This window comes from Pelophylax lessonae, assembly GCF_965119305.1.
Source record: "Pelophylax lessonae genome assembly, chromosome: 4".
In the NCBI taxonomy this organism is placed as follows: Eukaryota; Metazoa; Chordata; class Amphibia; order Anura; family Ranidae; genus Pelophylax; species Pelophylax lessonae.
Window position 1 is genome coordinate 99,275,688 of NC_138771.1, and position 288,358 is coordinate 99,564,045.

Sequence of the window (288,358 nt, forward strand, 5' to 3'; positions counted from 1 at the left end):
ATATATATATACTGTGTGTATATATATATATATATATATATATATATATATATATATGACAAACTTAGCATCCCAAACTTTAAAAAGCTCAAGTAATCTTTAGCAAAACTTGTGTCTGCTCAAGAGTCTTGAGTGTCCATGTAATATATAAAATTGCAAGCACAATATAAGTCAGCACAGATTTACTTTATTCACCAAGGTAAATGAAAGTTCACTCTGTGGGAACAGCCCATTCTCCTTTAGTAGATTAACCTCATGTTGTATTAATTTATAAATTATACACCGAAACAAGGATTTAAAATCTTAATTGAGAAAAAAAAAAACCATTAAACTTGTTTTATTAATAAATATGGCAGGATTACACCACTAACAATTCAACAAGCCATTTTTATCTCAACTTCCCCTATCCAAAAAAAAAAAATGGCATTAGATAAGTAACATTTGCTAAAGAATTATATGTTCAGCTAACCATACCTTCTGAACATCTTTTCTAAAAAAAAAAAAGGAAAATCTTCAGTAATTTGCAGACAAGGATCGTAAATTGTACAACACTCATTGCATCAGTAATACTGGAGGTGGCAGTGCAGCTCTTCTAACTGCCTTTATATGATTGTATACAACAACCTAAACTCCACATACCAAGATGGAACAAAAATTATTAAAATGTAGCAGATTAGAATATTGCATGATTTTAGAAAATTAGCCACTGCAGTCAGTCAGGTGCAGAAGGAGTTTTTTCCCCCATCTTTATTCGGAGGGCCTGACTAGAGGTCTAATTCATTAGTGTCTAGAAAGATTAGTGTTCATTTACTTAGACGGCCCACAGAAGGAATTAGAAAAAGCCTGAAGTTCTAGTAAGTACATGGAGAAAAAGGTCTCTGTATCTCCTTCTCTTCTGATATACCTCCAGCTGCTGTCAACTATCTAGAAAACAACTTCCAAAATGGTAAATGACTGGCACTTGCTTTATCTTTTTGTAATTTATGACTTTTTATTTTTTACTACGATATGTAGCAATCATTAAAGTTGTATTAAACCTAAGACCAAAAATCTACAATATTGCAGCTTACTAATACTTACTTACATGTTGTGGCTGCATTTGTTTTTTTTTTTTTAGGATTTTTTTCCCTCTGTTTTCACCTGCTCACATGGCCAGTAATATACCTCATGTACAGTACTACTACATTCTGGATGAAGGAGCACAGAGGGCACAGCATTGTCAGTCTAGAAGGAGGTCACCCCCCCTCCTGCTGGGTGAAGACAGTGAATATTGCTAGCGGCTATACCAGTCGCTAGAGATAATCGCAAGAAAAATCCAGCAGACTGGTTGTACCAAGTTGATTGATTGATCGTCTTGGTACATTGAGCCTGCCCACACATAGTTTTTGAATCTCAATTCCTGCTGAAATGGCTAAGATTCAAACCGTCTATAGCCGGCATTAGAACTATTCTGAGTAATTATATATAAAGGAGAGCATGAAGTCCAGCAAATGAAGCCTAAATGACACCAAAATCAATATCACAAATAATTATTGGCATAAACCAAAAAGTATGCAATAATGGGGTGAATTATCCAAATCATGGCACAAAGCAAATTTATTTTCCAATCTCTAGTAGTTATTAGCCATTCCGGTAGTCCTGGGCTCATGCATATCAACTGTATAACAAGGCACAAATCCCGAAGAAAGTTTTAGGTATTTTTGTGTGAATAAAGTTTATGTAATTTAGTGACGGATGTCTTTATACATAATTTCTTTGTGATCGATTTAATTATTCTTCAGTGTTCATCATTTTGGAACAATTCTCCTCCTTTATAGAGGTCCTTTATTGGGAATGTTATCCTTTATTTTCAGTGGTCTGTACCCCCAAATGTCATACTGATAAAATACCTTTTACTGCTGGCCAAGTAGCTGAATGCAACAACTCACAATGCCAGCACACATTATGCTTATAGAATAAAAGCCAAACACATGAATATTCATACAATATAATTGTGGCAAGTCTGTCCTTAAAACATTTGTTTGGGCGAAATAACATAAAAGATATGCAGTGCATCTCTGCAGTACTTCCCCATAATGTCCCCATGTTTTATACTTTTAAAACCCTTCAAGTACAGAAAAATACCCATTCATCTGCCAGAACGGATTCAGCTCCTACAGTGCATCCAGAAAGTATTCACTGGGCTTCACTTCTTTCCGGTTGATATTATGGGGTATGGTTTGTAGAATTTTGAGGACAATAATGAATTTAATCCATTTTGGAATAAGGCTGTAACATTTTTGTGGACTGAACAGTGTCAGCCCTGCCTTGTTGACTTTTGCTAAACTACTCAAACCTTCCCACTCTCCTAATCTCTGCAAAATAGACACACATTAATCAATAGTCTGTTCATGATTTGTCCTGACGAAGCTCACGCGATCATGTGAGCGAAATGCATCAACGTCATCATGTAATTTCTGACCTGGACACATCGGCTTCCTGGTCTACCCACATGGCTCCCACACCAGTCACTGTGCTCCATCCCAGGGGGACCTCACCGCTCACTGCATAAACTCTGAAAGACAGTCATGCAGCCATTGTCTTGACACACGACAGCCGGACATTAACCACTTGCCGACCGCCCCATGCAAATTTAATGCGGCAGGACGGCTCAGCTGCTGCGCAATCACATAGATATATGCGATTATGTGCACATGGATTAGACGGCGAGTGTGCGCCGCTGGAGCCGCGCTCCCGCTGTGTCTAATCACAGTCAGCAGGCTTGATCGCCGCCGGCCTCCCGCGATCTTTGGCTAGAATGACAGAAGAGCCGTCTGCTTATGTAAACAAAGCAGGGGGCTTTTCTGTCAGACAGGCAGGGAAAGATTGTTTGATTCAGCAAACCTGAATCATCGATCTCTCCTTGCCTTTGTCCAACCCATCCCCCCACACAGTCAGTAGGCACTATTAGGCATACACTTAACCCCTTGATCACCCCCAGTGTTAACCCCTTCCCTGACAGTGTCATTTATACAGTATCAGTGCACATTATTTAGCATTTTACTGTATTAATGTCACTGGTCCCCAAAAAATGTAAAAAATGTCAGGTGTCCAATCTGTGCACCGCAATGTCGCAGTCCTGCTAAAAATCGCTGATTGCCGCCATTACTAATAAAAAAAATAAAAAGTCCAAAAATCGATCCTGTAGTTTGTAAACTCTATAACTTTTGCAATTAAAATATGCTTTTTGGAATTTTTTTTTTTTTTACCAAAAATATGTAGCAGAATACAAATTGGCCTAAACTGATAAAAAAAATGTGATTTTAGAAATATTTTTATTGGGAATGTTTTATAGCTGAAAGTAAAAAATATTGCGTTTTTTTTTCATAATTGTCGCTATTTTTTGTTTATAGCGCAAAATCTAAAAACCACAAACGTGATCAAATACCACCAAAAGAAAGCTCTATTTGTGGGGAAAAAAAGACATCAATTGTACTTGGGTACAGCGTCGAACGACCGTGCAATTGTCAGTTAAAGTAACATAGTGCCGAATCGCAAAAAATGGCCTGGTCATTAAGGGGGTAAAACCTTCCAGAGCTGAAGTGGCTAATCTAGGGGGATCTGGAGGGACTGAGCCATACCTGTATTCATTTTTACTGTGGGTGAGACTGATATTTAGGATGCGGTTTCTGACTTGTGTATACCACCCGATTGCATCCTGCATTGCGTCTCTTTGGAAGGTGATATCTATAGCAATCTGCTCCCTCTCCCCCTGCTTGCTTTAACCAGACTTGTATAAAGTACTGGAAATTTCTACTTGAGTAAAAGTACAAGTGCTCGATCAAAAAATTACTTGAGTAGAAGTGGAAGTGCTCGCAGAAAAAGTTACTTAAGTAGAAGTACTAAAGTATTCAACATTTTTTTTACTTAAGTATTGCAAGTATTTTTTTCAAAAAATTTGCTACTTAAGTACTAAAAGTAAAAAGTACCAGTAGTTTTGAAAAAAAAATTCTACTCAAGTACTGAAAGTAGAAGTACAAGTACCGTGTTATGTAGTTATTAAAGAAAAAAGTCAAAAGTTTGAACATCATATTGTTTTTATTATTTCAAATGATTTATTCAAATGATTAACCTGTGTTTGTTAGTAGTTTCTTGATGCACTTTAAGCGCTGTAGCACCATTTATTTGTTTGTTTCATATTTTCTTTTTATTGGAAAGATTTGGTATAGCAGCTTTTATTATACACAGCCTTTATTTTCGTATGCGCTGATTTACAAATGACATTATACACATTTTTTTGAGCTTTATGCAACCTGCCATCTACTGTTCTGGCAGTGGTAATTTTTTTAAAAGTAACGAGTAACTATGCAGCACAAAAAAAAAAATACTTGAGTAGAAGTATCAAAATCATCGAAAAAATGTAGTGAAGTAAAAGTAGAAGTAGGAGAAAAAAATTCTACTCTAGGAAAGTACAGATACCGCATTTCGGTACTTAAGTACAGTACTTAAGTAGTTCTACTTCGTTACTATACATCTCTGGCTTTAACTGCATGAATGCCTGTACCGGCTTGCCCCCTATGCTTAGCTTGAGCCTCTATTCATCCATGCTTTGATGTGCTTCAGCTTATCCTCCTTTCACAGCAACTACCACCATTGCAATCAAGTGCTTGTGTTCCTTCGGACTGAACTAAATTAGTATTGGTTCCCTAGTTGATGGTGGACTTTGTCCCACATGTTGACAAGTCAACTCATGCCATCTCCATCTAGCTGTTGACATACGATTTTGCTGTTTTGCCCCTGGTATGAATGGGTGGATGCCTGAGAGCTTGGGGTTTTTTTTATGTATTATTTTTATATTTATGAATATTTTTATCCATGATTTGGTTAAGGTTTTGTCTTGACCTGATTATTTGATTATTGCTAATAAAATATTTGTGTTTTCTACAGGCTTGGACATTTCTTCTTTGCATACTGTTTATTTGGCTCCTGAAACCGCACTCATATTTATGGTGAGTCGGCTACAATTCTACTTATTGTATCTTAAGTGATGTATATCCCTTTTTAACTTTATGAGTATTGGGTGGCAGTGGAGGTCCATCCATTGGGGGCACAGGGGGCGCCACCCCCCCTATCCATGCATCCGCCCCCCTAATCTACATGCAGGGCACCGAAAGCATGGATTCCAATCAGGGATTTTTTTTTTAAGCACATGATTAGAACCAGAGGCTCTAATAAGCTTCAAAAAAGGGTGGGCTCGGGGTGCAGAGCACTGCACCCTGAACCCACCCAGTTGTGTGACAATAGCGAATGAATATTCGCTATTGCCGCACTGATTCTCCTCCCGGCCAATCAGGAAGCGGGTTCTGAGACCTGTTTCCCGATTGGCCGAAAGGAGAAGGCATCCTATTGGCCAAGAAGGAGAGAGGAGACAGCCGCCAAGAGGAAACATAGAGACTGAGGGGGAAGCCGCCGCTGCCGCCACTGCCTGTCAGTCCCGCGGAGCAAGGTTAGGAAATTGGCATGGGGGGGGATATGGTGGTGTGGGCTGGAGTGATTGGGGGGTCCGTCTGCCGGGGGTTCTGCCCCACCCAACTGATGAAGCACCAGAGGCCACTGTTGGGTGGGCTAATTAAACAGTGTGCGCAGGACTCGGGTATTTTTTCACTTCTTGAAAAAACATAATAAAATAAAAGATGTTTTCTTGAAGAATGTAGAACAGGCTGTAACAGTTACATTACACTCCACTCCACTCCAGCGCTCTCCTCCAACAGTCTCCTCCAGCGCTCTCCTCCACCGCTCAAGTTTCTGCTCTATATGTGGAGCCTCTGAGTCATCACATACAGTACAGGGACATTAACACTGTATTGTACATTTAGGAGGGTGGAATGCGAGGGTGGAAGGTGGTCGCAGCTTACAAAGCAGCTGTGGGGGACCGCTGGCAGCGCTGAAGGGAGCCTCCTGAAGTGAGAAGTGAGGTAAGTATTTTCTTATAATTATCTGCCCCTACATGTAATGAGCATTTGAGGATTGCAATTCGGGGGGGGGGGGGCTAATGCAAGGATACATTTTTGCATTGCCATGGGGTTGGGTTTTAAGTATATTTAAATTAAATAGTCGATTTTACTAAATGCCAATGTTTTGAGTTTTAACACTTTCATTTTAAAAACCGTACAGCTTTTTTTTTGCATTGCAAATGAAAAACAAGTCTAGATAATGTCAATAAATCTTAATCTATCCACAATTTATCAGATCAAATGCAAAGTGTCTCATAACCTAGTATGACTGTATGAAACTACCATCACATATGAAAATGTAAGAGTACCAACAAACTATTTTCCAATACAAAGTGCACCCACTGTGCAGCATGCATTTCAGATCCATGATAGATGGCCATTTAGTGCAATTGCACTGGTGTTATCCCACACATGAAAAGCGGGTTAAAAGCTGACATTTCTCAGGAAAGGCATTAGAACATTTACTTAGTCAGTAGCTAATATTGACATTAAAGGGTTACTCTATTCAAAACTAATATTTCAATTTTAGTAGATGGTGAAGTCTAACCACCTGATATGGCAAATTTTTTTTTTTTCATTTTAGATAGTGTAATGCCTCGTACACACGCAACGATTATCGGCCGACCGATCGTCCGACTTTTGTCCAGAGTGGTGTTTTGTTGGTTGGAATGTGCCTAGACTGCACACAAATTTTCTCGGCCAACAAAAATCTACTTCAGAAGTGATGTCATGTGCTGGTTTACTTTCCGTGTGTTTTTTCTTCTCTGAGCATGCCCAGTCTTGCTCATCAGATTTTTGTCTGCCGAAATCTGTACTGACTGATGGAAAATCGGCCGTTGTGTTGACGGCCAACAAAAATTTTATAGCCTGCACACCAGATTTTTTTCGGCCGAAAAGTCGGTGTCGGTTGTCGGAAGCATCATACTAACAAGCCGAAAATCAGCCGAAATTTTGGATTTTCTTTTACTTTCATGTTTGATTATAACGGTAAATAGGACAAAGAAAGAGGGTGAATCTCCCTAACGGGGGCACAGAAAGTAATAAAAACTGACAGGTGTTCTAATCCCTCTTCACTCTACCCAAAACATGTTTGCCTTTAGTTATACTTTAAGCTGGCCATACATTGTTTTTTCTTTTTTTTTTTCGCTCAGCCTGCAGGTTGAATAAAAAGAAAAAGAAAAACAGGTTCCCCGAACCACGCTATGCAGTGCAGATGGATGAATCTCTCTCTGTGCCTATTACATTTTGACAGGCAGCTCTACATTGGAGGGATGTGGAATGGGAGGAGGCCAGCAGGGCCAGCCACTGAGTGAATTTTGGCTGGTTGCTCAGAAACTGTCCGAAATTCATATAGTGTATGGACAGTTTTAGTTTCTGGGTCTTCACGCCTGCTGTAGATATCATGAAGGGGTATCAACATGCCTTTTGGATTTGCTATTTTTTCCTCATATTATGGAATTTGAAACAGAAGGTGCTGGAACATGCAAAATTCCAAGGCAGACATAAAAATTAGTTTGTAATATTGACAGTATCTGCTGGAGTATCTAAAATACATAAGTAGCTATGGAGTAGGGACTAAGATCACCACACTCCACTTATATCTAAAATATCATGTGTAGGTGGACTGAGTTATTAACTTGCTTTTAAAACTTTCTTCAGATTGAATACTAACATGAATACTCAATATGACTTAAGTGGTAATATGGTAAGTGCAGAAACCCATAGCAATTAATAAGAAATAGTATTAAAAGGGGTTTCCTATAGTGAAATGAAATTAGATTGATTGGCATGGTTTACTGCACTTTGTGCATTATCATTGCTTTTCTTTACTGCCTTAATGATGTCTATAACTGTCTGTAGTGCTGGAAATGGGTTTATTGTTTGCCATTGACTTTGGAGTTCAATTAATGGATCTAAAGTGCCTTCAACTGCTTATTGCAATTAGAAGAGTTGGAAGGTTGTCCTTTAAAATGCTCCTATGAAGATGCACTGCAGATGTTTTGCTGCTCATAATACAATCCTCTACCTGAGTACAGACCTGTTAACTATTTATAATTTACTAAGGATGTCTTAGAACTTTGGAATTAGGGTTACAATTGTTATTTGTTATTCCCGTAAAATCATTCGAGGCATTTGGGTGAAAGACAGGATAATGAAACCTGCTGCAGGTTTGTGCGTCTCTGGGAGCCTTGCACTTAATATCTATAAGCAGCTTTCAGTATTCTTAAAGTAACAGTCTTCTGAAGCTGTTTTCGAATGCTAAAGTCCTCTAATGGAAGTCATTACATTTTTTTAATTTCTTCACTAATATTATTGTAAAGATTTGATTTTATTGCAGGATAAATAAATCCTTAATGGCATCTATCATCATAGGAGTGAAAGGTGTGCTTTTGTCTTTTCTATTCCTTTCTAAACATACAAATTTCCATAAGTGTTTCCCAGTTAAGTAAAAAAAAAAAAATTATTTATTGAAATTTTGGATTGAGTTATCCTTAGGTCTTACAACAGTTCCACTACATAATCATGCTCCAGCATCTGCTGTTGTTTGTTATAGATGTAGCCGGGGTTGTATGTTGCCTAGGTAATAACGTTCTCTAGTACCATATCAAAGAGAATACATATCCAATAATTCCTCTGCTTCAGTCCACTAAGTATATTCAGCACCTCTGCTGGGGGTGACTGACTGGTATGCCCATTTCCCTATTGGCTATATGCAGCTATTTTCATATGGAACTTTTTCTGCTTGTCTAACATTAAAGTGGAGTTCCACCCATTTTTGGAACTTTAGATCTATGTAATCCCCTTTAAAATGGCTTTTACCAATGGAAACTTTTTTTTTTTTTTTTTTGCTAGTAAATACCTTAATTTCGGCTTTATTCCTCCTCTCCTCACTTCCTGGTCCGATCGGCGATGACGTCATTCGGCGATCCGCAGTGTCTCCTGGGATGTATTCTATTCCAGAAATCTCGCAGTAGCTGTATCTGTACTGAGCCGTGCCTGCCCCGCCTCTGCCCCGCCTCCTCTCATTGAGTTGCATTGTATGAATGTATTAAGGCTGTTCTCTGCCCCGCCTCCGCCCCGCCTCCTCTCATTGAGTTGCATTGTATGAATGTATTAAGGCTGTTCTCTGCCCCGCCTCCGCCCCGCCTCCTCTCATTGAGTTGTATTGCAATACAACTCAATGAGAGGAGGGGGGGTGGAGGCGGGGCAGAGAATGGCCTTAATACATTCATACAATCCAACTCAATGAGAGGAGGCGGGGCGGAGGCAGGGCAGGCACGGCTCAGTACAGATACAGCTACTGCGAGATTTCTGGAATTGAATACATCCCAGCAGACACTGCGGATCGCCGAATGACGTCATCGCCGATTGGACCAGGAAGTGAGGAGAGGAGGAATAAAGCCGAAATTAAGGTATTTACTAGCAAAAAAAAAAAAAAGTTTCCATTGGTAAAAGCCGTTTTAAAGGGGATTACATAGATCTATGTATTCCAACCTATTAAAAATGGGTGGAACTCCGCTTTAAGGTAAAGGTGATGAATATTGACTTCAGATTTCCACTCGGTCACTGATGTACTAGCCCCAAAGCCTACTCTTATAGATCATTTTCTACATAAAAAAAATGCACCGTATTATAAAAGGTTGTTCTTACCAAGTACCCACTGGTGGTATGAGCCACTTAACTTCAAGTACCACCTGACATTCATTTAGATATTTGGTAAAATATGATTTATTTTATTTATTTGGTAAACTTTCTGTTAGGGTGAATTTATTTTATTTTAATACTGCCTGAAGGTGTTGGAAGTACCCCTTGGAGAACACATACACACAGCTGTTGGTGGAGTCTAGATGGTCGAATGTTTGGACCACCTACTTACTGGTCACAAGCAGGATGTAGTGTGAACACTTCAGGGTAAAGTGTATCTAAACCAAAAAAAATGTAATATATTGCAGCTTACAAGTCCTTAAATGTGTTGGCATTTGTTTCCTTTTACTAGGCTTATTTCCTAGATTTCAACTGGTGTTCTATCCAACACACCTCCAGTCTTAAATAATAATTTCACCTATCATAACATGTTACATGTTACCCCATATCCAGGGTGTAACATGTAACACGTTATGAAAGGAAAAGCCCCCGCTCCCCTCCTGCTCCCCCACTTTCACAGCTAGAGAGGTATCTTCACCCCCTTGCTAGCTGTCACAATTATAAAAAAACACTCCGCCCGCTCGGCCGCGTCACTCATTCTCAGTGTTCTGTGAATGGAAAACTACAAGTCCCAACAGCATTAGCACATGTCGGTTCGTAGTTCTCAATTAACTACTATGGCGCTGTGATCGCTGTGGTAGTTCATTGATTCTTCCTCTCTATGTGTATCAGCTTGCTCATACGAGGCACGAGCAAGCAGATACACTAAAGGGTCTGCAGGAGACCTGCATGGCATCAGCGCTCTGCTAATTGCTAGTGCAATGCTTTACAGGCTCCTGCAACAAAAAAAATAATAAATACACATTTTTTAACCTGCAAAAAAAGGTGCATTTATTATTTTTTTGTCAAAAGGGGAACTTATCCCTTAGGGTTGCTTCAATCTATAAAGGAGCAACAGAGACACCCTTGGACAGCAGTATTGTGAAACTGCAGAGTGGGTAGTGTTAAATGCACTAGCAAAATTAGATGGACTTGACTAACAAATTTAAGCCTCACTCCAACTAACACATTTTAAGCAATTACAGCATAAAGGGATAAAGGGTTTACATAAATGAAAAGAAATGACCATTGCAAGGCTTTTCTCAACCCTCCAGCTGCCACTTTTACTGGACAGCTTGGCTAGTTGAAATTTGAAATAACAGACTCATTGTCAGGATCCCCAGGTAAAGTACATGACCAGTGGTTATGTTCAATTTATATTTTTATATGCAAAATAAAAGTGCAGGGCCTCAAAAATTATACATAAAACATATACAGTAGATCACAAAATATATAACGAATAACAATGTGAGTTCAAAATATAAAGAAGAAGTCCCAATGTAGTGCCCAATAATGTGACAATGGACTAATATTGTTTTTCATTATATGTTTTTTTATCTATATGATTTATGTACAATTTATGAAGCGCTGAACTTTTTTTTTTTTTTTGTACATTTTTAGAAAGCATAGATTTACTACTTTTTTTTTGTGTAAGCCGCCTTACTTGGTTTATTTTCTCACAGCACGGATATCACCTAGTATAATATTTTTATATATTTGTTTTTATAAACATGGTAAAGTTACATTTGTAAGTAAGTTTCAAATTTTGGGTGAGTAGACATGTACAGAGATATATTAAAAGCTATAATCCATTCAAAAACACAATGGTAGATGAGTGCACAAGTGGGCGCTAAAATGTTGGCACAGTGATCTAGCAGCCTTCAAGGAATTACCAATTTTGCCATCAGTGAAATTTTGCTTAAACAGAAACTCTATTTCATTAATCAAGCTGCATAGACCATTATATATTTCAGTGTTAAGGAAGAGTGTATTTAGGTACTAAAAGCATTCGTCTGACCCATTCAAAGGCAGAAAGTTACTTCTTTTTTTTTTTTTTTTAAGTCGATTTGCAATATTTCAATTTGATAGAACGGCAGTCTGTGAATGTTTGGTTTCCTCTAAGGCCAATAAGGCACAGTCACCATATTTAATATGCAAAACAAAAACATCAAATCAGGCAGTTTGAGCTTCTTTTATCCCAGGAAGTGTCTGCTGATCAGGAACATATGATGCCTACTGTGGCTCTTCAAAGGGGTGACCAGATTCATCAGAAGAATTTAATTTTATTCCTTAATCTTCATATTGGGTAGAGCACTAATATTAATACAGTAAGAAAGAAGACAAAGTTCCGCGCCTTATACCGAAACACAATTTCCCCTAGTCTAATAAAACAAAACAACTGAGATGTTCTACAAAGAGGGGTTTGCTTCAAATTCCATGTGTGTGCCTCTTTAACAACCTATGTCCCATATAATATTGCAGATCCAGTCCTTTCCAGCACTGGAAGGGTTCAAGCTACAATATGGCAAGAGATGCAAATTACTTTTAAATGAGCATAGGGAACAGCAGAGAAAACAAATGAATCACATTACAGGTGTCTGTTCGGAGGGTTATACAGATCCTAAGCTCCACTTTGAGAATTATAACAGCTGTCAACATTAAAACACCCACCTGGGAATCTGAAGGCTAAAGTCTTAAACAAATCTCGCAGGTTACTAATGTGAGGTTTGTGGTTCTACCCGTACAGGAAATTAATGGACTGAAGCTCAGAGAACAGCATATCAGTGCTATTTTCTCTCCCTTTAGATGACTGCTTGCATGGCCTGATTTGCTTATCCTTTTATTTATTTTGGTTGCCAGAAAAAAAAATGTTCAAAAGGCAGAATGGAATTCAATTTCAGCGTCCATGATTTGCAATTTGCAGAACAGGAAGACTTGGGCAAATCTAAAGCAGAATGCATTTTTTACAGGGCAATATGCAATTTAACTTTTATTTGCATTTTAACCTATTTCTCCTACTTACTGGTCTGTGTGCTGCTTTTTATCCCATTTTCAGACGTTCCTTATTTCCTGGTGAATTAACACCCTTTTTAGATACATTAAACTGAGACCTGGCAGTCTTACAAATATGTACTTGATCCAATAGGCATACAGTTTGGTGGATCAGCTATAATGCATTGCTCTTTTCTTTTATTTACATATGCAGACAAGCAACTCAGTTGGGTTGATCTATTAAACGAGTAGACAATGTTCACTTAGCTTAATGGGAAAAAAGATGAAGCTGTGTTAATTTAAAATGTCCAATTATATACACAGGAATTTTATTTAATGGACTTCTGCTTGTACATGATTAAAGTGAACACAGCTTCACTTTATTCTCTAAACCAATATGAACATCCACATTCTATACTTATTTAGTAAATCAACTATTTAGTGTTTATTAACAGGAAGGTTATGGATAAATGAATCCATTGATAAAACAAAGCAGATTGCATGAATATTTATCAGTTTCCAAAGTTTATCATGAGACGAGTGACACTTTGAGTATGCTTAAAGTGACACTAAACTCGGATTTTAAAAGAAAAAATGTAATTCAATTATGCATTCTTAATTTGAAAGTACTTTAGGGTCCTTTCACACGAGCGTTCCGCCAGGCGGACTCCGATTTGCTCAGTGGGGGATTCATCTGCTGATCCCCACTGAGCAGGCAGATGACAGGTCCATCTCCCTTCTGTGTGCTGAGATGGACCTGTCAGAGCCCCGCTTTCCTCAATGGAGAGATTGGATGAAAACGGACCGCCTGTCCGTTTTCATCCGATCCCATCTGATCTGATCCTCTAGATGGATGGAAAATAGGGTTACCATCCATCTGGATTTCATAGACAGGATGGGATCGGATAGCAGCGGGTGCCAGCAGACATGTCATAGTTTACATCTGCTGCCCCATAGGCGTGAATGGAGCGTCTGATCAGGTCCGCCTGAAGAACTGACAGGAGGACCTGATCGGAAAGCCTGTATGAAAGGGGCCTTACATTGCTTTCAGTCTCCTCCCAATCTCTCCTCCAAATTATTTGTGCTGCTGTGATCTCACTTCCTGTTAGAGGGTGGCTACATTCTTTCTTCATGGTCCCACTGTATGTAGGAACGTAGCCACCCTCTCTTGCTTACTCCTGAGATGGACTTTGAATTATGGGATGTGTAGTGTGAATAGAGCAGTGTACATGACCTCAGCTAACGTGTGCTGGAAAGACGATGTAAAAGAGAAAAGGGGAGGAAATTAAAATTAGGCAGAAAAACAGTAAGAAATAATTTCATGAAAGATAGATTACAGGGCCATTAAGAAGTAGATGTGTTTGGATTATATTTAGAAAAAAAAGGATATCGTTTAAGGTCCCTTTAAATTCTAAACATCAAATTGCTTTAATAATAATTAAGGAAAAACATGGAGCATTGACACCTCAGTATGCTAAGGCAACAGACCTGCCTGCACCACACTGTATGGTAATGCAAAACAATGCACTGTGTTGCCAAATAGGGTTAGGGTCCAATTTAGGATGTGCTGTGGTTCAGTGGCAGCCCATTCAAAATAAATGGGCTGCCTTATCGCAATGCACATAAATATGCAGCATAACATGCATTAAAGTGTGTGTGGCAAATAATGAGGGGGCCCTTAAAATGCATGTACTGTAAGCTATAGCAAGTAAACATATTAATTTGTGTTACTGCACATAATGGCGGGCAAACTAAAGTATGATAAAAATGCCTAACATTGATGTTAAAAAGAAGACCACAAAACTTTTCATGCTACTTTCTCAAACACTGTTCTTCTGATATTTAGACTAGTTAGAATATAATTATTTACAATGTTATCTATCAATCTATATGTATAATATATGTAGAGTATGTCGTAGTTTTTGGAATTTTTACATTGTTTTTTTTTTTTTTTTTGTTGTAGAGCACGTTGTATGTTTTTATTGATACATGTAGGTATAATAAAATGGAACACAGTGCCAGTACTACCAGGTCATGACTATCACCTTGTACAAAAGCATATTCATCTTATTTCCGAAATTTTCAGAAAATATGTTCCCAAGGGTACACTTCTATAAAGCTCTGCAGTAAAACAATATACATATAATAGTACTCATTAAAAATAATTGTAAGTTGGATACATTTCTAGCAGTCAGCTGTACAGCTTTTGGTAAAATATAGCTTCATTATGTTTTATAGGATCTAGTAAATGTTTAATCACTAGAACAATCTGGAGGATAAAAAAATGAATTGGCAAGGCATGTACTGTACAAGTTGCAGTACAGTTTTAGATATAGTTGGGGAGACTTATCCTATTCTGGTACTGTGTGTATATATATATATATATATATATATATATATATATATATATATATAAAAGTGTATATATATAACAGAATTTCAGTATTTTATTTTTTATTTTATTACTTAAGTTCTTTCTCCACAATTTAGACTTTAGGCTGTCTTGGCGACTTAAACATTTAGGGAAAACCTACATCTGTGGCCAAAAGTTTTGAGAATGACATAAATATTAATTTTCACAAAGTCTGCTGTTTCAGTGTTTTTAGGTCTTTTTGTCAGGTGTTACTATGGTATACTTAAGTATAAATACAAGCATTGCATGAGTGTCAAAGGCTTTTATTGACAATTAAATTAGGTTTATACAAATAGTCAATATTTGCAGTGTTGACCGTTCTTTTTCAAGACCTCTGCAATTTGCCCTGGCATGCTGTCAATCAATTTCTGGGTCACATCCTGACTGATAGCAGCCCATTCTTGCATAATCAAAGCTTGGAGTTTTTCAGAAGTTGTAGGGTTTTTTTTTGTTCACCTGCCTCTTGAGGATTGCCCACAAGTTGTCAATGGGATAAAGGTCTGGCGAGTTTCCTGGCCATGGACCCAAATTTTCAATGGTGTTCCTTCATGCTGAAAAAGGCATTGTTCCTCACCAAACTGTGGATGGTTGAGAGAAGTTGATGTTTTTTCATTTATTCTTATATTCAGAACACTGTGTTCTTAGGCAAAATTGTGAGTAAGCCCCACTCCCTTGGCTGAGATTCAACCCCACACATGAATGATCTCAGGATGCTTTACTGTTGGCATGACACAGGCTTGATGGTAGTGCTCACTTTTCTTCTCCTGAAAAGGTTTTTTCAGGATGCCCCAAACAATCAAAAAAGGGATTCATCAGAGAAAATGACTTTACCCAAGTCTTCAGCATTCCAATCCCTATACTTTTTGCACAAAATCAGTCTGTCCCTGATGTTTTTCCTGGAGAAAAGTGGCTTCTTTGCTGCCCTTCTTGACACCAGGCCATCCTCCAAAAGTCTTCTCCTCACCATGCGTGCAGATGCACTCATGCCTGCCTGCTGCCATTCCAGAGCAAGCAATACACTGGTGGTGCCCCGATTCTGCAGCCGAATCAACTGTAAGAGACAGACCTGGCGCTTGCTGGACTTTCTTAGGCGCCCTGAAGCCTTCTTCAAAAATTCAGTGGAAATGTTTTTTTTTAGAGGATTAAGTTCATTTTCATGGCAAAGAGGGACTTTGCAATTAATTGCAATTCATATGATCACTATTCATAACATTCTAGAGTATATACAAATTGACATAATAAAAACTGAGGCAGCAGGCTTTGTGAAAACTAATATTTGTGTCATTCTTAAAACTTTTGACCACGGCTGTATACTAAGAAAAAATATGTGGGCTGCCATTGCTGACCTTCCTTTCTGCAAAAGCTTTTTTACTGGCCATCATGCTGATCCAAAGATCCAACTAAGTCACTGACCCCAAAATAAGTGCAGATCAGGGACTTCACTCGCAGACACTAACAAATTCCAGATCTCATAAGTATTGGAATGATCTGACGACTGTTCTAATTTCATAACTTCTACTACAGCAGCTACCTCTTGGAGACTCTTGAATTTCTTTGCCTGTACTCAGGTGCTCCTAGGTCTATGCACAATATTATGAAGTCTAAACATAGAGATCTTTCATTAGTGGGGTTCTGCAGAGAGTGAACCAAACAAGTTAAAGGTGTCATGAACAGGTACAATAACAAGGAACTGAAGGAAGTATAACAGACAATTCAGAGACCAAAAAACAATGGGAAAAAACAGTACCAGAAGGGTCAAATGAAATGGTTTGAATTGCCAAGATCAGGTGCTAGAAGAGAATTATACAGCAAAAGACGAAGTCAGGAATATAACTAGGAGAGGAAGTGCTAGTACAATCAGAAACAAAGACAGGCTAACCAGCAATGAAAAACTTAGGTCACAAAGCATATCCTCAGAGGCACTGTAAAGCTGGAACTCTGATCCTGTGATTTATCTTTCAAGGATGCTCAATAAATCGCAAAAGATTGAGTTTCTGTCCATGGTTGAGTTTTTATAGATGGACGTTTTGTTTTTTTGTTTTTCTTTTTACAGATCTGAACAAAAGGTCCATTCTTGTATATGGGAAAATGCACAAACATCCAAAATGCAGTGATGCATTCAGAGCCATTAAAAAAAAAAAATAGAAAATTTTAATGTTTGATTGCAGTAATTTGCACATATACATCGTATATATTTGTATATATTTGCACTGTACAGTTTTAAAGCTAGTATAGGCCAGACAAGTAGTATTGTTAAAAAGAGCCTCAGCATGTAAACTGGTTTCCATAGTTCCTAGTCTATCTCAGGAGTGAGCAAAAGAGGATGGCTACATTCCATCACATCATAAGTAATTCAGAGATTTTGAGGAGGCTGAGGGCAATAGAAGGTACTTTTTGTAAAGCAATGGTATACTCGGCTAAAAAAACAAAACAAAAGCTTTCCCCCTGCAAGACAAAGTCATAATATCCTAGTATGCATTGCATACTAGTACATTATGAGAGACTTACCTTAGATAGTAGCCCTCGAGTTGTGCACTGTCACCACTGACAGGGCTTCCTTATTTACCTGGTCTTCCTTCCGTGTTCACGGGCTCCAGCCGTCTAATTGCCCAAAAAAAAGGTAAAAAATGGTGCAGCGCTAAAATGTTAAAACCAATGAACGGTAGCAATGTCCATAATCTGGGAATGTTCATATGTCCAAAGCCAAGCTTGAGGTAAAGGTGACCCGTGTAGAAAGGTAGAAAAAACACCAAACATGCGTGATTCCACCACCACAATTAATGCCAGCCTCTCACCTCCATACATTGACCACAAAGGCCGTTGCGCTTTTAACATAGACTCTGGTGAACTTCTCCTGTCCCAGTCTTAAATCATGGAAACCACAGCGCCTCAGCAGATCGGCATAAAGATTCCACATGAAAATATAACAAGGACATCTAGTGCTCTCCGTTTTAAAATTGGTACATTTATTCAAGGTAAAAGCTGATTACTCACAAACATAGCACTATTCCTAGTGCATGGGGAACAGCATGTAAACATCTGATCGGTAAGCTCGAACATGCGGTTCTCTCAGAGCGTCACGGGTGACGTCACAGCTCCTCCCCCCGTACGCGTTGCGTCAATGGGCGTCTAATTGCCCAAGCTGCGATGACACACGCGCACAGGAGAGCCCTCTAAAGGAATGGTACGGTATGCCGTTCCTTCAGAGTGCATGCACTAGAGACGTCATCGGCTGCTGTTCCATGAACTATCTCCCAAATGATGCAAGTTTAGGAGATATTCATTTTAACTTCAGGCAAGTTTATTATAAGCTAATCTGTAGGTAAAAAGGGCATACATGACTTTACTACCACTTTAAAATGGAGCTCCACCCAAAAGAGGAAGCCCTGCTTGTTTGCTTCCTCCCCCCTCCAGTGCCAAATTTGGCTCCTGTCGGGGGGGGGGGGGGTTGCGGGTACCTGTTCATTGATAGGCGCTGATGAGGCTGCACTGATGTGCGCTGATGAGGCTGCACTGATGAGCGCTGATGAGGCTGCACTGATGAGCTGCTGACTTTTAATTTTTTGATGGTGGTGCTGGAGCTCCTCTTTAAGGACACGTACTCAAATATTTTTTTTAGTGTCCCTTTTATTATGAGTCCAAAGGGAAGGGGGTAAGGTGGGGAACAAAGATAAGCACAAAAAAAAGCAGTATAATCACTGCTTGCAGTTTATGGAGAATTTCTACATGGCTAATGGTATAACATATGGTTTGTTCAATTAAAGAGCCATTTAATTAATTTATACGCAGCTAGAAAAAGCTAGGAAAGGCAGTTTGCTACCAGTACACATTAAGGTCAGTTATACATTACTTTACTTTTGCTAGTGACTAGTGCGCAGATTAACAAGCTAGTAATATTATGCACCTGTATGCAACAAAAGTCCTCCATACGCCCATCAGTAGAACAATGTTAAAAAAAAGAACCCTGCAGGGGGGACTTTATAACTTGCAATGCCAGAGAATGAGTAGGTCACTTGACTTCAGTTGAAAACTTACTTAAAAATCTATTAGAGAAAGGGATCTCATATTTTTCAGTCTTGCACCTCTCTGTGACGCATATAGAGTTAAAAGCTTGAAGCTTGAAAACACAAGTGACAACAGTTGCACTGTGGCCACAGAACATTTTCGGCACCCTTCTGCAGCTGAGCTGCTAAGTGACTTCTCCAAGCAGCTATTTTTAAATCAGAATATACCAGGGGGCAAAAAATACTGGTGATCATCACTGAGCGCAGCAGACAGCTTTTATTAAGAGACATTACATCTTTGATTCCTGTGCAACATATCTTTATCAGAAATGACAAGCAAAGATGAACGAAGCAAATTCCTTCTTGTCTCGTGGCCATATCTAGAATCGCCCGGTGCACTTGATAAGCGTTACCTTAATGAAACTGACAAAGCACTTGCAGAAGCGGGTACATCAGCTCTAAAGCAAATTTGCAGCCGTAAGAGATCTCCCCGAAAACGTGTCGCTTCTCGCTCGCAAACAAACCCAAACCGTAACGTTATTTTTAATGCCGGCACCTCTCCCGATCGCCTGTGTTGCTTTTGCTATAAAGTAAGGTGATATGTTGTGATCTCTCAATTGTTTGAATTAAGCCCTGTGTGAGTTCCTCTGCCGAAATGAGTACATATGCTCGGTCCATGCGGGGAAGCCACCACTGGCACTTGTCACAAGAATTAAATCCCTCTCAAGCTTGTTTACTGCTCAGTACTTGTCACACTGCTCCCTTGAGCCTTGCGGTTGCTTTTTTTTTTTTTTCTCAGGCTCTGTGCAAGATTTAATTTCCTTTTTTTCCTTTTGTTTATGTGTGTCCTTACACTTGCAGGTGCAAGAGGGAAAAAAAAAATGCCGCACCAGATGTTTACAACTTGCAGTAACAGAAGAACAGCCAAGATGAAGTGCTACATGGCATTTGATCAAGGCAGCTTTTTGCTCGTTTTCAACGACGTTGCCCTATACAATATTAAATACTTCTCATTCTACGGCAATATTAAGTCTCCGTTTCTGGATGAGCGTAATATTCCCTGAAGCAATTAACGGGATGTATTTTTTTTTATCTTTGCACTTAATAAACATTTTCTTATGCAGGATGTCTTTTATTCCACACAACAAAAATTTTATGTCTGCACAAGATTTTCATAAACACACTGTTAAAAAGACAATTTACAGGCGGTTTTCCAACACAGATTGTATATCTCCTGATAGTTAAAGTCAGGCTCCTGAAGACATATCTGCATTATTATAATGAAGCCTTGGTATTGCCAAGGATCCAATCCTCCTGCCACTCATAACACGTGTGATTATAGTATTCACAACAAACGCTTGTGGAGATGAGGCAGAAAGCTGCACTGAATCTAGTCTTGTTATCTTTGCCCTTTAATTTGCCAAAGACGACACAGTAATTAAGAATATTTACAATCCGAACATTTTTATTTTCATTCCAGAGCATTCTGCTTTGCAGTAAAACTTTCTTGGACAGAAAATCACATTTTCAAAATGGTATTTTGTGAGATTCATTAAAAATGTATCGTCATGCTAGGGAGATTTTTAGTACAGGCAGAACTTTGTTGAATGACTTTATGTGTTGTTGTGGGATAGCTAAAATATTTTACAGTTTTCTAAGATTTTAGAATTGGCTCCTTATTATAAAATGTTTAGGAATTCTTATTCATAAGAATAAGTGATGTTTAGATTTTAAAGAATCTACACCCTACTGTTAAAGTGATTGTTAAGTCTTGTTTCTTTTTCTTTAAAAATAACAAACTTGTTATACTTACCTGCTCTGTGCAGTGGTTTTGCACAGAGCAGCCTGGATCCTCCTCTTCTCTGGTCCCTCTTTGGCACTCCTGGCCCCTCCTTTCTGTTGAGTGCCCCCACAGCAAGCAGCTTGCTATGGGGGAACCCAAACTGAACCACATCTCCCTGTGTCCATTCAGACACAAAGCCACGGTTCGGCCCCACCCCATCCCTCTCTCTTCTAATTGGTTAACTGATGACAGCAGTGGGAGCCAATGGCGCTGCTGCTGTGTCTCAGCCAATCAGGAGGGAGAGTCCCGGATGGCCAAGGCAGTCCTGCACATAGCTGGATAGATATAGGGCTCAGGTAAGTATTAGGGGGGCTGTGGGGGGCTATTGCACACAGAAGGTTTTTTTTTATCTTAATACATAGAATGCATTAAGATAAAAAACCTTCTGCCTTTACAACTACTTTAAGTTGATGTGCTTTTGACAATGTCCTTAATTATTAAGTGGGCCACACATTGAGTTTTATTTACCTAAGCAAGGGCTTTTTTCAGTGGGAAAGCAGTTCTGACACCTCCAGCATTGAATGTATGTAATGGCAATGGGAGGTAGGGTATGCAGGAGGGTCTATTGCTGTGGGGAGTATCTATTGCTGCTGGGGAGGTCCATTATTGCTGGAGGGGTATCTATTGTTGCTAAGGGGGTCATTTGTTGCTGATAGGGATCTACCTTTGAAGGAGGGGTCTATTGTTGCTGGCAGGGTCTATTGTTGTTGACTGCAGGGGATGAATTTTTTTGCTTTCTTGTTATTATCAACAAATTCCATACAAATTACTTAGCACTACAAAATGATACTTGGTTCTGTATTCTCCAAAAGGGGAGCTACTGGGAGGTGGGTAGGGGGGTTAAACCAATCAACGGTGCTTGGAGGTGGGGGTGGACTCAGAAGGGAGGTGGTTATATGTAAGGAAAAATACCACAAGTTTAATGAATGAGACTAGGCTCTGCTCATTTCCATCAATCTAACAAAAATATTATCCTTTAAATTTTCTTGCATGTAATTGGGTATTCTTTGTTTTCAATATTTTCACCACTTTCACTGAGCTATGAGAAAATTCCCTTGAAAAGGGAACCACCTATTTGCATTTAGAAAATTAACCCCATTCATCCTGCACAACTGTTTCAATGGTAGGACAACTTCCCTCCCACTTGCTGGTATGACTGGCTATTTCAGCCGTGCATCAGTAGAAACAGCCAATGACAAGACAGAAAGGCATAACAACAGATTTCACAGCTATGATTAGTCCTGTGCTTTTGGGGACTCAACAGAAACTTCTAAAGTTGAATAACTTACTAAGGTTCTAGCATCAGTAAAAATGTACTATGCGATGAAGATGTTAAACCATGCAATATGAAGTAATTCATTTTAGAGAGTGCCCTCATTATTTCCTCATTCAACTTCAAATGGAGGAGAGGAGTGAAGCACTATGGTTAAAGCCAATAAAAAATATTAGGAATGCCTTGCACTTATTAAAAAAAAAAAAAAACGACTTAGTTTGGCACGACAACTATGCAGTTTACTGCTTAACCCCTTTAATCCTCAAACACATGGGCACTACTTAGCTTTCAAATGCTAGCCTACAGTGCATCCCTTTCAGTAAGACTTTCCAAAGCAAACTTGTGGTAACTTTCTTGAACTATATTTACTCCCCCTTTTCTATGCTGAGCATTTGTGTAATGTTCCTGTATGTGAAAATGGTTTGAAAAAAGACACAGGATACTCAAAGTATGTGTTTTGTGAGCAGAGAAACTGTGTTTTAGGTTTGGGGCCTGGAGTTTGAAAGTTCCAAAGTGTCTTGGGAAGGGAGGAACCATTAATCCTGTGTCTGGACAAGAAACCTGCAGCCTGTGTGAACAGGTGTGCAGGGTCATTATAAGCCAGGTTTGAGAGTAGCTCAGAGAAGTTGGAGTTGCAGTTGTTGCCCAATAGAGACAGAGCCCCGTCAGCAGAGCTGGGAGTTACTGCTGGAGACTGCATACCCTGTGAGGCGGATTCCTTGCCCAAGGTCTGGGAGAATTTGGACAGCTATGCCGGTCTGGGAGGCTGAGAAAGCTGAGGCAGCTAGTGGGTCCAGGGGGCTGGAGGGAATCTGGAAGTCTCTAGCGAGAGAAAGCTCGAGGGGCTGGAAAACCCTATCAGCAGGCCAGGAGGTGCTGCAACCAAGACTAAAAAAGAGCCTGAAAAGCCAGGGGTCTAGGAGATCAAAGAGAGCAGAGATGCTGCTGACAAGAAAGCCAGATGGCTCTGTATTTTCGGTGATTGGTTGTTTTGCTGAAGTTACAAAATCCTCTGTGTGAATCTTCGTTGGAATTTCAAACTAAAGTTTGGATTGATGCGGGCTCAATTAAAACATGAATCTACCACTGAGCTAACCAACCCCTATATCACACTGTATGTGCCTACTTGTAAAGAAGCTTTCTAGAAGGACATCCAGTCTTCCACTGGGCTCCCACAGGTCGAAAATCTATAGATTTCAGTGGGTGCACTCTATGACTTCATGGGTCCAAGCTCTAGAGCTTTCAGTGGGTGTCCTCTGTGGGTCCAAACTTCATAGTTTTCAATGGGTGTCTCCTGGTGGTCCAAACCTTAGTGCTTTTAGTGGGTGCGCCAGTGGGTCAAAACTCTATAGCTTTTAGGGTATGTCCCCTGTGTGTGAACTCCATAATTTTTAATGGCACCCCTCCCCCCTTCAGGCAAAGTAATTTCTCTTTTTATTTCTTCTAATTTGTTTACAAGTTTCCATTTGCCTGGATAACCGATGTGTGGCAAATAAACCGTCCTCTTTCAACAAATCTGCCTTACATGACAGTCTTAATAATAATTAAAAAGTAATATAAAATATGCAGCTCTGTACTGACACCCAGGCAATTGGGGTGATTAGGATAATTAGTATATTCAACATATAAAAGGTGTTTTCTTTGCTATATGACACGATTTAAAATACATGATAATAAAAAATAACCAGAAAACAAATGTTTGTATTAATGAATTGTGTTTGCAGTAGCAGCAAAGTCACTGTACTGTAGAAAAGCAATATAATAAGGAATAATAAAATAATTATTGACACTCACGTTATATCAAGATTGATTTAAACAGCTAACAGAACAATACTAGATTTTCAATTTGGATTTTCTTGCATATGTTTTCCAAAATCCCCTGTTTTCTTGGCCAATATTTACAAAAGAGCTGCCATATATGAACTATTAGGCATACAAGCAGCTCACTGGTTGGTGAGAAGAGGCTATGGAATTGATTTACTAAAGGTGTATAGGCTGTTTACCTTGCAAGGGACCTTTCACTTTGCAAGAGATATTACCCTTACCTTAGTGCATGAGATGAATCTCTGCTTACGTCTAAAACCTATTTCTGTGCAAAAAAATATACTGTTTTTTATATTTTTCTTGCACATGATTAGGCATTCTTATTACTAAATTAACAGCTTATTTCCCCTTAGTAAATACACCCTCATAACTCTGTCTGTCCCTGGAGAACCAGTCATTCCTGCATTGGGTTCCATCATCTTGCCTCCTGCCAGGTGAAACAAGGTTGTTAGTCACAGTCCACAGATCAACCTTGTCACAGCCCATCTTGTGATAGTGCTGTACCAATGATTTCAGCTAGCAGTTAGGTGGAGAGAGCTTAGAGATAGTTATGATGGTTTAGCTCTTGACCTTGGACAAAAAATGAAAATGGCTAACACCTCCATTTAGTTTGCAAGTTTAGGGAAAAAAATACTGTATTTAAAAAAGCACATAGCAATGAAGCTGATACAAATTTCGAGGAATGGGGTAGTGGAGAAGTGCACTGGAGACTGCTTGTATTTTTTTCCTAAAATTACTGCAACCATGATCTGTTAAAAAAAAAAAAAAAAAAGAAAATAAGAAAAAAAAAAACCTACTGGTACCATAAATTTCCCAGGCCAGTGTAAATATTACTTTGGACAAGCCACTTCCACAATGTTATACATAAGTATTCAAGTAATCACACTTTAAAAATTCTGGCGATAACATGAATAATGGTGTGTATGTGAGCCAATCAGGCTGCAAGGAAGTGTAGTCCTGTGTCTGCTGCTGTGAATGCTGGCCGGGAAGGAGCCTGCCCACACTCCAGACAATGATAGATAAGAGCTGAAGGTCCTGGGAGCCGCACATAAGAACCAAAACCCACTGCGTATGAACAAGTGGCAGTCTCAGCCTGGATCCCCGCCAGGCCACATCCCCATGAGTAAGTTCCAGTGGTCAGAGTGAAACTCGTTTGGGACACGGCCTGGTGGGGGTCCAGGCTGAAACTGCCATTTGTTTTTACACAGCAGGTCTTGTTCTGATGTGCCGTTCCCAGGACCTTCAGCTCGTATCTATCATGATAACCTTAAATAGGCTTAACTCTTCTCTACTTACAGTAAAAGATAAACATTACACCAAAATGAAATTATTAATCTTGGGTGAAGGCCAACTCCAGCTTCCCAAGAAATGTAAAAAATAATTCCCCAGTCTGGCTCTCCGCAGACTCACAACTACTGGAATCCAGTATCAGTCTTATTCCAGGTTGAATGGCACCCATTGTCATGGGTGGTCACTGGACAAGATATTGGGGGAATCTATAGAAATATGGTCACTAGGAAATTAAGTTGGGGGTGTTGTGGAGGCACTTAGAGTGCAGAAGGGCTGGAATGCTGAAGTAACATGGACATCTGAATTGGAAGGAATTAATTTGAGATACTCTCAACAAAAATGCTTTCATGTCCCTGGATGGCCACAAACTAAACTGCAGACCCTAGTCTACACCTATATACTCAAATTGCAGTCATGTACCAACAAGTGAACTTTTTGTAAGCCATTTTCTTAACCTGTATTCAGTATAAAGCTTTCATAATGGAGAAGATATTGTTCCAAGTATTTTGTCTGTGGGGGAACAAAAACCCTCCTCCCACCTACAGAGATAAGAAGTTTAAAGCAGTGTATTTTAACGCTTGCACTTTAATGCACTGCATTAGCTTCCACATCCTGAGCTTGCCAGCAGTATTATGAGAATCAAGCACATTATACTAATGATGCTGCATGATGTAGGTATTATCGGTTGTTTAAATCTGGGACATATGGTAGATAGATCTAAATCCAGTCTTTCAAAGCAGTACACTAGCCCTAGCTTACGAACCAGAAGTATTAGTGCAAATAATACATAGCTTCCTAGCAGGAGTCAAAAGGTTGTTCATTCTCTTTTCCCATTAAAAGGGGAACTACAGTCTTTTTAATGTTTTCTGTTTTTGCTTAGACTGGCATGAAAAAGAATAGCGTAATGTAAATCATATAAAAGTTTTATTGTTTTTAAAACATTGTTTCTAGGTATTGCTTGTAATTATATGTGTATGTGAAGGATGCCATGTTTGGTCATTACAAACCTAGAAAAACAAGATAAAAAATAAAGTCACTTCAAGTGCATGAAGTACTTTGTCCCATTTTCATAGGTGCTGTCTAAAGGGCCGTACACATGGGCTGAATATCGGAGACATCGGCTAGTTCAATAGAAACCGGCCCACATTCAGCCCGTTTGTACGGCAGCCGGTTCGGCCAACTTCTGTCAAAGGGGCAAGACTGAAAAAGGTCTGCCGATCGGCACCCAAACAGCACTCTCAGCCAACAGCTGAGAGCACTGACCACTGTGTTTTGTTGGGGGGGCATTCCCCTGTCAGAACATAATTGCTTAGTGGGGGAGATTGCAGTACTAACATGGTATAGTTAGTACAGTGGCTTCTACTAAGCGCTTCCGTTTTTTTGCTTAGCCCGCTGGGTTGAAAGAAAAAAAAAGGATAGTGTGTACCATACTTAAGGCCAGCTGTGAGGTCAGACAGGTTACCCATCCCCCCCCCCCCCCCACCTCCACTCTTGGCAAACTAAAAACACAGCTACCAAGGAGATGACTGCTTTAATAGATGCCACTTTTCTCAGTCTCCAAACAGTTGCCTGAGACAAGCTCTTCAAGCCAAATGCAGGGGGAGCGGGGCTTGTCAGCTAAAATGTTCCCGACACCTAGGAAAATCTGAAAAAGTACTACATGTAACAGAAAACATTATTAAAAAGGAAGTGAAACTTCTTTAATATATTGCAGGTTATGTTTTATATTTATTATATTACAGTTTAGATTGCAGCTTAGATGTACGGGCTGCATACGTTTTCTTTTGTTATGCCTTTTTTCCTTTATTTGCACCTGATGATCCTGCCAGAAATACACCTCCTGATTATCCTGATAACTTCTTGTGAACCCTCTGTCTTTGCTGCACACCTATCATCGCCCCCCCCCCCCCATGTTATATAGATAAGGCAAGGGGGAGGTGTTCTGCAGATCCAACCCATTTTCTGCCCTTGAGTGATAACACAGCTTCTCCATAGATACAGGATGGTGAGTGAGCATTGTCACTCTAGAACACAAAATGTGTTCCTAGCAAAATCGCCAGGCAAAAATAAAGGAAAAAATTCTAAAATAGAAAACAAATGCAGGCACCATATTTTAGGACTGGTAAGGTGTAATATATTATAATTTTGTTCTTAGATTCAGGTTCTACCTATTTGCAAACAGTAGACTCTGTAGTTTCCAATATTACAAAACGTGGGTGAACGTATCAATTCAAGTAAATTTTTACCTCTAACAGAGATTACCGTGTTCCCCCTCATCAATTCCTTAACGTGTATTTCCACTTTTGTAGCCAAATTGGAATAATACCTATTTTATATGTGCTACATGTCCCCATTGACATAGCATAGCTTAGAAAACGATTTATTTTAATTTGAAACCTGAAGATTGGTCTTATATTTGGTTCACTACTAAAGCTTGCTCACAGAACATGGCTGTCTTGGAAACCTCTTCTAAAGTATTATTATGCTGGTACTTGATCCCTGACAGGATTGTTAAAATTGTTCCAAATTAACCATCGTCATGCATTTGAGGGCTGCAAAGAAACAGGACATGCCCCATAATAAACGAATTCTGAATGGAAATCTTTAAAATCCTCTGTTAGAAAAACCCATAACCACAGACTCCTCTATAGCACTCCTTCAGGCTTCAGACATCAGCGGTTTTCAATTGAAACCCTTTTTACAGGTAATAACTGCATCTAAACAAACCGTAGCATGGGCATGGAAAACCCTCAAACTCATCTCACCAAAACAAAGAACCCAAGTTATGATTACAGCAAAAATGAAGCAACCTTACAAGATAGTCTCCAAACATTCCAAAATCTGACATCCCTGGCATAATAAATTCGTCTCTATCAGGTTTTGACTCCTCTCTCCTAAAGCCATAATAATACAATTAATACGCTCCTTTTTTTGATAAGGCCAATACAACTCAAACTCTAGATTCCCTGGGAACCCCTTACACTATTACCCGTCATCCATACTACACTTATTCTATATGTGTTACATCAATGTTTCTATCCTTATGTTATCTTGTATGTAAAGCTTTGCATTTACAATCATAGACTGCTTACTGTTGTACCCCCTTTTTATGTACTTATCATTACTGCTTTCTAATCATAAAAGGTGATTTTTTTTTTTTAAACAAAATGTTACTATTACTGCATATTCTGACATGTCAGGAATCATTTGTGCAAATTTTTTATAATTAATAAAATATCAACTTTATTCTAGGCTGAAATAGTTAAAGTATATGTTACCCCAAATTTTCCTATTCCTGATATGTGTCTGTTGTACCATGTATGAAATAGTTTCTTGCATTGCTTCCTTTGTGTGAAATACTTGGTGATCCTGCAAATTCCCCTGCTTCCTCTTTTAAAACTAACCGCACTAGGAAGCACACAATGGAAGCACATCCATTCCAGCGTGGTCAGTTTTCTTCTTTGCATTTGACTTGGGAGCACAGGCTGCCTGTACTCCAGTGGTCAAGATTTCTGCTGCCATGACCCCCCTGCACAGTCATTCACTGGGAAGAATAATGTGTACTGCTCTTGCTCTTCCTTCTGCAGACACGCCTCCCTGCAGCCCCCACCCCTAACTCTGTAAGCCCCCCTATACAGCTGAGAACAGAGGTCTTGTGATCACTATGAAAAAAAGGTATTTATAATGTGTAATGGATCAACCGCCCCCCCGGACTGGGTACCTCCGTTGATGAATGCTCCTAGTGCTTCCCGAGGGCTCCAAGCACTCCACCAGAAACCATAAACGCCTCAGACCCCTTAAACCACCGCAGCTTAGTTAGGGTCTCGCCGTCTCCTACCCACACTGGACCTACGACAAGGCTCCAGGTTTCCGTGGGTGAACCTCTCTTTCCCCAGAGAGTGAAGCAGGAACAAGAACAAGCTCTTACACAAGCTCTTAAAGAGCTTAGTGATTATCCAATCAAGTATGAAGGGCATAGCAATCCCTTGTAGCATATTCCCCCAATGAGAGACAGGACTCTAGATTGAGGGTGAAGTATAACTCAACTTTATTGATCAAGAAACATACTTTTATACAGTTTTCTCCCACAAGGTTACCGCCCAGGTGGACCTTGTTGAAAACAGGCCCTGACATTCACAATCCAATGAAAACAGAGTTTCACACTTCCATACAGTATACACAAAGATATACACTGTGGGACAATCCCCCCTCCCCTTAGCAGCCAATCCACATACATATATACATCTCATAATAAGCTTATCTTAAGGCAGACAGAACAATGTGAGGTCATTAACATTTAACAATGAGACAAGCTCAATCCACATTCCATTTCAATACACAAACAATAGGGAAGTCTGTCTGGCGTGCAGGGACATGGAATACACACATTATTTAGGAGTCAGACTCCATGGCAATGGTCTACAACAGTCTAAGTCTCCCAGTGTGAAGTGGGAATAAATCTTCATATTTCTATATGAAGATATTGCTGACAAATATTACTGTCCCATCCGAAGCAATTCAAGCCATTAAGTATCTGCTCCTCACCTCCAGTGACGGTGAATACCGTCACATAATGTTTTTGTTGTTTCATATGGTAAGGGTTTACATTGACATTAAAGGGGTTGTAAAGTCAGAAGTTTTTTTTATCTTAATGCATTCTATGCAGCAGCACCCCTCAGCCCCTCCCCCCATATGAAAGTGACTGGTCTAGAGGACCAAATACAGCGGTTGCTGTGATAAATTGTGTATATACTAATAACCTGTGATTAAATATATAAATTATAGCAAAATTTATAAATCTCATGAATCATACATTTTCAGTGAATATAAAGTGCATCAGTGTTAGATTAAAATTAATAAATAGATGAATAAATCACAAGCAATAGTAAGCAATCCAAGATAAACAGTGACTTTAGTGCTAAAATAAATATATGCGAATGTCCTTAGTGAAGGTGATTCTTCAAAGTTCAAAAAAGTGCTCGTGCTCAGGCTTGATTGATAAAATCTCAGCTGTTTCTGATCCCTAGTGGGTAATAAGTTGGGTCACTTACCGAATGTAGTGGGTCCTAAATGCCATATGGCACTAGGACCAAACAAGCTTTGTAAGCCCCCTGGGCTAAATGGATCCCCTCTGATCGTTATCCTATGGGATGATAATGGCTCTTATGGGCTCCAATGGTGCGGTCAGATCCAATGGGGAGGGAGAAAGAATGCTCCAAATAGTGTAGTATTAAGGTTGAAAGGCAGTTTATTTACCCAATTATCGGGTTTAAAGCTTTAAAAGTACGTAGGCATTAACATTGGTGGTCAGCGGTGCGGGCTGCACGTCCTCCTCGCGGAGCTGGCTTCCGGCTTGCGTTCCACCAACGTAACGTAACGCCGCTATGCGTTCCAAGCTGACGCGTTTCGTCACTTCCGGTGACGTCCTCAGAGCTTGGAATGCATAGCAAGACACAGGACATAAATAGTAAAAGCTCCGCCCCCTACTCCCGCCCACAACTATGCAAATTAGGAAGCCGGAAGGAGAGGCTGTTGCGGAGGTGTCCCCATAGAATCAATTCTCCCCCCCATATACTTACCTGAGCCCCATCTCTATCCAGCGATGTCAACAACTGTATCAGCCCTCTGGCACTCAAAGGGAGGGAGGGGCCGAAGAGGTACCCGAGAAGAGGAGGATCCAGGCTGCTCTGTGCAAAACCAACTGCACAGAGAAGCTAAGTATAACATGTTTGTTATTTTTAACAAAAAAACAACTGAGACTTTACAATCACTTTAAGTTAAAAACCCTTTAATCATGCCAAAAAAGATAAAACATTTTGCCAGTAAAAAAAAAAAAAAAACTGGTAATGTTCAATAGCTGACATGTTACCTTCACAATGATAATGTGAAATTTGATTTCTGATTAGAGCAAATACAATAATTTCAATTGTATGTGCTACATTGGTGGTTATTAACCACTGCTACACTACTTACATATATGGGATTCTGCACTTCCGGGTGGGGTGGGGGTGCGGGGGGTCTGCCGCTTCACAGCAGAAGCCAATTAGCAGGTTTCCGGCCAATGGATTTCTGTCGGCATCCGCTGATGGTCGAGGAAAGACACAGGACGGAGCTGTGCATAAGTAAATCAATCACTTCCCTTAGTGAAAGCACCACACATAGTACACAAAAACACTGGTTAGGTACACAGTTAACCCTTTGATCACCCAAGATGTTTAACCCCCTCCCAGCTAGTGTTATTAGTACAGTGACAGTGTATATTTTTTAGCACCAATCACTGTATTAGTGTCACCGGTTCCCGCAAAGTGTCAGTTAATGTCCGATTGTTAACTGTAATATCGCAGTCCCACTGAAAGTCGCTGATCGCCGCTATTACTAGTATAAAATAAATAAATAAAAATGACAGTATATATCCTGTTTGTAGACTCTCTAACTTTAGCGCAAACCAATCAATATATGCTTATTGGGAATTTTTTTATCTTTTATTTTTCAAAAATATGTAGCAGAATACATATTGACATACGTTTTTGAAGAAATTGAATTTTTTCATTTTTTTATTGGATATGTTTTATAGCAAAGTGTAAAAAATGTTGTTGTTTTTTTCAAAATAGTCAGTCTTCTTTTGTTTATAGTGCAAAAAAAAAAAAAGGCAGTGGCGCTCAAATACAACCAAAAGAAAGCCCTATTTGTGGGAAAAATAGGACATAAATGTAATTTGTGTTCAGAGTTGCATGACCGCGCAATTATCAGTTAAACTAACGCAGTGCCCTATAGGAAAAAAAGGGCCTGGTCATGAGGGGGGGGGGGGGTCAAATCTTCTGGAGGTCAAGTGGTTAGAGAAAACTTTCAATGCTTTCAATGCCAGGTCCGTCTGACCTAACGGGGGGGGGGGGGGGGATATACACACATTCAGCTAGCCACCAGGATTGAGTGCAGACTCCTGCATGTCAGATGGAATCATTCAGCACTAACGCCTAATTGCTTCCACACACCCCCACCATGTATCCTGGGATCCGCTTGCCCGGGACAAACATATCAGGTGGCGCCGGGTGGAGGGGAGGGAGCAGAGCAGATACCTATCTACTCTCCTCCCCTCCTTGTTGCTGGTATGGAAAGCGACATGTTGGACGTCACTTCCGGTCCACTTCTCGGTGTCTCCGTCCAGCATACCTGGCAAAAAATGTAATGCAATGCAATGCAATTGCACATGTTGTGGGCGCCTATGCATGAAAACGCTGATTGCGATACACATTACATATCACCTTGCACGCCAGCGTGAAAGCAATATTTCTAACACAAGACTTCCTCTGTAACACTAAACTGATGACCTATTGGGGGCTTTTAAAGTGTTGCCTATAGAAAATATAGGGTACCGCAGTTTGTCACCATTTCATTGGCACAAATTGAAGGTTTGACATGTTGGGTATCTATTTACTCGGTACAGCCTCCTCTTGTATATTTTACAAAAGAATTGGGTAATTTATTGTGTTTGTGTGCCCTAAAATTAATGTTAGTGTATTTTTTACTTACATTTTATATTTCCTATTCCTTTGCTGTAATACTCTGTGACATAAAAAATTGGAACAGAGCGGGGTACACGTGGATCTAAATTTGGCTGGTTCAAGGTCATGGCCAACCGTCTTTCTCTCCTTCTCCCTTCCGTTATACATAAGGATCAGGTGGGCTTTGTCCCTGGTAGGGAGGCTAGGGACAACACTACCAAAACCATACACCTTATCTCCTACGGCCATTAACATAACTTGAAGGCTTGCCTTCTCTCGTTCGATGCTGAAAAGACATTCGATCGGGTCAATTGGCAGTTCTTGCGCATGTCTCTGCAACAACTTGGTATCGGTCACATGTTTCTCACCAGGATCATGTTGTCCCTTTACTCTCAACCCTCGGCATCTATACTAGTTAATGGTTCCTCTTCTTAATCGTTTTCTATATCAAATGGGACGCGGCAGGGGTGCCCCCTTTCCCCTCCCCCTTTTGTCATTGTTATGGAACACTTAGCTTGTGCCATTAGACAGAACACTTCCATAGTTGGTCTCTGCACACCCTCTTTTCACCACAAGCTCTCTTTATACGCTGATGACTTATTGGTGTATTTACAACAACCTCATATCTCTCTGCCTTCACTATTGCACGAGTTACATAGGTTTGGGGATCTCAGCAACTTTAAACTTAATATCTCCAAAACTGAAGCCCTTAACTTATTTTTGTTGATGGACACGTTGAATCAGCTACGCTCCAATTTCCCTTTCCGGTGGAACTCCAAATGTATTTCGTATCTCGGTGTTGCCATTCCATCTAACGTCTCCGACCTTTATGCCCTAAATTATGCACCTATGTTGTCCCCTATTAGAAAGGATCTAGATTCTTGGACTTCATCCCCCTTGCCCTGGTTTGGCCGCATAAATACTGTAAAGATGGACGTCCTACCTAAATTGCTCTGTTTCAGACAATCCCTATTACGGTTCTGGGGCGATTCTTTACCACCCCACGCTCTTTATCCATAGGCTTTGTTTAGAATCATAAACCACCTAGTTTGTGGCACAAACTGCTTATCCTCCCTAAGCTACAGGGGGCAGTTCCCACGTCCTTTTCCGAAGGTTTCCACCATTGCTGAGCAAGACCTCTCTCCCCTTGATCTTCGAGCCCTCCTGTGGGGCCACAGCAGTGATTTCCATAAGGCCACTTCTGCATCTCCCCTAACTCACGCAGCATTACCTTTATGATACAAGAAGGGTTTGGGCTCTTTACTGTCGTCGGACCCATTCCCCCTCACTGCCTTTTTTGACAATCCTCTTTTCCCACAGGGTATGGGCTCCGCCTTTGTGGGGTCCTTTTCCTATAGCACCTGGCCCGTGGCGCACGCTTTTGTCCACCCCCGTGACAGTTGGCCCATCATCCCTGCTGGCAGGGGTGACTGGCTTACCTCGATGCATCTATCCTCTTTTTGTGGCTCCCTGTTCGCTTCCTCTCATGTTCATAGGCCCCTTACCGAATACGAACGACTGTGCTCCCTCTCCGAGATGCCCAAACATTTACTCTCTCACATTTATAAATTGCTGCAGGCGTTACTGCACCCTCACCCTCCTACCTAAACCAGGCGATGGTCCACGGATCTGGAAAAAGACCTTACACCTGCTGACTGGCAAACTTCTTTCCATTTTTGTCATAAATCTACTGTTTCCTGAAAAAAACTTTAAGATCTTGTCACGGTGGTACAGGGACCCCCATTCAATTAATAGAATCTTCCTGCAGGTGTCCTCTTCTTGCTGGAGGTGCAAATCTGCAGAGGGTACCTATCTCCATGTTTGGTGGGATTGTAGCACAATACGGCCTCTGTGGTCCGCGGTCTTCTCAATATACAACAAACTCTACGATGCATCCCTGACCCCTTCGCCAGAGGTTGCACTTCTATCCATACTGCCAGGTTCCATGGCTTCTCAGAAACGTACCCTACTGCGATTCTTCCTTGCGGCAGAGAGACAGATTGTACCTATGTTCTGGAAGACCACGACCTCTCCTCCTTTGTCCATGTGGGTTTCTACGGTTAATGATATTATGCGAAATGAGGAAATGCTGACATTGGATAACGGGACTTTTGAGACATTCCTACTGCTGTGGCATGTTTGGTTTGACTTTTCTGGCTATGACATCTTGAAGACCAGGGTTTCATGTTGTTAAAATGCTTCCCTTTTCTTCCCTAAACCCTTACCCGGTGAAATTTGAAGTTGTTCAAGTACTCTCTACCTTGTTCCTCAGTGATTTTTTTTCCTTCTCCCTTAGTTTTTTCTCACTCTTTCCCTCTTCTTCAGCTTTCCTTTCTCACCTTCCTCTCTCTTCTTTCCTACTCCCTCCCTAAGTTTTTTACTGCAATGCCTGTGGATGTCTATGTAGTCCTATGTTTTCAGACTGGGTTACCCACGATTCGAGTTGATGTTCTTTTCTATGTATTACTACGATAACCCTACCTTGAATGTAATTTATGTTATTTTGTAGCCTGATTCTACAGTGGGGACTGCCCCCCTTTTTTATGCTCTGTTTGATGTTCACTGTTCTTTTCCTTTTTTTGCAATTTCAAATAAAACATATTTGTCTCTAAATTTGGTTGGTTCCTGCTGAAACAGCCAAATTTTGATACGCGTATACCAGCTTTACACAGGTTAGTCAGTCTATGCGTTAGGAAAGAGGCATTTTTAAGACTACGTAGTTAGGTGGTAGCCTGTAATTGTACTTCAATGTTTACCATAATTAATAACTATTTTTTTTTAAGTACTGTGCTTGCAGATCTCATTATCAGTTGTAAACTAGATTTCAACACTGACTTTCCTAACAAGTGTTAAAGATCTTGAGGCTTGGATTTTGCATTTTATGGTAATGAGGGGAAAGATACTCTGTCCTCACTTTGTCCCTTTGTAATTGTTCAGAATAGCTTGTAATCCTGTGTATAAATTTGTATCAAAAAGAGGCTACAAAGGTAATAAATATTACCTTTATTAAATACAAATTGTAAATATGCTGGGGGGGCAACTGAGCCCTGTGATGGACGTCTGACTTAGGCGATACATCAGGCTGCCATGGAAATCCACCAACATTGGAGCCTCTACACCACCTAGCCACCCGGGAACACCTCCTTCAGACCCCAGATCAACCCCGTCATGACGAGTAAGAAGAAAGAGCTGCTGTTGCAGCCCAGAAAGCTCTCTGGCTTCTTCCTCTCTGTCTCCCGCAGACTCTCATACCTCACGGCCGAACAAACAAGCGGCAACCTCAGCCTCTCCGCGCTCAGGACACCAAAAGGCAGGAGACATGGCCACTCCAACATCCCTACATAGCAGATCGTCATCTGCCGCCTCAACACCGACCACCAGAAGCCAAGCCAAGCCCAGGCCATGCATGACTTCCCCCTGCAGGGAAACCTGGAACCCTGCTATGGAGCTGAGTGAGCCTCAGGCCTCCAAGGCTATCAGCACCCACACTACTGCAGACCCCATAGAACGCTTTCCAACCTCTGGCCAACCCATATCAGACACTGTCCTAAAAGACATGCTCATATCACTAGGATCTTCCTTACACAATGACATGGTTGCAGTGTTGGGAAACTGCCAGACTGAAGTGCATGCTCTTGGGGAGAGAATAGATCATGTGGAGAATACACTGGGGGAATACTCCATGTCATTTAATACTCTGGTGGATGCTTACAATACTGCTAAAGATGACATCTTGTGGTTCAAAGATAAAATGGCAGACTTAGAAGACAAGGTCCAGATGGAAGAACCTAAAAATCAGGGGTATCCCTGAACCCGTAATTGCATCCCAGCTTCCGCAATATGTCCAAGACCTATTCACTGCCCTAGCACCATCACTGTCAACAGCAGAGCTCAATGTAGACAGGGTACACAGGATACGAAAACCCTCTTTCCTGGCAGACAAAGTCCCTAGAGATGTGCTTCTAAGACTTCACTTCTATCGCTCAAAAGAACACCTTCTGAATGCGTTCCGGAAGGCTACACAGTGCCCAAAGCAATACGCTTCACTACAAATCCTTTCTGACACCATCAATACATACACTGAAGCATAGATGCAATTTAGCCACAATCACCAAAGCGCTGCGCAATCACCAAATTCTACACAAATGGAAATATCCAGCTACTCTCTTCATCAAACAGTATGGAACCATCACGACAATATCTTCCCTGGATGAAGGCCTAAATGCCCTCTGCCAATAAGGGCAAAATTGCAGATGTCTCCCCCGGACCCTCCTGACCTGACCATCCACAGACCACACACTCCGACTGGCAAGTCATAACCCACAAACGCTCTTCACAGAAGAAAAAAAATACCTAGAAGAGGCTCCTGAACTTAAACCCTTAATACATCATCAGTGTTCCCGAGTAATGAACTGGCAACATCCAGCTCTTTGTTTCCCCCCAAAACCACCAGCAGCGTGGACTGCTCCTGAATTCTCCTAGGTTTCCCTTTTCCTGCCTGCGCATTTACTGTTACTGATGTTTTTTTGTTAATTTTGTTACTGTTCTTCCTATCTCCCTGGTACACTAGCCGTCATCAGCATTGCCCTCCGACACCTGCCTACAGCACTCTCACTGCCTCACCAATGGTTCATCAAACAAATCCTGACGAGTCTGTCCCTCCAGCACAACTGCCAGCCTAAATGGATATGATTATTCACCAAACCTCCAATGGATGTACTTCTTCACACCCTCTACAGTAAGTACCTGAATATGCATCACATCTCTCCTTTCACTCCACCAATTAAGTGTCTGTCCCTTAATGTGAAAGGCCTAAACCATATAGCCAAAAGATTCTCACTGTGGAAAGACGCCAACAGAACCCGAGCCGATATGCTAAGCATCCAAGAAACCCACTTCCAGGCATCTAATCCCCCAAAGTGTTCACACAAAAATTATCCACATATATTTCTAGCAAATGCCTCTGAGAAGAAGTACTACTTGCTATAAGAGACACTCTTGCCTTCCAACTCTGAAACTTCATCCTAGATGATGACGGAAGATACATCATCATTACCTGCGACATAAACTCCCAACCTTATACCCTAGTATCTCTGTACGCCCAAAATTCACACCAACTTTGATTTCTCCGCAGGCTCCTTAACCATATCAGATCCAACAACTATGGACATCTCCCAATATGTGGTGACTTTAACCTCACAGTAGACCCTCTTCTAGATTCTACCTCGTAGCCCGCACTCCTATGTTACACCACCTGCTCCACTCAGAAGAGCTGTAAGATGTCTGGAGGTGTCACTACGCCAGCGAGAGAGATTACATATATTTCTCCCCAGACATCATACATACTTTCGTATAGTTTCTCTATGACAAATCGCTATCACAAAAAAATGAATATTCTGTTATCCATGATATTACTTGGTCAGATCATTCTGCTATATCCACAACACTTGAAGACCGAACTGCCTCCCCCTCTAATCCTATCTGGCGCTGCAACGTAAACATTTTACAAGATCCCAACACCTCAAAAGTAATCTCCCAGCATCTCCAAGATTTTTTTCCATCACAACACTGCATCTGTTGTTGACCCCTAAATCCTCTGGAATGCCCACAAGTCATTTATCAGGGGGATACTCATTCAACAAGAAGCCCAGCTCAAAAGGAGCTATAACCTCCGCTTCAATACCCTAAACGCAGAAATACACGACCTAGAAATAAAGAATAAATCCAAACCCACTCTTGCAACAGAAAAATCTCTCCCCAAACTTAGGGAGGAAATGAGGACTCTACTACTCCAACAGTACGATGGACACCTACATCGCCTAAAAACTTACATACTATGCCAACGCAAATCGAGCGGGTACATTTCTAGCTAATAAACTCAGAGGAGTACAATCGAAATCCAAAAATCGCCCACTTATTACATCCCACCCTTAGGAACAAAGTGGTCAACCCCCGAGAAATAGCTGACCAATTTGCTGATTACTACAACGAGCTATACAATCTTAAGGATGACCAGCAAACCCTTCAATCCATCACCGAATCTATTGCCCCTTTCCTAGAAAACGTTAACCTCCCCCAACTCTCAGTAGCCCAACTTAACTCCCTAAATGCTCTATATACGACACACGAGATTGAGAAGTTTATAGCATCCCTACCCAATGGCAAATCGCCTTGGCCTGATGAACTTTTGTAATGAATACGACAAAACCTTTTGCACATTATCACCCAATCTCACCACAATATGCACAGCAGCTGCCTCTACTTCCTCATTTCCCCCAGAGATGCTGGGAACTTAAATTGTTACCATACCGAAACCCGGGAAAGAACCCACAACTTCAGCAAATTTTAGGCCAATCTCACTCCTAAACACAGATATCAAAATACATGCTAAAATGCTAGCAAGATACCTCATCAACATTATTCCAACCCTTATCCAAAGCAACCAGATGGGATTTATACAGGGCAGGCAGTCCTCAGATGCTACTAGAAAAATTCTGAATATTCTACACTTTGCTGTGACCTCATGGAAGTCTCCTCTGCTTCTTTCCATAGACGCGGAGAAGGCGTTTGTTCGGGGGCCATTGGCAATATATGCTGACAGTGTTGAAAAGGTTTTAAGGGTCCAATCCTATCTGCTATACAGTACTAGCCTTATACTCATGCCCCTCAGCCCAGGTTTATACTTTGGGCCTCTTATCCAAACCATTCCAGATTACGAACAGCACCCGCCAAGGGTGCCCTCTCTCCCCTACTATCTTCAATCTAGTTATAGAGCCACAGCGGAAAATATTCGCACTTACCCTCACATCTCAGGGTTCAGGTTTAAAGACCGACAGCACACAAACCTATTTGCAGACAATGTTATACTTTTCCTGACAAATCCCTTAACCTCACTCTCTCAAGCACACCAAGTTCTTGAACCCTTCAGCATAATATCCTATTATAGGGTCAATCATAATAAATCCCTCATTCTAAACTTAGGGATCCCTCATCCAGAAAGCCAAATCCTTCAAACTCAGCTACCATTTACATGGAATTCAAAAGGCATACCTTACCTAGGTATCACTCTAACAGCATCCCCAACCTCCCCTAGCCCACTCCAACTTTGCGCCACTTTTTTCCAAAATTAAAAACCAACTAACACACATGTCTGGACATTAGTTTACATGGTCTGGCAGATTAGCAGCCTTTAAAATGGTAATTCTTCCCCAGATACTTTATCTTTTCAGAGTATTACCGATCCATATCCCGCCATTCTACCTAAAAATTTTACCACAACTACTAAAGAGCTTTATTTGGGAAAACAAGAAAGCCAGATTTGCACACCAAACTCTAATAAAACACAAATCTATAGGAGGTATGGGATTAGTAGACATAATTATTACAGGATTATTACTGGGCGACACGTATGGACCAACTCAAACACTGGTTTGGGAATAACGATGACCCACTCTGGCTAGATGTTTAAACCTATCTCTCACCCTCTCGAGACCTTCACTTGTTACTCACTAGTGACGCATAGAAACCCTGGGATGTACCTATCCTGTCTCCTTCCATTAAAGTCTCACTTGCATGGAGGACATTTCTCTATCAATCCTCTAACTACCCACAGTCCAATCTCCCCACATTCCAACTTCAAGTTCTAGATGCCATGTTACCAATGCTCCACACACTTCCACTTCGCACCTGTGGTCTAACTACGGTACAACGACTAATGAAAGATTCTGGCATCAAACCATGGGCCACCCTATGGCAGGAATTTAATCTCCCTACATCTACACAATTCACCTACATGCGCATCCAACTCTTTCTGTCCAAACACCCTATTCGGAAAATAAGCATCCACCCTGGAGCTTGGAATTTCTACTCCACTCAGAAGTATCTCTCTCTTTTATAATCTTCTACAAGACATAACTGTCCCCCTCAAATCCCAAACCATGCAACGGTGGGAAAATGACCTTGTCGTATCCTACTCCCTTAAGCAATGGCAGCTAGCCCTCAAATCATTACATCGTTTCTCACACTGCGTCAACCATTGAAAAATGATGTTCAAGATTACTTACAGGTGGTACTACACCCCCTGGAAGTTAGCAAAATTCTTCCCCACCTCTTCCCCTTAATGTTGGCGCAAATGTGGACACATGGGTAACCTAATGCATATAATGTGGAACTGTCCTAGCTTAAGTAGCTTCTGGAGACAAATCTTCCCTATGCTATCATCCATCACTGGAATACTGCTACTTCCAAACCCTAGTCTAGCTATCCTCAATCTAGGAATAGATTCATATCAGCACCACATGAGACCTGTGGTAACACATATCCTTCTAGCAGCCCGTGGCGCGCTATTTAAAAAATGGAAATCTCAAGAATCCCCAAGTATCTCAGAAGCAGTGCGATTGGTCTGACTAAACCATCAATATGAACACTTATTGGCGAAAAATACCTCAACTTGCACTAAATTTGACCAACAATGGTCAATATGGATGGCCAAGCAACCCCCCCTTTATGATAATTGTATCAATATGGTTGATTAACTGTAAATACTGTCTACTACGAATGACACTTTCTATACTATAGATGTGCTGTGTACCAATCTAAAGTCTGTACCTTCCCTTCCCCCCCCTTTTTTTTTAACAAACCCATTACCCACGAAAATAAACTGGCAATAGCCAAGTGAAAGAGGAAATCATCTCTCACATCAGAGCCATCAGACCCCTAACGGGAAGACATGCCTGACCTTGGACTTATCCTTGCTGCAAGCCCCTCTGGCTATTGTGAGAGACAACGTGCGGGCTTACAACTTAGATCTCTGATAAGAAATAATACATGTTCTTCCCTGTGCACGAAATATCTACCATTGTATGGCTATGCATCTGTTAAATGTTTACTGAACCTGCAATGCTTGTTTGTTATCCTTTCTATGAAAACCATTAAAAAGATTGAAACAAAAAAAAAGTATGCTGTTTGAATTGGAACACATACATATAGTGTGGGCTTCTTAAATTAACTTGCAATGCTAGAAATACACTTTAACCACTTGATCACCAGAAGATTTACCCGCCCCCTCCATTTTTTTGCGATACGGCACTTCCTTAATTTAAGTGACAATTGCGTGGTCATGCAACGCTGTACACAAATTAAATTTATATAATTTTTTTACTTTCTGTAAAAAAATATCCAATAATTAAAAAAAAAAAAAAAAAAAATATTTTTTTTTTATACATTTACGCCAATATGTATTATGCTACATGTTTTTGGTAAAAAAAAATTCCAATAAGCATATATTGATTGGTTTACGTAAACATTATAGCGTCTACAAACTATGATATACTGTATACTGGAAGTTTTATTTATTATACTAGTAATGGGATCGATCAGCATCTTATAGTGGGACAGCGATAGTATGGCAGGCAATCTGACACTAAGGGGTTGATATACTAAGGCTCCATTCACACCTGAGCGTATCATTTTCAGGCGTTTTTTGGGTGTTTTTCAGGTGTTTTTTGTGCATTTTTTCTGGTGTTTTTTGCAGATGTTTGGAGGCAGGCATTGACATCTAACAAAAACGCTTGTAATCTGCCAAAAAAGAAGCTCATGTTCTTTTTTGAGCTTCAGGCGTTTTGCTTCAAGTGACAAAATGCTTATACGCGAATAGGGGCCAGTGGAATGAATAGGATTTTGCTTGTTGGGCATTTTGAGGCTTTAGAGATGAGCGTTTTATGAGCTGAAAAACGTTCAGGTGTGAACAGGGCCGTAAACTGGAGAGTGCAAAATCTGGTGCAGCTGTGCATGATAGCCATTTAGCTTCTAACTTCAGCTTGTTCAATTAAACGTTGACAATAAAATCTGGCAGCTGCTTGGAGAGTACAAATCTGGTGCAGCTTTGCATAGAAACCAGTTTTAGTAAATCAACCTCTAAATGACACTGTTAAAACTTTGTTGGAACCAGTGACATTAATATAGTGATCAGTGCTAAAAATATGCACTGTCACTGTACAACTGAAACTGGCTGGGGAAGGGGTTAAACATCTAGGGCCCTCCAAAGGTAAAATGTGTGTCTAACCAGTGTTTATGTGTGTATTGTGAGGTGCTTTCATTAAGGGAAGTGTTGCTTTTTATTCCCTGCTTTGCAGGGAAACAAAAATCAAAACATCCACGCTGACAGGACAGAGCTCTGTATTGTTTACATAGGCAAAGCTCTGTCCTGTCTACCTCCTTGTCGAACAGCGGGTGCCAACAGTCATCCATTGTCCGGCAACCGCTGATCAAGTTATGCTGTGACTAATAACAGCACAGCCGGTGTGCCCCCTACCAGAAAAGCAGAATCACATGTATTTATACCTGATTCTGCCCAGCCGGCCTGCACTGTAGAAGTAAAGCTACAGTGCGAGGTCGGCAAGTGGTTAATCACGTCACACCTGTTCAGCACTGAACCAGACCAATTTTGATTCATGTGTATCACTGTTCAAATCTTACCACTTTGACCTATGTAACCTTTCTACAATTCCCCCCTTCTTAACCAAAGACTGCCTTGTAATATTTCACATCGACCATTGCAACTTTCTCCTTTTTGGCCAATTTTTCATACTAGCTTATGCCCTCTTCAGTCTACCAGACCGACTCACCTTACTAACCCACTAAGTGGCCGCTGCCCCTCTCTGCCAGTCCCTCCACTGGCTTCCACTCGAATTACAAATTCAAATGAGTAAAATACTAACAACATACAAAGCCATCCACAAATTTACCCCAAGCTACATCACCAACCTCATCTCAAAATAACGCCAAAACTGCCCCCTCCTCATCTCCTCCCATGCTTGTCTCCAGGACGTTTTCAGAGCCTTTGCCATCCTCTAGAACTCCTTACCTCAATCTGTCCGACTATCTCCAACTCTATATATCTTTATTACATTTTTGAAAGTTCATCTCTTCAGGAAGGCCTATCCTCCCTCCACCTAAAAACTGTAATTTTACCTTCTCCAGCAGCTCTCATCCCTCACAGTTAATGCTTTTTGTATCACATGTCCCTCCCTTTTAGATTGTAAGTGCTCAAGAGCAGGGCCAACATAACCCTCCTGAATTGTATTGTAACTGTACTGTCTCTCTTTATTTTGTAAAAGCAGAAAACTGTTGGCACTATGTGAATTTGGTATTATAACAATAATACCGGATGCAAAAAAAAAAGCAAATTGTAGCATACAAAACAACTCTAGGAAAAATATATGTCATGTTTGACATAACATTTTGAGACACAGAGAATGCTCTTTATAAAATGTGTTTATACATAGAGTTTCTGTCCAATAAACTGTCAAGTAAAATTAAAATGCATCTAAACACCAAAACAAAAAATATAAGTTAGTTTACCAATCCTCGCATGTGGTGGCTGCATTGGATTTTTTTTCCCCTTCATTTTCTTCTGGTAATCCTATCACTGAGTGGCTATGTTTACTCCTCCACGGTATAAGGAGCCTATCATACCTGAACATTTTGTTGCTCAAATCTACAAAAGGCTCAAACACACAAAAAACAGTTTTCTATGGTGCCTGTTCACACCTGAGCGCACAAATGACTGTCACTCCCAAAAATTCCATAGAGTCATGTCGGTCAGCTAGGAGCATTTTTGGTGTGTTTTCGTCCCCATAGACTTGAATTGCTGTGCCTTTAAACACTCAATATATGTATTTTCCTGTATATTTTATTCTCAAATTGTAGTTACAACAGTAAGTAACCAATATAACACATTCTAAACAAATCCAATGATAGATAGAGGACTTGTTGCTATCACTTTTTTAACCTGAGGCATTCATTAGTATTGTGATCAAGCACCCTTGTGTTTACCATCCCAGGGACCCTCAGTACAAACGCAGAGAAGGCAGAAGGAGGGCATGGGAACAAATAGGCACCCAATTATATCTTGCTGTTAATTATACAGTGCCTTGCGAAAGTATTCAGCCCCCTTGAACTTTGCGACCTTTTGCCACATTTCAGGCTTCAAACATAAAGATATAAAACTGTAATTTTTTTGTGAAGAATCAATAAGTGGGACACAATCATGAAGTGGAACGAGATTTATTGGATATTTCAAACTTTTTTAACAAATAAAAAACTGAAAAATTGGGCGTGCAAAATTATTCAGCCCCCTTAAGTTAATACTTTGTAGCACCACCTTTTGCTGCGATTACACCTGTAAGTCGTTTGGGGTATGTCAGTTTTGAACATCGAGAGACTGAAATTTTTGCCCATTCCTCCTTGCAAAACAGCTCAAGCTCAGTAAGGTTGGATGGAGAGCGTTTGTGAACAGCAGTTTTCAGTTCTTTCCCCAGATTCTCGATTGGATTCAAGTCTGGACTTTGACTTGGCCATTCTAACACCTGGATATGTTTATTTGTGAACCATTCCATTGTAGATTTTTCTTTATGTTTTGGATCATTGTCTTGTTGGAAGACAAATCTCCGTCCCAGTCTCAGGTCTTTTGCAGACTCCCATCAGGTTTTCTTCCAGAATGGTCCTGTATTTGGCTCCATCCATCTTCCCATCAATTTTAACCATCTTCCCTGTCCCTGCTGAAGAAAAGCAGGCCCAAACCATGATGCTGCCACCACCATGTTTGACAGTGAGGATGGTGTGTTCAGGGTGATGAGCTGTGTTGCTTTTACGCCAAACATAACGTTTTGCATTGTTGCCAAAAAGTTAGATTTTGGTTTCATCTGACCAGAGCACCTTCTTCCACATGTTTGGTGTGTCTCCCAGGTGGCTTGTGGCAAACAACACTTTAAACAACACTTTTTATGGATATCTTTAAGAAATGGCTTTCTTCTTGCCACTCTTCCATAAAGGCCAGATTTGTGCAGTATACGACTGTTGTCCTATGGACAGAGTCTCCCACCTCAGCTGTAGATCTCTGCAGTTCATCCAGAGTGATCATGGGCCTCTTGGCTGCATCTCTGATCAGTCTTCTCCTTGTATGAGCTGAAAGTTTAGAGGGACAGCTAGGTCTTCGTAGATTTGCAGTGGTCTAAAACTCCTTCCATTTCAATATTATCACTTGCACATTGCTCCTTGGGATGTTTAAAGCTTGGGGAATATTTTTGTATCCAAATCTGGGTTTAAACTTCTCCACAACAGTATCTCGGACCTGCCTGGTGTGTTCCTTGTTCTTCATGATGCTCTCTGCGCTTTAAACAAACCTCTGAGACTATCGCAGTGCAGGTGCATTTATACGGAGACTTGATTACACACAGGTGGATTCTATTTATCATCATTAGTCATTTGGGTCAACATTGGATCATTCAGAGATCCTCACTGAACTTCTGGAGAGAGTTTGCTGCACTGAAAGTAAAGGGGCTGAATAATTTTGCACGCCCGATTTTTCAGTTTTTTTATTTGTTAATAAAGTTTGAAATATCCAATAAATTTCATTCCATTTGTTGGAATTATGTCAATTCCACTTGTTGGAATTATTCCACTTGTTCCAGTTATGTCATAGACACATACTTCCGGATAATAATCTGCACTACATACATATTACTACTAGTTTAACAAGGTCTTAGACACAGGCAGCTGCAATTTAGAGCAAGGGAGGCTCTTCTTATTCTTACCTCGGCCGAGGGAGGACCTCCCCTCACGCTGAATTGTCCATGGTGAGTGTTTTTCATAGAGGAGGAAGATTACAGAAGTACAAACAGAGGTGTGGTCGATGAACAAACCGAAAGGTCAGTAATAATAGCTGGCTGGGACAAGGCGGAAGTGTAGTCTATGAACAAGCCAAGCTAAGGAGTGGTGGTGAAGAGAAGGACGGCAGCAGGTATGCAAGGAGCAGCTGGAGAGAGCAAAACAATCTGGCAAACAGTAAGTGCAAGGTCATGGCTTTAATAGGAAGTTCATGGGAGAGGCAAAGAGTTTAGGGTTCAACAGAGACAAGGTATAAAGCAGGAATGTCCACAGGACAAGAGAGCTGTCGCACAGCAAGAAGAGGTACAGCCAGACACCACAGAGGTCCCAGGTCCAGATCCATTTTCTGACAAAGATCTCTGTGAATGAATGATATTACTGTGTGGGTGGAATAGCCCCACCAAATTCAAATTTGACAGATTACTGCAATTCTGTAAGAAAGGGGAGGTCTGCAGACTCTGACGATGTTTCAGTTATACTCTAAATTTAGGTGTAATATGAAACATGATCAGAAAGATGGATTTAGCTTTTAAACGTAAGCACACCTTCTACCCGTTTAGTAGTTTTCTTCTTAATATGGGCCACTGGTTGACCCTCTGTGGGAATAGACCACAGCCTAACAAATTCGCTCAAAGTAGAACTATTTCCATCAAACTATTAGGTGGCACCCAGAACCCTTCAGGGTGCTTCCAATCTGCATAGAGGACTTTAAATAGCACATGTAGTAGAAAGGTTTTTGTAAGAGCTATTAAAGACCCATAGGAGCAAACTGATCCTCCAGCAGAATCTAGATTTGGCACTCCACAGCCAGGCTTCAAGTCCAATCCAGATAGCTGCTATGTAAAACCAGGTCAAGCAGCAATGTAGTGGGGAATTTTGATTGAAGTTGGTGGAAGAAGAATCTAAAATAAATAAGATAAAAAAAAGTGAAGGACAAAGGCTAACAAAGGCTTTTCAATCTGGTCAGAGGCATGCTCGATGAGCAGTATCCTGGTGCTGTTTAAAATCCACCTGTTGGGTGGCAGTAGAATCCAACAGTATCTTAATGGTTGAGAAAAATAATTAAATTGGCATGTAATTTGTAGACATTTAAAGGGCAACTGTGGTTTTTTACTGAAGTCTTTGACTCCCCCCTGTGTTCAGCTTCCCCCTGTAGCAGAACTGTGCCCTCTGCAACGTTTACTTTGTGGGCACTCTTTAGTGCCATTGCACTGATCATTCAGATTGTATGGGCCCATCTCAAAAAACTTCTCCAGTGTCCAGGAGGGCCATGGCTCAGGGTTTCTGTCTGAGATGGCAGCATGTGGTTCTGCTTATAGAGGAAAGAGAAAAGGGGCACTCCAACACAGATAAAATATTTAAAGTGTTATTTGACACTCCTGACACAGCAGCCAAAGCCAGATCCGTTTTTTTTTTTACAAATCTGTTGCTGCAAATGCTTACCCCCAACAACATCTATGCAAGACCAGTATAAACATTTTCCAACTCTTGCCTCCTGTTCGTAGGAAGGACAATTCCTACATCTACCCCATAACAGCTGAGATAATTGCCAGTGTGATTGCTAGGCATATCCATCCTTACGTGCATTCAGCATGTTAGCGGTCTATTGCATATGGTGGCAAGCATTCTACAAAGACCTGAAGTTCAAAGTAATATGTTAAGTAGGGATGATCGAACGGTTCGGGTCGACCATCGGTTCGACCCGAACATTGACTGTTCGAGGTTCGGTCGAATTTAGAACTTTTTGCTGAAAAAGTTCAGAATTCGGCAACCAGAACCGACCAAAATGCAATGGTTCAGGAAATGGGCTTTAAAAGCCCGTTATTGGACCAGAACCATCAGTAAAAGCCAATTGAGGGGGCAGGAGAATGCTAGGAATGTGATTGGAGTGACTAGGGGGTCCATAGTCCAATCATTAGTGAATACGCCCCCCAGTATATAAGATAGCCCCCGCCAAATTCCTAGCATTGTTATACAGGGACATGGAAGAGAGTGGAAGCAGTTCTGTGACTTTTGCTACAAAGTGTCATTTAGCAATTTTTTAGTGTGAGGAAAGGGATATCTAGTGTAGTTAGGGTGCTATTTTCCACTATAGTTAGCTTTAATTATTCAGTTTCTGTAGGGAAAGTGTTAAGTGTAAGGGGACCGTGGTGTAGTGTAGGGTTAACTGACTGACTGCTATGGCAGGGTGACAAAACCCTTCCATATCAGGGTGACCGCTATAGAGAAAAGATTGTTTCTCTTGTGTCACATTCAGAGCAGGAATATGGCTTCTCACCAGTCAGCTTGCTTTTTGGCTGCAGGCGTTTATAGGGCTTTTTTGAGGAGATGTTTGGAGTCAGGCATGACATCTGAACATCTGTGTAGGTGTATATATACATACACCCATGTCTGTATATATACACATACACATATATAGGTGTGAAAGTAGCAGAAACATATGCTTGCACTAATTAAATAATTAACAGGCATATGGCTCTGCTCCTATAACACCTATATGTGTGTATGTGTGTAAATATATACAAGTGAGTGTGTATATATATATATATAACCCTATACAGAAGTTCAGATGTTTAGCCTTCCTCCAAAGACCCCAAAAAAATGCCCAAAAAATGCCTGCGCAAAAAAAAATGCCCAGGTGTGTTCTTGCAGGCGTTTTTTTTGGGCATTTTTTTGGGTCTTTGGAGGGAGGCTAAACATCTGAACTTCTGTATAGGGTTATATATACACACAGACTTGTATATATTTATACACATACACACATATAGGTGTTATAGGAGTGGAGCCATATTAGTGTGAATTAGCGCAAGCATAGATTTCTGCTATTTTCACACCTATATATGTGTATGTGTATATACAGGTCCCTCTCAAAAAATTAGCATATTGTGATAAAGTTCATTATTTTCTGTAATGTACTGATAAAAATTAGACTTTCATATATTTTAGATTCATTACACACTACTGAAGTAGTGCAAGCCTTTTATTGTTTTAATATTGATGATTTTGGCATAAAGCTCATGAAAAACCAAAATTCCTATCTCAAAAAATTTGCATATCATGAAAAGGTTCTCTAAAAGAGCTATTAACCGAATCATCTGAATCAACTAATTAACTCTAAACACCTGCAAAAGATTCCTGAGGCTTTTAAAAACTCCCAGCCTGGTTCATTACTCAAAACCGCAATCATGGGTAAGACTGCCGACCTGACTGCTGTCCAGAAGGCCATCATTGACACCCTCAAGCAAGAGGGTAAGACACAGAAAGAAATTTCTAAACGAATAGGCTGTTCCCAGAGTGCTGTATCAAGGCACCTCAGTGGGAAGTCTGTGGGAAGGAAAAAGGGTGGCAGAAAACGCTGCACAACGAGAAGAGGTGACCGGACCCTGCGGAAGATTGTGGAGAAGGACCGATTCCAGACCTTGGGGGACCTGCGGAAGCAGTGGACTGAGTCTGGAGTAGAAACATCTAGAGCCACCGTGTACAGGAAATGGGCTACAGGTGCCGCATTCCCCAGGTCAAGCCACTTTTTAACCAGAAACAGCGGCAGAAGCGCCTGGCCTGGGCAACAGAGAAGCAGCACTGGACTGTTGCTCAGTGGTCCAAAGTACTTTTTTTGGATGAAGGCAAATTTTGCATGTCATTCGGAAATCAAGGTGCCAGAGTCTGGAGGAAGACTGGGGATAGGGAAATGCCAAAATGCCTGAAGTCCAGTGTCATGTACCCACAGTCAGTGATGGTCTGGGTGCCATGTCAGCTGCTGGTGTTGGTCCACTGTGTTTTTTCAAGGACAGGGTCAATGCAGCTAGCTATCAGGAGATTTTGGAGCACTTCATGCTTCCATCTGCTGAAAAGCATGACCTGGCACCTGCTCACAGTGCCAAAACCACTGGTAAATGGTTTACTGACCATGGTATTACTGTGCTCAATTGGCCTGCCAACTCTCCTGACCTGAACCCCATAGAGAATCTGTAGGATGTTGTGAAGAGAAAGTTGAGAGACGCAAGACCCAACACTCTGGATGAGCTCAAGGCCGCTATCGAAGCATCCTGGGCCTCCATAACACCTCAGCAGTGCCACAGGCTGATTGCCTCCATGCCACGCCGCATTGAAGCAGTCATTTCTGCAAAAGGATTCCCGACCAAGTATTGAGTGCATAACTGAACATAATTATTTGAAGGTTGACTTTTTTTGTATTAAAAACACTTTTTTTTTATTGGTCGGATGAAATATGCTAATTTTTTGAGATAGGAATTTTGGTTTTTCATTAGCTGTATGCCAAAATCATCAATATTAAAACAATAAAAGGCTTGCACTACTTCAGTTGTGTGTAATGAATCTAAAATATATGAAAGTCTAATGTTTATCAGTACATTACAGAAAATAATGAACTTTATCACAATATGCTAATTTTTTGAGAGGGACCTGTATACAGACATGGGTGTATGTATATACTGTATACCCCTACACAGAAGTTCAGATGTTTTGCCTGCCTCCAAAGACCCCAAAAAAATGCCCAAAAAAAAACGCCAGCTGCAAAAACACACCAAAGCAGTGTCAAACATGAGGGGTGGGAACAGCAAGAAAAAATTCCCAAAGCTAAAATGTAGTCAGCCAGGTAACATGGAGCTCAACCATAAACAACTGGAGCTCACCTGAAAAAAACAATACACCCTCAAAAAGTCCTCTAAACAGCAGCCTGCAAAACCGTGCAGCCAAAGGAAGCATCCACAGATGCCAACACATCCACCAGGTGGCCGTCTTGCAAACCTGCAGCACTGACGCCTGATGACGTAAGGCCCAGGAAGCACTAAGTGCCCAAGTAGAGTGCGCCTTAACAGGGAAAGGAGGAACCTGACCCCTATTGGAATATGCCTGAATCACCGTCTGTCTGATCCATCTGGAAATGGTTGCAGCAGAAGCAGCCTACCGTTTCTGAGGACCATCCGTGAGTACAAACAGTGAGTCTGACTTCCTGAAAAGACTCCGTAGCTGCCAGGTACACCCTGATTGCCCGAACCACATCCAAGGAGGGCAAGGCAATTTCCTTAGGATGTTTAGGTCTGGGACATAGGGAAGGCAAAACAATGTCTTTATTCAAATGAAAATCAGAGACAACCTATGGAAGGAACGATGGACAGGGATGAAGAACCACCTTATCTCTGTGAACCACCAGATAAGGTGAATTACAAAACGCCGCCAGCTCTGACACCCTGCACACAGAAGTAATAACCACCAAAAATGGCACCTTCTGGGACAAGGTAAGCAGAAGAATCTCCCGATGACTTTCAAAGGGAGGATTCTGAAGAACAGGCAGCACCAAAATGAGGTCCCTCGGCGGCAATGGAGACAGCACTGGAGGAGCCAAGTGTTGAACTCCCTGGATAAAGGTGCGCACCAGGGAATGTGTGGCCAATGGACGTTGTAAGAAAACCGCTAAGGCCGAAACCTTGCCCTTGATGTTACTCAAGGCCAGGCGCTGCTCAACCCCCCATTTGAGGAAAGCCAATATATAAGCCACCAAAAAGGAGCGAGGATGAGCCCCAATAGAGTCACACTACGCAAGGTTTGTCTTCCAAATACGATGGTAGATCTTCCTAGAGGTAGATTTGCTAGCCTTTAACAGTGTGGAATCACCGACAAACCTCTATCCTTCAGCACCTGGCTTTCAACAGCCAAACTGTTAAAACCAACGACTGTAAAGCAGGATGGAAGATTGGTCTTGGACGGAACCAGAGCAGACTTCTGAAGGTTCAGAATCCAACCGAACTCCCTCAGAGTTCGCAGAGTAATCTCTAAGTTGTCCATCAGAGCAGTTGGAGACTCCGCCTGTAGAAGAAGATCGTCCAGGTACCCCAGTACCGCAATCCCCCGCTGACCCAACAATGCTAGTACCAGAGCCAACACTTTTGTGAAGACCCGAGGAATGGAGGCAAGACCAAAGGGTAACGCCACAAACTGATAATGCTGCTCGCCCACGGCAAGACGGAGGATGCGCTGGTGACCCGCACATATTGGAATGTGAAGGTAGTCATCCTTGATATCGATAGAGAAAATTCCCCTAATGTAGGGATGCCACTACCGTGTGAATGGACTCCATTTGGAACTTCTATACCTGCACAAAGCAGTTTAGCTCCTTGGAGGTCCAGAATTGAATGTACTTTGGCTTCCTTCCTGGGAACTGTAAACAGATTTAAATAAAACCCCTGAAAACATTCCAAAGTCGGAACCGAGACAATCACCCCTTGAAATAACAAGTCTGTCACTCCCCCAAAGAGACCCCATAATCGATCTGGGGACAGGCGCACGTTGGAAGGAAAGAACATTTCCAGGGGATAAGACCGAAACTCGATCTTGTAGCCGGACCGAATTACTTTGTGGCACCACTTGTCTTTTACCAGGGAGGTCCACGGGTCCGGAAACCAGCGAAGACCTCCCCCTACCCCAGATACAGGTGAGGGGGCGTCCCTTCATGCAGAGGATGCCTTGTTCGCAGGTTTGGAAGGGCCCGCACGTGACTTGCCAGACCAGGTCATCCTGGAACCTGCGGTGGAGGCTCTGAAGGGCTTAGATCACTTGTTGAAACCCTGAGGGACGAAAAGGCCTCTTATGAGCCGAGAAGAATGGTCCCCGTTTACGACGGGGCTTCTTGCCCTTGGAAGCCTGCAGAAGAAGAGTACTCTTCCCCCCTGTGAGGCCCTTAATGATATAATCCATGGAGGCTCCAAACAGGCGAAGCTGTTCCTCCTCTAGGTCCCGGCGTAAAAATTTAGCCCACTCGGTCAGAGTTTGCGACACCAGGGCAAAAGTAAATACTGGCCTAAGTGCTGAACCAGCCACAGTGAACATATGGCAGGTCAGAGCCTCCAACCTTCTATCAGCCGGATCTTTAAAGGCTGGGGACTCCTCAACCAGAATTAACCTCCCTGGCAGTCTGATTATGTCAGGATTTCTGTGCTAAAAGCGGAACATTGTTTTGCATAGAAATCTGTTGTTTTACATTTCAAAACTCACCTTCCCCTGCGATTCCCCCCCCCCCCGACCTTTCGCTGTCCTCCCACTGTGTGCTTGGCAGATGCCGGCACCTGCCTTCCGGTTCTCTTCCCTGTGAGCGTTGCGATGCAGGGAGGTGGAACAGACGGCAAATTCAAAAGTGTAAATACATTACATGACACAAAGCTGTGATCCAAACGGATTACATTTTATCATGCCATTTCACCACAGGATTTCACCTGGTGTCTTTTTCAGTGCCCTGCCTGTGCATTTCCAGTCCTTTGTGCCTGGAAAATAGAGAACTACCATGGCATCCAAAAAGCATTGTTTTTGCGCAAAAGTGCTTTTAGACGAACTGGAAAACAGCGACAGCCAAACTGAGTTACTTGAAGAACTGAGAGATAGCGATTCGTGGGAAAATTTGTCATCAGGTACGGAAAGTGATGACATAGACGATTCTGATGTCTCTTTCTGGCACGTAGCTCCATTGGAAATTCTGAAGAATCATTTAAAATACTTCCCAAATTCCACAAACTTTGTGCCAGAAAGAGACATCAGAATCATCGCTGTTGTCACTTTCCGTACCTGATGACGAATTTTCCCACAAATCACTATCGCTCAGTTCTTCAAGTAATGATGTCGCCGTTTTCCAGTTCGTCTAAAAGCGCTTTTGCGCAAAAAAAAACCTTTTTGGAAGCCATGGTCGTTCAAAATTTTCCAGACACAAAGCACTGGATAAGCACAGGCAGGGCACTAGAAAAGTCACCAGGTGCAATCCTGTGCTGAAATGGCATGATACAGTGTGATCAATTAGGATCACAGCTTTGTATCATGTCATTTGTGTATTTACACTTTTGAATTTGCCACCGGTTCCACCCCCCCTCCGCGTCGCAACGCTCGCAGGGAAGGGAACCGGAAGGCAAGTGCCAGCAATCGGCCATGCACAGAACGGGGAGAGACTGTGAGGAGGATGGGGAGGATTGGGGGGGGGGGGGGTCGTAGGGAAGGTGAGTAACATTCTGGACTTCATAAAACAAAATGGACAAACACCAGATGACATGGCTCCTCAAATCATCACAGACAGTGGAAAATTTTGCATTTCATTTGGAAATCAAATTTCCAGGGTCTGGAGGAAAAGTGGAGAGGCACAGAATCCAAGTAGCATGAGGTCCAGTGTAAAGTTTCCACAGTCAGTGATGATTTGGGGAGCCATATTACCTGCTGGTGTGGGTCCACTGTGTTTTATCAAGTCCTAAAAGTCAGAACAGCCCTCTACCAGGAAATTCTAGAGCACTTCATGCTTCCCTCTGCTGACCAGCTTTATGGAGATGCTGATTTCATTTTCCAGCAGGACTTGGCACCTGCCCACACTGCCAAATGTATCAACACTTGGTTTAATGATCATGATACCACTGTGTTTGATTGGCCAGCAAACTCGCCTGAACTAAACCCCGTGGAGAATCTGTGGGGTATTGTCAAGAGGAAGATGAGAGACACCAGACCTAACAATGCAGACAAGCTGAAGGCTGCTATCAAAGCAACCTGGGCTTCCATAACACCTTAGCACTGCCACGGGGTGATTGCCTCCATGCCATGCCACATGCAAAAGGCTCCCTGACCAAGTATTGAGTACATACTATACTTTACACAGACATACTTTTCAGCAAGCCAAGTTTTCTGTATTAACCGCTTCTGGACCGGAAGATTTTCCCCCTTAATGACCAGGCTTTTTTTTTGTGATTCGGCACTGTTATTTTACCCGACAATTGCGACGCTGTACCCAAATAAAATTGATGTTCTTTTTTTCACACAAATTGAGCTTTCTTTTGGTGGTATTTGATCACCTCTGTGATTTTTATTTCTTGCGCTATAAACAAAAAAAGAGTGACAATTTTGAAAAAAAAAAAAAAACAAAAAACAATATTTTTTACTTTCTGCTATATAACATCCCCCCCCCCCCCCAAAGAAAATAAAAATCAAATTTTTTCATAATTTTAGGCCAATTTGTATTCTGCTACATATTTTTGGCAAAAAAAATCCCAATAGGCGTATTTTGATTGGTTTGCGCAAAGGTTATCGCGTCTACAAACTAGGGGAAAGATGTTTGTCATTTTTATCTTTTTTTCACAAGTAATGGCGGCGATCAACGATTTTTAGCGGGACTGCGACATTGTGGCAGACAGATTACACACCTGACATTGACACTTTTGGGGGGACCAGTGACGTTACTACAGTAATCAGTGCTAAAAATATGCACTGTTACTGTACTAATGGCACTGGCAGGGAAGGGGTTAACCCAGGGGCGATCAAAGGGTTAAATGTGAGCCTAGGGGGTGTTTTCTAACTGTGGGGGTTGGGCTTATGGAATCAACACAGAGACCTGTGTTTCTAAAAAAGGAGGAACACATGAGCTCTGTGTTGATTGCTGAGAGAACAACGGTCTACTGTGTTTACAACAGCAGACTGCCGTTCTTTCTCCACCAGGAGCGACCACTGGGGCCCGGCGGCAATCGTGGATGCCCGGTGGCAATCGCCATCCCAGCTGGCGAATGGGTGCACGCGCCCCCAAGATTGCTCTCGTACCGACGTAGAGGTAAAGCGATTCGCGGGAACCTGCCACTGTAAATCTGTGGTGGCTGGCAAGTGGTTAAAAATCCTTTTTTGTTTTTGGTCTTATCTAATATTCAAATTTTCTGAAATACTGAATTTTGGGTTTTCACTAGCTGTAAGCCACAATCATCAAAATTAAAATAAATAAACGCTTGAAATGTATCACTCTGTGTGCAGCGCATCTATATAAAATATATGAGTTTCACTTTTTGAATTGAATTACTAAAATAAATTAACTTTTTGATGATATTCTAATTTTATGAGATGCACCTGCACACCAGGCCTGGGCATGTTTGACTCCGAAAGAGCAGTTCATTTGACTAGTGCGATAAGTCTGTACCATGCTCAGCTATGGTTCACAGTACCATGTGCCCTGGCCTCTTGAAGAGCTGGGTTTGGACATGGTTCAATAAGACATTGATCACTACGATGACAGAGGTGATGACATACGCGTGATCAAGGCTGGTTCTAATGTAAGCACAGCGGGAGATTGGGGACAATTGTGCTCTGGCCTAGTACAAAGCAACCATGCCTAGTGTGAGTACACCTTAAAAAAAACAAATCTCACATTATGTGGACCTTAATATTGCCTTGCATCAATCCAAAATAACATTTTTTTGATTTTTTTCTATTTGGATAGGTTGCAACAAAACCAAAAGGTAGGGGAATTTGATAGCCCAGTTAATATTACAGGACCATCGCGCCTGCATACTGTTAGTTCTATGTTTGTTAGTAGATATAGAGTGAAGGAGGCTAAATTGAAATGCAAACACATTAAGCTGCCATTATCCATGTGGATGTCATTTAAATTCTTGGCCTCTTAGAAATAACCATTAGAATAGTAAATAACCCTCACCAAAAAGGGAAAAAAAACAGTAGTATTTTATGAGAGTAGATGCATTAGCTTTATTGTAGCTTGCAGGCAACAGCAATTAGATGAAACTCCTGGAGGATGAAACATTTTACATTTAACTGTTTTCTTCACCCTTGCTTTCATATGGCTTGTATACAAAACATTAGCAGCTTAATTCGACTGGTTAGTTTTGTCCAATAAAATCAGTGAATATCAATTTAGGTTACTGCTTGAGAATTCTAGCTGTAGAACAATAGATTGAAAGGCCGCATTTTACAAATACCTGCTGTTTGATTCCTGCTGTTTACTAGAGTGTAGCAAACTTCTTCAGTGGCAGCTGTGTGTTTTCAGTGACAATGAGACACATCTTTGATTGTTCTCATCATGAAGAACTTGGGCTATGCGCAGTACTTGTAGTGCTCTCTGCCGCTTTAATACACCATAATGTGTGTTTTATTAATTTGCAACCAATGTAAAATACAAAGCTGCCGTTAAGTTCCCATGCCTACACCTATGGGTTCCTAAACACTTGCCACATGTATCTTTACAGTTTCAAGATTGTCTTGCTTTTTCGAGGTGTAACATGTTGAACCACTACAGCTCCAGATGATCCCCCCCCCCCCCTTCAACACCAGGCAACTTTTTGTGATGCGGCACTGCGTTACTTTAACTGACAATTGCGCAAGATGTGAGATGCTGTCATTTTTTTCCCACAAATAGAGCTTTCTTTTGGTGGTTTTTATTTTTTGCACTTTCAACAAAAAAAGACCGACCATTTTGAAAAATAAAAAAAAAACATTTGCACTTTCTGCTATAAAACATATTTAATAAAAAAAATGTAAAAAATCAAATTTTTTCCTCAATTTAGGGCAATATGTATTCTGCTACATATTTTTGATAACAAAAATCCCAATAAGCGTATATGGTTTGCACAAAAATTACAGCGTCTACATACTATGGGATATATTTATTACATTTTTATTTTTTTACTTGTAATGGCAGCGATCAGCGAAATAGAGCGGGACTACGATATTGCAGCGGACAAATCGGACACTGTTGCGAACACAGACATCGCATGTGATTTCTTTGGTGGTATTTGATCACCTCTGTGTTTTTTTTTTTGCACTATAAACAAAAACACAACACAATTAAAAAAATATATATATTTTTTACTTTCAGCTATAAAACATACCCAATAAAAAAAATTTAAAATATCGAATTTTTTCATCAATTTAGGCCTATATGTATTCTGCTACATATTTTTGTTAAAAAAAATCCTAATAAGTGTATATTGATTTTCACAAAAGTGGGATATTTATGGAATTTATTTTTTTATTGTTTTTACTAGTAATGGCGGCGATCAGCAATTTTTAGTGGGACTGCGACATTGCGGCGGACAGATCTTACACCAAGTGACAATTTTGGGGACCAGTGACACCAATACAGTGATCAGTGCTAAAAAAAAAAAAAAAAAGCACTGTAACTGTATAAATGACATTGGCAAGGAAGGGGTTAACACCAGGGGCAATCAAGGGGTTAAGTGTACTCCTAGGAAGTGCTTTCTAACTGTGGGGCGCATGGATGCACTAGAGGAAAAAAGAGATCTGTGTTTCAGCCTAATGCCCCATACACACGTGCAGATTATCTGCAGACTTACCAAAACCATATAATATGAGGTCAAATCTAAACACTTTCAATTTGTATGCAATCCGGCAGGCCCTTGCACTACATAGAAAAGGTAAGTCTGCAGACAAAAGTCTGCAGATAATCTGCACGTGTGTATGGGGCATTACTTAAACACAAGATCTCTCTTTTACTCCGTCAGAACAGCGGTCTGCCTTGTTTACATAGGCAGACTGCCGTTCTGTGATTCCTCCAAACGATCAGCGGGTCTCAGCAGCCATCGTGGCTGCCGGACCCGCTGATTGGCTCCCGCAGTGTCCAATCACAGCGGGAGCGCACCCCCCCCTCCCCCATCACTTGCACAAAATCACGTACATGATTTTGCGCAGCCAGGCCATTCTGCCACAGTAATTATGCGGTGGGCGGTCCGAAACTGGTTAAAGAGGCTCTGTCACCAGACCAACTATTTCAGCCCAAAAATTCCCATAGGAATACATGTATATTTAATGTATTTTGTGTTTTATTTACCTGTAAAAGCTTCCCTTGTGTAGACATCCAAAAGGCCTGAGATATCTGTTAGGCGCCACGATCTTGGTTGTGGTGTCAGCAACTCCAGCACACTCAAGTTGTATTCTAAAATTCCCAAACCCACCCCCACCCCAGCAGCTACATAAAAGGTTATATAGGGAGGTGCAGGGAGGGGTGGAGGACCCTAGGCAGCAAAGACAGTCATTAGACACTCCCAGAAGATTTGGCTAACATGTGCGAGAAGGGAGGAGACTGTGCTAGGAAATTGACAGATCAAAGTTTCTAGCAAGTTCAAAGGCACAATGCTAGTAAATAGAAAAAAAACAAAAAAACACAAAGTAAGAATATAAAACATCTGAGCCATTTATGAGTTCTTTCATTCTGTGTGTAAATTGAATCTTGCATTTGGAAACAGGTATGGAGAGCAGATTTTCATTTTTTTTTAAGTCCTGGTCTGTAGTCATGTTGTTATCTACACTCTACAGTGCTGGCTGAATGTAAACAAAGCAATGTCTATATGCTGACCTGGGCTTCTGATAAAACTAAATACCATTAAAAAAAAATCATCACGGACTGTGGAACATTTTGCATTTCATTTGGAAATCAAGGTCCCAAAGTCTGGAGGAAGAATGGCGATGCACAGAATCCAAGTCGCATGAGGTCCAGTGTGAAGTTTCCACAGTCAGTGATGATTTGAGGAGCCATGTCATATGCTGGTGTTGACCCACTGTGTTTTATCAAGACCAAAGTGAGCGCAGCTCTCTACCAAGAAATTCTAGAGCACTTCATGCTTCCCTCTGCTGACCAGCTTTATAGAGATGCTGATTTCATTTTCCAGCAGGACTTGGCATCTGCCCACACTGCCAAAAGTACCAATACCTGATTTAATAATCATGGTATCATTGTGCTTGATTGGCCAGCAATCTCGCCTGACCTAAACCCCATTGAGAATCTGTGGGGTATTGTCAAGAGGAAGATGAGAGACACCAGATCCAACAATGCAGCTGAGCTGAAGGCCGCTATTAAAGCAACCTGGGCTTCCATAACACCTCAGCAGTGCCACAGGCTGATTACCTCCATGCCACGCCGCGTTGATGCAGTAATACATGCAAAAGGAGCGCCAACCAAGTATTGAGTGCATACTATACTGTACAAGGACATACAGTACTTTTCATCAGGTCAACATTTCTGTATTACAAATTATTTTTTTATTATGGTCTGGTCTTATTTTCTGAGATACATTTTGTTTTTCACTAGCTGTAAGCCATAATCTTTAAAATTAACAGAAATGCTTGAAATATATCACTCTGTGTTTAACATATCTATATAAAATATATGAGTTTCACTTTTTGAATTGAATTACTGAAATAAATTAACTTTTTGTTGATATTCAAATTTTACGAGATGCACCTGTATATACACACAGTATATATATATATATTATATCATATACTGTATATAAAATAATAAATATACCCAGAAGTAGGAAATACAAGGTATTTTACCTGGGAGTCAGACACCAAGAAATATGTATTGTCTTAACCACTTAAGGACCAGGCCTATTCCTGGCACTTGTTGTTTACAAGTAAAAACTGTATTTTTGACTTATCGTAAAATCCTTTTCTCTGACGTTTATTGACAGACGTAGCTTCATATCTTCTTAGCCATTGGGTTATGCTCCTCCCATCAGGAATAGGACACTAGGCAGGAAAAAGCTTTCACCACTCCCTGCAGGCATAACCCCACACACTCTGCTACAGCCCTCAGTTTCGTTGCAAGCAGTGTTTAGAAGACAACAACCCCATTCCACTCATAATTAGAGGGGCGGGTGCTGCGTCTGTCAATGAACTTCAGAGAAAAAGATTTTACAGTAAGTCAAAAACCCAGTTTTCTCTATCGTTCATTGACAGACGCAGCTTCATATCTTCTTAGCCATTGTGACGTCCCAAAGCAGTATTACCATGAGGGGTGGGAAAAACAATGCAAAGAAGAATGTATTTCCCCAAAGGCTAAAAGTAGCCAACCAGGTAACAAGGAGCTCAACCAGGAACAACTGGAGTTCACCTAGAAAAAACATACATCCTCAAAGAGAAAAAAAAGATCTCTTTTACACAGCAGCCTGCAAAACCTTGCGGCCACAAGAGGTATCCGAAGATGCCAACACATGCATCTTGTAGGATTTTGTAAACGTGTGCACTGACGACCAACTTGCCACCTTGAAAACTTGCATCACTGGAGCCTGATGGCAAAAAGCTCAAGAGGCACTCAGCGCTCTAGTAAAATGTGCCTTCACTGGGAAAAGAAGGAACCTGATCCCTCAGTGAATAAGCCTGGACCACCGTCTGCCTGATCCATCTGGATACGTTCGCAGCAGACGCAGCCAATCCTTTTCGAGGTCCTTCAGGAAGAACAAAAATAGTCTGATTTCCTGAAAGATTCAGTAGCTGCCAGGTAAACTCTAATTGCCCAAACCATATCCAAAGAATGCAAAGAAAATTATTTGGGATGCTTGGGCTTAGGACAGAGTGAAGGCAGCACAATATCTTCATTCACATGGAAATCAGAAACCACCTTAGGAAGAAACGACTGATTAGGTCGAAGTACCACTTTATCTCTGTGGACCACCAGATAAGGTGAATGGCAAGACAACGCCGCCAGTTCAGACACCCTGTGTGCAGAAGTGATAGCCACCAAAAAGGCAACCTTCTGAGATAATGTAAGCAGGGGAAACTCCCTAATGTTCTCAAAAGGAGGTTTTGAAGAACTGAGAACACCAAATTCAGATCCCACGGAGGTAACGGGGATCGCCTCAGAAGCGCCATATGATGCACCCCCTGAATAAAGTGCGAATCAGGGCATGCGTAGCTAAAGGACATTCTTTTTGAACAAAAGTCAAAACCCTAGCTACAGAAAACAGGCGAGGATGCACTTTCAACGATTCACACCATTAAATGCACAATTTCCACGTACGATGATAGATCTTCCTGGAAGTAGACTTCCTGGCCTTCAACCGTGTAGGAATCACAGAGTCAGATAAACCTCTATCTTTCAATACCTGGCTTTCAACAGCCACGCAGTTAAAGCCAGCGACTGTAAAGCAGGATGGAAGATCGGCCCTTGAGACAGCAGATCTTCCCTGAGAGGAAACGATCATCGACGATAAACCTTACCAAGTCTGCGTACCAAGACCGGTGAGGCCAGTCTGGGGCCACTAGAATGACCGGAATCCCTTCCACCTCTATTATGCGCAACAGCTTCGGCAGGAGTTTCAGCGGAGGGAAAGCATAAATCAGCCGATACTGACCCCAAGGAGCCACCAGTGCTTCTGTGGCATTGGTCAGAGGATCCCTTGACCTGGCCACAAATCTCTGAACCTTCTTGTTGAGTCGAGAAGCAAACAGTTCGACATCAGGTGTCCCCCACCGGACACTCAGGAGGTGAAACACCTCCGGGTGCAGGGATCACTCCCCCTGATCCAACACCTGACGACTCAGGTAATACGCCTGCCAGTTCTCCACTCCAGGGATGTGCACAGCAGAAAGAGCCGGGACAAACCTTTCCGCCCAATCCAGAATCTCGGCCACTTCCTAGGCCGCCAACACACTCTTGGTGCCGCCTTGATGATTGATGTACGACACGGCCGTGGTGTTGTCCGACTGAATCCAGACCGGGCAACCTTGCAGACGAGCCGTCCAATCACTCAGGCAAAGCTTTATTGCTCTGAGCTCCAAGATATTTAATCGGCAGCTTGGACTCTTCCATCGTCCAGGATCCCTGGGCGCAGAGTTTCCCCAGCACTCCTCCCCAGTGTGGCAGGCTGGTGTCCGTGGTAACCACCGTCCAATACAACAGCAGGAAGGACTTGCCTTGGCGAAGTGCTGACGAGTAAAGCCACCATAGAAAAGCAGACTTTGTGTTGCGTCTCAGCCGAATCAAAGTATCCAAGGATTTTGGATTCTTGCTCCATTTTTTCTAGAATCTCCTTTTGTAAGGGTCTTGTGTGGAAATGAGCAAACGGAACCGCCTTGAAGGTTGATACCATCAGACCCAGGGCCCGCATGCAAGTCCGCAGAGAGGACAGAGTGTTTGCTAACAACAACTGGATGGCCCCTGCAATTTTTGCAACTTGTCCGGGGGAAGAAAGACCCTCGCCAAAGCGGAGTCCAGAGTCAGGCCCAGATAATCCAGTCTCATTGAAGGTATCAGGGCGTTTTTTTTTTAAATTGATGTTCCAACTGAACTCTTGCAGTGTTCGGACAGTGACAGCCAAGTCGTCCAACAGGGCTGAGTGAGAGTCCTCCCTCAATAGGAGATTGTCCAGGTACCCCAGTACTGTAATTCCCCGTTGGCGCAGTAATGCCAACACCGGAGCCAGCACCTTGCTGAAGACCCTGGGGGCGGAGGCGAGACAAAAGGGTAATGCTGTAAGTTGATAATGCTCCTCTCCTATAGCGAAGCGGAGAAAATGCTGGTGTCCAGCATAGATAGGGATGTGTAGATATGGGTCCTTGATATCTATGGAGGCCAAAAAGTGTGAATGGACTCCATTCAAAACCTCTGTACTCGCACAAAGCGATTTAAAGCCTTGAGGTCCAGGATAGGACGCACTTTGCCTTCCTTCCTGGGCACAGTAAACAGGTTTGAATAAAAACCTTAAAAACGTTCCCGAGAGGGAACCGACACAATCACCCTTTGCGACAACAGATCTTGTACCGCCTCTCGGAAATCCCTTAAATGGTCTGGAGATAGGCGCAGATTGGACGGGAAGAACCGTTCGACGATCCAGACCGGAATTCGATCTTGTACCCTGATCGGATCAGTTTGTGAACCCATTTGTCCTGAAACAAGGAAGTCTATGGTTCCGGAAAGAAGCGAGGACGACCCCCCACCCCAGAATCTGGTGAGGGCACCCTTTCATGCAGACAAGGATTTGTCTGCAGATCCGGATTGGCCTGTCTTCAGTTTACCTGACCACGTCTTCTTGGAACTCCCAGAAGAACTGAATGGCTTTCCTTTTTCTTACGACCTGGAGGTACGAAAAAAGCCGCCTATGAGCAGTAAAAGAAGGCCCCCGTCTAGCACGTGGTGCCTTGCTCTTAGAGGATTGAGGGAAAAGCGTACTCTTCCCACCTGTAAGACCTTTGAACAACTCATCCAGGGAGGATAGAAACAACCTCTCCCCCGTAAGGGGAAGGTCAGTAAGAGCTTTTTTTGGAAGCCTGGTCCGCAGACCAGCTTTTTAGCCACACCATGCGTCTAATAGCAATTCCCACCGTGGACACTCTGGCAACCAGTGGAGCCACATGCAGCAAGGCATCATATATATACAGAAGGGCTTGATCCAAGAGCTCAATCAGCCCCGGGGAGAGCTGTTCTGTTTCCATCACACCTTTTAGTAACTTTACCCATTCAGTGATGGTCTGCAACACAAGGGTGGTCACAAAAATTGGTTTCAATAAGGGGCCCACTATCACATGTAAATGGCAGGACAGAGACTCAATCCGTCTATCAACGGGGTCCGTAAAGGCCGGGCATTCTTCCACCGGGACCACAATAGACTTATTCAGTCTGGAAACTGGACGATCCACCTTTGGTGGCACGGTCCACCGAGTGGAGACCTTATCCGCGAAGGGATAATAGTGTTTAAAACGCTTGGGCACCACTAACATGTGCTTGATGCGCTCCTCCTGTTCATTGACAATATTGTCAAAACGTTCCGGACAGGGGAACACTTTGCCCGATTGCGTTCCTTACACTCTAGACTCATCAGCCATTTTTAAAGTTTCTCGCACTGAAACTAAGTGCTTCCACCAATGCGCTTTCCCGCGCAGCGGCTGACGAGGACAGGTCCTCATTGGCATCGGAATGCAATGAAACAGAGCCACCAGGGTGGGGTGTGTCTGCGGCAGCCACATCTGCCTCTGAATCTGAAGATACAACAGAGGGGGGTGAAGGGAAAAAGGCGCTTACGGCTAGTGTTACTTTTTAACACTAAGGCTACGTTTCCACTGTTGCGACTTGCTGTGCGACTTGACCGGGACCGGATCGTTTTCCCCGCTACGGACGGTTCCGGTAAGCAGAGAAAACGACTGGGACGCGGCGGGAGGCACCTCTCCCGCCGCCCATAAAAGTGACCCCCGCGGTGAATCCACCGCTGGGACCACTTTAATGTGAAAGAGGACGACGGCCGTGTAGAAAAGTCCCATGGTTATGGCAGCTTTCTGCTGCCATAACACCGGTATTTAATATCAAAGTACCAACGTAAATACACGTTGGGCAGGTCTGGAAGTGGTTAAAGTGATATTAAAGTCAAGTTTTTTTTTTAAGTAACAACCTACTTGGCTGCAATGGTTTTGCACAGAGCAGCCCTGATCGTGCATGACGCACGGAACAGTTCTCAGCCACACCCTCTGCTCTCTCCTTACTGGTTGTGATTTACAGCTGTGTCTGAACCAATAGGGAGAGAGAAAGCTGAGAGAACTGCTGCTCTCGTATCCACCACTGGATCGAAATCAGGCTCAAGTAGGTATTGGGGGGGGGGGGGGGCTGAATGCAGAAGGTTTTTTACCTTAATGCAGAGAATGCCCATAATTTGCCTCCAGTCTATCAGCTTCCAGCTTTTCTGGGTTCAGATGCTGATCTTCCCTAAACAGAGCCCTTAAAGTGATGCACAGAGCAGCCCCAATCCTCCTCTTCTGGGGTCCCCCAGCAGCGTTCCTGATTACCCCTACCTTCAGAGTGCCCCCATAGCAAGCTCAGCATTCCTGGTTATTCCTACCTTCAGAGTGCCCCCCAATAGCAAGCCCACTCACGTGGGCTGTGACACACTAGGGGTGTTGAAAATAATTGGCGCATTGATGCATCGCGGTGCAGCCTTGAACGATTCTGTATCGATGCAGGGAACAGCTGCATCGCGATTGCATCATTGACATCATCCCAGTGTGCCCTGCCTCTCCGGACGTCATCCCAGGGGACACATTAGGGCCCTCAGAGTGCTGTCAGGGCTCCTCGTATCTAGGGGGGCGGGCTGACCGTCCTCTCCGGGCGGCGTCAAATGCAGTAAATGCTGAGCTGACACCCTGCCAGCACCCGACACAATCAATGGAGAGATGGCCTGGGAGCTCCTGTCGCTATGGCGATGCCATGGGAGTACTAAGATGGCGGAGCGCTGCTATATTAGAGCTGGGTGGGAAGCCATATTGGTACATCCGCATCGAGCAACGACGACGACTCCTGTCACCTCACTGCCATAGTGTGAGAGGGAACACCCGGGGGCCCCAACTACTCCTACTTCTGCTGGGAACATCCTGCTAAAATAATAATGATAATCATAATAAATGTCTTCTTAAGATGGATTTTGCATTAACCACTTCAGCTCCGGAAGTTTTTTTTTTCCCTTCATGACCAGGCCATTTTTTGATACTTGCTGCGCCTACTTTAACTGACAATTGCGTGATCATGCAATGCTGTACCCAAACAAAATTTATATAATTTTTTTCACACAAACAGAGCTTTCTTTAGGTGGTATTTGATCACCACTAGGTTTTTTATTATATAAACAAAAAAGATTGAGAAGTTTTATAAAAACAATATTTTTTACTTTCTGCTTATAAAACATATCCCATATAAAAAAATATAAAACCTCCTAATAAATTTTGGCCAAATTGTATTCTGCTGCATGTCTTTGGTATAAAAACAAATCTCAATAAGTATATTGATTGGTTTGCGTGAAAGTTAATTTAACGTTTAGACATTTATGTTAATGTTTACATTTAAATTTTTTATTTTATGAAGAAGTACATTGCACTACTACTTAACAACAGTTTGATGCCATTTAGTATTTACTGTATTAAAAAAAAATACTGTTGTTGTCTGCTGTGTTCAAACTTTGCTACATGCAGGGAGTTTTTATTTTTTTTTTAACAGCAGATAAAACGGAATTTTTGTAAAATCGTACCTGTAAAATTCCTTTCTCTGAGTCCTCCGACAGTCGCCGCCGCCTCTAAGTCATCACTGTTGGGTACTGACTTCCGCTCCGCAGGAGTAGCTAGGCATATAGACTTAGTCAAAAACAAAAGGCATTTGCATATACACACCCATGGGGGCTGTCCCATCTGGTCAATACCCCCCCCTGCAGTGACCACTCCCAAACAAGTTTGGTAGCATAGCAGTAGGTAATAAGAACCCCAAAAGAGGGGTGGGGGCAGCGACTGTCGGAGGACTCAGAGAAAGGAATTTTACAGGTAAGATTTTACAAAAATTCAGTTTTCTCTTACGTCCTCCGACAGTCGCCGCCGCCTCTAAGTCATCACTGTGTCCCAAAGCAGTATAGACATGAGGGGTGGGAGACGCAACCGTAGAAAAGGCAACGCAGTACCCACATCAGAGAAAGGAACCTTACATGCACAGGAAAGGAACCTTCTGGGCAACAGAAAAAACAATGCTCAACAGGAGCAACAGCCCAGGAAAGCAAATACCAACAGCCAGGGACCCAGAAAAAAACAAGGGTCCATTATGGCACTGCCGCACAGAGAACCTTGCAGCCAAAGGAGGCATCAGCTGATGCCAGAACATCTACTTTGTAGAGTTTGGAAAAAGTGTGCACCGACGACCAAGTCGCAGCCTTGCACACCTGGGCCACTGAGGCCCGATGCCCAGGACTCACTCACAGATCTGGTAGAGTGCGCCTTAACAGGGAAGGGTGGAACCCGTTCCTTCAAGGCGTAAGCCTGTTCAATGGTCTGATCCATTTGGCAATAGTCGCTGCGGATGCAGCCATGCCCTTCCGAGGTCCCTCAGGAAGGGCAAAGAGGGAATCCGTTTTCCGAAAGGATTCTGTAGACGACATGTAAACCCTGATCGCCCTGACAACATCCAAGGAGTGCAGAGCAACCTCCTTAGAGGATGCTTAGGCTTCGTACAAAGCGAAGGTAGGACAATGTCCTCATTAATGTGGAACTCAGAGACCACCTCAGGAAGAAAGGAGGGATGCGGACGCAAAACCCCCTTATCCCGGTGAATCACCAAGTATGGAGAACGGCAAGATAACGCTGCCAGTTCCGACACCCTGCGAGCTGAAGTGATCGCCACCAAAAAGGCAACCTCCTTAGACAGCAGAGGCAACGATATATCCCGAATGTTTTCAAAGGGAGCACGCTGTAACACGGACAGAACCATGTTCAAGTCCCATGGAGGTAAAGGCTCCCTCCGGGGAGGGGCCAAATGTCGCACACCTTGAATGAAGGTGCGAACCAGAGAATGGGACACCACAGGGCGTTGGAAAAGAATAGCCAGTGCGGACACCTGGCCCTTGATCGTGGCCAGCGCCAGGCGCTGGTCCACACCAGACTGGAGGAAGGCCAAAACTCTCGACACCGAGTACGAGCGAGGGGAGAACCCCCTGGACTCACACCAGGCGAAATAAGCCTTCCAGGTACGGTAATATATTTTACCAGAGGAGGTTTTTCTAGCCCTGACAAGGGTAGGAATGACCTCAGAGGAGAGACCCCTGTCCCTCAGGACCTGGATCTCAACAGCCAGGCCGTTAAAGCCAGCGACTGTAAAGCAGGATGGAAGATCGGACCCTGAGACAGGAGATCTTCCCGCTTTGGCAACCGCCACGGAGGCGCCACTGCCAGGTGAACAATGTCGGCATACCAGGACCGGCGTGGCCAGTCCGGTGCCACCAGAATCACCAGGTGCGGTTCCGAGGCTAACCTGCGGAGGAACCTGGATAGCAACTGAATCGGAGGAAAGACATACATCAGACGAAACTGATGCCAAGGGGCCAATAACGCATCCGAGGCGTCCGCCAGCGGATCGCACGCTCTTGCCACGAACCTTTACACCTATCGGTTTAGCCGAGATGCAAACAGATCCACGTCCGGGGATCCCCACTTCGCACACAGCATTCGGAAGACCTCCGGGTGTAGGGACCATTCCCCCTGGTCCAGGGTCTGGCGGCTCAGATAGTCGGCCTGCCAATTTTCCACACCCGGAATATGAACTGCTGAGATGTCCGAGACATGAGTCCCGGCCCAAACCAGAATGTTGGTCAACTCCCGGGCCGCCCGAGCACTCCTGGTGCCCCCTTGGTGGTTGATGTAAGCCACCGCGGTAGCATTGTCCGCCTGTACCCGGACAGGACGGCCCCGAAGACGGTCCGACCAACTGGAGTTTTATCGCTCGCAATTCCAGCACATTTATCGGGAGGGAGGACTCCTCCTCCGACCAAGTGCCCTGGGCAGACAGGTTGCCCAGGACTCCACCCCAGCCCGACAGGCTGGCATCCTTGGAAATCACTGTCCACACCAACGGACGGAAGGACTTGCCTTCTGCCACCGACAGGGACTGGAGCCACCACAGAAGAGCCAATCTGGTCCGACGACTTAATGAGACACTCAGATCCAGGGACTGAGGCAGTCTGTCCCACCTGGCCAGGATCTCTGCCTGGAGAGCCCGCGTGTGAAACCGAGCAAAGGGTATCGCCTCGAAGGCTGACACCATCAACCCCAGGCCCCACATACAGGTCCTGAGTGACGAGGACGGGACCTGAGTTCGTCCTTCAAGGTCCGGAGCTTGTCCTCCGGCAGAACACCTTTGCCTGAGCAGAGTCCAGAATCATGCCCAAATAGGGAATAGGACGCACTTTGCCCCCCTTCCTGGGCACCGCGAACAGATTGGAATAAAATCCCCGAAACCTGTCCCGATGAGGCACCGGGACAATCACCCCCTGAGCAAGAAGGTCCTACACCGATTGATGCAGGTCCTGCCGACGCCCAGGAGGCAAGCGAAGCTTTGAGGGAAAGAATCTGCCCGCCGGCCGGGAAAGGAATTCGATCTCGTATCCTGATCGAATGATTTCCTGAACCCACTTGTCCGAAATCCGGAGCAGCTAAGGTTGGAGGAAACCGCGCAAGCGTCCCCCCACCCCTGAAACGGGTGAGGGTGCCCCTTCAGGCAGAGTCGGACTGACCCGCCGAGCCGGCATTGCCCGACTCCTGCTTGCCCGCCCAGGGCTTCTTCTGGCTGCCCTGGGCCTTGAAGGGCTTGCCCTTGGATTGGTTCCGAAAGGTACGAAAGGACCCCTGAGTGGATCGAGACGCAGAACCCCGCTTGCCACGAAAGGACTTGTTCTTCGGGTTCTGGGGCAGCAAGGTGCTCTTGCCCCCCCGTGACGCCTTTCATCAGGGTATCCAACGGCTCGCCAAAAAGGCGAGAACCAGCATATGGAAAATCAGCAACTGTTTTCCGCGAGGACTGGTCAGCCGACCAGCTATTTAGCCATATCAGTCGCCGGTTAAGCACCGAGACACTAGACAGGCGTGCTACTAAAGGGGCCTCATTTAAGGCCGCATCACACAGATACATGATTCCTTGGTGAATTTGATCCACCATTTCCAGCCGGGCAGGCGGAACAGCATCAGACACAAGGTTGCTCCTAAGCACCTTAGTCCAATCAGCCACCGCCTGAGCCACCAAAACGGGACGCGGAAACGGGTCTGAGCAACGAGCCCGCCACCGCATAGGAATGGCGGGCTAGAGACTCCAACCGCCGGTCCGTGGGATCCCAGAAAACCGGGGTATCCTCCGAAGGAACCAAGGTAGCCTTGTTTAACACGGCCACAGTGTGATCTACCTGCGGAGGCACACACCATCGTGATTCCGTAGCCGGTGCAAAGGGATAAAGCAATTTGAACCGACTAGGCACCAGGAATGGACGTTTTAACGTGCGCCACATTTCATTGACAGTGTAATGAAACTCAGCCGGGCAGGGAAAAACCTGCGCCGACTTGCGGGTCCTGTACGTCCCAAATGAGGACACAACGCCGGAGGACTGGGCTCATCCTCCAAATGTAGTGTTTCCTTAACCAAAACAATTAATTCATCCATGGTCGCCCGCTCTTCAGGCGACCCTGGGGAGGAGGTATCAGCCCCCTCCACCTCTGCCTCCCCCGCAGACCCCAAGGTCCAAGGATGAGCGGGACCCTGAAAAGGGCACGCTCGCAGCAGCAGTAGCCATATCACCATCTGAATCAGAGGAGAGAGACAATCTGGGCCTCTTTCCCGCAGCACGTTAAGCCATAAGCATTTCCATGTTGGACACCAAAGTCGCCACTACAGCGGCCATATCAGGTCTCAGAGGGGCCACAGGAGAACTGGGGACCCCCACTAGAGCTGGGGGGAATTTGCTGTCCTGAGAATCCATTGCCCAATGTGACAAAAAACAACAGTGCAAGAAGTTTGTACTGTCCCTTTAAGATCGCTGCGGAGTGTGCAGCCCACCGCTACAGCTACAGTGACAAAGACCCCCAAACAGGAGAAGAAAAAACGGAGCCAGAAGCAACAATACAGAAAGATATTAAGAGCGATAACCTGCAGAGCTCCGCAGAGTGTTGCAACCGCTGTCCTGTATCAGAGGAAAAGGAAGTGCTGCTAAAGTAGGCTGAACTTATAGGCTGCATGACCCAGGAAAAATGGCTGCCCCATAGAATTGCATGGAAGGCTCCGCCAAAATGGCCGCCGAACATGCGGTCGGAACGATCGTTCGGCTACCGCAAAATGGCGGCGGATGGCGCCAAAACCAGCAAGTAATATAACCCATAGAGAAGCCAGAACATGCCTGCCCATACTTAAAATGGCGGACCGCGCGGATCCACCCGCTGCGGTCGCCACACACTCAGTCTGCGCCCCCACAAACACCGAAGTGACACAGGGAAGGGGACCCCCAAAAACACACAGCACCGCAGCGCATGTACAAGTGATCCCTGCAGGGACCGCAACAGGGAGTCACACAGGCACAGACATGGGGAACACACAGCAACACAGACTGCCACCCCAGACAGAGGCCCCACACAGAAGTACTTACCTGTACCAGATGGCGTGGGGAGCCTCTCAGAAACGGAAAGCCGCTGTCCTCATCTGACAGGGAATGCCGTTAGCCAGGGATATTGCACTGCAGAATCGCAGATGCGTCCAGTGAGGTAGCCACCTCAAGGCTGCCTCCCAGCTGCGAACAGGGATGGGTCGTTCATAATGCCAGGGCGAACCATAGCTGAACGCTCGATGGCGGGCTGGGGGTCCATCTGACCCTCTGCCCTGGAGACCCAGGGCGCCCAGTCCGAATCCCAGCACCGCATGAATCCATTTCTTGCGGTGCTGGGAGTCGACTAAAACTAAAGCTGACAAAATAAACAGCTAGTATATCAAAGAAAAAACTGACATTTTCAAAGAAAATCAAATAACGGAATTTTTGTAAAATCTTACCTGTAAAATTCCTTTCTCTGAGTCCTCCGACAGTCGCCGCCTCTTCATATTCGTCACAATGGGGTATTAGACTTTGCTCCGAAGGAGTAGCTAGGCAACAGAATATGTTAACATTAAAGCTTTTAACATATCCCACCCTCAAGGGGTGGTCCCCTCAGTCAATACCCTCCTACTTCCTGCAACCATATCTCAGTTTCAGTGGAATAGCAGTAGAGTAGATAACCAAAACCCCAAAAGAGGGGCGGGGGCGGCGACTGTCGGAGGACTCAGAGAAAGGAATTTTACAGGTAAGATTTTACAAAAATTCCGTTTTCTCTTACGTCCTCCGACAGTCGCCGCCTCTTCATATTCGTCAAATGCAAACATGAGGGGTGGGAAACGCATCCGCGCCGTAAGGCAACGCAGTCTCCGCATCAAAGAAAGGAACCTTACCAAAGGAAGGAAACCAGCTGGGCAATAGGAAAAAACTTGCTCAACAGGAGCAACAACCCAGGAAAAACAAATAACCAGGGGATAAAAGACATATCCCAACAGCCAGGGATCCCAACAGGTGATCCTAGGGAACAGCCGCACTAAGAACCTTGCGGCCAAAGGAAGCATCCGCCGATGCCTGAACATCTACCTTGTAGAATTTTGTGAAAGTGTGTACGGTCGACCAGGTCGCCGCCTTACACACCTGGGCTACAGAAGCCCCAAGACGTACTCAGAGATCTAGTAGAGTGCGCCTTCACAGGCACAGGGGGAACCTTCCCCTGCAAAGCATAGGCCTGTTCAATGGTCTGCCTGATCCATTTGGCGATGGTAGAGGCCGACGCCGCCATGCCCTTCCGAGGACCCTCTGGAAGAACAAACAAGGAATCCGTCTTTCGAAAAGTCTCAGTCGATTTAAGGTAAACCCTTATCGCCCGAACAACATCCAAAGAATGTAGTCTCACCTCTTTCGGATGTTTAGGCTTCGCGCACAGCGAAGGCAAGACAATATCCTCATTGAGATGGAATTCCGAAACTCGCTTCGGAAGAAAAGAAGGATTAGGTCGCAAGACCACCTTATCCAAGTGAATAACCAGATACGGAGACTTGCAGGACAAAGCCGCCAGCTCCGACACTCTGCGAGCCGAAGTGATCGCAACCAAAAAGGCGACCTTTTTGGACAACATAGACAACGAGATCTCCCTGATCTGTTCAAAAGGAGCACGTTGTAACACAGATAGAACGAGATTCAAGTCCCAAGGGGGCAGAGGATCCCTCCTAGGAGGAACCAGATGCCGCACTCCCTGAACAAAAGTGCCAACCAAGGAGTTGGAAGCCACGGGACGTTGAAAAAGAACGGCCAGCGCAGACACCTGACCCTTTATCGTAGCCAGCGCCAAACGCTGATCGACACCTGTTTGAAGGAAGGACAACACTCGGGAAACCGAGTACTTGCGGGGTGAAAACCCCCTGGACTCACACCAGGCAAAATAGGCCTTCCAAGTACGGTAGTAAACCTTCCCCGAGGAAGACTTCCTCGCGTTGATCAAGGTATGAACGACCTCAGGGGAGAGACCCCTCTCCTTCAGGACCTCGGTCTCAACAGCCAGGCCATCAAAGCCAGCGACTGTAAAGCAGGATGGTATATCGGCCCTTGAGACAGGAGATCGTCTCGAAGAGGCAGACGCCACGGGGCGTCGACCGCCAGATTCACGAGGTCTGCGTACCAGGACCGGCGTGACCAATCCGGCGCCACAAGAATCACCGTGCTGCGTTCCGAGTGTAACATGCGAAGGAACCTGGACAGCAACTGAATCGGTGGAAACGCGTACATCAGCTTGTACTGATGCCACGGGGCCACTAACGCGTCCGACGCGTCTGCCCGAGGGTCGCGCGTCCTTGCCACGAACCTTCTCACCTTGTTGTTGAGACGAGACGCGAACAGGTCCACATCTGGAAGACCCCACTTCGCGCACAACATCTGGAAGACAGCCGGGTGGAGAGACCATTCCCCGATCCAGGGTCTGGCGACTCAGATAGTCCGCCTGCCAGTTCTCCACCCCCGGAATGTGAACCGCCGTTATCGCCGGGACATGAGTCTCGGCCCAGGACAGAATGTCGGCCACTTCTCGAGCCGCTCGGGCACTCCTGGTGCCCCCTTGGTGGTTGATGTAGGCCACCGCCGTGGCATTGTCCGTCTGCACCCGAACCGGGCAGCCCTGCAGCCGGTCCGTCCAACGATGAAGACAGAGATTTATCGCACGCAATTCCAGAATGTTGATCGGAAGGGAGGACTCCCCCTCCGACCAAGTTCCCTGGGCGGACAGAACGCCCAGAACACCACCCCAGCCCGACAGGCTGGCATCCGTGGTGATCACCGTCCACGAGATAGGACGAAAAGACTTGCCCCCCGACACCATCGGGGACTGGAGCCACCACAGAAGGTCCCTTCTGGTGCGATGGCCCAACGATATTTGAAGATCCAGAGATTGAGGTCGCCCGTTCCACCTGGACAGGATCTCTGCTTGGAGACCCCGCGTGTGAAACTGGGCGAAGGGAATCGCCTCGAAGGCCGAGACCATCAATCCCAGACATCTCATGCACGTTCGCAGAGACGAGTGCGGAAAGTCCCTGAGGGACCTGACTTCCTCCTGAAGAGTTCCGAGTTTGTCTTCCGGCAGGAAGACCTTCGCCTGAACCGAGTCCAGGATCATTCCCAGGTAGGGAAGACGAACCGACGGACTCAGTGTCGACTTTGGAAAATTTATCGTCCAACCAAACTCCTGCAGAGTTTGCATCGTGACAGACAGGTCCTTCTCCAGACCCTGGCTGGTCGCAGACCGAACCAGAATGTCGTCCAGATACCCCAGGACAGAGATGCCCTGGGCTCTCAATAATGCCAGAACCGGTGCAAGCACCTTGGTGAAAACCCGCGGAGCCGAGGCGAGACCAAAAGGTAACGCCACAAACTGGTAGTGATCCTCCGCAATGGCGAAACGAAGGTACCTCTGGTGACCCTCGAAATGGGGATGTGAAGATACGCATCCTTCAAATCGATGGAGGCCATGAATTCCCCTGGAACCAGGGCAGCCACCACCGACCGCAGGGATTCCATGCGGAACTTGCGAACCCGCACAGAGCGGTTTAGAGCCTTCAAGTCCAGAATTGGACGAACCTTGCCCTCCTTCCTGGGCACGGTGAACAGATTGGAATAAAACCCCCGAAAGGCACCGGAACCACCACTCCCTGAGCCCTCAGGTCTCGCACCGCCAGGTGCAGGTCCTGTAAACGCTCTGGAGACAGTTGAAGATTTGAGGGAAAAAATCTGCTCTCCGGCCGAGAGAGAAACTCGATCTTGTAACCAGATCGAACGATCTCCTGAACCCACCTGTCCCGCACGCGGGCCAACCAGGGTTGAAGAAAACCGAGCAAGCGTCCCCCCACCCCAAAACTGGGTGAGGGCGCCCCTTCAGGCCGCACTGTTATGGGCAGCGGGTCCGGACTGACCGGACTTCTGTTTACCAGACCAGGGCTTCTTTTGAGAGCCTTGTTCCTTGATCGGTTTGCCCTTGTAGTGCGACCGAAAGGCACGAAAGGACCCCTGAGGGGGCCGAAAATTAGCATGCTTCTTCCCAGAAGCCCCCTTAGCCTTGGGGAAATGGGGCAAGAGAGTGCTCTTACCTCCGGTGATCCCCTTAATCAACACATCCAAGGACTCCCCAAAAAGGCGAGACCCATCATAAGGCAGATTGGCTAAGGTCTTGCGTGAAGATTGGTCCACCGACCAACACTTCAACCACACCAGGCGGTGAGACAACACCGCCACGCTGTGTACACGTGCAGCCAATGGGACTAAGTCCAAGTCCGCATCACACAGATACATGACACCCTGGTGGATTTGAGCCACCATATCCAGGGTCGCCGGCGAGGCCGAATCGGCCACTAGGATGCGCCTAAGCATCTGCGTCCAACTTGCGACAGCCTGGGCCGCCATGAGAGAGGCAAACAGAGCTTTAAGCATAGAACCCGTAACAGAATAAGTATGACGGGCAAGAGACTCCATTCTTCTATCCGTGGCATCACGGAACACTGGGGAATCCTCTGCAGGAATCGCAGTGGATTTGTTCAAAACCGCAATTGCGTGATCCACCGGGGGTGGTACACACCACCGTTCATCAGTGGAAGGCGAAAAAGGATAACGCAGCTTGAACCTACTTGGCACAGCAAAAGGTTTGCGTAAATTGCGCCATTGTTCCTTAACAGCGCGCTGAAAATCATCATTGCAGGGAAAAACCTGCAGCGTCCTGCGTTTTCTCTGCGTCCCATAAGCCGCCAAGGCAGCGGGGGGACACACTTCATCCTGCAAACGCAGCGTTTGTTTTATGGAAGCAATCAATTCATCCATGATTGCAAGCTCTTCAGGCGAGCCAGGGGGAGAATTATCAACCCCCTCAACCTCAGCCTCCACCTCGGACCCCACTAGATCCAGGGAGGAGCGGGACCCCGATAAGGAGACCCCCGCCATAACAGCCCCATCACCTTCACCCTCAGAATCAGAGGAAATAGAAACTCTGGGTCTTTTAGTAGATTGAGCAGCCACCAGCATCTGCACCTGAGCAGCAAGGCCGGCCACAATAGTGGCCAAATCCCCCCCTGGGGGGGGAAACAGCGGTCCCCTGGCTTTCCACCAAGGTGGCAGGAAATTTGCCCTCCTGAGAATCCATTGCCCCAATATGATATGCCGGAGAATAAAGGGTTAACTGCCCCTTTAACAAGCGCGGCAAGCGCAGCCCACCGCACCACACACAAGCACAATGAGACCCCCACAGGGACAATAAACTGACACAGGCAATGGATATAGCAAGAACAGAAGGATAAAACCTGAGGAGACCCTCGCCGCTGCTGCTGCCTCGATCGGTGTACCCAGGAGAAGAGGCAGTGATGAGACCAGGGCGCTCTATTAAAGCCTATGGGAGGCTACAAGAAAATGGCCGCCATGCATGTAGAACATGCGGCCGGAGCGAGTGCAGGCAAAATGGCGCCGTTTGGCGCCGAAACCGCCGCTCCTACAGTACAGTAATGCACATAACACCATCCATATAAAAAAACATGGCAGATCGCCGCAGCGATCGCTGTATTGTGCCCAAACATGCCACAAAACATGCCCCACAGCACACAGCTTCTCACAATGAACAAGGCTGACACAGACAGTGTCACACAGCTCCCCCCCCCCTTGCAGCCCGCAGCATGCAGCAGAGTGATAGGGAGACAAACAGTGTGAACAGAGGCAGGTTACACAGTCCCAGACTGACACCCCCCCAGACAGACAGGTCCCCACATAGATACACTTACCTCTCAATGGTGTGGGGGACCCGCACAGGCGAACAAGCCGCTGCACATGAGGCAGGGAGAGTCGCATACAAGACGCACAAAATGGGGGTTAAGAAACCGCACAGCGTCCAGTGAGGTAGCCACCTCACCAAGCATCCCTGCACCGAACAGGGATGGGTCGTTCACTGTGCCAGGAGCGTTACCTGGCTGAACGCTCGATGGCAGGCTGGGAAGCCACTGACCCACGACCTTCGACCAGGGGGATCAGCCCGAGACCCAGCCCGCATGATCCTCTTCGTCAGAAGAACTAAGTAATGCTGACAAAAAGAACAGCTAAGTAAAGGTAGAGAGAAAACTCAAACAAAAAATCAAAAAAGAAGAAAGAGGCTGGGGCACAAAGCCCCAGCACAGAGAGAACCAGCTACTCCTGACAAGCTAGACATTGAAACTGAGATATGGTTGCAGGAAGTAGGAGGGTATTGACTGAGGGGACCACCCCTTGAGGGTGGGATATGTTAAAAGCTTTAATGTTAACATATTCTGTTGCCTAGCTACTCCTTCGGAGCAAAGTCTAATACCCCATTGTGACGAATATGAAGAGGCGGCGACTGTCGGAGGACGTAAGAGAAAAAAGAGATTAGAAAGGCTGAGACTGAAGCCCCAGCACAGGGAAGCCTAACTACTCCTGACGCTAGGCAGATTAAAAACGGAGTTGGGAGTGGCCACTGCAGGGGGGGTATTGACCAGATGGGACAGCCCCCATGGGTGTGTATATGCAAATGCCTTTTGTTTTTGACTAAGTCTATATGCCTAGCTACTCCTGCGGAGCGGAAGTCAATACCCAACAGTGATGACTTAGAGGCGGCGGCGACTGTCGGAGGACGTAAGAGAAAATAAAAAAATTGAGTTCTTCTGACTGCTTCAATTTTGTGATGAAAACCATGGGCAGTAATCATGATGTATCTCGGAACTGAATCAATGACAGGATAATCATAATTAAATCGAATCGTGATACCAGTGAAGATGCGCACCTCTATGACACACACAGCACGGCTCGGCCCTGCCCCCTGTTCCCTCCTCACAGGCATGCACAATGCATCAGAGTTCTGTGAGGAGAGAGGGAGAGAGAGAGAGCAGTGCCTGCTGCTCTCGGACACAGCACTGGATCAAGATCAGGATCAGGTAAGTATACAGGGGGAGCTGCAGATAATGCATTATGGTTAAGAAAACCTCCTGCTTTGGAATCACTTTAAATCACTTCCTTCTCCTGCCAAGTCTCATAAGGCACTGCTCCTTTACACATTTACAAGTTCTCAGCCACTTACTAACATGTATGGACAGTGAACGTAGCTGTACTGTGTGATGCACTGTGTATACTGACATGTTAAATAATACATTCTGTATGCAGGCCAACCAGTTGATAATGAAAATAGTTGAAAACTATTTTTATTATCAATTATAATCGAATATGTCAATTAGATGTTTCAGCCCTAGATAAAACTTCCAAAGCAAAGGGAAAGGTAAGAAAGAAAGAAAAGGGGTAAAGGTAAGTTATATCTTGCAAAAATTGCTAGTGGACTACTTCCCAATAGTAATAAATAGTAAAAGTACACTTCAATAGATTGTGTTTCCAGACCTTCAGTCTAAGGTGTCAGTGACATCAAACAGACTTCCCACAGCCTCTTGAAAAAGCTGGTGATTCAAAATCTGGTAAGAGTATACTGCTGCCTTACCACAGACTCCTGGAAAATTTGGAATTTATAGGCTTCCCTGGAGGCTGTGCAACATTTTCAGTGCCTAGTGAAGAACTGGAAGATTAGATCTATGTTACTATTATAGGTACTATTTATTGCTAATTTTTATGTAGTCAGCTAGCAATTTTGCATTTAAGGGCTAATGAATAGGGGGCTGTTGGTTTTTAGTAAAAATCAAAAAAACGAAGAGATTTCCAGTCACTACTTACCAACCAGCCAGCGACCAACCGAATTGACCTGTCTAACAGTATGCGTTAAAAAAAATATTTTGATCGGCGTCCGCCCTTCCAGTGCTTCTTACCACTAAGACCAGTTACAGGTGGAGGCGGTGACCACTTTTTGCATGGTTTATAGTAAAAACCCCACTTTAAAAAGCAAGTGTCACAAGAACAAGATGTTACCTTTGGAGTGTGTGTTATTGATAGTAAATGCCTGCAGTGTGTTTGAAAAAAAAACATATCCACAAATCACAACTTTGTTGCAAACATTTACTAAAAGAATGGATATTTACAACAAACAGTATTCCCATCTGAAAACAAGACATCCATCCTATGTTCTCAAAACTACATTCTAGTAGTTTAATATTTCAGCCATTGTATAGTATCTAGGGGCAGGTTATATTGAGATCATATATACATGCTAAAGTTGACCATTAGGAAAAAAACAAACAAAAAACAATGAAATGGTCAGACTTTCCTATGCTTGTAGATCAAAATAGGATTTTTGACGTACCTGTAAAATCCTTTTCTTGAAGTACATTACAGGACACAACTACTCAAGTCTTAGATGATTAGGTTCTGTAACTTACCTCGAGGTGACTGGACACTGGCATACAAAGCTATAGGGACAACATAACCCCTCCCACTCCCAGCAAGCCTCAGTTTAGTAGCAAGCAATTAGTGAATCATAACAGAGGAAAAGTATGTGTCCTGTAATGTACTTGAAGAAAAAGTTTATACAGGTACATCAAAAATCCTATTTTCTTAATAGTACATTACAAGACACACTATCTTAAGCCCACACGAATGCTGGGCAACATCGGCCGATTCAATAAAAACTGGCTGAGAGCTGACTGAGCGTGATGATCGGAGTGTTCTAGCAGGGGGGGCTGTCCCCCTATCAGAACACAACAGCTCAGCGGGGGGAGATCGCTGTATAAACGTTGGATCGATAGTACAGCAGCTCCAACCGGAGCTGCTAGTTTTTTTTTTTGTTTTGTTCAACCTGCTGGGTTGAATAGCAACAGAAGCACAGAACTGGGCATACAGAGGGCTTACAAAATCAGATAGCGGCCTGAAGCAACTTGCACCTCGAACTGGCATCAGAAGAGGCATGAGAATCCTAGTAAACGACCTAGTAAAATGTAATTGTGTTATCAGACCAAGTGGAAGCCTTAAAAGTCTGAGAAACAGAAGCATGATGCTGAAAAGGCACTAAAAACTGACAGACCTGATAGAGTGCATGTTAACAGGAATGGGAGGAACCTTAGCCTTTCGACTGTAGGCTCTGGTAGCTGAGAGGAAAATTTGCACTGTGCATACCCCATCAAGACAGTGGAGAGAAATGTTTTAGAGCAGGACATAAAGTAAAATGCCCTTGTTAAGGTGGAAGGAGCAAACTACCCTTGCAAGAATAGAAGCCTTAAGACAACATTATCCTTGTGTAACCTTAGGAGGGGTTCCTTCCAGGATAAGGCCACCAGCTCTGAAACATGTCTCGCAGGTGTGACAGCCATGAGGAGAGCAACCTTGTGAGTAAAGACAGTAGGATATCTCTGAGAAATCTGAAGGGAGATTTCTGAAGAACTGATAAAACCAAGTTGAAGTCCCATGGAATCACCGTACAGGGTGAATGATGTCAGCAACATCGTGCACAAAGGGATTTCATCAACAAGTGAGAGACGAGCTGTCTTTCGAAAAGAGTGACAAGGTTAGTAGACAAGATACATCCTATGGAGTACCTCCTGGAATGAAATTTCCCAGTCGTGCACCACCCAAAGTAGGCCTTAAGGCACCATGATGGACTTTGTGAGAAGTTAATTTGGTAGCATTCAGGACTGTACTAATGACCAAGTCTGATAGAACCCTTTTCCTCAGGACTTGGGCTTCAACAGCCATGTTTTTAAGGCCAGTACCCGAGGACATTGGTCTGGTCCCTGGGACAGAAGACCTGGCTGATCTGGTAGGACCTACAGAGAGTCTGCCAGAAGTTTGACAAGATCCACATACTGCATTCTCCCAGTCCAGTTTGATGCACAGAGGATCACTACAACTTTTTTCCCTCTTAAACCTTCGCAGCAAATTGAACTAATCCATTGATTCTCAAGTTTCATGATGTTGATTAGAAGCCATGCTTCTGCTAGCGATTACATGGAGAGGGTCTCCAGAACTCTGCTCTCACCTGATAAGCTGGCATCTCTTGTGAGGTCCTTCCAAAACATCAGGAGAAAGGACTTGACAAGTTTCAATGCCAGACTGGAAATATACCATGCTGGGGCAAGATTGGTTCTGTTAGTCGGCAAATTAGAATGGAGTCTACTTGTCCAACACAGCCAAAATGTTGACTTCTAATGGCCTAGAATTGTTCTCCCTGCACTTCTGATCCACCATTGAATTGAGGAAAAACACCCCATGAGGGTATACATGACCTGAACTGCAGAGCTGAAAGAGGATATGGCTTGTTTAACCAGTCATTGTTGGCAAAGGAATCCCGGAGCATCCAAGGATATCTGTGCTGTGTCAGGAATCAGAGAGATGAGGAGAACCTTCATGTGCCAGCCATTTTTACGCCAAAGGCTAAAAAGGCATGAGTCTGTGAAAAAAGTTCTGGTGGGAACTAGACTATGCAGATACAGAAACATTCTCACAGAAACTACAAAGGAAAAAAAAAAACCTGTCATAGGCTGCGTCCGATAAAGAGGGAACCAAGCACCACAAGTGGACACTGGGAGGCAGTAACTCTTGTGGTGCCAACTTAGGCCGCAGTCAAAGAAAGGTGCAGCCTTGTCACCCCAAATTACCCCTAAGTGACTGGGGCAGGAGTACCCCAGGCTAACCTTGAAAAAGACATAACCACTACTTGCCCCAGAGTCTTGCAGTCCCTGCAGTCAGCAAGGGCAGGTTTCCTCCAGCTCTATGCCTTCCCAGTGGACATACCCCACAAGGGGTTCCTCAGGGACTGGGTAATCCCAGGCGACAACACCATGGGCCCGGACCAGTATAGCATCCTGTGGCTAACTCATCAGTTAAATTGCATGTACAGTTGTCACCAGTGCAAGATTTAGTGCCAAAGAAGCAAAGTTCTGCATCTTCTTCCTAGTAGTGTCTGGGTAAAGTACTCTGAGAAGAAGTCAATGAGTCAACCAATCCAAAAAGCTGCTAAATAAAAGGCCACAGTGGTAACGGGCAGCTCCAGACTTGATAGAAGTAAAAAGGTTAGAAAAAAATAAAATAAGGTTTGCTTCTCTCAGAGCAGGAAGAGAAGATGTCCATGCACCAAAGGACAGTAGCAAAAAAAAAAAAAAACTGAGACTTGCTGGGAATGGCGGGGGTTATGCTAGGGCTGTCCTTACAGCTTTGTTTGCCAGTGTCCGATCACCTAGCGGTAGCTGTATAACCCAATGCTAAAAGCCTAGGATCCTGTGTCCTGTAAAGTATGAATAAGAAACATTATTTGTGTTATTATTCTGCTTTTGGCATGTCTCATAACCTACATCCAGTTAAGGCAGCCATCAGTTTAAGAGGAGCTTTTAAATCACCAAATTGAGTTCTTAGCAAAATAATGACTGTACAAGATGGCTCCTCAAACTGAAGCTTCTATTCTTAATAATTAAACTAAGGAGACTGCAATATCTGTTTTCCTTACTACTGGCTTCACTATAGGCACATTAATATCACCTGCCATAGGCACAGCTATAGAAGACAGGGACCAACAGCAAAGCATTCAAAGCTCCATCTTAAAGGCGTTATTACTGAAACATCTGCCATTCTGAACCTATACCTAATACTGCAGGGTAGTATAATTATGTGGCAAAAGTTTCTTGTCTATGTATACATTAATGTATTCATCCAATTGTTAATACTATTCCTTTTTGTATATAAAATCAGCACCTTTTTTCATCTATACTGGCTCCACTATGCTCCTGGGCCCAATGCTGCAGCATGGACTGCAATAGATATGCTCTTTGCCCTTGTCAGAACACCTTCAACTTATGTACTCTGGTTTTAATTGGAATAATTGGTCCAATAAAAAAAAAAAAAAGAAAATCCAAAAATGAAAAAAAAAACCAAACAAACAAAAAAAAAAAACAATGTGAAATATTTCCTAAATATATTTAAGATTATATACACAATCATGTCAACAACGTATTTTCCACTTTCATTGAAAGTTTAAAATAAGGTCAGCTGGATGACAGGGTTACACCTGTTCAGAGATGTGTAAATTTGTTACTTTTCAAAGTAAAATATTTTAAAACTAAATGTATAGTCTTAAACAAATTGACTGACTTTCAAAGTATCACAGCTGTTACAGCTCAATACTTTCCATAGAAATTTTTAACCTTAAAAAAGTATTAATGCTTTATCCTTTATAGCTGTGGTAGGATGCTGAAACATACAAAAATCTATATGTCCAAGGATAATCAAGTCAGAGTGAAATGTTTTACCACACTGTCCTTCCTCCCTAGCTGCCCCATTATGTTCACTCCTAATACTGATGATTAAGATAGCAGTAAGGGGAAAAGGTCATCAAGTTTTCCAAGCTTTGCTTCCAAAACAGAGTGAATATTCAGCAGTGATTTGGAGATAAAGTCCATTGATCCTTGACCATGCATTCAAGCTGTAGCAAATAATCCATCACCTGGAATGTCCCAATCTTTTACAAAGCATCTTCACTTTCTTTTTCAGTTTGAACAGCATTGGATATATCCGTACAACTGTCTTCACCTTCTTCTGCTTTCTCATCATTTGATCCAGTCTGTATACAGACATTAACTGTCCCCTTTTGCAATATCTCAGTGGCTTCATGTTCCAACACCTCAGATGGTGTTAAGGGATCCAAATGTAGACTACTAGGTTCACTGACATCCGAACTTACAGAGTCTGCTGCATCCTTTCTAAAAAACTGTTCAAAGCCAATACTATTACCATCAGGGTTTAAATCTTGTTGATCTTCAGCTTCCAAAGGAGAAGACATTACTTCATAAACATTTGTAATGTCTGCTTCATTATCAGAAGGCTCATCAATCTCTGGTATAGGGTCTTTCCAAGGCCCCTTCTCTTCAGTAAGGACAATGTTATCGTTACTGTCTGTCTCCATCAGCTGAGCTGCTTCCTCTGGATCTGGAGAACAGCTTTCTGAACTCTTAGTGATCTCATCTACATGCTCAAGATTAGTCATTTGACTGCTAACTAACAATGTGCTTCTTTGGCCTTGGGAGGTCCTACAATTTCCACATGCATCACTTTCACTTTCGGTTGCATCAGTCGTGAGCTTGTTCTCTACGCTAAAAAACAAAAAAAAAAGCAACATGAAATTAGTAACTGAAGGCAAAGACATCAAACCAAGATAAAGGTAATACTAGCAATTTAACCACTCTCTCTATTCATGAGCAGCATAGAACTGATAAAAACTGGTCACAAATTCTATTTATATCAAGCAATAAGCTATTTAAACCATATACAAATGTAGAATGAAATATTTCTGTAAAAAAAAAAAAGTGCCATATACAATATTAAAGCGTATCTAAAGACCACATTATTTTCCCTGCAGCAAGCAATGGTAAGAACCCCTGTTAGTTTTTTTTCTTTTTTGCTATGTCCCATTACTGTTCTTGAGACACAACAGGGAATGAGTGGAAATCCCACTATAAAATCTATATGATACAGAGAACATACATTAAGATTCAAAGCAGAATAACCCAGTTCTTTAACACGACGCTGGTATGTCATTTTTGTTTTGGAAAATACCACACTATACGCTGCACTCACTCTTTTAATTTGACAAATGGGCAATTTACCAGTGCAAGTTATACTACAGTACTTGCTCCTTATTACATAGTTATCAGGTTGAAAAAAAGACTAATGCCAAGTTCAGCCTTCATTTAACGCCTGCTGTTCTTGATCCAGAGAAGGGAAAAACAAAACTCCAGTGCTACCGTAGCCAATTTTGCCACACGATAAAAAAAAATTGTAATGATTCCTAACCCCGCCCCCCCCCCCCCCCCCCCAAGGATAGTCAGGTGAATTCTTTTAACTTTTAGTAATTAGCACATAGCAAGAAAATCAGCCACTCCTTTCTACTTACATTCATTTTCCCTTTTTACTATGAAAATATAATGCAGTAAGCATTTTCAACAAATGAAATACTCTAAGCCCCCTGGGTCTGCTTTTCCAACCAGAGAGGGATCTTCCCTTAGGCAGGCCATAGAACTTTCTTTAACTAGAAGGTTCTTGCTACATAGTAAGCATGCATCTGACTCCTTTGGTGGTGGTCTGCCTCTCGAGGTAAAGGTTCTTCGGTTATGTTTTCACAATCTCGTTTGAATTAAAGAAGACTTTCTGTAATTTATGTTTACTGTGATAAATATCTCACAGGTGTGCTTTCAGCTTCCATATTTATAATTTCCCTGTTATACACAAGTGTGGTATTTTTTCTGTGTTACCTTGTCAGTTTTCTATCCCAGGCTTACAAAAATTTGCCCCCCCCATGACCTGTCTGCAGTGCATGCTCTGCTTCAAGGCATTTGCATTAGCACCTTGGTGCGGAACATTCATTGTGTGTGCATCCATCCCTCAGTATTCTGTCACCCGCAAATGAGAATTAAAGCGGATCTAAACTCTCCCAATCAACATTAACTATTTTCAATCTTCATGCTGCTAGCATGAGTAATTTATAGAAAGATATATTATATTTACTTGTTTTAAACTTTTTTTTTTATTTTACTTTTCTTTAGTTGTTTCCTTGTTTTTGGACTAGGCCACAATGATGTCATAATCCCATGAATCTACAAGAGGAGAAAAAAGGCTTTCTCAGATAAGCACACCTGCCTGCATGCCTGAGCTAAGGGCAGGCAGATTCCAAGAAGAAATTGCTACATGAAACATTTGCCCTTACTTAAGATGGCCACAGCTAAAAATTCAAGGGGGTGTTTTTCAAAGTGATTTCTCAACAAGATAAAACATGCAGACTCAGATGGATGGATGAGTTTGCTCTGAATTTTAAAAAGGAGTTGCCACTTACTAGAGATATAGCAAAGTTGGTGGGCACTTTTCTTAGATTAGAAAAGGGTAATGCACCTGTGCCTAGGACTCTATAATAGTATATTAAATATGTGCACCATAAATATAATAAATTAGTGAATAAATAAATAAAACTAGTATATATATATATATATATATATATATATATATATATATTCTCTAAAGTGCATCTGCAATAAACTCCTCCTGCCACAAGGGTAGGTAAATATCTGTAAAAAAGAGAGGGGAAGAAAGAACCCCCCCCCCCACGTTTAGTGCGCTTGTGATCTATTTGTGTGCCAAAATTAATTAGTGGTGTGTTTAAAATAATAAACACCCTAAAATTTACCAACATTTAACACATACAGTGATTAATTAAAACACATAATGCATACAAATATATCAATATAAAAGGCAGTGAAGATAAATTATAATTAAATAATGTCCACAATGTAACAGTCTATTGTAGGGTGTAGGAGTTACACCATATATGGGTAGAGGTCCAAAGTTCCAGAATAAACATTCCAACCAGAGTAATATATTGGTGATAGAGGTATATTACAGGGGTCACCAAAGTGCTCAGGGGGGTGTGCAGGGAGGCTCACTGGAAAGGTTGGATCCCCTCTTACCTTACGGCAGGGAGATCATACAGGCCTGTAAAGGATGGATCTTTGTCTTCCCAAGGATCACACCACTAATTAATTTTGGCACACAAATAGATCGCAAGCGCACTAAACGTGGGGGGGGGGGGGTTCTTTCTTCCCCTCTCTCTTTTTTACACACATTTCTTAGATGTCCTGCCCATATATAGCGTGCCTGGTCTTCAGTCTGAAATCATATCTCTACACTGAGTGGCTGTTACTGCCTCTGATCTGGGCAATGTTATGTTTATGTCTAACTTTAGTTGTGACGCTTCTAGGTACAAAAAAATTTAACCAAGCAAGCCTTTATTATTGAAGTTACAAATGTGAATCAATATAAATGTAAATCTAATAATAAAATTGAAATGCTGTTCATGTATGTAATTACTGTATCTTGTAAGTTTCTTTACAGAATGCAATAAAATTAAAAAAAAAATGAATTAAATAGCATTTTCCGTTTATGGTACTCATATAGTTTAGATTTGCTTTAAACCCTGATGCCCAGTATCCAGCTCAATACTGGTAATCCTTCAGTGGTAATCCTTCAGTGTTCTGTCCCCAAAGTATTTAACCACTTTAGGACCAGAGGATTTTCCTGCTTAACGTCCAGGCCACTTTTTGCAACTTGGCACTGCCCAAATTTAACTGACAATTGCGCGGTCATTCAACGCTGTACCCAAACGAAATTTACGTCCTTTTTTTTCCCACAAACAGAGCTTTCTTTTGGTGGTATTTGATCACCCCTGCGCTTTTCATTTTTTGCGATATTAATAAAAAAATAGCGAAAATTTTGCGGAAAAAATTAAACTTTCTACTTTGACAGTTAAAAAATATCCAATATATTCAATTTTTGTCATATATTTAGGCCAAAATGTATTAAGCTACATGTCTGACAAAAAAAGTTCTCAATGAGCGTATTTTTAACTGCTTTAAGACCTGAAGATTTTACCCCATTCCTGACCAGGCTATATTTTGCGATTCGGCACTGCGTTACTTTAACGGACAATTGTGCGGTCGTGCGACGCTGTACCCAAAATAAATTTGTGTCCTTTTTTCCCCCACAAATAGAGGTTTCTTTTGGTGGTATTTGATCACCTGTGCCATTTTTAATTTTTTAAAAAAGAGCGACAATTTTGAAAAAAAAAAAAAAAAACAATATTTTTTACATTCTGATATATAACATTCCCCCCCCCCAAAAAAAAAAAATTTACAAATCAATATTTTTTAACATTTTAGGCCATTTTGTTTTCTGCTACATATTTTTGGTAAAAAAAAATCACAATAAGCGTATTTTGATTGGTTTGCGCAAAAGTTATTGCGTTTACTATCTACAGGAAAGATTTCTCACTTTTAGTGTTTATTTTTTTATTTACTAGTAATGGCGGTGATTTGCGTTTTTTTTTTGCTGGACTGCGACATTGCGGCGGACAGATTGGACACCTAACTGACATTTTTGACACGACCAGTAACAGTGCTATAAATATGCACTGTTACTGTAATAGTGACACTGGCAGGGAAGGGGTTAACACTGTTGGTGATCAAGGGGTTAAATGTATGCCTCATGCTTACTGACGTGTGTGGGGGGAGGGGATTGTGTGACACAGACCGCAGGTTCAGCTATGCTGAATCCTGTAATCTGTCACTGCCTGTCACAGAGGAGATCCGCCCGCTTTGTTTACACAAGCAGGCGGATTTCCTCACTCTGTCCCCGACGATCGGGGAAGAGCGGCGGTGATCACCGCTTCTCCTCCCCTGGCCCGACTTCCGATGTGTCCGAATACAGCGGGAGCGAAGCCTCCGGCGGCGCAGAGGAATCCAGCGACGCAGGTCTACGACGCTGGACCCATGCGAGCCGCACTCCCGCAGTAGTATCCATGTGAGCGGTCGGCAAGCGGTTAATAGCCTCTCAATGCCCATTTCTCAGGCCTTGTGCGTTTTTCCTCTGTGCTCAGTCAACAGGCATGTATGGTAACCCCTTAATACTCAGCTCCTGTCGATTTTGCTAATTATTTTTCTTTTTTATGAAAACGATCATTATTCACCATTTGTGGGTCAAAACATTAACTGTTCTGCTGCCTGCCATACCCTTCACCCTTCAACATAACTCTCCTGTCATACCCTCTATACTACTTCCCCTGCAGATACAGTAATACCCTCTGTATTTCTCTCCTGCAAATCTTGTCTACTGAAATACCTTCTGAACTTCTCTACACCACATACCACCAGTTCTCAAAAAGGATATTGCGGAACTGGAAAAAGTGCAGAGAAGGGCAACCAACCTGATAAGAGGCATGGAGGAGCTTAGCTATGAAGACAGGTTAGATGAACTGAATTTATTCTCTCTTGAGAAGAGGAGAATAAGGGGGTATGATCAACATGTATCAATTCATAAAGGGTCCATATAGTGAACTTGGTGTTGAGTTATTCACTTTAAGGTCATCACAGAGGGCAAGGGGACAGTCCTAATGTCTAGAGGAAAAGAGATTTCAAATAAGGAAAGGTTTCTTCACAGTAAGAGCTGTGAAAATGTGGAATAGACTCCCTTCAGAGGTGGTTCTGGCCAGCTCAGTAGATTGCTTTTAAAAAGGTCTGGATTCTTTCCTGGGTGTACATAATATAACTGGATACCAACATTTTATAGGTAATGTTGATCCAGGCAAAATCCGATTCCCTTTTCTGGGGATCAGGAAGGAATTTTTTCCCCTGCTGTAGCAAATTGGATCATGCTTTGCTGATGGTTTTCGCCTTCCTCTGGTTTAAATGTGGGCATAGGATTGTGTATATGGGATTGTATGATTTATTTATTTTTTTTAATGGTGGAACTAGATGGACTTCTTTTTCAAACTAACTATGTAACATACCATCTACTATCATACCTTCTGCACTCCTCTCCTTCAAATACTTTGAGCTTCTGCTCTATTCACATTGTTCTCCAGAGTATATTGCCCCCTAAGATACTTAAGCACTGTCTGTTACATCCCCAACCCTATGTGTACTAGAACAAGCACACTTTTGCATGTAAATGTAACGTAGAAACCTATGTTTTTCTCTTTGTTTGGGATAGAGTAATGAAAAGGTAGAACTTTTGTCTGGATAAATATCACAAAGTATCACAATTCTTACAAGCATCACATGCACATTGTAGCACAACAGTGCTATGTGACAGGTGAAAGAAAGATGAAGATCACCATTAAAGCAATAGGTAAAACTATCACGAGTTAAAAAAAAAGAAAAAAGCCTATATAAGTAAGGAGCGCCTATAGCAAAACGAGAACAAAACACTGTGCAGCTTGGACAAAAGTTAGAACCCATGAGTTCCTCCAGAGGTTGCTAGGGGTTCCTTGGGCTTGATCCTTGAGGGTTGATTGACCTCCCATCTGCTGGTGCCTGCTTAGTTCCAGGGCCAATACCACTTGAGAAAATGAAAAGCATGACACCACGTTATCGTGGCTGTCTGTAATGGTGGCATTCTGCTCACCACTGTAAGGGTTGAGTTCTTCCTTCTGACTACCAATGTAAGTGACATTTTTCTCATAAACCCCAATGAATTTGTTTTAGCAAGTATTCCTTGAAACCTGAAAATGTAGGGGTTCTTCTGGGGTGAAAAGGTTGAAAAAGGCTGGTGTAGGTTATTTACATACCTCCTGAAGCCAGATTGAAAAACATCTAGGGATTGCATCCCTCCATACTGCCTTGTTGCTAAGATGTTGCTAAAACACTCCAGTTGTTACTGCTCACCCCACCATTACAGGAGTGAGGTCTCAAATGCTGAGCGCAGAGCATCACTAATGTGTCAGGGGAGAGAAAGAGCATGTGAAAGGGTTTGAATTGGACAATGAGCTCGATCCTGTGATTGTGTTGATGAGCAGATATGACTGGGAGTGTCTTAGCAATGTCCTAGCAAACAAGGTAGTACAGGGGGATGCCATCTCTGGGAGATTTTTGGTTAGGTTCAGGGGCCTACACCTTGTAGCAATGGTATCATCCAACTTTGGCCAAAGCACAGTTTGTTATTTATAAGCACCCCTTTACCTGCATAGACAGTTTTTTTTGGTAAAGGTGAACTAATCCTTTAAACCAGGGCCCTACAAATCCCGGGCGCCAGGTCGCATTGGCGACTAGAATTAGTGACCTGGCGCCTGGGGTGCACTGCAAGAGGTGTCCTGTCCCTTTTGCTCCCCCCCCAACCACTCACCGAGTGCACGGACTTCCACGCCGTCCGAAAATTGAGGCTGCGGCTTTTTGGCCTTCTTCAGTGAGAGAACGGGGAACTGGCACCCTCTTGTGGTGGCCGGGAGTTTGACAAGCAGTAACTAATGGCTGTTTCCCCTGCCTGTCCTCAATGCCTGTCCATCTCCTTCCCAAGAGGAGATGAGAGGGAAGTTTTTGCAGGCTTCATCTCCCTGTCCACTTACCTTTGCTTAAAAGGTAAGTGGACAGGGAGTGTGGTTATTATTATTATTATTAATAATTTTTTTTTTTAATTATTAAAAAAAAAATATATATATTTTTTCTTTTTTTTATTATTATTAAAAAAAATTTATTTTTCGTTTTTCAATTATAAAAAAAATAAAAAATTATTTATTTTTCTATTTTTTTTTCAATTATAAAAAAAAACAAATGATATATTATATAATAATATATAATTTATTTTTTTTTCCTCATCGCCATGCCACAGCCCAAGGCCCCTTTCACACAGGCTGTCTGATCAGGTCCGCCTGTCAGTTTTTCAGGCAGACCTGATCGGACCGTTCAGTCTCCTCTATGGAGCAGTAATCTGCCGCCATCTGATCCTGTCTGCCAAAAACAGACGGATGATGGTTCTATTTTCTATCTATCCCGTGGATCGGATCAGATGGCATCGGATAGAAACAGACAGACAGTCTGTTTCCATCCAATTGCGATATAGAGGAGAGTGGGGTTCTAGTCGTATTTATGTGTAAATTTAGTATGTTATTTTTTTGGAAATAAAGCTTGGTTGTTTGTTTAAAAAAAAAAAAACAAAAAAACTGGCTCCTAACTTTTTTTAGCTGGCTCCTAGATTTCAGGAAAATTTGTCAAGCCGTGCTTTAAACACATAACTGCAACAATATATAAAACAGATCAATACACAGAGTGCATTAAAGTAGATCTAAACACAACCACTAGAATGTCATATAATCTTTCACATAATTTAATTTAAAAGTGGTTTTCCATTTATTTGAACCCGCCGGAAGGAACACACTGCCCCTCCGGGCGGGCGTCATAACGGGACGTCCGCTCGTTCCTGCTGCTCTCCCGCCCCCCTGGGGCTCGCAGCGCGGCTATAGGGGATGCAGCGTTTCCGTAGGGACACAGCCCATCCCTGATCAGTGTAAAGAGCCATTTAAAAAAATGGCTCTTTGCCATATGACCGGCTGTGTCCAATCACAGCCGGCCACATGCACTGTCCTCGTGATCACTGCTCATGCGCGCCAGAGCGGCGATCGAGAGTGTCACTCTGACACAGTCCCTCCTTGATCAAGGTAAAGAGCCAATGAAATTGTCTCTTTACCATGTGACCGGCTGTTCCCAGTCACAGCCGGTCATAGAATGTCAACAGAAACCACGGTAACTAGCTGGAGGAGGAGATTGCGGTAACAGCTAGTTACCGATTACAGTCTACAATAAAACACACTGATTGCCCCCCCCCCCCCAATAAAGAGGACCTGTCACTAGCCTATCAAAGTACCTGTCACTAGCCCATCCCAGTACCTGTCACAAGCCCATCAGAGTATCTGATGACAGGTACTCTGATGGAATGGTGACAGGTATTCGGGTACTCTGATGACAGGTACTCGGTATTCTGATGACAGGTACTCGGGTACTCTGAGGACAGGTACTCGGGTACTCTAAGTACCTGTCCTCAGAGTACCCAAGTACCTATCATCTGAGTACCCGAGCACCTGTCACCAGCCCATCAGAGTACCCGAGTACGTCTCTGTATCCCATCAGAGTACCTGTCTCCAGCCCCGAGTACCCGAGTACCTGCCTCCAGCCCAGAGCGCCCGAGTACCTGTCTCCAGCCCAGAGTGCCCGAGTACCTGTCTCCTGCCCATCAGAGTACCCAAGTACCTCTCTGCAGTCCATCAGAGTACCCAAGAACATGTCATCAGCGTTCCCAAGTACTTGTCACCAGCCCATCAGAGTACCCAAGTACCTGTTATCAGAGTACTCGAGTACCTGTCACCAGAGTACCCGAGTACCTGTCTCCAGCCCTTCAGAGTACCTATCTCCAGCCCATCAGAGTACCTGAGTACCTGTCTGCAGCCCATCAGAGTACCTGAGTACCTTTCTGCAGCTCATCATAGTACCTGAATACCTATCTCCAGTCCATGCCTCCAAAGATTATGTGTTGGGGTGTTTGCTTTCCAAAATGGGGTCATTATGTGGGGGTTTCCATTGTCCTTATGTTCCAGGGCCTTCAAAAGTGTGATTGTAATGAAATTATATGTGTAATTAATGCTCCTAGAACACCTGACGGTGCTCCTTGCATGTAGGGCCTCTGTATGTGGCTATGCTGTGACAAAGTCCCACATATGTGGTATCGCCATACTCAGGAGGAGTAGCAGGATGTATTTTGGGGTGTAATTTTGGTAATTTCTTTCCAAAAACTTGTGGGAAAAAATTACATGTTCAAAAGACTCATTACGCCTCATAGAATATACGTTGGGGTGTTTGCTTTTCAAAATGGGGTCATTTTGTGGGTAATTCCATTGTCCTGGTACTGCAGGACCTTTACAAGTGTGATAGGTCGCTAGGAAATTATATGTGTAATTTATGCTCCTAGAACACCTGACGGTGCTCCTTGCATGTTGGGCCTCTGTATGTGGCCAGACTGTGTAAAAGTCTCACACATGTGGTATTGCCATACTCCGTCGGAGTAGTAGAATGTATTTTGGGTTTAATTGCAAGCATGCATATACTGTGCGTGAGAAATAACCTGTTATTATAACAATTTTATGTAAAAAAATATATATATATATATTTCTTCATTTTCCCAAGAATTGTGGGGAAAAAAATAACAACTTCAAAAAACTCACCATGCCTCTTACTAAATACCAATTTGCAAAAAGGGGTCACTTGGGGGGGTATTTGTACTGTCCTGACATTTCAGGGCCTCAAGAAATGATATAGGCCGTCTGTACATCAGGTGTGATTAGGTGTGATCAATTTTCAATGATTGGCACCATAGCTTGTAGACCCACACAGTAACTTTTACACAGACTAAATAATATCCACTAATTTGGGTTATTTCTACCAAAGATATGTAGCAGTATAAATTTTGGACCGAATTTATGAAAAAAAATTACTTATTTGCAAAATATTATAATAGAAACTAAAACAAAATGTTTTTTTTTACAAAATTTTTGCTCTTTTTTCACTTATATCGCAAAAAATAAAAAACGCAGTGGTGATTAAAAACCAACAAAAGAAGGCTCTATTTGTGTGAAAAAAAATTATAAAAATTTGATTGGGTGCAGCGTTGCATGACTGAGTAATTATGATTCAAAGTGTGAGAGCGCTGAAAGCTGAAAATTGGTCTGGGCAGGAAGGGGGTGTAACTGCCCTGTATGGAAGTGGTTAAAATAATACCTGCTGATCAAATAATAGCTTCAATAAATTAAATGTGATCTAGTTATGGTTAAAATCTACTATAAATAATTCAGCAGACATGAATTTTGAACTTAAAGATGTCATAACAAATTACCTTTCAACTGTTACTGCATAATTGTCTGAGTCAGTGTTTTCTTCCTGAAAATATGAAAACCTTAGTTAAAAATGCTAATATGATCATTTCATTGTAGACCCGCATACATTAGAACTACTTTTAGGCAGAGGCCAGACACTAAAATCAAAGACTTTTAAAATGTGACTAAAGTATACAGAAATAATCACACAGCATTTTAAAATATAAGAGTTGATCATTTTGGTGCACTTTCTAGTTAAAAGATTCAAAAGACGTACCTTTTCATCACTGATATGGCCAGTTTAAAAGTTTCTCACAATCCAATAATTAATGTAATTGGCATTCATAGCATGCACAAATGGTCAGACCCACAGAACATCAACATTGCAGGCAGAAAATAATGCAGAACACTGCAGTTATTGATGTATTTATCTACTTGCAATATCAGTACCAAACCAATTTTTAACTACTTGAACAGTAAATCATCATTTATAACTTTTAAACCAAATAAGAAAACATTAATATTGGCACCTGGTAACCCTGCTTTAAAATTTAGGCAGTGAACTTGTGACAGTCTAAAGTTAAAGACATCTGGGCAGACATGCTATTTATGTGTAACAGTTTTGTATAATATAATTTTTATCTTATTCTTTTGGTTTAGGCCACTGCCGACCAGAAGATCCTACAAAAGTTACCTACCGTTTAAAAGATTGGTAATGTGTTACCAGCAGTTACTGTTTCATTTACACTGCCTAAACTCTTCCATTTAATTATCATTGTTATGCTGCTGCCCTGCGATCTTTTTTGCAGTTATTTTCTGTAAATCCTCCCCTTTCTATGATGCCATTCCCCCATTTCTTATTCTAAGTCCCTGCTATTCTTCCTGCAAGAAACATATTGAGGTTAGGAAAGAAATATTTATTTTCATCTTGAAACACGGACATTTACCACATCATATTATTTGCGTAAACCTTTTGTATGCTGTAATTAAGTATTTGGGGAGTTCAGCCATCTGATGAAGATTGTCTGCAGTTATTGTCTGCTTTTTTTCAGGCCATGCATATAGGACTCAGAAGGGGATAACTCACTATTACAACTGGAGTCAGAATTAAAGTATACCTATAACCAAAATAAAATAAATCTTCCATGTAATTATTCCATATAAATACATATAAATTCTTAATGAAACGTAGCTAAAGTTTGGCCTACAGTGAATCAACTGAATCATTCTCACAATTAGCAGCCACATAGGGATAGTTGCTATGAACATTGAGGAGGGTTATCTGCGTTATCACTTCCTAATACCCCCCCATTCTCTTTCAAGTGGCCACATAGTTTAACAGGGTGAATAGAGTAAAAATCCAGTACCAGGATGTCTTGGCATTAAAAATTGATATCTTTATTTAACTCATCAAACCATAAAAAGGAATCAATTCCTAAAAACAGACACTTTTCAGCCTCCTACATAGGCCTCAGTCATTATCATGATTTTTACTCCCTTTATTGGACTTCTTGATCTCATCATGTCTATCCTTATGGGATTTTGGGGTTGTAACACTTCCTTTGTTGCTCTAGAGTTTAACAGTGTGCCATGTTTACCTGCCCCCTTTCTTTCATGAACGAATACAGACGGCGATCAGTACTGATTGAAAAAAATGGTAAAATACCCGCGCTTTGGATAAGATGTATACATGAGACGCTGGAAATGGCCGTTTAGGAGCAGTTGGGCGTTTTTTTTCAGAAGCCCCTGAACGCAGCTCCATGTTATCTTATCTGTCCATGTACACATGGTCATTTACAGTCATTTGCAGGCAGTTGCGTTCAGGGATGTTTTTTAGAACGCAATTATTTGCGTTCGAACGTGTGTTTCCCGGCGTTTCAAACGCAAAAACGCGACCGAACGCGATGACCCGCGTTTAGCGTTCGCGTTTTTCCATTTTAAAGGGGAATCATTTTTTTTACCTCTAGGAACGGTTCTAAACCTAAACGCGGGTACAAACGCAACCGAACGGACGTTTCAAACGTCCTAAAAATTCCAGCATTCAAAGGGACTTTTAACAACTTCCCGTGTACATGGTGCCTTATAATAGAAAATATAAATCACTCTATATGGGCTGCTGCTGGCATAAAGGTATGTGCCTTTAAATTATGAGAAAATATGAATGTCAGCGCTGCTCCAAAAAACCTGTAACCATTGTGCAAAATGCAAATATACATATAAATAAATTAATTTAAACTGTGTTAAAGTGCAATAAAGTGACAGTAAGGTGCAAAAGTTCAAGTCGGAAGCTTCGCCCAGTGGAAGGAAGCTTCCGATGATGCCCAGTGGGAGGGACGAAACATGTCAAGCTAGACACTAAGCGTCAACATCATACCTGCTCGGTGAAACGCACGCCGTTTAGACAGAACCACCGCACGATTCGCAATACACAGAGGAACTGTTTTTAATGTAAGTGGATATTGTCTGTCTTTTCTTAATAAATATTTGATGTACTACACTATGGAGAGTCCTTTTGTTTCATGCATGGAGGAGAGCCCTTAAGAAATGGATTCCTAATCAGCATACAAGAGTGGACGATCTGGTTACCAGTGTGGGGGATCCCACATCTATATCTGCATAATCCCATATTGCCGCGGTGAGTGCGGGCACATAGGGGAGCACGTTTTTGGCACCTTCTGCACAGTATTGGATGTATCACTGGTATCCACATCTGCACTTTATGAAAGCAATTTGTTTACTTCGTGGAGTGATTCATGAACTGTTCATGAAGTGACTTAAGAACTTTTGCACCTCACTGTCGCTTTATTGCACTTTAATACAGTTTAAATTATTTTATTTATATGTATATTTGCATTTTGCACAATGGTTACAGGTTTTTTGGAGCAGATCAGTACTGATTGCCTCTGAACAGTATTCAATAATCACTGACACATAGTAAATGGTGTTTACTACTTGTCAGTTTTTGTGAATGAAATATAGTGAACACTGTTTACTATATTTCATTTTATGAATAAATAGGAGTTGCTATACAGACTCCAATCTCATTCATCTACAGTGCAGTTCAGATTGCAGAGAAAGGGACTCTCTTCAGTCCCCTTCTAAAAAACTAAGCATTAGAGGTCTAATGCTTCTCCAAACTCCCCCCTCAAAAAAAAAAAAAAAAAATTATGTCAATTGGGACACAGTGGCTGCACAGGAATGCAGTTTTTTTAGGCTGCTCAGAAGGACCCCTGATTTCTCCATAAAAAAGACCTGTCACGGTCCATGCGATCACAAGGGATGCTGTTCATCCCGAAAGATAGCAATATTGTTGATAAAAAAAAAAAATTAAAAAGGTACAGTGTAAAAAGAAAATTGAATTAAATAAATAATACAATCAATTTATCTATAATAATAATAATAAAGATTAAAGCATTCCCATCTGCACAAATGTAAATGCTTAGGTTGGTCCTGCATACATATGTAAATGCAATTGCATCACACATGTGAGGTTTCGCCAGGGTTGCCAACCATCAGTAAATTTATGGACAGTTTGTAAAAATCTGTGAATTTTTACATCTGTCTGTAAATATCAGGGGCTGATAATCTGTCATGCTGCGTTGACTTTTTAAGTTTAAACCAGGCAAATTACTTGTTATGGGTATGGTCAGTGTTTTCATATTGTGTTTTTACTGTTTAAATATCAGTCTTCTTCGTTTTCAATAGGAGTTCTGTCATTTTTCAAATTGTCAGTAAAAATAAATGTGCTCCATCAGCAAATTTTCCATGTTTTTTCAGTAAAACATTCTGCTGGCGGTTGACAACACATTGCTGTGAACGTCAGAAAGAGCAACACTTCAAGCACCATGCCTCCTGTGTAACTCTAAACTGTTAACCTGTAAACGCTTTTAAAGTGCTGCATAAGATAATTTAACATACCTTAGTTTACCATTCTACAGTTGTGCAAAATTTTAAATCAGGATGTATTTGGTATCTATTTACTTGTTATAACATTGTCTTTTATATATTACAAAAAAAGGGTATTATATTTTGTTTGTGTTCACTAAAATTCATTAAGGTTATTCTCTACTGAAAATTTGCATTTAATTAACCGTTGTGCAAATATTATGACATAAAAAATTGCAACACCCTCCATTTTATTCTCAATGGCCTCTGCTTATATATATATATATATATATATATATATATATATATATATATATATATATATATATATAGTTTGGTGGTGCTAAGTAGTTTTCTAGCAAAAAAAATGCAGATTTTTACATGAATGGGAGAAATGTCAGAATTGGTCTGGGGTAAAGTGGTGAAATTTCAATGCTGAAAAGAGTGTAATACAATAAAAAATGAATATAGCTTTTCTTTAACAACTGAAAAAAAAATCAGGAAAGAAAACAAATCATACCTGATTACCAATTTTAACGCGCTCTACTGGAAGATGAAGTCTTGATCTACAGAGGAAAAACCAAGTCAGTGATAGTTAATGAAAAGTAATATTTCTCATTAAAAACGGGTGCTGAACATTTTTTGTTACCAATTAGTGGTCATAAAATCAAACACATGCCACACAATTTTGATCTACATTCAAACACTTCCGCAGAAAAATCATGACTGCAAACTTCACACTAAAAAAATACAAACATGCAAAGTAAATCCAAGAAATATTTTTAAATGGATAAGTAGTAAACGCTGCTATACAGAAAGTAAAATAGGACAGTGCATGTCCTTTTCAAATAAAAGATGGTAGATTATGACATATAACACATAAAACATTCCCATGTTTTGGTCTCTAAAACATAAACTGAAAAAAAAAGCAAGTCAAGCATTATGTATAAAAACAAGCGGAAGGCAGAATTTAACAGCTTTGTTAATAACCATATTAGAATTTACAGAATGTAACTGGTCCAGAGAAATCTCATTGATCTAGGGGACATACGTGACTGCAGCAAATAACCTGAAGGTACTACAACCAAATCAAATGACCAAGTGGCCAAGTATTGGTCAGGAGCCTTTTGTTCATAACTTATACTGCAGAAAATGCTGTACACAATTTCTTTCTCTGCCTGTGATAAATGGGCTTGCAGGTTCATAAGCATCTTGTATGGAAAACACATCTTCCGGTGGTTAAGCTGACCCATAATAAACATGTCTCCAATGTAATGCTGATTTATAGATGGCTCGGTGGAGCTAACAGAAATGTCTCCTATGTAGCATTGATACAGAAACGGCTGTGCGGGTCTCTTCAGTTTACAGTACATCTAGGCAGCTGGTTTATTAGTCAAACCATCAAATAATCTCAAATGATTATTTCTTTATGTTTAAAGCAATAAGTCCTGTCTAATACCAAAATGGGGTACTTAAGGTACGTGTTTTCTTATCCCTCTTGCTGACTGACTACAGTCCTTGCAGGGTAAATGCACATAAATTCACAACAAAACACAAGCGGGCATATTGGAAACCTTTGTCCATTACAGGGATCTGTGTATATCAGGGATCCTTAAACTACGGCCCTCCAGCTGTTAAAGAACTACACATCCCATGTGGCATTGTAAAGCTCTGACATTCACAGACATAACTAGGCATGATGGGAACTGTAGTTCCTGAACAACTGGAGGGCCATAGTTTGAAGACCCCTGGTGTATATACTATATAGTCCTTGCTATCAAACTGGAAAGGAGTAGATGTCCTAGGGCAGGAGCCCCCAAACTTAACAAAAAGGGCCAGTTTATTGTCATTCAAATAACAGGGGGGTCGGACTGTGGCCAGTGGGAGTAGATAACGCCATAGGCTTGGCGGTCAAATAATTGATGTCAGTAAGAGGAATAGTGCCCCATCATCGGGGGCCAGTTAGAGGAACAGTACCCCATAATTGATGTTAGTGGGAGAATGAGTTTCCCGTCTCTGGTGTCAGGGGGAATATTAGTGCTCCATCATTGGTGTCAGTGAGAGGAATAGCACCCCATTCTTGGTGTCAGAGGGAAGAAGAGCGCACCATCGTTGGTGTCAGGAGGAAGAATAGTGGCCCATCATTGGTGTCAGTGGGAGGAATCGTGCCCCATCATTGCTGCCAGTGGAAGGAATATTGCCCCATCTTTGTTGTCAGTGGGATGAATACTGCCTCGTATCAGTGGAAGGAATAGTGCCCCAAGGGCTGGATAAAGGCAAGCTAAAGGGCCACATCCGGTCCCTGGGCTGCAGTTTGGAGACCCCTGTTCTAGGGTATTTTTTAAAATACGGCCCACTTCGATAAGATCATTAAAGACATAGAAAACATATACAGTATCTCACAAAAGTGAGTACACCCCTCACATTTTTGTAAATATTTTATATCTTTTCATGTGAAAACACTGAAGAAATTACACTTTGCTACAATGTAAAATAGTGAGTGTACAGCTTGAATAACAGTGTAAATTTGCTGTCCCTTCAAAATAACTCAACGCACAGCCATTCATGTCTAAACTGCTGGCAACAAAAGTGAGTACAGCCCTCAGAAAAATATGTCCAAATTGGGCCCAAAGTGTCAATATTTTGGGTGCCCACTGTAACGGAACCACGATCCGCACTGTGTTTGTGGGCTTCCGTCAGAATACCGCTTCCTCCAGTCTGAACATAGATATCAAATATTATAGCTGCCTAAGAACAAGACAGCACTCGTTTCAGCTGCAAAATATGGAAACTCCTTTATTGAACAAGAATACAAAATTTTTATACACTTGAGAAGTATGTCAGTCACTACATGAACAATGACCCGATTATTTACCCAAAACATTACACAATGGTTTAGATAAAGAGGTAGGGCTGACTCATGGCTAATACCCCTCTAGCAACTACTTTAGTTGACAAAGATATCATTAACATGCTAATTACCTTTGCACGTAAACCAGCCTAGGTGGAGTACATGAAATCAACATAAGCAACAATGTGTGGAAGACAGGTGGTAGAGCTGATGATATTAGCATCTGCTATGAGTCTTACTGTCTTGGGGAGACATGGACTCGAATCCAAAGTAACATTACTCAAAGGGCCCCACATTTAGTGTCTGTCTTTCATTCCCAGTGATGGTGAGTACCGTCACATATCTTCCCCCCCAAAAGGTAGACTAACTAGGTACCAGACCTCCAATTAGTCTGTGCCGGAGTTAGTCGAGTAACAAGTCCCAAAGAGTCAATCCATTCTGGCAGCCTCCTCGACAAAGTTCCACATAATTTGTAAGTTTGTCCCGGCAGGGCACATGGAGCTCTCATAGCTGATCAGTTTGTGGAAGTCTGGTTTAGGCAGGCCAGACTGGGCTTTTCGGTCACCCTGCGCCCCTATTAAGCACAGGGTTACTTAGATATAGGAGGGGCCTAGGGAGCCGAAAGAGGGATTTCCCAACCTCTCTAAGGTAAGCTGTGTTCTACAGCCCCCCAACCAAAGTAACTCCTGTCACACCCCCAGCATACACCACACAAAGAGCAGTGTTCCCTCACAAGCCAGGGCCCATAGTTAGTAGGCAAGGGGCTAGCCTGCAGTCCCCTCCAAAAGCCCCTGTCCTGAGTGAGTTTGTCACATTTCTCCCCCTTCAGAAGGAGACTAGCACAGGAGGAGTCCCCAGACGGGTTGACTTCGAAGTTAGTCTGTAGTTCCAGTCACACAATGCCCGTACCCACACGGTACCCCAAACAAATTGTCCTGAACAGAGCATTGCTCACCCAGCCAACCTCTGCCTCTTTTGTAGAACACACCCGCCGCAGAGGAAAAGCGTGGACAGGCCCTTCTCCCGGGAGTCCTTTTAGCCGCTGAAGAGAGGACAGGGTGGCTGGGCTCACTTCATCCTGCTGTTGTGGCTTGACTGCCACCTTCTCACCCTGGGGCTCCGGAACTGCCACAGGAGTGGGGCAGAGGTTTTGGACCCTCTTTCCAGTTGTCAGCGCTTCTGTTGTAGAAGTTTCTTGTAACTCCACAGATGCTGCTGGCAGGAAATTCCATATCCCTGTCAGTGGTGTAGCAGAAAGGCCAGCTGCCGCTTCTCTCAGGGAGGCTGAAGCTGCTGTTGGTGTTGGGCAGAGCTCAGTCATGTTAGGCCCTGATGCCAGCTGTTCCACAGGGAAGTAAACTGAAAAGTCAGTAGCCTTGCACACATCTTCCTGGGTTACCAATTGTTGCAGGCAGAGATCAGCAGCACTATGCCTGGATGCCCGCTCTTCTGCTGTAGGCTCACTGGGTTGTTTTTCCTGAGCAGAAAAGTCTATTAAATCCCCAGTCTCTGGAATTGCTGAAAATCCAAGGCACGAGCTGGTAGCACTTGGGCCCAGTGCCAACACTTTGGCAGATGATTTATCATCCATATCATCCGACGGAAAGTCAATTAAATTTGTGATCCATGGTTGGGGAATGAAGATGGCTTCCTCTTCTCCCATACCATTATCTAGCTTCTGGACAGAGGCATTCCTCTATTCAAGTTCGTCCTGTGCAGAAACAGGTTCGTAAAGATGAGTCAGCAGTTGCTGCATCCGCCATAAGACCTCTGCATCCAAAATTGTGGGCAAAGCACACTATTACTGTGCCACATTGCTGACTCTTCAGCCAGGATTTCCAGACTATCAGCTGGTACTTCTGAAAATTCCCAGGCAAGGGGAGCCCAGCCCCGGCGCTGAGCAGAGTCTAGCAGCCGTCTGTAGATGATCTCCAGCTCCCATTCCTGAATGGCCATAAACTCCATATCTTCCAGTGCCCAGAGCACTTTCCTCTAACCGCCAATCCAAATCGCTCCCAAAGTTAGGGTCCCTTGACAGCTTCCTGTACAACAATCCCAGGCTGCCGTAGGCAAAGCCTACCATTGGACTGTCATCTGCTATGGGATACATGCCACTGGAGGGCTCTATAGTGCTCTTCCAACCCCATCTCTGCTTAACTCAGCTGTCTGCTCCTTGTACGCTGTATCTCCTAAAAACACCTCCTGCAATCCATACTGTGACCAGTACCTTTTCTGGATAGAGGGGAGGATTTTTCCCTAGAGATCCAAGCACACAGAATCATACCATCCTAGCAGGTCCTGCTCTGACACTTGTCCCCTCTGCTGTATCTGCATCTATCACAACCTCCTTCCGAATTCCTCTTCCATGGCGACTGGTATCTGTACCTCTCCCCTTCTGCTATCCGGACCTTGGATCCAGGTGGAGGTTTGGATGTCCCAGCCTGCAGGAAGCATCCCACAGCTTGCCACCAATGTAACGGAACCATGACCCACACTGTATTTGTGGGCTTCTGTCAGAATTCCGCTTTCTCCAGTTTGAACATAGATATCAGATGTTGTAGCCGCCTATTGCAACCAAGAACGAGACAGCACTCGTTTCAGCTGCAAAATCTGGAAACTCGTTTATTGAACAAAATACAAACTTTTTATACACTTGAGAAGTATGTCAGTCACTACATGAACAATAACCCAAATATTTACGCAAAACCTCACACAATGGTTTAGATAACGAGGTAGGGCTGACTCATGGCTAATCCCCCTCTAGCAACTACTTTAGCTGACAAGGATATCGTTAACATGCTAATCAACTTAGCACTTAAACAAGCCTAGGTGGAGTACGAGGAATCAACAATGTGTGGAAGACAGGTGGTTGAGCTGATATTAGCATCTGCTTTAAGTCTTACTGTCTTGGGGAGACATGGATTTGAATCCAAAGTAACATTACTCCAAGGGCCCCACATATAGTGTATGTCTTTCATTCCCAGTGACAGTGAGTACAGTCACAGCCAACATTTTTTTTCCAGCACTGCCTTAACCTTCTTGGGCATGGAATTCACCAGAGCTTCATAGGTTGCCCCTGGAGTCCTCTTCCACACCTCCATGACGACATCACAGAGCTGGTGGATGTTAGAGACCTTGCGCTCCCCTGCCTTCTGTTTGAGGATGCCCCACAGATATTTAATAGGGTTTAGGTCTGGAGACATGCTTGGCCAGTCCATCACCTTTACCCTCAGCTTCTTTAGGAAGGCAGTGGTCGTCTTGGAGGTGTGTTTAAGGTCGTTATGTTGGAATACTGCCCTGCGGCCCAGTCTCCCAAGGGAGGGGATCATGCTCTGCTTCAGTATGTCACAGTACATGTTGGCATTCATGGTTCCCTCAATGAACTGTAGCTCCCCAGTGCTGGCAACACTCATGCAACCCTAGACCATGACACTCCCACCACCATGCTTGACTGTAGGCAAAACACACTTGTCTTTGTACTCCACACCTGATTGCCACCACACATGCTTGACACCATCTGAAACAAATAAGTTTATCCTGGTCTCATCAGACCACAGGACATGGTTTCAGTCATTCAAGTCCTTAGTCTGCTTGTCTTCAGAAAACGGTTTGTTGGCTTTCTTGTGTATAATCTTTAGAAGAGGCTTTCTTCTGGGATGACAGCCATAGAGACCAATTTGGTGCAGTGTGCGGCGTATGGTCTGAGCATTGACAGGCTGACCCCCCCACCCCCTTCCACCTCTGCAGCAATGCTGGCAGCACTCATATGTCTATTTCCCAAAGACAACCTCTGGATATGACGCTGAGCACGTGCACTCTACTTCTTTGGTCGACCATGGTGTTGTGGAAATTTTGATAGACATATTCTTTAGTTTAAATAGTCATAATGTCTCCCAGTGTCAAGTTTTACTGATAATCGATATTTACAGTGATTATTGCTTTAACAGTCATTGAAAGACTTGTTAGTAATAAGATGGCAGCCATTTCTGCTCATCTCTGCACATGGCTGTGTTTGTACATAAGCCCTGCCCATTGTACTTTCTGTGATTGGTGGTTGTGAAGCCACTCCCTGTAACTTCCTTTTGTTTCACTTGATGTAAATAAACCTGCTCTGCCCTGCCCTCACACAGAACAGATCAGAACACAGAAGGAGGCACACACACACACTGACACACACACACACTGACACTCTCACACACACACACACACAAGCTCACATAACAGCTCACATAACAGCAGCTAACACATCATTCATGCATGAAGAGACACATAAACTCTCACACACAAACACTAGCTCTTATACACATACACATGCACACACATACATATCCAATGGAGAGAGACCTGGCAGATGGCATCGAAATGACCCAGCGCGTTTGTTCCTTTCTTTATCGCCGAGTGCTTGGTAAATCGTTATGCAAAAGAGCGGGCCATTTGTACTTTTCAGTACAAGCCTATTTATTTTCCACGACACATGGGGAGACCTGTTCTGAGTGGAACCTGTCCTGTTAAACCGCTGTATGGTCTTGACCACTGTGCTGCAGCTCAGTTTCAGGGCCTTGGCAATCTTCTCACAGCCTAGACCATCTTTATGTAGAGCAATAATTCTTTTTTTCAGATCCTCAGAGAGTTCTTTGCCATGAGGTGCAATGTTGAACTTCCAGTGACCAGTGTGACACAGTGAGAGCGATAACACCAAATTTAACACACCTGCTTCTCATTCACACCTGAGACCTTGTAACACTAACGAGTCACATGACACCGGGGAGGGAAAATGTAGACATTTTTACTTAGGGGTGTACTCACTTTTATTGCCAGCAGTTTAGACATTAATGGCTGTGTGTTGAGTAATTTTGAGGGGACAGCAAATGTACACTGTTGTACAAGCTGTACACTCACTACTCTACATTGTAGCAAAGTTGGATTTCTTCACTGTTGTCACATGGAAAGGTAAAAAATATTTACAAAAATGCAAGGGGTGGACTTACTTTTGTGAGATACTGTACATGATTTTAAGCAGAACTTTATTGAAAAACAGAACATTGTCTTTCTGGGGGGGGGGGGGGGCACCCAGTTTGATAGGTAACCCCCTCTCTACTTCCTCTGGAATCCCAAGATGCTTGGTCCCCTCCCTTTCTGCCCGCAACCTTCTAGGACACTGCAGGACTCTTCACACAGTGTAGCATGACTCACGCAAGTGCAGTGGTTGCTTCACAGCCGGCTTTCCACACACAGCATGGTGGCGCTTGGGACCCCAAGACTGGTATAGAACTGGCCTATATGAGTACAGAACTGGATCCCTAGACAGGTAAGTTTCTTATTATTAAAAGTCATCAGCTAGCAAGTCAATTCAGACACGGAACTGCAGTTTGGCCCCCTCTCTCTCCTCATTGGCTAACTGATTTTGATTGACAGCAGCAAGAGCCAATGGCGCGGCTGCTGTGTCTCAGCCAATCAGGAGGGAGAGTCCAGGACAGCCGAGGCACATTGCTGGATCGAGAGGGGGCTCAGGTAAGTGTTAGGGGGTTGCTGCACACTGCTGTTTTTTTTAATCTTAATGCATAGAATGCATTAAGATAAAAAACCTGCCTTTATAACCACTTTTTTTTTTTTTAAAAACCCACAGTGCTAATCCTTCAAAAATAGGAAGCGAGAGAGCTGTAGTCCAATGACAGTCCTTCACAATACTATATTTGGTAAAAGAAAAGTGATCTGGGTTATCCAAACAAACACAGCAGAGTTTTAAAGCATTTCAGTGAAAACCTAGTTGACTAAGGCTCTGGCTAAAATGCCTTAGCGTTCTGCTGTTTTTTTTTTTTTTTTTTTGGGCTGCCCCAGATAGCTCATTTTTACCAAAAAAAAAAAAAAAAAAAACGTTGTAAAGGACTGTTGTCAGACTCCTGTTCTCTCTTTAAATTTGTGCTTAGAAGGTGTGCAGGAACCTCAGCTGTTAACGTCTGACATTCCTTTTGTGTATAGTGGCATAGAGGTGAAGACACTCTTGTAATATTTGTATGCCTTTATCGATAAATAATACTGCTGGTCATTAATAGATGAGAGAAAATGCATGCGAGACCCCCAAAACAGAAATGGTTGACTGGACTAGGGTATCTTAGAATAACAAGCACTGTCAGAAAAACGTGCAGTAATAAGTGATCTTCCAACTTTAAATTCTTAGTTAACAATGCTATACACCCTTACATATTTCTAACAAACATTTACTTAAACAGGGATTCTTGATTTTCATAAATTGCAATACATGTTTAAAGCTAGCCAACTGCATCAAAGTGATTCCTTTCTGGCTAAAGGGGGATTACTTTGATGCATTTCTGATTTTGTGCAAAGTTGTTTGTTTTTTTAATAGTCAGGTAAATGTAAAATATTGCATGGTTTCTACCAGCAGATGCAGCTTTAACCACTTCAGTTCTGGAAGATTTTACCCCCTCAATGACCAGGCCATTTTTTGCGATACGGCACTGTGTTGCATTAGCTGACAATTGAGTGGTCGTACGATGCTCTATCCAAATAAATTGTCTTTTATTTCCCACAAATAGCACTTTCTTTTGGTGGTATTCAATTACCTCTGCGGTTTTTATTTATTGCGCTATAAACAAAAAAGACTGACAATTTTGAAATAAAAAAAAATAAAAAAATGTTTTACTTTCTGCTAAAAAACATTCCCACTAAAAAGTATACAAAACAATCAAATGTTTCCATCAATTTAGGCCAATATGTATTCTGCTACATATTTTTGGTAAAAAAATTCTAATAAGTATTTTGATTGGTTTGCGCAAAAGTTATATTGTCTACAAACTATGGGATAGATTTGTGGCATTTTTTTTCCTTCTTGTTTTTACTAGCAATGGTGGTGATTTTTAGCGGGACTGTGACATTGCGGCGGACAAATATGACACTCTGTAACACTTTTTAGGGACCAGTGACACCAATACAATGATCAGTGCTAAAACAAAATGCACTGTTACTGTATAAATGACACTGACAGGGAAGGGGTTAACACTAGGGGTGATCAAGGGGTTAAGTGTGCTCCTAGGGAATGCTTTCTAACTGTGTGGGGGATTGATCTGCTAGAGGAAAAGGGAGATCTGCGTTTCAGCTTAGCTGAAACACAAGATCTCACTCTTCCTCTGTGGCTTTACATAGGCAGGCGGCCGTTCTGTCATTCTCCTGCACGATTGTGGGTGGCTGAAGGACCCGCTGATTGGCTCCCGCTGTGTCTAATCACAGTGGAAGTGGCCCTCCTAGCGGGACGCGCCCCCAAAAACCCTGTGCACAAAATCACATACTTATACATGATTTTGCGCAGCCGGGCTGCCCTGCCGCAGTATACACGCGGTGGCCGGTCCGGAAGTGGTTAACCTGCTTTTTACATTCTTCCTGTAGCTTCTTGCCACTTTTGTTGTAAAAAGCCTGTTTTACTGCCATGGTCTTTTCAGACAGACCATAGTGCTCTGGCAATCAATGCAGTAAAAGTTGTTAGTAAAAGACAGATTGTATTAGCAAAAACAAAAAGAACAAAAAACTCTCCTGAAAACAAAAAAATCCAGTGGCTACTTCAGGGCTTTATGCAAGCAGGCATCTTAAAATACTTGTATCTACGCTGGATCTTTCTGCCAGGAGGTGTAATAAATGCTTCTTTCGGTGTGTAATTACTAGTGCTTATAGGCTATGTGCATAGTCACATTGCCTGAAAAAGAGCTGCATTCAGAGGCATAAAAAAATAAAAAAACATGCTTTTATAAGCAGTTTTTTTCTGCCCATGTGCATGAGGCCTAAGGAGGATTTGTATAATGTACAATACAAAAACAAAAGTAATCTGTTGTTTCTTTTTATCAGTAAATAAGTGCTCGCAATGAACATGTGAGCTGGAAAATACAGGGCACCTTGTGTTTATTATGTTAGAAGACTGCCTTCTGATTTGTTGAGGAAAGTTATTTCACATGCATTGCGTTTATTTGCAAATAGCCCCACTGTTTTCTCCATAAGAGCCGGTTCACACTGCCACGACTTGTCAGGCGACTTGGTGAATGTGAGTGAATGGGCTTTGTTTAATAGTTTAAAAGTAACACAAATGTTCTGTAAAATAGCCAAATGGTTGTTTTAAAAAGATAACAATAAGAATTATAGGATTTAAAATGCACAGCATCATTTTATTGAATAATGCCCATGGTGATTGACCTCTGCAGTGGAGAGCAGGTCTAATGCAGCAGTTCTGATGTACAGATAAACAGTATTTTACAGCTGATGTAGAGCACCTATCGCTTAAAAAGCTAAAGCTGGTAAATACTGCCATGCTATGTATCATGCAAAGAAGGTTGCTAAAGATATGCAGTGTAAAAATGTTATATCTCACAGTTATAATATTTAAAATAAACCAATTAAAGAGAGCCATGCCCTTAAGTGAAACAACAGCTATAGTATAACCACGTGCTCTTAGAGAAGTAGAAACTGTACCATCTACAAACCTTTTAAAATTTGTTTGACCAATTACTTTAACATCTTTGATCTTAATAAAGTTGACAATTTTTACAAAGAGTTCACATGTCCCAAGTAAAAATTTCAATCTCTGTTTTTATTATTTATTATTTATTACAAGTATTTATATAGCATCTGAAATGTATGCAGTGCTTTACAAATACTGTATATTCACATCAGTCCCATCCCTTAGCTTACAGTCTATGGTCCCTATCTCACATACATAAATACTAAGGACAATTCAGACAGGACCCCAGAGACAAAACGGTCTAGTTTCTGGTTAAGTCTGGTAGTCAGAAGATTCAAAACTGGAGTCCATTATTTGTGACATGGTTCCTGAACACCTTGGGGTGTGGCGACTACTCCCTTGGGTCCAGACAATGCCGACTAAAGAAAACTGCCTCACCACACCCTAGGATGTAAGTGTAGATGAGAGTTCAAATGTCAGATTTCGATGTCCACAGATATGAGGAAGTCTCCCTGGTGGAAAGAGGCAATAAAAACCTGGTGGATTCCATACGGAACTTCAGAGCATGAAGATGGAATAGATATCCCTTTTGGGTTTGGGGGCTGTTAACAGTTTGGTATAAAACCCTTAAAACCGCTCTATCACAAATACAGAAGACCTGATAGGACTGCCTGGAGTACTGTTAACTTGTGCAGGGACACAGGAAGGTTGAAAATTATGAACCGAAGGAAGGGGTGGGGGGTTTGGGAACAAAATTCTAGCTTGTCCGCAAAGGTTGACAAACATCTCCCTATTTTAGAGAACTCTTGGCTTGGACTTTATGGATGAGGAGTGGTGAAAGGGACTTTTCTTAATCTCCAGCAAGGGGTGAGCCTTCCCAGACTGAGCTTTAGGCTTCCCTGGCTGAGGAAGATGGGTGGTATTTCTGCCTTTGGCGTAATTGATGATGGCAGCTAGAATAGACCCTTGAAGACCATGCAAAGTAAGCACTTATAAGCACTTCTTTGACTCAGCCTCCGCAGTCAAACACTTTAACTAAAGCACAGTTGGGAATGACCATTTTTTACAGTCCTTATCAAACAGGTACAAGGCTAATAAGGTGTTGGGGGAGGGGGCAATGACAATCTGATCAGGGTGTTTCCGGTCTCCATAAAAGGTAGACCTGCAACAGTGGATTTACCAATAGGGTCTTGGAAGCATTAGGAGCTCTAAAAGATCCCAGAGTAAGGAGAGCACTGGCAGAAGCAACAGACTCATGCTTTAGTTTCAATGTGGTCTATGGTATGGAAATAAGAGCAGAAGCGGTCTCTTTAACTTTTGGAGTGATGGCAGAAAACTGCGACTCCTCAAAACTTCAGCAGCTGAAGGCTGAGAAGCAGCAGGCAGATCTGGTGCAGACTATGTTTTGGAAGGCGTGGGAGGCTTCTGTGTTTAGTCAGCCAACACTTGTGATTAGGCCTATAAAGCCATGCATAACTGAAATAAAAATTCTTCTTAAACAGAGTAGAAGAGGCTGCCATTGCTGATGGAGCTACAGAAGACTACAAAGATGGTAAAGACTTAAGAAGCAGATGGCTGAAGAGTCCAGGCTGCAGGCTACAAACGCATCAGTAGGCATGCTGCAATCAGCACCAGAGTTGTTAGTAGAGTGTGAGCCGGGGGAACCAGGAACAGTGGGATTATCCATGTGTCTAGAAGCAGACATGATACAACTGTGTGGCAATGAAGCAACATTGCTAAGTGTTCAAAGCAAAGCATAATATTAGGTGCCCCCAAAACCCAACCACTGGATAGCAGGTAGAGACTGGATGGCTAAAAGGTGACCAAGTCACTGTAGGGGAAGCATCAGGAACAGCGATGTGCTTCCTCAATGTAGAAAGAGCACAGGGTGTGCAACATTCCACCCAGAAGAGGACATCTGCACTCAGTTAACCCCTTCAATGGTATACACCAGTGGAAAGCAGAGGTTTTAAAAGGTGCCAAGCAATCCACACCACTAGGTAGCTTTCAGTGCTCACTCTGATTGGCATATTAACTGAGTGAGTCTATACAGACAAGGCAAGCACGGAGGCCATTCCAAAAGCTCTGGACCTGGAATGCAGCTTACTTGTTACCACACAGGGTTAACTAAAAAGTGCCTCATGCAGAGCCCAGTGCCTGAAAAGCATTTCCAGGCTAGCCCGACTATGTCCAATACAGTGGTGTCCAACCCCAAAGCCAAGTTGAGGGCAGGCTGGATATCTGCTACCATAAAGAATAGCTTAAGCAGTAGTGTCCTAACTGAAAACAAACTTTAAAAAGCAAAAATAGTGCTAGTAAAAATAGGTTAGTCTTTTCAAAGCAGAGCTAAAGAAAAGATGTCTGACCTCATAGGACACTGGTAGCAGGAGGGGTTTTCCTGAATTGGCCTACAATTTGTTTATTTGCCAGTGTCTAATACTCCTTTAGGTGGCATTATAACCAAATGGCTACAGTCCTGTGAATGTGCACGAGAAGTAATTCATCCTAGGACATGGCAGATGCTGGGATGCCTGGCAAATACCAGGATTCACCCTGGGACCTGGCAGATACTACATGTGCAGCTCAGAGTATAGTCTAATTAAGATTGGGAGAAGGAAGGTAAGAAGACATTACATTATTTTTATTATTATTTTGTAATTAAAAACAACTTTCTATTTGCAATTTTTTAGTTTCAAGCCACAGTTTTGCTTTAAAGTTTTAGAAGCTTTCAGTCACTTGTTACAAAGTGTCTACCAACCAAGTGTTCAACAACTGACTGTACAACTACTCGACGATATGGTAATTTTTTGTCAGCTGAAGACAGGTTTGCAAAACCCTAAACAAAAAGAATGCAGCTTTGATCAAGTTTGTAGACTTCAGTAGGGACAATACAATAAAAAAAAAAAAAAAAGAAATAAAACCCCTTATGAGATGCTTAGCAACTGAAGGTTTGTAAAATCAAAACTATTCTTGGCTAGTAAACTTGGACAAAGGCACTCGTCATCTAGAGAATTGTTGTGGATTACTAAATACTCAATGTTTAGCTACCAGTTCTAAAATCTTTACCAGATGCTCACACTATATACTTACCACCCTACAGTTCGCTGTAACAGATTCTTAATCCAGCCATTTGTGACTTTAGGAAACATCTAAAACAAACACTAGTGTGGAATCCAGCTGTAAGAGTTGTAGTTCTTAAGAAGCACCTCCGATACTGAATAACAATCATTGGTTTATTTACACAATTTCACTTAGTGCTAGGGAGCGGAAATTAGCAACATCAATATGCATGTGCAAGGGAGAATCTTCTGATGCCTCGAAATTATGCTGTGTAATGACTAGCCAATGTCCACAACACACATAGGGTGTCAAAAATCGGATTTTTTAAATTTTGCAACTTTTAAAAAAGTGTTTTGAAGAGTAACTTTATGTACAAAAAAGCAGACATTTAATAATAAAACAATATTAAAGAGGAACTTTATCCATAACAATTTGATAACAAGTATTGTTCTTTAACAAAAGAACATACATTCCACAATAATAATTATCATATCAAAATTAGCGTGTGCTGCAAATTGCCTCCAACATTTCTTCTATTTCTTCTTGCTGGAGGCCGCCATTTTGTTAAAGCCCAGAGCGTTAATTTCCCTATTGAAATCTCTCCCCCCTCTCCTTAGTCTCAAAAACTATATGTCACTTTCTGTAATTAAAATGTGTGCATTTCCAGCCTTGATTGTATGTCATGGCTAATCTAGAGAGGAAGGCAGCAGTAGTCGACAAGTGCTGCCTCTGCCAAGGGAGAAAGGAGAGAGAATCAGGGAGATTAGGTAAGACACTATCCTTGTAAGTTTAACTTAAGCAGCAAAGTTTATCTGTCACCACTCCTGATCTTGTTTCTCTTTCCTTAATCTGGGCTTCCTCTGCATAGTCTGCCATTCCGGTTCTTTCCTCCACCCCCTCAGCAGCAGTAAATCCTAAAGGCTGTCAGCTGATCATCTCTAGCGATTCACTGATTTTCGGCACAGTGCCGAGAATACAGGACAACTGAGGCCGCAAAGCAGGGTGAGACAGCGCCTAACTGGATTTAAACAGTATAGGCACTTATTTTTAATGTTATACATCGCTATACCTGCAAAAGAAGCCAGTCTGAAGTCATCTATCAGGACTTAATTTTCTGATTAAAGTTGTGGTGCATAATAGTCTTAGAAAACAAATTGTGGTGCATAATAGTCTTAGAAAACAAACTGCGAGAGAAATCCGTAACAGATCAGGCTGAAGATTAAAAACTGATTCCATTAAGCAAAGGCTGCTACATCAGCAATCAGGATGACAAATAGAAGGAGGAGGCAAACTGCTAAACCAAGCTAAAAATAGAGGTGTGACAGAGGAGAGCTACAGGGAGGACATACCATTCCTTACTTTCCTCAGTGTCACCCACAAAGTCTTCAGCTTTGGAGTCAGAAGTCCAATAGCCTTTTGAAAGACTTTTACTTTGAATGTTTGTTGCTAGATGAGGATCAATTGTGCATACTGGTCAGATGAGTTCATACTGAACACTGGTATACTGATCACATAGATCATTTAATGTTAAGGTAGTTTTCTTGATGAGATTCTCTACTGTAATGTACAGACAGTATACAACATGTTTATCTGATTTCACATATCTTAAGACAACTGTTGGCATACTGTATGAGCTTCTGAGGTTTATATTAGGTTCACTAAAATAGTTATTAATTCTAAATGCATAAACATGGTGCAAATTATTGACAAAATTTGGGAGTTCAAAACCAGGAACAGATATCGGGATAATCATCTTATATGTCAATCTATAACGCAGTTACTTGATCAGGTCAAATGTATACAAATTGGTCTATAAATATGGTTGCTGAATTACTGCTTTCTAGTAGTTGTTTACTTGCATGTGCTGCACAAGGATAGCCCAGTACAGAAATTGATCATTTATGGAGTTCCCTATAAAACTACCATTTCCAATTAGAGCAAAAGCTAGGTATTTTATATATGTTTACATGTTTTATAGAATCTTTTTAGGTGGCTAGTGCATAGCGAATTAGTTCTTATAAATAGTTTTGATTATGGACAACAAAGACAAATTTAAGTAGGCTCTAATAAAGCAAAGTACGCACTAAGCTACAGGCGACTATTTATCCAATGCTTAGAAGCCAAACACTAAGTTTATAGTAGCTTAAGGGCAGTAAGCAAAAAGCTAACTTACTTAGACATGTCTCCTTCATGAGTTGAGGAAAATATGGAAACTGAGATCAAAAGAAAAAAAAATGAATTCACTTTAAAAAAATGTCACTGTTAACAATAACAACGATTCAACTAATAATGATGGATGAGAAAGGAATACAGAGTAAAGTTTTAAAGCAAATCGATTCTTACCATTCTCTGTAACCACTTGGCACGAATGAGTGTGACTTTCACTTAAATGTTTGGCCATATCATCTAAACCAGAAACATCGGTCAGGAAATCACAGTTCAGGCATACTACGGTTATACGCCTTGTGAAATAAAAACACAGTTGTCTGTTAGGTTACATATACTGCATCCTGTAAAAGAAAACTTCACATAGCTTTAAAACTGGGAATTACATGTTATTTTAACTCATTCATGTAAGAAAGGTTTAATTTGTATGTTCGATCTGCCCTAGCACACTGCCACAACATCCATTTACACACACACACACACACACACACACACACACACACACACACACACACAGTTTGTGTTGTGAGATGCTGCTCTGTACTTATACATAATAAACACTGCTTAACCTAAACAAAAAATGCCTTGCTTTTCATTAATAAATGTTTTTCAACTAGTGTTTTCTACATCCACCAAACACGTTGTTCTCTTTCCCCATGGGTACTAACCACATAAAGGGCATTAGCTGTAATACATATAATACCCTGATGACATGTTTTTCAAGCTGTAGAACCATCTAATCACATTTTCACCCTACCTTATTTTCTCTCAGGTAATTTGGAGGCTTATCATTGCACTGTAAACTTCTAACAAAGCTCCTTGGAGTGGTTTTCTCCACTATATAATAGTGCAGCACTCCTCAAATAATCATATACCAAAAATTAATGATATAAAAAAAAAAAATAAACATGAAATAAATAAACCACTATACAGGTGAATCTCAAAAAATTAGAAATATCATCAAAAGTTAATTTATTTCAGTAATTCAATTCAAAAAGTATAAATTCATTACACACAGTCATACATTTCAAGCACTTCTTTCTTTTTAAGTTTGATGTTCTCTGATGTTCATTGACGGACACAGCTCCTGATATTCCTAACCATTGGGTTATACTGCCCCCTACAGGAGTAGGGCACTAGGCAGAAAAAAAGCTAGACAACGCCTATGGGCAGTCCCAAGGGGTATATACCCACGCTCAGCTATAGGCACTCAGTTTTGTTACAAGCAGTGTCAGAAGAAATCTAACTCCACAGAGGGGTGGGTGCTGTGTTCGTCAATGAACATCAGAGAAAAGGATTTTACAGTAAGACAAAAATCCCATTTTCTCTATAGTTCATTGATGGACACAGCTCCTGATCTTCCTAACCATCTGGACGTCCTAAAACAAGTGTTAAACATGAGGGGCGGGAGCAGCAGAAAAAAATTCAACAAGGCTAAACCATAGCCAACCAGGTAACATGGAGCTCAACCAAGAACAACTAGAGCTCACCTGAAAAAAACAATAAACCCTCAAAGAGGACCAGGTCCTCTAAACAGCAGCCTGCAAAACCTTGCGACCAAAGGAAGCATTCGTATGTGCCAACACATCCACCTTATAAAACTTTGTAAAGGTTTGCACAGACGACGAGGTAGCCGCCTTGCAAACCTGCATCACTGACGCCTGATTACGAAAGGCCCAGGAGGCACTAAGCGCCCGAGTAGAGTGCGCTGTAACCAGGAAAGGAGGAACCTGGCCCTTAAGTGAATAGGCTTGAAACACTGTCTGTCTTATCCATCTGGAAATGGTCGCAGCAAAAGCGGACAACCCCTTCCGCGGTCCGACCGTGAGCACAAATAGTGAGTATAGCTTCCTAAAAGACTCCGTAGCTGCCAGGTACACCCTAACTGCCTGAACCACATCCAAGGAATGCAAGGCAATTTCCTTAGGATGTTTTGGGACACAGGGAAGGCAACACAATGTCTTCATTCAAATGAAAATCAGAAACAACCTTTGGAAGGAACGACGGACAGGGGCGAAGAACCTCCTTATCTCTGTGAACCACCAAGTAAGGTGAACGACAAGACAATGCCGCCAGCTCCGACACCTTGTGCGCAGAAGTGATGGCCACATTCTAGGATAAACGTTAAGTAGGGGAACCTCCCTAAGATTTTCAAAAGGAGGTTTCTGGAGGACTGAAAACACCAAATTGAGGTCCCAAGGCAGCAATGGAGACCACACCGGAGGAGCCAAGAGTCGAAGCACCTGGCTTTCAATTACCAAGCCGGTAAAGCCAGCGACTGTAAAGCAGGATGGAAGATTGGCTCTTGGGACAGAAAATCTTCCCTGCTTACTGAAAAGTATGTCCATGTACAGTATAGTATGCACTCAATACTTGGTCGGGGCTCCTTGTGCATGAATTACTGAATCAATGCGGCGTGCATTGGAGGCGATTAGCCTTTGGCACTGCCGAGGTTTCATGGAAGCCCAGGTTGCTTTGATAGTGGCCTTCAGCTCATCTGCATTGTTGGGTTTGGTGTCTCTCATCTTCCTCTTGACAATACCCCACAGATTCTCTATGTGGTTTAGGTCAAGTGAGTTTGCTGGCCATTCAAGCACAGTGATACCATGATCATTAAACCAGGTAATGGTACATTTAGCAGTGTGGACAGGTGCCAAGTCCTGCTGGAAAATTAAATAAGCATCTCCATAAAGCTGGTCAGCAGAGAGAAGCATAAGGAGCTCTAGAACTTCCTGGTAGAGGGCTGTGCTGACTTTGGTCTTGATAAAACACAGTGGACAAACACCAGCAGATGACTGGACTTCATGCAATTTGGATTTTGTGACTCTCCACTCTTCCTCCAGATGCTGGGACCCTGATTACCAATTGAAAAGAAAAACTTACTTTCATCTGAAAAAGTGAACTTTGAACCACTGAGCAACCGTCCAGTCCTTTTCCCCCCTCAGCCCAGGTAAGATGCTTCTGACGTTGTCTCTGGTTCAGGAGTGGCTTGACACAAGGAATGCAACAGTTGTAGCCCATGTCCTGGATGCATTTGTGTTTGGTGGCTCTTGAAGCACTGACACCAGCCGTAGTCCACTCCTTGTGGATCGCCCCCAAATTCTTAAATGGCCTTTGCCACAGCCTTCTTAGAAGTCTAGTTTGCAGGCCAGTATTTAAGCCAGATAATACGCAGAAGGACCACTGATGATAACAGCCAGCCTAAAAATCAAAGGAGCCGCATCCAAAGAGACATCACAGAGAAACTGCAGCCCCTGGACCAACTAATCCGACAGCTCCGCAAGACGGGGGGAAGCAGTTTCCCCTCCAGGTCCTGGCATAAAAGTTTAGCCCACTCAGTGGGAGCTTGTGACACCAGGGCAATATAAATACTTGCCTAAGTGCCGAACCACCCACAGCGAACATATGGGGGGCCAGAGCCTCTGCCCTCCTATCAGCTGGATATTTAAAGGCTGGGGACTCCTCAACCGGAATGAAGGTAGCTTTAGTTAACCTGGAAACCGAAGAGTCCACTACAGGTGGGACCATTCACCTTTAACCACTTAAGCCCCGGAGGATTTGGCTGCTAAACGACCAGAGGGTATTTTGCGATTCGGCACTGCGTGAATTTAACGGACAATTGCGCGGTCGTGCGACGCTGTACCTAAACGAATTTGGCGTCCTTTTTTTCCCACAAACAGAGCTTTCTTTTGGCGGTATTTGATCACCTGTGCGATTTTTTGATCACGCGCTATAAACAAAAAAAGAGCGTAAATTTTGCAAAAATAGCAATATTTTTCCCTTTTTTTTATATGAAATTCCCCCCAAAAAAAATGTAAAAATCAAAATTTTTTAATATTTTCGGCCAATTTGTTTTATGCTACCTATGTTTGGTAAAAAAAATCGCAAAAAGCGTATTTTGATTGGTTTGCGCAAAAGTTATTGCGTTTACTAACAAAGGGAAAGATTTTTGTCATTTTTGTTGTTTTTTTTTTAACGCGTAATGGCGGCGATCTGCGATTTTTTTTGGGGTACTGCGACATTGCGGCGGACAGATCGGACCCTTGACTGACATTTTTGACACTTTTGGGGTTACCAGTGACATTTCTACAGTAATCAGTGCTATATATATGCACTGTTACTGTAAAAATACACTGGTAGTGAAGGGGTTAACTTTATTTGAGAGGGAGGGGCTGTGTGTGTCCCTAGGGGCATGATTCTAACTGTGATTGGCTGTGGCTTCAACTGTATGCAGAGTGATCAATGGATCTACATAGTAGATCCATGTGATCATCTCTCATACAGAGAGGAGAATGACAGGCAGCTTGTTTACACAAGCTGCCTGACTTTCTCCCTCTCCCCCGCCGATCGCAGAGTGGCCGGCGGCGATCGGGTCCGCCGGTCACACGCGCGGGGGGGTCCGTGACCACGCGGGAGCGGGAGCGCGCCTCCGGCGGCGCGCGCTCGCTCCCTAAACCCTCACAGGCGAGCGACGTAGACCTACGTCACTTTGCCTGTGAGGGGCTGACCGCCGCCGTAGATAGTCGTGCGGCGGTCGGCAAGTGGTTAACGCAGTTAATCCTCATAACCCGCAAGCAAAAAGCGCTTAGGAACCACTGCATTTTGGACAACCCTCGCGGAAAAGGGAACACCTCGCCGCTTTGGAGGGCCTGTGGGTGCCAAAAGGGACTGGTGCCTCCGACGGAGCATCAGCCGCAACCTCCATTTTTAAAGTGTCACGCACTGACACAAACAGTGCATCCACCAGCACTTACCTGACCTGATGAGGTATATATTCAGTGTGAGTTTGTTCAATAAAGGTTGGAGATCTATACAAGCTATTCTTGGCAGGTTTTGTATGGGGCGGCTAGAATATCTGATATCTATGTTCAGACTGGAGGAAGCGGTATTCTGACGGAAGCCCACAAGCGCATTGTGGGGTCATGGTTCCGTTACAGTGAGTAAGTAGTAAAGAAGTATTCAAGCAGTTATACTTCTACTAGAAAGCGGGCAGGCTGCAGAAGAAATGTAAAGAAACTCTTGGCTGCTATACATACGTCAATGGCAGCAAAAGGATTAAATGTGAGTAAATGTGTTTTTTGTGCAGGCACTTACACGCACACACTTCAAGTTTAAGGATCTACTTTAGAATTCTCACAACACTGATTACTCAGAAAGTAAGCAACAGGGATACAATGTACATGTGTACTGTAACAATACAAAAAAAAAAACAAAAAAAAAAAACCACTACAATGCTTCACATCTTACCTTTTGTCCTTAGGATGTTTTTTCAAAGCTTTGGATTTCTTGCTGGAATTTCTGCCATGGAAGCTGCAAAAAAACAATGAAGATGTCAACAGAGGAAATAGGTATGAAACTGGTTAACAAAATCATGATTATAACTACTGATTAATCAATCACTAGATAAACAGAGAACATAGTCACATATTTTCAAAATGCAAAAATAAAAGTTTACCACTGTACTTCCAAAATGAAATATGTATTCTCTACTCACCTCAGCATGTGGCTAGTGTAAGCTTTATTGCAGCTGGTACTGAACTTGCATTTGCTGCAGTGCACATAAGTGTGGAAATGACCCTCAAAATCCACCACTTGACGATGACATTCGATGCATTTATGGAACCCAGGAATGTACCTAAATACAACAAACATAATCAGCCTAATCCATATTGCTCAGGCTTCATATTACAAGCAATACATCACAAAGGTGGATGAACTATAGTAATCAAAATATGGGACAATATAGTTGTTAACTCTAATAAACGGCTTCTGTTGAACTGGCATGCTGGAAAACCAGCATTCGATCAGCACAAGCCGCAGCGCTGATCAGTGTATTCTGATGGAAGAGAGGAGTCCTTGCTGTCAGAATACAAGATACAGCCGAAAAGATCCCTGCATCAACAGGTATACCCTGCTTTAGGTATTAGGGTGATGCAAGTTACAAAATATTCAAATATATTTGACGAAATTGACAACTGTTTACAGATGCTTTTTTCTATACAATAGTTGACCTAAAACGTAAATGAAAATCTGGCCTATGATATTTATTTTCGGATTTTCCTCCAACTTATTGCAGTCTTGTTTCAAATCTCCACAGGTCCTATTGGAAGAGAGACTGCATGCCACAGTGATTTTTTAAGGACTTTTCTCCAGGACTAAATAGACTCTCCTATTTTATGTTGTTTACCATTCCATTCCTATTGCTATTTTTGACAGTTGCATTTGTGCCCTCTTTTTCTTGTATCTGGGTATGTTTAGGGTGTTAAAGTGTCACTAAACCCACATCATAAAAAACTATCAATGAATGGTGTATTGCATGCTGTTCATACTCAGTCACTATAGGATTAATTTTCTATAGTCTGCAAAAAACCCGGTTGATCCTGCTGCTCTTTATCTCCACCTTTTCTGTTCATGTCCCCAATTCAGCTAGGGATTTTGCAACTGTTGAGGCAACTCTGCACACGCTCAGTTTTCAGTGAGTTTCTTTGCTGAGCATTTCCTCCCTATCACATCTGAGCAGCTATAGATTCACATATGTGGGTGTATACACAGTGGTAAATGACAGCCAACTCCCTTCCACCTTCTCCATGCCCACTAATCAGCTAAACACAATGGGGGTGGGATACTACATCTCCATTCACCTCCCTTTTATTCTAAGACACAGGCTGGAGGGATGTGACACAGCAGAAATCCACCCACACAATGTTGTTTCTAGAAAATATTAAAGATTTAATTTCAAATATATAGTTGTATGACAATTTAAAACAGTTTATTGTTATTATTTATTTTTACTCAGTATCGCAAAGGCTGTTTTTTTTATGTAGCAGAGTACTAAAAGCTCCTCCTGCTTATGTTTCCCTACAGAGAGGCTGGGAAAGAGCTGGGTCATGTGAAAGCTGTATATCTATTAGGAAAAAGGTACTTGGATATTTTTTTATTAAAAAAATTACAGTGCCATCATCCACATACAGAAATAGAAGGGGCAATGTAAATTAAGCAGTGTGTCTTTAGTATCATTTTAATGCCCTTTATAAATCTTTTTTTAGTTGCTCCAAACCTCCCATATCTGTACTAAGAAAGCCACCTATCCCCCAGCCTGACATCATATTGAGAGGCTCTATCATGAAGCAGAACACCTGTTTTAATTGTATTTATGCACTAAATCCAAGACAATCTTTAAATGAAAAGGTTTAACTTTATTAGCCAATACACTTGTAAGGCAACAGACAGGCCAGAGAATGGCTTCAATGATGTCTCCATCACAACATTATCATGATTTACCGGTATAAAGCTGAAATTGCACTTTAAATGTTCATTAGAGATCATTTCAACTGCTTCTGTAAAGACTGTCCCCTCTGAAACTACTTTTTTCTTTATAAATAAATTCTGTTTACTAACATTTTTTGCAAGATAAAATAGGCCGTGCTAATCAATGAAATTAGTAAACCAGAATTCAATAATTCACCCCAAACCGATTAACAACGTACTTCAATGCTGATCATTTCTTTTAACAACAGTATTAGGGCTCGTTTACACTTGCCAAAAAATGTGGCATTTGACAAGATTTTTTAAAAGCACTCTGCAGGCCAATCAAAGCCCCTGTCACTAAATAAAATGGTTACCTTACAGTCCTGTTCACATTGTTGCGTTTGCTTTGCTTCAAAAATTTTACCCCATGTCGCTTTCTTGGTGCTTCAAAGCGTCTCCAACGCCTCCAAGTCTATCCAAAGCCAGGGAAGTCTATCAACGCTCGCTAACAGCACCTGCAGCATTTGGGGGGCATTTGTTCATAGTTAGCTTTGTTTTGTTTTAGAGGTATGAGATATCCCAGGAAGCACTGGGAAACCAACAAGCAACCAGAAAGACATCAGCAGTCACTTCCGGTTCATGTGTATATATTCTGGTGCAGATGTCACATCTAGTGTGCAGCATGGAGCGGCAGTAAGGTAAACTGAGTTCAGACGGCACATGCGGTGCACATCATGGGAACGCTATAGCAGAAGGCGAGCGGGACCAGAGAGACAGGACTGAGTGGTGGAGGATCAGTAGAGCTGGGAGACAGGCAAAGGAGAAACTAGCAGATGTCACACGTAGTGAGCAGCATGGGAGCAATATAACAGGAGGTAAGCGAGGACTGGGGAGAGAAAGGACAGAGTGGAGGAAAATCAGCAGAGTTGGGGGACCAGGGTGAGGGAAACAAACAGATGTCACACATGGTGTGCAGCATGAGAGCTAAATAGATGGAAATTGGTGGGAACTGGAGAGGAGGATCAGCAGAGCCTGGGGGTTACCACTGAGTGTGAGATCAGCAGAGCTGGAGGTTACTACTGAGTGGGGAATCAGCAGAGTTGGGGGTAATATTGAGCCAGGGATCTAATGAACAAGGGTACTAATAAGTTGGATATCTGCTAAGTGGAGTACGAATGATCTGGAGATCTGCTGAACAGGGGTACTAATGAGCTGTGGGTATTATTGAGTTGAAGGTACTACTGAGCCCCTTTAAAACAAATAGAAAATCAACATACACAGGACATTTGCCAAGCTTCATTAAAGCTCCAAAAAAAGCATCACAAAAGCATCAAAAACACATAAAAAATGCATGTTATAGGCACTTTAATGTTTGGTAAAATCATAGCAAGTGTAAATGAGCCCTTAGAGATACCTTGTTTTAACTATTAGGACACCAAAGGTTTTGCAGTATATAAAGTGACAATAAACAAAAAGCATTAAGAAAAAAAAAGACAAAATTAAACACGTGTTCCCAATGTCTGAAAAAAATATGTGCAAATACCCTCCCTAATACTTAAAAAAATTGAGAATGGAAGAAAACCTGGATGGACATGTCCATAGGCTCCGTTAGCATACTAACTAAAAAAATTTGATCACTTCTTCAATTGGTTGTCAATTATCCTGTTTCTTATTTTTGTAAATGGCATTTCTGTGTGGTGTACACTATCACGCTATATACTTCCTATACAGATATATTCTATGTTTTACGCTACACCTTCGTGCTCTGTGGTTAACCGGAGCTGTTATTCCTTACACATTGTATGCTATGTACCGTGCCATTTTATATTATGCCATTTCACCTGTTTTTTATCACAACCTTTGATTAAATAAAGAAATTTTAAAAATTTGATCACAGTTATACGGAGATGGCAAAGTAAAGAAACAGTTGTGTACATTTGGTGGCCTTGCCCCCAGTCAATATGTTTTGTTCTTGGCTCCAAATAAACACATATAGACTCATTAACATAAACAAATATGCCTCAATTCACAACCCCTCCCCCAACAAATAGTTTTGGCCATATTTCTCCTTTAAATAATAATTTTATTTTAAGACATGCTGATCTGTTCTATTGATTTATGTGAAATGTAATATTAGGTCTTCTTTAGCAGTATATAATCCCATCATAACAAAGTTGCCTGCTAATTCCTAACAAATGCCTGCTGTCAGTAGGGAGCAGTGAAACTTGAGGAAGTATGGTACTCCTTTTCTCACCTCTTTTCTGCCATCTTTCCTATTAACCTCTTCCCACCTACAGTACGCATATATGCGGCCTCACTGGACTGGGCTTTTTTCTGTGGGGCCACATATATGCGTATCGGTCTTTGTGTTGGGAGCACTTCACAAAGCTTGCTCCCAGGACAGAGTCCAGGGTCTAACCTGGAGTCCCTGGTCCCGTACTAACGATCGGGACCTGGGACTCCTGGTTCCAGGTCACTTGATCACTGTGATAGCCTCTGATTGGCTATCACAGTGATCAGTCACTGTAAAGCACATCCCTGTGTTTTCTTTCCCTCTGAATGAAGGGGAGAGATACATCATATCTCTGTCACTTTGCAGGGAGAAAGAAATAAACAGAACTGTGTGTATTAAAAAAATAAAGAAAAAATAGCTAGATCAAGGCATGATTAGTGTCCAACCAGGGTTAAGGGCCGTACACACTTGACGAAAATCAGACGAAATATCCTCCGATTTTCCTCTGTCTTCTCAGCGTTTATTACCGTTTTTAGTTGACAGTGCATAAATGTTCACGAAATTTCTCGTCCGATTTTTCTTTTTTGGCACATTTGTTCCTAGACTTCCGGGTTGTCAGCAACTTCAGATCATGCGCGGTCTTTCGTATCCGATTTTTCACGGACGTGCTGCATACACATTAAACGAAAATCGGTCGTCTGGGGACGGATGAAAAAAATTTTGGTGTTTGTCCCTCCGTTTTTTTCCGTTGAAAATGTCGGCACCGGCTGCTGAAAGTTGTGTATACACTAGGCGAAAATCGGACGATTTTACCTCAGACGGGAATTTTTGGCAGATTTTCTACTAGTGTGTACCCCACTTTAGTGTTTGGGTCAAGTAAGGGTCAAAAGTCAAGGTCAGTGTCATAATTCATGGTCAGTATATTTTTGGAAAGATTTAAAGAAATAAAAAATTCAATTAGTATCAGTGTCAGTTAGTGTCAGTATGTTTTAGGTAGGATTTAAAGAAAAAAGCAAAATGTGCCCTATTGTTTCTGGGCTTTACAAACAACAGCTAACATTACACATATGTGGTATCACTGTGATTGTCGGGAGCAGTAGAATTTATTTTGGGTTTTCCTTTGATGGTTAGTTGTGGTAGTAACAAGAAATAAACAGCTAAATTTAAAAAGTTATCATTTATTGTTTACTATTTTGAACCAGTTTTTTTTTTTTTTTTTTTATAAAAAAATAAATAAAATAGGAGATATCCATTACTATTTACCACCAAATGTAAGCCCAATCTGTTCTTAAAATAAACAAGGTATAATCCACCTGGATGTAAAAAGTCGTTGTGATATGTGCGGTTTTACTAACACACATCAAGGTTGCAAAATTGTGCTAAGGTATTAACATTTGTTTTACCCTTAGGAAGGAAGGGGTTAACTTTTACACCTATTTCTGGATTCAGGTTTCTTTTCTGGCCCTGCTATCTTGAAATGTTTTACTTCACTGAAATACACACTGCTTGAAGTGCTATATAAAAACCGCCAGGATAAAAACATCCTCACCCTGTAATTTTATTCCCACAATTTCATTACAAGTTATTGGCTCAATTCTCCTAACTTTGCCTAAAGTAGACAATTTGATCATGAACAAGTATGTTGCAGAATGAGAAGTATTTAGCAAATATTTGAAAAGGTAAATCAAAATATGAATCTTTGGCATATACCTCTTAAAGTAGAAAGTTTATAAAAGCAAACGGCAATTCTATCGCTAAGAACGACCATGCTTAAAAGAATGAAAAAGAAAAAAAAAAAAGATTACCTTATATTTCGCAATGCTGTATTGACCATCTTCATTCTTTTTGTAGTGTTTGCAGTCGCAGACTTCTTTGGAGGCGATTTAGGTTTAGGTGACAGTGTGTTTACTTTGGCTGGGGAAACTTGATTGTTCTTAGGACTTACAGTCTTGATTTTAGGAATTGGCTGAGGTGGTATTACAGGCAGGAACTGGGTGGGTGGTCTGGGTGGAGTGGGGGGAGGATTAATGGGAGTGGAGGGAGGATTAATAGGAGTGGAGGGAGTATTAATGGGAGTGGAGGGAGTATTAATAGGAGTGGAGGGAGGGTTAATGGGAGTGGAGGGAGGGTTAATGGGAGAGGGGGGAGGATTAATGGGAGAGGGGGGAGGACTTATAGGAGTTGGGGGAGGATTTCTGGGAGCAGAGGGAGGATTTCTAGGAGTAGAGGGGGGATTTCTAGGAGTAGAGGGGGGATTTCTAGAAGAGGATGGGGTATTTCTAGGAGAGGAGGGGGGGTTTCTAGGAGTGGAGGGGGAATTTTTCGGAATGGAAGGAGGGTTTTTCTGAGTGGAAGTGGTAGGAGGGGAAACAGGGCTGGTATTGCCTCCAGAAGTCGCTCGGATTGTGACCTGAACACACACATAATAAAAAAAAATTAAAAATTAAAGGGAAAAAAAAAAAAAAAAAAAACTATAGCATGTGACATTCCATTACACCAAAATTTTGGGAGCTCATATTATCCCTAATGTTATGACTAGATTACTTTGAGATGTAACCATTGGGGTAGATTTACTCAAGCTAAATAAGCAGTTCATTTTACATGGGACTTTCCCCAGACCTTAGTGAATGAGGTGAAGCTCTACCTCCATCTTTCAATCAAGCAAAAAGGCTGCTTTTTTAAATTTCTTGCACATGATTGGGTATTCTTTGCAAAGTGAAATTTCACCACATTCAGTAAGCTCTGTGGAAAATTTTCATGAAAAGTGCAACGTCACACGGTTGTTTCCATTTATCTTTGGGGGATGAGTGTAATTTATATGTTGTGCTATTTTGGCGAAACACTACTAAGATATTGCAGCACTGCTCCCTCCAGTACGAGGTTTTATGAACTTGACCCCTATTTTGGATATGATCAGCAACAAGGCACATAAATTATAACATACAAATATCCATAAAAGTGTACAAGTCATCCATTATCTTGAAAGGGGAAATCGAATACCTTTGTTCCTGGAGGAAGTCCTTCTAGTTGTTTTGGCTTTCTGAATGTTCTGTGATGCTGAGCTTTGTGATCCATTTTTTCTTTGCAAGTCAAAAACTGCAGCCTGCACTTTGCACATCTATACACACCTTTATTCTAAAATGGGAAAACACATTAGGAATAAGGATGACATCACTCCCGGTTCCCCAGTTTACATGATCTTCAAATAAAAAACGTATAATTCAGCTAAGAAATAACTAATTTAATAAAGGGAACTAACCTGGTGCTTCATGTAATGCTGCATGTATGGCGTTCCAGATTTAATAACTTTCAGACAAAATGGACACAGCAAATTTTTAGTGTTTTCATGGACATTTCGAAAATGATTATCGATATCTATAAAAACTGAAGACCTATAATTGCACACCTACGGTGTAAGAAAGAAAAACAAAATCAGGAGTTAAAATGCAAAATATTATACACCTAGAAAATGATCACAATATTGCTTATGTGAAGGATTACACATCATAGAACACTTCAGGTCTGTGAAGTTCTGTAACCTGTTACACAAAACGCAGGAGCAAATTTCAGCCAATGTTTAACTCTGTAAAGTCTATTGAGGTCACAGGTAGAACATGTTCCCTTAAAGCTTAAAGTGGTTAAAAAAGGCACATGGTTTTTTACCTGTATGCATTCTTTGAATGAAGGTAAAAGAGATACCTACCCGAACCCCTCCCGATCCAGCGATGTCTAGGAAAGCCTTGCCTCTCCAGGGACTTGCACTCCTGATTGGCTTTTGGCAGCAGCGGGAGCCAATCACAGCCAGTGAGCCCATCAGGAGACGAAGGGGACAGGCCCGAGCTGGGGCTCTGTGTATAGATGGGACCAGGGCTGCTCTGTGCAAAACCAGAGCACAGAGCAGGTAAGTAGAACACGTTTGTTATTTAAAAATTAAAAAAAAAATAAGACTTTAATATCGCTTTAAAGAAGTTGTAAAGTCAGAAGGTTTTTTCATCTTAATGCATTCTAAGGATAAAAAAACCTTCTGTGTGCAGCAGACCCCCCCCCCCCCCCCGACTTCCCTCGCAATGCTTACCTGAGCCCTCTCTTGATCCAGTGAGGTCTACGACTGTCTCTGCCGCCCGGGACTCCCCTCCTTAATGGCTAAGACATAGCAGCAGCACCATTGGCTCCCACAGCTGTCAAAGTGAGTTAGCCAATGAGAAAATAAAGGGGGCAGGGCCAAACCACAGCTCTGTGCCTGAATGGATACATGAAGCTGTGACTCAGCTCGGGTTCCCCCATAGCAAGCTGCTTGCTTTGGGGGCACTTGGAGGGAAGGGTCAGGAGAGCCGAAGAGGGACCCGAGAAGAGGAGCTGCTCTGTGCAAAACCAACTGCAAAGAGGAGGCAAGTATAACATGTTGTTATTTTTAATGAGAATAAAAAAGACTTTACAATCACTTTAACCACTTGTCGACCGCTAGCAGTATATATAGTGCAGCAAGTCGGCTCTGTCCCACGAAATGACGTAACTACATTGTTTCGTGGGACCGCTAGCAGGGGGCACGCGTGTGCCGCCGGTGGCACGTGCACGCACCGATTAACCACAGGAGGAGCCAATCAGTGGGTCTGGTGGCCGCGACATCACCAGAGGACAATTGCAAAAAACTGAGGACTCAGGGAGTTATAGGAGAAGCGCCCAGGGGGAATGTCCTCAAAAGCTTTGCCAGTGTCCAATAACCTGAAGATACAAGCCTATAACCCAGGGTCTGTGAGTACTTTACCTGTGTTTTATACTGTATAATTAGGATAAGCATTTTTACTTGACTGTACTGCTGTTAGAGAGGTTTTCCCTGTGTCCCTGTGCTGAGGACAACATTTTTATCAGATAGGTAATAAATAAACTTTTCCAACAGAGACACAGACAGCAGCAAAAGCCTGGCAGGAACTTTAATCTTTCGTCACTCTATCCAAAATTCAAAAAAAAAAAAAAAAATTTAATTTTAGATACATTTTATTATTTAAATAACCTTGTGTAGTATGGGAGCTTTGGATCACCAGTCAGCTGCTTGTAAAAAGTGAACAGTCTCTACTGGTTTCTCAAAACAAAAACGGCATTCATCAGCAAAAGCAAAGGCATACAGCCCATAATCTTGGTATAGTTGCCACAACAGAATGTTCACTGCCATTATACAAGTACCAAACTTGGGTTTAGGATTTTCGCCTGCTTTGGAGGGGGGGGGGGGGGGGGGGCGCGACCTCACAGATTTATTTTTTTTTCATTGTTTTCTAGAAAAGCCTCTTAACCACTTGCCTACAGTGCACTTTCACCCCCTTCCTGCCCAGACCGATTTTCAGCTTTCAGCGCTCTCACACTTTGACTGAGAATTACTCAGTCATGCAACACTGTACCCATACAAAAATTGTCTCCTTTTTTTCACACAAATAGAGCTTTCTTTTGATGGTATTTGATCAATACTGGGTTTTTTATTTTTTGTGCTATAAATAAAAAAAGACTGAAAATATCGTGAAAAAACGCATTTTTCTTTGTTTCTGTCATAAAATTTTGCAAATTAGTCATTTTTCTTCACAAATTTTGGCCAAAATTTATACTGCTACTTATCTTTGGTAAAAATAACCCAAGTAAGTGTATATTATTTGGTCTTTGTGAAAGTTATAGAGTCCACAAGTTATGGTGCTATTCATTGAAAATTGATCACACTTGATCACACCTGATGTACTGAAGGCCTATCTCATTTCTTGAGACACTAAAAGGTCAGGAAAGTACAAATACCCCCCAAATTACCCCTTTTTGGAAAGTAGACATTCCAAGGTATTTAATAAGGGGCATGATGAGTTTTTTGAAGTTGTAATTTTTTCCCACAATGCTTTGCAAAATGAAGATTTTTTTTTTTTTATTTTTTTATTTTTACAAATTGCCGTATTAACAGGTTATTTCTCTCACACAGCACATGTATACTTGCAACTACACCCCAAAACACATTCTACTACTCTGCCTGAGTATGGCGATACCACATGTGTGAGACTTTTTCACAGCCTGGCCACATACAGAGGCCTAACATCCGAGTAGCAGCGTCCGGCATTCTAGGAGCACAAATTACACATATCATTTCCTGACAACCTATCGCACTTTTGAAGGCCCTGGAGCACCAGGACAATGGAAACCCCCATAAAATGACCCCATTTTGGAAAGCAAACAGCCCAACGTATAATTTTTGAGGCATAATGAGTCTTTTGAATATGTCATTTTTTTCCACAAGTTTTTGGAAAATGTGGAAAGAAAATGAAAACACATTTTTTTTACACAAAGCTGTCCATTTATGCAATATTTCTAACACATCGCATGTACATAGCAAAACTTGCACCCCAAAATACATTCTGCTATTCCTCCTGAGTATGGCGATACCACATGTGTAACACTTTTTCACAGCCTGGCCACATACATAGGCCTCACATCCAAGTAGCGCTTTACACAAAGTTGTCCATTTATCCACTTTAAGACTGGGCCTATTTTTGACACTTGGTGTTTACAAGCTAAAATAATTTTTTTTGCTAGAAAACTACTTTGAACCCCCAAACATTATATATATTTTTTTTAGCAGAGACCCTAGAGAATAAAATGGAGATCGTTGCAATATTTTTTATCACACCATATTTGCGCAGCAGTCTTCCAAATGCGATTTTTTTGAAAAAAATTCACTTTTTTGAACTAAAAAATAAGAAAACAGTAAATTTAGCCCAATTTTTTTCCATAATATGAAAGATAATGTTACGCCGAGTAATTAGATACCCAACATGTCATGCTTCAAAATTGCGCATGCTCACAGAATGGCGCCAAACATTGGTACTTAAAAATCCCCATAGGCAACATTTTAAAAATTTCTGCAGGTTACTAGCTTAGAGTTACAGAGGAGGTCTAGGGCTCAAATTATTGCACTCGCTCTAACGATCGCGGCGATACCTCACATGTATGGTTTGAACACCGTTTACATATGTGGGCGGGACTTGCGTATGTGTTTGCTTCTGCGCGCGAGCTAACGGGGACAGGGCGCTTTAATTTTTTTTTTTTTTTTTTTTTCCTATTTATTTTATTTATTATTTTTTTATTTTTACACAGTTTAAAAAAAAAAAATGTTTTGATCATTTTTATTCCTATTACAAGGAATGTAAACATCCCTTGTAATAGAAATAGGCATGACAGGTCCTCTTTATTGTGAGATCTGGGGTCAAAAAGACCTCACACCTCACAACTACACTAAAAAAGCAAAAAAAAAAAAAAAATTGTTGAAAGAGGGAAAAAAAAAAAGCAAAAAAAAAAAGCGGCCCTTTAAACCGGTTGCTAGGCAACGTCTTTTGACGTAGCTCCGGTCCTCCAAGACCATAGAGTTGAGTGAGGGCCATCTTGCCCTCACTCGACTTCCTGTCTCTGAGGATCCGGGACCGGATAGTTTTCCCCGCTGCCGGCGGGTCCGGTAAGCTGGGAAAACGTCTGGGACGCGGCAGGAGGGGGGGGGGGCACCTCTTCCCCTGCACCGTAAGGGTAATTCCGCTGCGAATCCGCCACTGGGACCACCCTTATCTGAAAGCCGACCGCCCGCCGTTTCAAAAAATACCGGGGTTATGGGGGCTATCTGCTGCCATAACCCCAGTATTTAGCTTTTAATGGCCGACGCATATAGTCGTTAGGCGGTCAGTAAGTGATTGCATGTATATGGCAAACAGGTGACGATGACTGACGGGGTGACAGGTGACGATGACTGATGGGGTGACAGGTGACGATGACTGATGGGGTGACAGGTGACGATGATTGATGAGGTGACAGGTGATGATGATTGATGAGGTGACAGGTGACGATGATTGATGGGGTGACAGGTGACGATGATTGATGGGGTGACAGGTGACGATGATTGATGAGGTGACAGGTGATGATGATTGATGGGGTGACAGATGACGATGATTGATGGGGTGACAGATGACAGTCACTGACGGGGTGACATGTGACGATGATTGATGGGGTGTCAAGTGACGATGACTGATGGGGTGTCAAGTGACGATGACTGATGGGGTGACAGGTGACGATGACTGATGGGGTGACAGGTGACGGTGATTGATGGGGTGACAGGTGACGGGCGATGGTCACTGATGGGTGACAGGTGACAGGTGACGGGCGATGGTGCACGGCGGTACTGATGGCAGTCTCTGGTGACCGGTGAACTTTAGGCTACGTTCACATGTGAGCGTAGCGATCATGGGCAGAATCACTGCGATTCTGCCCGTGATCCAGAAATCATTGCAAATTGCGGGATGCCTGTGCGTTGCCCGTGATTTGCAATAGCACCCCAAACGCTGTGCGATGTTGCTGCGATTTCCGCCTGCCGAATCGCGGTAACATTGCGCAAACAACGCATGACGCTCCAAAGAAACTCTTGTACCTTTTTTGGGCGTCATGCGATGTTTGCGCGATGTTACCGCGATTCGGCAGGCGGAAATGGCGGCAACATCGCACAGCGTTTGGGGTGCTATTGCAAATCAGGGGCAACGCACAGGCGCCCCGCGATTTGCAATGATTTCCGGATCGCGGGCGGAATCGCAGTGATTCTGCCTGCGATCGCTGCGCTCACATGTGAACGTTATGGGTGTCAATTTCTGGGCACTGATGAGGTGACTGTTGGGTGACAGGTGACATTGGCGGGGGCTGAGGACAGTGTGGGGACCTTTATTAGTGTGATTTTTACTTTTTACATGTGTACAGAGCAGTAACTCAATGTTTCTAACTCTTCTCCCCTCATACTGGAAACTGTATGAGGAGAGAAGAGCTAGTAACACTGAGTTACTGCTCTTTGTTTACATTTTCTGATCGGCTGTGAATGGATTCACAGCCGATCACATAGTAAACAGTCACTGTCAGTGACTGTTTACTACCGCCGGTGACAGCTGTGTTCCTACGGAACACAGTGCCACCGACATGACCGCGCTGCGCGCTCCCGATCGCGCATGCGCGGTCATCTAGTGGGCGCCTTCATTGTGATCGGCTGTGTCATTGGAACACAGCCGATCACGTGGGAAACAGCCACGCCCATTGGCTGTTTCCCCCCTGCCGGTGACGGGGGGTGTCCCGGGGACACCCCGACACCGGTAGTGCAGGGCGGCGCGCACGCGATCGCGCGCCTGCCCTGCTTAAAGTGCCGCCGTCATATGACGGCGGCCCAGGATAATGGTCGCTCCGCTCCGCCGTCATATGACGGCGGGCGGGCGGCAAGCGGTTAAAGTATAACCCAGAAAGTTTTGGCGAGAGGAGACTAAATGGAAAGGCCCTGTACTAAAGTAGTGCCCAGCACAGTAAAGCATTCTTAGAACAGGAGGTGTTTACATCTCAATTATTTTCAGTTCAAAGAGGGCATGAAAGCAATAGTAAACTGGCAAAAAAATAAAAAACTTGGGCCCCCTGCAGGTTTTAGTCATAATGTACTAGTATGACAGACTTACCTGCACATGGAGCCCTCCAGCACAGTCATGGCTACCCGCCACTTCCATATTCACCCGCTTCTCCTTCTGGGTTCGCCATGGAGCTCTGAAAGTATGGCACAGGTATGCCGTCCCTTCATAGCCCATGCGCCGATGCAATCACTGGTTGCATGCAGTGTGAATATCTCCTAAACAGTGCCAATTCAGGAGATATTTACAGTACCTACAGGTAAGCCTTTTTTATAGGCTTACCTGGAGGTACAAGTTAAAAAGTGGTCTTTACTTACACTTTATATGTTAATAATGTGTATTCATTTTTTAGCAGACAAATCATAAACTTCTGCATTTAATATATTACCAAAACTATGAAAAAGAGCAAGCATGTACATTTCTGGAAAATCACAAAAAATACCTTAAAGCGTTAATAAAGTCTTGTTTTTTATTTTATTAAAGTCTTGTTTTTATTTTTTATAAATAACAAACATGTTAAATTTGCCTGCTCTGTGTAGTGGTTTTGCAAAGAGCAGCCTGGATCCTCCTCTTCAGGTCCCACCCCGGAGCTCCTGGCTCCTCCCTCCTGCTGGGTGCCCCCACAGCAAGCAGCTTTCACGCTCTTAACCCGCATTTCTGTGTGCCCATTCACACACAGAGCCGTGGATCGGCCCCACCCCCTCCATCTCCTGATTGGCTCACTGGCTGTGATTGACAGCAGCAGGAGTCAATGGCTTACGCTGCTACCAAAAGCCAATCAGGAGTGAGTCCCTAGAGAGGCAAGGATCCTGTGGACATCGCTGGATAAAGAGGGGGCTCAGGTAAGTATTAGGTGGGGCTGGGAGGGCTGCTGCACGCAGAAGGTTTTTCACTTTTATGCATAGAAAATAGTAAAAAAACATTGTGCCTTTACAGCCACTTTAAAGGTAAAAATTTAAAAAAATAACTCAAAATATGTACTACACCCTGAAATATTCACTATACTTTAAGCTTCTTGCTAAATCTTTGCTTGAACTGACTGGCTACTTCATTCTACAGCCAGTACATTTAAAGCTAGAAATATGTACATTGGAGGAAAAAACAAATGTACTTGTTCTAAGCAAACTATATTTTGTTATTGCGTACGTTAAAGTGGTTGTAAACCTGAAAAAAAATTAAGCCTTCTACCTGGTACAGTAAAGGATCACAAGTCATCTGAGCCCAGTCTTGCCAAGAACAGGTAATCCAGCACTGAGAAATCCTCTCTGCTTTCTTGCTGAGTTAAAAGCTGACATATGACGTATTTCTCTCATGCATGAGCATGAGAGCAGGGGGGAGTTTGTCCAGTATTCTAACAGCAGATAGCTCCCCCTTTCTCCTCAAGCTCTCCCAGAACTGGCTGCTCCTTTCTTCAGCATGCCCAATCATGCTGAAGTCATGTGGTGCCTTTCCCCGAGTTCTGATTGGATGGTACTTGTTACGTGGCCAGCCAACCTGGATTCAGGCCCTCCTGCTGTCATCCAGGAGATCCTTTCCTATACCTATGTATGGAGTGTAGAGATGGGAGGGAGTCCTGTGATGTCACGCCTCTCGTGATCTGGCACTGAGACCCGCCCACCCATATCCGATATTGACAGGGATCATACAGGGGCAGGGGAAAAGAAATTGAAGGTAAAAATACATAGATTCAATTTGGAGATGTGGGCACATTACTATGGTGCCTTTAATTTATATTACATGCCCTGCAGGTTTACAACAACTTTAAAACCCCCAAAATCTGAAAACACAGTAATGAAATCTTGGGCTGCTGAGGGGGAGGAATGCGTTCTTAGCCCTGTGTGAGCTTACACACAAGCAGCCACTAAGCTTGATACTTTACCCTGAACAGACAACATGATAGGGTCACTTTTATTTCTATCTTTAGTGCTTGCCAAAAGCTAATGTATTATTAAAGAGTTGCAGATTATCAAAATCACAGGGTATTGTGAAAGCATTTAAAAGGTATATATGCACACACATACTGTACATACATATACAAAAACAAGGGGAAGAAAGCAGCGCTCAATGCATAAACTAAATTATAGGCTGCCGATACATATACAAACACACCCACAAGATTAAATCAATTTTTATTATTACCTGGCAAACATATGGCATTTCTCCAGGCTTATGATTATCCTTCATATGCTGCAACAGAACCTGCTCGGATTCAAATGATAATTCACATATCTTGCAAATGGCTGAAGAAAATAAAGATGAAGAAAATAGAATTTTAGATGCTGCTTCAGGAACAAACATAAAATGTAGCAGTGTTGAATTAAAGAAACTTGCTGGTGCAGAATATAAATTCAGCAAATGCCTGTAATGTAATGTCTACCCCTACTGAGGAAGTCAAGTTCCCATAGCGCATGACGCAACACGTATAGGGGGGGCGGAGACTTCAGACGGACGTGACCCGGCAGTCTACACAGGACGCGGTCCTGTGTATCTCTCCCACTGCGCGAGCTTACCGTATGAGAAGCTTTTACAGCCCCCACAGCTGATGTGCAGGAGAATGTGAGTGTATTGATGTTGTAATTTTTACTTTTAATAAACACGAGTGTTAAAGAGAGCACTAGATCTCCTTCTCCCCCTTTTTTCATATGGTGCTGACCGAGTGTGTGGAATAGGAAGCCAGCCTAATGATTAACCCTTGCAGAGCTTCAAAGAGTATTTCAAGATACGGTGGAGTGACCCTGTCCATTACCTTAAGCAATCAAGCGTGTGACCCAGTGGTGAAACACAGGTCAGATTATGAGGTGAGAGGCCATCTGCTTACAGTGGTGGGATCACGAGCATTGATTACAGCTTTTGATTGAGCACTTGAGCACCTTTTCGATACTGAAGATACTGCTATTCCATATTTTGGACTTTTATACTGGAGGTTATTGCACTTTATAATTAATTGCACATTTATTAGCACATTATAATTGATTTTGCACAGTCCATTTATTGCTTATTTTGCACATGTTTTTGTTCTGATGTGTAGTGTGGGCTTATTCATACCTACATGTTATTACTTCAGCATATTACTTGGTCTACACTATTTATTACTTTAGCACTCAATTGATTAGCACCTTTGTTGTCACCTAGCACTTTATTGATCATTCAAGCACCTTATTGCTTATTTGCACATTATGATGTGCCAGTAGCACTGTATCTCTTGATTGGTAACTGTCTGTAATGGTTGATCTTATTTGTATTTGACTTAGAAGTACAGCATGCCTAACTAAGGGTTAGTTTACACAAGCTTTGCCTGCTTAAGAGTGATTCACGGTGGTTTGCTTTTTGAGGATGTTTCACAGGTGGTCAGGAGTTGATAGGTCGCCTCATCCTTACTTGTTTTAACACCCCAAAAAAAAACGCACCACCGCGCTGCAACCACGTGCATTGTCCTGTTTAAGTGCTGCCAAATTGCAGCCTTGGCATATATACACCCCACCCCCTCATCTGCTACCTTAAGCAACGGGACTCAACAGCATGATTTTACCACCCTACCCACCCAGCAAGTTTTAACAAGGCCTTATATAGTGGTTTCTTATAGTGGTTTCCCACTACAAGAAGTTCAGTTACGTGTACAGTATTTAAATCACCAACAGTATAAAAAATAGTGGTTTTACAAATCTACTTGTCTATCTTTTAGCTACAGGCATGAAATAGTACAAGTAGATGTTAAAATGATGGGTTGTCCAACAAACTAACAATTGGTTTCATCAGAGAGGCAAATAAATTAAATATAAGGCATTCCTGAAGTTATACTGTATGAGACAAAAATTGTTATACAATAGATTTGCTGTATGTGCAGCTTTACTGTATTCTTTGTCTTAGGGCTAATTCACACAGTGGGTGGGGACAGACATTTTATTGCATTGTCAAATGCCTTTCACCACAAGAACACACCGAAAACCACTGTTTCCTATGAGTCCCATTCAAACTGCAAAGCAGCCAAGGGCTGTGGGCAGTGTGCTGCATTTTATCGCAGCACACTGTACAGAATTGCATGGCACAGTACAGCTCCTGTACAGCGCTTTGACTGAAGCGTAAGTTGTGTATACTTCAATTAAAGTCTGTACAAAACAAAAAACAAGAGTCGCATGATGCGCTGAATTAAGCACCACGCGGTCCCCTCCTGCAGCTGGAAATGTACCAGCAGCTGCTGTGCAATTCCAGTTCAAACTCACCCTTATGCTTCCTAAAATACCAAACAAATAACTTTATTCTGTCTAAGACCATATTTGTTATCTTTCATATACAATGCTGTGTAAGACTGGCCATATATTCTACAATTTTCTGTACAATTTTCTTGACATTTACCTTCAACTATGTAGTACAAAGGCCTGCCTAATTGTATACAAGTGAAAGTGTTGCTTAGCTTTAATCTCATATTATGTGGTTTGTGGTAAATCTAACAGAAATTTATACAACAAAAATTGAACATGTATGGCCAGCCTAAAGCCACTACTGGATACAGGGTCAGTAATGACAATATGAGTTGTTAATCCTGTATTACACCCATGAAGCTGAGCACTAAGAAAACAAGATGCAATTTACTTAAATCGAACGTGTGGTTTGACATTGCAATGATATGCTTTTGGTAATTCTAAATTTGGTTGTAAAAACACTGTACAGTCAGGTTTTCATGTATATGGTGAGCTGATAATAGACTCACGGCTCCTCACACATGCCAGCAAGGAAACAGAGGGGAGTAAAGGGGGATGTAAGTAAACTTACACAGAACCCCCTCAAAACTTACAGGATTCGGGGGTTCTTCTTTCCCACTGGCTCCTAGTTTAAAATTTGGTACAGCTGAACATAGCTCTGGCCAAAAAGCAACATAATTTATTCATTTGTGGAAGAAAAAAAACTACAAGTCCCATGTGTCACCATGGCAGAGGGACTCGTAGTTCTCAATAGAGCACTAGTGCCATGAAATCACTGCACCTATAGTCCACCTATAGTCCATCAATACTTCCTCTAGCCCCATAGTTAAACGTCTGTGCCTTCGTATGGACCTAAGCTGGACAGATAATCGTCATGAGCCAGAGCAATGCACTCACTATCCCCTTATCACAATAGCAATGCTTTGCAGGCTTAAATGCAAACACAATTCTAATATTAATAACAAATGCACACTTTTGCATTATGGATGCATTTATTTATTTTTGCAAAAGGTGGAATTCTCTTTAAAAACTCAAATGTAGCTTGACCAAAAATTACAGAAATGAAGCAAGGTTGGAGCAAAAACAGAAAAGTACTGTATTTATACGTATAACACGCGCCGGCGTATAACACGCACCTCAATATTAGGAGAGAAATTTCAGGAAAAAATGTAAAATAAACAGCTTTGAACTCAGCACATTTTTTTTTTAATCAAATGACATCTCACCAGTGTCCAGCAATGCAGCCTCATTAGCAGTGTCCAGCAATGCAGCCTCATCAGCAGTGTCCAGCAGTGCAGCCTCATCAGCAGTGCAGCCTCATCAGCAATGCAGCCTCATCAGCAATGCAGCCTCATCAGCAATGCAGCCTCATCAGCAATGCAGCCTCACCAGTGCAGTCTCCACTAATGCAGCCTCGCAAGCGCCATTGATACTATCAGTTTTTAAAAAGGCCGGGAAGCAGCGCTGAGAGCAGAAGGGGACGGGCCGGGCCGAGCAGAAGGGAGAACGAGCGATTGTTGTCATCGGAAGTCCCGCCTATGATAGACGTCACACGTCTCGGCAGAGGAGGCGGGACTTCCTATGACAGCTCGTCCTTCCTTCTCCTCGGCGCGGCCCGCCCCTTTTGCTCTCGGCACTGCTTCCTGGCCTTTTTGTTTTTTAATATTGGCGTATAACACACACTATCGCTTTTTCCTCCATTTTTAGGAGGAAAAAGTGCGTGTTATACGCCGATAAATACAGTACTAATTGTCTTGTGGTTTACATTTCCCCAGACCAAAAGGAAAACTCCTACTCCCAGCATGAGTGTACAGTTGTCATCACTACAGTGCAGCCGTCAGCAAGGAGGCATGTTAGACCACTCTGCAATTACCACTGCTCTCACACAGGGCTCTTTAGCTACACGTGCCTTCCAGGACCAGGAGCTCTCTGCTGGGGTTGGGGAAACATAAGAAAAAATAAACTGTACAATTACTTAGGTTTTTGATCCAACCTGGCTTAGCTTTTATGGCTAAACAATAATTTAACATGAACCTGCTGCTGTTTTCCAGATGTGGGAAAAAATGCATACGCATTAATGGTTCTTTTAAAACTATGTAATAAACTGCCACTTTTCTAGTTTTACACCCGAATAAAAAGGTTCAAATTCCTTTGACATTTAGATTTTTTTTATAGGGTCAATTCAGTACACATTATGGGTCTTTCAAAATAAAAGGAACAGGCTGACAGCAATTTTTCAGATTTGTGTTAAGTGGAAAATTAAGTGCATTACAACTACTACTGAGCATTGTATTAAATTTACTCCTGCCAGCTTTACTAACGATGCTTTCACCAATGGATGAATCACACAGATCTATAACACAGAATAGAGCACTCTAATCTTACTTGTGGATTCATAGAGCGTGTGCGAACTTTCAATGTGGCACTGCAGCTGAAAAGGAGTTGGAAACTGGCGATAACAGTGGTGGCAGGTGGTGTGGTTTTCCCAACTTTCTGTACTCTGCTTCTCAAGTTCCAAGTGATGCTTCATGTGGTTCATGAACCTAACCAAGAAAACAACAGGCAAAAAATATTGAAATAGCAATTAAAATAGCTAAGCAAGAAAAAGAAAATCTGTATTATAAGCCTAACTTAACTAAACTGGCCAACCGAAAAAAAAATAAAATAAAATCTATCTACACACACACAAAATTAATTCAAATAGCTCTAAATCATCACACAAGCTACATCATGGGGTTGATTTACTGAAGGCAAATAGGCTGGTTCACTTTGCAACTGGAATTTTCACTTTGAAATTGAAATTTTCCTTAGCATATTTATTGAGGCCAGGGCTCTGCTGATTTCTATCATCCAATTCAAAACACTTTTTTTTTTTTTTTTTTTTAATTTTCCTTGAGTATAGGGAGTTTCACTACATTCACAAAACTAAGGGAAATTCACTTGCAAAGTTATCATATTTAGTAAATCAACCCCTCCATGTTAGGTTTACCTTTCTAAAGAGCCTAGACAAACCAGTAACAGGCATTTGAACATAAATAATAATTTAAGAGCAAAATAAAACCAAAACTAAACATTTGCTTATGGTCCCCCTATACCATGTAAAGGAAAACTACAGACTTTATGCACAAATATTGCACTTTAATGCCTTGCAGATCCTTACCAACTTCAGAGTTTGAACTGAACAAGGCACAACTTCATGAACTAGTAAGGCTACTCTATCTTACAGTTTTGCATTCAGCTACATCTCTGCAGAAATAAGCTGCTCATAAACATAGGTTAACAGTCTACTGGATGAAACAATCATCCATGTCCATGCTCAGACAGAAGTGTACATCAATTAGTCAAGCTAGAAAAACTATTTTGATGCTTGTTCAACATAGAACACAATGGCCCCAGATTATTTTTTGGATGTATTTAAAGATTTATACTTTTTAAACTGAACTGAAAAAATGCAGTAGAATGAATGTCAATGCACCATACATGAACAAATCCCTAACCCTATTCTTCTTCTTTGAGATACATATTGCTGACTGTGACTGCCTTTGCTGCGCTCCTGGTCCCCCATACCATTTAAAGCAATAAGAATGCTTGGCTGTGCCAAAAGATTTATGTTTATGTAAGCAAAAGAAAAGAAAGATGCCTTCTGGTTCCTTTAATAATGCTTGTTTCTCAAAAGAACAAAACGTTTACCTCACTAAATTTGGCAAAAAGTGTTATTTGAGCATCTGCAGACTGTACACAGTTTTGCCATTACTAAATACATAATATCTATATAAAAAAGAAAGGACAAAGACTGTGTTATTACTATTTTCTAAGGAGAGGTAAACCTTTACAATGGGGCTAGTGAAAAAAAAAAAAACACTATCATAAGTGTGCCTACTCCAGGCTTGTTATATTTCAAACAATGATAAAGATGTGTTCGAGCAGGCAGTACGTTCAGGACAGAAATGTATATTAAGCCATGTTAGAGCACACATTGTAGAGTGTGTGTTTGCCTTCAACCCAAATATAGTTTGCGAAAAGAAAGAATTCCTCTATGTTAAAGTGACTATATAGGGCCATTTCCAAATCCATAATAATATAGTAATTATCCAAAGCAAACATTTTTCAAATTCCTTAAAACATATCAATATTTATTTTGACATAAGGTAAAAAAAAAACCTTCCTTTAAGTAAAAGCAGTACAAAATCATCTAAAATTCCCTCCAGGGGACAGATATAGCCATATTACAGAAGTTAAAAATCTTTGAGAGCAGGTAGTAATTTCCAACAATTGGGGCATATCAAAGAATGCCATCTAGGGGATATATCTGGTATGCCCCAATTGTTGTTTTTGATACTTATTCTTACCTGTAATTCGGGCCAACATGGAGGAATTATATTTTATATATATCCTCTTCCTTGAATAGAGATTAACTCAGTCTAAGGGTGAAGGCAACGGGAGTCTGTAGGGACCAGATAAGAATCTTGCACAACTTACTATAGTGCAGAAGGATAGATTCTCTGCCGGAAGGCTGCTGGTATGTCAAAGGTGCAAAGGATTGAACTGTTCTGCATACATAGGCATTTACTGTACACTATATATTTTATATTGAAATTAAGTAATTTTAGCTTATTGTTGGTAATTTATTACAGAGTGGTAAACAATGCCTGATGCAGAAAATGAATTCTATGTTTTCGAAACGTGTTGGATGTTCCAGCTTGAAGCAGCAAACCATTTGTACCTGATGTGCAAGTAGGATGTTAAAGATCCAGAATCAGCTGGAAACTACCACCTGCTCTCAAAGATTTTGAACTTCTGTAATATGGCTATATCTGTCCCCTTGAGGGAATTTTAGATGATTTTTTACAGTTTTCACTTAAAGGAAGGTTTTATACTTTATGTCAAAATAACTATTGATATGTTTAAAGGAATTTGAAAAATATTTGCTTTGAATAATTACTTTATTATTATAGATTTGGACATTTCCCCATATAGTCCCGTTAACATAGAAGAATTCTTTCTTTCTGTAATGTATATTAAGGCAGGTGGTATGTCCAAGTAAACTACCTGTGTCAAATTCAGGTAGCTCTAACTACTGCCACTTATAGAACCCATTGCTTTGGCAAAAGCAGATTTATTTATTTCAGGTACTTCTGTAGTGCTGTCAATTTATGCAGCGCGTTACATACATATTGTACATTCACATCAGTCCCTTACAATCTAAGGTCCCTAACTCACATTCATACACATATTAGAGCCAATTTAGACAGGAGCCAATTAACTTACCATCATGTCTTTGGAGTGTGGGAGGAAACCAGAGCACCTGGAGGAAACCCATGCAGTCACAGGGAGAACATGCAAACTCCAGGCAGGTGGTATCGTGGTTGGGATTCGAACCGACGACCCTGGTGCTGCTAGGCAGAAGCGCAAACCCCTTAGCCACTGTGCTTCTTGAAGAATTACCACCAATTTTCAGATTACAAAACTAGTGGTAATTGTAACCAACTCTGAGCTGGTTACAGACGTACACCAGTACTAAGAGTGGTGCATGACAATTTTCGGCACAAGGCTCAATGGAAACAAATAGGTCAGCGATAGTGGTGATGTCATTACCCAAATATGGCAAAGCTTATTTTTGGGAAATGGCTTATGTCATTCAGTGGGCAGAGCTTGCTGGAAAACCGAGAGACTAGTTTATCCGAAGGTATGCCTTTCTGCTAAGGAACAAGTCTCTTAGATCTCTAACAGGCTCCACTCACCATACTACAAAACTCCTTAGTCATGCGCCTGTCAGCGTGACAGACACAGTGGCCGAGGAGGGAACACACAGAGGAAGGAATGTGCAGTATGAACACTCCAACCTCAGACAGATTCATGTTCAGTCTCTAACACATAGATGAATTGGGAGGAAGGATCGACAATTTTAGTGTGATGGCCCAATGGAATTCTGAAGGGTGTCTGCAACATCCTTTTGTGAATTCCCTTTACTGTATTTTAACTGTGAAAACATGCTGTCTTTATAGAAAAAATTAAAAGGTCCATTAAATCCTTCATGCCTTTGCTGGGTCCATCAGAAACAAATCAGGGGCAGAAAGTCCAATCTGAGTTTGAGTTGGTACATGTCAGTGGCACAATGAAGGTAAGAACCCAGGTGTGCTCAGTGCCATACATGTGCAGGTTTAGTGTATGGAGAGAAGACAGATAGATTCAAAAGGATGTTTGTTGCCCAGCCTCTCTTAGAATGCGAATTCAATGGCAATCATTTATATTTACATGTTGTGAATATGGTGGTATTAGCTTACAAAAGCACATTATGAAATCTAAAAGTATAGGAAATAACCCCCCACATGGACACTGCTATTTAGGTCACTGCAAGGATAGTATGCCTGACAGATTCAGGTGTGTTTCTTACAATGAAGTGTCTTTCTGCCTTTGACAAATAACTGTGGGATGCATTTTGTTATTTAATTAACTATAAGAAGAAATTAATTACAAGGACCAAAATAGGACAATAAATAGCGCACTTCCGGTTCTATGTTGACATCATACACTCACAGTACAACATCTATCTCCTGGAGCTCCAGAAGATTTTACCCCCCCCTTCATGACCAGGCTTTTTGTTGCTATTCGGCACTGCGCTACTTTACCTGGCAATTGCACTTTCATGCAACGTTGTACCCAAACAAAATTTATATCATTTTTTCCACACAAATAGAGCTTTCTTTTGTTGGTATTTGATTTTGAATTATATAAATAAAAAAAGACCAAAAAAAAAAAAACAAGTTTTACTTTCTGCTGTAAAACATATCAAATAAAAAAAAAAATCAAATATCTTTATAAATTTTGTCCAAAATGTATTCTGCTATATTTTTGAAAAAATAAAATAAATTCCAATAAGTGTATATTGATTACTTTGCGTGTAAGTTATAGTACTTACAAATTAAGGTATATTTACTGGATTTATTATTATTTTTTTTTTTTATACTACTAACAGCGGAGATCAACAAATTATAATTGGACTGTGATATTGTGGCAGATAATCTGACACTAACTGACACTGGGGGGGAAAGACTTACTGACATTGACATCACCAGTGACAATAATACAGTGACCAGTGCTAATAGTTTACACTTTCACTGCACTAATGACACTGGTTGGGAAAGGGGTTAACATCTAGGGTGACTAATGACACTGGCTGGGAAAGGGGTTAACATCTAGGGTGATCAAGGGGTTAAATATGTGCCTATGTGTAATGTGTGTACAGTGTGCTGCTTTTTACTTACTAATCTTTCAGGTTCTCATCCCTGCAAACTGACAGATCCTCCCTTCGCACAGAGCTCTGTACTGTTAACTAACACAAGAGCTCTGGGCTGTGATTGCATAAAGCTGATTAGCAGGTCCTGGCTGTGAATCATTGGACAGGACTTTCTGAAAGGCTCCTGCTGTGTACAATCACAGCAAGAGCTGGGAGAGGGGTGCCCATGTGTGTGCCCTAAGCCCGGACGTAGGCAGCAACATGTGGGTACATCACTTTGCCTACAGCGGGTGCTTGCCCGCAGTACATTGCATGTGGGTGGTCCACAAGTGGCTATAGAGGAGAAGCATCTTAGGACAGGACTAGAAAACACGTCTCCATGATATAAGGGGAGACATTCTGTAGTCCCCAGAGATAGCTAGGAGCAATAGTAACTGATAAAAAGTATATTACTTATAACAGACCAAAAGGGGGCAAATAAAGAGATGTTCATTGTTGGGTTTTACAACTTTTGTTAAGCAAAAATACCCCCAGGGTGATTTATTGCAAGGATTTGAATAAAGTTGGAACAAGTTAAAGCTAAAAGTAGATTGGTTACTATAGTATAGACCATGGTTTCCCAATTCATTTTTCCTGTGGAACCCTTTGACATAGTATAGAAAAAATTCGGAACCCCAACAAAAGAATGTGTGCCGCAGAGTAGCACGGCGCAGCGCAAAACCTTTCTAACCTTTCTAAGAGCAGAATGTAATGTTCTCTTTTGCTGGCAAGTTCTTTTTATATCTGGTTTTATATCTGTTAAGCACTGCCCCCTTCACACCCCCCCCACAACACTGCCCCTTCACCCCCCCCACAGCACTGCCCCCTTCACATGCCCCCCTCACAGCACTGGCCCTTTCACCCCCCCCCCACAACACTACCCCCTTCACCCCCCCCCCCGCAGCACTTCCCCGTTCACATCCCCCCCCACAACAAAATCACCCCCAAAGCACTGCCCCCTTCACATCCCCCCTCACAGCACTGTCCCCTTTCACATTCCTCCCCCACAGCACTGTCCCCTTCACATCCCCCCACAGCACTGTCCCCCTATACACCCCCCACCCCACAGCAATGTCTGCCTTCACATCCCCCCTACAGCACTGCCCACTAAACATCCCCCCCCCCCACAGCACTGGCCTCTTCACATCCCCCCCACAGCACTGCCCCCTTCACACCGCCCCCCCAGCACTGTCCCCTTCACATTGCCCCCCCCCCAGCACTGCCACCTTCACACCCCCCCCCCCCCCGCAGCACTGCCCCTTTACATGACCCTGCTCCCCATCCTTCACGAGTTAACAGTCATGTCCTTTCCTCCCTGCACTCTCCTACCTTACACAGAGCGAGGAGAAGGAGGCGGGACAATCCTGAACTGAAGGCAGAGACACAGCACCTCTGGATGGGGCGCGGGAGCTGCTGGGTTAACCTTTCATATTAGCAAGCTGGTGATTGGTTGCTAGGACTGCCTCCTAGCAGCCAATCACCTCCTGGTTGATGTTAAAAGTTCATTCAGGCAGCTGCCTCAGTGCTGGTCCCGACCCCCAGTCCAGAATTGTCCCGTCCGTCTTATGAGATCGCGGTTGCCCGATCTCTGCTGTTTCCGACCTTCCGGAAACAGCAGATGGCAAAATGCCATGAAACCCCAATTTTCTTCTCACAGAACATTAGGAAACACTGCTATAGACAGTTGCCCTGGATTCTGTATGTGCCAGTTTTAGTAAATCTACCCACTCCCTTCATTTGTGTGATAGCCAGCCAAAGCCAAACAGCCAGCCAAACATATTTTAAAGGTATTCAATCAATCATTACAAATTATTGTATCATTTAATGAATGAAAAAGTGAGACTACTCCTGAGACACTAAAATATTCAGCAGGGTTCACATACTGTAGATCTTCTCAATTTCTGAAACCGATTAAGAATCATCTAAGTACAGAAAAATCCAGTTATCTTAGTATGCAGACCACTTCATTTCTAGCATACAATTAAAGCACATGGATTCAGAAAAGATAAATAACTATTAGGCCTGGAGCCATTTAGTGTGGGCATTTCGTCAAGCAGACTGTGCAAACATAGAAACCATTAACTTTCAATCTAGCACCAACATGTTTTAACTTGATACCAAATAGAGCACAGGTAAAGTGGAAGGAAAAGTCTTACACCTAAACTGATTCTAAAAACGGAATTTTTGTAAAATCTTACCTGTAAAATTCCTTTCTCTGAGTCCTCCGACAGTCGCCGCCATCTTCATATTCGTCACAATGGGGTATTAGACTTTGCTCCGAAGGAGTAGCTAGGCAACAGAATATGTCAATATAAAGGCTTTTAACATATCCCACCCCCAGGGGGTGGTCCCCTCAGTCAATACCCTTCCAACTTCCTGTATCCATACTTCAGTTTCAGTGGAATAGCAGTAGAGTATACAACCAAACCCCAGAAGAGGGGCAGGGGCGGCGACTGTCGGAGGACTCAGAGAAAGGAATTTTACAGGTAAGATTTTACAAAAATTCCGTTTCCTCTTACGTCCTCCGACAGTCGCCGCCATCTTCATATTCGTCACAACGGGGACGTCCCAAAGCAGTGCAAACATGAGGGGTGGGAAACGCAGCCGCGCCTAAAGGCAACGCAGTCTCCACATCAGAGAAAGGAACCTTACCAAAGGAAGGAAACCAGCTGGGCACAGAAGAAAGAACTTGCTCAACAGAAGCAATGACCCAGGAAAAACAAATAACCTAGGGATAACAACATGTATCCCAAACAGCCAAGGAGCCCATACAAAGAGCTCTAAGGAACTGCCGCACTAAGAACCTTGCGGCCAAAGGAAGCATCTGCCGATGCCTGAACATCCACTCTGTAGAATTTTGTGAAAGTGTGCACGGTCGACCAAGTCGCCGCCTTACACACCTGGGCCACAGAAGCCCCATGCCGACAGGCCCAAGACGTACTCAGAGATCTCGTAGAGTGCGCCTTCACAGGCACAGGGGGAACTTTCCCCTTCAAAGCATAGGCCTGTTCAACAGTCTGTCTGATCCATTTGGCGATGGTAGAGGCCGACGCAGCCATGCCCTTCCGAGGTCCCTCAGGAAGGACAAACAAGGAATCCGACTTGCGGAAAGATTCAGTCGATTTCAGGTAAACCCTAATCGCCCGAACAACATCCAAGGAATGCAGCTCCACCTCCTTCGGATGTTTGGGCTTCGCGCAGAGCGAAGGCAGGACAATGTCCTCATTGATGTGAAACTCCGAAACTCTCTTCGGAAGAAAAGAAGGGTTAGGTCGCAAGACCACCTTATCCAGATGAATGACCAGATACGGAGACTTGCAGGACAAAGCTGCCAGCTCCGAAACCCTACGAGCCGAAGTGATTGCCACCAAAAAAGCGACTTTTTTGGACAACATGGGCAACGAGATCTTCCTGATCCGTTCAAAGGGAGCATGTTGTAGCACGGACAGAACAAGATTCAAGTCCCAAGGGGGTAAAGGATCCCTCCTAGGAGGGACCAGATGTCGCACCCCTTGAACAAAGGTACTAACCAAAGAGTTAGACGCCACAGGACGTTGAAAGAGAACAGCCAGCGCAGATACCTGACCCTTGACCGTAGCCAGCGCCAGACGCTGGTCGACACCCGTCTGAAGGAAGGACAACACCCTAGACACAGAGTATGTGCGAGGTGAAAACCCCCTGGACTCACACCAGGCAAAATAGGCTTTCCAAACACGGTGATATACCTTCCCCGAGGAAGACTTCCTCGCGTTAATCAAAGTGTGAATGACCTCCGGAGAAAGACCCCTATCTTTCAGGACCTCAGTCTCAACAGCCAGGCCGTCAAAGCCAGCGACTGTAAAGCAGGATGGAATATCGGACCTTGAGACAGGAGATCTTCTCGAAGAGGCAGACGCCAAGGAGCGTCGACCGCCAGGTTCACGAGGTCCGCGTACCAGGGCCGGTACTGATGCCACGGGGCTACTAACGCGTCTGACGCGTCTGCCCGAGGATCGCGCGTTCTTGCCACAAACCTTTTCACCTTGTTGTTCAGACGAGACGCGAACAGGTCCACATCCGGGAGACCCCACTTCGCGCACAACATCTGGAAGACATCCGGGTGGAGAGACCATTCCCCCTGATCCAGGGTCTGGAGGCTCAAATAATCCGCCTGCCAGTTCTCCACCCCCGGAATGTGCACCGCCGATATCGCCGGGACATGAGTCTCGGCCCAAGAAAGAATGTCGGCCACTTCTCGAGCCGCTCTGGCACTCCTGGTGCCCCCTTGGTGATTGACATAAGCCACCGCCGTGGCATTGTCCGTCTGCACCCGAACCGGACAGCCGCGCAGCCTGTCCGTCCAAGGTTGAAGGCAGAGATTTATCGCACGCAACTCCAGAATGTTGATTGGAAGGGAGGATTCCTCCTCCGACCAAGTCCCCTGGGCGGACAGAACGCCCAGAACACCACCCCACCCCGACAGGCTGGCATCCGTGGTGATCACCGTCCATGAAAGAGGACGAAAAGACTTTCCCTCCGACACCGCCGGGGACTGGAGCCACCACAGAAGATCTCTTCTGGTGCGATGGCTCAACGAAATCTGAATATCCAGAGATTGCGGACGCCCGTCCCACCTGGACAGGATCTCCGCTTGGAGACTCCTCGTGTGGAACTGGGCGAAGGGAATCGCCTCGAAAGCCGAGACCATCAGTCCCAGACACCGCATGCACTTCCGCAGGGATGAGAACGGAACGTCCCTGAGGGACTGGACTTCTCCCTGAAGAATCTTGAGTTTGTCGTCCGGCAGGAAGACCTTCGCCTGGACCGAGTCCAGGATCATCCCCAAATAGGGAAGACGAACCGACGGACACAGCGTCGACTTTGGATAATTTATCGTCCAACCAAACTCCTGTAGAGTCTGCACCGTGACGGACAGATCCGTCTCCAGACCCTGGCTGGTTGCAGACCGAACCAGAATATCGTCCAGATACCCCAGGACAGAGATGCCCTGGGCCCTTAACAAGGCCAGCAGTGGTGCAAGCACCTTGGTGAAAACCCGCGGAGCCGAAGCGAGGCCAAAAGGTAACGCCACGAATTGGTAGTGATCCTCCGCAATGGCGAATCGAAGGTACCTCTGGTGACCCTCGAAAATCGGGATGTGAAGGTACGCATCCTTCAAGTCGATGGAGGCCATGAATTCCCCCGGAACCAGGGCAGCCACCACCGACCGCAGAGATTCCATGCGGAACTTGCGAACCCGCACAAAGCGGTTCAGAGCCTTTAAGTCCAGAATTGGACGTACCTTGTCCTCCTTCCTGGGCACGGTGAACAGATTGGAATAGAACCCCCGAAATCTGTCCCGATGAGGCACCGGAACCACCACTCCCTGAGCCCTCAGGTCCCGCACCGCTAGGTGCAGATCCCGCAAACGCTCCGGAGACAGTTGAAGATTTGAGGGAAAAAATCTGCTCTCCGGCCGAGAAAGAAACTCGATCTTGTAACCAGATCGAACGATATCCTGAACCCACCTGTCCCGAACACGGGTCAGCCATGGTTGTGGAAAACCGAGCAAGCGTCCCCCCACCCCAGAACCGGGTGAGGGCGCCCCTTCAGGCCGCACTGTTGTGGGCAGCGGATCCAGACTGGCCGGACTTCTGCTTACCTGTCCACGGCTTCTTTTGGGAGCCCTGACCTTTGAACGGCTTGCCCTTATAATGCGGCCGAAAGGCACGAAAGGACCCCTGAGAGGGCCGAAAGGAAGCATGCTTCTTACCAGGAGCCGCCTTAGCCTTTTGGGATTGGGGCAAGAGCGTACTCTTACCCCCTGTGATCCCCTTTATCAGAGTATCCAAGGATTCGCCAAAAAGGCGAGAACCGTCATAAGGTAGATTGGCTAAGGTCTTGCGCGAAGATTGGTCCACCGACCAACACTTTAACCAAACGGCGAGACAGCACCGCCACACCGTGTACCCGTGCGGCCAACGGGACCATATCCAAGTCCGCATCGCACAAATACATGACACCCTGATGGATTTGATCCACCATGTCCAATGTCGCCTGTGGGGCGGAATCAGCCACCAAAACACGTCTAAGCACCTGCGTCCAACTCGCGACCGCCTGGGCCGCCATAAGGGAAGCAAACAGAGCTTTCAACATAGAACCCATAATAGAATAGGTATGACGGGCAAGAGACTCCAGCCTCTTGTCCGTGGCATCCTGGAACACCGGGGTATCCTCAGCAGGAATCGCAGTGGACTTATTCAAAACCGCGATCGCGTGATCCACCGGAGGTGGTACACACCAACGCTCGTCAGTAGCGGGCGTGAAAGGATAACGCAATTTGAACCTACTGGGTACAGCAAAAGGCTTGCGGATATTACGCCATTGTTCCTTAACAGCGTTTTGAAAATCATCCGTGCAGGGAAAAACCTGTGATGTTTTGCGCCGTCTCTTTGTCCCATAAGCTGCCAAGGCAGAAGGTGGACACGGTTCATCCTGCAAGCGCAGCGTATACTTAATAGAAGCAACCATTTCATCCATGAGTGCAAGCTCTTCAGACGAGCCAGGGGGAGAATCATCCACCCCTTCAACCTCAGCCTCCACCTCGGACCCCACAAGATCCAGGGAGGAACGGGACCCTGATAAGGAGACCCCGGCCATACCAGCCCCTGCACCATCACCCTCTGAACCAGAGGAAATTGAATCTCTGGACCTTTTTGTGGATTGAGCAGCCACCAGCATTTGCACCTGTGCTGCCAGATTAGCCACAATCGCAGCCAAATCTCCCCCTGGGGGGGGAAACAGCAGTCCCCTGACTACCCATCAATGTGGTAGGAAATTTGCCCTCCTGATAATCCATTGCCCAAAAATTATTGCTGGCCAAGAAGGGGTTAACTGCCCCTTTAACAAGCGCAGCGAGCGCAGCCCACCGCACACACACACACAGCACAATTGAGACCCCCACAGGGAAGACACAGAACCCAGGCAATGGATAAAGGAAGATCAGAAAGGGTAAAAACCTGAAGGAGACCTCGCTGTAGCTGCCGCCTCGATCGTGCACATCAAGAAAGAGGAAGTGATGCAATCAGGGCGCTCTGTTAAAGCCTATGGAAGGCTACAAGAAAATGGCCGCCCGCAGTTAAAACATGCGGCTGGGCGAGTGCAGGCAAAATGGCGTCGTTTGGCGCCGAAACTGCCGCTCCCCCACTACAGTGATGCATGTAACACCACCCATGCAAAAAAACATGGCGGATCGCCGCAGCGATCGCTGTAAAGTGCCCCAACATGGTCAAAAGCATGTCCCACAGCCTTCACACATACACAGGCTGACACAGACAGTGCAGCACAGCCCCCCCTCCTTATAGCCCACAGCATGCAGCCAGAGAGACAGGGACAAACAAATCCACAGTGTGAACACAGGCAGGGTAACACAGTCCCAGACTGACAGCCCTCCCAAAACAGACAGGTCCCCACATAAATACACTTACCTCCACGGATGGCGTGGGGAACCCGCACAGGCGAACAAGCCGCTGCACACAAGGCAAGGAGAGTCGCATCCAGGACGCAGCATAATGGTGGGTTAAGAAACCGCACAGCGTCCAGTGAGGTAGCCACCTCACCAAGCATCCCTGCACCGAACAGGGATGGGTCGTTCACTGCGCCAGGAGCGATACCTGGCTGAACGCTCGATGGCAGGCTGTGAAGCCACCGACCCACAACCTGCGACCAGGGGGATCAGCCCGAGACCCAGCCCGCATGATCCTCTTCATCAGAAGAACTAACTAACGCTGAAAAAATAACAGCTGAATAAAGCAAGAGAAAAAAACTCAAAGAAAATCAAAGAGAAAATAAAAGCTGAGACAAAATGCCCCAGCATAGAGAGATCCAGCTACTCCTGACAAGCTAGACATTGAAACTGAAGTATGGATACAGGAAGTAGGAGGGTATTGACTGAGGGGACCACCCCCTGGGGGTGGGATATGTTAAAAGCCTTTATATTGACATGTTCTGTTGCCTAGCTACTCCTTCGGAGCAAAGTCTAATACCCCATTGTGACGAATATGAAGATGGCGGCGACTGTCGGAGGACGTAAGAGAAATCATTTTTTTTTTTTTTAAATAACAAGCAGGTTATACTGTGCTCTGTGCAATGGTTTTCCACACAGCAGCCCAGATCCTCCTCTTCTTGGATCCCCTGCAAGCACTCCTGGCTTCTCCCCCCAACACCCCCTGCCCCACCAAGTGCCCCCATAGCAAGCAGTTTATTATTTGGGCACTCATGCAGGCTTGTTACCAAGCCTCCCTGTTCTATTGACACAGACAGCCGGAAATGGAGACTCTGTAGCTGCCACATACACCCAAATTGTCCGAACCACATCCAGGGAATGCAAGGCAATTTCCTTAGGATGTTTTGACCTAGGACACAGGGAAGGCAACACTAGGTCTTCATTCAAATGGAAATCAGAGACGACCTTTGGAAGGAACGACGGACAAGGGCAAAGAACCACCTTACCTCTGTGAACCACCAAGTAGGGTGAACAACAAGACAAAGCCGCCAGCTCAGAAATCATGCATGCAGAAGTGATTGCACCTTCGGATGAAGTGACCATTCCGCCTTATCCAACGTCTGTCGGCTGAGGTAATCTGCCTACCAGATTTCCACCCCTGCAAAGTGTGGGCTGGATCGAACATTCTGCCCATGGTAGAATGCTGGCTACCTCCAGAGCCACCAGGACACAACTTGTGCCCCCCAGTTGATTGACATAAGTCACAGCCGTGGCATTGTCCGATTGAATTCGCACCAGACACCCCTGAAGACGATCCCTCCAAGATCCAGACAAAGTCGGATCAGAGTTCCAGTACATCGATCGGTAGTCTGGACTTTTCCACTGTCCAGACCCCCTGGGCAGAATCTTTGCGAGATCGCCTCCACACTCAGACAGGCTGGCATCCATGACGACGACTGTCCAATACAAGGGGAGAAAGGATTTGTCCTGTCGAAACGCCGGAGAATGAAGCCACCAGATCAGGGACCCTCTCGTTCCATGGCTCAGCCGAATCAGAATGTCCAGAGACTGCAGATTCTTGTCCCATTTGACTAGAATATCCCTTGCAGGGACCTTGTGTGAAACCGCGCAAACGGAACCACCTTGAAGGTAGACACCATCAGGCCTAGCACCCGCATGCACGTCCGGAGGGATGACCGTCTGCTGAAAAACAGAAGATGAATTGCAGCCCGCAATTTCTGGAGCATGGCCAGAGGAGGGAGCACTCTGGCCTAGGCCAAGTCCAGAGTCAGACCCAAATAGTCCAGTTTTGTGTAAGGAACCAGAGCAGACTTCTGAAAATTCAGAATGCAGCCAAACTCCCACAGAACTTGTATAGTGATCTCAAAGTTGTCCACCAGAGCAGGAGGGGACTTTCAGAGGAAGGTCATTCAAGTAGCTCAGTACCACGATCCCCCACTGACATACCAATACCAACACTGGGGCCAACAATTTTTCAAGACCCGGGGGGCGGAGGTGAGACCCAAGGGCAACGCCATGACTGGTAATACTCCACTCCCTCAGCAAAACGGGGGAAGCGCTAGAGTCGGGCACACATTGGAATGTGCAGGGAAGCATCCTTGTGATTGGACTCCATTCTGAGCTTCCGTGCCCGTATAAAGCAGCTCAGAGCCCTAAGGTCCAGATTGGAAGAACCTAGTCCTCCTTCTCAGGGACCGTGAACAGGCTTGAATAAAAACCTTGAAATTAATCAGATACTTGGAAAAAAAACAGGCCATGCACCGCCCCAAGGACAGCCTACAAGTGGTCCAGGACACACATTGGAAGGAAAGAATCTTTTCGGAGGGTAAGAACGAAACTCTGACTTGGAACCCGACAGTATCACTGCGTAGACCCATTGGTTGTGCACCAAGGAGGTCCACGGGTTCGGAAACCAGAGAAAACGTCCCCCCATCCCAGGCACGGATGAGGGCGCACCTTCAGACTGAAGATGCCTTGTCTGCGGGTCTAGAAAAAAATCCCACTCTCGGCGTGCCAGGTCAGGGCCACTTGTAACCTCCCTAGGAGGACTTAAAACTTTTCTTTGAACCGAAAAAGCCAGACTACATCTGCTACGAAGAGTTGTTTCCATTCTTGTGGAAGAAATGTACCCTTCCCCCCTTGGAGACTCTTAAAAGATGTCACCCAGGGTAATCCCAAACAGGCGATCGCCTTGAAGGAGAAGGGCTTCCCAGGAGTCTGGTCCGCAGACCAACATTTAGGCCCACAGCCAAAACAGGCAGCTTAGAAAGCAGGGGAGCCACAGCCAAAGAGGCATCGCAGACAAATTGCTGCCCCCTGGACCAACTGGTCTGCTAACTCAGCCAAGGCAGGGGAACCTGCTTACCATCTAGGTCATGGCGCAAAAGCTTAACCCAGTCAGTGTTTGAGACACTAGGGCACTGGCCAGTATAGGCCTGAGCGCCGAGCCAGCAGTCAAGAAGATATTGTGGCCCCAGCCTCCTGCCTTCCTGTCAGCCGGATCCGTGCAACCAGCAGACGGCAAAGGCGTGGACTAAATTACTGGCGGGTCCGAACACGTGGAGGGCGGACCCGCGGAAGCCTGATCACCCACTCTCTAGGCCAGCAGTTGATTGTAAATTCTCACAGGAAAAAGAAAAAACATGTAACTAGGAAAGGAAACAATTGCCAGGACCAAAGATCCCAGCAAGGAACTAGGTCCTTCTTTCCTGACTAAGCAGAAAAAAAAAAAAAACTGAGTGCCTATAGGTGAGAGTGGGAGAAGACCCCCCCCCCCCCCCCTGGGACTGAATATAGACGTAGTCAAGCATTTTTTCCACCTAGTGTCCTACTAGTGTAGGGGGCAGTATAACCAATGGTTAAGAAGATCAGGAGCTGTGTCTGTCAACGAACGAAAGAGAAATTTACTTTATAGTGGTTTTTATTTCAATTTTGCATTTCCTAGACCTTTTGTGGTAATATCGTGTGACACAAAAAACTGGAACTTCTACTATTTTATTCTCTAAGGTGTTTGCTTTCAGAAAATATATAATGTTTGGGGGTTTTGTGTAATCTTCAGGCCTAAAATTATTTTTTAAACATGTGTGCAAAAAACACAAAAATGGCAGCGAAAAGGTTAAATGAACGTTCACCTGTCACATAAAACAAAAAGAAAAAAATTTGCAAATCTACCTTAACAGACAAAACCGATTCTGTCAGAAAAATCTATCTGTTTTCACTTATTAAATATGATTTCAGCAAGAGCAAGGCTGCAACAGCAACACATTTTCAAGAATAACAGTTCTTGACTACATACATTAGTTTCCTGCTGTTTACAAGACAAATTGCCTGAGCTTCAACCTGTGTCTTTGGTTGTAAGCGTGTAATAGTGATTTTAAAGCCTGCAATTACAACAGGCTTTGTTTTCCTTAATTATTTGAAATAAGGCAAGTCTGTTAATTTCAACTTGCAAACGATGCCCTTTGTAGACTTAAGCTATTTTTCAGCTGCTCGTTTTGCTATTTCAGCTTCTCCTTCAGGTTCTCATGTGGAAGTACCATGACCTTGGCTGCCAGGCAAAGGTCCTTAAACAAACTATTGTGCCTAATAAAGAAGATCCACATTTCCTTTTTGCTGATTTGGAAACTAGAAGCTATTCAATCAAAGCAACATCTAATAGCAGCCCTTACCACAGGCAAAAATACAACAATTATTCATGTGTAGCTCCCTAAGAAAATAGCGCGGAATACTGGGATACAACATAATTAATCTAATAGCTTAGTGCAGAGTAGTTGACTTGATCCTGGAGTTGAGCTATTTGAAGAGGATTTATTAAATATGATACAGAAGATACAGAAGTTTACGATATACAGTACTAACCAAGAACAGGATAGCCAGAGTGTGGCTTATATAATTTTGATTTCCAGCAAAACCGCCTCATATGCTGAAGAACTCCATACCACAAAATGTCTGATAGTGCTTTCATTTCTAAAGATACAAATGTCCCTCACTCACCATATTGATTTATAGCTTTTGGCAATAGGTAACAGGATCATTAGTGAAGACATTTTCCCAGTAACATCTCAGGCCACAGGGTGACTCATTTAATGTGAGAATATAGCATCAAGTAGAATTCTACAACTAAAAGGTCAAAGAGTTAGGAATGAAACTTGGCATATCTTTGTACAGGCAATATGTAAAACCTCTTTTAGATTTCAAAAAGTGTAAAAATATAAAAATTCTCTACTGCTATTAAAAAGAACACTATTATATGGTAACAACGTTTTTCAAAATGTTTACATACCTTATATTGTTTTTGAGAACTTTTTGACAGCTGAAACATTTGAAAGTTGTGTTTGTCTTCTGGTCTTGTTGTACCAGCAAAGGGTCCCCAGCATGCTTTCCATAATAAAAGTCACTGACCAGCATTATTAGTTTTCCTTTGTCATTCTCCTCTGTTGTATTTTGTGGTCTTGAAAATTCTACATTTCCTAATCTGGGGAAAAAATGTTGCATCCTTTCCGGACAACAATACTGTAATCAAGAAAGAAGAGAATTATTTTCATAAATTACATGAATAAGAATTAGACTTTCTGATTTTTGCTTTATGTCAAGTCTTATTGCTCTACTTGATATGCAAAGTACAGTCATTATCATAAGGTGAGCTACTAAACCATGGTTACACATTATAAAATGTGGAAGGAGCTATAGAAGTGAAGGTTATTGCATCACAAGCATGCCACAGGCTATTTATTTTTGTTTCCAACATGCCCACACAAACTGGCTATGCTTTCATTTGGATTTGTACTGCTTCTTAACCACTTCAGCTCCAGAAGGTTTTACCCCCTTCATGATCAGCCTATTTTTTGCTATTCGACACTGTGCTACTTTAACTGACAATTGTACAGTCATGCAATGCTGAACACATACAAAATGTATATCATTTTTTCACACAAATAGAGCTTTCTTTTGGTGGTATTTGATCACCTCTGCGTTTTTTTTATTTTATTATATAAACTAAAAAATGCAGACAAGTTTGAAAAAAAAAAAAAAACAACTTTTTTTTATTCTCTATAAAACATATTCCATTAAAAGACTTAAAAAATCTAATCTTGTAATACATTTTGTCCAAAATGTATTCTGCTACAAGTCTTGGTTTGCGTGACAGTTATAGCACCTACAATCTAGGGGATATACAGAAAAGGAGAGCCCTTAACCGGAAAGCCTTTTAGCACATCTTTTTCACAATGATTATCAGAGCAGCCCCATCAGTGCCTCCTCATCAGTGCCGCCTATTAGTGCCTATCAGTGCCCATCAGTGCCGTCTCTCAGTACAGCCTCAGTGAAGAAGAAAATTTGCTTATTTGCAAAATTAAAACAGAAACTAAGAAAAAATAGGATTTTTGACATTCCATAAAATCCATTTCTCTGTTGTTCATTAACGGGGACAGCTCCTGATATTCATAACCATTGGGTTATACTGCCCCCTACAGGAGTAGGATACTAAGCAGAAAAGAATTCTGGCTACACCCATGGGCAGTCCCAGGGGGTATACTCCCTCTCTCTGCTATAGCCACTAAGTTTTGTTACAAGCAGTGTCAGGAGAATTATAACTCCACAGAGGGGTGTGTGCTGTGTCCGTCAATGAACATCTGAGAAATAGATTTTTAAGTAAGTATAAAAATCACATTTTCTCTTTCGTTCATTGACAGACACAGCTCCTGATATTCATAACCACCGGGACGTCCCAAAGCAGTGTTAAACATGAGGGGTGGGAACAACAAATAAATTCCCAAGGCTAAACATTAGCCAACCAGGCAACAGGAGCTCAACCAAACTACAGAAGCCCATCTGAAAAAAAAAACAACACACCCTCAAAAAGGATCAGGTCCTCTTAAACAGCAGCCTGCAAAACCTTGCGGCCAAATAAAGCATCCGCAGGTGCCAACACATCCACTTTACAAAACTTTGCAAAGTGTGCACCGACGATCAGGTGGCCGCCCTGCAAACTTGCATCATCGACGCCTGATGACGGAAAGCCAGGCCAGGAGGCACTAAGCGCCCTGGTAGAGTGCGCCTTCTTTACAAGGAAAGGAGGAACCTGACCCCTAATGGAATAGGCCTGAACCACCAACTGTCTGATTCATCTGGAAATGGTCGCAGAAGAAGCAGACAACCCTTTTCGAAGACCATCAGTGACAAAGAGAGTCTGACTTCCTGAAAGAAGTAGCTGCCAGGTCCACCCTAACTGCCCAGACCACATCCAAGGCATGCAAGGCAATTTCCTTCAGATGTTTAGGCCTTGGACACAGGGAAGGCAACACAAAGTCTTCATTCAAATGAAAATCAGAGACAACATTTGGAAGGAATGATGGAAAGGGGCGAAGAACTACCTTATCGCTGTGAATCACCAGGTAAGGTGAACGACAGGATAAGGCCACCAGTTCTGACACCCTGTGCGCAGGTGATAGCCTCTAAAAAGGCCACCTTCTGGGACAGCTTAAGCAGGGGAATCTCCCAAATGTTTTCAAAGGGAGGCTTCTGTAGAGCAGAAAGCACCAAATTAGGATGCCAAGGGGGCAACGGAGCCCGCACTGGAGGAACCAAATGTCAAAAACGTTGAAGAAAGGTATGCACCAAGGAGTGTGTGGCCGAAGGTCGTTGGAAGAAGACTGCCAAAGCAGACACCTGGTCCTTGATGGTACTCAAGGCCAACTTCTTTTCAAATCCCCCCCCCCCCGTTGAAGTAAGGTCAATATCTGAGCCACGAAAAGGAGCGAGGAAAAACCCCAAGAGACTCACACCACGCAATGTACGTCTTCCACATACGATGGAAGATCTTCCTTGAGGTAGATTTCCTAGCTTTCAACAGTGTAGGAATCATCGATAAACTCCTATCCTACAGCACCTGGCATTCAACAGCAAGCCCGTCAAAGCCAGCAACTGTAAAGCAGGATGGAAGATCGGTTCTTGGGACAGCAGATCCTCCCTGAGAGGAACCTGCCAAGGAACGTCGGCGACCAGCCGCACCAGATTGGTGTACTAAGCCCGGCGAGGCCAGTCAGGAGCCACTAAGATGACCAGAATCCCTTCTGCCTCGATCCTGTGTAGAAGTCTGCGCAGAAGCTTGAGAAGAGAGAAGGCGTAAATCAGACGATACTGACCCCACAGGGCCACCATCGCGTCTGTGGCGTCAGCCAGAGGATCCCTTGACCAAGCCACAAACCTCTGCACCTTTCTGTTGAGCCAAGACACCAACAGATCCACCACGGGTGTGCCCCACCAGAGACACAGGTGATGAAACACCTCCAGATGAAGTGACCACTCCCCGTGGTCCAACGCCTGCTGACTGAGGTAAGCCGCCTGCCAATTTTCCACTCCGGGAATGTGTACGGCGGAGAGGGCTGTAACGAACCGTTCTGCCCACCTTAGAATGCCGGCTACCACCATTCTTGTCCGATTAAATGTGCACTGGATAACCCTGAAGACGCTCCGTCCAATAGTCCAGACACAGTCTGGTCACTCTGAGATTTTTTGGACAGTAGGAGGCGAACTGCAGCCTGCAATTTCTGGAGTTTGTCCAGAGGAAGGAGCACTCTGGCTAAGATCGAGTCCAGAGTCAGGCCCAGATAGTCCAGCTTTGTGGACAGAAGCAGAGCAAACTTCTGAAAATTCAGAACCCAGCCGAACCCCCGTAGAGTACGTTTTTAAAAGCTAGCACCGGGGCTAACACTCTTGTGAATACCGAGCAGCAGATGCGAGACCAAAGGGTAGCTCCACAAACTGATAATGCTCCTCTCCCACAGCAAAGCGGAGAAAACGCTGGTGACTGGGACATACTGGAATGTGAAGGTAGCCTGGGAACTGTAAACAGGTTTGAGTTAAAACCCTGAAAACGTTTCAAGGTCGGACGGGGACTATCACCCCTTGAAGGAACAGGTCTTGTACCGCCCCAAACAGGCCCTGTAAGCGGTGTGGGGACAACCGCAAGTTGGAAGAAAAAACCTTGCCGGGGGACAAGAGCGAAACTCCATCTTGTAGCTGGACAGAATTACTTTGTGGACCCTCTTGTCTTGCACCCACGGGTCCGGAAACCAGCGAAGACGTCCCCCCACCCCCGATACGGGTAAGGGCGCACCTTCATGCAGAAGGAGCCTTGTCCAAGGGTCTGGAGAAGCCCGATCTTGACTTGCCATACCAGGTTCTTTTGGATCCTCCAGAAGAGGTCCTGAAAGGCTTTGAGCCCTTGTCAATCGACCCTGAAGGACGAAAAAACTTCTAATGCGCTGAGAAGGAAGGCCCACGTCTACCATGAGGTTCCTTGCCCTTAGTAGCCTGTGGAAGAAAAGTACTCTTCCCCTCTGTGAGACCTTTAATGATGTCATCCAGGGTAGCTAAAAGCAGGCGATCCCCTTGGAAAGGAAGATTAGTCAAGGCCTTTTTTGAAGTTTGATTCACAGACCAGCACTTGAGCCAAAAAAAACACGCCAAAAGGACCACTGCCAAAACAGAGAGGAGAGCCATATCCAAAGAGGCATCAGAGATAAACTGTAGCCCAGCGGGTCCCCCAGCTTGGCAAAGGCAGGGGGGAGCTGTTCCCCCCCTCCAGGTCACGGTGTAGGAGCTTAGCCCACTCGGTCAGAGTTTGCAACAGTAGGGCAATGGTGAATACCAGCCTCATTGCCGAACCAGCCAGAGTGCACATAGTGCGGGCCACAGCCTCCACCTTCCGGTCAGCCAGGTCCTTAAAGGCCGGGGACTCTTAAACCTGAATCATGGTTGCCTTGTTTAATCTGGAAACTGGAGGGTCTACCACCGGTGGCGCAGTCCACTCCTTAAGAAGGGACTCCTCATAGGGGTAACACCTAGTAAAGTGCTTAGGGACCCCACTGGGTTGCTTTGGTCATCCCCACTCCTTAGCAACAGTTCTGTCAAAATAGGAAGGGAAAGGAAACACCTTTGCCACTTTGAAAGGCATGTGAGTGCCAAAGGGCAACAGCGCCCCCGTCGCAGCTTCAGCTGCGTCCTCCATCTTCAGAGTTTCACGCACAGATACAATTAGTGCATCCACCAGCGCCTTTCGTGCGCGGTTGCAGGCGTGGAGGAATCATCCTTATTATCAGAGGAATCATCCTTATTATCAGAGGATTCCACCCGAGACTTCCCGCAGGTACCGCAGCCTCAGAGAGGGGATCAGGTGGGGAAATATTCTCCAAAGACTCCATGAGTCACCAGGAGGACCCCGCAAAAAGTGTAAAACACTGCTAAGGGACAATCCCCACCGCGCTGGCAGCATCACCCGGTCGCCAGGCACAAAGCGTTCCTCTGCAGAGAGGGTGAGGATCCCACCAGACTCACCATCCACAGAAACAGGCACCTGCAGCCACCAGGAGAATCTGCACTACACGTGCGGCGTTAAGGAAGTAAATTGATCCAGGGGTCAGTATCAGGGGATGAGGAGAGGCTCCCACCGCTGAAATCGCCACCCACAGGGCTTCCAATGGCAAACCACTACTACAAAAGCATGGCCGCTGTGTATAGCAAAACACACAGGCTACAACAAAATGGCGGCCCTGCACGGCACCTCAGGGCTTACAGGGACCCAGAAGAGACCAGGCCTCAAGAACAGATCTAGGCAGGACGGGGGGCCCTGGAAGGAGCCCCCACAAGGTACAACCCCCCCTTTTCTGCACAATCGATCGTCTGGTTGGCGCACCCCCTCGGCCCTCAATGTCCGTTAGCACCCTGCCCGCATCCCAGGAAAGTGGCCAGACCACCCAAACAGACCCAGCGTGGAAGGGGGAGCGGGATGAGGGACTTGGCAAATGGGAAGGGGGGGGGGGGAGTGCATGCGGAAAGGAGGGGAACCCTGGGGTCCAACCTTCCCAAGGAGGGTCCCACGTCCACCCCAAAACCCGGGAGGAGGGGGGGGGGGTACAGCTACTCACCATACCAGGAACCAGGCGGGCACCACTCCAGATAGAAACCCTCTCCATCAAAATGGGGGGGCTGACAGCCAGGAGGAACGGTGTCCAGTGGTGTGCGACCTCGAGGCGTTTAACTCGCAGGCCAGCCCCTGTCCAGTGGGGCTATGTCGCAGCCAACCTAGCACGGAGCCGAGGTCTGCGTGTGCTCTGTGTTCTATCTAAAATATTTTGCAAGGACCAAGAATCCCAGCAAGGAAGTAGGTCCTTACTGCTTACTAGGCAGAAAAAACTGAGTGGCTATAGCAGAGAGATAAGAGAATTATTTTCTGCCTAGTGTCCTACTCCTGTAGGGGGCAGTATAACCCAATGGCTATGAATATCAAGAGCTGTGTCCGTCAATGAACGAAAGAGAAACTTTCCTTTTTTTTTTTTTAAATTCAAAATTGTCGGCCTCTTTTTTGTTTGTTTGCTTAGCAAAAAATAAAAACTCAGTGGTGATTAAATACCATCAAAAAAAAGCTCTGTCTCAAAAAAATGATAAAAATTTCATATGGGTACAGTGTTGCGTGACAGTGCAATTGTCATTCAAATTGCGACAGCACTGAAAGCTCAAAATTGGGATGGGCAGGAAGGGAATGAAAGTGCCTGGTATTGAAGTGGTTGAACAGGAACATATGCAAGAATTAGAAGATTAAGAAGCTGCATAACTAAGCAAGTGAATAAATCAGCTGCAGCATATGCCTAAATTACTGAGGGTTTAATATCACTTTAACAACAATTTCACTTTGAATATATTCTAACATTCTCACTTCTGTTACAATATTTGTGATGAGCTACATTCTTGTAAACTGCACCTTTAAAACAATCAACAGACAAATGGTTAGTCTTTATTACCCTCATATGGTTCTTCATTGGTTCCAAAAGGTTGAAATGTATATTGCATTTCGGACACGCTCGAGGAAAAGGCATTCCATTTTTTGTTGGAGTCGTTCCTGAACCGGGACCTGTATTAGCTTTTATTGGATAAAAGTAACCGATTAAGAGTTCTAGTGGATGCTCACGTATTCATTTTATACATATATATATTTATATATACACACTGTCTCACAAAAGGAAGTACACCACTCACATTTTTGTAAATACTATATCTTTTCATGTGACAACACTGAAGAAATGACACTTTGCTACAATGTGAAAGTAGTGAACGTACAGCTTGTATAACAGTATAAATTTGCTATCCCCTCAAAATAACTCAACACACAGGCATTAATGTCTAAACCACTGGCAACAAAAGTGAGTACACCCCTAAGTGAAAATGTCCAAATCAATATTTTGTGTGGCCACCATTATTTTCCAGCACTGCCTTAACCCTCTTGGGCATGGAGTTCACCAGAGCTTCCAGGTTGCCACTGGAGTCTTCTTCCACTCATCCATGACGACATCACGGAGCTGGTGGATGTTAGAGACCTTGAGCTCCTCCACCTTCCGAATGACAATGCCCCACAGATGCTTATTAGGGTTTAGGTCTGGAGACCTGCTTGGCCAGTCCATAACCTTTACCCTCAGATTCTTTAGCAAGGCAGTGGTCATCTTGGAGGTGTGCTTGGGGTCGTTATCATGTTGGAATACTGCCCTGCGGCCCAGTCTTTGAAGAGAGAGGATCATGCTCCGCTTCAGTATGTCACAGTATATGTTGGCATTCATGGTTCCCTCAATGAAATGTAGCTCCCCAGTGCTGGCAGCACTCATGCAGCCCCAGACCAAGACACTCCCACTACTATTCTTGACTGTAGGCAAGAAACCCTTGTCTTTGGACCCCTCACCTTGTTGCCGCCACACACACTTGACACCATCTGAACCAAATAAGTTTATCTTGGTCTCATCAGACCACAGGACATGGTTATAGTATCCCATGTCCTTAGTCTGCTTGTCTTCAGCAAACTGTTTGCGGGCTTTCTTGTGCATCATCTTTAGAAGAGGCTTTCTTCTGGGACGACAGCAATGCAGACTAATTTGATGCAGTGTGCAGCATATGGTCTAAGCACTGACAGGCTGACCCCCCACCCCTTCAACCTCTGCAGCAATGCTGGCAGTACTCATACATCTATTTCCTAACGACATCATCTGGATAGGACGCTAAGCATGTGCACTCAACCTCTTTGGCCAACCATGGCAAGGCCTGTTCTAAGTGGAACCTGTCTTGTTAAACCGCTGTATGGTCTTGGCCACTGTGCTGCAGCTCAGTTTCAGAGTCTTGGCAATCTTATTATAGCCTAGGCTATGTTTATGTAGAGCAACAATTCTTTTATCAGATCCTCAGAGAGTTCTTTGCCATGAGGTGCCATGTTGAACTTCCAGTGACCAGTATGAGAGAGAGCAATAACATCAAATTTGACACACCTGCTCCCCATTCACACCTGAGACCTTGTAACACTAACGGGTCACATGACACTGGAGAGGAAAAATGGCTAATTGGGCCCAATTTGGACATTTTCACTTAGGGGTGTAATCAGTTTTGTTGCCAGCGGTTTACACATTAATGGCTGTGTGTTAAGTTATTTTGAGGGGACAGCAAATTTACACTGTTATACAAGCTGTACACTCACTACTTTACATTGTAGCAGTGTCATTTCTTCAGTGTTGTAATAGATTCTGTATATATACACACATAAACTGTATATGACATAATCAGATACATATTTACCTTTTGTGGGTGTATCCTGCAATGGAGTTGTTTGCTGTTGTCTCCCAGACATAGACATAGATACTGTGGGAGAAGCTCCGACAGGCCTACTATCTGCAATATTTTCATTGGTTTTTTGCTTTTTCGGTGGATCATCTGTGAGATCAATAGTATCTGATGGTCGTTTACCAACTGGCGTGTTTTCATTTCGACCTATGTTTGCTTTAAAGAAAGGGAAAAAAAAATAAATAAAAGGGTTTTTTTTTGTGCACAGTGCTTTAAGGAAGGACTACCTTGCCACATGCATGACACTATCCCGTATTAACAGCCAATTGTCCCACATTTTTATTTTCCTGTGTCATATTTTATGTGTGTCACCTCTGCTTAGCCAATCCCTCCATAAGTTATGGGGAAGTGTTAAAATTCTTCAATTTAATGTACATTAATGTACATCCTTTAAAGATGTGGAAGGCATTCTTATACCTGAGGAGCTTTGTGTAAGGATAGTTTGTTGGGTTTTCTGTGAGTTCTGCAGTAAAGGCTGTTGAAGTACTGGTATTAGGTTGTTTTGCGGCATCGATGGGGTAGGAGGAGGAGACCTATGAATGAAAGTGGGTGCTGTCCTTGTTGGTGTAGAAACTGGGCGGAATTGGTGTAGGGGTTGTAGTGGTCGAATTAACGGAGTAGCATTTCCTGTAACAAACACAACACACTCGTTTTTACCATCAACAAAAAGGGAAACACATATATCAATATGGTAAATTTGGAATGCTCTGTGGATATACTATTGAGCCACAGCCATCCAACTGGATTTATTTAGTCAAGATAATTTATTAACTAAGCTTAAAAGAAAAAGGAAGAAATACATTCAATAACTTTAGTGTCCAACAATAAGAGGCATTATATTTTGACCAATTGTTAACTGCTCCTGTTTTTCATCAACAGACACTGTTCAATAATTAGAGCTCTAAATCTCTGTTTAAAAAAATATTCTGTCAAAGTGGAAATAAAGCTATTCATTTACTGGTTTTATTTAGGGCATGCTGTCAATGAGAACTGTCACTGTCGCTTGTGCTCTCAACTGAATTTTCAGAAGGCTAAGATGACAGCTTCCTTGGCTGAAAAGGATAGGAAGGTGTAAATCCAAGACATTGGCAGTAAAATATCTGGTACGTGTTTTAACCCTTGTCTACTCTACCCAATAAAATTAAAAAAAAGAGAGAAGTTTGGCTACACTTTTATAACATACATGTAAAATTTACATTTAAAGTGGTTGTAAAGTCACATTATGAACTAACTGGTATCCCCTCTGGTTTATAAGGACAAAAGCTACCGTGTGTGTTTTTTTAAATTGATAATGCTAAATACGCGAACCCCCTCTGCTCTCCTTCCCGATCTAAGGAGAGCAGCGGGAGGGGCTGAGATTTCCCTCTGATGTCAATCAGCCAGCAGAGGGAGATCATGTTACTGCACATCAGCAGTGTGAGAAAATGTATTTAGCATTATCATTTTTAAAAAACATACACACTGTAATTTATGTCTTTATATACCAGAGGGGATACAAGTCATTATGTTCGATATTGCAGTGGAATAGCAGCAGGAGGTGAGAGCAGAGGAGGGGCGAGGAGAGGAGGGGAGGGGAGGGTAGGGGAGGGGAGGGTAGGGCAGGGGAGAGGAGGGGAGGGGATCAGCTCTCACACTGACTATGAAATGACAGGCAGGGAGGGAGGGGGGAGAGTGGAGACTCAGAACACACAGCAGGATGACGGAGGCATGTACAGCTGCAAGAAAAAGTATGTGAACCCTTTGGAATGATATGGATTTCTGCACAAATTGGTCATAAAATGTGATCTGATCATCATCATCTAAGTCACAACAATAGACAATCACAGTCTGCTTAAACTAATAACACACAAAGAATGAAATGTTGCCATGCTTTTATTGAACACACCATGTAAACATTCATAGTGCCGGTGGAAAAAGTATGTGAACCCTTGGATTTAATAACTGGTTGAACCTCCTTTGGCAGCAATAACTTCAACCAAATGTTTCCTGTAGTTGCAGATCAGACGTGTATAACGGTCAGGAGTAATTCTTGACCATTCCTCTTTACAGAACTGTTTCAGTTCAGCAATATTCTTGGGATGTCTGGTGTGAATCGCTTTCTTGAGGTCATGCCACAGCATCTCAATCGGATTGAGGTCAGGACTCTGACTGGGCCACTTCAGAAGGCGTATTATTTTCTGTTTAAACCATCCTGTTGTTGATTTACTTCTATGCTTTGGGTCATTGTCCTGTTGCAACACATTTCTTCTGTTGAGCTTCATCTGGTAGACAGATGGCCTTAAGTTCTCCTGCAAAATGTCTTGATAAACTTGGGAAGTAATTTTTCCTTCCATGATAGCAATCCGTCCAGGCCCTGATGCAGCAAAGCAGCCCCAAACCATGATGCCCCCACCACCATACGTCACAGTTGGGATGAGGTTTTGATGTTGGTGTGCTGTGCCTCGTTTTCACCACACATAGTGTTGTGTGTTTCTTCCAAACAACTCAACATTGGTTTCATCTGTCCACAGAATATTTTGCCAGTACTGCTGTGGAACATCCGGGTGCTCTTGTGAAAACTAAACGTGCAGAAATGGTTTGTTTGGACAGCAGTGGCTTCCTCTGTGGTATCCTACCATGAAATCCATTCTTGTTTAGTGTTTTACGTATTGTAGATTCACTAACAGGGATGTTAGCATTTGCCATTGACTTTTGTAAGTCTTTAGCCGACACTCTAGGATTCTTCTTCACCTCATTGAGCAGTCTGCACTGTGCTCTTGCAGTCATCTTTACAGGACGGCCACTCCTAGGGAGAGTAGCAGCAGTGCTGAACTTTCTCCATTTAGGCTGCATTCACACTTGAGCGTAGCGTTTTCGCACGTTTTTTACCGCGATTTTACCTCGATTTCCAGGCGTTTTTTTCAGGCGTTTTTGGAGGCAGGCATTGACATCTATCAAAAACGCTGGTAATCAGCCCAAAAAGAAGCTCATGTACTTTTTACAGCTACAGGCGTTTTGCAAAACGCTCAGAAGTGAACAGGGGCCATTTAAATGAATGGGGTTTTACTTGTTGGGCGTTTTGGAACGTTTTTTTTGAGCGTTTTTGGAGCTGAAAAACACTCAAAAACGCCCAGGTGTGAATGGAGCCTTATAGACAATTTGTCTTACCGTGAACTGATGAACAGCAAGGCTTTTGGAGATACCTTTATAACCCTTTCCAGCTTTATGCAAGTCAACAATTCTTAATCGTAGGTCTTCTGAGAGCTCTTTAGTGCGAGGCATCATTCACATCAGGCAATGCTTCTTGTGAAAAGCAAACCCAGAACTGGTGTGTGTTTTTTTATAGGGCAGGGCAGCTGCAACCAACACCTCCAATCTCATTTCATTGATTAGACTTCAGTTGGCTGACATCTCACTCCAATTAGCTCTTGGAGATGTCATTAGTCTAGGGGTTCACATACTTTTTTAACCTGCACTGTGAATGTTTACATGGTGTGTTCAATAAAAACATGGCAACATTTCATTCTTTGCGTGTTATTAGTTTAACCACTTGCCGACCGCTCACATTGATCGGCAAAGTGGCTTGTTATCGTCCAGCAGATTGTAGACTTACGTCGCTGGACTCCTCCCCTTGTGGGCGGCGCGGGCGCGCCGCCGGAGGCTCGCTCCAGCTGTATTCAGACACAGCGGGAGTCGGGCCAGGGGAGGAGAGTCGGTGATCACCGCCGCTCTTCCCCGATCGTCGAGGATCGAGTGAGGTGATCCGCCAACTTGTGTAAACAAAGCGGGCGGATCTCCTATGTGACTGGCAGGAACAGATTACAGGATTCAGCATAGCTGAACCTTCGATCTGTGCCTGTGTCACACAGTCCCCTCCCCCCACACACGTCAGTAAGCACCAGGCATACATTAACCCCTTGATCACCAATAAAAGTGAACCCCTTCCCTGCCAGTGTCATTATTACTGTAACAGTGCACATTTTTTTAGCACTGATTACTGTAGTAATGTCACTGGTACCCCCAAAAGTGTCAAAAATGTCAGTTAGGGGTCCGATCTGTCTGCCGCAATGTCGCAGTCCCGAAAAAAAAAAAAAAAAAATCGCAGATCGCCGCCATTACTAGTTAAATAAAAAACAATAAAAATGACATAAATTTCCCGAAGTTAGTAGCTGCGATAACTTTTGCGCAAACCAATCAAAATACACTTACTGCGATTTTTTTTTCCAAACATATGTAGCAGAAAAAAAAATTGGCCTGAAATGTTAAAAAATTTTGATTTTTACATTTTTTGGGGGGGGGGGGGGGGAATTTCATATAAAAAAAATGTGAAAAATATTGTTAAAGTAAAAAATCGCACAGGTGATCAAATACCACCAAAAGAAAGCTCTATTTGTGGGGAAAAAAAGGACATAAATTTAATTTGGGTACAGCGTCGCACGACCGCCCAATTGTCCGTTAAACGCAAAATATGGCCTGGTCAGGAATGGGGTAAAATCTTCCAGTCTTATTAAAGCGGTTAAGCAGACTGTGATTGACTATTGTTGTGACTTAGATGATGATGATCAGATCACATTTTATGACCAATTTGTGCAGAAATCCATATCATTCCAAAGGGTTCACATACTTTTTCTTGCAGCTGTAAACTGACCACAGTATCATGGATCAGCAGCCATGATTACCGTGGTCAGCAAACACAGGGGGACACAGGAACATGCAAGATCAACCAGGTATTTTACAACATAGAACGGGACAAACCCTTTTTTCAGGGTTACAACAACTTTAACCACTTCTGGACCAGGCCTTTCCTGGTACTTTTTGTTTTTGTTTTTTTAGTAATAATCAGTATTTTTTGCTAGATTTTTTTTGAATCCCCAAACATTATATATATTTTTAAAAGCAGATGTCTTGGAGGGTGTTGCGATTTTTTATGTCACACAGTATTTGCGCAGTGCTTTTTCAAATACATTTTTCTGAATTTGAATGCACAAAGACACAATATACAACGTATGTATGTAAAATTTAAAAGATGATGTTATGCCAAACAAATAGATACCAAACATTTCACTTTATAATTGCGCACACCCATGCTACGGCGACATTTTCTCTTTCGTTCATTGATGGACACAGCTCCTGATTCTTCTTAAACTTTGGGTTATACTGCCCCCTACAGGAGAAGGACACTAGGCAGGAAAAAGCTTGACTACGCCCATGGGCAGTCCCAGGCCACTCTCCGCTATAGGCATTCAGTTTTGTTACAAGCAGTGTCAGAAGAAACCCAACTTCACAGAGGGGTGGGTGCTGTGTCAGTCAATAAACATCAGAGAAATGGATTTTACGGTAAGTCAAAAATCCCATTTTCTCTTTCGTTCATTGACAGACACAGATCCTTATTCTTCTTAACCACTGGGACATCCCAAAGCAGTGTTAAAAATGAGGGGTGGGAAAAAAGCTGAAAAAAATTCCCAAGGCGAATCATAGCCAACCAGGTAACATGGAGCTCAACCATAAACAGCTGGAGCTCACCTGAAAAAAACAATACACCCTCAAAGAGGACCAGGTCCTCTAAACAGCAGCCTGCAAAACCTTGCGGACAAAAGAAGCATATGTAGATGCCAACACATCCACTTTATAAACATTTTGTAAAAGTGTGCACCAACGACCAGGTGACTGCCTTGCAAACCTACGTCACTGATGCTTAATGATGGAAGCCCAGGAGACACTAAGCGCCCTAGTAGAGTGCTCCTTGACAGGGAAAGGAGGAATCTGACCCCTGACGCAATAACCCTAAACCACAGTCTGTCTGATCCATCTGGAAATGGTCGCATGAAGAAGCAGACAACCCTTTCCGAGGCCCATCCGTGAGCACAAACCGTGAGTCTGAGTTCCTAAAAGACTCAGTAGATGCCAGGTACACCCTAATTGCCCGGACCACATCCAAGGCATGCAAGGCAATTTCCTTCAGATGTTTGGCCTGGAACACAGGGAAGGCAACACAATGTCTTCATTCAAATGACAGTCAGAGACAACCTTAGGAAGGAATGATGGACGGGGTGAAGCACCACCTTATCCTTGTGAATCACCAATAAGGTGAATGACAGCATAACGCCGCCTGTTCCGACACCCTGAGCGCAGAGGTGATAGTCACCAAAAAAGGTCCCCCATTCCTGGGCAGCGCAAAAAAGGTCCCCCATTCCTGGGCAGCGCAAGCAGGGAAACCTCCCTAATATTTTTAAAGGGAGGCTTTTGTAGAGCAGAAAACACCATATTAAGATCCCAGGGCAGAAACGGAGCCCCCACTGAATCAACCAAATGCCGGGCACCAAGGTACACACCAGGGAGTATGAGGCCAAAGGTCATTGGAAAAAGACCGCCAAAACTGATACCTGACCGTCAATGCCCCCCCGAAGGAAGGTTAAGATCCGAGCCACTGAGAAGGAGTGAGGATAAGCCCCAAGAGACTCACACCACGCAATGTACATCTTCCACATACAATGGTAGATCTTCCTAGAAGTAGATTCCTAGCTTTTAACAGCGTAGGAATCACCGACTCAGATAAGCCTCCATCCTTCAGCACCTGCAAAGCCCTCAAAACCAGCTACTGTAAAGCAGGATAGTGGAAGATCAGTCCTTGGGACAGCAGATCCTCCCTGAGAGGAAGTCCCCAAGGAGCATCGGCGACAAGTCGTACCCGATCGGCATACCAAGAACAGCAAAGTCAATCTGGACGGAATCCCTTCTGATTTGATCCTGTACAGGCGTCGTGGCAGAAATTTCAGAGGGCTGGAATGAACTGGTCAGCCCACCTTAGAATGAAGGTAGCTTTATTTAACCTGAAAAATGACGAGTCCACTACAGGTGGGACCGTCCACCTTTAATTCAGTTAATCCTCACAAGAACACCGCAAGACAATGTTGTCAAATTAAGCGGAAAAGGGAACACCCTTGCCGCTTTAGAGGGCCCATGGGTGCCAAAAGGGACTGGCGCCATAGATGCAGCATCAACCAAATCCTCAATTTTTAAAGTGTCACGCACTGACACAAACAGTGCATCCACCAGCGCCTTTTCATGTGCGGCTATAGAAGCAAAGGAATCATCCTCACTATCTGAGCACTCAGGGTGCATGGACGCAGACCCAGTAGGGACGCTATATACTAAGCTCACCCGGAAAACATAACAATCAGGAGAGGCCGCCAACTGCGATCCCGCAAAGGGAACGCAGACCAATGGCCCACCTACTGGACACCGTGACGTGGGCAGAGTACCCTGATGGCCCCGCAGCATTAAAAGAGGCCGGTACCCAACACAATAATGGTGGCAAGGCTGTCATTAAAAAAATGAAGCACCCTCACAGCGCCACCCCTTCCAAAGGAGGCGCCAAGCTGACCACAGGGCCTAGCAGGCTGCAAGCCACGGTCTACATTTTTGGGGAGGCCCAGCCATAAGTGCATGGATCCCAGCCCAGGAGATGCCCAAAGGAAGAGTGGGGGCTTCAGCTACATGCACTGGGGTGGCCCCCCAACGGAGGCGCCCGACTCTGATGCATTGCCTAGTAGGCCGTATGCCACTAGCCGCGGCCTAAATTTTTGTGGGCGCCCAGACACTTGGACGCAAACACCAGCAGAGCTGACCACCCAGGGACAGCGGAGGGGAGAGCGGATGCCCAAACGGGAGGAATTGGCTTCAGCCACCCTCACAGGGGCCGCCTCACATAGTTTTCAACTAGTAGGGCGCAAAACCGCTGCCTACATTTTTGGCCAGATCTGGTCGCGCAAGGCGCGTACCCAGCGGATGCTAAACTAACTGCTTCCCCAGCCCAACTACCGCCGCAGGGAGCCCAGAGGACATCCCTGCCCCAGTCACCGAACACTAGGGTGGCAGGGAACCCTGCTCAACCCCCGTTGGGAACCAGGAAAACCCAGTCAGCAACTCCAACCAGCCCCCCTTAAAAGCATGCGGCAACAGCCAGCTCATAACCTCAACCTGGGAGGAGGCCGAAAAACCCACAGTGACCACGGAAAAATTAGAGGGGCTGGGGGGGTGGAGGAGGGGAACCCGGGGGTCCCATCGTCCTAGGGAGGGGCCCACGTCCACTCCAAACCCCTCCATCCAGGAGTAGAGGGAGGACAGCTACTTACCATACCAGGAACAGGTTGGACACCGCTCCGGACAGACCACTGCTCCATCGTAATGTGGGTGCTGTCGGCCAGGAGAAACGCTGCGACTCAGGCGAGGTCATATGCGTCCTCGCAAGACGTTTAACTCAAAGGCCAGCCCCTGTCCATTGGGGCTATGTTGCGACCGACCTAGTACGGAGCTGCGGTCTGCACTCCTCCCTGGCCAGACTGGGGGGACCCTCTGGATCTAGATTTGAAAAGAAAAAAATCACGGGACCAGAGATCCCAGCACGGGAACTAGGTCCTAACTCCTGACTAGGCAGAAAAAAACTGAGTGCCTATAGCTAAGAGTGGGTGTATACCCCCTGGGACTGCCCATAGGCGTAGTCCAAGCTTTTTCCTGCCTAGTGTCCTACTCCTGTGGGGGTCAGTGTAACCCAATGGTTAAGAAGAATAAGGAGCTGTGTCTGTCAATGAACGAAAAAAAAATTTTTTTTTCTAAATTTTCATTTACATCCAGGGAAACCAAAAGTGATGTATGCTCATTGCTTTCTGGTTCCTATATCCTATTCCTATATCCGATCAGGTTAAACCCCCCCCCGCTTGTAAAAGAAAGCCAGCGGCTAGTTAGCTGCTATGATTGCTTTTCAAGAGAGCTGACCGTTCACCCTTAAAACAATGCCTGGATGATGCCTTCAGCTGGTATAAACACTTGAAATCCAGCGATGTACCAGTACATCGCTAGCCGTCAAGTGGTTAATAACCATTTTCCAAACAATCCCCCAAGTATTTCAAAATGTCCAGCTGTTTAACCACTTGCCGACCAGCCGTCCTAGTTATACGGTGGCAGGTTGGCTCTGTTACGCGAAACAACGTACATGTACGTCATTTCGTGTAGTAGTTAGTAGAGGTGAGCGCAGATCGGCTAGAGGGGGGGCCAATCAGACGGACTAGCGGACACGATGTCTGCTGGGCATTCGCGAACGCTCATGGAGACAGAATGGCGGTCTGCCGATGTAAACACAGTAGACCGCTGTTCTGTCAGTGATGAACACAGGGATCCTGTGTTCCTCCTATTTAGGAACACAGGTCTCTGTGTTCATCCAGTGAATACAACCCCCACACAGTTAGAAAGCATCCCCTAGGCACACATTTAACCATTTGATCGCCCCTGGAGTTAACTCCTTCCCTGCCAGTGTCAGTACAGTAACAGTGCATATTTATAGCACTGATTACTGTAGTATTGTCACTGGTCCCCCCAAAAGTGTCAGTTAGGTGTCCGATATGTCCGCCGCAATGTCACAGTTCCGCTACAAATAGCAGACTGCCGCCATTACTAGTAAAAAAATAAATAAAAATGACATACTTTCCCATAGTTTGTAGATGCTGTAACCTTTGCACAAACCAAATCAATATACAGTTAAACCTTGGATTGCGAGCATAATTCGTTCCGGAAGCATGCTTGTAATCCAAAGCACTCTTATATCAAAGCGAATTTCCCCATAAGAAATAATGGAAACTCAGATGATTCGTTCCACAACCATTCATTCATAAATCCTTCAATTTATAGTCCATATAAAAAGATTATAGCATTGCGATAGGTTATATAACCATAAAATGTCCATCCACAAATAGCCGCTTCCACAACGGGATTAGAAGCAAAATCCAGCAGGAGCTACAGAGTATCAAAGAGAAGAGTGGCACCTCGAAGTGTAGCAATATGGTTCCATTTAATGAAGGTGCAATATTTAGCAACTCACAAGGTTGATGAATAAAACAGGCACATCTAAGTATGCAGGCATCCGGGGTAAAGCTGTCCACATAGACTATCTTCTGCACCGCCGGCTGCCAGTCTGTAATCCTGACCGGGAAGACCACCCTGCAGTAAAGCGATCTGAAAGCGAGGGGCAACATGGAAGGGATGACGTAGATGGCGATGCGGAGGATGGTCCTATGTGGACAGCTTTACCCCTGATGCCTGCATCCTTAGATGTGCCTGTTCCAATCATCAACTATGTGAGTTGCTAAATGTTGTACCTTCATTAAATGTAACCATATTGCTACACTTAGAGGCGCCTCTCTTCTCTTTTATACTCAGCTGTGACTTGAGGCTACTTGTATATCAAGACATCGCTTGTAAACCAAGTCAAAATTTATTTGAAAATTTTGCTTGTCTTGCAAAGCGCTCTCAAACCAAGTTACTCTCAAACCAAGGTTTTACTGTACACTTATTGGGATTGTTTTAACCAAAAAGATGTAGCAGAATACATTTTGGGCTAAATTGATGAAAAAAAATCGATTTTTAAATTTTTTTATTGGGAATGTTTTATAGCAGAAAGTAAAAAATATTGTTTTTTTCAGAATTGTCTCTCTTTTTTGTTGATGGCGCAAAAAAAAAAAAAAAAAAATCACAGGGGTCAAATACCACCAAAAGAAAGCTCTATTTGTGGGAAAAATAGGACATCAATTTTATTTGGATACATTGCAGCACGATTGCTCAATTGTCAGTTAAAATAACGCAGTGCCGTATCGTAAAAAATGGCCTGGTCATTAAGGGGGTAAAACCTTCCGGTCCTTAAGTGATTAAACAGTTGCTCCTGTCCCTCTCTATTCAGGTAGGCCATGTGTAGCCTGTACGAAAAAAATCCCTGCCAGCTGACCTTCCTCTTTTGCAGGACGAGCAAAACGTTAGAAGTGCGCCTTCGTGGTTTCTCTGGCTTGTTCAAACTGTGCACTCTCTCCGTAGCAGCAGTGGCTGAAAGAATGCACTGGGCAGCTGAAGGGTTTGAACAAGCCAGGGGGGACGCTGGAGGAGCACTTCTAATGCCCAACCTATCCTGCTGCAGAGAAGGCGCAGCTACAATGGAGTTTTTTCAGACAGGCATCGCACAATCTAATTGTACAGAGGGGACAGCAGCAACTATCTGAACAGTGGAGGAGTGGAATGTAATTTGCTCGGGATGCTGGAATGAATGGGAGGTTTTCTGGAAATGGCAATTAAGGTGAACCAACTCTTTAAAGCATCAAAAACATCTGTCAAGACAGAAATATGTTGACTCCTTCTGAAAATAATTGTTGTCTGGCTCCAAGTTACAGGCCCAGAATGAGCATGCAGCAAAATGAAAGTCAAAAAGGCAAATTCCTTATTCTGTTTTACGTATGTGAAATTACTAAAGTCAAAGCATCAGTATGACAACCAGAGAAAGCACAAAAGGAAAGGTCAGAGGCAATAAAGCCAATATTTCTTGACACAGGTTGACAAACAAACCAAATGCCAAAAGATTACTCATACATGTACCAAAAAAAAGGTAAAAAACTATCACAGCCAAGACTTTTCCCTCTGACCTGCAGAAGCAGATTACAGGTGCATGTGCAGGAGAGATCAGTCACTTTCCATTAAAGAAAACAAACCAATTGCTCATTGGTCACAAAGATTCTTCATCATCTTTGCAAGCAGTACAAGGCACACAATGAATGAAGCAATCACTTCCCAAGGCCGGTGGTTTGCAGCTCTTTGTCCATTTTGAATACTCTCCCCATTGCAGAGATAGACAGGGCTGAGACCACATTCAGGGCCTGTATGTAGACGATCTTACTGCTACCATAGGTGACCAGACAGTAAAAGAAGTGATCCTCAACTATAATAACCAATAAAAACTCCCTGTAAACCACAGAAAGTAATTAAATACTTTTTACCTATCACTTTGCCCAAGCATACCTGGCACAGGGACTGAATGCAACAGAGGGTTTTCACATTTTTCCCCATATACCATTCACCTCTGAACTAGCAAAGACCTCAATACTGAACACACACACACACATACAGATGTAGTCTACACATACCTGTTGCGGTAAGTGTCTGCACACCTTGATATTGAGTTAATGTTGTATTCGGCCGCAAAGCATACATTACGTTATGAGAGTTATTAGCAGAAACCTGGGGAGAGGTCATAATATAACCCTAAAATACAAAAGATATAATCAATAAGCTTTCAAAAAATTTAATTGCATATATAATATATCTTCAAATATTAATTGACCATTGGACAATACAGCTTGAAGGCACAACAGACATATACCTGGTTTAACATTACAGGTTGTGCAGGGATGGTGGCAACGGGTCGCAGCGGTTGTTGTGACACAGTAGGAAATGTGATGTTTCGACATACTGCCGGACTGTTTGGTGTGAATGCCACAGGTCTGCAAATAGGCTGCATAACCGGATTTGGTCTTGGTGGCTGCTGAAATGGAAGTCCTCCGCCAACAGGTCTCCTTACAGGTTCTTGTATGCCAACAGGTCTTGGTAGTGGTTGAACAATGGCAGAACTAACTGCTGGTCTAGTAACAGGCTGATACATAGATGTAACCGGTTGATTGACATTAGCAACACTGTGTGCTGCAGTAGTCGGTTTGTAGTTTTTATTTGGCGACTGAAATGTAGTGTTGGTGCCTGCAAAAAAAAAATAAATGCTAAATCCATAATAAAGTTTATAAATTAGAACATAGCCCTAAATTTATATTAAAGACAATTACCTCTAGCAGGTGTTCCATTCTCAGTCCTTCCAACTGAGGTAGGCTGGGCCCCTGAAGAATTGCCTGTTTGGTTGATTACAAACACAGTAAATTAACGTGTTGAAGGGAACATTGCTAGTGCACATAAAATGCACATCAGCTCCGGCAGTAATTTAACTAGCAATTTACTAAATAAATCTGTAGAGAATGTAGGATTCAAAAATAAGAAAATAGGTAAAGAAGCAAAAGGACTTTAAAGGTTGCCACAAATAACCCCTAAAGGAGATGAGCACTAGCATTTTATATATAAAAACGTACAAAGTTTATTCATATTAGACAATCATTAAAATCGGTATAAAAGCTTCATATATCCATAGTGCAGAAGTGGTGCGGCCATTTTTACAGGACATTTGCCTGCTTCTGCCAGATGAGAGCATCCAGCAAACTGTCAGGAGAGCTGGCCAGATCACACAGAGCAGATTTCCCGCTGTGACACAACTTGTATATGAAACGTCAGCTGCTGTGAAAGTCCTGCCTCCTGGTTTTCGGCTTCTATGATAGACAGCATACTGGTCCAATGCCGATCCAGAAGGCGGGGCTTTTACAGCAGCTGGCATTCCATCTCCAAGCTGTGTCACAGCAAGAAATCCCCGCTCTGAGTGATCCGGCCAGCAATCCTCCCTGTGATTCCTGCTGAATTGATGGGCACTGATGAGGCTGCACTTATGGGCACTGATAGGCTGCATTGATGGGCACTGATAGGCCGGACTGACATTGATGGGTACTGACGAGGCTGCACTGATGGACACTGACGAGGCTGCAATGATGGACACTGATGTTAACAGTATAATTTCATGAGATAATTTACAAGGGTGTGTTTAGAGGCGGAATTAGGGGGGGCAAGGCGGGGCAGGGCAACTGGTGGTGAGTAACTCTTAAGGCCTTGCTATTAGCTCAGGACTTGAAATTTTGAGCCCTGCCATAGTGGATATTACCTCTGTTCACACATAGGGTAACAATTAGGGATGCACCGATCTGACTTTTTTGGAGCCGATACCGATATCTGACGTTGTGAAATCGCTGATACCGAACCGATCCGGAGCTACACACAAAGCAAGCGGCTGCAGTACAGAGCAAAGCCACTGCTTCATGTGTGTGGCTCCTCCATTCACAGGCGGAGTGCATCTGATATCACTCCGCCTGTGAGCAGGAAGTAGCGCCTCCCATCCCATACTATTACTGCACCTAGTAAGGGATAGCTGAGCCGTTACTCAGCAAAAACCGTATCGGCCCGTGGGACGGCTACATTTTACCGATCTCCGATCCAGCTATTTTGTCCGGATCGGGGCCGATTTCCGTTCGGAATATTGGATCGGTGCATCCCTAGTAACAATACAGATAACGCCTATGAATCTAGCCTTAGACACATGTAAACCATGTAGAACTGTAATATGAACAGAAAATGTATCAAGTATCACATAAAAATACATTTAAAATAAAAATAAAATATTTCTATATTTTGTTGAATTTTCTGATCTTTTCTGAATTCTATATTTAATTAAATTGTAGATCTCTATATTGGGATATAGGAATGATTATTATTATTATTAATTTAGCCATTTGCTGCCTGTTTGGATTTTCCTGACAGCTGTATTTACCCTAACATACTGTCCCCTGGTCTCAGGGGTCACCTGGACCTTTGGGATTGGGTATGCTTGAGTCTTTTTCAAGTCTTTATGCGAGTCCTAGATATGATGTTTATAGTTAGGAATCTGTGAATTAAGGATTGTAAGTAATGGGGTTTTGTTTTCCAATATGACTAGGACTCCTGAAGAAGCCATATTTGGAGAAAAGAGTAGAGATCAAGACTGACAACCGGAATTCCCACATATTTGGTCCAGTGTTGACATTCACTGTACAAGTCATAGTTATACATGGTTTACATATGTCTCAGGGCTAGATTCATATGGGTTATCTGTATTGTTATCCTATGTGGGAACAGAGTTGTTATTTACTATGGATATATGAAGCTTTTATTCCAATTTTTATGATTGTTAAATAGGAATACATTTTGTACGTTTTTATACATCAAATTTTAGTGCTCTTCTCCTTTATTTAGGGGTTATTTGTGGCAACCTGTAAAGCCCCTATCTTCTGTTTTATAGATATATGTGGGATGTGGTGCCACGTCAACAGTTTGCGCTTCATTTTGTAATGATGTACTATGTAAGATTCAACACAACCCTTGAATGTAATGTAGCACTACTCCCTTGGGAGCTGCTGGTGATGGGTTCCCCTGGGTTACCCATAGCAACAGTACAATAGTTCAGCGACTTCAAAGTCAGTCAAGAAACAGTCTAGGAGTTTTGGTTTTTGTGGTTTTATTGAGAACTTGGATAGGAGAAGGTATGAGTGGGATACTCCAACTTAAATAAACTATGCACAATTTGCTGGGACGTTAGATATAATTGAGTGCGGCAAGGCCGCTGCTTCACCTTGTCACTAGCGATGAAGTAGTAATTAATGAACCACTTTAGATAAGCTGTACTGCAGAACACTCTTTAGGGCCCTTCCTGGCACCCCCTTTGTTCCTATTCTTCAGGGCTTTCTACATGGCACCCCCTTTACTGTAATACTCTCCGTGTGAGCTAGCTCCTTGATCCCCTGGCCAGACCCTTTGGCAGGTCCCTCAGTACTCACGGACACTGTTTTTCCCAAGAGACTGCCAGCAGCTCCACCGTCAGTTACACCGGATCCTCTGCAGCTCAGCTCCACACCTGGTTCACTAGGCCGACCGCCTAAGACCACCTTCCTCATACACTGCAGGAGGAGAGACAGCCGTCCACCTCCTCCTGGGACTCCCGCCAAAGACACCCTGTCACATATCCCCCCGGCTTTTATAAACAATCCCAGGATGCATTGCAAGAATGCCCTCTCACTGGGACTCCCACAAAAGCCAATGTGTCACTGGCTAGGTTCCTCCACTGACCAACAAGCTCCCTCATCGGATACAAGGGGGACACTCCATCAAACCCAGTGAATCACATCTGGAGACATGCAAAAGGCAACCTAACAGATCAGGCTCCCCTGATAAGCAGAAGGAGCAAAAATATTTGCATTTTCCTAGCACCTACCTAGGAGGGTGCTACATCCACCCCCCCCCCCCCCCCCCCACCAAAAATGAGCCACGTCCTGTTGGCTCCGGGGCAGCCGCCCCCTACAAAAATCCTATTAAAAAAAAAACCTTAGGAGTACCCCACAAACCTGGAAAGGGGGAAAAGGGAAAATCAACAAATGAACATTAATAAATTAAGTGCAAAAATATAAATATCTTGCTGTACACTATAATACATTTTAGTTGCATCTATACCATTGCACCCCCCACCAAGCAGAGTAACAAAATTAGCCTGACTGACTATCTCTAAGTCTTCCGTTACCTGCAAAGAAAGAAGAAAGAGTTAAACATATCACAGGTACACAACAGTTGTCACTATCTAAACTTCACAATGATGAGAAGACCCTCCTTGCGGTGGCGATCTTCTCATCCTATTTCCCTGACTTCCACAGTCAGCTGCAGTGTTGTTTTTGTCATGTAGATCAGTCCACTCCTCCAAGGTGGTCCAGAACCTGTCACTAACTACCTATTCGAGTCCAATTCAGTCCTCTTTACAGGGGGTCGGTCACTGGAGCCTGAATGACCAAAGCCACCGCATAGAGGGAAGAAGAGTCTCTTCAGGGGTCCCTAACGATACCAGGGCACCCCCCACCAAACCTCTCAGCCTCTTCTTGGGCAGCCACTTGACACACTTCCAGGTCTGGCTCATTGGCCCAAGCAATCATCTGGAACCTGAGGTAAAATCTTGAGATTAGACTTATATTCTCATTCTTGGTTTTGTAATCCAGGACCCTGGCCCGATGGCCCAAAGGGTCTGCAGAACAGCAATAAGGACCTGTTCCCAACAAACTCTGGAGAGGGACGGCCCTCTAATTTGAGTCCATGTGCTAGTGTCTCTTTGTTCCCCAACCTCTTCTGCAAAGCTAGAAGGGGAAGGGATAATGGAAAAGGGACTTATGCCCCAGCAGCAACAAACTTTTGAAACTTTCTGAAGTAGTCCTGGACTTAGGCTAGCCAACCATTTGTAATTCTCTTCTTTTAAAGTCCTCTTTAGATGTAGTAATCGGGATGGGGAATGCTCACTAGCTTCCCATTTTCATCTCTGATGCGGACCGACCAGGACTGGCTGATGAACCTCCACTCGGTCCAGGTAAATGGACCACCCATAGTTCCATTGAGTCTTAACTGACAAGAAATTTTTCCAGAGATCCATCCTGGTGGAATTTCGGTGTGGCTTAGGGACAAACAGGAAGTCCCATATGGCTTCATCACACCAACACTCTCTTTTCTCCTCAATCTCCAACATGATCTCCCGAGGAGCATATGGGTAATCATACTCATATTCCATTGCAACTTTTCTTTGCAGCCACCGCTGCATCCTTGAGAAACTGGGAAGGGTTTTCCGGTTCCCTCTCCCAGCTGGAGAAAATGGGTCTCCTTACGCCTGATCAGAGAGCTGTAGGCCTCATTTTGGTCCCAAGTTCGGGCATAGTTATTGGGTGGGGTTAAATCTGGAACCCGACTGGTATAGGTCTCACAGAACCCCAGACTCTGGGCAAGCTCTCAATGCACCACAGAGTCCCTAGTCTCTTCATCTGGCGTTTCTAACACATCAGGACAAGGTGGACTGTTCCGTTCCTCAGATCCCCAGTCCCACTCAGTTTCATCTTCTGACTTCCAGACATCAATTCCTTCTTCTACAGATCAAAACCGATTCTGGAAACCAGGAGACCCCACATCGATGTCCCCGGCCTCTTCCTCACTGCTGACACTCACTTTTTCGCCCCTGGTTGCCGCTGGCCATCTTTTCTCCTCAATTTTCTGTGGAGCAGACTTTGTTTCTACTGCTGCAGCCTTCAATGCATCAGGTGGCCACTCTCCGGCCCGTACTACCTGCATGCATCCTTGCTCTGACATTCGGGTCTCCTTTGATGAGCATACTGGACCACTGCCGGGTTGCATGGCCTCCAGCTGCATCGCTACTCTGAACATTTCTCTCCCGCGACCCTGGAGAGGCCCCGATTCCAAAGCCGACAAGGCCCGAGTGACTCCGGTTTCCCATGACACACACAACTTCCTGGGCCGGCCTTCACTCTTCTCCGCCCACAGCAGCAGATGACTGCAATGCCCACACTGGCTCCATGCTTGCACCCGCAAAGTCACACTCAAACACTGGGGACATACCAGGCCTAAGTGCTCCATGCCTCCTCCGGTGCATAACGCCAGTCTTCCATCGGGCACCAACTGCACTCCTGTATCCCACAGGATGGATGTCTTCGGCTCTATGGTCTTCTCCCAGGTCTGCCCAGCAGGTTCTCCGCCAACAGGTGGAACGATCGCTGATGCGCTGTCTCACTCCAGCACTCTCCATGTTGCTTCTCCGCACACGTGTCTCCCTCTCAGCCACACCCGAAGGAGGAAGTAATTTATGGACTTCCCTTGTCACTCCTGATTGGCTGGGCGCGAATGACGTCTCCACCCACATTTCCTTTCTGGCGGTAGCTCCACCTGCTAGGCAGAACTCTTCAGCACGCGATTTCCCACGTGGTGCAGTAACCCCTCCAATGCCGCTCTCTCTCAACTCAGCCGACATGGAAGTCACTGCAAAGCGGACCGTGCCCCTCACCAGACACGCATCCACTCTTCTTGCTTGTAACAGGGCCCCAGCTGCGCCTCCATCACCTTGAGCCAGCTGTCCCTCTTTGCCAGTCCAGAGAATTGTCCCGCAGTCCTCTTCCCAGCACATGAACAAGCAAGGCCCCTCACCATACTGTCTCCAAAGAATGTCCCGCTGCCTCTAACTGCATGGCGGACAGATTATTTCACAGTATTGACACTGCACTGTACTAAACTGCAAAACACTCTTCAGGGCTTTCTACATGGCACCCGCTTTACTGTAATACTCTCCGTGTGAGCTAGCTCCTTGATCCCCTGACTTTACTGGAGTGGTCCCCCTTCCTGGGCCAGACCCTTTGGCAGGTCCCTCAGTATTCATGGACACTGTTTTTCCCAAGAGACTTTGCCAGCAGCCCCATCGCTAGTTGCACCGGATCCTCTGCAACTCAGCTCCACACCTGGTTCACTAGGCTGACCGCCTAAGACCACCTTCCTCATACATTGCATGAGGAGAGACAGCCATCCACCTCCTCCTGGGACTCTGCTTCCTGCCAAAGACACCCTGTCACATGTCCCCCCGGCTTTTTTGAGCAATCCCAGGATGCATTGCAAGAATGCCCTCCCACTGGGACTCCCACAAAAGCCAATGTGTCACTGGCTGGGTTTCCTCCACTGTCCAACAAGCTCCCTCATTGGATACAGTGGGGACACTCCCTCAGACCCAGTGAATCACACCTGGAGACATGCAACAGGCAACCTAACAGATCAGGCTCCCCTGATAAGCAGAAGGAGCAAAAAGATGCATTTTCCTAGCACCTACCTAGGAGGGTGCTACAGTAACTTCTAATGATTTTGCAGCAGAAACATAGCAGATGTAGTTGCTAACAGAAAAATATTTACTCAGCAAGATAGCGTTTACAATACAACAAAAACTGCATACTCCAAGTTCTAGAGTACATTTGTAAACTACACAGCTGTTGAGTAATATATGCATTATATGTAGTAGCAGCAATATCCTGGCTTTCATTTACATTTAGGAATGTGTGTCTTAACAATAAATTATTTCAAATAGTAAATAATAAAACACAGGGAAGAACTGAACGTTCCAGTATTTCCAATTTTGCATAGTCATGGTTTATATTATAATTAAATATGTTATTTGGGAAAGACAGCTATTATAAATAGAGCACTAAAGCTCCTTTTACAGTTGTGCAACTTGTTATGCGATTTGGGACTGCAAAATTGCATGACAAGTTGTTCTCCATTATTTCCAATGAGTACCATTCATATCTGTGCGACTTGAAGTCGCACCGACTTCAAAGTAGTCCCTGCACTACTTTGGCACGATTTTGATGCGTTTTGAGGTCCAAAGACATTCATGCCCAGTCAAACTCGCATCAAAATCGCGACAACAAAGTAGCGGGAAAATCACGGTAAAATCGTGCGACTTTGAAGTCGTACAAGTGTGAAAGGGGCCTAAATGTCACTCAGTTGGGGGTTACACGTGTTCTAAAATTACAGGCGAGAATTATCAAAACTGCAGTAACTAGATCCTAGAGCAGCTGTGCATGGCAACGAATTAAGATTCTATCTTCAGTTTGTTCAGTAAAGCTTTATAAATGAAAGAGAGAAGCTGACTGGTTGCCATGCACAATTGCTTCAGATTCAAGCTACTCCAATTTTGATAAATTCCCCTCACATTGATTTTAAAGTCTGATCAGATATAACACGCAGGGAGGTTTTTTGGGCTCCACTATTCTGGCAGGCAGAAGTAATTAGGTAGCTTTACAGCCTGAATCACTTCGACTCTAAGAGCCGGTTCACACTGAGGCGACGCGACTCCTTACTACTTCGGGGGCGACTTGTGCAGTCCCGTGCAACACGACTTCGGAGCGACTTGCAGGGACTTCACATAATGGAAGTCTATGCAAGTCGCTCTGAGGTCGCCCCGAAGTAATACAGGACCCTTTTTCTAAGTCGGAGCGACTTGTGTCGCTCCTATTAGAACGGGTCCTGTAGCGGTCAATGGATCGCGAGGGAGCGCGACTTGTCAGGCTGACAAGTCGCCTGACAAGTCGCGCTAGTGTGAACCGACTCTAAGAGAGACAAGTCAACTGTCAAACTGAAAACAACTCCAAGTGCTGCCATTGCAGTTGTGAGGTTGTTTACCACCTTCAACATAGCGGTCATAAAATAGTTGCAAGTTTTGGCAGTAAAAGGGCTAGATCAAAGTAAAAAAACAAAATAAGCTTAACTATCATCTAGGTTAAGGCGTGTGCCCAAAGGAATTTTTTTCTTCATATAATGTAAAAATGAATCTCACCTGTGTTAGTAGTTTTTGAATCACTATATTCGCGAACAAAGATAGGTTCATCGTCGTCTTCATCTTCATCATTATCTTTATCTTGTTGCTGCCATGGTTCAAGTTCTTCCTCCTCACATTCCATCAAAAGTTCAGCCATTTCATTCTAAAAAGTAAAATTAAAAATGAAATTCTAAGCAGTAGTAACCACTGGTTTCATTTTTAAACTCTTCCTGTGTCTGTTCTTAAAGTGAGCAAAAGCTCAGGTAAAGACAAGGCTTTTGTGTAAATCAACCCCTTAGGTTGCTACATAATCATACACTGCAGCCCATTGCATATTCTAAAAATACACTCCACCGCAAAGGGGCATGAGGAAAGAGGCATGACCCTCGAAATGCATCCATTTCCAACCATTTGGTCCTAGGACGAGTTTCACTGCGACCAGCTGGAGTGTATCAGTGTTACTTGAATATTTATATCAGCATGTGAGTATCCATTTTTTGCTTTTGGTTAAAAAAAATGTATTTATGGTAATGCACGAGGTGTTTGCACCTTCCTGTCTGTTTTTTGCATTGTAGCCCATGGTAAGGTGATTGTTTTTGTATCCAGAGAATGCCCACTGTTGAACCCTTTATGGTAAATGACCAAGGCAGAGCTAATAAGTGTCTGCACCCTAACTCAGGTTTGGCTGACTTCTCATTTTCTCTTTGGTTAGCCTGGCTTCTCATTGATCACTGAAGCCTTGTTTAGAATGACCCTGTCAGGTTCTTAACAACCTCAATATCAGCATACAAAAATGACATTATCTTGAGGCGTCTACATTTAAAAAAAAAAAGGTCATTTTGAGAGTGTTTGTATTTAATAGGTTTTATAACATAAAGAAAGAGAAATCAATGTTTTTCAAAAGTTTGAGTATTTTTCCTTTATATAGTAGAGACTTAAAAACCGTTATATAATAAAGACTTAAAAAAAAAAAAAAGTGGTTAATAAAATGATATTAAGTCCCCGTTCACACTGGGGCGACCTGTGAGGCGACCTGGTCGCCTTCCATAGGGAAGCTGCGGACCCGTTCTAATAGGAGCGACACAAGTCGCTCCGACTTACAAAAAGGGTCCGGGGCTTCTTTGGGGCGACCCGGAGCGACCGTCATAGACTTCAATGTTATGAAGTCCGTGCCGGCCGCTCCGAGGTCGCGGCGCGCTGCTCGCACCGCGACCTCGGAGGTCGCCCTGGGAAGTCGGATCGCCCCAGTGTGAACGGGGCCTAAAGCTTTTGTTTTTTAAATAAAATATTAACTTGGTATACCTACCTGCTCTGTGCAATAGTTTTGCAGAGAGCAGCCCTGATTCTCCTTTTCTGGGGTCCCCCGTGCCTCTCCTGGCTCCGTAAGTGGCACAGACCGGGGTTTGGCCCGCCCCTCTCTCATTACTGGATTTGATTGACAGCAGTGAGAGCCAAAAACTTCAGCTACTATCAATCTGCCCAGCGGGGAGGCAGAGAACAGAGTGAGCTGCTGCTCTTGTGCACATTGCTGGATCAAGATTGGGTTCAGGTAAGTATAGGGGGGGGGGGCTTGGGGGGGATCCTGCAGTACAGATCCTGTGTTTTTTTTACCCTAATGCATAGAATGCATTAGGGTAAAAAAAAACTATAAGGCTTTAGAACCACTTTAAACACTACTAAAAGAAAGCTATCTGTCTCATTAAATTATATAAAATGGTAGTTGTCAGCCAAAAATTTCACAGTACTGAAAACCAAAAAAATACTTGGAAAGGAAGAGGGTGTATAATGCCAGAATAGAGGTGGTTAAAAAAAAAAAAAAAAAAAAAGTCCTGATTAAAAAAAAAAAGGAAATGAATAATAAGTTGGCGGGCAACTCAACCTCTTGGCATCTACCCTTAAATGAAATACTAGTTTTAGTTTAACAGACCTTGTAATTATATTCATATAACAGGATTTTCCTAAAATTATACAATGATTTATAAATGTAGCTCAGATTCGAAAGTGGAATATTTATCTAAAACAATGTTATAGCACATTTGGCTAATTAATTAATGATCTAAAAATATAATAATTAGTGAAGTGTCATTAAATTATAACACTTGTGCAACACCTCTCTGCAACTTTTTGTAGAAAATAATATACATGTTACTTTTTTTAATGCATAGCATCAGTCACAGAATATTAGCAGCCATTGGCAGGTCAGTGGAAGAATTGCCATACAAAATAAGGTAAATATGCAGAATGTCAAATTTAAAATATTTAAAGAGGCATCGCATACTAGCTCATTATGAAATACCTTAGAACGAGCCCCCGCTGTGCCGCCCGCTTACCTCTATGACGGGCGACATGTTCAGTCGCGGATCGCGGCATCCGGCCATCTGATTGGCCGGAGCCGCGGTAACGTCACTCCCGCGGGAGCCGACGGTCACGGCAAGGAGCTCTGAAGGAACGGCACCAGCGGCCGTTCCTTCAGAACGCATGCGCCAGTGACGTCACTGGCTGCATGTAAGGTAAATATCTCCTAAACGGTACATGTTTAGGAGATATTTACAGTACCTATAGGTAAGCCTTATCATAGGCTTACCTATAGGTATAAGTTGCAGAGGAGGGTTTACTTCCTCTTTAACACACTCACTCAAACATGTTCATCTCTTTGTACTTTCTCAGTAGCTAAATGCATGAACAACAGGCTCCACTACCTTTTACAGATGGATGGAGCAGCTTATTAAGACACAGTGCAAGTAGGTACAACTACCATTCTGGTAGTCAAAAAAGTCCTGGCAGTTTTTCCTTTTGGAAGCCAATGTCCGTTTCTTTACTCACTCACTCTGTGTCTGGATGACAGCTCCATTATTTCAAAAACATAGATGAAAACTGTCACTTGTGCAGCAAAGCTGTCCAGAAAGTGCAGAAAAGTGAGTTGCAAATGAGATGCAACTTATTTTTCTAAGCAGAGGCAGACAAAAAGCTATGGATATGCCTAGGATAAGTATTTACTTTAGAAAGATAACAAAAAGAGGGGCGCACCGACCTAGTGCATTACCACTAAAAACATTTATTAAAATAGTAAAATGCATAAAATATACTCACAAAAATAGTGTGATAATACACACATATCAACAATTCTATGAATAAGTGAAGAAGTCTCCAAGGTGGCCAGGCACTGCGTAATGCTGAATGGCGTGCTGTGAAATGCACGGAGCTGCTGTGGCTTAGACTGATGCGTTTCGAGGGCGAACCCCCTTCCTCAGAGCCAAGAAATGCTGCAGCAGCGCTAAACCAGATAAGACATCTGAACTAATCAAATAAAACTAAAATAATAGTCCAAAAAAGGTCCAGGGAGGAGGGGACGCGTAGTATTGGTGGAAATAATGTGTGAATTCTGATCTACCGGGCAGCAGCGGCAGTGGGCTTGTCTCCGTGTCATCTGAGTATGTAGATTGGGAGCAGGCGCCGCCCACACCTTAGTGAGAAAAAGGAAGGTGGCCGTGCCACGTGCCCACGCCCTCCGTAGAAGTCATTGATGATGAAACACGTAAGGGCGTGAGCACGCGGTCACCTTGGTCAGTGGTCCTCAACTCCGGTCCCACTAACAGGCCAGATTTTAAGTATTACCTTGGGGAGATGCAGACTAGAGTACTGCAATCACTGAGCAGCAAATGATATCACCTGAGATGTATTTCAGTTATCTTGCAAATCTGGCCTGTTAGTGGGCCCTGTAGGCCAGGGCTGAGGACCACTGACCTAGGTTACCTAACGTCTGACGTCATACCCAGAACTTCGCCGTCTAGGTACCGAGCGGCAAGTGAACACAAGCTGGGCGAGACTGCAGGACGCCGGTTTCCTATAAGATTTATTTACACGCTATATGGGATTTCAGTTCATCTGAGTGCATTTTATGAGGAGAAGGGGACTGTTTTAATTTAATAAAATTAGCAATTTTTACAAAATTACGCTATGAGTCCTCTATTCTGATTACATGGTATCCTTATGAATGCGAAGCTTGTTGCCTTGGAGTATTTATATCTATCACTGTGAGGATTGATGACAGCCGAGTGGATCCTGACCTGCAGAGCAGTGAGGCAGTGATTTACCCCGGGGGATACAAGCCTTTCAATGGCGTTTTAAAGCGCTTTGAAAGTTATCTCTGGTGAGTGTCCATTACCACAGGGAGTTCACGGTGGTGTGGTGAAGGTGTTCTGTAGATCGCTGAGGCACCGTGGTGAAGGAATCTATATTGATATATTTGAACATTCCACAGATGTTTCAACATCGGGCGTGTGCTATCTGCATTGTCACAGTACTTTCACCTTTTTTTGGACTATTATTTTAGTTTTATTTGATTAGTTCATATGTCTTATCTGGTTTAGCGCTGTTAGTGTATTGTTGTGCTCTTAATTTTATTATGAGCAATTTTACACCCTTTTGACCTTCAGTCATACCCATCCATTTTTATTGGAAACTTGCCTCTTCCTTCCCATTATTGCACTTGAGCGCAGGAGATTTGAACTACATTTAGGTATTTACTTTATACATTCACATGTTAATACAATAAAGCCAAGTCATTTTGAAATGTGTGTTATAAAAGAACTACAGACATCTATACTAACAAATCATCTTTTACTGTAAAACAATGAAAGCGCAAATCTTCTTCAATCCTTCAGCTTAATGAACCTCTATTGTTCTTCTGTGAGCTCTGAATAGGCTTGCTGCCTTTTTGATTACTTTTTGTTTGTAATGTAAAGCTCTATATGCTTTGGTGCTGTTGTGTGCTAAAAGGAAATGTTCTTGTTTCCAACAGCAACTGATAACATACCTTCTTTCATTTTTAAACCTTAACTGAGGACATTAAAGGTGGAAGCTTACTGACTGCTACATCAGTTCCATTGGTTTAAAAAAAAGGGTTAGTGGTCACGGATTGTCACCTCATCCCTTTAAAGCCGAACACATTAATTAACCAGGTTCCGTAGCTGATTAAGGTGGTAATTAAACTCACTTAGAGCCTTATCTGTATTAAATTAGCCTCAGAACTTGTGAAAAAAGTATGTGTTCAGTTTTAAAGGGATAAGGTGGGAACTCAAGAGGTCACACCATTGCAATAAATCAGGAATTTATTAACAGTGGATAATGTAGATCATGTGAATATGGAAGCCTTCCAAAATCCAATCACAACATCCAGAATATTTGCAGAGGTTTTGGAAGTCAAGTAGAAAATGCGTTAATGTAGAACACTAGCCTACATATGTGCTGCAGCACCTAACTATAAGTGCATCTGAAGTTTTCTCTTAGCCCTCCTGTTGATCCTGCCAATGCATGCAATGCAGCTTCCTGTGACAACACTGCTGCACTGTTCCTGAAGGTAAAGCATTGTTCCACAAAGTCCGCGTCGCACCAATTCAGACAGTGCCGTTGCGGGCAATAGGCTCCGATTTGACATGTCAAATTGGCCCAATGTGAACGGGGGCTTAGGCTGTGCATGGTTGCCCTTCAGTGAGATGAAAAACTGTTGCAGGAGGTGGGACTATCAGCACTGTTACAGCTAATTCAAAAACCTGTAGCTTATCAATCAGCACCTGGCCACATCTAGTCCTGTCCACTGCTTTCTGACTTTGGGTCCTTTCACACGGGCTTTCCACCCAGAGGACTCAGTTTTGCTGAGTTTTCCACCGATCCCCGCTGAACAGGTGGTTGAAAGGTCTGTCTCCGCTCCCTGTGCTGAGACGGACCTGTCAGATCCCTGCTCTCCCCTATGGGAGATCGGATGAAAACGGACCACCTGTCCGTTTTCATCCAATCCTAACCTCCAGACAGGTTGAAAATAGGGTTTCCATCCGTTTGGATTTCACAAACAGGATTGGATCGGATAGCAGCGGGTGTCAGTGGACATGTCACCGCTGACATCCACAGCTCCATAGGATTGACTGGAGCATCTGATCAGGTCCGTCTGAAAAACTGACAGGCGGAACTGATTGGAAAGCCAATGTGAAAGGGGCCTATCCCTGTTGCTGAACCCACTGGGGGAACATTTGAGAAACAAATAAAGAAAAATTGCCTCCGTTAGGGATGGTAAAGAAATTTGCTGGTTTACTTCATGAGACTAGGGGGCCTTTCACACGGGCTTTGCGTCTGGTGGACCCCACTTTTCCTAGCGGGGATCGATCCGCCTATTCCCGCTAAGCAGGCGGATGACAGCTCCGTCTCTGCTCTGTGTGAGAGACAGACCTGTCAGATCCCCGCTCTCCTCTATGGGAGATTGGCTGAAAATTGACTGCCTGTCCGTTTTCATCCCATCTGATCCCATCCTCCAGACGGATGGAAAATAGGGTTTCCATCCGTCTGGATTTCATGAACAGGATTGGATTGGAGAGCAGCGAGTGTCAGTGGACATGTCACTGCATGGAGTATCCGATCAGGTCCGCCTGAAAAACTGACAGGCAGACCTGATCGGAAAGCCCGTGTGAAATAGGCCTTATTAACTGGATTTTAGACTTTCATGCAGGAGCCTTTAGTTGCATTTTAACAGTAACATTAGGTTGTATGCGTACATTATTTATTAGACTAAAAAGCAACTGAAAGTTTTCTCACAAACTAGCAACAGAACTAAACATCCACGAGAAAAAAAAATTATTAACTGTTTTCTACATTTAAAACAGGTAGAGACATGTTAGACTGGGCTCGTTGGAGGAATTAGGCTCCCTAATCACATTTAGCTATGCCTTAGCAAGAAACAATACTCTGGAGAAGTGTTATGACATTCTGAAGGTCGGAAAATTAATGATCTTTACATCACAATCTAGAAATTCACCTTAAAATGAACAAGCAGCCCAACATTAGAATAACAAAAACAGGCCGTGATGAATGTATGTAACTGTACATCTGTTTATGTATGGGGTGTAAGTGGGCTACAGTAGATATACTTAATAGCATAATGTTTTAGGTGACAAAGTGTAACCCTTGCAGAAAAAAACGAAAAGGTGAACACCGTACAATCTTAACACCCCTGGTACCACTGTACTTACCTCCAGGGATGCAGAGTTGTTAGATTCCATGCAGCCAGTCCAGCAGTCTGGGGATTTAAAATCCCTGCTCTTCTCTGTGCAGCACTTCCAGGATGGACCAGAGTGATTCACTGTGATGGCTCTGACCAATCAGAATCACTCCGGTTTGTCCCAGAATATACAGAGAAGAGCAGGGATTTCAAATCCCCAGACTGCTGGACTGCTACATGGAATTTGGCAGCTCAGCATACTGGGAGGTAAGTAGAGCAGGGACCGGGAGCAAGGGTGGGAGGGTGTATAGTGTTATAGTTTACCTTTTCATTTCTTCTATAAAGGCAAACTAACACCTTAAAGTAGAAATAAAAAGTAAAACTTTTTTTCATTTTAGATAGAGTAAGGGAGGGGTATGACCCCATCAGGTATTTTTTGCCATTTGTCCCCCATTGGGAAGATTTCCTTTCACTTCCTGACCCAAACGCAAGACAGGAAGTGAGTGGAGATCCCTCCAATGTGAGTGAATGCTTGGTTGTCACCAGATCTAGTGTCCCCATTGAAAGATTTCCCCTCTATTTCTGTTGTGGCGATAACCCAAAATTAGGAATTTTCATTCACTTTCAATGATAAAAGGACCTAGGGAAAACGAGGGGGGGGGGGGGGGTAAATCTAACTAACAGAGGCACAGATGGCAATTCAAATCTGTAAGGTAGTCTAATCTTTCGCCACTCGATCTAAAACAAAAGAAAAAAAAAAAGATTTGTATTTAGTTACACTCTATATTGAGGTTTACCAAAGAATGAAATTTATCATTTTAAAAAATACTGTATATGTATTTTAAAAGCCCTATCTGGGTATACTGGTTATGATTATAGGCTCCGTTCACATGTTAGCGTATGGATCGCGGGCAGAACCGCCGTGATTCCGCCCGCGATCCGGAGATTATTGCAAATCGCGGGACGCCTGTGCGTTGCCCGTTGATTTGCAATAGCCCCCCAAACGCTGAGCGATGTTGCCGCGATTTCCGCCTGCCGAATCGCGGTAACATTGCGCAAAAAAAATCGCGGGACACAATGCGCTCCAAAGGAGCTCTTGTACTTTTTTGGGCGTAATGCGTCCCGCGATTTTTTTTTGCGCGATGTTACCGCGATTCGGCAGGCGGAAATCGCGGCAACATCGCTCAGCGTTTGGGGGGCTATTGCAAATCAACGGGCAACGCACAGGCGTCCCGCGATTTGCAATAATCTCCGGACCGCGGGCGGAATCGCGGCGGTTCTGCCCGCGATCCATACGCTAACATGTGAATGCAGCTCCCCATTGAACTGGCTCTAGCAAAAAATGTAAACTGACTTTGAAGTAGGGCTCCCGAATACTGCACCTTTTTGTCTGGGGTAGCTTTAAATGCAGTTTTTCCTCAGCTTATCCCTGACTCCCCTGGTAGCCACTGCTCATCTCTTCCCTCCAACAATCCAACTTGTGGACAGGTCCTTGAGATCATCATATACAATGCAGGACTGCTCGTCCTGCATGATATGTAATGATGTCAGAATGTGATCGTTCGATGGAGCACCAAAGGGAAGTGAGGAACCGGCTGCACGGAGAGGAGTAGGCTGCTGAGCTTGTTTCTAGTCAGCATTCTGAAACATATGACAAATGTTGATGCATAGTGATTGATGTATTAACAACTGGTGGTAAAAAGTAGCAGGGATGTGGTTATATTGAAGATGGTGGCCATAAGGCCCATGTCACACTAGCAACTCTGTAGCACCTACAAATCTCTGCTTAATTGCCCTTGCAATTTTTGCAATTGCATTAGGATACAGGGTTGCTGCTGTAGCTGACTACAATGCTTATCTATGGGAGCTACAAATCCCCGTATTTGCCATGGTCAACAGCTGCTGCATTAAATTACATTAGCAGCAACTGAGGCTCGCTTTCTGTCGCTAACTCCTAAAGCTGCAAAAATTGAATCGCTCAGCAATTGAGTTACAGCTTACACAGACATTCCATTCACCTGAAATTCATTTTTTTCCCAGCAACAAAAGCACTAAGGAACGATTCTGAAGCTGCTACATATAACCAGTGTGTGACATGGCCCAAAACATGGCTGCTATGTGCAGTTCCTGCATATTTCTTTGTTTTAATGGTATACATTAGGTAGAGTCACACTATAATAACCCACGCAAAGAGGATGCCATTGCTAATCTAGAAATGCTAGTAAGACTTACTTCAATATTTTCTGAGCCACTGATCCAGAACTATTAGGCAAGTAAAGCCACAATGGAGTCAGAACTACTGATCTGTAAACTTCTTCCAGCTTTGTAACAAACTACTGAAGCAACTGGATCAGCATGACAGCCAGGAAACTAGCAATCAGACAGGAATAGCAGCAGTGGCAGCCTGCACATTTATCTCATGGAAGGGTTACGGATGTCAGAGCTGTCCTGAATTCACTCTGGCCACTCTCTTCCTGCTGTGCTCACATTCAAAGCCACCCATCATACTTTCAGGTCACCAAGATGGGTAGGAACAGAAGGGGTGTGGACCCCCAACAGTTCTAGTCACTCTGATCCAAGTTTTTAGGGTGCCAAGCTGCTCCGGAACTTTAAGAAGCACAAAAATAGGTATAAGCATCCTAAAGCGCACCAGAGCATGTGTGCAAAAAAACAAATTAGTGAAAAGAAAAAAAAATTCTGATTACAGAAAGGCTACTTTACAGTAAGGGCTCTTTCACACGGCCGCTCCGTGTGAGAGCTCCGCTGCGGTCCTTTTTTTTTTTTTTTTCCACGGAGCGGATGACATTTCTGTCATCCGCTCCGTATGTCCGCATATCATCCCATCCGTTTGCGGATGATATGCGGACATAATGTAAGTCTATGGGGGTTTGCGGATGTCAGCGGATGACACCGCTAAACATTCGATTTTCCTTCCTTTCCGTTTTTTGAACGGAACAAAAATAGGGTTTTGTTCAGTTCAAAAAAACGGAACAGAACTGACAGGAAGAAAATCGGATGTCAGCGGATGGTATTCCGCTGACATCCGCAATGCCATAGACTTACATTATGTCCGCAAATCATCCGCAAAAAAATAGGATGATTTGCGGACATACGGAGCGCCCGTGTGAAAGGGCCCTAAGAGCTGTGAAAATGTGGAACTGCCTTCCAATAGAGCTAGTTCTTGCTGACTGTAGATTTGTTTCTACACGGTCAAGTTATACCTGGCTAATGAATATTTATAAGAATTAAACAGAAGAGATTATTGATCCAGGGAGTATCCATCTGTCTTAAGGGATCAGGAAGGTGTTTTTTTCCAATTGCAGGAAACTGAAGCTCTCTTTAGGCTGGGTTCACACTGATGCGAATTGGATGAGGGTTTCCCCGCATCCAATTTGCATGACAGGAGACTGTGCCCGGCTCTCAATGGAGCCGGTTCACACATCTCCGGGGCAGCTGCGGAGGGCATTGCACAAGGGTCCTGTGTGTCTTTGGCTCTGTTTCATGGCCAAAATTTCAGGCAAAAATCCGGGCTCGATTTGTCCATGAAACAGAGAACAGGAACGCACCGGACCCCTGCTGAGAGCTGTGTCCGCACAGTGTGAACCCGGCCTCAAAAAGGTTTTTTGCCTCCCCCTTGATCAACTGTGGGTTGAGGGTAGATGCAGGATTTACATTTATTTATTTTTGTCTATTGGTTGAACTCAATAAAACATTTGAAATCATTTTCAACCTAACTACTGTATGTAACTATGATACCACAGCAAGTAGAAAAACACTGGAGCACTACAACAGGTACTATAATTATTGCAGGAAATGTTCTTTGAGCGTGAACTGAGTTGTAGATGAACCAACAATGTACAGTACATCACCATATCAAATAGTCATATCTTCAATTTAATATGTGTCACAACATCTGCAAGCTCTCTTTTTGGTGCCAAAATCTTTGACTATCCTAAATGGCCAGGCACTCGTGAATGGGAGTTCATTTATCACAGTACTGAGGTATGCAAAGAATGTCCTTTAAGAAATTCGGGAGCAGCTAGATAAGAATGTTTAAGAATAGACATAGACCCTGATTCACTAAAGGAACGGAGCATTTTCACTTTGCAAGTGAGTGATCACTTAGCTTAATGAATGTAGGGAAGCTCTGCGGAATCATGTGAAAGCAAACCTTTGCATTTTTTATTAACAACACATTCGTATTCATTAATGAACATTGTATTGCAAGTCAAAAATATGTTCCATTCAGCAAAGTTCCCATATAAATTATTTTTATTTTGCTGCCACATCTTCCAGCTGTTTGTCAATTCCCTGAACTTCCAGTCAGACAACATGCAGTAATATCGTTGTTACCAGTCCCTAGATCATATTGATCAGGGCTACATGCAATTTTAAGCAAAGGATAGATCCCATAAAGCCGCACATTAATGCAGATCCACTGGTTTAGGAATGAATGGCAGCCTCAGACTGGATTTTTGTCAGGCCACACAACCTTTGCATTTCACTTAACCCCTTGGAGCTTAATCATCCCCATGATTAAGTGATTAAGCTCCAAAGGGGTGGAGTAAACTGCGTTGGGGGCATGGCCTAGCGGGAGCTGAGATGAGCTCCCTCCCTGGCCTGCACTCACAGCGGTGGACAGAGGACTGCATTCCCCTGTAGCCAGAGCACCACACAGTTTTCATTACAACTCCATTATAAAAATCCGAGAGGTAACATGAAAAAAAGGACAGAAATCATATATCATGTCGGTTATCCATCCCTGAACACGTCGTCATGACGAAACGCACAGGATGGGGCTTGTTTAACGTCATCCTGTGAGCCCTGAGATCTGCTTGCAGCCAGGTTATGTGCACATTGTTTACTGTGTTTGTGGTTTTTAAAAACAATTAATGGTTTTATGTGATAAGGGTCACCCTATCTTTTTCTTTTATGCTGAGCTTTGCCCACTACTGAGATTTACATGAGAGAATTCTTGGGAGGATATATCACTGTGGAGAATTGACTGAGCCTGATTTGAACCAGTCATTAAAGGGTCTTTGATTCTGGTAAGTCAGCTCTCGACAAACCCCAGGCGCCAGGTTGTATTGGCGAATAGAATTAGCGGCCTGGCGCCTGGGCTACACTGCAGCAGGTGTCCTCTCCCCATGTGGTCCACCCACGGGTGTGCAGACTGAGATGCCGCGCCAGCCAGTAATTTAGGCCATGGCTTTGCAGCCTGCTGGAGCGAGACACTTACATTGAGGAACTGGCACCCTCTTGTGGTGGCCATGGCTGCAACAAGTAGTTACTGGCAGCGTTGAGGGTCTCCCCTGCCTGCTCTCACTGCCTGCCCATCTTTTTCCAAAGAGAAGAGGTTGAAGGTGTTGTGGGCTTGATCTGGCACCCTGTCCTTACCGGTGAGTGGACAGGGAGTGTGGGACTAGGGATGCACCAAAATGAAAATTCTGGGCCGAAACCGAAAATGCAGGATGCCCTTGGCCGAAAACCGAAACCGAAAATTACTTTTTCCCCCCAAATAATTTTAAAATAGATAGAAAAGGGGCATATACCAAAAACAGGCAGCGACGTCGCTGCCACCCTGTCACAGTATATGTACTGTGACGGGTTGGCAAGAGGTTAATTTAATTACCAATGGTATTTGTATTATGCAGCATGAGGGGGTTAATGTATTGCCACTACTGGTCACTGATGCATTAGTGACCGACCAGTGGCAGTTAATTAACCCCTTTGTGCTGCATTAGTGCAACCAGTATCAGTGTTAATTAACACTGGTTGCACTGATACTGGTTGCACTAATCCCTGTCAGAGGAGATACCCGCCTGATAGGGAAGTGAAGCACTCACTTAGTTACAGCTATTAGTGCCCGCTCGCCCGCCCGGTGTGTTAGTTCATTCATGCACAGATCCTAGTAGTAGTGACATCACCGGGAGGCGGGCCGTCGGCCAGAGACGGATCTTTTGTATCGGCATCTTTAAAGCATTTTCGCCCGAAATGGAATAAGCCCATTTTCGGACGAAAATTTCGGTGCATCATTATGTGGGACAGCTGGTTAGAACAGCCTCAGCTCCATTTACAACCTCAAAAAGATGGAAACTGTTTTTTATTTTTCATTAAAATTGTTTTTTTTTAATTCTATAATTTCTATTAAAAAATTTTGCAAATAAATAATTTTTTCATACATTTGGCCCAAAATGTATACTGCTACATATCTTTGGTAAAAATAGCCCAAATTAGTGGATATTATTTAATCTGTGTGAAAGTTATGGAGTCTACAAGCTATAGTGCCAATCATTGAAAATTGATCACACCTAATCTCACCTGATGTACCGACGGCCTATCTCATTTCCTGAGGCCCTGAAATGTCAGGACAGTACAGATATCCCCCAAATGACCCCTTTTTGGGAAGTAGATATTCCAAGGTATTTATTAAGAGGCATGGTGAGCTTTTTGAAGTTGTACATTTTTCCCACACTTCTTGGGAAAATTAAGAAATATATATATATATATATATATATATATATATATATATATATATATATATATATATATTATATTTATATATTTTTTTAAGCAAAAGTGTCATAATAACAAGCAATTTCTCACACACAGTATATGCATACTTACAATTACACCCCAAAATACATTCTGCTACTCCTCCTGAATATGGCAATACCACATGTGTGAGAATTTTACACAACCTGGCCACAAACAGAGGCCCAACATGCAAGGAGCACCGCCAAGTGTTCTATGAGCATAAATTACACATATAATTTCATTACAACCAATCACAATTTTGAAGGCCCTGGAGCACCAGGACAATCGAAATACCCACAAAATTACCCCATTTTGGAAAGCAAACACCCCAATGTTTATTCTACGAGGCATTATGAGCCTTTTGAACATGTCATTTATTTCCACGTGATTTTGAAAAATGTGGAAAGAAAATGAAAACGTATTTTTTGTTTTTTACACAAAGTTGTCAATTCATAAGATATTTCTAACACACAGCATGTACATAGCAAAAATGACACCCCAAAATACATTCTGCTAGGCATTCTAGGAGCATAAATTACAGATTAGGCATGTGACGGTAAGATTTCCATACTGTGATTAATTGATTACGTTTTTGCCATGGTATATACGGTATTATCACGGTATTCAATTATTAAATTTAAATTAATACATTTCTACCTCACTTCAATTTCATTGCTGAATTTAAGGACTTTGGTTTACTTTTGCACATTATTATATACAGACTCTGTGAACCTGGCCTAAAATTAGCCATCAAGCAGTGTCCGGCCTACCTGGTGATGACTGGTCCTGGCGCTCAGCTCCAATCCGTTGGCTTGGTCATTAAGGGGGCAAATCCTTGCGGTCCAGAAGTGGTTAAACCTGCAGGAGGACCAGTGTTTTTTTTTATAAATTACTTTACTATTGCTTTACACTGGTCCTCTCTTGCAGGTTTAACCATTTCTGGATGGTAAGGATTTGCCCCCTTGTTACCGGGCCATCGGATCAGAGTCGAGCGCCAGGACCAGTCATCGAGTAGGCCAGACACTGCTTGACGACTATATAATAATGTAATGTGGGCTGCTATGCCTGTGCATATATATATATATATATATATATATATATACAAACAGTGACAGTATATAGTGGGTAATTAGGTAGGTGGGTACTTGCAGAGATTTGCTTGTAGTACTGTAGGCAGTCGCACTGTGTATGTAGCTGAGCCCGGGAAGCATGTAGCTGCAGTATAGAGCAAAGCCGCTGCTTCCTGTTTATGGCTCCTCCTGTCACAGGCAAAGTGCATCTGATATCACTCCGCCTGTGAGCCGGACCTATACAGGAAGTAGCGGCTCCGTTCTAGTAGGAGGACAGCTGAGCCGGGAGTGAGAACACAGCGGGGAGACGCGGGGGTAACCTGGCACCGGCAGACAGAAATATACAGTATTTTAAAAATGATGGCAATATCAATACCGTGGATATGTGATACATCGCATAACTGAAAACCGGCATATGTCTATTACAGATCTAATTTCATTACAACCTATCACACTTTTAAAGGCCATGGAGCACCAGAACAATGGATACACCCACAAAATGACCCTATTTTAGAAAGCAAACACCCCAACACATAATCTATGAGGCATGGGCTGCAAATAGGTACTCAGGTACTCTGATGAGCTGCAGATAGGTACTCAGATGAGCTGCAGATAGGTACTCTGATGGGCTGCAGATAGGTACTCTGATGGGCTGCAGATAGGCACTCTGATGGGCTGCAGATAGGCACTCTGATGGGCTGCAGATAGGCACTCTGATGGGCTGCAGATAGGCACTCTGATGGGCTGCAGACAGGTACTTGGGTAGACTGATCAGCTTCAGAAAAGTACTTGGGTACTCTGATGGGCTTCAGAGAGGTACTTGGGTACTCTCATAGGCTAGAGACTGGTACTCAGGTAATCTGATGGGCTGCAGATAGGTACTCGGGCACTCTGGGCTGAAGACTGGTACTCGGGTACTCTGATGGGCTGGAGACAGGTATTCGGGTACTTTGACGGGCAGGAGACAGGTACTCGGTTACACTATTGGGCTGCAGATAGGTACTCAGATACCCTGATGGGCTGGAGACAGTTACTTAGGTACGCTGATGATATGTACTCGGGTACTCTGATGGGCTGCAGATAGGTACTCAGGTACTCTGAAGGGCTGGAGACAGGTACTTGGGTACTCTGATGGGCTGGTGATATGTACTCGGGTACTCTGATGGGCTGCAGATAGGTACTCGGGCACTCTGGGCTGGAGACAGGTACTTGGGTACTCTGGGCTGGAGACAGGTACACGGGTACTCTGATGGGCTACAGAGAGGTACTTGGGTACTCTGATGGGCTGATGACAGGTACTAGGGTACTCCAATGACAGGTACTCAGAGTACAGGAGGCTTTTTCATCGGAGTACCCGAGTACCTGTCATCAGAGTGCCTGATGGGCTGGTTACAGGTACTCGGGTATTCTGATGGGCTGGTGACAGGTACTGGGATGGGCTAGTGACAGGTACTTTGATGGGCTAGTGACAGGTCCTCTTTATTGGGGGGGTAATCAGTGTGTTTTAGTGTGGCCTGTAATCGGTAACTAGCTGTTACCGCAATCTCCTCCTCACACAGGATCAGTTACCGTGGTTTTGTTGACATTCTGTGACCGGCTGTGATTGGACACAGCTGGTAACATGGTAAAGAGCCAATTTCATTGGCTCTTTACCCTGATCGGGGATGGACTGTGTCAAAGTGACACTCTCCATCCCCGAACGCCGCTCTGAATGTGGCCGGCTGTAATTGGACACAGTCAGTCACATGGTAAAGAGCCATTTTTTATTGGCTCTTTATACCGATTGGGGATGGGCTATGTCCTTAGGGACACACCGCATCCCCGATCGATACGCGGGAGAGTGGCGAGTACAGGCAGACGTCATGTGACGTCCACCCCAGAGGGTTCCTGCTGGCGTCATTTCACAGTGGTTAATTAACAGCAGCTAGTACTTCATTAGCTCTGTGTTCCATGGTGCAAGCAAATACATTGTTTTAAACAAGGGAGAAAGGCAAGGTTTAAAGAGGGAGAAGTAGCATCTAATGTAAGTGTGGACCTCCACTGCTGAAATGTTTAACCACTTGAGTACCAGCCCGTTATACCCCTTCCTTATCTAGCCATATTTCCATTTCTAGTGCTATTATACTTTGAATGACGATTACTCATAAATCACTGTACCCAAATTAAATTGTATGTTACCCTAACATTTCATATTCCTGATATATGTCTGTTGCACCTTGTACTTCTGGAAAAAGTATATTTTTCTTTGTGCATTGCTTCCTTTGTGTGAAACACCTGGTGTTTCTGCCAGACACCATGTATTCCTATTTCAAACTGGCCACAGTAGGCATTGAAGTTCATCCGTCACAATATGGTCAGCTCACCCTGCCTTTCTTTCAATGGTCAGATTTGTGCTGACACACAAACCCCCCACAGCTAATCACTGGGAAGATTAGTGTACTGCTGTTTCTTTGCCTCTTGCTGACATGTCCCCCACTGCAGTATCCACCCCAACCTCTCTAAGCCCCTCATGTAACTGAAAATAGAAGTTATGTGATCACTTATTTAAAAAAAAAAAAAAAAAAGTATATATTATCTTTTAGATACACACTTAAACGTTGAATGGGTTGTTTTACAAGGTAAAGCTGGATACACACTATACAACTTTTGTTGTTAGATTTCCTTTAGATTTACCTTTACTATGTAGTGCAAGGGCCTGCCAGATTGCAGACAAATTGAAAGTGTAGATTTGATCTCATATTAAATGGTTTTGGTAAATCTAAAGGAAAAAATCCAAAGACAATTGTATAGTGTGTATAGCCCATAAGGCTCCACGTATACTTTAATTAATAATATATTTTATGTCACAGCTCTCTTCTGGCGGCATTTAATAACCATTGGGTTTTCAAGTTTTATGACAAAGAAAAAAGGCCAAAATAAATACATAATTAAAAGAAATGATAATTTTCCCTTACTATAAGTTAAAAAACAAAAATTTAAATGACAGTATAAAAACTCGCAAAAAAAACCCTTTCAGAAAAGCAGACACTGGACGCATAAAGGTAATCTTATCTTTTGCCACAGTTGTTGCAATCCAAGAAACATGCTAGTATTGAGGGGGTTAAATCATGAACATGGTAGTGGTGCACTAGATACAGCACATATGGGTTATACACAGAGGGAAGAGAAGATGAAGAGGTTAACGTACAGGTCACACACAGTGGAAGCATGGAGGTGAAAGAGTTTGGCTTCTTTCACACGGTCCGCCTCCGCAGGCGGATCCGTGTTGCTCAGCGGGGATCGATCCGCGATCCCCGCTGAGCCGGGCGGATGACAGCTCCGTCTCCGCTCACAGAGCGGAGAGGGAGGTGTCACAGCACCCGCTGCCCTCTATGGGGGATCGGAGGAGAGCGGACCGCTTGTCTGCTCTCATCAGATCCGCTCCGCTCCGATTACTGAACGGATGGAAAAATAGGGTTTCCATCTGTCCAGATTTCAGCACAGGATCGGATGCAGATGGCAGAGGGTGTCAGCGGAGGTGACCTCCGCTGACACCCTCTGCCTCATAGAGCTGCATGGAGGATCCGATCAGATCCGCCTAAAAAACTGACAGGCGGATCTGATCGGACCGCCCGTGTGAAAGAGCCCTTAAACAGATGTGCATGAAAAGGGGAATGAAGGGTCAATATACAGGTCACTTGGACAGTGTGGAGATCAGATGTGTAGAAGAGAGGGGTGCAGGGGATAAACTTTATATACTGCTGCTGTGATTGTGTGCACTGATCAGGAACTAATGATGAATTATTTATTCATTAGCTCCTGTTGCTCCCCTTCCTAAGTTATAAGAGGAAGAGGAGGGCTCATTGTTTACATCATGTGATCCCCGTCATCTAAAGGTATGGAGCTGCTTGCACTGGCAATATAACCGTCCACCACTTCGCCGTTTTAAAATGTACAGTTCTAAAAAAAGTGGTTAGAAGGTTAGTTCACCTTTTTTTAATTCATAAAGTGATAAATACCACATTCGTTTTTGCCTTAAAATAACTCAAGCTGTATTTTATTATTTATTACAGGTACTTATATAGCGCCACCAATTTATTCAGTGCTTCACATATACACTGCTCAAAACAATTAAAGGAACGCTTTTTAATCAGAGTATAGCATCAAGTCAATTAAACTCCTGGGATATTGATCCGGCCAGTTCAGTAGCAGAGGGGGTTGTTAATCATTTTCAGCTGCTTTGGTGTTAATGAAATTAGCAACAGGGGCACTAGATGGGCAACAATGAGATGACCTCAGGTGGAAGCCACTAACATTTTTTTCCCAACTCATCTTTTGTGACTGTTTTTCACTAGTTTGGCATTTGGCTAGGGTCAGTGTCACCACTGGTAGCATGAGGCAATACCTGGACCCTATAGAGCGGCCATCACTAAATGGCGGCCCATTGACGAACCGCACGATGCTTCTGCCCGGACCGCGAGGCCGCCTCCTGTTCTCAGTCACTGGTTTGCTGCGCCACGCCCCCTCCTTACTGCGGCTCCCGACTCATTCCCAGCCGGTGTCCTGCCGGGCCACGAGTAGGGGCGTGATGTCACACGCGCGCCCTGCTCCTGACTGCGGCTCCCATTCAGCCGGGCAGCGAGTTGGGGCGTGACATTATGTGTGCGTCCCGCCTCCCTGCTGCTCGGCTCCTGGCTCGACTACTGGCTCCAGGTATGTGGAGCACAAGGGGAAAAAGCAATGTGGTCCCCAATTTCAAAGATGCACTTAAAGCTGATGAGAGGTTTTTAAAGTGATGGGCATATTTTGTAGTGCTCATTAGAGTGCCCCATAAAAAAGAAAATGTGCCCATCAGAGTGCCCCGTAAAATAAAATGTGCCCATCAGCGTGCCCCTTATTTTATGTTAAGGGTCACGCTGATGGGCAAATTTTATGCTAAGGGGCACGCTGATGGGCACATTTTATGTTAGGGGGCACTGATGGGCACATTTTACACATTTTATGTTAGGGGGCACTCTAATGGGCATATTTTATGTTAAGAGCAACACTGATGGACACATTTTGTTTTGCCCATCAGAGTGCCCCCTAACATAAAATGTGTAAAATGTGCCCATCAGAGTGTCCCTTAACATAAAATGTGCCCATCAGAGTTCCCCCTAACAAAATGTGCCCATCAGAGTGCCCCCTAACATAAAATGTGCCCATCAGAGTGCCCCTTATTTTATGTTAAGGGTCACGCTGATGGACACATTTTATGTTAAGGGGCACTCTAATGGGCATATTTTATGTTAAGAGCAATGCTGATGGACACGTTTTGTTTTGCCCATCTTTCTAAGTCATAGCACAGACTTCAGATTCGGACCTCGGCCCAAAGAAAATTTTGGCAACCGGACCTCCTTGAATTTTAATTCATTACCCCTGTTATAGAGGTTGCACAGATAGTCCAACTCCTCCAGGATGGCACATCAATACGTGCCATTGCCAGAAGGTTTGCTGTGTCTCCCAGCACAGTCTCAAGAGCATGGAAGAGATTCATTTACAGGCATTTAAAGGCAGAAAAAAAACACTGCCAGCGAGTTCAGGAGCAGCAGCATTTTGGCAGGAATAAAGCATGACCTGCCTAAACACACTTAAACATTAGGTGCGTCAAGTGCTTGGGAATTTATTCATTTCAATGGCCACAATAAATTAACGCCCAAGGGCTTGACACACCTAAATGCGTTTGTGACGCTGCTTTTGTCCTATCAGGAGAAAGGCGTTTAGAAGAGCTGGATAAACACTGGCCAAACTGCATGAGGCCTTAGTGTGCCCTCATTTATAGAATGACCTCCTAGTACAATGGTACAATTTAATTACATTCCTGAGCTAAGGCTCCATGCACATTGGGCTTCTACAGGAGTTTTGTGTTCTGCCTGTAAATGCAGCTCAATGCTATTCTATGTGTCCATGCACATTTGGATGATTACAGGCATATTTTGAGCTCAGCGTTTCAATTGGAGCTTTCTGGCAGGAAAAAAACAAAATCACAAAACTCTCCTAAACTGTGTACAAAAACGCTCTATATGAGCGCTTTTTTCTGCCAAGGGAACTGGTGTATTTTTAAGCCCAGTGTGCATGAAGCCTAATGCCGGTACACACCATGAGATTATCAGACGAATATCATACTTTTTTTTTTTTTTTGCATGCTAGTCTCATATCGAAAATAAAAGAGGTTACTAAAGTTACGAACGTTCTTGTACAACCGAATAAAAATTCGGACATGCTGCAATGTCATGTCATGTATTGTATTTTTGGGTGACAACTGTACTGATTAAACCAGGGCTCGAATTCTTCCAACACCCAGCGTAAATTGGGTAATTTATTGCATTTTTGTGTCCCCTAGAATTTACTTTTATTATGTTTTCTTACAGAAATGTTGTGTTTCTTAGACCTTTGTGGTAATATTCTGTGACATAAAAAATTGGAACTACCACTAATTTATTCTCCAGGGTCTCCATTTAAAAAATATATCATTATGTAATCTTCTGGCCTAAAATTAGGGATGCACCGAAATTTCGGCCACCGAAATTATCGGCCGATAATGGGTTAACATTGCCGAAAATAATGGCCGCCGTGGAGAAGGAGGAGGGCACAGCGCAGCGCAGGGCAGGCTTTAAAAGTCCTGCCTCTGGCCGGCCGTCCGCCTCTCAATGACGTCCCTACTACTCTGCATTAGTGAATGGACATACCAGGCGGGAGGGCGGGGCGAGCGGCCGCTATAGATATTACTATGTGATCCTTCCCTGTGCATCCCTGTCAGCCTGTCCGTGTCAACTATGTGTGAATGAGAACAGAACTGACCTAACACCGGGCGGGGGGGCGGGGCGAGCGGCCGCTATAGATATTACTATGTGATCCATCCCTGTGCATCCCTGTAAGCCTGTCAACTATGTGTGAATGAGAACAGAACAGAACTGACCTGACACCGGGCGGGGGGAGCGGGCGCTATTAGCTGTAACTATGTGAGCGTTTCACTTCCCTGACAGGCATGTATCTCCGCTGACAAGGAAGTGAAGCGCTCACATAGTTACAGCTAATAGCGGCCGCTCCCCCCGCCCGGTGTCAGGTCAGTTCTGTTCTGTTCTCATTCACACATAGTTGACAGGCTTACTGGGATGCACAGGGATGGATCACATAGTAATATCTATAGCGGCCGCTCGCCCCGCCCCCCCGCCCGGGGTTAGGTCAGTTCTGTTCTCATTCACACATAGTTGACACTGACAGGCTGACAGGGATGCACAGGGAAGGATCACATAGTAATATCTATAGCGGCCGCTCGCCCCGCCCTCCCGCCTGGTATGTCCATTCACTAATGCACAGAGTAGTAGGGACGTCATTGAGAGGCGGTGTCCCCGGCCAGAGGCGGGACTTTTGAATGAAGGACACCCGAGGAGGGGTAGCTGAGGCAGTGGGGGGGGGGGGGGGAGCTGAGGCAGCTTACCAATGATATTTGTATTATGAAGCATGAGGGGTTAATGTATTGCCACTGCTGGTCACTCATCTATTAGTGACTGACCAGTGGCAGGTAATTAACCCCTTTGTGCTGCATTAGTGCAACCAGTGTTAATTAACACTGATACTGGTTGCACTAATGCAGCACAAAGGGGTTAATTACCTGCCACTGGTCAGTCACTAATAGATGAGTGACAAGCAGTGGCAATACATTAACCCCTCATGCTTCATAATACAAATACCATTGGTAATTAAATTAACCTCTTGCCAACCCGTCACAGTACATATACTGTGACAGGGTGGCAGCGGCAGGTGTACGCCTGCCTGTTTTTGGTGTATGCCCCTGTTCTATCCATTTTAAATTTATTTGGGGGGAAAAGTCATTTTCGGTTTCGGTTTTCGGCCAAGGGCATCCTGCATTTTCGGTTTCGGTGCATCCCTACCTAAAATTATTTTTGAACCACTTTACCACTAGAGGATTTTGCTGTCTTACGTCTGGGCCACTTTTTGCGATTCGGCGCGGTGCGACTTTAACTGACAATTGCGCGGTCGTGCGACGCCATACCCAAACTAAATTTACGTCCTTTTTTTTCCCACAAACGGAGCTTTCTTTTGGTGGTATTTGATCACCTGTGTGATTTTTACTTTTTGCGCTATAAAAAAAAGAGCGTAAATTTTGAAAAAACAACAATATTTTTCACATTTTTTATATGAAATTCCCCCCCAAAAAATGTAAAAATCTAAATTTTTTTACATTTTTGGCCAATTTGTTTTCTGTTACCTATGTTTGGTAAAAAAATTCACAATAAGCGTATTTTGATTGGTTTGCGCAAAAGTTATTGCGTTTACTAACTAAGGGAAAGATTTCTGTCATTTTTGGTGTTTTTTTTTTTAACGAGTAATGGCGGCGATCTGCGATTTTTTTTGCGGGACTGCGACATTGCGGCGGACAGATCGGACCCTTGACTGACATTTTTGACACTTTTGGGGGTACCAGTGACATTACTACAGTAATCAGTGCTATATATATATGCACTGTTACTGTAAAAATGACACTGGCAGGGAAGGGGTTAATTTTATTGGAGAGGGAGGGGTTAATGTATGCCTGGTGCTTACTGACGTGTGTGGGGGGAGGTGACTGTGTGACACAAGGACAGATCCATGACCCTGCCTGTCACTTAGGAGATCCGCCCGCTTGTGTTTACACAAGCAGGCGGATCTCCACACTAGATCCTTGACGATCGGGGAAGAGCAGCGGCGACCGCCGCTGCTCCTCCCCTGGCCCGACTCCCGCTGTGACTGAATACAGCGGGAGCACGCCGCCGAGAAAGGGGAGTGTCTGATGACGTAGATCTACGTCGTCAGACGATAGTAGACCACTTTGCCGCAGTACTATCAACGTAAGCAGACGGCAAGTGATTAACCACTTTACAACCGGAGGATTTTGCTGTCTTCCGTCCAGGCCACTTTTTGCGATTCGGCGCTGTGCGACTTCAACTGACAATTGCGCGGTCGTGCGACGCCGTACCCAAACGAAATTTACGTCCTTTTTTTCCCACAAACAGAGCTTTCTTTTGGTGGTATTTGATCACCTGTGCGATTTTTACTTTTTGCGCTATAAACAAAAAAAGAGCGTTTATTTTGAAAAAATAACAATATTTTTCACATTTTTTTATATGAAATTCCCCCCAAAAAAGATGTAAAAACCAATTTTTTTAAAAGTTTTTGGCCAATTTGTTTTATGCTACATATGTTTGGTAAAAAAAATCGCAATAAGCGTATTTTGATTGGTTTGCGCAAAAGTTATTGCGTTTACTAACAAAGGGAAAGATTTCTGTCATTTTTGGTGTTTTTTTTTTAACGCGTAATGGCGGCGATCTGCGATTTTTTTTGCGGGACTGCGACATTGCGGCGGACAGACCGGACCCCTGACTGACATTTTTGACACTTTTGGGGGTACCAGTGACATTACTGCAGTAATCAGTGCTATATATATGCACTGTTACTGTAAAAATGACACTGGCAGGGAAGGGGTTAATTTTATTGGAGAGGGAGGGGTTAATGTATGCCTGGTGCTTACTGACGTGTAGGGGGGGAGGTGACTATGTGATTCATGGACAGATCGGATGTCCAGCTATGCTGAACAGTCCGATCTGTCACTCCCTGTCACTATGGAGATCCGCCCGCTGTGTTTACACACAGCGGGCGGATCTCCAGACTCGATCCCCGACGATCGGGTAAGAGCAGCGGCGATCGCCGCTGCTCCTCCCCTGGCCCGACTCCCGCTGTGAATGAAAACAGCGGGAGCGAGCCTCCGGCGGCGCGCAAGCGCCGCCCAGAAGGGGAGGAGTCCAGTCACGTTAATACTACGTGGCTGGACGGGAACGAGCCACTCTGCCGCAGTAGTATTACTGTGAGCGGTAGTAGAGTGGTTAAACGAGTGCAAAAAATGCTCTGGCTGTGAAAGAGTTGAAGGATAAGTTTACCTTAAGGATTGCGTTACATGTTCTACCTGTAAGATTTGTCAGTTAAAAAAAAACTGTCTCCTAACTGTTTTAGCTGGCTCCTAGATTCAAAGCAAATTTGCAAAGCCATGGATTACTTGAAAATCGCACAATCTGGTATCGTACGTGAAAAATGTTCATGTTTGTCCCATCGGATAATTTTGCATGAATTGTCGTGATCGGCTCTCGAAAGCTGTGTACTTAGATTAGATTATCATAGGATTGCTTAGACAGCTGTATTTTTCCTATGATTTTCTGATCATGTGTACAGGCCATAAGGGAAAAGTATTATCACACTGATACATTGTATACTTATAACTTACTGTCCAGTGCAGAGCTTACCTCACTGTTATTTTGTAAATGTTTACAATATTGACTGCCTGTACAATGTGTTTGTTTCTTAACCACTTCCGGACCGCCCGCCGCAGTTACAGTGGGTACGGAAAGTATTCAGACCCCCTTAAATTTTTCACTCTTTGTTATATTGCAGCCATTTGCTAAAATCATTTAGGTTCATTCTTCTTCCTCATGAATGTACACATAGCACCCCATACTGACAGAAAAACACAGAATTGTTGACATTGTTGCAGATTTATTAAAAAAGAAAAACTGAAATATCACATGGTCCTAAGTATTCAGACCCTTTGCTGTGACACTCATATATTTAACTCAGGTGCTTTCCATTTCTTCTGATCATCCTTGAGATGGTTCTACACCTTCATTTGAGTCCAGCTGTGTTTGATTATACTGATTGGACTTGATTAGGAAAGCCACACACCTGTGTGATGATTTTAGCAAATGGCTGCAATATAACAAAGAGTGAAAAATTTAAGGGGGTCTGAATACTTTCCGTACCCACTGTATATGTCGCTACTTTGATGTTACATACCGGTATTTGCTGCCATAACCCCGGTATTTTTTTACTGGGCAGGCGGTCTTCTTTCTCATAAAAGTGGTCCCAGCGGCAGATTCACAGCTGAATCACTTTTCCGGTCGTCTTCCACGCATACCAGGGCCGTCAATAGCGAGGAGAACAATCCGGTCCTCTCCCCTCCTAGGCAGGAAGTCGAGTGAGGCCAAAAGCTGACCCTTAAAGGGCCCATTTTTTTTCATGATGAAAAATTGTTTTTTTGTTTGTTGTTTTTTTTAGTAACATCTGGGGTCTTTTTTTGAGTTTTTTACATTCCTTGTAACAGGAATAAAAGTGATTATTTTTTTTAAGGGACAGTGTAAAAATAATAACTAAAAGGAAAAAAAAAAAAAGATAAAAAAAAGAAAAAAAAAATTTCAAGCGCCCCGTCCCTCCGAGCTCACGCGCAGAAGCGAACGCATATGCAAGTTGCGCCCACATATGTAAATGGTGTTCAAACCACACATGTGAGGAATCGCCACAGTCGTTAGAGGGAGAGCAATAATTCTAGCCCTAGACCTCCTCTGTAACTCTAAACTGGTAGCCTGTAGAAATGTTTAAATAGTCGCCTATGGAGATTTTTAAGTACCAATGTTTGTCGCCATTCCACGAGCGTGCACAATTTTAAAGCATGACATGTTGGGTATCAATTTACTCTGCGTAACATTATCTTTCATATTATAGGGAAAAAAATGGGCTACTGTTTAAGTCCAGTGAAATTTATTTTTTCCCAAAAAATTGCATTTGAAAGACTTCTGCGCAAACACCGTCTGACAAAAAATATTGAAAACGACCGCCATTTTATTCTCCAGAGTCTTTGCTAAATATATATATATATATATATATATATATATATATATATATATATATATATACCGTATATAATGTTTGGGGTTTCTAAGTCATTTTCTAGCAAAAATACTGATTTTAACTTGTATAAAGTGTCAGAAATAGGCCTGGTGCTTAAGTGGTTAATGATTCATTTTAATTTGTAGAGGATTTACCTTACATATTTAACACATTTGTGGTATTGACCTCAAATTCAGAATCTTAGATTGATTAATTGACCCTTTATCTTTTATCAAATGCAATATTTTAAAATAAAAAATTGCATGAGACAACCATACCTGAATTGTCTGTATGGCCACATGTACCCCCCACACACATACACACACCCCCCCCCCCCCCACCAAGGGCTGCTTCACACTGCAGACTTCTGTGTTTGAATTTGACGCAGCTGTGCACCGCTCTGCCCGCACAGCCACATCATGCATTCACAAAGGCCTACGAATGGAAAGAAGACAGGTCTCATATGGCCATATGCCATCGGCAGAGGGACTCACAGGTCTCAATGGAGGACAACACCACGCTTGTAGTCTATTGATTACTTCCTTTAGCCCCATACCAGAAAGTCTCTACCTCTGTACAGACCTGGAGCTGGGATAAAACAATGCAGAAACCGATGCACTGCACCCATCATCCACTATCACATTTGCAAAGCTCTGCAGGTGTCAGTGCAAAAATCGAATAGATGCGCATTCTTTATTGTATCGACTTTTGTAAAAGCTGGACTGTGCCATAAAAAACAGGTTTATCACTTTAAAGGCTCATTCCCACAGGTGCCTAGATGTGGAGCATATCATTTAGTATGCATCTAAACACAGCACTATAGGAATCAATGAGGACATACACACAGCTACAAATAAAAATGTGAGCCACCTTCTCACACACACAAAGAAAACAGGACACAACCGCGCCTGAGGCCGTATGTATATATATATATATATATATATATATATATATATATATCTACAGAGTTCATACTTATACATGAAAAGCATGTATATGCATACACATATACAGTCACTAAAAGAACTGTTCATGCCTAAATGGTGTATGTGTCTAAAGTCAAATCCCTTAGGTGCGTTAATTACACGGGATCTTCTGCTACCTTGGCCAGCCAGCTGCGTTTAGATGCATATAGCATACAGTTTTGTACGCCTCTAAACATAGCACTATAGAAATCAATGGGCTGGTGTTTAGTGGAGTACAAAAAAAAAATAAAAAAGACACAGCTGTGCATGGGGCCATACATACCTGAAAGTCTTTCATGTGTAAATGTAGGTTACACATACACAAAGCCACTGGAAGAACTGCATGTGTCTGAATGCAATTATTTTACACAGGATCTATACTGCAACCTACGCCAGCAAGAACCTGTATTCTGTTCAGAAAATACACATATATACACAGGGCCGCCATCAGGGGGGTACAGCCCATACACATTTAGGGGGCCCGGGCATCCCGGGGGGGCCCCAAACAGGGTAGGTTGCCATCTCTCCTTGCAATACCATTCAATTCTAAGCTCTGCCAATCCCTTGCAGACTGGCACTATGTAGGGGGTCCTGCCCCTCACACACAGCTGTAGACCCTGCCCTCCCCTGTTCTCCAGCTGTTCACGCCTTCACAGGAGGGGCAGCATTTACTAGAACCATTCACCTTTATTTTTTTGGGATGGAGGCGATGGAACTGGAGGAGGAGGAGGACATGGAATGAAAGAGGACATGGGAATGGAGAAGTAGGACATGGGACTGGAGGAGGATGACAACATGGTTGGCGGGCCTGGGGAATGTTGGTGGTCAGGTCCAGGGGGGGGGGCAGCCCTAAAACCTAAAGCCTAACACCTTACATCTGCGTGGATGCATTTCCACTTATCCCCAATCATTTCAGTGGGCTACCCCACGAGCGGGAAAGGCAATGGTTAAAGTGGGCTGTGTGGTGACATATTGCTTCTTCCCTGCCTGTGAATGAGCCCTAAGACCTTATATAAATCTAGGCCTCATGTAAATACACGTTTTTTGCGTGACACACAGGGAGCAGCCCAATCATTTGAATGTGCTCCCTACATGCGACAAACACGTCAAAGAAGCTTCTGCACCTTTTTGGGCATAGAGCTTTGTGCGTTTCTTTGGTGTCTGTTGGCTACATTTGGAAAGCCAATAAATGACACATGGGCAGATATGAATGGAGCCTTACTCATCCTCATTCACACCTGTGTGTTGTGCTAATGTGTGGAGGTTTTATTACACTTTCTTTGGTGTGTTTTTCAAGCGACAGCATAGGGCAAATTATTCACTTTATCAATTATTCAAATGCGCCAAAGAAGCTACTGCACCATTTCCGAACTACCTAGGGGGTGCCATTAAAGGATAAGTTCACCTTTGTAACAGGTTACGCCCCTTTTTAGGGTGTAAAGCCTCGTACACACGCGTCGAAAATCGTCAGGGAATTTTTGTCCGAAGACCGATCTGCCGATTTTCGGCTTGTTAGTATGATGCTTCCGACAACCGACTCCGACTTTTCGGCCGAAAAAAATCTGGTGTGCAGGTAGAGCTGCACAATTAATCGTTAAAAAAATCGCGATCTCGATTCACCCCCCTGACGATCTTAAACTGCATGTCCTCGATTCTTAAGCCTCATACACACGTACCGATTGTCGGCCGTAAATATTCGGCCGACGACCGATCGGCCGATTGTAGGCTTGTTAGTATGATGCTTCCGACAGCGCATTTTCGGCCGAACAGAATCTGTCGTGCAAGCATTAAAATTTTTGTTGGCCGACACCAGAACGGCCGATTGTTCGCCAGTCAGTACAGAATTCGGCCGACAATCAGCAGATTTGCAAGACTGGGCATGCTCAGAGAAGAAAAAACACAGGGAAAGTTAACCATCACATGACATCACTTCTGCAGTCGGCGGACAAAATTCTTGTGCAGTCTTTTGCACTTTTCAGCGGACAGGACAGCTCTGGACAAAAGACGGCCGATCGGTCGGCCGACGATCGGTACGTTTGTACGAGGCATTACTGAGCCGTTTTCTGCTCACTCACAGCTGTAAAAAAAAAAAAAAAGTCTTCGGCAAATGTTTATCAACATTGTTAAAGCTGCTAGATAAGTATAAACAAAATGCTTTACAATGTATCTTTTTGTTCTCTAGATCAAAGGAATGAACTTCCGGCTGTAAGGGAGAGCAGTTTAACCTCTTAGTGCCGGTTCACACTTATGCGATGCGGGAAGGCTGCGAATTCGCAGCCTGTTCCCGCATCGCACACGCACCCCCGGCAGTTCACACTGCCATATGCGATACGCTGGGGGTGTCAATGTAATCTTAACGACACCCACAGTTTGATCGCATATCGCAGTGCGATCGTGCAGTTCGCACAGGATCGGATCGCACAAGTGTGAACCGCTGTGCGATCCGATCCTGATGCGGCTGCAAAAATGCCTCCTGTGCGTGTTTGCTGCGGGTGCGATGCGAATTTAGCCATACAAACTGTATGGCTAAACTCGCACCGCACAGCCGATCGCATGTAATGTCGGAGCAGTGCGCTCCGATATTACATGCAAACCCGGCACTCGCACAAGTGTGAACCGGCACTGAAAGTATTTTTTGCTAGAAAATTACTTAGAACCCCCAAACATTATATATATTTTTTTAGCAGAGACTCTAGAGAATAAAATGGCGATCACTGCAATCTTTTATGTCACACAGTATTTGTGCAGAAGTCTTTCAAACGCAGTTTTTTGGGGAAAAAATACAAGTTAGCCCAATTGTTTTTTTATATAATGTAAAAGATGATGTTGCGCAGAGAATCCTGATCTTTATTCTAAGCAAAAAAATTGTGATTCTCATTTTAGCCAGAATCGTGCAGCTCTATGTGCAGGCTATGAAATTTTTGTCCGCCGTCAAAACACAGCCGATTTTCGTGCAGTCAGTACAGATTTCGACAGGGAAAAATTGAATAAGCAAGACTGGGCATGCTCAGAGATGAAAGAACACAAAGAAAGCAAACCAACTCATGACATCACTTCTGAAGTAGAATTTTGTCGTGCGGGAAAATTTGTGTGCAGTCTAGGCACATTCCAACCAACAAACACCACTCTGGACAAAAGACGGACGATCGGTCGGCCGATAATCGTTGCGTGTGTACTAGGCTTTAGTCTGTAAGATGTTACAGTACAGCACCTGCCGGCACTCTCCCTGCACCCAGTGTCACAATTTTAAACCAGCGCGGCCGTGTGGGGCTCACATGGCTATGTCATTTATCCACAGATTTCTGAATAGACTACAAGTACCATCTACCATTGCAGCAGAAGGCCTGTAGTTCTCAATAAACTGCAAGGGTGCTAATGAGTGCTCTCTTAGTTCATTGATCTTCCCGCAGTTCAGGGTCTGTCTATATGGGCGGAGCCACTGTACTAACAGTCCGACGTTATTTTTTTTTTTTATTTCAAAATTTTCAGTCTCTTTTTGATTAGCAAAAAATAAAAAACCCAGTGGTGAATAAATACCACCAAAAGAAAGCTCTATTTGGGTGAGAAAATTGATAAAGGTTTTGTTTGCATACAGCGTTGCATGACCGCACAATTGTCATTCAAAGTTCGACAGCGTTGAAAGCTGAAAATTGGCCTGGGCAGTAAGGAGGTATAAGTGCCCAGTTAGCAAGTGGTTATTGGGGTACTTACCTGTCCAGTAATCCAGCGGAGTCTCCTCTCCCGAGCTGATTTTTCAATTGGCTATCGGGTGCTCGTGACATCATCTCGACTGCCTTGCGGCTTTACAGCTGGTTTCTTACTGCGCATGCGCAAAGAGTACTGAGCTTGTGAATGGGACGGCTGCAGGGGAAGGAGGAGGGGGGCCGAACTTCCGGCTCTGTATGCCAAAGCAAACTGAGTTGAAAGTGGGAGTGGATACCTGTCAAGACCAGGTACCTGCCCCCCCCCCCCCCAAAGGTGCCAAATGGGGTAGTGGAGGCAGACAAGCGGAGCTTCCCCTTTTGGGCGGAGCTTCACTTTAGGCAAAAAGGTGTTTTTACATTTTCCACATACAGAAAGTGCCGTTGATTATTAATGGCGCCCCAAAATGAGCAAAGCTCCCCAAATGAAAAGGTGCAAGAGCTTCTTTTGGTGAAACCTGCCGGTTAGCTGCCCTTTGCCCAAATTAGGGGGCAGCACGAGGCCACCTTGAGGACTGATTGCTGCAAAGTTGTCTATTTTAAGTTTGCACTTCTCATCATTCTAGATTGTATGAGGAGGAGATTAGTGATTTATGGTGATGATGATTTATGGTGGTGATGAGGATGGTGAGGAGGAGGAGGATGATATATGGTTGTGATGAGGAAGGTGAGGAGGATTTATGGTGGTGATGAGGATGGCGAGGAGGAGGAGGATGATATATGGTTGTGATGAGAAAGGTGAGGAGGATTTATGGTGGTGATAAGGACGTTGAGATAGGATTTATGGTGGTAATGAGGATGGCGAGGAGGATTTATGGTGGTGAGGAGGATGGCGAGAAGGAGAATGATTTATGGTGGTGATGAGGATGGCGAGGAGGATTTAGGCTCCATTCACACTTGAGCGTATCGTTTTCAGGGTTTTTTTTGGGTGTTTTTTGCAGGTGATTGGAGGAAGGCATTGACATCCCAACAAAAAATTGTAATCTGCCAAAAAAAAAGAAGCTCATGTACTTTTTTGAGCTTCAGGCGTTTTGCTTCAGGAGACAAAACTCTCAGATGTGAACAGGGGCCATTGAAATGAATGGGATTTTTCTTGTTGGGCGTTTTGGAACTTTAGAGATGAGCGTTTTATGAGCTCAGGTGTGCACAGGGCATCATGGTGGTGATGCAAATGGTGAGGACGACGATTTAGTGAGGAGGATGATGATAATTTATGAATGTGAGAGGGATAGTGAAGAGGATGGTGGTGATTTAAAAGGATGATGATTTACGGGGGTGATGAGGGTGGCGAGGAGGATTTATGGGGGTGATGAGGATGATTTATGGTGGTAATGAGGATGGCGAGGAGGAGGATTTATGGTGGTGATGAGGATGGCGAAGAGGAGGATTTATGGTGGTGATGAGGATGGCGAGGAGGAAGATTTATGGTGGTAATGAGGAGGGCAAGGAGGAGGATTTATGGTGGTGATGAGGATGGCGAAGAGGAGGATTTATGGTGGTGATGAGGATGGCGAAGAGGAAGATTTATGGTGGTAATGAGGATGGCAAGGAGGAGGATTTATGGTGGTGATGAGGATGGCGAAGAGGAGGATTTATGGTGGTGATGAGGATGGCGAAGAGGAGGATTTATGGTGGTAATGAGGATGGCGAAGAGGAGGATTTATGGTGGTAATGAGGATGGCGAAGAGGAGGATTTATGGTGGTAATGAGAATGGCGAGGAGGAGGATTTATGGTGGTGATGAGGATGGCGAAGAGGAGGATTTATGGTGGTGATGAGGATGACGAAGAGGAGGATTTATGGTGGTAATGAGAATGGCGAGGAGGAGGATTTATGGTGGTGATGAGGATGGCGAAGAGGAGGATTTATGGTGGTGATGAGGATGGCGAAGAGGAGGATTTATGGTGGTGATGAGGATGGCGAAGAGGAGGATTTATGGTGGTAATGAGGATGGCGAAGAGGAGGATTTATGGTGGTAATGAGGATGGCGAGGAGGAGGATTTATGGTGGTGATGAGGATGGCGAAGAGGATTTATGATGGTGATGAGGATAGAGAGGAGGAGGATTTATGGTAGTGAGGAAGATGATGATATAGGACCGTGAGGAGGATAGGGATGGTGGTGATGAGGAGGATGATGATATGTGGTGAGTGAAGAGGATGGTAATGATGATTTCTGGTGGTGAGGAGGGTGAGGATGATTTCTGGTGGTGAGGAGGATAGTTAAGAGGATGGCTGTGATTTATGGTGAGAATGATGATGAATTATGGTGGTGAGGAGGAGGATGATTTATTGTGAGTGAAGGGGATGGTGATGATGATTTATGGTAAGAAGCATAGTGAAGAGGATGGTTGTGATTTATGATGAGGATTATGATGAATCATGGTGGTGAGGAGGATGATGATGTATTGTGAGTGAAGAGGATGGTGATGATTTCTGGTGAGGAGGAGGATAGTGAAGAGGATGGCGGTGATTTATGAGTATGATGAATTATGGTGGTGAGGAGAATGATGATGATTTATTGTGAGTGAAGAGGATGGTGATGATTTCTGGTGAGGAGGAGGATAGTGAAGAGGATGGCGGTGATTTATGAGTATGATGAATTATGGTGGTGAGGAGAATGATGATGATTTATTGTGAGTGAAGAGGATGGTGGTGATGATTTATGGTGAGGATAGTGAAGAGGGTGGTTGTGATTTATGATGAGGATGATGATTTATTGTGAGTGAAGAGGATGGTGATGATTTCTGGTGAAGAGGATGGCGGTGATTTATGAGTATGATGATGAATTATGATGGTGAGGAGGATGATGATTTATTGTGAGTGAAGAGAATGGTGGTTGTGGTGATGATGATTTATGGTGAGAAGGAGGATGGTTGTGATTTATTGTGAATGAAGAGGATGGTGATGATTTCTGGTGAGGAGGATGGCAGTGATTTATGAGTATGATGAATTTATGGTGGTGAGGAGGAGGATGATGATTTATTGTGAATGAAGAGGATGGTGATGATTTCTGGTGAGGAGGAGGATAGTGAAGAGGATGGCGGTGATTTGTGAGTATGATGGATTATGGTGGTGAGGAGGAGGATGATTTATTGTGAGTGAAGAGAATGGTGATGATGATGATTTATGGTTGTGATTTATGATGATGAATCATGGTGGTGAGGAGGATGGTGATGATGATTTCTGGTGGTGAGGAGGATGGTGATGATGATTTCTGGTGGTGAGGAGGATGGTGATGATGATCTCTTCCATGAAGCCCAGTGTTGTACAATGCTGCATGGCCCTGTGTACTCCGCTCCTGCCTATGCTGGAGATGAGTGATGGAGATGATGAGTGATGGAGATGAGTGATGGAGATGATGAGTGATGATCATGTAGCATAGATGTGTAATAGTGAGGAGGGGGGGTTAGTTGGCCTCCTCCTCCTCCTCATGTCCTCCCATTGTATGTGTGGGGCTCCAGCGGAGGGCACACAGCCGCCACCCCGGCACACGTCAATGTAATTACAGGAAATTCGTCCGTGTGACGCCTAATCATCGTGTCTCTCTCCCCGCTCCTCACACCCCCCTCGCCCTGCCACCAGCGCTCCGCCGTCTGTTTGTTTAGGCAGCAACAACACGCCAGGCTCTGCCAAGATGGCGGCCGACACAGCGATGGTCGGCGAAGCCTCCTGTGTGCTCCTTACCCCACCCCCGGGCCTGCAGAGAAACTACCCTCCATTCTCCCCGCACACCCCGTGCCGGGGGGAGCCCGCTTACCGTGAGTGAGGGGCGGCCGGCACTGACAATTCTCTCGGGCGCCCTCAGAGGAAAACGCGGAGCCGGGGCTGTGCGATGTATCGGGGAGCTCGCGTGAACTGTGTGCGGGGAATGCTGGGTAATGGTGGGGCGGACGAGGCTGGCTGTGTGTGGTGGAGGCGCGCAGGCCGGGGGAGCATGTGCTGTCCTGCCCCGGCACAGCGCCATTGGTGAGGAGATTCCATCCCCCCCCCCCCATTACCTCATGTGTCACCACAGGGGACCTCACCACCGACCCAGAGGAGGCTCCTCACCACCTCACTGCCAATACACATCCCTTACACTCCATTGTAACACTTTTTTTGGGGTTTAGCGCAGACCGCTTGAGCAAGAAAATGGACCTAAAAGTAAATTTTTTGTATGTAAATTTTTTGTTGAGAATTAATGGCGCCGTTACTCACAGACAGGCGCCACATTTTTTTAGTTTTTTACTGCCAGAGTGGTTTTACTTTTATTTTTTTGCAAATGTTTAAAATAATGATGTCATTTTAGGCCTGAAGATTGGTTAAAACCCCCCAAACAGATATTTTCGATATTTACTAAAAGTGGAGACCGGGGAGGATACAATGGTGGTGGCTCCAGTATTTAATGTCATGAGAAATTCACACAACAGTTTGACTCATGGACGGTTACCATGTTTTTTAACCCCTTCAAAACCAGAGTGGTTTTTTTTTGGACACGTTTAGGCTCCATGTACACGGGACGCTGGAAATGGCCGTTTAGGAGCAGTTGGGCGTTTTTTTTAGAAGCCCCTGAACCCATCTACATTTTATCTTATCTGTCCATGTACACCAGGTCGTTTACAGTCATTTGCAGGCAGTTGCGTTCAGGGACTGTTTTTAGAACGCAATTATTTGCGTTCGAACGTGTGTTTCCCAGCGTTTCAAACGCACAAACGCGTCCGAACGCGTCCAAACGCGTCTGAACGCGATGACCCGCGTTAAGCGTTCGCGTTTTTCCATTTTAAAGGAGAATAATTTTTTTGACCTCTAGGAACGCTTCTAAACGCAAACGCCCGCAAACGCTGCTAAACGCCCGCTAAACACGGGTACAAACGCGACCGAACGGACGTTTCAAACGTCCTAAAAATTCCAGCATTCAAAGGGACTTTTAACAACGTCCCGTGTACATGGAGCCTTAGGCCCGAAGATTGGGGATTTTAACCAAACAGGGAATATTTACTGAAAGTGGAGAGCCAGGAGGACACATTGGGGGTGATTCAGTTATTATGTAAAGAAATTTGCACAACAAGCACACATTTTCAGAAAAAAAAATTAGTAGAAAATTAGATGAGGGTGTACCAAGTAACTAGATACCAAACATGGCAAGATTAAAGTGTAAGTTCAACTTTTCACCAGAATGACCATCAATGTAAGGTGCGTCCTACCTACTGAGTACCAGACTGACCACCAATGTAAGGACCAGACTGACCACCAATGTAAGGACCATTCTACCTACTGAGTACCAGACTGACCACCAATGTAAGGACCAGACTGACCACCAATGTAAGGACCATTCTACCTACTGAGTACCAGACTGACCACCAATGTAAGGACCATTCTACCTACTGAGTACCAGACTGACCACCAATGTAAGGACCATTCTACCTACTGAGTACCAGACTGACCACCAATGTAAGGACCATTCTACCCACTGATTACCAGACTGACCACCAATGTAAGGACCATTCTACCCACTGAGTACCAGACTGACCACCAATGCAGGAACCATTCTACCCACCGAGTGCCAGACTGACCACCAATATAAGGACCGTTCTACCCACTGAGTACCTGACTGACCAGTGTAAGGACCATTCTACCCACTGAGTACCAGACTGACCACCCATGTAAGGACCAGACTGACCACCAATGTAAGGACCATTCTACCCACTGAGTACCAGACTGACCACCAATGTAAGGACCGTTCTACCCACTGAGTACCTGACTGACCAGTGTAAGGACCATTCTACCCAATGAGTACCAGACTGACCAATGTAAGGACCATTCTACCCACTGAATACCAGACTGACCACCAATGTAAGGTTCGTCCTACCCACTAAATACCAGACTGACCACCAATGCAAGGACCATTCTACCCACTGAGTACCAGACTGACCACCAATATAAGGACCATTCTACCCACTGAGTACCAGACTGACCACCAATGTAAGGACCGTTCTACCCACTGAGTACCTGACTGACCAGTGTAAGGACCATTCTACCCAATGAGTACCAGACTGACCAATGTAAGGACCATTCTACCCACTGAATACCAGACTGACCACCAATGTAAGGTTCGTCCTACCCACTAAATACCAGACTGACCACCAATGCAAGGACCATTCTACCCACTGAGTACCAGACTGACCACCAATGTAAGGACCGTTCTACCCACTGAGTACCTGACTGACCAGTGTAAGGACCATTCTACCCACCGAGTACCAGACTGACCACCAATGTAAGGACCATTCCACCCACCAACTACCAGACTGACACCCAATTTAAGGACCATTCTACCCACTGATTACCAGACTGACCACCAATGTAAGGACCATTCTACCACCTGAGTACCAGACTGACCACCAATGTAAGGACCGTTCTACCCACTGATTACCAGACTGCCCACCAATGTAAGGACCGTTCTACCCACTGATTACCAGACTGCCCACCAATGTAAGGCCCGTTCTACCCACTGAGTATCAGACTGACCACCAATGTAAGGACCATTCTACCCACTGAGTACCAGACTGACCACCAATATTGGACCATTCTACCCACTGATTACCAGACTGACCACCAATGTAAGGACCGTTCTACCCACTGAGTATCAGACTGACCACCAATGTAAGGACCATTCTACCCACTGAGTACCAGACTGACCACAAATGTAAGGACCATTCTATCCACAGAGTACCAGACTGACCACCAATGTAAGGTTCGTCCTACCCACTAAGTACCAGACTGACCACCAATGTAAGGGCCATTCTACCCACTGAGTTCCAGATTGACCACCAATGTAAGGATCATTCTACCCACTGAATACTAGACTGACTACCAATATAAGAATCGTTCTACCCACTGTGTACCAGACTGACCCCCAATGTAAGGACCATTCTACCCACTGAGTACCAGACTGACCAATTTAAGGACCATTCTACCCACTGAGTACCAGACTGACCACCAATGTAAGGACCGTTCTACCCACTGAGTACCTGACTGACCAGTGTAAGGACCATTCTACCCAATGAGTACCAGACTGACCAATGTAAGGACCATTCTACCCACTGAATACCAAACTGACCACCAATGTAAGGTTCGTCCTACCAACTAAATACCAGACTGACCACCAATGCAAGGACCATTCTACCCACTGAGTACCAGACTGACCACCAATGTAAGGACCATTCCACCCACCAACTACCAGACTGACACCCAATTTAAGGACCATTCTACCCACTGAGTACCAGACTGACCACCAATGTAAGGACCATTCTACCCACTGAATACCAGACTGACCACCAATATAAGGTTCATCCTACCCACTAAATACCAGACTGACCACCAATGCAAGGACCATTCTACCCACTGAGTACCAGACTGACCACCAATGTAAGGACCATTCCACCCACCAACTACCAGACTGACACCCAATTTAAGAACCATTCTACCCACTGAGTACCAGGCTTACTAATGTAAGGAACGTTCTACCCACTGAGTACCAGACTGAAAACCAATGTAAGGAACGTCCTACCCACTAAGTACCAGACTGACCTATGTGAGGACCGTTCTACCCACTAAGTACCAGACTGACTACCAATGTAAGGACCATTCTACCCACTGAGCACCACCTTGACACCTACTTACTTGTATCACTTTTTTGGGGTTCATCGTGGACCATTTGAAGAGATCTGGGAGGATACAATGGTGGTGGTTCCAATTTTTTATGTCATGAGAAATTTACGCAACAGTTTGACTCATGGTCGGTCACCATGGTTTTTTAACCCCTTGAAAACCAGAGCAATTTTACTTTTTAGGTGTGAAGATTGGTTAACACCCTAACAGTATATATTTACAGAGATCCGGGAGAATACATGGAATGGTGGTGTGGTTCCAATTTTTTATGTCATAAGATATAGTTTATCAAGTGCACATTTTCAGAAAAAAAAAGTACACAAACTTTCATTTTAGAGCCCACACCCGCTATTTATGACTCAATATTTTGGTAAATTGCTAAAATGAGATGAGTCAAGTAACTACACCCTGTTCCAAATTATTATGCAAATTTTATTTAGGTGTCACAAAGATTAACCACTTAAGCCCCAGGCCTATTTCAGACACTTTTTGTTTACAAGTTAAAATCAGTATTTTTTCCTAGAAAACTACTTAGAACCCCCAAACATTATATATATTTTCTTAGCAAAGACTCTGGAGAATAAAATGTCGGTCATTGCAATATTTTTTGTTACGCGGTATTTGCGCAGCGGTCTTTAAAACGCCATTTTTTTTTTTTGAAAAATTACGAAAAATCACATTTCACTGCATTTAAAAAATACTAAACAGTAAAGTTAGCCCATTTTTTTTGTATATTGTAAAAGATGATGTCACGCCGAGTAAATAGATATGTTAAAAAATACTCAAATCAAAAAATCCCAAATGGAACCACGAAAGTAGTATTAGTAGCGCAGATAGCTCACATATCATTAATTAATGGCAAGCAAAAGAAAAGTCCTTTGAACGTTCATATATAAATATGAATGATTTCACATATAAACGTCCTTCTCTCAACATAAAGGGTAAGGATCTTGCAACAATCCTCTCCACCAAGTAGGGATCACCAATGTGTAGCGGGGTCACCAGATAACAAATCCTCCACCGTTGTGATATAGAGAGGGGGGTGGCAAGTCACCAGAAAATATGGCCCACCTATTCTCATAGGACAGGCACTCAAGTTTCCCTCTTGGATCTGTCTTTATTTTTCAAAACTTTAAATGTACAAAATATCGGGGGCGTGGCCGGATGTGATCGAGGCTAGACATGTCTGCCCGGAGCTCCCTGGTTATCCTGATCTACCTCCGTTTTCGGTGAGCGGGTGGGCTACTTTTTCACCCTGGTCGGTAGGGGAACCCCCTGGTGTGTTAGCAATGCCATCCTCGACCCCTAAATCGCAGCGGAAGCCGCCCCAGGACCAGCGTCAGACCCGCTCCACCAAGGGCCCGGGCTCCGCCTCTGCCATTTTGGCGCCGCCGTCCACCGCGAGGTGCTGTGGCGTTTGTACCAGCATGGAGGATCACCAGGCTGCGGACGTGCGGAGTCCCGGAGCCTCCCAAAGTGCTGCTCCGGCTCCGGATACTGACCAGAGGGCGATCACCACCCCGATCCTAGAGGCCATAGATGGCTGTAAAGCGGCGCTCATGGTCAGAATTGATCATCTGGCCTCCGAATGTACTCTCATCCGCCATGACCTTGATAAGATCAGGGGTCGCCTCACTACTGCAGAGGACAGGATCTCTGAGGTGGAGGATTGCTCTCATACCCATTCTGCCCAGTTACCGGAACTACAGGGCATAGTGAAGTCCCTGCAACACCACGCTGATGATGCAGAAGACAGGCAGAGGAGAAATAATGTAAAAGTGGTGGGGCTCCCTGAAGGGGTGGAGGGGGAAGAAGCCTGCTCCTTTTGCTGAACAATTTTTTAAACAATTGCTTTCCCTGGAGGATTTACCCCCTACTTATGTGGTCGAAAGGGCTCATCGGGTCCCGGCCGGGGCCAGACCGCCTGGAGCCCCCCCACGGCCATTCCTGGTCAAGTTCCTCAACTACAGGGATCGTGACATGCTTCTCTCGGAGGCGCGGAAGCATCCTGAGCTACGCTTTGAAAATGCACGTGTGATGTTGTTTACCGATTTTTCTGCGGAGACTCAGCGGAAGAGGCGATCGTTTACTGAGGTCAGGAAACGCCTGCGATCCAAGGAGATCACTTATAGCATGCAGTACCCTAGTAGGCTCCGGGTTCAACATAATGGATCGGTCAAGTTCTTTGATTTTCCGCAGGAGGTGTCGGAGTGGTTGGATAGCCTGCGTTAACAACCTTATCGCTGTGGCTGGCTGCTGTGGTTCTGGTTCTCTATGAGGTTTCTAAATGTTTTCCAGTGACTCCTGGCCCTAATTTTTTCGGCTGATGCTGCATGACTCCTGTGTCCTTTCCCCCGTTTTTCCTTTTCTTATTTTTTTTTCTCCTCCTGGTTGCTTTTAGTTGGGGTTCAGGTCATGCTTACTATTAGCTGGGTGACTGCACACCGTCCCCCTTTTTGTTTTTTGTGTGCCCTGGGTTGCCTGCTACAGTGGGGTGCTATGCTAGAGTGGCCTACTGCACCGGTCAACATCCGACAGGTCCAGGGGCTCCATGTGGGACAGTGACTGTCATCTAACCTGCCAAACTGTTGTTCACACTGGAGGACCATCGCACTTGTCGATTTTTTGGGTTGTTCGGGAATCAAGCCACGTACCGGACTGTTTTTTCTGCTGTTTTATATTTTTTTTCTTGTTTTTTGATTGTTTTTTGGGTTTCTGGTATGATGGCACGGGATATGTTACACCAGCACCTGAACTTGAATGCTCATATATGTCTAGAGGTTATCATAAGTATTTACTATATTCTTCTGTTGTGCCCCTGGTTGTTATTACTGCATTGGGCCTTCCCTTGGGCCCCACATCCATGTTTTATTGATGCTCATGGCTGACAATGTTAAATTCCTCTCCTGGAATGTGAGAGGTTTAAATAATAAGTTCAAGCGGGCCAGGGTCTTTCAGTACCTAAAATTGGTTAAACCACATATCCTCCTCCTGCAGGAGACTCATCTAGATGGTAATATGATCCTTGCTCTTAGGAGACCGTGGATCCAGAGGGCATTGCATGCCACCTATTCTACGTATGCCAGGGGGGGGGGTCTCCATTCTCATAAATAAATCTATACCCTGTACGATCCAAAAGGTGATCTCCGATCCAGGGGTCAGATATGTGGCGGTACTCCTAGATATTTACTCGGTCACAATGCTGTTGGTGGCGATTTATGTGCCTCCTCCTTTTGGGATACAATTACTATATGATTTGGTGGATAAATTGGTCGACTATTCTCATCTTCCGATGCTGTATATGGGTGACTTCAATGCTATCCTGGATAGTGCACTGGATACTTCCAACCCCAACCGCTCTGCCTCGGTAGACCTGTCCGGGTGGGCATCCACGGTGGGTGTAATCGAGCTTTGGAGGTGGAAGAATCCTATGTTGAGGGAATACTCATATCTCTCCACGACGCACAGGTCGTCTTCCCGAATTGACCTAGCATTTGGTAATGCCTGCTTTCAATCCCTTTTGGTCGGAGCGGAGTACTTATGGGGGGGGGTGTCTGATCACAACCCGCTACTCTTGACAGTGAACCTCCAATTGGGGGCTAGAGTGCGGGGTTGGCGTCTGGCTGGCTCCAACAAGATCAGGTCGCCTCCCACTTGGGTGATTCGATCCGATCCTACTGGGAAGAGAATGCGGATTCCGCAGACCAGCGGATGGTCTGGGATGCATTCAAGGCAGTGACACGGGGGGGAATGTGTTTCAGCCATTAAGATGGTCAGGAAGGATCATAATGGCGAGATCAAGGAGCTCCAAGAGGCGGAGAGACTGCGGGCGAGGGAACATGCGGACTCTCCATCTGCAGCCAGCTACGTTGCGTTGCTGGAGGCGAGACGCCTTCTCTCCCTGCACGTTTCAGATCTTGCACATACTGCGACTAACCGCACCCAGGAGTCGGTTTTCGCTCAAGGTGATAAAAATGGTAAACTATTGGCGATGCTGGTGGCCGACCAGAGGACCCCTGTTAACATCCCGCTAATTAGGAATAGGGACGGGGTTGTAAAGACTGATCCCCGAAACATACTGGCTGCGTTCCATGACTACTTTGAGACCCTGTATACCCCGTTGCTGGGTGTCGATCCCTCGACGGCCGAAGGGCTGCTGGGGAGTGTCGCCCTTCCAACTCTGACGTCCGAGGATAGCGCCATGTTGGATGCACCGATTACGACCGCGGAGGTGGAAAAGGCCATCGCGGCATTCCCACCTCATAAAGCTCCCGGCCCTGATGGCTTCCCTGCTGACTTTTACAAACAGTTTTCTGAACAGTTGGCACCCAGACTGAGTTCCCTACTGCAACACTGCCTGGAGAGTGAAGCCCTTCCTCCCTCTATGCTAGACGCGTACATGGTCTTGTTACCAAAGCCCGGTAAGGATCCTATAGACTGTTCCTCCTATCGCCCCATTGCTCTACTGAACATGGACCTCAAAATTTTGAAAAAAAAGTCCTAGCTACCAGACTGGCAGGAGTACTTCCTTCCCTGATTGATCCGGACCAAACGGGCTTCATGCCTGGTAAGTCGGTTGACACGAATATCAGGCGACTGTTCACTCACCTCCAGATCCCAGGGGGGGACTCGAGCTCAAGGGTGGTGGTCTCTATAGACTTTGAAAAGGCCTTCGATTCGGTTGACTGGACATTCATGCTTAGGACCTTGGAACTTATGGGCTTTGGGACTAATTTCCGGACGTGGATTAGGCTTCTGTACACTGGTCCTAGGACGGCTATCCATCTCGGATTTCTTACATCTCCTTACTTCCGGGTGGGCCAGGGGACGAGGCAAGGGTGCCCCCTTTCACCGTTCCTGTTCGCCCTCAAACTAGAACCTATAGCTATAGCGTTGGGCAGCTCCCCGGCCGTTGGTGCAATCAGGGTGGGTTCCATTAAAGAATGCCTTGCCCTATACGCAGACGACATGTTATTGTTCCTGGTTGATCCGGGCCCCTCTCTTCGAGTGGCCCTGACCGTGTTGGATGACTTTGGCAGGTGCTCTGGCCTTCGGGTCAACTGGGGGAAGTCCGCCATCCTGTCTTTAGATGATGGTGCCCGATCTGCTGCGGCTGGGGACCTGCCACTTTGCTGGGTTGATAGCTTTACCTACCTGGGGGTCAAGGTTACAAGGCGCCCTCAGGACTATTACCATCTAAACCTCTTACCCTTATTGTCTAGACTCCAGCAACATGTGCTGACTTGGAAGAAGCTTCCGCTATCCCTCTTGGGTCGTATCAGTGTCCTTAAAATGAAATTTTTACCAGTTATATTGTACTTTCTCCGTAATTCCCCCATGTGGGTTCCCATGTCATTTTACCAAAAACTGGACAGTATCATCAGTTCTTTCCTCTGGTCCCCGGGGGCTCCCAGGATTGGCCTGCGGGCCCTCAGGGAGCCCTGGGGCAGTGGTGGTCTGGCACTCCCTGACTGGCGTAAGTATTACCTGGCGGGTCAGATGGTGTTTGCGAGACGATGGCTGCGGGCGGATGAAGGGGATTTGGCCACGATCTTGGAGGCGGCTCATCTGGGCTCATTTGAGACCCTCAGGTTGGCTCTATTTAGGGGACTTGGCTCAGATCTCCCATTGACGTTAACCATGAAGGCCACGGTTAGAGCCTGGGCTCAGTCCTTGCGCTTGACCTGTCCTAGCTATGTTGGCTTTTCCCCATCTACCCCCCTGTGGATGAATCCTACCCTCTCCCACTTCTGTAAGTTTCCTGATCCGGTGGTATGGGCGGTGAAGGGGGTTAAGACCTTGGGGGACAATGCGGAAGCAGGGGATCTTCTTCCATTTGACCGTTTGAAAGAAAAACATGACCTGCCCAATACTTATTACTTACTAGGTATCTCCAACTGCGACATGCTTTCCGGAGCCAGTTTGCCACATCCCAGGTGGAACTGTGTCTTTCGGATCTGGAATGTGTATTGACTTGTGACACCACGCTCAAGGTCCTTTCGACTGTGTATAAGGATATGTTCAGATTGACCCCTCCTAGCATTGCTAGATGTAGAGATAGGTGGACGATAGAGGTGCCCGACCTGCAGGGTGACGACTGGGATGAGGTTTGGACTGAACCCTTTAAATACCTGGTATCCGCTAGGGATAGGCTCATACAGTTCAAATTTCTGCACAGGATTTACTACACTCCGGCCCGCTTGGCCAGGATATACCCGGCTTCGTCGGCAGGGTGCTGGCGTTGCTCTGCTTCTCCGGCAGATGCAACTCACATTTTTTGGGAATGCAGCCAGGTCCAGATGTTTTGAGGGGCTGTGACTGCCTGTCTTAATGAGGTATTGCTGACCCCGATCCCACTAACCCCGAGGGTCTGTCTCTTGGGCTTGGTGGAGGACGTGGTCCCTTCGGTGGCCCATAGAACGCTGCTAAGTATACTACTGTTTTATGCTAAAAAGGCGATCCTACTCCATTGGAAGAAAGAGGCTCCTCCCTCCCTTTCTTTTCGGAAGGGCTTGGTCAATGCTGGCTTACCACTCTATAAGGCGACCTACCTATCTAGGGGTTGTCCTAAAAAGTTCGAAAAGGTCTGGAGGGCGTGGGTTGACTCATCCACTACAGTAGGTTAGCTATGTACATTTTGGGGGAGGAAGTTTGATGCTGGCCCTGTGTCCTGTTCTTATGATATGCCATTTGAGTGTTGGTTCACTAGCTTTTACGTACTGTATTTCATATTACTGCTTAGACTGACATATACTGCATAGCGGCTGTATTTAGGTTTGCACTAAGGGGGGCTTGATTGGGTGATGCTGAGGGGTACTTATCTCTGGGGGTCGGAGCCGGCCTGCGTGTGCTTCTGGCGTGGGCTGGCGCTGATCCTGCTGACCTCGGTTATCCGGGCTGAGGTAGGGGTGCTGGTGTCTGTTTTGGGGTGGAGGGGGGTGGGATTTGTGGGGCTGGGCGGATGTTCTTGTTTTCTCTGTCTGCCTTGTCTTACTGTAACCATTGTTACTGTTGGATGGTTTTTCTTTTTTGTATGTTTTTCAAAATTGAATAAAAATAATTTTCCAAAAAAAAAAATGTACAAAATATCGGCCCATATCGACCGATACGTTGTGATCAAAATATCGGTATCGGCCCTGAAAAAAACATATCGGTCTATCCCTACTAGTTACCAGACATGGCAAGTGTAAGTTCTCTTTTTTACCAAAAATTAACACTTTCCCACTGACCACCAATGTAAGGCACATTTTTCACACTGACCACCAATGTAAGCACGTTCTACACACTGACCACCAATGTAAGGCACGTTCTAGGCACTGACCACCAATGTAAGGCGCATTGTACACACTGACCACCAATGTAAGGCGCATTATACACACTGACCACCAATGTAAGGCACGTTCTACATACTGACCACCAATGTAAGGCGCATTCTACACACTGACCAGCAATGTAAGGCGCTGTCAGGATTATTGGGTGAATTAAAAGAAAAAAATTGAAATATTTGATTTTGAACAGTACAGCATCCATTTTGTTAGGAGTTCATGGAAAGTTCATGTTCTTTTACAAGATGCCTTTACAGAGTCTTAAGTTCTACAAAAAATCCTTGTAAGTCTTTGGTCATAAATAAGAGGCCTTTATACATCTCATCAGATAAGAATCAATTAGCGAGACACCATACTAGTCACTGATGGCTAGTCTGGCCTGTAATCTTATCTGTATATATAACAATGAACAATATAGTCAGTATATTTCTTTTAAAGGATTGTTTAAAAATAAGTTTTAGAAAACATCATCATATGTAAGATGTAGATTAACGATAATATATTGTATTTTTATTAATATAGAAGTGTGAACTTGATACTTATATAATATTAGATATATAATATATATACATAAGTATACTTTTCTATTATGTGTAAGGACTTATGTGTCTTAAAAACGTATTACTTCATTTTAAGGCATGTGGTAGGAGTGTTTATATAAGAATTACTTTGGACTGGGCTAGGTAACATAAATCCTACAAGCCAAATGCTTTAATTGACAGTGTAAGACACAGACAAGTGATTTAATTGCTTGAAACAGTCTTAGGTCATCTTTAATAGTGGGCTATTGTGTAGGTTATGACGTGTTTTTATTCTGAATCTAATAAGTAATGCAACACTGCCCCTAGTGGTTCTTTAATTTTAATTTCCAACAATTGATTATAGTAATTAGATTCTTTTAGTGACGTGGAGATTATATGGTAATGAGATCCCCACCCTTACTTCAGGGGGGCTTAAAAGTTCTAGTCAGCTAGAGAGAGGGGGAGAGCTGAGGATTGCAGAGATCGTGAGGGAGTTCTGAAACTCATGGGTGACCATTGATCCTGTAACCAAGACAACGTGACTTCTCAGACAATAAGATTTGGCTGGTAAAGTATGTTCCTATTCTTCCTATAGATATTTGATCTGCCTTATTTGGATGCACCTAACTGATCCATCACCTAATCTGTTAGCATCAAGATTTTAAGTTAAATCATTCTAACTGCAGTATGATTGGTTTAATTCTTTTATCTTGGGATTTTAAGCTGATTCTGGCTTTTAGTAAAATGGTTCAGTTGTGATGTATTCTTTATGGTAGGTTAACTAAATAGAAACATATTTTATCAAAACAATCTGGACTTTTTAAGGCATGGTCCAACAATGTTGATCCATGTAACTGTATTTAAAACATAGAAATTTAATATCTGTTGGATGAGAGAAGTCACATGTCAAATCTGTCATATTGGTTGTCATCTTTTATGTAGACTGTCACTCATATTTAAAAGTCTTTGGTTATGATCATTTTATTATTCTGAGATAATATTCTTTGTTTTTATTCTCATATTACCTTTGTGATATATTTTATTGCATTTTGTTGAAACTTTGTGTTTATCACCAATTATATTTTTGACATTTATTTTGCACTGAAGTATTAAATAAATATATATATTTTTGCACGGAATTGTATCCTCTATCTTCAGTTTAGTGTCACTTAAAACGATCTTGCATTTTGTATGATTTATGGAAATAAGTGGAGATTCTCCTAATTTACAGATCTTTCCTTATTTGCATAAATAGACACTGTTATATCAGAGCAGTATAAACATTCTGACAGCACATTCTACACACTGACCACCAATGTAAGGCACGTTCTACGCACTGACCACCAATGTAAGGCGCATTCTACACACTGACCACCAATGTAAGGCACGTTCTACATACTGACCACCAATGTAAGGTGCATTCTACACACTGACCACCAATGTAAGGTGCATTCTACACACTGACCACCAATGTAAGGTGCATTCTACACACTGACCACCAATGTTAGGAGCATTCTACACACTGACCACCAATGTAAGGCGCATTCTACACACTGACCACCAATGTAAGGAGCGTTCTACCCACTGAGCACCACAGTGGCACCCAATTTTATCACTTTCTTAGGTTCAGCATAGACCACTTGAGCCAGAAAATGGACCCAAAAGTAAATTGTTTATTTAATAAATGTTTTTTTGAAGGAATTTCAGTTTCACTCATGGACTGTCACCATGGTTTTTAACCCTTTTACTGCTAAAACTCTATTACTTTTTTTTTTTTGCACACATTAATATATATATATATATATATATATATATATATACAGTATCTCACAAAAGTGAGTACACCCCTCACATTTTTGTAAATATTTTATTAAATCTTTTCATGTGACAACACTGAAGAAAGTAGTGACTGAGTGTACAGCTTGTATAACAGTGTAAATTTGCTGTCCCCTCAAAATAACTCAACACACAGCCATTAATGTCTAAAACTGCTGGCAACAAAAGTGAGTACACCCCTAAGTGAAAATGTCCAAATTGGGTCCGTTAATGTTACAAGATCTCAGGTGTGAATGGGGAGCAGGTGTGTTAAATTTGTGTGTTAAATTTGGGGTTATCGCTCTCACTCTCTCATACTGGTCACTGGAATTCTTTTATCTTGGGATTTTAAGCTGATTCTGGCTTTTAGTAAAATGGTTCAGTTGTGATGTATTCTTTATGGTAGGTTAACTAAATAGAAACATATTTTATCAAAACAATCTGGACTTTTTAAGGCATGGTCCAACAATGTTGATCCATGTAACTGTATTTAAAACATAGAAATTTAATATCTGTTGGATGAGAGAAGTCACATGTCAAATCTGTCATATTGGTTGTCATCTTTTATGTAGACTGTCACTCATATTTAAAAGTCTTTGGTTATGATCATTTTATTATTCTGAGATAATATTCTTTGTTTTTATTCTCATATTACCTTTGTGATATATTTTATTGCATTTTGTTGAAACTTTGTGTTTATCACCAATTATATTTTTGACATTTATTTTGCACTGAAGTATTAAATAAATATATATATTTTTGCACGGAATTGTATCCTCTATCTTCAGTTTAGTGTCACTTAAAACGATCTTGCATTTTGTATGATTTATGGAAATAAGTGGAGATTCTCCTAATTTACAGATCTTTGCTTATTTGCATAAATAGACACTGTTATATCAGAGCAGTATAAACATTCTGACAGCACATTCTACACACTGACCACCAATGTAAGGCACGTTCTACGCACTGACCACCAATGTAAGGCGCATTCTACACACTGACCACCAATGTAAGGCGCATTCTACACACTGACCACCAATGTAAGGCGCATTCTACACACTGACCACCAATGTAAGGTGCATTCTACACACTGACCACCAATGTTAGGAGCATTCTACACACTGACCACCAATGTAAGGCGCATTCTACACACTGACCACCAATGTAAGGCGCATTCTACACACTGACCACCAATGTAAGGCACGTTCTACATACTGACCACCAATGTAAGGTGCATTCTACACACTGACCACCAATGTAAGGCACGTTCTACATACTGACCACCAATGTAAGGTGCATTCTACACACTGACCACCAATGTAAGGTGCATTCTACACACTGACCACCAATGTTAGGAGCATTCTACACACTGACCACCAATGTAAGGCACATTCTACACACTGACCACCAATGTAAGGAGCGTTCTACCCACTGAGCACCACAGTGACACCCAATTTTATCACTTTCTTGGGTTCAGCATAGACCACTTGAGCCAGAAAATGGACCCAAAAGTAAATTGTTTATTTAATAAATGTTTTTTTGAAGGAATTTCAGTTTCACTCATGGACTGTCACCATGGTTTTTAACCCTTTTACTGCTAAAACTCTATTACTTTTTTTTTTTTGCACACATTAATATATATATATATATATATATATATATATATATATATATATATATATATATATATATACAGTATCTCACAAAAGTGAGTACACCCCTCACATTTTTGTAAATATTTTATTAAATCTTTTCATGTGACAACACTGAAGAAAGTAGTGACTGAGTGTACAGCTTGTATAACAGTGTAAATTTGCTGTCCCCTCAAAATAACTCAACACACAGCCATTAATGTCTAAAACTGCTGGCAACAAAAGTGAGTACACCCCTAAGTGAAAATGTCCAAATTGGGTCCGTTAATGTTACAAGATCTCAGGTGTGAATGGGGAGCAGGTGTGTTAAATTTGGGGTTATCGCTCTCACTCTCTCATACTGGTCACTGGAAGTTCAACATGGCACCTAATGGCAAAGAACTCTCTGAGGATCTGAAAAAAAGCATTGTTGCCCTACTTAAAGATGGCCTAGGCTATAAGAAGATTACCAAGATCCTGAAACTGAGCTGCAGCACGTTGGCCATAGACTATACAGCGGTTTAACAGGACAGGTCCCACTCAGATCAGGCCTCGCCATTGGTCGACCAAAGAAGTTGAGTGCACGTGCTCGGCCTCATATCCAGAGGTTTTCTATGGGGAATAAACCTATGAGTGCAGTCAGCATTGCTGCAGATGTTGAAGGGGTGGGGGTCAGCCTGTCAGTGCTCAGACCATATGCTGCACACTGCATCAAATGGGTCTGCATGGCTGTCATCCCAGAAGGAAGCCTCTTTCAAAGACGTTGCACAAAAAAGCCCGCAAACAGTTTGCTGAAGACAAGCAGACAAAGGACATGGATTACTGGAACCATGTCCTGTGGTCTGATGAGACCAAGACAAACTTATTTGGTTCAGATGGTGTCAAGCATGTGTGGTGGCAACCAGGTGAGGAGTACAAAGACAAGTGTGTCTTGCCTACAGTCAAGCATGGGGGTGGGAGTGTCATGGTCTGGGGCTGCATGAGTGCTGCCGGCACTGGGAAGCTACAATGAATTGAGGGAACCATGAATGCCAACATGTACTGTGACATACTGAAGCAGAGCATGATCCCCTCCCTTCGAAGACTGTATCTAAGATGTATTTCAACATGATAATGACTCCAAACACACCTCTAAGATGACCACTGCCTTGCTAAAGAAGCTGAGGTGATGGACTGCCCAAGCATGTCTCCAGACCCAAACCCTATTGAGCATTTGTGGGTGACCCTGAATCGGAAAGTAGAGGAGTGAACTCCATGCCCAAGAGGGTTAAGGCAGTGCTGGAAAATAATGGTAGCCACACAAAATATTGACACTTTAGGCCCAATTTGGACATTGTCACTTTTGTTGCCAGCGGTTTAGACATTAATGGCTGTGTGTTGAGTTATTTTGAGGGGACAGCAAATTTACACTTTTATAAAAGCTGTACACTCACTACTCTACATTGTAGCAAAGTGTCATTTCTTCAGTGTTGTCACATGAAAAGATATAATAAATTATTTACAAAAATGTGAGGGGTGTGCTCAGTTATGTGAGATACTGTAACTGCTATGTAAAGACCACTGTGTCCATTTTTGGTTTGGTTGAATATATCTTTCATGTCAAGCTGCTGCAATCGTTAAAATGGCTGAAAAGGAATAAAAAAACAATAATAATTTTACCTTTTATTGTCTTCGATTAATTTTTCATTGTGTACTTTGCTATTTGTTTAAATGTGTTGTGTTTAATAATTGTTGTTAAACCGCAGCCTAACATGCAGCATCAGGATCAGCTCCTTGGTCAGCCAGAACTTCCGTAGAACCTCACCCTCTGTGAAGTTGTCCAGCAGGGTCCCATCACCACAACCCTCTACCTTCTCCTCTGGCGCCTTCTGAGCAAATTAAATTGCAAAAGATTGCATTAAAAAAGCTCCATAGTTGTTATGCTGCCAAGCACTCTCTCTCTCAATTCCCAGTCACTCCAAGAAGAAATACCGACACCAAAAGGGTGGTGTTAAATACCGCGCTTTTTTAAAGTTCCTGTTCTGTTTGTGAATTGGACTTAAAGTGGAGTTCCACCCTAAATTTATACTTACCTCCATCTTCTCGCTCCGGGTCACCTGAAAAACAAATGGATAATCCCAATTTTTTATTTTTTTTACTTACCTCGTATAGAAGAAAATATACTTGCCTTACTTCCTTCTTCCTCCCCTCGGCGGCCACGGCGATTCGTCACTTCCTGGCTTTGCAGTGATTCCTGGGAGCTGAACGTCATCGCTCCCAGGAATCAATGCGCCTGCACCGGCCCCGACGTCAGTTCCGGTGCGCGCGTGTCATTCCCTTCTAAACAGCTTCTGGGCATGCCCAGAAGCTGTGGAGGGATGACGCGCGCACACCGGAAGTGAGGGCGGGGCTGGTGCATTGCATCGTGGGACCGAAGAAGACGGAAGAGGACGCAGAAGAGGATCGCGCTGGCTTCAAGCTGCCCACACCTGAGATGGCAGCGCTGGACAATACATTTTCAAGGTAAGTATTTCTCCTAAAAGGTAAGTGCAACCCGGGACAGATCAGAGGCTAGCCATTGTGGAATGTACTAGCCCTGACTGTCCCAGGGGTATATTTATTAAAAAAGTATTCCCAGGGTGGAACTCCGCTTTAAGAGCTTAGTGCACAATTTTTTGCGATGTTTACCAACAATTTTTTTTTTGTTAATTTCCCCAAAATTGTTTCATGGCAAGCCTTGAAGTGTAAGTTCACCTCTTCACAAAACATTAAAAAGTTAACTAATACCGCACACCTTCCCACTGACCCCAATGTACCAAGTTCCCTTCTCACCATGTACCACATCGACCACCAATGTAAGGGGCATTCTCCAACCACTGAACACCATTCTGACACCTTCTACCCACTTTTATGACTTTTTTATAGGGTTGAGCGTGGACCACCTGAGCTAGGAAACGGAAAAACCAAAGTCAATTTTGTGTATGGTAATTTTTTTTAAATGAATGCCAGCTTTACTCATGCAAGGTCGCCATGTCTATTTTAACCTTTTTGCTGCCAAAGCCAATTTAACTTTTTTTTTTTTTCTTTTTGCATGCGTGTTTTAATCAATGTATTTTAGGCCTAAACATTAGTTAAAAACCCCCAAATAGTAAATATTTACTGAAAGTAGATATGCAGGGGGATACAATGGGGGTGGTTCCAATTTTTTGAGTCACAGCATTTCTGATATTTCACAGTTTATCAAATTTTCAGTAAAAAAAAAAAAAAAATACATTAAGGTTACCTTCAGACGTGAGGTTAGGGGACAGTAAAACCTCTGTGGTTAAGCTGTGCTTTTATTGCCCCCCCCCCCCAAGCCACGACCTCCTTTAGCTGCAGAGGCAACCACCAGGGATGTTCACATGTTACAGGTGTGATGCTTTGCTACTCGGCAGGAATTATACCCCCTGCCGATTTCGGTGGGTTTAGTGCTTGCCAACTATAAACCATTCCAGGGTATCGGGCTGCTTTGCAAGCGCCCAACAGCCACATGCAATCAGGTTAAAGCAGGAGGTGAGGAGGCAATAGAACATCTTTACACCACCTGTGAAATGCTTTCTGAAGAGCTATGTAATCATGTATCACCCTTCAGAGGTCAGAAATATTGTGAAAAAGTGTGTGCCTTAACACTTAATTTTAGTACACACAAATGCAATGTTTGACCCAATATTTTGGTAAACTACCAAAGGAAGGCTCTGCCAAGTAAATAGATACCGAACATATCAAGCCTTAAAGGGTAAGTTCATATTTACAAAAAAAACACCTTCCCACTGACCCCAAATGGAAAAACGTAAAATTTGTGTAATGGTTTATCAAATTCTCAGTAAAAGAAAAACGAAATACTTATTAACATGTTGGAGGGTGGTAAAACCCTGTGGTTGAGCCCTAAGAATTATACTCCTTGTCGCTTTCAAGTGAATGGGGCCACTTTGCATGCAGTTGTGGTGTACTAGTGAGGTGATCAAGGGGTTAAAGAAAGCAGTGAAGAGGCAATACGATACCTCCACACTGCCTGTCAAATGGGTGAAGGTGCCCTAACTTTAATTTTAGGGCACACAAATGTAATTTATGACCCAGTACGTTGATAAAATACAAAGATGAGGTTTTACCAAGTATGTACTGTAGATACCAAACATGTGAAGCCTTAAAGTGAAAGTTCATCTTTTCACAAAAAATGAAGAGGCGAACTAACACCCTCCCCCCGCTGCCCCCTTCCCAGTCTTCGCTGTATTTTTTAGATAGATCAGAGCGATTGGTCTGATTAGTTTGATTGGTCACATGTTGGCATTTTACCAGTTTGACCAATCAGAATTGCTCTGATCTGTCCCTGAAGCCCTAAGAAAAGACAAGGAATTAGAGTGGGGCTTTCAAACCCCTGTACCATTGCACTCGCTGCTCAGCCAGGAAGGTAAGGTAAGTGCAGAGGGAACAGGGGGTAGGGTGTAAACCTTTTAATTTTTTCTGAAATGGTAAACTTACCCTTTAAAACTTTGAAACTGCAAAAAACTCTAGTGCCCTAAGTTTTGGGTACTACTTCTGGCGGTACATGGAAGCCTCCACCTGACAGGTGACATTCGGTTTGTCAGATTTATACACTATATGCTGCTAATGTATGGCATAATGACAAAATAACACATGCATTGTAGTAAGCTTTCCATTTCACCAGAAATGGGAAGCTTACTTTGGATAGAGCCATTTTTCATTAAAACTTGACCCAAAAATGCTTTACAGTAAATGTTGTGTTTCATAGGACAATAGAGGACCAAAACCCTAACCTCTCTTACATGGGTAGCATGTACAGTGTCTCGGTAGGTTCCTCACTGTTGGGGCCTCTCTGAAAAGTGGATAAGGATATGTCACCTCCTCACTGCCTGTGTTACCATTGAAAGCCCACAACACTGCTACTGCCTCATTCACTTAGGTGGGTCACATATGACACTGGTAATGCAGGCCAAATATGACTTATTGTATACGGTTTGCCAGTGTGTACTAAGAAGGCCACTGGCCATGTTAACTTGTGCCTTGGGAGGTGGGGGGGGGGGGTGAAGTGCTGATGGCAAAACCACAGATCAACCAATCTAAGGAGCATTTTTTCACCAACCACCAAGGTAAGAAGCATTCTTGCCGCTGACCACCACACTGACTCCCAATGTTGGGCACATTCTTGTCACGGGCATTATTGCCATTCCTCCAATTTAGGACACATTCTAGGACACATTCTACATAAATTGACCCCAGGAGCATTCTCCCCACTGTGCACCACACCGACCCCCTCAATTTAAGGAGCATTCTTCCCATTGAGTGTACTGAAGTACTAGTGTAATGGGGCCCTTCTACCACTGACCAGCAAACTATGGGGATTGTTCTTCAATGACCACTAATATACAGTAAATTAAAATATAACCAACAACCACTTCACTGACCACCAATGTGAAGGAACACTGCAACTTTCACCACCTGCATTTTTTTCCTGGCCTTTATTATGTTTATGTAACTTCATTATTATTACTGAAAATTGTCCTATAGAGTGTGAGTCAAACATAAGCTGAAAAGTAATTTTCAAGGTTTCCTCCTTGTTGAAAAGGTTGGGAAAGGCACTAAGGGCCTATTTTACACTTTCAATTTCCACTCTTTCTGATTTATTTTCCAATACAATCAAAATTAATGCAATCAATTTATTTTATAAGGATACTTTACCCCAATGCACTATATTAAAGTGCTGTATATAAAAGTTCTGCCTGCTAATTTTGGGTCAATTGGCCCATATGTTGCCATCCTTGTCAATGCATAGTGCAGTATAAAAGGCATGTCAAGAGCAGTCAATAAAATACATGGTGATGACCCATAGACTTTGGTATAAATGCCCCTAAGTTCATATTACATAGGAATTGATGGAGAAGATTTTAGTATAAAATAGATCTTGCTGCAGATGCCCTCCACCAATGAAATTTGCATCAAACACCTGTTTAGCTATGAAATTATTTCTCAAGTGAAATCATTGAGGCTGTATTCTTATTGAAGCCTATGCTATGTGCAACCTGTATTGGCCGCACTGGGTACCACTCCATTTGGGGCATGCCCTACCATATTTTCACCTCTGATAACCATTTGGTAAAATTAATTATGCCATGTCATCTTGTAAGCACCTCTGATGTTCTGCTATGGTCCTTGCTTCCTGTTCATCCTCTTTTTTTTTTTTTTGACCTCTTGCTTGCCTTTCCTTGTGTTTTCAAAGTGACTGTATTCAACCCCTTTACAACTTTTCACTCATTGGCAGAAGAAAACACTACGATTGCTGTAGAGTTTGTCAAATGACTTTCAGAGATCATGTGATTGGAGTTCCAAGTGATTAGCAAAACTATCTGGGGTATCTGCGTTCAAATTTGCCTCCAAAGAACCCAATTAGCAGAACATTATGTACATTGAAGTATTAGGCCTCGTACACACAGGTAGAATGCCAGGCGACATTGGCCGGTTCAAAAAAAACACATCTGACATTCAGCCCATGTGTATGGTTGCCAGTCTGGCAGAAGCCGGCCGGAGCTCTCAGTATTTTTTTTCGTTCAACCCGGAAAAAAACGAATTGCGTGTTCCAGGCTTAACACCAAATAATGCTCAATGACAATACACCCATCTGAATGCCTCATGCTCCCCATGAATAAGCTCCAGTTGGCGGAGTGAAACGTGTTGGTTTCGTTGCCTGGTGGGGGGTCCAGGCTGAGACTGCCACTTGTCTACAGACAGCAGGTCTTGTTCTGATATGCGGCTCCCGGCATCTTCTGCTCTTATCTGCCTCATGCTATGTTTATATTTCTCTATCGCTCATTGACAGACGTAGTCTTCTTGATTCTCAAGAGCTGGGTTATGTTGTCTCCGCAGGAGTAGGACTAGGCAGAAAGACAAAACGTTCTGGCTCCACCTTAGGGGCAGTCCCTGAGGGTATATCCTCCCTCTCTCTGCTACAGGGAATCAGTTTTTTTCTGTCTAGTCAGGAGTAAGGACCTAAGTTCCTTGCTGGGATCTTTTTGGTCCTGGCAAGATTTTTTCTTTAAAAAAAAAAAAAAGAAAGATTTTTTTTTTTTTAGGCAGTTTTTCTCCAGTATTTTTTTCCTGTGAGATCTTCAAGCAAATACGCCGGACTGGGCGACACTAGTGGTCACCCCAGCCGGCCTACGAGCGCGCGCAGACCATTGCATTGCGCTTGGTCGGCCGCGACACATTCAAGTAAGTATGCGGGGCCGGGCGACGGGCTGGGTGTTGAGATCCAGTGGTCACCCCGGTTTCTGCCTACGAGCGCGTGCAGACCAGAGCTCCGCGCTGGGTCGGCCGCGACGGAGTCCCAGTGGAGGGACTGACCTTGCGAGTTAAAAGTCTCGCTTGGACGCCAGGAACCAGAGAGTCGAGGCGTCCGGAGTGGTCCACAACCCCCCACCCCGGTGGAGAGGGTATTGTGAAGAGAGGGTGCCTGTCGGTTCGGTATGGTGAGTAAACGTTCCCTTTTTTCTTTCCTCATTATGAGGCAGTATGAATTATGGGCCCCTCCATACATGGTCAGTATATATCTGACACTGAAAGTCCCCCTTGTAAATACAGTATGTGTTTGTGGGAAGTGGACTTGGTTTGAGAGCTAACACTCTACCCAGCAGACTGTAGCATTACAGCAGACATAGGAGGTATAATCCTACCTTATTTGTAGTGTGGTCACCCCGGTTTCTGCCTATGAGCGCGTGCAGACCAGAGCTCCGCGCTGGGTCGGCCGCGACGGAGTCCCAGTGGAGGGACTGACCTTGCGAGTTAAAAGTCTCGCTTGGACGCCAGGAACCAGAGAGTCGAGGCGTCCGGAGTGGTCCACAACCCCCCACCCCGGTGGAGAGGGTATTGTGAAGAGAGGGTGCCTGTCGGTTCGGTATGGTGAGTAAACGTTCCCTTTTTTCTTTCCTCATTATGAGGCAGTATGAATTATGGGCCCCTCCATACATGGTCAGTATATATCTGACACTGAAAGTCCCCCTTGTAAATACAGTATGTGTTTGTGGGAAGTGGACTTGGTTTGAGAGCTAACACTCTACCCAGCAGACTGTAGCATTACAGCAGACATAGGAGGTATAATCCTACCTTATTTGTAGTGTATCTCCTGTAAATCAATAAATCGCCACTTAGCAGAGATGCAGGTGGATGTGCTGGGAAAAACGATTTCGGCGGTCCGCCGCCATTTTGCCGTAGACCAGGTGCATGTATGTCCTCAGGTCACGCCGGCCGCCATGTTTTTGGAGTCTATTGTCTCTTGTATGGGGGCGGCCATGTTTCATGAGCCCAGCTACCTCGTGGAGAGCTGGGAATGCCGGAAGGCGTACACAGGGGGCGGAGCCACGTCCTTCTACCCGGGAAAAAGCAACAGCTCCTTCCAGTCTGTAAAAGACAGACTCTGACTGCAGTTGGTTGGAAACTTCACTGCATCGGTTGGTGAGCCTTGGGGGTCCCTCTCTCTCTCTGTGGGGATCGAGAAGCAGGTACTCTGAGGGGCGCTATTGCGCTAGGGGGAGACACATAAAAAAAAAAAAAAAGTTTTTTTGTTTTTTCTGGCAAAGGTGTCCTGAATTAACATGGACCCTGCCACTCATGTATCTCCTCCGGATCCCCTCGAGGGGTCTGCAGGATCCTCCAGCACCCCACTGACGATTGAATCATTGTCAGCTATTATGGAAACTTTTGTGTCCCGGGTGGAAGTGGCTTGTCAGGGACAGGGCGCAAGAAAGCGACCCCCGCCTAACCCCTTATTATCTGAAACCTCGGATTCAGACTCTGAGCCTATTTCTGCAGTTGCAGGTACTTCATCTGGGATTGGTGTCTCGTGTACTGTCTCTTCAGACAGTGAGGAGGATGTTTCGGCATCAGCCATAGCCAAAGAGGAAGCGTTGGTAAACGCACTCATTGTATCTGTTCAAGAAACCTTAAGATTACAGGGTATTCCGTCGGAAATAGCTGAAACTGAAATCCCTTTTGGGACTAAAAAACGCATCAAAGTGGCAAAGGTTTTTCCATTGCCCAAATGTTTTGGCAATCCAATCGAAGAAGAATGGCGTCTGCCAAAACGCACTTCTGCTATTTCTAAACGCATTAACAGGCGTTATCTGTTTGAGGAAACCCTCATTAAGAAATGGACAGAACCACCTGTGGTGGATTCACCAATTGCTAGATTGAATAAAGCCACGGTTATTCCTCTAGAAGACGCTCCGTCTTTTAAAGATCCAGTGGATCGCAAGATAGAAGCTATGTCTCGCACCATGTTTACCTTGATTGGATCAGCTTTCAGACCAATAATTGCTATTGGTCTGGTTTCGCAGGCTGTAACTGAATGGACCAAGTGGTTACGCCGGGACTTAGAAGAGGTCCCTCAGGCGGTATCAGATTTGTTGGAACAAATGATATAGGGGTTACAGTTTGTGTGTGATGCGGCGTTAGACGCCACTCCATTATTGGCGCGAGCATCAGTCTCAGCGGTGGTTCTCAGGCGTACACTGTGGCTAAAAGGTTGGTTAGCCGACCAAGGTTCCAAAAAAGCATTGGCTAATATCCCCTTTTTAGGAGAGCGTCTATTTGGAGCCAACTTAGATGAGATCATTAAGGATCTCACGGGTGGAAAGAGCACCTTTTTACCGCAAAATGTTAAAGGTAAAGGAACTCGTCAAAAACGAGGGCCTTCTTTTTCTGCTCACAAGAGGTTTTTTCGTCCCGCGGGTGAAAAGATTAAGTCCTCCAAAGCTCCTTCAGGAGGCTTCAGGGGACATTGGTCGGGCAAGCAAAAGCCCGCCCCCTCCAGACCTGAAGATAAATCGTCCAAAGCCCGAAGGTGCGCCCCCCCCAAAACTGGGGTGGGGGGACGTCTTCGCCGGTTCCCGGATCCATGGCTTTCCAGAATCCCGGACAAGTGGGTTTGCGAAGTCATAAGGTCAGGGTACAAGATCGAGTTTCGATCTCTCCCACCGGCGCGATTCTTCCCTTCCAATATTCGACTATCCCCGGATCGTTTAGAAGATCTGCGGAGAGCAGTCACGGATTTACTACAACAAGGAGTGGTAGTCCACGTTCCTTGGACAGAACGTTTTCAGGGGTTTTATTCAAACCTATTTACAATACCCAGGAAAGAGGGCAAAGTGCGTCCAATCTGGACTTAAGGGCACTCAATTCTTCAACATAAGAAAATTCAGAATGGAGTCCATTCGCACAGTAGCAGCCTTCCTGCATCCAGGGGATGTCCTAGCGTCCATAGACATCAAGGACGCATATCTTCACATTCCCATTTTCGCAGGACATCAGCGGTTTCTACGCTTTTCCGTAGAAGAGAACCACTATCAGTTTGTGGCGTTACCTTTCGGTCTCGCCACGGCTCCTCGGGTCTTCACGAAGGTGTTGGCCCCAATGTTGGCACTACTGCGCCAAAGAGGCATATCGATTCTTGGTTACCTAGACGATCTTCTGCTTCATGCAGAGTCTCCTCAGACCTTGCTACAAAACATAGAAATTACTATAATTTCTTTACAGGAATTCGGGTGGCTGGTGAACCAGCAAAAGTCATTTCTGGTTCCCACCCAGAGGCTCGAATATCTGGGTCTAATTCTAGACACAGTCAGGACAAGAGTTTTTCTTCCGGTAGGGAAACTCCGGAAGATTCAATTAGCAGTCCAGTTGTTACTATCCAACAGCTGGTCTTCTCTTCGAACTTGCAGGAGGGTTCTGGGGTTGATGGTGGCTTCCTTCGAAGCAGTCCCATTTGCCCAGTCCCATACCCGAATTCTTCAGCAAGAGATTCTTCTCAGATGGAATCGGAATCCGGAATCCCTGGACAATCAGATCCGATTGAGCAAACAGACCAGAGAGTCTCTGGTCTGGTGGCTTCGGTCTCCGATGCTCAGCCAGGGAAAGTCATTTCTGCCAATATATTGGACGATAGTGACCACGGATGCCAGTCTATCCGGATGGGGAGGAATTCTCGGTCAGTTATCTGTCCAGGGACTTTGGTCCCTGGAAGAATCCAGGTGGCCGATAAATGTATTGGAACTGAGAGCGATCAGACTTTGTCTGATTCACTGGACCGAGCAGCTCCAGGGCAGCCCGGTTCGGATCCAATCGGACAATGCCACGGCCGTGGCTTATGTCAATCACCAGGGGGGCACCAAGAGTGTCCAAGCGGCCAAAGAAGTGGCTTGCATTCTTCGCTGGGCGGAACGATTTGTTCCAGCTATCTCTGCGGTGTTCATTCCGGGGGTGGAGAATTGGCAGGCAGATTATCTCAGCCGTCAGACTCTGGATCAGGGGGAATGGTCCCTCCATCCAGAAGTTTTCCACCAGTTGTGCCTATGGTGGGGCACCCCGGATGTGGATCTGTTGGCATCACGATTCAACAGGAAAGTACAGAGATTCGTGGCTCGCTCCCGCGATCCTCTAGCAGAGACCGCAGACGCACTGATCGCCCCGTGGGGGCAATACCAGCTAATGTATGCCTTCCCTCCTCTCGGGTTACTGCCAAGACTTCTTCGCAGGATAGAGGAGGAAGGAATTCCAGTAATCCTGGTAGCTCCAGACTGGCCTCGTCGAGCTTGGTACGCTGACGTGGTCAGACTGGTGGCGGACGTCCCGTGGAGACTTCCTCTCAGGGAGGACCTACTGTCTCAGGGACCGATCTTCCATCCTGCTTTACGATCGCTGGCTTTAATGGCCTGTCTATTGAGACCCAGGTGCTGAAGGACAAAGGTTTGTCAGCTTCAGTTATTCCTACTCTAGTTGAAGCAAGGAAAGCGACTTCCAGAAAGATTTATCATCGCACATGGAAGTCCTACATTGCATGGTGTGAACCTCTGGGGTTCCGTCCACGGTCTTATTCGGTTATTCGAATATTAGCTTTTCTGCAACAAGGGGTTGAGCAGAAACTGGCCTTGAGTACTATCAAGGGTCAGGTCTCAGCATTAGCTATCTTCTTTCAGAAGCCTTTGGCTACTCATTCCTTGGTGCGGAATTTCATCCAGGGGGTGCGACATCTGGCTCCGCCAGTGCGCGCGCCGTTACCACCCTGGGATCTTAATTTAGTATTGTCGGTTCTTCAGAAATCTCCCTTTGAAGATATTAGGGAGATTCCTCTACCTACGTTGTCCCAGAAGGTGGCCTTCTTGGTGGCTATTACTTCTGCACGCAGGGTGTCAGAACTGGCCGCATTATCTTGTCGTTCCCCATATCTGGTGGTTCATAGAGATAAGGTGGTTCTTCGTCTGAATCCATCCTTTCTACCAAAAGTGGTTTCAGAATTTCATCTGAATGAAGAAATTGTATTACCTTCCCTGTGTCCTAAGCCCAGTCATCCTCGGGAGTTTGCTTTACACTCCTTGGATGTGGTCCGGGCGATCAGGGTATACTTAAAAACGACAGACTCGTTTCGCAAGACGGATTCACTTTTTGTGATCCCGGATGGACCCAAAAAGGGGTTGCCTGCATCTGCCGCGACCATTTCCAAATGGATCAGACAGACGGTGGTACAGGCTTATTCTATTAAGGGTCGGGAGCCCCCGTTCCCTGTTAAGGCGCACTCCACTCGGGCGCTTAGTGCGTCATGGGCCTTTCGCCATCAGGCGTCAGTGGTCCAGGTGTGCAAGGCGGCTACCTGGTCGTCGGTGCATACCTTTACAAAACATTATAAAGTTGATGTAATGGCATCATCTGATGCCGTGTTTGGCCGCAAGGTTTTGCAGGCCGCCATTTGAGGAGACCAGTGGTCTGCCTCGAGGGTTTTTTTCCGTTGGAAATTTTTTCTTTTGAGTCTCATTCTTTGTTTATAATGAGCCTTTAAAACTTCTAGTTTGGCACCGGTTGGGCCTTCTAGATTGGATTTTGATTTTTGTCAATCCCACCCCTCATTTGTGGCACTGCTTCTGGATGTCCCAGCTCTTGAGAATCAAGAAGACTACGTCTGTCAATGAGCGATAGAGAAAATCGGATTTTTGTAAGATCTTACCGTAAAATCCTTTTCTCTTAAGCTCATTGACAGACGTAGTACCCGCCCCTCTATCATTGAGTTGGGTTGGGTTAAATTCTCTGTTACTGCTTTAGAACAGAACTGATTCCCTGTAGCAGAGAGAGGGAGGATATACCCTCAGGGACTGCCCCTAAGATGGAGCCAGAACGTTTTGTCTTTCTGCCTAGTCCTACTCCTGCGGAGACAACATAACCCAGCTCTTGAGAATCAAGAAGACTACGTCTGTCAATGAGCTTAAGAGAAAAGGATTTTACGGTAAGATCTTACAAAAATCCGATTTTCTGCAGTGATTAGTATTAAACTTTGGAACACCACTACCATTAGCACTATTTTTTAACCAACATCAAAATATTTAAATTCTGTTGTGCGTAGTAAAGCTGCTGTTCTGTTCTCACTACATGTATGCCCCAGGCATGTATGCAGCTCAACATACAGCTAAACCTTCAATCCTATAATAACCAGTCTTACACAAGAACATGTGGAAGGAGAACACTCCTCTAAGATGGAGATTACAAAAGGAAGTTTTCTCAGTAAGAGGTGGAGTTAATACCCAGTGATAGAGAGCAAGAAATACCATTGAGTACTGTCCATCAATAGTCTTTGTCACAGTGTCATCTTGTGGACAATATCGGTTCTGCAAGTTTCAATAATATTAATTATTTTCTTAGGCTGGAGGCATGACATTCCCTGTCTGGTATCATCAGATACCACTATTTATTCCTCAGATGACAACAACAAAATTAGTTCACAAACTAGTCTGAGGAACAACTTTGTCTCCTTGTTTCTGTGGATCTTGACTTCCACTTTACGTGAGAGTGATGATGTGATACCATCAAGTAAGCAATGTGGTGATGACCAGGAACTATTAGAGGGTTTCTCTCATCTGAATCTAGGTTGGCTTGTCTTAGACGACCACCTACCCTAAGTAGTCCATTTTGATCAAGAAATGGGTCAGGTTTTCTCAGGGCACTGTCTCTAGGGATAGGTTTTCCGTTCAAGATACAGTCAATCTCCTTAGCATAGGCTTCGTGCTGTACAGTGCGGATGATAAGACCCTGAGACTGCTATAGCTCTAATGCTGAACTGATCCTTTGACAATGGTGCCATCCCCTGCAGTTACAGCTGTTTGAGTCACCTTTAAAGGAGCGAGCTATATGGATAAGACAAGAAATAGCTCAAACAAGTGTCTTCCATTTTGAGAATCTGGTAAATCTGTTAGATTTAAGCTGGCAGCCTGAAGTTGCAGTATGAAATGTTGAGATCTCAGGATGGACGTCAGTATCTGAGTCTGGATCTACTAGTTCAATAGAGTCACTTTTAGGAAAAGTCTGTTCTGCATTGTACAAGAATGCAGGTCCTGTAAACCATGTTGTGTCTTTAAGGTTACATGCAGCAACAGCTCTTGTAGCATGGTCTGCAGGATTATAGTCAGTAGGTACGTAGTACCATTGTGTTGGACTAGTGGATCTCCTAATCCTCAACACTCTGTTGTTGACATAAACATATAAACGTCTGGTCTCATTATAGATGTAGCCTAGCACTACCTTGCTGTCTGTGTAGAGCTGAACATCCTTGAGGTAAATGTCTATCTCTGAGGTTTAGTTCTGTTAGTTCAACAGCTAGTACTGCAGCACAAAGTTCTAGCCTAGGTATAGTATGCTCAGGGTGTGGAGCCAGCTTTGCTTTACCCATGACGAATCCGACGTGGCATTGTGCTGTAGTGTCGACAGTTCTGAAGTAGGCCACAGCAGCTATTGCCTTGACAGAAGCATCACAGAATATGCAAAGGTTTTTACTCTGTATCTTTGTAGAAGGTACAGGAGCATATGGGCGTGAAACATGGAGATCAGATAAGACTGATAAAGAGTCCCTCCACTCTACCCAAGAGTTCCTCTTATCAAGGGGTAGTGGGGCATCCCAGTCAAACGTTTCACGAATCAAGTCTCTAAGTAAGGCTTTACCATGAATTGTAACAGGTGCCGCAAATCCTAATGGATCGTACAGGCTATTGATTGTAGACAAGACACCTCTGTGAGTGAAGGGTCTTTCTTCTCCATTTACTTGGAAGGTAAAGGAATCGGATTTCAAGTCCCAAAGTAGACCTAGACTGCGCAGTACAGGTAAAGAGTCTGTACCCAGATCTAAGTCCTTTAGATCACTGGAATGGTCTTGAGCGGGGAAAGCTTCCATTACCTCTTTGCTGTTGGAAGCAATCTTGTGAAGCCTGAGATTGGAACAAGCGAGCATTTCCTGTGCTCTTTTAAGAAGACAGATTGCAGACTCACTGGAAGGTAAGGATTTTAAACAGTCATCCACATAAAAAGTCTTTCTCTATGAATTGTCTTGCATCTGAGCCAAACTCAAGTTCACCTTCTTGGGCGGAATGTCTGAGTCCGTAGATAGCGACTGCAGGTGAAGGGCTATTGCCAAAGATGTGTACCCTCATACGATACTATGAGATATCTTTGGAGGGATCATTGTCTTGGAACCAAAGGAACCTTAGGAAGTTCCTGCCTTCCTCTCTGACCAAGAAACAATGGAACATCTGCTGGATATCAGCTATGAAGGCAATATAATCTTTGCGGAAGCGTAAGAGCACTCCCAGGAGTTTGTTGTTGAGGTCTGGGCTTGTCAAGAGGACATCGTTCAAGGATATACCCTTGTATTTGGCACTAGAGTCAAACACTACTCTAATTTGACCTGGCTTTTTGGGATGGTACACTCCGAATATAGGGAGGTACCAACACTGAGTCTTTAGGGGTGGGAGCCACCTCGGCATGACCGTTCTCAAAGATCTTCCCCATGAAAGAAAAGAAATGTTCCCTCATCTCTGGCTTTCTTTGCAAATTATGTCTAAGGGAAGCAAAACGTTGTAAAGCTTGTTCTTTGTTATTGGGTAAGCGTTGTCTCTGTGGTCTGAAGGGAAGAGGTGCGACCCAGCTGTTTGTGCTATCTTTGACTAAACCTTGCTCCATTATTTCTAAGAAGAGTTTGTTCCTCGATAGACACACGATTGTCATCTTTAGTTCTCTGAAAGACTGTGCACCCTAAATGGTCACTGTCACAGGTGAAGTTGTCACTAGTGGGGCTTGTGAAAGGACAAGATGAGTGGGTGGTGTAGGCTGATTCCTTAACAAGGAAATAGTTGTGGCATGGCTGGAAAAGAGAGGGACGCCCATTCTCTAGGGTATTTGTGAGCATGCTGCTAATGGAGTTAGGTTTGTGCACGCTTCCTAGATAGACATCTCCTATGATGACCCATTTGTGGTCTAACTTCTGAGCATAAGGGTGTTATTGGGACCATAGATTTGAGCTCTTGATTTGTGAGCTTGTAAGATATCTCTCCCGAGGAGTAGGATAATCTGAGCCTGAGGATCAAGTTCCGGTATCAGAGGCGCTATGCGTTTCAAGTGTGGGTGATGAGCGGCTACATCTGGTGTAGGAATTTCAGATCTATGATCAGGGATCTGATTGCATTCGATAAGAGTTGGCAAAGACAAGCGTGATCGCGCGTCGATGGACTCGATTTGATAGCCGGATGCTCTCCTACCGGCCGTCTCCACTATTCCTGCACAAGTTTTCAAGAAGTAGGGAATGCCTTTAATGCCGAACATGTCAAAGAAAGTTAAGCTGGCTAATGACTTGTTACTTTGGTCATCCGGGATTACGTAAAGCTTAATAGTTTTGTCTTTTTGGCCTGCCGGGTAGACTCTGACTAGGCAGATTTTGGAGTAGGACCTACCACCTATGGCTCCTTTGCAGACCTCTGTACATTGTGAAGGGATCTCTGGTGAAGTTATGGTGGTGTGCTCCTCCTCCCCGCCGTGCTCACTAGTGCTGAGGGTGTGTTGTAAAGTCCATGGAGCTGGCCCAGGATGCAACCCTGTGTTGTGATCTGAGCTGTCGCATTCTGTGCATTTTAAACTGACCTTACAGTCCTTGGCGACAGTGGCGTAGCGTGGGGGGTGCTGGGGGGGCCAGCCGCACCGGGCGCAAAATCTGGGGGGGCGCAGTGTCATGCCATTTAGGAGCCTGCTCAGCCATCCTGAACAAGCCCCTGGATGGACGGCGGGACTCGGGAGGCAGGAGGCTGATATTGAAGCCAGTACAGCTCCGGAATGGAGGGCGGGACTTCAAGTTAACTTGCAGGTGATTGGTTGCTAGCAACCAATCACAAGCTGATTACCTGGAAAAGTTGTGCAGATCCCGCCCTCCTTCCAGAGCTGTCCTGCTTCTGATGTCAGCTTGACGCTTGCTGCCATCCATGCGGAGCTGTCCACTCCACTGCTGTCCCCTCTGTGAGTAATGTGGATTGTGGAGGAAGCTGAGGGTGCTGTGAAGGTGGAGCTGAGGACAGGGAGCTGAGGATGGGGGGGGGGAGCTGAGGACAGGGAGCTGAAGATGGGGATGGGGGAGGGCTGCTGAGGACAGGTATCTTAAAATGGGGGATGGGGGGGGGGGGGCTGAGGACAGGAATCTTAAAATGGGGGATGGGGGGGGGGCTGAGGACAGGAATCTGAAGATGGGGTAAAGCTGAGGACAGGAATGTAAGGGGGTAGTGGGGGACAGAAATGTAAAGGGGTAGTGGGGGACAGGAATGTAAAGGGGTAGTGGGGGTCAGGAATGTAAAGGGGTAGTGGGGAACAGGAATGTAAAGTGGTAGTGGGGACAGGAATGTAAAGTGGTAGTGGGGGACAGAAATATAAAGGGGTAGTGGGGGACAGAAATGTAAAGGGGTAGTGGGGGACAGCAATTTAAAGGGGTAGTAGGGGACAGGAATGTAAAGGGGTAGTGGAGGTCAGGAATGTAAAGGGGTAGTGGGGGACAGGAATGTAAAGGGGTAGTGGAGGTCAGGAATGTAAAGGAGTAGTGGGGACAGGAATGTAAAGGGGTAGTGGAGGTCAGGAATGTAAAGGGGTAGTGGGGACAGGAATGTAAAGGGGTAGTGGGGGACAGAAATATAAAGGGGTAGTGGGGGACAGAAATATAAAGGGGTAGTGGGGGACAGAAATGTAAAGTGGTAGTGGGGGACAGAAATGTAATGGAGTAGTGGGGGACAGGAATGTAAGGGGGTAGTGGTGGACAGGAATGTAAAGGGGTAGTGGGGGACAGGAATGTAATGGAGTAGAGGGGGACAGGAATGTAAAGGGGTAGTGGGGGACAGGAATGTAAAGGGGTAGTGGGGGACTGGAATGTAAGGGGGTAGTGGGGAGACAGGAATGTAAAGGGGTAGTGGGGGACAGGAATGTATAGGGTTAGTGGAGGTCAGGAATGTAAAGGGGTAGTGGGGGACAGGAATGTAAAGGGGTAGTGGGGGACAGGAATGTAAGGGGGTAGTGGGGGTCAGGAATGTAAAGGGGTAGTGGGGGACAGGAATGTAAAGGGGTAGTGGGGGTCAGGAATGTAAAGGGGTAGTGGGGGTCAGGAATGTAAAGGGTTCGTGGGGATCAGGAATGTAAAGGGGTAGTGGGGGACAGGAACATAAAGGGGTAGTGAGGGACAGGAATGTAAAGCGGTAGTGGGGGACAGGAATGTAAGGGGGTAGTGGGGGTCAGGAATGTAAAGGGGTAGTGGGGGTCAGGAATGTAAAGGGTTAGTGGGGGTCAGGAATGTAAAGGGGTAGTGGGGGAGAGGATTGTAAAGCGGTAGTGGGGGACAGGAATGTAAGGGGGTAGTGGGTGTCAGGAATGCATAGGGGTAGTGGGGATGAGGACAGGAATGTAAAGGGGTACTGGGGATGAGGACAGGAATGTAAAGGGGTGCTGGGGATATGGACAGGAATGTAAATGGGTGTGTGGGGGGGGGTGGTAAGGATAGGAATGTAAAGGGGTAGGGGGTGAGGACAGGAATGTAAAGGGGTACTGGGGATGAGGACAGGAATGTAAAGGGGTGGGGGGGTGAGGACAGGAATGTAAAGGCGGAAGGGAGGTTATATAAAGGGGCAGTATAGAAATCAGATAGGTCTGTGTAGGTGTCAGTATAGCAATAAAAAGAAAAGAGAAGGCGCCTGGCCCTTTAAATAAAAGATTGTTGAACCTGCTGCCCTTTTAATTGTAATAAAACAATAAATAGGTATATATCATAGGTAAAAAGGCGCTGGTAATCTTAATATATCACGTGTTATAAAAATTAATAGGTGATTTAAAGTGTAATATATGTGATTAAAAATTGCTACAAATATATATATGATCTACTATTGGTGCAATTAGCAAAGAAAAGTGCATACCAGTGCAATTTCAATTCAGAAGTGTTTGTGCTTCTCAAAGTAAATTAATCCACAAAGGTGTGGATCAGTGAACCAATAAATAGATATATAAAGAATTCCATACAAAAATCACATAAGAATATATAAAAAAATATAAATATATAAATGTGCTCCAAGTAGTGTTTAAAAGTCCAGGCAATAGCATGCAATCAAAATTGTGCTTGGTGGATTCTTATTAATCCCTTCACAGTGCTCCAGGTGCTGGGATGTGACAACCGTCAATTAAGAAGTGCTTGTGCTTCTCAAAGTAAATTAATCCACAAAGGTGTGGATCAGTGAACCAATAAATAAACATATAAAGAATTCCATACAAAAATCACATAAGGATATATAAAAAAATCACATAAGAATATATAAAAAAGTATAAATATAAAAATGTGCTCCAAGTAGTGTTTAAAAGTCCAGGCAATAGCATGCAATCAAAATTGTGCTTGGTGAATTCTTATTAATCCATTCACAGTGCTCCAGGTGCTGGGATGTGACAACCGTGGCCTCTTACCAGCTAGCAGCAGGTCACAAGGACCCCCAACGCCTGTGATCCCTTTATTGGGTGGATCAGACCTCTCCTCGATTGCTTGGATCTCTGGCTCCTATATTACTCGAGTTGGACCATGTAGTCCCCCCATACACATAAAGATATAGAAGAACAAATAGCCTCCAATAGTGAAATACTGTTTTATTCTCCAAAAAACATACACTATAAGGTGACAATTAGCCTCTTACTATTTGTTGTGCCCTCCTGGCACTGGGCAATTCGGCAGTACAAAATCGTTTTTTTGGGTCTTAGGAAGATATTCTCCGGGGATCTGCAGCACCCTGTATCTCCTTTCCCCCTTTCTTTGTATTTCGGCGGTGGATGTGTATCCCAGCCTCTGTTCCGAATGCCTCTGTGTGTTACTTCCGGGTTAGCATTGACCACAATGCATTTCGCTTAACGAGCGTCCTCAGGCAGTCTATGCTGGCCCTGTCAGTCACATCTTAAGTATCGCTATCTCTATTATGATTGGCCGGTGTTTAATTTTGCTTTTGTAGCGCCATTCATTTATTTTTATTGACATTAAGTGCCGATCTGTATATTTAACAGGATGGTATCGATTTATTACGTGACCCTTTTATTTTATCTGTATTTGACATTTGCTGCAAATCGCCCGGGTATATTCCTATTCCCCGCATTATACAAACAGCAATTCACATCCAATAATTCTTAAAAACACATAATGTATTTCCCACAATTATAAAACTATTTATATCTAGTATTAAATCTTTATTAATAAAACATTATAAATTAAAATTGAAATTAGACATTATAAAATAAAAAAATAAAAAAATATATATCTTTAATTGACGCCATCTAGTGGTCATCTAATTTTTCCTACATTCTTTTTAGTGTAATTCGGGACTATAACTCCATCTAGTGGCCATATATAGGAACAATTATTTTTTATTTTATCATTCTTATGGACATAGATATTAATTTATAGGGACATATGCTTATTAAAAGGTACAGTGTACATTATAAATTTTTTAAAATAATATTATCTATATAAAAATCCATAATTTGTAATTAAAAAATATATATATAAAATGGATATATAAAATATAAATATGAGATATATTATCTAAAGGCAAGGGATATAATCAATTAAATTCCTAAAAATTATTTAAAAAGCAATTAAGGTCTATGTCTGCATTTAACCCCATGGGTTTTAATGTTTTTAGTCTATGGATCCATGCGGTTTCGTTCTGCGATATCATTTTTCGCATATCTGAGCCTCTCCAATGACTGAATATTTTGTCAATTCCACAGAACCAAAGGAGGGAGGGATCTTGGTTGTGGAAAATTCTGAAGTGATTGGACAGGCTGTGCTTTTTGAAGCCTTTCTTTATGTTATCGACATGTTCTCCTATCCTAATTGCTAAAGTGCGGGTCGTGCGTCCGATGTATTTTAATCCGCAAGGGCAAGTACACATGTATGTAACAAATCTAGTGTCGCAGGTGATGAATTTTTTAATCTCAAATTCCCGATTATCCGCGGAGAAGAACTTGTGTTCAATCCTTTTCTTAAATCTGCTTGTCCTGCATGCTTTACATCTTCTGCACCTATAGAAGCCATTTTTTGCGAAAAACATTTGTGGTTTTTTTGGTGGGTCTGGAACATTTTTTGATAGGATATTCCGTAGTCCCGGGGCTCTTTTATAAATAAATTTTGGATTCTTTGGGAGGAGTGTTTTTAAAGTGTCATCCCTTAATAGGATGTGCCAATTTTTCTTTATGCATTTTTCAACCTCTTTGTATTGGGTGTTGAATCCCGTAATAAAAGCTAGTTCAAAGTTTGGGTTTTCTTTCTTCTTTTTCTTCTTATTCTTTAGGAGGTCTTCTCTCTTCAATTCGGATATTTTCTTTTGTGTGATTCTCAGGTCTTTCTCTTTGTATCCCTTTTCTCTGAATCTTTCTATTAATTTATCTGTCTGTGTATTGTAGTCTTTTAAATCTGTACAATTCCTTCTAATTCGGGTGAATTGCCCTTTTGGTATCGCTTGTATCCAAGCCGGGTGATGGCAACTCCTCTTAGAGATGTAGCCATTAGTATCCACCTTTTTAAAGAAGGTTCTGGTGTTTAAAGTGCCGTTGTGCTTAAAGATCTCCAAGTCGAGAAATTGCACTGTATTTTTGTCCATATTACCTGTAAATTTGATCTGATATTTGTTTTTATTCATTTTCTTGAAGAAATGTTCCAGGGATTCTTGCGATCCTTCCCACACAACCAAGATATCATCAAGATATCGGCGGTAATACTTCAGTTGTTGTGGAAGATTTGAGTAGATATCCTCCTCTTCCCATTTGGCTAAAAATATATTTGCTACGCTGGGAGCATAACGTGCTCCCATAGCTACACCCTTTATTTGGTTATAGTACTCATTCTTATACCAAAAATGATGATTTGACATAGCCATATTCAGGCCTTCCAATAGGAAATCTCTTTGTGGTTCCTTTAAATTGGTGTATTTTTCTAAGGCCCATTTGATAGCCCTTGATGCATCCTTCTGTCTGATGTTCGTATATAATGATTCCACATCGATCGATGCCAATATTGTATTTTCGGTGATATTTATGTCCACTAGTGAGGTTAATGTTTCCTTGGTATCCTTTAAAAAGGATTTTCCAATAGCAGCTATAGGCTGAAAAAATGTATCCAAATATTCACCCATCCTAGCATATAAAGATTCTATGCCACTGATTATGGGTCTTCCCGGTGGCTGCTGTAGATTTTTATGAATCTTGGGGATTTGATATATCACCGGCATACGAGGGGCTTTAATATTCAGGTATTTTCCTTCTTTTTTGTTCAGGAGGCCCTTTTTCATCCCTTTATTAATCCACTGTATCATTTTGGCTTTCAATTTATTTGTAGGATTTCCAGGTAATTTAACATATGTATCTTCATCATTTACAATACGATCCAGTTCCTTGATATAATCTTCTTTTTTGAGAATCACTAGACCCCCTCCTTTATCAGCTGCTCTAATAATGATATTCTTCTTTTCTTCCAAACTTCTGATGGCTTCCCAAACTTCCTTTGTATTTTTAGTTGGCTTCCTTTTCATCATCTGTACCTCTTTTTGAACAATATTCCTGAACACTTGGATATATTGGTAGGTACTGGATTTAGGATTAAAAACTGATTTATTCCGAAGTTGGGTATGTTGGTATTCTGTTTCTTCCTCTCCTCCTATCCCTTTCTTGTGTTGTTCCGCAAAAAATTTCTTAATATTAAGTTTTCGTGTAAACTTTTCTAGATCGATAAAAGTCTCAAAATGATCTAGAGATTTAGCAGGGGCAAATTTCAGTCCCTCTTGTAATATTTTCAATTCTGATGGTGTAAGTTCCACCCCTGCTAAATTGAATATCCCTTGCTCTAGACGTCCCTTTTCCGTTTTCTTTCTCCCTCCTCTACATCCTCTTTTTTTGCGTTTTCCCGCATGTTGGCCCAATAATTGTCTTTCCAAGACCTCTCTTCCCCCTGTTGCTTGAATTGTCCCGAGGGACCTGGCTTTTGTCCATCATTGGGATGAGGGTAGATATAGTGTTCTGAAGGTCCTGGTCTTTGGCCATCTGAGGGGTATGGGTAATGATGTTGGTTGTTCCTATATTCCTGATGGGAAGGGAGTCGTTCTCTCTCTCTATACATTCCCGAGGGTTCCTGTCTTAATCTGCCCGGCGGTTGATAATATTCTTGGTCATTTCTATATGTTGTCTGTCTTTCTCCTCCTCTTTGTTGTTGGTAATTGTTATAATTATCATATTGATAGTTATTTTTCTTATATCCTCTCCCTCTTCCCCGTCCTCTTCCTCTCCCTCTGCCTCTCCCTCTCACCGGCTTAAATTGGGGTTGTTGGAAGGTATGTTGGGGTGTATAGGGTGTAGAGTTGGAGTTCCTCCGTTCATAGTTATGATTTTCCCTTATTTTTGGGTGTTCCATATATCTAGGAGTAGAGAATTCTTCTCTATTCCTTAAGGGTGAGAATCTATTACTTGTGGGTATCAAGATGGTATTGGCAGTAGTGTCCCCCTCGTCATCTTCACAAATGATGGGAGTCATCTCTTCTCTCCTTATATTTCTATGTGGTGTTACCCTGAAGTCTTTCATAAGGTTGTATCTTACGTCCAGGCTATTAGGTTCCCTTTCTGGGGATGATTCCCTTGAATTAGTACCTATTACTTCTTGCCATTTGTAAACCACACCCTTTTTGTAATCTTCTATGTCACGTTGGTATTTCTTTATTTTTTTCCTTTTTATCTCAATGTCATATTGTGCGATATGTTTTTGCATCATTGTTATTTTATCTTTATATTCTTGGGTCTCGTTGAGTGGAGCTAGTTTTTCTTTAATTATTTGTATTTTTGATTCTATAATACTGAGTTTGGTTTTCCTCCTTTTAGTTAAGAGTTCCATTAGTTGTTTCTCTTTATTATTGAAAAATTTGAACCATTCCTCCATAGAGGTTTTGTCCTCTATTCCATCATTGGGATTGACATCCCATCTAAGGCGTCTGGGGGTAATATCTTCCTCTATGTACCTATCAAAGGTAGTGATATCCCACCAGGTTCTTATTTGTCTCTCCAAATTATATTGTAGCTGTTTAAAATTTTGGGACATATTAACCTCATTAATTGATCTTTGTTGGAAGATCTCACTAGAGTTATAGGTTCTTTCTTTTAATAAGTTAAATACATCCATTTTCTCAGTTGCTTTAGAGCCGGCTGCCATTCAATAGATACAGAGTATCTAAAATAGCAATAAAAAGAAAAGAGAAGGCGCCTGGCCCTTTAAATAAAAGATTGTTGAACCTGCTGCCCTTTTAATTGTAATAAAACAATAAATAGGTATATATCATAGGTAAAAAGGCGCTGGTAATCTTAATATATCACGTGTTATAAAAATTAATAGGTGATTTAAAGTGTAATATATGTGATTAAAAATTGCTACAAATATATATATGATCTACTATTGGTGCAATTAGCAAAGAAAAGTGCATACCAGTGCAATTTCAATTCAGAAGTGTTTGTGCTTCTCAAAGTAAATTAATCCACAAAGGTGTGGATCAGTGAACCAATAAATAGATATATAAAGAATTCCATACAAAAATCACATAAGAATATATAAAAAAATATAAATATATAAATGTGCTCCAAGTAGTGTTTAAAAGTCCAGGCAATAGCATGCAATCAAAATTGTGCTTGGTGGATTCTTATTAATCCCTTCACAGTGCTCCAGGTGCTGGGATGTGACAACCGTCAATTAAGAAGTGCTTGTGCTTCTCAAAGTAAATTAATCCACAAAGGTGTGGATCAGTGAACCAATAAATAAACATATAAAGAATTCCATACAAAAATCACATAAGGATATATAAAAAAATCACATAAGAATATATAAAAAAGTATAAATATAAAAATGTGCTCCAAGTAGTGTTTAAAAGTCCAGGCAATAGCATGCAATCAAAATTGTGCTTGGTGAATTCTTATTAATCCATTCACAGTGCTCCAGGTGCTGGGATGTGACAACCGTGGCCTCTTACCAGCTAGCAGCAGGTCACAAGGACCCCCAACGCCTGTGATCCCTTTATTGGGTGGATCAGACCTCTCCTCGATTGCTTGGATCTCTGGCTCCTATATTACTCGAGTTGGACCATGTAGTCCCCCCATACACATAAAGATATAGAAGAACAAATAGCCTCCAATAGTGAAATACTGTTTTATTCTCCAAAAAACATACACTATAAGGTGACAATTAGCCTCTTACTATTTGTTGTGCCCTCCTGGCACTGGGCAATTCGGCAGTACAAAATCGTTTTTTTGGGTCTTAGGAAGATATTCTCCGGGGATCTGCAGCACCCTGTATCTCCTTTCCCCCTTTCTTTGTATTTCGGCGGTGGATGTGTATCCCAGCCTCTGTTCCGAATGCCTCTGTGTGTTACTTCCGGGTTAGCATTGACCACAATGCATTTCGCTTAACGAGCGTCCTCAGGCAGTCTATGCTGGCCCTGTCAGTCACATCTTAAGTATCGCTATCTCTATTATGATTGGCCGGTGTTTAATTTTGCTTTTGTAGCGCCATTCATTTATTTTTATTGACATTAAGTGCCGATCTGTATATTTAACAGGATGGTATCGATTTATTACGTGACCCTTTTATTTTATCTGTATTTGACATTTGCTGCAAATCGCCCGGGTATATTCCTATTCCCCGCATTATACAAACAGCAATTCACATCCAATAATTCTTAAAAACACATAATGTATTTCCCACAATTATAAAACTATTTATATCTAGTATTAAATCTTTATTAATAAAACATTATAAATTAAAATTGAAATTAGACATTATAAAATAAAAAAATAAAAAAATATATATCTTTAATTGACGCCATCTAGTGGTCATCTAATTTTTCCTACATTCTTTTTAGTGTAATTCGGGACTATAACTCCATCTAGTGGCCATATATAGGAACAATTATTTTTTATTTTATCATTCTTATGGACATAGATATTAATTTATAGGGACATATGCTTATTAAAAGGTACAGTGTACATTATAAATTTTTTAAAATAATATTATCTATATAAAAATCCATAATTTGTAATTAAAAAATATATATATAAAATGGATATATAAAATATAAATATGAGATATATTATCTAAAGGCAAGGGATATAATCAATTAAATTCCTAAAAATTATTTAAAAAGCAATTAAGGTCTATGTCTGCATTTAACCCCATGGGTTTTAATGTTTTTAGTCTATGGATCCATGCGGTTTCGTTCTGCGATATCATTTTTCGCATATCTGAGCCTCTCCAATGACTGAATATTTTGTCAATTCCACAGAACCAAAGGAGGGAGGGATCTTGGTTGTGGAAAATTCTGAAGTGATTGGACAGGCTGTGCTTTTTGAAGCCTTTCTTTATGTTATCGACATGTTCTCCTATCCTAATTGCTAAAGTGCGGGTCGTGCGTCCGATGTATTTTAATCCGCAAGGGCAAGTACACATGTATGTAACAAATCTAGTGTCGCAGGTGATGAATTTTTTAATCTCAAATTCCCGATTATCCGCGGAGAAGAACTTGTGTTCAATCCTTTTCTTAAATCTGCTTGTCCTGCATGCTTTACATCTTCTGCACCTATAGAAGCCATTTTTTGCGAAAAACATTTGTGGTTTTTTTGGTGGGTCTGGAACATTTTTTGATAGGATATTCCGTAGTCCCGGGGCTCTTTTATAAATAAATTTTGGATTCTTTGGGAGGAGTGTTTTTAAAGTGTCATCCCTTAATAGGATGTGCCAATTTTTCTTTATGCATTTTTCAACCTCTTTGTATTGGGTGTTGAATCCCGTAATAAAAGCTAGTTCAAAGTTTGGGTTTTCTTTCTTCTTTTTCTTCTTATTCTTTAGGAGGTCTTCTCTCTTCAATTCGGATATTTTCTTTTGTGTGATTCTCAGGTCTTTCTCTTTGTATCCCTTTTCTCTGAATCTTTCTATTAATTTATCTGTCTGTGTATTGTAGTCTTTTAAATCTGTACAATTCCTTCTAATTCGGGTGAATTGCCCTTTTGGTATCGCTTGTATCCAAGCCGGGTGATGGCAACTCCTCTTAGAGATGTAGCCATTAGTATCCACCTTTTTAAAGAAGGTTCTGGTGTTTAAAGTGCCGTTGTGCTTAAAGATCTCCAAGTCGAGAAATTGCACTGTATTTTTGTCCATATTACCTGTAAATTTGATCTGATATTTGTTTTTATTCATTTTCTTGAAGAAATGTTCCAGGGATTCTTGCGATCCTTCCCACACAACCAAGATATCATCAAGATATCGGCGGTAATACTTCAGTTGTTGTGGAAGATTTGAGTAGATATCCTCCTCTTCCCATTTGGCTAAAAATATATTTGCTACGCTGGGAGCATAACGTGCTCCCATAGCTACACCCTTTATTTGGTTATAGTACTCATTCTTATACCAAAAATGATGATTTGACATAGCCATATTCAGGCCTTCCAATAGGAAATCTCTTTGTGGTTCCTTTAAATTGGTGTATTTTTCTAAGGCCCATTTGATAGCCCTTGATGCATCCTTCTGTCTGATGTTCGTATATAATGATTCCACATCGATCGATGCCAATATTGTATTTTCGGTGATATTTATGTCCACTAGTGAGGTTAATGTTTCCTTGGTATCCTTTAAAAAGGATTTTCCAATAGCAGCTATAGGCTGAAAAAATGTATCCAAATATTCACCCATCCTAGCATATAAAGATTCTATGCCACTGATTATGGGTCTTCCCGGTGGCTGCTGTAGATTTTTATGAATCTTGGGGATTTGATATATCACCGGCATACGAGGGGCTTTAATATTCAGGTATTTTCCTTCTTTTTTGTTCAGGAGGCCCTTTTTCATCCCTTTATTAATCCACTGTATCATTTTGGCTTTCAATTTATTTGTAGGATTTCCAGGTAATTTAACATATGTATCTTCATCATTTACAATACGATCCAGTTCCTTGATATAATCTTCTTTTTTGAGAATCACTAGACCCCCTCCTTTATCAGCTGCTCTAATAATGATATTCTTCTTTTCTTCCAAACTTCTGATGGCTTCCCAAACTTCCTTTGTATTTTTAGTTGGCTTCCTTTTCATCATCTGTACCTCTTTTTGAACAATATTCCTGAACACTTGGATATATTGGTAGGTACTGGATTTAGGATTAAAAACTGATTTATTCCGAAGTTGGGTATGTTGGTATTCTGTTTCTTCCTCTCCTCCTATCCCTTTCTTGTGTTGTTCCGCAAAAAATTTCTTAATATTAAGTTTTCGTGTAAACTTTTCTAGATCGATAAAAGTCTCAAAATGATCTAGAGATTTAGCAGGGGCAAATTTCAGTCCCTCTTGTAATATTTTCAATTCTGATGGTGTAAGTTCCACCCCTGCTAAATTGAATATCCCTTGCTCTAGACGTCCCTTTTCCGTTTTCTTTCTCCCTCCTCTACATCCTCTTTTTTTGCGTTTTCCCGCATGTTGGCCCAATAATTGTCTTTCCAAGACCTCTCTTCCCCCTGTTGCTTGAATTGTCCCGAGGGACCTGGCTTTTGTCCATCATTGGGATGAGGGTAGATATAGTGTTCTGAAGGTCCTGGTCTTTGGCCATCTGAGGGGTATGGGTAATGATGTTGGTTGTTCCTATATTCCTGATGGGAAGGGAGTCGTTCTCTCTCTCTATACATTCCCGAGGGTTCCTGTCTTAATCTGCCCGGCGGTTGATAATATTCTTGGTCATTTCTATATGTTGTCTGTCTTTCTCCTCCTCTTTGTTGTTGGTAATTGTTATAATTATCATATTGATAGTTATTTTTCTTATATCCTCTCCCTCTTCCCCGTCCTCTTCCTCTCCCTCTGCCTCTCCCTCTCACCGGCTTAAATTGGGGTTGTTGGAAGGTATGTTGGGGTGTATAGGGTGTAGAGTTGGAGTTCCTCCGTTCATAGTTATGATTTTCCCTTATTTTTGGGTGTTCCATATATCTAGGAGTAGAGAATTCTTCTCTATTCCTTAAGGGTGAGAATCTATTACTTGTGGGTATCAAGATGGTATTGGCAGTAGTGTCCCCCTCGTCATCTTCACAAATGATGGGAGTCATCTCTTCTCTCCTTATATTTCTATGTGGTGTTACCCTGAAGTCTTTCATAAGGTTGTATCTTACGTCCAGGCTATTAGGTTCCCTTTCTGGGGATGATTCCCTTGAATTAGTACCTATTACTTCTTGCCATTTGTAAACCACACCCTTTTTGTAATCTTCTATGTCACGTTGGTATTTCTTTATTTTTTTCCTTTTTATCTCAATGTCATATTGTGCGATATGTTTTTGCATCATTGTTATTTTATCTTTATATTCTTGGGTCTCGTTGAGTGGAGCTAGTTTTTCTTTAATTATTTGTATTTTTGATTCTATAATACTGAGTTTGGTTTTCCTCCTTTTAGTTAAGAGTTCCATTAGTTGTTTCTCTTTATTATTGAAAAATTTGAACCATTCCTCCATAGAGGTTTTGTCCTCTATTCCATCATTGGGATTGACATCCCATCTAAGGCGTCTGGGGGTAATATCTTCCTCTATGTACCTATCAAAGGTAGTGATATCCCACCAGGTTCTTATTTGTCTCTCCAAATTATATTGTAGCTGTTTAAAATTTTGGGACATATTAACCTCATTAATTGATCTTTGTTGGAAGATCTCACTAGAGTTATAGGTTCTTTCTTTTAATAAGTTAAATACATCCATTTTCTCAGTTGCTTTAGAGCCGGCTGCCATTCAATAGATACAGAGTATCTAAAATAGCAATAAAAAGAAAAGAGAAGGCGCCTGGCCCTTTAAATAAAAGATTGTTGAACCTGCTGCCCTTTTAATTGTAATAAAACAATAAATAGGTATATATCATAGGTAAAAAGGCGCTGGTAATCTTAATATATCACGTGTTATAAAAATTAATAGGTGATTTAAAGTGTAATATATGTGATTAAAAATTGCTACAAATATATATATGATCTACTATTGGTGCAATTAGCAAAGAAAAGTGCATACCAGTGCAATTTCAATTCAGAAGTGTTTGTGCTTCTCAAAGTAAATTAATCCACAAAGGTGTGGATCAGTGAACCAATAAATAGATATATAAAGAATTCCATACAAAAATCACATAAGAATATATAAAAAAATATAAATATATAAATGTGCTCCAAGTAGTGTTTAAAAGTCCAGGCAATAGCATGCAATCAAAATTGTGCTTGGTGGATTCTTATTAATCCCTTCACAGTGCTCCAGGTGCTGGGATGTGACAACCGTCAATTAAGAAGTGCTTGTGCTTCTCAAAGTAAATTAATCCACAAAGGTGTGGATCAGTGAACCAATAAATAAACATATAAAGAATTCCATACAAAAATCACATAAGGATATATAAAAAAATCACATAAGAATATATAAAAAAGTATAAATATAAAAATGTGCTCCAAGTAGTGTTTAAAAGTCCAGGCAATAGCATGCAATCAAAATTGTGCTTGGTGAATTCTTATTAATCCATTCACAGTGCTCCAGGTGCTGGGATGTGACAACCGTGGCCTCTTACCAGCTAGCAGCAGGTCACAAGGACCCCCAACGCCTGTGATCCCTTTATTGGGTGGATCAGACCTCTCCTCGATTGCTTGGATCTCTGGCTCCTATATTACTCGAGTTGGACCATGTAGTTTGGAAGAAAAGAAGAATATCATTATTAGAGCAGCTGATAAAGGAGGGGGTCTAGTGATTCTCAAAAAAGAAGATTATATCAAGGAACTGGATCGTATTGTAAATGATGAAGATACATATGTTAAATTACCTGGAAATCCTACAAATAAATTGAAAGCCAAAATGATACAGTGGATTAATAAAGGGATGAAAAAGGGCCTCCTGAACAAAAAAGAAGGAAAATACCTGAATATTAAAGCCCCTCGTATGCCGGTGATATATCAAATCCCCAAGATTCATAAAAATCTACAGCAGCCACCGGGAAGACCCATAATCAGTGGCATAGAATCTTTATATGCTAGGATGGGTGAATATTTGGATACATTTTTTCAGCCTATAGCTGCTATTGGAAAATCCTTTTTAAAGGATACCAAGGAAACATTAACCTCACTAGTGGACATAAATATCACCGAAAATACAATATTGGCATCGATCGATGTGGAATCATTATATACGAACATCAGACAGAAGGATGCATCAAGGGCTATCAAATGGGCCTTAGAAAAATACACCAATTTAAAGGAACCACAAAGAGATTTCCTATTGGAAGGCCTGAATATGGCTATGTCAAATCATCATTTTTGGTATAAGAATGAGTACTATAACCAAATAAAGGGTGTAGCTATGGGAGCACGTTATGCTCCCAGCGTAGCAAATATATTTTTAGCCAAATGGGAAGAGGAGGATATCTACTCAAATCTTCCACAACAACTGAAGTATTACCGCCGATATCTTGATGATATCTTGGTTGTGTGGGAAGGATCGCAAGAATCCCTGGAACATTTCTTCAAGAAAATGAATAAAAACAAATATCAGATCAAATTTACAGGTAATATGGACAAAAATACAGTGCAATTTCTCGACTTGGAGATCTTTAAGCACAACGGCACTTTAAACACCAGAACCTTCTTTAAAAAGGTGGATACTAATGGCTACATCTCTAAGAGGAGTTGCCATCACCCGGCTTGGATACAAGCGATACCAAAAGGGCAATTCACCCGAATTAGAAGGAATTGTACAGATTTAAAAGACTACAATACACAGACAGATAAATTAATAGAAAGATTCAGAGAAAAGGGATACAAAGAGAAAGACCTGAGAATCACACAAAAGAAAATATCCGAATTGAAGAGAGAAGACCTCCTAAAGAATAAGAAGAAAAAGAAGAAAGAAAACCCAAACTTTGAACTAGCTTTTATTACGGGATTCAACACCCAATACAAAGAGGTTGAAAAATGCATAAAGAAAAATTGGCACATCCTATTAAGGGATGACACTTTAAAAACACTCCTCCCAAAGAATCCAAAATTTATTTATAAAAGAGCCCCGGGACTACGGAATATCCTATCAAAAAATGTTCCAGACCCACCAAAAAAACCACAAATGTTTTTCGCAAAAAATGGCTTCTATAGGTGCAGAAGATGTAAAGCATGCAGGACAAGCAGATTTAAGAAAAGGATTGAACACAAGTTCTTCTCCGCGGATAATCGGGAATTTGAGATTAAAAAATTCATCACCTGCGACACTAGATTTGTTACATACATGTGTACTTGCCCTTGCGGATTAAAATACATCGGACGCACGACCCGCACTTTAGCAATTAGGATAGGAGAACATGTCGATAACATAAAGAAAGGCTTCAAAAAGCACAGCCTGTCCAATCACTTCAGAATTTTCCACAACCAAGATCCCTCCCTCCTTTGGTTCTGTGGAATTGACAAAATATTCAGTCATTGGAGAGGCTCAGATATGCGAAAAATGATATCGCAGAACGAAACCGCATGGATCCATAGACTAAAAACATTAAAACCCATGGGGTTAAATGCAGACATAGACCTTAATTGCTTTTTAAATAATTTTTAGGAATTTAATTGATTATATCCCTTGCCTTTAGATAATATATCTCATATTTATATTTTATATATCCATTTTATATATATATTTTTTAATTACAAATTATGGATTTTTATATAGATAATATTATTTTAAAAAATTTATAATGTACACTGTACCTTTTAATAAGCATATGTCCCTATAAATTAATATCTATGTCCATAAGAATGATAAAATAAAAAATAATTGTTCCTATATATGGCCACTAGATGGAGTTATAGTCCCGAATTACACTAAAAAGAATGTAGGAAAAATTAGATGACCACTAGATGGCGTCAATTAAAGATATATATTTTTTTATTTTTTTATTTTATAATGTCTAATTTCAATTTTAATTTATAATGTTTTATTAATAAAGATTTAATACTAGATATAAATAGTTTTATAATTGTGGGAAATACATTATGTGTTTTTAAGAATTATTGGATGTGAATTGCTGTTTGTATAATGCGGGGAATAGGAATATACCCGGGCGATTTGCAGCAAATGTCAAATACAGATAAAATAAAAGGGTCACGTAATAAATCGATACCATCCTGTTAAATATACAGATCGGCACTTAATGTCAATAAAAATAAATGAATGGCGCTACAAAAGCAAAATTAAACACCGGCCAATCATAATAGAGATAGCGATACTTAAGATGTGACTGACAGGGCCAGCATAGACTGCCTGAGGACGCTCGTTAAGCGAAATGCATTGTGGTCAATGCTAACCCGGAAGTAACACACAGAGGCATTCGGAACAGAGGCTGGGATACACATCCACCGCCGAAATACAAAGAAAGGGGGAAAGGAGATACAGGGTGCTGCAGATCCCCGGAGAATATCTTCCTAAGACCCAAAAAAACGATTTTGTACTGCCGAATTGCCCAGTGCCAGGAGGGCACAACAAATAGTAAGAGGCTAATTGTCACCTTATAGTGTATGTTTTTTGGAGAATAAAACAGTATTTCACTATTGGAGGCTATTTGTTCTTCTATATCTTTATGTGTATGGGGGGACTACATGGTCCAACTCGAGTAATATAGGAGCCAGAGATCCAAGCAATCGAGGAGAGGTCTGATCCACCCAATAAAGGGATCACAGGCGTTGGGGGTCCTTGTGACCTGCTGCTAGCTGGTAAGAGGCCACGGTTGTCACATCCCAGCACCTGGAGCACTGTGAATGGATTAATAAGAATTCACCAAGCACAATTTTGATTGCATGCTATTGCCTGGACTTTTAAACACTACTTGGAGCACATTTTTATATTTATACTTTTTTATATATTCTTATGTGATTTTTTTATATATCCTTATGTGATTTTTGTATGGAATTCTTTATATGTTTATTTATTGGTTCACTGATCCACACCTTTGTGGATTAATTTACTTTGAGAAGCACAAGCACTTCTTAATTGACGGTTGTCACATCCCAGCACCTGGAGCACTGTGAAGGGATTAATAAGAATCCACCAAGCACAATTTTGATTGCATGCTATTGCCTGGACTTTTAAACACTACTTGGAGCACATTTATATATTTATATTTTTTTATATATTCTTATGTGATTTTTGTATGGAATTCTTTATATATCTATTTATTGGTTCACTGATCCACACCTTTGTGGATTAATTTACTTTGAGAAGCACAAACACTTCTGAATTGAAATTGCACTGGTATGCACTTTTCTTTGCTAATTGCACCAATAGTAGATCATATATATATTTGTAGCAATTTTTAATCACATATATTACACTTTAAATCACCTATTAATTTTTATAACACGTGATATATTAAGATTACCAGCGCCTTTTTACCTATGATATATACCTATTTATTGTTTTATTACAATTAAAAGGGCAGCAGGTTCAACAATCTTTTATTTAAAGGGCCAGGCGCCTTCTCTTTTCTTTTTATTGCTATTTTAGATACTCTGTATCTATTGAATGGCAGCCGGCTCTAAAGCAACTGAGAAAATGGATGTATTTAACTTATTAAAAGAAAGAACCTATAACTCTAGTGAGATCTTCCAACAAAGATCAATTAATGAGGTTAATATGTCCCAAAATTTTAAACAGCTACAATATAATTTGGAGAGACAAATAAGAACCTGGTGGGATATCACTACCTTTGATAGGTACATAGAGGAAGATATTACCCCCAGACGCCTTAGATGGGATGTCAATCCCAATGATGGAATAGAGGACAAAACCTCTATGGAGGAATGGTTCAAATTTTTCAATAATAAAGAGAAACAACTAATGGAACTCTTAACTAAAAGGAGGAAAACCAAACTCAGTATTATAGAATCAAAAATACAAATAATTAAAGAAAAACTAGCTCCACTCAACGAGACCCAAGAATATAAAGATAAAATAACAATGATGCAAAAACATATCGCACAATATGACATTGAGATAAAAAGGAAAAAAATAAAGAAATACCAACGTGACATAGAAGATTACAAAAAGGGTGTGGTTTACAAATGGCAAGAAGTAATAGGTACTAATTCAAGGGAATCATCCCCAGAAAGGGAACCTAATAGCCTGGACGTAAGATACAACCTTATGAAAGACTTCAGGGTAACACCACATAGAAATATAAGGAGAGAAGAGATGACTCCCATCATTTGTGAAGATGACGAGGGGGACACTACTGCCAATACCATCTTGATACCCACAAGTAATAGATTCTCACCCTTAAGGAATAGAGAAGAATTCTCTACTCCTAGATATATGGAACACCCAAAAATAAGGGAAAATCATAACTATGAACGGAGGAACTCCAACTCTACACCCTATACACCCCAACATACCTTCCAACAACCCCAATTTAAGCCGGTGAGAGGGAGAGGCAGAGGGAGAGGAAGAGGACGGGGAAGAGGGAGAGGATATAAGAAAAATAACTATCAATATGATAATTATAACAATTACCAACAACAAAGAGGAGGAGAAAGACAGACAACATATAGAAATGACCAAGAATATTATCAACCGCCGGGCAGATTAAGACAGGAACCCTCGGGAATGTATAGAGAGAGAGAACGACTCCCTTCCCATCAGGAATATAGGAACAACCAACATCATTACCCATACCCCTCAGATGGCCAAAGACCAGGACCTTCAGAACACTATATCTACCCTCATCCCAATGATGGACAAAAGCCAGGTCCCTCGGGACAATTCAAGCAACAGGGGGAAGAGAGGTCTTGGAAAGACAATTATTGGGCCAACATGCGGGAAAACGCAAAAAAAGAGGATGTAGAGGAGGGAGAAAGAAAACGGAAAAGGGACGTCTAGAGCAAGGGATATTCAATTTAGCAGGGGTGGAACTTACACCATCAGAATTGAAAATATTACAAGAGGGACTGAAATTTGCCCCTGCTAAATCTCTAGATCATTTTGAGACTTTTATCGATCTAGAAAAGTTTACACGAAAACTTAATATTAAGAAATTTTTTGCGGAACAACACAAGAAAGGGATAGGAGGAGAGGAAGAAACAGAATACCAACATACCCAACTTCGGAATAAATCAGTTTTTAATCCTAAATCCAGTACCTACCAATATATCCAAGTGTTCAGGAATATTGTTCAAAAAGAGGTACAGATGATGAAAAGGAAGCCAACTAAAAATACAAAGGAAGTTTGGGAAGCCATCAGAAGTTTGGAAGAAAAGAAGAATATCATTATTAGAGCAGCTGATAAAGGAGGGGGTCTAGTGATTCTCAAAAAAGAAGATTATATCAAGGAACTGGATCGTATTGTAAATGATGAAGATACATATGTTAAATTACCTGGAAATCCTACAAATAAATTGAAAGCCAAAATGATACAGTGGATTAATAAAGGGATGAAAAAGGGCCTCCTGAACAAAAAAGAAGGAAAATACCTGAATATTAAAGCCCCTCGTATGCCGGTGATATATCAAATCCCCAAGATTCATAAAAATCTACAGCAGCCACCGGGAAGACCCATAATCAGTGGCATAGAATCTTTATATGCTAGGATGGGTGAATATTTGGATACATTTTTTCAGCCTATAGCTGCTATTGGAAAATCCTTTTTAAAGGATACCAAGGAAACATTAACCTCACTAGTGGACATAAATATCACCGAAAATACAATATTGGCATCGATCGATGTGGAATCATTATATACGAACATCAGACAGAAGGATGCATCAAGGGCTATCAAATGGGCCTTAGAAAAATACACCAATTTAAAGGAACCACAAAGAGATTTCCTATTGGAAGGCCTGAATATGGCTATGTCAAATCATCATTTTTGGTATAAGAATGAGTACTATAACCAAATAAAGGGTGTAGCTATGGGAGCACGTTATGCTCCCAGCGTAGCAAATATATTTTTAGCCAAATGGGAAGAGGAGGATATCTACTCAAATCTTCCACAACAACTGAAGTATTACCGCCGATATCTTGATGATATCTTGGTTGTGTGGGAAGGATCGCAAGAATCCCTGGAACATTTCTTCAAGAAAATGAATAAAAACAAATATCAGATCAAATTTACAGGTAATATGGACAAAAATACAGTGCAATTTCTCGACTTGGAGATCTTTAAGCACAACGGCACTTTAAACACCAGAACCTTCTTTAAAAAGGTGGATACTAATGGCTACATCTCTAAGAGGAGTTGCCATCACCCGGCTTGGATACAAGCGATACCAAAAGGGCAATTCACCCGAATTAGAAGGAATTGTACAGATTTAAAAGACTACAATACACAGACAGATAAATTAATAGAAAGATTCAGAGAAAAGGGATACAAAGAGAAAGACCTGAGAATCACACAAAAGAAAATATCCGAATTGAAGAGAGAAGACCTCCTAAAGAATAAGAAGAAAAAGAAGAAAGAAAACCCAAACTTTGAACTAGCTTTTATTACGGGATTCAACACCCAATACAAAGAGGTTGAAAAATGCATAAAGAAAAATTGGCACATCCTATTAAGGGATGACACTTTAAAAACACTCCTCCCAAAGAATCCAAAATTTATTTATAAAAGAGCCCCGGGACTACGGAATATCCTATCAAAAAATGTTCCAGACCCACCAAAAAAACCACAAATGTTTTTCGCAAAAAATGGCTTCTATAGGTGCAGAAGATGTAAAGCATGCAGGACAAGCAGATTTAAGAAAAGGATTGAACACAAGTTCTTCTCCGCGGATAATCGGGAATTTGAGATTAAAAAATTCATCACCTGCGACACTAGATTTGTTACATACATGTGTACTTGCCCTTGCGGATTAAAATACATCGGACGCACGACCCGCACTTTAGCAATTAGGATAGGAGAACATGTCGATAACATAAAGAAAGGCTTCAAAAAGCACAGCCTGTCCAATCACTTCAGAATTTTCCACAACCAAGATCCCTCCCTCCTTTGGTTCTGTGGAATTGACAAAATATTCAGTCATTGGAGAGGCTCAGATATGCGAAAAATGATATCGCAGAACGAAACCGCATGGATCCATAGACTAAAAACATTAAAACCCATGGGGTTAAATGCAGACATAGACCTTAATTGCTTTTTAAATAATTTTTAGGAATTTAATTGATTATATCCCTTGCCTTTAGATAATATATCTCATATTTATATTTTATATATCCATTTTATATATATATTTTTTAATTACAAATTATGGATTTTTATATAGATAATATTATTTTAAAAAATTTATAATGTACACTGTACCTTTTAATAAGCATATGTCCCTATAAATTAATATCTATGTCCATAAGAATGATAAAATAAAAAATAATTGTTCCTATATATGGCCACTAGATGGAGTTATAGTCCCGAATTACACTAAAAAGAATGTAGGAAAAATTAGATGACCACTAGATGGCGTCAATTAAAGATATATATTTTTTTATTTTTTTATTTTATAATGTCTAATTTCAATTTTAATTTATAATGTTTTATTAATAAAGATTTAATACTAGATATAAATAGTTTTATAATTGTGGGAAATACATTATGTGTTTTTAAGAATTATTGGATGTGAATTGCTGTTTGTATAATGCGGGGAATAGGAATATACCCGGGCGATTTGCAGCAAATGTCAAATACAGATAAAATAAAAGGGTCACGTAATAAATCGATACCATCCTGTTAAATATACAGATCGGCACTTAATGTCAATAAAAATAAATGAATGGCGCTACAAAAGCAAAATTAAACACCGGCCAATCATAATAGAGATAGCGATACTTAAGATGTGACTGACAGGGCCAGCATAGACTGCCTGAGGACGCTCGTTAAGCGAAATGCATTGTGGTCAATGCTAACCCGGAAGTAACACACAGAGGCATTCGGAACAGAGGCTGGGATACACATCCACCGCCGAAATACAAAGAAAGGGGGAAAGGAGATACAGGGTGCTGCAGATCCCCGGAGAATATCTTCCTAAGACCCAAAAAAACGATTTTGTACTGCCGAATTGCCCAGTGCCAGGAGGGCACAACAAATAGTAAGAGGCTAATTGTCACCTTATAGTGTATGTTTTTTGGAGAATAAAACAGTATTTCACTATTGGAGGCTATTTGTTCTTCTATATCTTTATGTGTATGGGGGGACTACATGGTCCAACTCGAGTAATATAGGAGCCAGAGATCCAAGCAATCGAGGAGAGGTCTGATCCACCCAATAAAGGGATCACAGGCGTTGGGGGTCCTTGTGACCTGCTGCTAGCTGGTAAGAGGCCACGGTTGTCACATCCCAGCACCTGGAGCACTGTGAATGGATTAATAAGAATTCACCAAGCACAATTTTGATTGCATGCTATTGCCTGGACTTTTAAACACTACTTGGAGCACATTTTTATATTTATACTTTTTTATATATTCTTATGTGATTTTTTTATATATCCTTATGTGATTTTTGTATGGAATTCTTTATATGTTTATTTATTGGTTCACTGATCCACACCTTTGTGGATTAATTTACTTTGAGAAGCACAAGCACTTCTTAATTGACGGTTGTCACATCCCAGCACCTGGAGCACTGTGAAGGGATTAATAAGAATCCACCAAGCACAATTTTGATTGCATGCTATTGCCTGGACTTTTAAACACTACTTGGAGCACATTTATATATTTATATTTTTTTATATATTCTTATGTGATTTTTGTATGGAATTCTTTATATATCTATTTATTGGTTCACTGATCCACACCTTTGTGGATTAATTTACTTTGAGAAGCACAAACACTTCTGAATTGAAATTGCACTGGTATGCACTTTTCTTTGCTAATTGCACCAATAGTAGATCATATATATATTTGTAGCAATTTTTAATCACATATATTACACTTTAAATCACCTATTAATTTTTATAATAGGTGTCAGTATAGTAGTCAGGTAGGTCAGTGTAGGAATAAGGTAGGTCTGTTTAATGATCAGCTAAGTCAGTGTAGTGGTCAGTGTAATAGTCTAGTAGATTTGTGTAGGGGGCGCAAATTACTTACCTTGCCCCGGGCGCTGACATCCCACGCTATGCCACTGCTTGGCGAGATGAGATGTTGAAGAGCAGCACCTGTAGCAGATGTGGTTCTCCTTGAGGAAGGCCTTGCGGTCCTGCAGGGTTTTCTCTCTGAAGGCTCTGCATTTTAGGAGAGGATGTGGCTTCCGATGCAAGGGACACTGCTTACCAGGATCTTGGACCTTTGTCTCTGAGTTAGAGAATTGGCAGACCTGTGAAAGGAACCTGGAGGAGACACGTTAGTTTTGTGTACTGCTACTGGAGGTTTGCGAGGGTTAAGTGCCACAGGAGCAGCACACAACAGCGTAAAATCAAAACTTGGATCATTTCTTGTTTTAGCTTGCTGGCACACAAAGTCCACAAAAACAGAAAAAGGAGGGAATGGAACATCATGCTGTCTTTTAAATCGGGATCCATGTGTAATCCACTGCTCTTGCAAGTTATAGGGTAACTTTTGCACAATGGGGTTGACACCTCTGGATGTGTCGAGGAATGCAAGTCCTTGCAAGTCTCCCTCGGATTTAGCTACTTGAAGTTCCATTAACAGGTCACTTAACTCTCTAAGTTTATGGTAGGCTTTGCTAGGTATTCTGGGAAAGTTAGTCTTTTGAATAATGCACTTTCTACTGCTTCTGCTGAACCATAACACTCATCAAGTCTGTACCAGATTGTTCTAAGACCAGTGTCTGGGTGGTTTATATTTATTGTCCTGATTCGCCTGGCATGTTCGGCAGACTCATTCCCAAGCCATTTGATCAGGAGGTCTATCTCTTCGCTGCAAGATAGCCCTAAGTCTCTGATGGTGTTTTGAAAGGATGACCGCCAGGCTCTGTAGTTTTCAGGGCGGTCATTAAACTTTTGAAGTCCTTTGGTGACTAAATCGCGTCATGCAAAGAACCTTGCAAAGTCTATTGTGGCTTGGTTAGCCTGCTGTGTGTTGCCATGGTAAGGTGGCTGTGTGTAGTCATACCTTTTGCTGGCACCAAGCTGGCCTCTGATGTACCGTTCTGGCTTGGGCATTGCTTCTGGATAGCGATTAGAAGGAGATTCTGGTATCTCACTTGTAGGGAGTCTGTCGTAGGAGACGTCACTTTGCATAGATTTCTCCCGTTTGCAGGCTTGAGGCTTGTCACTGACTTGCGGTGGTACCGTGTGGTGACTTTGGCTTGTCTCTTTGACGTCATCTTTTGCACTGCTTGTTTTAAAGTGTTGATTGATGTAATCTGAAGTTCGTTGTAGAGAATTTTGAGTTTCAGCTTCTGGATCGAGGATATTGCTGCATCTGCTGCGTTCACTTCTTGGGTATACAGCTAATTCTAAGGCCTCTGCTTCAGCTATGGCTGCTGCTACTTCCTTCTCTACAGTCAGTTTCTCTAGGGCTACTTCTAGGAGGGCTTCCTCTGCCTCTTTCTGCATTTTTAGGAGGGCTTCCTCAGTCTCTTTCTGCGTTTTTACTTTTAGGAGGGCTTCCTCTGCCTCTTTCTTTAACTTCACTTTCTCCTTTTTAATCTGCATTTCTTGCTCAGCAAAGGCTGCTTGGGCCTTGGCGGCTTCAGCTTTCGCACGTGCTATGGCGAGTGCATTGCTTGCGGAGGAAGATCTAGAGGAGCCGGAAACTTGGGACCTTGTCTTGAGTGAGGATGTCTGGCTATGTGACATGTTGCTTGCAGGAATGCTTTACTGTGTAGAGACTGCTGTATTGCATATGCAGATGACTGCACTGGCAGGGTAGCAGACTTCTGTATAGTTGCTGTCCTAAATCCCACTTGCTGGATAGCTGCTGTTTCACTGTTCTGTTCTCACTACATGTATGCCCCAGGCGTGTATGCAGCTCAACATACAGCTAAACCTTCAATCCTATAATAACCAGTCTTTTTGTAACTTTAGGCTTTATTCCGGTGAACGAATGGTAGTCACATGAAACAGGATATAAGTCCGATAGAATGGATATCAGAATAGGATTGATCAGATAGGATTGATCAGATAGGATTGATCAGGTGAAACTGGAAATGAACAGATAAAAACATACAATCAGTATATACTGTAACATAAACAAGATATGCACTGAGTATACAGTCAACAGTTCTAAGGCATACCAGCGATGCTTCCTAGAAGGATTCAAGAATCTTCCACAAGAAAATGAGGGACAGTCTCACTCCTCTAAGATGGAGATTGCAAAAGGAAGTTTTCTCAGTAAGAGGTGGAGTTAATACCCAGTGATAGAGAGCAACAAATACCATTGAGTACTGTCCATCAATAGTCTTTGTCACAGTGGCATCTTGTGGACAATATCGGTATTGCAAGTTTCAATAATATTAATACTTTTCTTAGGCTTGAGGCATGACAGCTGCCATAGGGCGAAGTGCTGCTTACTATACCTATGTAAATGCATGTATTCTTTTTGGATATAGATTTAAATTACCAGTGTAGCAAAAACCTCTTCTGTATTATGCTTGATGCTGATATGCTGAATACAACTTTATTGCAAAAGCATTTTTGTTATGTGTGCCTATTCTGTATATTTATTTTATATTTTTGCAGAGCCAGGAATGTCATTTATTAGCAGTGATGTGTTAGGCACAGACTGACATGCAGCAGAACATCATGAATGATATGGCTTACATTGCTGGACATTGTAACTGTTCCTGGATTACAATATGGAGCAAGTATTTTTTTATTTTTTTCTCTTTCAATTAAAAGACTTTAAAAAATGTCTGAAATACCCATATCACCTCAACACAGCTGTAGAGGGTCTTGCTGTGTCGTTTAAGGAAAATTGTATTGCAGAAATATAAAAACTCTTGCCCTGTTGCTGTATATAATTTAACAATAGGAACCCACATAAAATGTAATGAACTTTAGAGGGATAGCTATTAATAAAAATTTGTGACAGTCTAAATAAATTCACTGGCTCTGATTTAGAAAGAATATGGTATGCTGTTTTTGGTGTAGCACCCTACAGGTAGGTGCTAGGTAAATATATAGTGGGCCTTGTCTGCCTAACAGCAGGGCTGTGATTTATTTAGCTAGGGTGTCAGGGCTTCCAGATGTGCCTTCTGAGGGGAGAAGTATCCTCCCTGGCTCCTGTGAGAGGCTTCTCATAGGGCAGTGTGAGAAGCCCAATCAGGGGACACATCCAAGCTTGTAACTACCCCAGAAGGCAGATTTTGCTGCAAAGGATTCCAAGAGTGGGTATAAGTTTGGGGGAAGTGCCTGACAGGGTGTCTTTGGCGGGAGCAGAGTTCCAGGATGGAGAGTGCAGCTGTCTCTCCTCCTGTCTGAGGAAAGAGGATGTCTCGAGGTGTCGCCTGAGAATCCAGAGAGTGCTGAATTGAGCTGAGGGGATCCGGTGTGCCAAGAACCTGCGGAGACAGAGAGGGGTTCAGTCCCAGGAAAGCCTACACAGGTCGTGAGCACTGAGGATTGCCCATGGGGGGTCTGCCAGAGTTAAAGGGGACCACTCCGGAAGAGGTTCTGGGATCCAGTGCCAGGGCTCTAATGAGGGAAGCTGCTGGACCTGCATCCCTTTAGACATGTTCCTATTGGAAGTATCTCACCAAAAATGACATTTTTGTTGCAGGGGATGCCAGAAATCTGACTTGTATCTTAGGCAGACTTCTGGGAAAATTGGTGAGCCAATCACACAAGCATGAAATTATGTTTATGGGGCGTGGTCAGTACACATTCTGTGTACAGAACAGCTCCAGGTAGCCATATTGCATTGCGTTTTAAGAAAATGACAACCGCAGCAGATTAAAAAGGAAAGGTCATTTTTAATAACATCCAATTACAATATTATTTGTGCCACAATTGTATACGCTATATTGTTTTTTCTTTATTTGCTATTTTTTTCTCCACAAAAGTGAAGTTACCCTTTAATACTGCAGTCTAAATAAGATCCTACTCACTTAGGTTCCTCTATCTAAGAGCTAAACCTTAGGTTAAATGAAGTCAAGAGCAAAAAAAATATTTGTTAACCACATCACTTCAAGAAAGAGTCTCTATCCCTCTCCCTGTTAATAATGCTATTTTAAGTGGCATTTAGAAAAGCTGCCTTGTTCAGGAAATGCGTCCCAAAGCTCATCTATTCTTGTTACATCATTAAATCTCTTGCTACCTGCATGATGCACTATCGATTATGATTCAAGTGGGACTGATTTACTATGGCTATAGCAAATGTGCCAGTGACTCACTAACTAGAAAATGCCAAAATAGATGTTACCTGGGATTTATGAAGTTGTGGAAGAATGTCCCTAAACCACTAAAGAAGGTCAGAGTTGTAACAGCAAACTCACAATGGCGTTTTGGAGTGTGCCTGACACTTACGAAGATCCAACAACTACTGTATGTAGTTGCAAGCTACAAGTAACTCCACTTTTGTTGAAAAAAAGCATTCCCCTTTGGGTGATCTATGCACATTTCAGGGATTTTACTAAACTTGTTTGCGGATTCCTACCTTTTGTTCACATCGGTAAGCTGCGATATAATAAATGTAGGTGCCCCAACGATAGCCGGCAGAAGAAGATCTCAAATGACTTCCCCTGTGTAATGGAAATATTGAAGTCTACAAAATATTTAGCCTGAAATGAACATTATTGTGAACTTTTGATGACTCTAAAGTTTCAGAACACTGCTTGGACATTCTGAGAACAGCTGACACCATAAAACAGCTCTGTTCTATTGTATCTAGAGTTAATATCTGGGAAAGTCTGTTTCTCTTTTGTCCATGATGCTGCTTGGTATAAAGAAGTCAAAGCTCTGCATAAATTCCTCTTTTTGAGCCCAGACTTCAGATGACCAGGAGGTCTGCATAACGTTTCACCTTTATTTCTCTTGTTTCTCTTTTCTGTAACTTTTTCTGTCCTGCAATTTGCCCTAATATACTGATAGCATTTGTATTTCCAGAGTAACATCATCCTTTTTTTGTTGTATTACTCACCTGCTTTGTAGTTCATTTTATTTGATATGATTAGGGACTAGCTTCTTTTCTGTAATAAATTTGGATTTTCTTTTTCTTTTATTTAGCATGGTGGTTATTCATTATTAATTTTCTTTTAATGCAAGAGATACACCTTTTGTCTTTACGAATACTTTGATGAGACTGATATGAACAGTATAATTAAATAAAATTGTACTGAGAGTGAATGAGAAAACATCCTAACTGCTCAGTTGTGCCTTATTGCAGGAGGGCGTCAGCGTGAATGATAAGGGCTCTGATTGGACAAAGCAGTTTCAGTTGACCCTCGAATCAGATTAGGTTAAGAAGACGCTTCCCAATCTTTTTGATTGAAGTGCACCCTTGGTCCAAAATCACACTGAATGATCTTGCTGTGTATGGATCTTTCTTCTCTGTAATTACTAACTGGGAATTGAAAAACTTTGTAATTAGACCTGTGAAAACTGGCTATATTGTAACTGCTACAAATCATATTGAAAATAGTTGTTCCTCAATTAACTGCCTTCTGTACTCCAAGCATTCATATTTTTTTAATTTTCTAAGCTTGCTTTAATTTTTCTTGAGATAATAGAACTAATAAAGGAGAAATAAATCTATGCGCTACCACTAGAAAAAAGTCAGGGATGAGGAGGGAGCTGATATGAAAAAATGGAGCACCCGGACTCTGCAGCTAATTCCTTAGTGTCACCACAAACAAAGTAAGTTAAAAAGAGAAAGAAGAATCAGCGCAAGATGTCACTACTGGATGGACCACATAAGAAGATAAATAATCTAAAAATCTTAAAATCTTATAAACTCGTAAAATATAAATAATGTGCAATAATCATGTGCTTCTAATGTAAAAATAAATAATGATAAATAATTGAACAGAGATGTACAAAGTGCTTCTACAAACAATTAATTGAGAGCTTAAAGAGGAAGCATCCTAAAAATTAATTTTCAAAGTGATGTGAATAGAATCCAATAAGTGCCCTCTAAAGGGTGAACCCCTGCAACCACAGGTTGCACAAGGGGTGTGCAAATGATAAAGTGAAATAATTTGTTAGAAATATTGAATATGGTAGCGTGAGTGCCCTCTGAAAAGTGAACCCCTACAACCACACAGGTTGTACAACGGGTATAGGAAATAAAGTGAAAGATGTGCCAGTAAAAATAACAAATAAACAGCAATGAATGTGCAGGTGAATAACTGACACTCTGAATATTGCCAAGTGTCCCAAAAATATGAATAGATAGTACCTCAAATTAAAAAGGTATCACAAACGGTATAAAAAGAGGATAAAACAGTGCACAAAATCTGTACCCCAAAAAAGGGGGGGGGGGGAGTGATGATGAAAAAAATGAATGTTCATAAAAGTTCATAAAAAGTGCAGTGAAAAAAATGCTTCCGGTGACAACCCAGTGCGAAAACTTTTGTGAGCTAGGAAATCCACATAAGTGTAAAATGGCCGCTCACCTCCATTAACACCCAAAACGAGCGTTTCAGGTATATATGGTCAACCTGCAGACCCTCCAGATCAAGTTTCCAATCGGTCACACTCCTCCAATAAGATTACACTGGTTATGCTGGGTGGATGGAATGATGTAACTTCTCTAATAACCTCCGGTATACAGAGATGGCTGTGTACTTCCTGGGATACTCGTTTACCAGAAGAAAGTGATAAAGGGGACTCTCATAGTGTAGTAAGTTTGAACAGCTTTAATAAGTCAAATAAAATCGCACTTACAGTTAAATAGAGAGATATCAGCATTGAATATTGCAAGGGATCCCGCTGTTGCGGTCCGTTCCTCTACTTCCGGCCTCGGCCGTAGACCGGAAGTGACGTCACCACGGCTTCTCCCGATGCATTGCGTCACAAAATCATGTGACTTTTTCAAGGGTAAGCCATTGGGTGACGATCTCGGATATATATAGCGTCCTGGTAGCCATAGGAACCAGCAATAACCGCCATTCTGCTAATAACCCACATGCAGTCTACCTACCACCTAAGACAACATAGCCACAGTATCTATGTTCCTCTGAGTATTAGATCTCAATATAGATATTCAAACTGGATTTTCAAAACAATTAAATAACCACAATAATAATGTTAATATATAAAAACTGGTTAAAACAGCAATCTAACCAGAAACGCCACCTAGTGTTCAATCGACATATATACCATAATCTAATAAAATATAATAAGACTGCATATGACACCTAGTGTTGGATAAACGTAAACGCAGTCTTCTGTTGTATTCATGGAGCAAGGGGTGCCACCTAGTGTTTAAATGATATAAAGTCTCCATGAAACAAAACATATGTGTTTCCAAACATAATAATCATTTTGAAATATTAAAATATAAATAAAATCAATCTTAATAAATGGGAATGTTTTTAAAAGTGAGCATATTGGGTTAAGAACATCATGGTACACAAATGACAAATAATAAAAACATCCATAAATCAATAAAATGACAGCATATATAGAATATTAATATTTAAAAAATATTAAAAGGTAGTATTTCATTTTTCATAAAATATGCAGAGGAAAGACACAGGACAGGTGAGCATAAAGGCTCGGAAATCCTAAAAAAGAGAAAATTATGTAAAATAGGCCATAGTGAAGGCCATTAAAAGTTGATAAGAACAATAATCAGAAATAAAACAATTCAGGTCGAATTCTATATTCAACCCTGCTGGCGTCAATGTCTGTAGCTCAAAAATCCAACGGGATTCGGCTTGACTTAATGCTTTAATCTTATTGCTTCCTCTCCAGTGGGGTTATATTTTTCAATACCCCAAAAGAGGAGGGAGGAGGGATCTTTTCTATGTTTTTCTGCATAATGTCTGGAGACACTGTGCTTAGGGTATCCTTTCTGGATATTTTGCACATGTTCCCTTAGCCGCTTCCAAAGGGGTCTTTTCGTCCTACCAACATATTGCAGTTGGCATGGACATTGCAGTACATACACTGTTCCTTCTGTTCTACATGATAGGAATTCTCTTACTTTATAGCTTTTTCCTGTTTTTGTTGATGTGAATTCTTCTTTTTTCTTTCTATTTCCTATAGTTCTTTTACAGGCATAACAGCCTTTACAAGGATAAAAACCTTTTCCCTCAAAAAAAGTAAAATTACTCTTTTTGGGTTGATCTAAAATATTTTTTGCTATCAACGTTTTTCTAAGCATAGGGGCTCTCCTATATGTAAATCTGGGGCAATGAGGTAAAAATTCAGCTAAAGTTTTATCCGCCAGGAGAACATTCCAATGTTTTTTTTATTATTGTTTCCACCTTTTTATGTTGTGCGTTGAAGTCCAGGATAAGGGAAGGGTTTTGATATCTAGACTCATATTTTATTTTCTTCTTTGTATTATTCAGTAATATTTCTCTATTAATCTCTCCAACTTCTTTTATTTTCTTTTTTAAAAATTCATTCTCATAACCTTTATCTAAAAAACAATGTTTTAAAATTTAAGCCTGTTCCTTATAGTCTTTAAAATCTGTACAATTCTGCCTGATTCTCGTCAGTTGGCCTTTTGGTATGTTGCTCAAACAAGGTTTATAGCAAATAGCTATTTTTGTCCACGGGTTTAAAAAAAAGTTTTTGTCTTGAGTGAATTATTTTCTCGTGAGAATTCTAAATCTAAAAATGTAATTTTTTCTTCACTCAAGGTAAATGATAAAACTATATTTTTATCATTATGCCTTAATGCTTCAATAAACGTGGATAAGCTCTCCATATTCCCTGTCCATAGGATCAGGATATCATCAATGAACCTCTTGTAGAGTAACAGTTCGTCAGGTCTATTATTCAATATACTATCTTCCTCCCAATTAGCCATATAAAGATTTGCAACACTGGGCGCAAACTTTGCGCCCATTGCAACTCCCTGTAATTGGCTATAGTATTCAGACCCAAACCAGAAGTAATTATGTTCCAGGCTGAATTTTAGGCACTTTAATAGAAATTTCCTTTGCTTCCGTTTGATGTCACTCATGGCTCGTAATGCCCATTTATTTGCTGATAAAGCTTCTTCATGGTTGATAATTGTATACAGACTCGCAACATCTGCTGTGGCTAATAGCAATGTGTCGTTATTTAATGAAATCCTCTCCAATTGTTCTAGTAGATCCTTTGTGCCTTTTAAATACGCTTTTGTTGATTGCACCACAGGCTGTAAGAACCAGTCAATATATTCGCCCAATCTTGATCCAATTGAATTTATACTATTCACAATAGGTCGCCCAGGTGGATTTGTGCCATTCTTGTGAATTTTAGGCAGAGTATACAGAATCGGGGTTCTACAGGTATTTGGTATGAGATATTGCGCTTCCTTCTCATTGAGAAGTAATTTCTTTTTTCCTTCTGTTATTAAAAGCTGAAGATCTTTCTTATAAAACTTAGTGGGATTCGATAAAAGTTTCCTATAGGTGCATGAGTCAGATAACTGTTTAAGGATTTCTTTGTTGTATGCTTCTTTAGTTTGGATCACAATTGAACCTCCCTTATCTGCTGGTCTTATTACAATATTATTCCTTTCTTCCAGTTTTTTTATTCCCTCTTTTATATCTGTCGCATCCCATGCTTTTCTAATTTGCAGATCTTGCAGGTCTTTCGTAACTAGTTTCTTAAAAACTTCACTGTGATCAATGTTTATTCCCGACGGATTGAACAGATAAGGGAGGTTCAATTGTGATCCAAACTAAAGAAGCATACAACAAAGAAATCCTTAAACAGTTATCTGACTCATGCACCTATAGGAAACTTTTATCGAATCCTACTAAGTTTTATAAGAAAGATCTTCAGCTTTTAATAACAGAAGGAAAAAAGAAATTACTTCTCAATGAGAAGGAAGCGCAATATCTCATACCAAATACCTGTAGAACCCCGATTCTGTATACTCTGCCTAAAATTCACAAGAATGGCACAAATCCACCTGGGCGACCTATTGTGAATAGTATGAATTCGATTGGATCAAGATTGGGCGAATATATTGACTGGTTCTTAGAGCCTGTGGTGCAATCAACAAAAGCGTATTTAAAAGACACAAAGGATCTACTAGAACAATTGGAGAGGATTTCATTAAATAACGACACATTGCTATTAACCACAGCAGATGTTGCGAGTCTGTATACAATTATCAACCATGAAGAAGCTTTATCAGCAAATAAATGGGCATTACGAGCCATGAGTGACATCAAACGGAAGCAAAGGAAATTTCTATTAAAGTGCCTAAAATTCAGCCTGGAACATAATTACTTCTGGTTTAGGTCTGAATACTATAGCCAATTACAGGGAGTTGCAATGGGCGCAAAGTTTGCGCCCAGTGTTGCAAATCTTTATATGGCTAATTGGGAGGAAGATAGTATATTCAATAATAGACCTGACGAACTGTTACTCTACAAGAGGTTCATTGATGATATCCTGATCCTATGGACAGGAAACATGGAGAGCTTATCCACGTTTATTGAAGCATTAAGGCATAATGATAAAAATATAGTTTTATCATGGACCTTGAGTGAAGAAAAAATTACATTTTTAGATTTAGAAATCTCACGAGAAAATAATTCACTCAAGACAAAAACTTTTTTTTAAACCCGTGGACAAAAATAGCTATTTGCCTATGAACAGCTGCCATTATAAACCTTGGTTGATCAACATACCAAAAGGCCAACTGACGAGAATCAGGCGTAATTGTACAGATTTTAAAGACTATAAGGAACAGGCTGAAATTTTAAAACATTGTTTTTTAGATAAAGTTTATGAGAGTGAATTTTTAAAAAAGAAAATAAAAGAAGTTGGAGAGATTAATAGAGAAACTGAATAATACAAAGAAGAAAATGAAACATGAGTCTAGATATCAAAACCCTTCCCTTATCCTGGACTTCAACGCACAACATAAAAAGGTGGAAACAATAATAAAAAAACATTGGAAGGTTCTCCTGGCGGATAAAACTTTAGCTGAATTTTTACCTCATTGCCCCAGATTTACATATAGGAGAGCTTAGAAAAACGTTAATAGCAAAA

General features: G+C 42.9%; 1 protein-coding gene across 3 annotated transcripts; it reads right to left on the minus strand.

Moving 5' to 3' along the window:
- Positions 1–83,532: 83,532 nt before the first annotated feature.
- On the minus strand, positions 83,533–221,994 carry ZNF280D (zinc finger protein 280D). Of its 3 annotated transcripts, XM_082253417.1 has the most exons (21): positions 221,707–221,994; positions 186,974–187,118; positions 178,941–179,003; positions 178,487–178,857; positions 178,251–178,368; positions 166,732–166,941; positions 166,270–166,470; positions 164,460–164,578; positions 157,943–158,172; positions 140,765–140,922; positions 136,320–136,420; positions 128,003–128,149; positions 127,744–127,878; positions 126,549–127,153; positions 120,757–120,897; positions 120,510–120,572; positions 115,440–115,558; positions 115,270–115,309; positions 99,245–99,290; positions 94,860–94,903; positions 83,533–84,754 (listed from the first exon to the last, which is right to left on the minus strand). In XM_082253417.1, exons 1-21 carry the CDS (start codon positions 221,911–221,913, stop codon positions 84,127–84,129), a joined length of 3,891 nt encoding a protein of 1,296 aa, XP_082109543.1. In that variant the 5' UTR covers positions 221,914–221,994; the 3' UTR covers positions 83,533–84,126. The 3 variants fall into 3 exon arrangements, 2 of the variants coding, with proteins under 2 accessions (XP_082109543.1, XP_082109544.1); XM_082253418.1 differs by lacking the exon at positions 166,732–166,941; XR_014225140.1 differs by lacking the exon at positions 115,270–115,309 and having other exon boundaries at positions 84,680–84,754.
- Between the last annotated feature and the right edge of the window lie 66,364 nt (positions 221,995–288,358).

Coding starts and splice junctions, on each gene's coding strand:
- ZNF280D (XM_082253417.1), bottom strand. CDS start 221,913: ATGGCGCTGTGCCGGGGCAGGACAGCACATGCTCCCCCGGCCTGCGCG. Junction 127,154..127,743: donor GACTTCCTCCAGGAACAAAG/GTATTCGATTTC, acceptor GTGTGTGTTCAG/GTCACAATCCGAGCGACTTC. Junction 84,755..94,859: donor TATGCAGTAACAGTTGAAAG/GTAATTTGTTAT, acceptor TTTGTTTTTTAG/CGTAGAGAACAAGCTCACGA.